Source organism: Mytilus californianus, unplaced genomic scaffold (assembly GCF_021869535.1).
Source record: "Mytilus californianus isolate M0D057914Y unplaced genomic scaffold, xbMytCali1.0.p SCAF_2, whole genome shotgun sequence".
Lineage (NCBI taxonomy): Eukaryota > Metazoa > Mollusca > Bivalvia > Mytilida > Mytilidae > Mytilus > Mytilus californianus.
In genome coordinates, this window is record NW_026262668.1 from 78,437,828 (window position 1) to 78,686,254 (window position 248,427).

Below are 248,427 nucleotides of genomic sequence, written 5' to 3' on the forward strand. Positions count from 1 at the left end.
GAACATGTATATATATAAAGAAGATACGATGGATAAGAGTTGGTTCGTTGAATAGATACCGGAGGGTGAATGTTGTTTTTTTTTTTCACAACCAAACGCTTATCCATTGTGTCTTTTATTTATAAACTGTTCTTGTTACGTCTTTTCAAAATCACAGCTCTTGCATTAATAAGAACCTTTATCAGTGAGTCCAAATAATCACACAATTTTTTTGAAAGATGCACAAGGCCGAACAAGCAGTATGCAACCATGAAAAATATTAAAACAAAATGGCAAGCACTTTCAGAATACAGTACTGAAATTTCCATTGAATGACAATGACAACTGAAATACGTGAGATAGCCAAAAATAAAAATACTAAACGTAAAAAACGAGACATAATTCGTTCTCATCACAAAATATTTAACAATCACACATATAAGAAAAACGGAACAAGGAAACGAAAAAGGACAAAAAGGGAAACAGGGAATCGCACTTAAAGCTATATATTTTTTTACACCCAACGTCAACTCTACAATTCACATTTACTCGAACAATAGAAGAAGATATGATAAGGCAACTTTTTTGGCCCCTTGAAATCAAAAATCAAAAATTATTATAAATCTACCAACATAACTTTCTTCGGATGTTCATTAGACATAAGTCTGACATATACGTATACATTATTGTTTAGGGGCCAGCTGAAGCCCGTCTCAGGGTGCGGAATTTTCTCGCTACGTTGAAGACCCATTGGTGGCCTTGTGCTGTTTTCTGCTCTTTGGTCGGGTTGTTGTCTATATTTGACACATTCGCCCTTTCAATTCTCAATTCTTGTCTTCATAATATTGAATTTTGTCATTCATATTTGCATTAAGGCTTCAAACTTCTTAACATTAGTGCAAAACTGCAAAGAACTGCCGAAATAGCCTTATTTTGAAATCATGTTATATTATTATTTAGATATTTAGATATGAGCAAAAGCGTATACTGGCAAAAAGACATTTTGCTACAAATTGTATTTTATATGCCTGTTTGTTTAAAGCTGTTGTTCGTATCTATTTTGTCTTCTCCTGGGCTCAAAATTACTATAACTCCTGGTCAAATAAATTCCATATCCCTGGTTTGTTAAATTTTATGAAGCTGCGAAGTTTTCCAGTTTGAGCATCTTGTCTTAACTATAGTTTCAGAAAGGCCTCCTTTATGGTATTTCTTATAGGATTTTAAAAATCTTTTTTTTCAAATTCAAATCGGGGACCCATACCAGGAAGATTTGTGATGATCATGTAAATATTTGTATGCATCTTGCTTCTCTTTTGCAGCAAGGGAAATGAGCCTAATTTTCTAGTCGGAGCCAATAAGTGATTATCGCCTTAACACCATTACAGTAAAGGGGAAACCGACCAAGTCCACATTAAGCAATCTTTTTTTTATGTACTGTGTTTTGAACACCTAAATGATGAATTTACAAATGTTATTATGCAACTTTTTGCTAATAGGGTGTAATTTTTTCTAATGTTAAAATTTCATCTCTGAATGTATCCCATGGTCCAGCTGTTTCGGGTGAGACAGGTCTTAAATAATTTGTGTGAACTTGCCAAAAAGGTATTTTATCAGCATATTATTGGATATTTTCTTGCAGTTGTCATTTATACTTTAAATACATTTTAATCTTTTTTGTAATTTTTAATTCATTTTTGAAAATGTTTAGATGCATTACGTAATTATTTGTTAAATTTATTTTGTTTATCAGTTTTTTTTTGTCACTATTTTTTTTAATTTTATGTTAAGAGTTGTTACAATAAATAATAAAAATGGTTAATGTGACATTTAATTAAAGTTGTTGTCAACAAATAATTAAACTTTATTAAAGTGATTAAAGGAGTTTGTTAATCTGATATATCTAGAGTTGTTTCAAAAAATTATTTAAACTTGTCTAATGTTTGTACATCAAAGTTGTTGTAGGACAGTTATATTTGAGTTGACTAATAACATATTATAAGTGTGTAGATATAAGAAGATGTGGTATGAGTGCCAATGAGACAACTCTCCATCCAAGTCAAAATTTATAAAAGTAAACCATTATAGGTCAAAGTACGGTCTTCAACACGGAGCCTTGGCTCACACCGAACAGTAAGCTATAAAGTGCCCCAAAAATTACTAGTGTAAAACCATTCAAACGGGAAAACCAACGGCCTAATCTATATAAAAAACGAGAAACGAGAAACACTTATGAACCACATCAACAAACGAAAACTACTGAACATCAGATTTCTGACTTAGGACAGGTGCAAACAAATGCAGCGGGTTTAAACGTTTTAATGGTACCAAACCTTCACCCTTTTTCTGAAACAATAGTGTAACTTCACAACATAGAAAGACACACTATAAAATATCTTTTTAATTATAAAAAAGTTCAAGTTCGATAACTGTTTTTGGATTCTTATGTTGTGTGTGTGTCTTCTCCAATCATTTGACAATATTTCGGATTTTTACCAAATTTTGTATGCATTTAGAAATCGTTGAACTGAAACTTTATATCGAAAAAACTGGTATATGCAGTATTTACATTTAGCTTCTATATTTTTGAGTCCAAAATTAATGCGGCGCGGGACGTTTGCGCTTTTTCATAGGACATTTGCACTTTTTTTAATGGACATTTGCGCTTCAATTCATAGGACATTTGCGCTTTTTAAAAAAGGACATTTGCGCTTTTTACATAGGAAATTTGCGCTTTTACAATGTTTGATTCTTATGACTACCCTTCTATTGTATCCGGGCTTAGGACCGGTAGGTTTAATTTGGCAGAGTTTAAGACTGTCAATGTGAACTAACTAACCACAAATACAAGTTGAATTTACGTTATGATTACAACTCATAGAAATCACAGATAGACGACTATAGGTAAAAAGCGCAAATGTCCAGTCAATTTTAATACAGGTGTATCAAAATTTAAAGCGCAAATGTCCATAGTGTTTGGAGCGCAAAAGTCCTTTCGTGTTACAGGTAAAAAAGCGCAAACGTCCTGTGCCCAATTAATGTTGAACTTAGCAAATTCACCGACACAATTAAAGTACCAAAATTTAATTAGATTAACCAATTTTGACACTTGTTGTAATCACCAATCAAGCCAATTAACATGTCATTTAAGTTTTCACATCTGAGACATCAAATACATTTAATTGAATTACCTTATTTAGCACATACTTACAACTTCTCGTCCAATCAAATTGCTTATATTTGCCTTCTAATTTTCATAGTACATACTTTTCCCGTGTACTAAGTAAACACACGAATGACCACAAGGGTAAGATTTCATTGTATCATAATGAAGATATTTAAATCAAAAATTGCCGCTGGCTGTTTTGAAATAAAATGCTGTGTTCCAAATTAAATTAAATAGTTTGTAATTAGTTTTCACGTTATTTTTAAATATCCTGCTATTAAAATCTTTGGATCTAAAAAATGTTTTTGATAATTGCTATTTCTTTCATTTAAATAAAGGGTAATACATATGGTTCTTTATACCTTGATTAGAGTACAACGATATCTTAAAATTATGATAATGTAATAATGTATCATCCATGCAATTACTTTGTACACAAAAAAGTGTGTACTATGAAACCTTCTGAAGGGAAATTAAAGCAACTTGGTGATATTTTTTTAAACTTTCTTAAGGAAGGTGATCTATTTCGTCATGAATTGATTGATTTATTGATTATCGGTTGCTTAATTTCCAGTGGCAAATATTTCATGCATGTTCAGGACGATGTCATGAATTGAAAAATTGTGATTATGTCTGAAGATAATGTGCCAATAATATATATAAACATATTCTGATAAATTTTTTTTGTTTTTACTTTGAAATAATAAAAAAAAAAAAAAAAAAACACACACAAAACCTATAATCTCTGATCTATTGATAGTTGCTTTTTAATGCCTATCTGCTAGACTATATCTATGGGGACAAACTATCTATATGTTTCAAATTTATTATAGCTTTAGTTTTTAGTGAAATTAAAAAATGTTTTCAAAACATGTAAAGCTTCCACTGCAATTTAATTATTGCCTGCTTTTGGTCAATTTATTTGGTCATCTTACCATGTAAGAAGAACATGTATAGTGAAACACCACTTTATATCAATATACATACTTACACCAGCAGCTACCATCTTTTCATTCTGGAGTCAAGGGCCTTTTGAAATCACATATTTTACAATGATACTAGTGAGTAGATTTACAAAACTTCGTTAATGAGCTCCGTTTTACAAACACCTGTGATACAAGTAGTCAGCCAAAATAAACTATCAATAGACCAATTAAAAGATTACTCGAGTTGTAAATATGTGCTAAATTGGATAGTCTATGAAAAGGTATATACTATGAAATTAAGAGCTCGGGGCAAGCCCCTCGCTCTAAATTTCATAGTATATACCTTTTTATAGACTAACCTAGACATAATCAGGTGGCAACTAGAATCCAAACAATGAAGAATATTGTAAATATTCCATTATTAATGATATATATATTATATTAAATAGAATGTTGATAGCAGTCTTCCTGTTCTAATTATTGTCAAGTCATTTCAAGAATACAATTTTTATAATAATAAAAATTCAAGATTAAAATGTGAGCCGATGTTCACCATCATTTTAGTTGAAAAATTATATTTATTGTCTTATAGGTTTATTAATTTCACAGAAAAAATAGTTACATATGAGAAATATTAACTCTTTCTGCCAATCAAGCCAAAATTATTCATAGCGTGATTCGCGCCGGTAAAATCCGTCAGGTCAACTTTTTTTGTAGAAAAACATTTTTTTTACTATAAAGGTTATATTTTTATATAAAATATTCATTAATCTCGCAGATTTCTTAATTTAATGAAAAAATGTTTAAAAAGAAAAAGCGATATTAGCACTTTCTGTCGATCAGATCAATATTATTCGTAGCGTAATATTCGCTGGTGAAATCCGTCAGATCAACCTTTTTTGTAGAAATACATTTTATTTATATAAAGTTTTTATTGGTAAACAACATATTTAATAAACTCGCAGATTTCTTAATTTCATGAAAAAATATTGTAAAACAAAAGAGATATCAACACTTTTTATCGATCAGTTCAATATATTCAAAGCAAATATTGATCAGCGACTGTGAAAACCGTGCGGTAAATGTTTTTTGCTCAAAAATTTTTTTTAAATGTTTATTTTAGATTTTCATTATTACAATGCATTAGTTTAGTGTCTCAAAGGTCTCCAAATGTAAAAAAATATGCCAAATAACAAAAACGTTATGATCATTTATATCTCATCCAGTCAATCGTCATGTCATTGGTGTAACCCGAATTAAAGAAATAATGTAATTTTGAATTATTAGATTTGCATTTTATAAAGTATTAATTTTAATGTTCTGTGGTATATTTCAGTAGTTTTATTGTAATTTGTGTAGTTCTGTGGTATATTTTGAGTATTCTGTGGTGTTCTGTGGTATTCTGTGGTGTTCTGTGGTAAAAAGACGCTCCGTGGTTTCATTTGGATTTTTTAAATGAGAATCCCAAGACAGAGATCGACCGCAAAACTCTTTTGGTCTTTGTAATTCTGTTATTCCCCGTACAATTTATCCGCTTTATTTACATGGATTTCTATGAAAACAATAGTTTATTTCGAAATACAGTGTTGTTCAAGCTTAAATATGATATAACTTTGTTCTACGAAATTGTCAAATGAATAGTTGAAGGATTAATGTGTTTTGACTTGTCCCATGCTTCTTTTAACAGGTACCATTCGGTCCGATTTTGACGATTTGAAGAGAGAGGAAGCCAGTTAGGGATCATTATCAGCCCTAAATTGTAGCTACATTATTTGGAATCAGTATCACAAAACTTTACTTGTCACTAAAACGTCACTGAGAATATAATGAAAATAACTTTGACCATACCTGACTTCACATTTAATTTTTTCTCTCCACCGACACAAACACGTGCTCCATTTGGAATATACAAGGTATTTTCTGAACTTTGGTGGATAGTTGTCTCACTGGCAATCATTGAAACAGTAAAACAGATACTCCAAGAAGTCACAAAACACTAACGATGAAGGAAAACTCTGAGGATTTCTTTACAAATGTTTTATTTGAAGCAGCAGTTGATGGAATACTTATTTTCTAGTACTGAAAGGAATATACAAAATGTACATGGAAATGGGACTTGGTAAAAATGTCTGACTTTTACAGATCTTATTTTACCAGATTTGCGTTATTCATAAAGGCATAATTAACAGTTAAGTAAACTTTTGTAGATAGTTGTTTCATTTTATAATCATATCACACTTTTTTTTTAAATTTAAAAATGTCAACTGCTTTGCCTTTTCAATAACTGAGATAGAATATGACAGACATTTTTTTCTGATCTCATAATAAAAATATTTTTTTCTCAATTATCCAAACTCCTGTAAACATTTCAAGACAGCCATCAAAACACTAGATGAGGGATTTTGGCCCTAAATATTTTGTGTTCCAACACGATTTCTATTGAAAAAAGTACAGAGCTGGCACTGCCAACTGATACTCGCTGAAATGCACACATGTTGAGAGAAAACATTTATTATCCATTGGTTCAATGTACTAATATGCTTGGAGGAAAAAACATACATGTACTATTATTGCTTATTTTTCACCTGTAAAAATGGTTCAATGCAGTGGGATACATCCCGAAACCAACCATAAAAAATATTCTATCTTTAGAAACAGTGACATTTACCCTGTTGGCCCCAAAATAAAAAAAAAAAAACACATTCCCAACACTTCAATCTGTACAATTTTCATTCCAATCAAGCAAGACAAATTTTAGCTACTAGTACCATACAGTCTGAGAAACCAATTTTCCAAAAAACAAGAATATGTCCATAGTACACGGATGCCCCACTCGCACTATCATTTTATATGTTCAGTCGACCGTGAAATTGGAGGTCAAAACTCTAATTTGGCATAAAAATTAGAAAGATCATATCATAGGGAATATGTGTACTAAGTTTCAAGTTGATTGGACTTCAACTTCATCAAAAACTACCTTGACCAACAACTTTAACCTGAAGCTGGACAGACTGACGGACGAACGGACGGACGAACAGACCGAAAAACATAATGCCTCAAGGTGGGGCATAAAAATCTTTTTCTAGTAACATTAACTTTGATCTTAAACCACTGACCCCAAAATCTATTGGTTTCTTTCCCTTCTCTTTAACCTTTATTCCAATCAAGCAAGGAAAACATTTTTTTCTATATTTAGTAACAGAGACCTTGACATTTGACCAAAGATTGATATGATTCATCTTCTCCTTCCCTATATATTTCATCTGTATAATTTGTAATTCAACCAATCAAGGGATACTCAAGTTATCATCCGGAATCCATTTGTTTCGGACAAAAGGACAGACTAACAAATGGACAAAGAAGTTAATATATTCTCCAGAATTTTTTTTCAGGAGCATAAATGAGAGAAAGAAGATACAAAGAGGGCTGTTTAAAATCATAAGTCCAATAAAAAATAGACAACACAAGGATTGAAATGTAGAAATTGGAGTCATTTTCATTATTATTTCACTAAAAAAGAGGCAAACCTGTGCTTGTATTGCTCATCTGGTGAAAAATTGCCAGTATTCTAATACACACTTTTATATGGATATACTTTAGTTATTTTTCGTGTTGAGGATAACTTTTGCAATGAATATGTTTAGTCTAGCTCCTATAGTTGTTTAGACAACAGCAAAAACTGCATAAACAGTAAACATCAACATTTCAAAAGCAAGAACTCCAAAACAGGTTGTACAATTTTAAAAGTAGATAGATCTTGTCATGCTGATCATTTTTGCAGTTAAGGTAGCTGGGGTGTCTAAATCTTCGATGATAGATTTTTCTTAAACTTCTGTAAAAGATTTTCTCGGTCAATATACTTTCAAATTTTAATATAATATTGGGGGTTTACCGACCTTGGTTTTTCTTTAAAATACATTCAAATCAATAAAATCAGTTATATCAAAGAGGAAACTTAAGTTTTCCTCACGGAGAAAACATTTAACGATAGAATTGGTTAAAATTCAACGATAGAATTGCTTTTCATAAATACTTCTGTAAAATCAAATAACAAAAACACAGTCAGATTTAATATAATTATCTGCCCTTGGTTTAATAAGGATTTTTTTCTGATAATTTTAAATACACTTGATTATTTAATACATTGTGTAGTTTAAAGTTTTAGATGTTTCTGTTGTATATTGAATGATACTTGGTAAATATATTTAAACCAAAAAAATATTTTTGCAACATGCCCAGAAGACACCCAATCTACCTTTTAACCTAGCTCCTATAGTTTACATAACAGCAATCAACTGAATGGGAAAATTGAAATAAAAATTATAATTCAGAGGCAATAACTTAAAAACAGGTTGACAGATTTTTCTTAAATTTTTAGGGTTAATAGATCTTTTAGTGCTGATCCTTTTTGCATTCACACCTTCTAAAGCCAAAAACTACAAAATATGGATGTTATTGGGAAAATTACTCCAAAAAAGGTGCACAGATTTTGCTCCTATTAACAGGTATTAAGATACATCTTGTCTTGCTAATTCATTTTTGCAATTTACACTTTTAACCTAACTACTTAAGTTTTCATGATAACAACCAAGAACTGCTAAAAATTGGGAAAAATGGATACTTCAGGAACCAGAACTCTTAAACGAGTAGTAAGATTTCTCTATAATTTTCAGGATGAAAACATTTTGGGATGCTGATCATTTTTGAAATTTACACTTTTAACCTAACTCTTATAGTTTTTGAAACAATGGCAAGGAAATGCTAAACAAAAATCAAAATTTTAGGGGCAACAACTCAAAAACAGGAGGACAGATTCCAAAATTTGCAGGGTTGATATAATTTGTTATGCTGACAGTTTCTTATGGGTCAGTTATTTTCTCTAATTGCTATAGTTTTAGAGATATTAGCCAAAACTGTAATTGACCCCTATGTTCTATTTTGAGATGGCAGCCTTATTGGTTGATTTATCGAAATACTAAACATAACTTTCAACAAGAGGAGCAGGATAATTTAACTAAACTGTATCAAAGTCACAACACTCGGGACTTTTGGAAATATATTGGTATTGCGATTGAACGTCGCATTCCATTCAAAGTAAAAACAAATGACGGCTTTAGTAGTGATGTTGATGGTGTCCTTGACAAATGGAAAACAGATTATGAAAAACTACTTAATTCTTGTGATAATGGTAACTTTGATAACAATCATTTAGACTGAGTAAAGGGAAACAATCATGTTTTCCAGACTAGGAACTGTGACACTTTGAACTGCCCTGTTACAAGACAAGATGTCACTGACACTGTAAATAGGTTTTTACCGTATTTCTGCGGAAAGTTTACGCAATAGCATATGTATAGGCTTGTTACTTAATGAAATTGAGAATGGAAATGGGGAATATGTCAAAGAGACAACAACCCGATCAAAGAGCAGACAACAGCCGAAGGCCACCAATGGGTCTTCAACGCAGCGAGAAAATCCCGCACCCGGAGGTGGTCCTCAGCTGGCCCCTAAATAAAATTGTGTACTAGTTCAGTGAAAATGGACGTCACACTAAACTCCAAAACATATAAATGAACTAAAATTAAAAAAACATACAAGACTAACAAAGGCCAGAGGCTCCTGACTTGGGACAGGCGTAAAAATGCGGCGGGGTTAATAGATATAAGAAGATGTGGTATGAGTGCCAATGAGACAACTCTCCATCCAAACATGTTTTGCGAGATCTAAACCCTCCCCATATACCTCTAGCCAATGTAGAATAAAGAAACACATAGCAATACGCACAGTAAAACTCAGTTTAAAAGAAGTCCGAGTCCGATGTCAGAACAGGTAACAAAAGAAACTAAGCAAAATGACAATGATACATAAATGAACAAAAGACTACTAGCAGTTACTGACATGCCAGCTCCAGACCTCAATTAAACTGGTTGAAAGATTATGTCTTCATCATATGAAAATCAAGTACAATCCCTCCCGTTAGGGGTTTAGTATCATACCATCATAAAATATTTGAGAAGAACATAACCTGTATCATGCCAACAACTGGTTTTAGAATAAATGTGTTTATTTCCGATGCAAAGACCCTATGAGTGAATCAATATTAATACCAAAATATGCAATCCTTAATGACTTGACAACAGTATCGTAACTATATCCTTTCCGAATAAGTCTGTTTAAAGGTTTGGTTAGCTTTTGAGGTGAATGCTAACATTTTTTGTGCTTTGTAAAGAATATTACCATAAAATATTGGATGTGAAATACCTGAACGTATAAGATGTCTGCATGTTGATTTATATTTACGAATGATGTCCTTCAATTTTTCAGTAATACAAAGATTTCTTTCGTTGAAATCAAATACGTTGTTACATACACAGGCGAATCGAACAAGTTGAGACATACTAGATATCATTGAGATGGGAGCCATCTCTGTGGGCCCCGCTGTGAATAATGTGTGGTAAAAAATTTGTATCTTTATCATTGGACATTGGTCAAATGAAACCAGTTTTTGACCTTGACCTTTGACCTAGGAAGTTGTATTTTAATTATGACACACCTTCTGGTGTTGCTTTATATACATATCAAGTAGAAACTTTGAAATCATAACAGTTCTCAAGATATAGAGCGGACACGATCTTTACCATAGGACATGAGGTTGTCAACTAAAACCAAAGTTTTTGACCTTGACCTTTGACCTAGGAAGTTGTACATACATTATGACACACCCTCTGGTGTTGGTTAATATACAAGTCAAGTATAAACTTTGAAATCATAACGGTTCTCTAGATATAGAGCGGACACATGTGTTACGGACGGACAGACGGACGGACGGACGGATGGACGGAAGGACGGACGGACGGACGGACGGACGGACAGACGGACGGACAGACTGATCACTATAGGGCGTCTGCCATTCGGCGGGGCCCTAATAAACACCATAAGATGGCGACAAGGGAACGTCACCATCTAAAAATGGATAATTAACAATAGGAAATGAAAAATCATCTCTTATCATAAATTATGGTATTAAGCTTCCTGTAAAAGATAAAGATATCAAGATCCAGGAAAGGGCAGTGTTCATTGTTAGTATTAGCTTAAACCTTTATTTAAAGTCAGTTCAGCAGGATAAATCTCTTTAGTGTACATACTGAAGTCGTCATTATTGAGAGCCAATATATCATCTAAATATCTAAAAGTGTTATTAAAGTTTTGAATCAGATGTTGTTTCTATGGATCTTTGCTGATTTTAGTCATAAATTGTAACTCATAACAATACAGAAACAAGTCCTCAATAAGTGGTGCACAGTTAGTCCCCATGGGAATTCCGATAACCTGACGATATACGGAATCTCCATAAGGAACAAAAATGTTATCTAGTAAAAATTCAAGGGCAGTTATAGTATTAAACTTATTTCATTCTGTTTTCAAAATGGTAAAGTGCCTGACTTACGGTTAAATGGAATTATAAATCATATTCCAAAAAATGAGTATGGTTGTAAATTCGATCCTATGTCATATAGAGGTATAACTATTTTATCTATCCCATGTAAAATTTTTGTTGACATTTTAAATAAGCGGTTAAATTAATGGCTTAATGAAAATAAAATTTTATGTGATGAACAGAACGGTTTTCGAAACACTAGAAACTGTACAGATCATATTTATGTACTATATAAAAATAATAATGTCAAAAGCAGAAAAATTGCCAAAAAGGATACATTTGTTTTTTTTTTTGTTGATGCAAAGAAAAGATTTGTTACTGTTAATAAAGACTGTCTACCATTAAAGTTGAGAAATATTGGTATAAGCGGTAATTTTTTAAATTGTATTTCTTCTTTATACAATAATGTCAATTGTACAGTCAGAGTAAATAACTTTATGACATCCTTTTTCCTGTTGCTCTTGGTGTAAAACAAGGCTGTGTTTTATCGCCGACTTTATTTTCTATCTATGTAAATGATTTAGTCTCAGATATTAAAGAAGGTAATTGTAGTATTCAAATAGATGACATAATGGTTTCAATGTTATTTTACACTGTTGACATTGTACTGATAGTACCTGATGCAGAGAAACTGCATAAACAGTTGGACATTTTAAACAAGTGGTGTGAAAATTGGAGATTCGATTTTAAATAATAAAGAGCTGTGCCATGAGCTCATGATACGCCTGTCGCTTTTTCAAAGAATAAAGTTCCAAAACTCCTCAATGTCATATCAGAAATTTATAAAAAACTAAAGGGAGGTTATTTTAATAGGTATAAAACAGTCACCAAAGTTTCATGAAACTACTCAAAGCACTTTTGAGTTATTGTCGTAAACTGGAAAATCCTCCCTTTTGAGCTTTTCTCATCACTTGGCGTCCGTCGTCCGTCGTCCTGCGTCCGTCAACTTTTACAAAAATCTTCTCCTCTGAAACTACTAAGACAAATTTAACCAAACTTGTCCACAATCATCATTGGGGTATCTAGTTTAAAAAATGTGCCCGGTGACCCGGCCAACCAACCAAGATGGCCGCCATGGCTAAAAATAGAAAATAGGGGTTAAATGTAGATTTTGGCTTATATCTCTGAAACCAAAGCATTTAGAGCAAATCTGACAGGGGTAAAATTGTTTATCAGGTCAAGATCTATCTGCCCTCAAATTTTCAGATGAATCTGACAACCCGTTGTTAGGTTGCTGCCCCTGAATTGGTAATTTTAAGGAAATTTTGCCGTTTTTGGTTATTATCTTGAATATTATTATAGATAGAGATAAACTGTAAACAGCAATAATGTTCAGCAAAGTAAGATCTACAAATAAGTCAATATGACCAAAATTGTCAGTTGACCCCTTAAGGAGTTATTGCCCTGTATAGTCAATTTTTAACCGTTTTTCGTAAATTTTTGTAATCTTTAACAAAAATCTTCTCCTCTGAAACTACTAAGACAAATTTACCAAACTTGTCCACAATCATCATTAGGGTATCTAGTTTAAAAAAATGTGTCCGATGACCCCGCCCGCGAACCAAGATGGCCAACATGGCTAAAAAATAGTTCATAGGGTAAAATGCATTTTTTGCTCATATCTCTGAAACCAAAGCATTTAGAGCAAATCTGACAGGATAAAATTGTTCATTAGGTCAAGATCTATCTGCCCTGAAATTTTCAGACCAATCAGGCAACACGTTGTTGGGTTGCTGCCCCTGAATTGGTAATTTTAAGAAAGTTTTGCAACTTTTGGTTATTATCTTGAATATTATTATAGATAGAGATAAACTGTAAACAGCAATAATGTACCGCAAAGTAAGATCTACAAATAAGTCAGCATGACCAAAATTTTCAATCGACCCCTTAAGGAGTTATTGTCCTTTATAGTAATTTTTTTACAATTTTCATAAATTTTGTAAATTTTTGTAAATTTTTGCAAAATATTTTCCACTGTAACTACTTGGCCAAGTTCATTATAGATAGAGATAATTGTAAGCAGCAAGAATGTTCAGTAAAGTAAGATCTACAAACACATCACTATCACCAAAACACAATTTTGTCATGAATCCATCTGTGTCCTTTGTTTAATATGCACATAGACCAAGGTGAGCGACACAGGCTCTTTAGAGCCTCTAGTTTATGAATAAAACCCTAACTCGGAAATGTAAAATCTAAAATTAATAAAAATCAAAAAGGGAGCTTACGTCAATAGATATAAACAATTCACCAAAGTTTTCACGAAAACTGCTCAAAGCATTTTTGAGTTATTGTCCGAAAACTGGAAAATCCCCCTTTTTTAATGAATAAAACCCCATAACTCTGAAACGTAAAATCTAAAATTTATAAAAATCGAAAGGGAGTTCACGTCAATAGATATAAACAATTCACGGAAGTTTCATGCAAATTGGTTAAAGTTTTTTTGAGTTATTGTCAGACATGTTGATGATAGACGGACAACGGTATACCAGAAAACGTCCTGTAAACGGGCGTATAAATACAAAACCACAATTGTTCATGCAAATTGGTTAAAGTGTTTTTGAGGTATTGTCCGACATGTTGACGACGGACGTACAACGGTATACCATAATCTGTCCCGTAAACAGTTGTAGAAAAACAAAACCAAAATTGTTCACTTTAGAAATAAATCTATGCAAAGAAGTAATTTTCAGTTTGAATGTGGTGAATTATGTGTTGATTTTGTATCTTGTTATAGATATCTTGGTGTATTTTTGAATGAATATTCAGATTATTCAATAACTGCCAAAGAATTGTATAAATCAGGTAATAGAGCTCTTGGTGTTATCAAAGCAAAATTTTGTAAAACTGGTGGTATGAATTTTGATGTATTTACAAAACTATACGACTCTTTAGTAAAACCCATTTTTACTTATGCTTCTGGTGTATGGGGAATTAATATACACAATTGTTTAAATAGTTTGCAAAGCACTGCTTTTAAATTTTTGCTCCGGCTTGAGCAAGAGAAGCAGCAATTTATCTGCCAGAGGTGATATGGTTTTTTTTTATCAGGTGACATTCTATTAAAAGTTGAAGTATTCAAATTATGGAATCGTCTTAAATATGACAATACTAGTATAACATGTAAAAAAGTTCATACCTGGGATTAGAAGAAAATCATCATGGGATTATAGAGTGTTACAGTTAGCTCGTAAATAAAAGTTGATCGAAAATGTAGAAGATGATATAAATTTGAGTAATTTATGGGATTCTATACAAACTTTTGAAAAAAGAATCTTGGTATCAGGAGATATGGAATGATAACAATAATGTCAATGGTAATAAATTAAGATTTCATAGATTGTTTAAAACTTGTATTGGTACGGAGCCTTATGTACAGTTTGTTTATAATAGATGCCAACGACATATTTTGTCACTATTCAGAGCTGGTTTGTTACAACTTAAAGTTAAAACAGGTCAATATGCTAGACCACAAGAACCTCTACAAGATCGTTTGTGTATTTTTTGTGATAGTGGCCAAATTGAAGATAAGAAGCACTTTCTTTTTAATTATTGTTTTTACACTGACATCAGACATGAATTATATGCCAAAGCCTGTCTTTCTAATGTTGATTTTGATTATTTATGCGATATTGAAAAACTCTGTTATCAGATAATCTTATGTGTAATGAGAATATGGTTCCTCTTTTAGCTAGTTCCCTTTATTCTATGTTTTACAGAAGAAAACATGTTGTAATCTAGAAATCATATAAGCATTTTATTGTTTATTTACAAAATACTTTTTACATTTATAAGTTGTCTTTTTATGTATGTATTAGATAGATATAGGAAGATGTGGTATGAGTGCCTACGAGTCAACTCTCCACCCAAGTCACAAGTTGTAAAAGTAAACCATTATATAGATATAAGATGTGGTATGAGTGCCAATGAGACAACTCTCCATCTAAGTAAAAATTTATAAAAGCAAACCATTATAGGTCAAAGTACGCTCTTCAACACGGAGCCTTGGCTCACACCAAACAGCAAGCTATAAAGCCAGGCCCCAAAAATTGCTAGCGTAAAACCATTCAAACGGGAAAACCAACGGTCTAATCTATATAAAAAAAACGAGAAATGAGAAACACTTATGAACCACATCAACAAACGACAACTACTGAACATCAGATTCCTGACTTAGAACAGGTGCAAACAATTGCAGCGGGTTTAAACGTTTTAATGGTACCAAACCTTCACCCTTATCTGAAACAATATTGTAACATCACAACATAGAAAGACACACTATAAAATATCAATTGAAATGGCTTAACTTAATCAAAAGACATATTAACACCAGTGAACATACACTGAACAAATAAATATGTCTGTTTTAATGATGGTGTCTCATAAGTCGTTTTCGGCTGGCATCCTTTTGCTAAATGTTAGGTTCTTATGACTTTGTGCATAAATATAGATATTGTAATGGATGGTTGACACTTTAATAAAATAAATTATCGAGAACTACCTAGAATTAACCTGGACGAAAATCACAAACTTAATAGTTGTCATCCTACAGATGTAGCAGACAATTTTGATTTGTATAAAATTTGTTGCTTTAAATGACAATTTTGGACAGTTGAGAATGCTTGCGTTCCATCTTGAAAGTTATATTAACTACCTCATTTAAGGGCAATAAATCCTATAAAGAGTGACAATTTGGCCATCTTGACTTACTTGTAGATCTTATTTTGCTAAACATTTTTGTTTCATTTTGTTGCTCTCTCTATTTTTCATTGTTTTTGCAAAAAAATCATAAAATTGGCAAAAATGCTATGGTTTATGCAAATAAAAGAAGAATGTGTATGAGAGACACTAATGCTCAAGCTTGCTAATGATACATGTAAATATTTTTAGAGAGCAATTGATATAACTGCTAGTGTTGAAACTAAAAAAAAATGCAATTTTCCAAGTGATAAAGGAGCATAAATATAATTGATCGTCACTGATTTTCGAACCTGTCCAAGTTATTTGGTAAAACGTCAGATTTTTTTTGTTTGCTAAAATGTCCTCCACTGCACTCAGGTAAAGAATGATAATCCGGAGAGCCCTCCTAATTACCCTATTAATGCCTCCAGGAGATATTGGCTAATGATAGCTAATCACCTTTTACCTCTGTTCTCATATGTACCTGATAATATTATAAAGAAACTTCATTACCTAATAACTTTTCAGCAAAGACAATTGCCAATTTTAAAATTAAAACTTTAATCAAATTATGTAGAAAAAGACATATTCAGGAGTCAGACATGTGACTGTGGTAGGGGCCGTCTTAAACTTGCAGTGAGGCAAGTTTTTTCTTTTTTTGTTTGTTGCGTGTTTAATGCCTCACCGTGACTTTGAGATGAAGAACAGCATTAAAAGCCCTGTTCCTTTGCTTTTTGTGTGTTTTTTGTTGTGCATGTACTGATTTTGGATCATGGATGGATACCCCATATCCTTTGTTTTTCTATTATGTGCTTTATTTACTTACATAATATGCATGCGTGGAAGTGTCTTCACATGATCAGACACTTAATTGTAAGATGCAAAATGATTTCATGCCGACTAACACGAGTGAAGCTATTATCAGTTAAATTAAAATATTTTTACAGGTAATAATTTTAAAAAATATGATGATTTCCTGCCATTTGATAAAATAACAAACTATTTAGATGAATTTGGAATCAGCAGTAATCTATGATTATCTTGAAACTTCCTGTTTCTATTTCTAAAAGGGAAAGTAGGGGGGTTGATTCCCAAGAAATTTACAAAATCATTTTAATTTTAAACTGTTGCATTCCATAAATCCTCAGACTAAATCTTAAATGTTTTTTGAAAAACAGAAGGAAATTTCATGAAGTAAAATGTGGTGAATATAATTTTGTTGATGCCATGAACCAAGTATGAATTAGACAGTTTGAAAAAAGGACCCTAACTTTCAAGTCATCTCAAACTGACTGAAATTGTATGAAATTGGATCCTTGATAGAGGGGCATTATAAATAAACTACTGTTACCATTATATTGTATCAATAAGACCAAGAACACATTAAATAATTTGAAATACTAATGATTATTTACTAAATATATTAAAACACAAAAATAAAAATATACAGTGTATATAGAAAAAGGGGGGTCAATCCAACGAAGTGCCAGTGACAAAAACATGAACTAGAGGCTCTGAAGAGCCTGTGTCGCTCACCTTGGTCTATGTGCATATTCAACAAAGGACACTCTCCAACATTGAAGACAAGAATAGAATTCATAAGAAAAATCTGTTTTGTTGATCTTGTATTGATGATCATTTAGTCTGTTTAGTTTCTCTCTATCTTCTTTAGTTTTTGCTCAAAACACAAAAGAGGGTAAAAAAAACCTTATTTAAGGATCTGGGCAGTCACTCCTATAAAGAGTGACAGCCTTCTACCTTTATCAGCAAAATGTGACTTGTTAGTAGATCAGACGATTTCCTCTACATTGTCTTAATTGTAGATCTTGTCTTGCTGATCATTTTTGCCTATTTAAGTTTCTATCTATCTATTATAATTTTTAAGAAATAAGGCAAAAACGCAAAACATTGTAAAAATCATCATTAAAGGGCAATAACTCTCATAAGGAGTAGGCTGACGATTTCGACAATGCAAAACTTATTTGTAGAACTTGTCTTGCTGATCATTTTTGCACTTTAATGTTTCTCTGTATCTATTATAGTTTTCAAGATAATAGGCAAAAATGAAAAAAAAAGGTAAAAATTTGTCATTTAAGGGCAATAACTCCTATAAGAAGTTGTCTGACAATTTTGACGTAAATAGACAGTTGGTAGAGCTCAACATTCTGAACATTTTTGCCTTGCCAGATTTTCTCTATTCATAACGGTTTTCAAAATGATAGACAAAACTTGCATTTTACCTCTGTTCTATTTTTAGCCATGTCCGCCATGTTGGTTAACAGGCGGGGTCATCGGACACATTTTTTAAACTAGATACCCTAAGGATGATTGTGGCCAAGTTTGGTTAAATTTGTCTCAGTAGTTTCAGAGGAGAAGATTTTTGTAAAAGATTACAAAAATTTACAAAAATTTACGAAAAATTGTGAAAAATTGATTTATAGGGCAATAACTCTTTATGGGGTGAATTGACAATTTTGGTCACATTTGACTTATTTGTAGATCTTACTTTGCTGAACAACTTTGCTGTTTACAGCTTATCTCTATCTATTATATTATTCAAGATAATAACCAAAAACTGCAAAATTTCCTTAAAATTACCAATTTAGGGGCAGCAACCCAAAAACGGGTTGTCTGATGCGTCTAAAAATTTCAGGGCAGATAGATCTTGACATGATGAACATTTTTAACCCTGTCAGATTTGCTCTAAATGCTTTAGTTTCAGAGATAGAAGCCAAAAACTGATTTTTACCCCCATGTTCTATTATTAGCCATGGTGGCCATCTTGGTTCACGGGCAGGTCTTTGGATACATTTTTTAACTATATATCCTAAGGATGATTTAGGCCAAGTTTGGCCAGTAGTTTCAGAGGAGAAGATTTTTTTAAAAGTTAACGAAGACGACGGACGCCAAGTGATGAGAAAAGCTCACTTGGCCCTTTTGGGCAAGGTGAGCTAAAAAGGCACTATTATATGATTCATAGAGAGAGAACAAAATGATGAAATTTTAGCAGAAAGTCCTTTTAATAATTTTTTTAGAAAGTAAAAAGAGGTCACCAAACTTATGGTTTATGCTACATGACAAAATAGTAATATTTATTGATCATCTTTTATAAAACTAAATTATCTGGTTTATTTCCCCTTTTGAGTTATTTTTTTTAATCAATCAAAAATATTTCTGCATTTCAGTAAAAATCTTGATAAATCTTGATCAATCTTTTCAATCCAAGATACTTCCTTATCACCATAAGATATAAAATTATGCTTGAACAGACATTTGATTTTATTTGCACATAATGATTGACAGTTGACAGGAATGACATAATCACAAAACTATTCTTGTCTTTTTTCTGTTGTACAATTTGTTGAAGCAAGAAGCTTTATTTACTAAAAAAATTTGTAAGGGTTCCACGGAACCCAGTATCTCGCCTATTTTGCTGTTAGTGGCAGGCTCAACAACAATGGGGAAACAATTATTAAACATTTTTCCTCTAGATACTATCTTTTGATTGTAAGAAGTTCTGTTCAAGTTTGGTAAAAATCCAAGAAGGTTTATGAATCTAATAAATGTTTTAAAAACTTTAACTGTACATAATGTTCACTGGAATAAAACTAAGTCCATGTATAAGTAATATACGGAAAAACAGGAAATAAATTTTTACAAAATTTCCTTCTAGATACTTGCTTTTGGTCATAAAGAAGCTTCTGTCCAAGTGTGGTACAAATCCAGGATAGTTTAAGAAAGTTATTAAAATTTTGAAAGCTTTAACCACAGAGTGAATGTAATGTTAACTGGCAGAAAAACTAAGTCAATTTATAAGTGAAATACGGATAAACAGGATTTTTTTTTAACAAAATTTACTTTTGAATACTATCTTATGATCACAAACAAGCTTCTGTCCAAGTGTGGTACAAATCCAGGATAGTTTAAGAAAAGTATTAAAATTTGAAAAACTTTAACCACAGAGTAAATGTTATGTTAACTGGCAGAAAAACTAAGTCCATATATGAGTAAAATACGGATAAACAGGATTTTTTTTTACAAAATTTTCTTCTTGATACTATCTTATGATTATAAACAATCTTCTGTCCAAGTTTGGTACAAATCTAGGATAGTTTAAGAAAGTTATTAAAATTTCAAAAACTTTAACCACAGAGTGAATGTAATGTTAACTGGCAGAAAGACTAAGTCCATTTATGAGTAAAATACAGAAAACACGATTTTTTTTTTAACAAAATTTACTTCTGCATACTATCTTATGATCATAAACAAGCTTCTGTCCAAGTGTGGTACAAATCCAGGATAGTTTAAGAAAGATATTAAAATTTGAAAAACTTTAACCACAGGGTGAATATTTGTGGACGCAGACGACGACGCTGCTGACGGAATGTAGGATCGCTATGTCTCGCTTTTGCGACAAAAGTCGCAGGCTCGACAAAAAGTTACTACTTTGATCTTGCTGCCAGTATCAGATAATGCAGTGAATTTCAGGATGCGATTAACATTTTTGAGCTACTCCCTTTTATTCTTTTTTTCGTTTGATGCTGTGTTACAGACCAAATGTCCAATACATTTTGAATTGACCTTTAGAAACATTGCTCCAGTTAAAAAAGAAAAACAATACTGTATTTGTTTCCATATTTATTGCAGGAGAAAAAATACAAGTCCAACTACAATTGCTAAAATAGGAAGAAGAACAAATCCATATACAGTTACAGAACATAGCCAATACAATAACCAGGCTTTTACCTGACTCAGTGACAGCTGCCCTCCAACAAATGTTACATACATCAAATTTATGAAAATTCCAGTAAACAAAATAACAACTAACCATGATCTAATAAAGTGTGGCAAACATTTCTTGTTTTCATTCATTACATCCCATTCAAGTTCATACAAAATTTTCGGTGTAATGCTCCTGTCCAAAGCTGCATCATCTCGAATTAAACCAGCCTCATAAACATTTTGTAAATTAACAGCAACAAAATCTGTGTGTTTAGTTTCCATCTTGGCTACAAAGTCCTTTGGTCTGATTGTATTCCTTGCTTTAACATGTTTTAGAAAAAGAACCATTGGTCCTAATGCTGAAATTGAAAAATAAAATACTTGTTAAATTTACGAAATGTCGGGAAATCAACTTTAATTTCTAAAGTCTACAATATCAGCTCAAAGTTTTAGCCTAGGATCTGATGTCCGATTGAGTGTTGATGCAAGGACTGAAATGCAAAATAATGTGTCATGATCTCTTTATATACTGTGGATTCATTTATTTTCGTGGGTACCAATTTTCGTGGATTGAGGAAAACTTGCATTTTCGTGGATATTTGATTTCGTGGTTTTCCAAAATTCTCCATTTAATCATACAGCAAATTTGCAATTCGTTGAACATTTAAATTCGTGGTTTCCATGTACCCACGAATTCCACGAAAATTGGTATCCAACGAAAAATAATGAATCCACAGTACCCTTCCTTTCAAATGGGTCAATATTCTTAATGGGCCTAAAAGTAAGGAGACCCAATTATGATTTTCACTCTGAGATGCCATATCACAAAGGTTTCTTCAGGGTTTGCTAAATTGTGGAAAATTAATACTCTAAAACCACATATATGTGAAAATGTCTCATCTTTAAAATGTCTGCATACAACCTTATAGAAAATGTGTCATTCAATGAACATTTACATTCATGGTCCATCTGTACCCACGAAATTCACAAAAATTGGTATTCAACAAATAATATTGAATCCACAATAGCTGAAAACAATTGTGTGATAAAAAAATTATGATTATTAAGCAGTCTCTGAACCATAAAAATGAAGTCAAGGAAAATAGGCATATCTAAAAAAAAAATAAGAAGATGTGGTATGATTGCCAATGAGACAACCCCCCACCAGAGACCAAACGGCATAGAAGTTAACAACTATGTGTCACCATATGGACTTCAACAATCAGCAAAACCCCATACCCCATAGTCAGCTATAAAAGGCCCCAAAATGACAAATGTAAAACAATTTAAAAGATAAAACTAACGGCCTGATTTATGTACAAAACAATGAACTAAAAAACAGTTATCTATACAGCAACAAATGACAACCACTGAATTACAGGCTCCTGTCTTGGGACAGGCACATAAAGAATGTGGTGGGGTTAAACATGTTTGTGGGTGCCAAACCCTACCCAGGACAGTGGCATAAGAGCACAACATATGACATGGCAGAGTATTTATACATCCCCACAACAAAATAGACACCTAAGTAGAGATCTAAAAGTACTCACAGTTACTGACAGCTAGTTCAAAACCAATAACAACTAATAAAATAAATGGGGAATGTGTCCATGGGACACAGATGATGCCCCCGCTTGTCTATCATATAAAGTTATAAAGGGACATTACTGAAAAACGGTAATAGTGACGCTACCCAAATTTGTACTTGATCTGAGTTTTTATGGTAATAACAATTGTGTATAAGTTTCATAACATTTGGTTGAGACAAACTTAAGTTAGAGAACGGAAACGAAAAATTCAGCAATTTTTCCATTTGTAAAGGGCATAACTCTAGAACAATAAAAGTGACACCCCCAAAATTCAAACTTGATCTGTATTTTGTGGTAATAAGCATTGTGTATAAGTTTCATAACATTTGGTTGAGGCTAACTTAAGTGAGAGAATGGAAACAAAAAATTCAGCAATTTTTCCATTTTTAAAGAGGGATAACTCTAGAACGGTTGAAATGACGCAACCAAAATTCAAACTTGATCTGTATTTTGTGGTAATAAGCATTGTGTATAAGTTTCATAACATTTGGTTGAGGCAATCTAAAGTTTGAAAACGGAAACCAACTTTGGGACGTACTGACCCACGTACGCAAGGACGTACAGACGGACAAGGGTAAAACTAAATGCCCCCTCCGCTATGGCAGGGGCATAAAAATCATGTATCTAAGACTAAGATATGCCCAACAGAAGCTTCAGAACATGTAGGAGAGACAAAACCACATAAAAAATAATAGCAACCTGCCCAAATTCGACAGAACTGAGAACACATAATACACAAAATTGATTGGTTGATTAATAGAGTAGCTATACAAATACCACATCACATCATTATACTTTAAAAATCAAACTGAAAGAAATATTGTAATACATTGTATTCACAGATTAAAGTTTTATATCAATGTATTCACAGATTAAAGTTTTTTATATCAATGTATTCACAGATTAAAGTTTTATATAATTTTTTTATTACTTGAAGCCTTTATTTCATACATTTTAATGTCTGCATAACCCTGGTGCATTTCCACTGATAATGGGAATAAACTAGAGGCTCTAAAGAGCCTGTGTCGCTCACCAAGGTCTATGTGCATATTAAACAAAGGACACAGATGGATTCATGAAAAAATTGTGTTTTGGTGATGGTGATGTGTTTGTAGATCTTACTTTACTGAATATTCTTGATGCTTACAATTATCTCTATCTATAATGAACTTGGCCCAGTAGTTTCAGTGGAAATTATTTTGTAAAAATTTACAAAATTTATGAAAATTGTTAAAAATTGATTATAAAGGGCAATAACTCCTTAAGGGGTCAATTGACCATTTTGGTCATGTTGACTTATTTGTAGGTCTTACTTTGCTGTACATTATTACTGTTTATAGTTTATCTCTATCTATAATAATATTCAAGATAATAACCAAAAGCTGAAAAAATTTCTAAAAATTACCAATTCAGGGGCAGCAACCCAACAACGGGTTGCCTGAATGGTCTGAAAATTTAAGGGCAGATAGATCTTGACCTAATGAACAATTTTGTTTTTGAAAGATTTGCTCAAAATGCTTTGGGTTTAGATATATGAGCCAAAAACTGCATTTTACCCTATGTACTATTATTTGCCATGTCGGCCATCTTGGTTTGTGGGCGGGGTCATCAGACTCATTTTTTAAACTATATACGCTAATGATGATTGTTTACAACTTTGGTTAAATTCATCTTAGTAGTTTCAGAGGAGATGATTTTTGTAAAAGATAACAAAAATTTACGAAAAATTGTTAAAAATTTACTATAAAAGGGCAATAACTCCTTAAGGGGTCAACTGACAATTTTGGTCATTTGACTTATTTGTAGAACTTACTTTGCTGAACATTATTGCTGTTTACAGTTTATCTCTATCTATAATAATATTCAAGATAATAACCAAATACGGCAAAATTTCCATAAAATTACTAATTCAGGGGCAGCAACCTAACAACGGGTTGTCCGATTCATCTGAAAATTTTTAGATAGATAACCTGATAAACATTTTTACCCCATGTCAGATTTGCTCTCAATGCTTTGGTTTCAGAGATATAAGCCAAAATCTACATTTTACCCCTATGTTCTATTTTTAGCCATGGCGGCCATCTTGATAGGTTTGCTGGGTCACCGGACTCATTTTTTAAACTAGATACCCTAATGATGACTGTGGCCAAGTTTGGTTAAATTTGGCCCAGTAGTTTCAGAGAAGATTTTTGTAAAAGTTTAGGGACGACGGACGCCAAGTGATGAGAAAAACTCACTTGGCCCTTTGGACCAGGTGAGCTAAAAACGAAGAAAGTAACCGCAGTTTAGCATCACCACCGGATATAGGTACCCCCGAAGCGGTGGAAAAAACAAATGTGAAGTCAGGTAAGGTCAAATTCATCTTATTTTGATTATATTCTACGTTTTGCTAAGTTTTCTTATTCCTGATTTTCCTGATTCCTAATACAGGTAATGTAACTACTATTTAGAGCTAACCATGATCTTTAATTGGCTTTGTCATTCTTCAAATTGTCAGAATCAGACCAGTAGGTACCTGTTCAAAGAAGCATGTGACAAGTTCAAATTTGTTAAAAACACATTTATCCTTCAACTATTCATTTGACGTTTTTTAGATCAAAGTTACATCATATCTAAGGTTAAAAAACACTATTTCGAAATAAACTTTTGTTTTCACAAAGAAATTCATGTAAATAAGGCGGATAAATTGTTTGGGAATGGTTTTTACTGTACAGGGAATAGAATAGATACTTTTTGCTATCTTTGTTTCTTTGCCTCATGGGTACCTATGTGGGGTGGTGTTGCTACACAGTGGTACTGTATGGTTTATACATTGTTATTTCATAAACTGGCATTGATATGGGTATGTCCTGATCATGCACATATAGTGACGTCAATAAGGTCATGATGTTATTATAATTCCAGATTTTGAATCCAGTGAACTTGACTTAGCTATAACAGTGAACTAGAACAATTTGGTATGTCTAATTCCAGTCATTTAGGCAAATAGGCATTTCAACGCTGAATGTATGATAAAATACAATACTGTATACAAATATCACAACAGATATTCTAATAAGACTTTAATACAAATAAAAGTCTTCAATATATAAGCACATTTACTATGCAACATAGTGTGCTTTTCATGTATGCATCACGACTGAAGAGTGAAACACTTTTCACTGGCAATATTTCTATGATAATTATCTCCCTTAGATAAAAATCATATAGATCTACTTTTATGTTAAAAGTTCAAGATATCAAATTTATTTTTATTATTTAGAGTTCTGTGTATTTTTTTAAGAATAAGTAGTTAGAATTCTTTGTGACAGTTTTTACTCTTTTTGCAAATATGTCCAGATTAGATTTTGTTTAATATCTGAGATGAAGGATTAAAGGGAAACTCCGCCAAAAAATGAAAAATTGATATTTTGTTCTTTAAGCATAAAAAACCACTTGTTCATAAATAAAAAACTTTTATTCTCTATGTAAAGAGATCAAAATCCATTTTTGAAATTCACTATCAGTTCTCGACATATCGCCATCTTGTCGGCATGTTCGATCTAAAAAGTCACGTGATATCTATAAACCACAAAGAACAAAAAGAATCGGGGATTTACCGACCGTGCGTTAAAAACTCCCATCATCAATTGGGAATTACCGTAGACGGTTATTCAGTGTCAAAATGTCTTGTCAAGCGTACGGTTGTTCTGCCAGGCAAGGTTATGACAAAAGTCTACATAGTTTTCCCAATCCCACAAAAAAAGAAAGAATTGTATCAGACATGGTTGTACAACCTTAAACTAACAGCAAATAGTTGCATCTATAGCAAGCACAAGTTGGTGTGTGAAGACCATTTTGAACAATATTGTTTCGAGGGAGATTCGATGGTAATTATCCTTTTTTAATAACAAAATAACCTAGCAGTTCTGATAGCTATAGTTATCAAATCCTTATATGATAAGATCTTGTTGAATAAAAAAAATATAGATTTGATGAGGAAGAACAGTTTCAATTATAAGAAAGACAAATGCAGTGTTCTTGTAACAATCACTGATTTACAGAAGATTCATTAGTATGCCTCTTTTATATAAAGTGCATTGATTTGTATAAAGAATAGTTCCGTATTTAGACAAGATAATTTTTCAATTAATAAAGTTATACGATATAAAATAACATTTTTTTAATTATGATATTTAACGGCTATTGACAAGGAGCAATGTTAGGAAGAGGTTTTAGCTGGGACATAATATGTTGATATAGTATAATATTCCCAGGTTATAGATATGTAAATATCGGACATCTCGATTTTTTTTATTAAAAGTGTTTTTTTTTTTTAACTAATCTTTAAATTATATCAAATTGATACGGGATCAATTCGGAACAGTCACTTATAAAGACACTAAGCTTTACAGTTAAATGTGTGACTCTTTCTGGTATGTTCGGTGAAAAATTTATAGGTTTTTTTTCTTTTTAAATTTTACAAATGGAAGTTTTTAACGACCTTGACTGGCTATACAGCCCTTGCACGGTCGGAAATTTAAATTTTATTTACGTTATCTTATTATATATATATTTTGGCTTCCTCCCGAATTGATAATAGGTATGTCAGAATTATTGATAGATGTCGTGTCAGAGCGACACATTCAGTTAGGTATTCCAAGGACGTATATTAGATACACGTTCCTGGGTATTCCAGTGACATCCTGTCAACTAAAAATTCGTATTACACAATTATGTAATACAGGTTCATGCATGGCCTCTTTATTGAGGTACCCGGTGTGCACAGGTAACATTTATTGAACCATATATTTGTGTCTAACGTTGTTTATCGTGTGTGTGTTTGAAATTATAATTCCACCTTTTAATGAATGATGTTATTATAATAATATTATCCACTATTTTTGCTGATAATAAGTTTAAAAAAATTATAAACATGACCTTTGAACATTTTGGTAAAATGAATATTGTTTTGTCATGATTCTGGACCATATTTTTGAGAAAAAAAAATTCTTCACGCAAATACAAGCTTTTGTCGATTGGCAAACATGCAGATATATAAAGTAATGCAGCACTTATAGTCACTATCCATATTAATTCATTGAAGATAAGAGAGCCCCTTCTATATATGTCTAATGTCCCTATCTTTATAAGGATTAGGACGACAGGGGAAAAAGGAGCGGAGATAGAGTGGCATAGTGAAAAAAAAATAACCGAATAGAGAACAATATAGAGAATGATCGACGAAAAGCGAAATAGTTATTGTAAAGGAGCGGAGATAAAGAGAGGTATAGTGAAAAGAAATGTTTGCTTGACAAAGTTATTGCTCACTTTGATATTTTTAGTTATACAAATTCACACATCATGTTCCTTATTGGTATTCACGTGCACTAACTTGATGCTGGGAACAGTATATAAATATATATGTTCCTGCTTGATGTGTTAAGTTTCTGCATAGCATGGTTAAAAATAATTAGTATCCCATTTGTTATATCGTAGTGTCACGGTGTTACTTTGTTAAATTTATTTAGTTTGTTAATGATTGTGTAAATAAGAATAAATCTGTATAAAAACTTCATACCATTTTAGTGATTGCCTATATGCGTTTGATTATTGTTACATTTAAGATACATATATACATTTAGAACCTTTCATACATCTTAAAGTAAAAGATGTGTGTCTGAGTTAAACGACACAAGTACCCTGTAATACTAGTACGAGAGTATAGCATGTAAAAATTCCTACTCAGTATGGTTGTATTGGAAATCTTTTCATACAGATTGACAACTCATGGTCCGACATGCATGTAATATTTTCCACATGACGCTCATAGTTCTTTCTACCATCATCATCTTATTCATTAAATATTGCTGTAAACATCGATGGTTCACACCCAAACAAATTGGGAGTAATATACCTTCAGATCTTCTCCGTGGTATACACTTGTGAAATATATAGACGAAATTCTGTATTGCAGTGAATCTACATCTCACAAACACAATTTTTGAATTACGATTCTGAGTGAACACCCACTAAACCAATACAAACGTATGGCAAGATATAACCATGCAGGCATTTAGTTTTCGTCAGACACAAGATAAATAATCACTCTCATAAACGTATATATGCATGCAGTTTCAAATATCAAGAACAAGCGGTCGATGCCTATAGATCATTGTTAAGTCCGTTTACTAACTGTTCAGAGTCAGACATGTCAATAGTTCATTCTTGGAACCTTCATATATCCCATCTGATGATGGGAACTCTTTCTGATAGTGTTGACGACATAAGCATGTTTATCTGTACAAGTGGTTGCATGGCCTCTCCTGCCCCAATTTACAAACAAATACGCTACTAGTCTGCTATCTCTGGAGCTCATCCTCAATGGCACTTATGCGTCAGGAAACTTACAAGTATACTAGTAAAGATTGTTTCAAGAACAACGAGGTTTGGTGAACTGTTCTAAAATCATCAATATCAGTAATACATTACTAAGATATGCCTTTAATTACAACAACTGTATTACTAATTTGAATTAATGACGGCTATCCTAAAAAAAATCCTCAAATAAATTAATGTATTAGCTTAGATTTATAATGTATGTATATTCATTAATGAAATAAACGATAATTGGTATTCTTTTCACAAATAATTTGTCTAAGTGATTTTCAAATGAATTAAATTATGTAAGAATGAAATGTTAATAAGAAAATTTAAAAAAATCATACATGTTGTACTGTTGTACTTTTTCAATTAAAAACTTTAAGATTGCGATAGTTTTACGATTGTTAGCATTTAAACATCGCCAGATTTAAATACAAGTTAAAGAATTCCGGTAAAGTAAATTAAACAGATGTGCAATGATTATTAATTGGGAAATGTAACATTTAATTTTTAAGATTAAAAGTACTATTCTTTTAACTTCATATCTTAACTTTATGCTAATTGCATAGAACGTAACCGAAAATTGTTCTATTTTAATATTGTAACACTTCCGGAATTAAAAAGTTGAATGTTATTAATTTTCAATTAATTTATACAATTTAATTATTGTTTCTCTATTGTCATCGGGTATTTCATCTGGGTATATTAAACACGCTATACTCTTTCTGTTAATCCATTCAAAATGACAATATTCACACCTGTGTACGCTTGAATTCACACCTGTGTACGCCTGAGGCTAAATTGCTGAAAGGTAAAGTTCAAACGATTCTCCTCAAATCGAGAAATAAACAATGACTTTACAAAATAATATACACACTCTGTTCACAAACATTTTGCATTGAAATGGTTATCAAAGTTATAACGGTAAATAAAACTTAAAATATTTTCAGTTCAATATCAGTAAAAATGTTCTATAGATATTTTATGAAAAAATCTCAATAATTTATGAAATTAATTCGAAAATATTTATATTTAGATAACTTCAAATAGGAAGTTTTATTCAATCAATACAAAACGGTACACACATATTCATTTTCTTTCATTCTTATATTGTGGTTATTAACTACGACCAACGGTCATCTGTGCGCTTTTAATTACGTAAAATTCTGATAAGCAATTAAGACTTTAACAGATTTTATTTTTTCCCATGATTCAACAAATCGGGTTAAAACGTCACAACTCAGTGACGTAGGTCAACCAAAAAAGTTACAAATACTTGATTTTCTCCGTTATTAGAAAGAATATAAATTTAAAACTTTGTGAATGTGTTTTTTATGTTAAGATGAACATATTTAGATGATAAGTAAAAAATCGCGGACTTTCCCTTTAAGATATCTTTCTGTAATTGTAATCATCCAAGTTCTGGTCTTAAATGATAAGTTTGAAATTAATTGATAATTAAACTGAATTAAGCACCTTTTGGTTAAAGCTGTCATTTCCTTTGTTAATTAAGTAAAAATGTATTTATTATGTAATGTTGTGTTTGAAATTTAAGTTTGGTTACGCAAGAGATTTTATGTTTTTAATAGTGGGATTTAAAGAGATAGTTCAACCTTTTTTAAAGAAGGACTAACTCTGATTTGGCAGTCATTTATTTCATGACTGTGTACAATCCTTTTCACAGTTCTTGACAATGTGTCCATTATGTTGAAGTTCATCAATTCAATAATACCTTTGCTTCAATTCTCTTCTACTTTTATAATTGTTTTACCCGACAGTCATGAAATAAATGACTGCCCAATCAGAGTTAGTCCTTCTTTAATATCTGAGATGAAGGATTAAGATATCTTTCTGTAATTGTTATCATCCAAGTTTTGGTCTTAAACGAGAAGTTTAATATATATATATATATTTGAATGTGGAAATAATTAACATTTACAATGGACAATGTGTCTGTTGTAATATATACTTCATGACAACCACAGTCAGGCCCAATCTTGACCATCAACCCAGCCATCTACTCTACCATGTGTCAGCTATTCAACCCTCATAGTAAACCCATGAAGAGAGTCGAGGATCATACATAGGTGCACCTCACCCTTGTGAAAGATGTAGTGAAATGTGTATTACACATTACTTATACTTTACTAAACCTTTTCATGTGAAAACATGTACTTTAAATTGCCTGGTCATCTAAAGATAATCATTATTAATCAAGTTGCTCTGTTTTTGGTTTTTGACTGAATTGTTAATGTTAAAAACAAGAAAGTAATTGAATCCTTTTTAAAGATGCTCTGCCCCTGTTGCTAAAAGATAATTATCCTTAGATTAATCTCTGTTGTATGAACTGGCAATATGCATGTCTTGGATTAATGAACAGGTTCATAATTCATAAAGTAAAATCAGATAGACAAAACATTCCAAATAGTATGTCTTATTCATAACAACTTCTTACTTTTTGCAACTGATGCAAATTCTTCAATATTGATCTTTAGTTGTTCATGTTTCTGCTTCTCAATCTGGAATGAAAAATTATATTTCTACACCTTGTTAATAAGTACATGTATCTTAAAAGGCTTACGCTTGTTCTCTGTGTTACTAATAAAACTAGAGAATCCAAGAATACTTTGCCACTCACTTTGGTTATTTTTTTACTAATGTGTATCAGAACACAATTTGGTTGAATTTCTGTCAAATTATATCAAAGTTTCAGGTTAAAAAACAGTTGGGGTTCATCAGTAATAATACTAAATTTATAAACGAAGTATTTCTCAAAATTTAAAGTGTAAATGGCAGCACAGACTGACAGAAATCTTTTCCAGTAGTTTGATTTTACAGATAGACACGGTGGCATCATATTTGATGACAGTTGTGCTCAATGTCAATAATTCTTGAAGGAGAAATCACACGTTTCATTTCCAACAAATTGGGTAGCAATTACATATTACATGCTTTTTTTGAAAAATTTTTGGAAGTTTTTCTATTTTCAATAACACTGTTTGAGGAAGGTTTTGGGGAAATCACTATATTTCTTAAAGGGCAGAACAAATGTAAAATGATCATTTACAAAAAATATAATGATAAATGCAATTAGTCATTTAAAAGATTTTCCTTAACTGTCATTAATGACATTTTATTTTTTAAAAAATTTATTCAAAATTGGCCGTCATGTTTATAGTTAGATTGTTGTTAGAGTTAATGACCATAAAAGATAGAAAACATAATCAATATAAGCTAATGTAATAAATTCCACTAAAAAAATTGAAGATATTTCTATGTAATAAATAATCCAATTTAATACAATTATATTAATAATTTTTATTTCATCATATTATATCTGGGAACAGTATATCTATATATATATATATGTTCCTGATTATATATACATGTATACATTTAATGCCATACAATATTTTTTAAGGTTTTAGCTACCTCTATGGGATACAGTATTTTCTAAGGTTTTAGCTATAGCACCATACAAATTTTAAATGATCAAAGCAAAGATAGAGAATGAAATTACAATTGTTACTTCTACAAGGAAAGGAATACCTACTGTGAAGTCATTTATTTTTGTGGATATCAATTTTCATCGATTGAGAAAAAAATGTATTTTCGTGGAAATTTGATTTCGTGGTTTTGCCAGTCTACATACATTCTATAGAAAATGTGTTCTTCGTTGAACATTTAAATTTGTAGTTCACCTTTACTCAGGAAATACACAAAATCAGTCTCCAAGGAATAATAATGTTCCACAGTATGTTACATTTCACTTGACAAGATAAGATCTGAGTCCTAACAAATACATTTGCAATCAGTGTTTTTTTGTATATCAGTACCTAAATTTTGAGCCTGATTTACCTGTTTCTCTAACATCACCACATGTCTTGCTGAATCAACTGCTTTACTAACAAGCTGTGAACTCACGAACTCCTGTATTTCACATGTTAGCAAAGAATTTGTTACATCTGGTAAAATCTTAAATATTTCTTCAACTGCTAAATCCACCTGAAGACAAAAAAAAATATCAAATACAGGTCAACATTACTTTACTCATAACAATAGCTTCTTCAATCCTTACCCGATTTTAACTTTTCCAGACACGTTGATTATTTTTTTATAATTAACGTGTGGTCTTTTGATCTCAGCTCGTCATTGGTCATGACTCAAAATTCCATTATGACGTCAAATGTTCTTGCTCTCCTCTGAAAATTCTATTGTGACACTATGAAAAAAGGCTACCATGCCTGATGATGTCACAGATCTTTTTGCAGATCAGTGAAAAAAGCTTGCTTATATATCACTTAAAAATCATGAGATAAACAGATTCCACCACAGAATCTTGTGCAATACAGTATTTCTCCAATCTTGATAGGTAAATTTTCAATATTCAAAAAGATAAGCAAGCCTTACGTCTTAAATTTGAAAATTTAACTGTTTCCAGTGGATATCAAACTTGATGCGGTGGTAGAATCTATAGATAAATAATCTTTTTGAAGCATCTACTGAGGTTGTATGTCTGGTATGCAAATATGTAACACATTAACTAAATTTGAGTAAAAACTTTGACTTGAACTTATCCATTTATATCAATAAACAGCTGCGCCATGAGCGCATGATACGCCCGTCGTCTTGTGTGTGAATTTTTATGCAATAAGCATAAATAGTTTCTGACATACGGCGTGACATGCGAAAACCCCCTTTTTTTTTTACAAAAAACTCAATATCTCTAAAATAAAATTTTGAATCATAACTAAAAAGTATACAGATCTTTAGATTAATATAACTAGAAGTGTGTAAAATTTTAAGCAATAATCATAAATCGTTTTTGAGATACGGCGCGACATGTGAAAACCCCCCTTTAAAAAAAAAAAAATCAATATCTCAAAAATAAATTTTGAATCAAAACTAAAAAGTATACAGATCTTTAGATTAATATAACTAAGAAGTGTGTAAAATTTTAAGCAATAATCATAAATCGTTTTTGAGATACGGCGCGACATGTGAAAAACCCCTCCCCCTTTTTTTACAAAATACTCAATAACTCAAAAATAAAATTTTGAATCATCACCAAAAAGTATACAGATCTTAAGGTTAATATAACTAAGAAGTGTGAAAAGTTTTAAGCAATAATCATAAACTGTTTTTGAGATACGGCGCGACATGTGAAAAACCCCTCCCCCTTTTTTAACAAAATACTCAATATCTCTAAAATAAAATTTTGAATCATCACCAAAAAGTATACAGATCTTAAGATTAATATTACTAAGAAGTGTGTAAAGTTTTAAGCAATAATCATAAATTGTTTTTGAGATACGGCGCGACATGTGAAAAAAAACACACACCTGTTTTAGTTACTAAGTCCTGTAACTCAAAATGTTTTAATCTTATTTTCACCAAAAAGTATACAGATCGTTTGACCATCATAAGAAACAACTATGTTAAGTTTCATGAAATTTGGATAAGTCATTCTCAAGTTACGGTGCGACATGTTTACGCCGGACAGACAGACGGACAGACAGACGCTGGACATTTGTATACCATAATACGTCCCGTCAAAAATTTGACGGGCGTATAAAAAATTAAAGGTGAAGTAATACTTTAAAACTAAAACTATTTTTAGATAGTCAGGTGGCTTTATTGGTTGTTTGGCACAGATGTTTTGTGCAAATAAGAATGTGGATCATTTTTAAATTATCACTACCCAAGCAATTTAAAAGTGGTTAAATCAATTTTTTAAAATGGTTTTTAAAATGCACACTACTTTCACAATAATTTTATTTAAATGTCCCCCGAAGCAGGACATATTATTAGTTACACAGTGTGCTAGTGACCCCATATAATATATCGTATTAGGTCACTAGCAATTTACTGACCCCATATAATATATCGTATTAGGTCACTAGCACACTGTGTAACAAATTTATCTTACCAATTATCTTAACATGTGGCATTTAGACTAGTGGCCTATCAAAGTGATCAAGTCTTCAATATTAAGAACTTACCTTCTATACAAAACAAATGCCAACAATAACAAGTTGTTAGCTTTAATGTGTTTTCTGCATTTATTTTCAGTCATTTTTCATCAATTTCTTCATCTGTTGTTTGGGCGAAATGTTTCAGATTATTCTTCAAAGTCATGTTGTTTTTATAAAGGGACGTAACACAGCTACTTACTGTATATTAAAATAAAAAACACCCACTAACCCCATATTAAATATCCAAGGTCTCCACATGTTCACTTTTAACCAATGATATTCCTAGAAATGTATAGGAGGTAAGATAATTACCTTTACCTGTTATAATCCAATAATTTTCCATTTCAAGTGCATAGATCATTCAGGTTTCCAAAATTGTTCATATTGACCTTTGATAAAAGTTTTTAAAAAATCCTACAAGAAATGTTGGCTGAGAGTGCATAACTCCCATATAATTAGTTGATCACAGCTGATAATAACCGTTAAGTATAGATTTCATAAGATTCCAACAAGAAATTTAGCATAATTTCATATACTATAAATTCAGAAATTTTTGTGACCATTTATTATTGTGATTGTTGAACAATTGACAAACATAGGAGGCTAATTATTGTGATTTCAGTAAATGCTGCAAGCAATTAATGCTTTCAATTTACGAAACTCATCCCGTTGCAATTTTCACAAAAATAATAAAATGCTCCGCTGGTTGCAGCTTGATAAGACCTCAGAGGTCGAACCCTGAACAGTTGGGGCAAGTACGGACACTACATTCAAGCTTGATACAGCTCTGGATTTGGAATGTGATTAAATATTTGACATAGCATAGGTTTCTGACACAGAATGAATGTGGTCGAAAAACTGAAAAATTTGAAATTGGACTTTTACCTATCATGGCCCAATTTCCAAAATCTAAATACACGGTTAGATTCAGCATATCAAAGAATCCCATTAATTCATTTTTATTTAATTCAAACAAAGTTTAATTTTGGACCCTTTGGACATCAATGTGGACCAATTAGATAAAGGGGCCCAAAATTCAAAATCTTAATACATTGTTAAATTCAGAATATCAAAGAACCACATACATTTAATTTTTGTTGAAATCAAACAAAGTTTAATTTTTTATCACGGTTTAGACCAACTGAAAACTTTGCCTGAAATCAAAAATCTAAATACATGCTTAGATACAGTTTAGCAAAGAACCCCTTGCATTCATTTCATAAAATCAAAATAAGTTGAATTTTGGACTATGTGGACCAATTTGAAAACCGGTCCCAAAATCAAAAATTTAAAATACACAGTTAGATTCAGCATGTCAAAGAACCCAAAGAATTAAAATTTTATAATTTTGGACCCTTTGGGCCTTAATGTGGACCTATTTGAAAGAAGGCCCCAAAATTAAAATCTAAATACCGGTACATGCTTAGATTCGGCATATCAAAGAACACCAATAATTCAATATTTGATGAAATCAAACAAAGTTTAATTTTGAACCCTTGTACCAATTCAAATACAGAGCCCAAAATCTTAAATCTAAATACACGGTTAGATACAGCATATCAAAGAACCACATGAATTCAAGACTTTGAATTAAACCACATTGAAGTTGGTCAAGAAATAAGCAATTTATACAAATAAATTAGAAAAGTGTTGTAAAAAAAATGAAGAAAAAAATAATTTCAAAATATTATTCCTCTGACATTACAATAATACAAAGTCTTTAAAAAATCTATAAAACTTACCTTACGGAAAAAAAGGGGTGAAAATTTAATTGGTTTACTTCCAGTGATGGTTATTATCTTTTATGCAATGAAATGTAATGTGAAATTTTCACTGTAGTACTGGACAGGATTAAAATTTACTCACGCCAAGTATTTTTTTATTTGAAACAAAGATAAATTCTGCACAATTTTTTGAAAAATGCCAATTTAACAAAGACTAATAGGGGAAAAACTATGGTGGTATTACCCCTGTACAGCATTGATTCTCACAGCTTCAAATGGTTGAAAATTAATGTATTTTTAAATTCTTACTTGTCAAAAGTATTCTCATATGGCTGATAATCATTTTACTCACATAATTTATCATGAAAGTATTGCATATTTTATGATTTATGACAATTCCGAAACCTTAATTAAAAATATTCTAATTTTAGTAACAGGTGTCACGGAATAGAAGTTCCTTCATAATATAAGTTCAAAATGGAAACAATATTCTGGAATATTATTTCCACTGGAATAAATATTACAGTAAATGTTCCTAACGGAACAAATGGTATAGAATATTTGTTCCAACAGGAACAAATATTATGACATTGTTTATAACAAAGTTTCCAGTGGAACTTCTGTTAGGCGGAACAAATATACATTGACAACAGTGACCTTGACCTTCAACCTGTTCATCCAAAAATCAATGTACTCCTATTCAAAAGTATCTTGAAAGAGGGCTCAATTCATTACCATACAATACTTAGTGGTATTTATATTACAGGGAATTAATTGAAAAATGCCATTTTGACAAAAAAAATGTTGCATCTGTAATTTTTTACCCTTCAGTTGACAGATCACCAATTCCAAACCTCTATATAATCAACCATATATTTCTATTTTCACAGCTTTCTAAATATTTTACCGTAAGTTTAACTTCATAGAAACCAGCTATATCCTGAATTGTACATGTATCACCTTTCTATATGCCAATTTTCAACCATTGTTTATGTCTTGTAGTGAAACACAACCATTCAGAAGTCAACTACAGTTAACTCTCGTTGTCTCGAAATTTAGGATGAGTCGAAGTTTTCACGTGGTCCCGAACTTTGTTCCATATAAATGTATGTATTTCGACTCCTGATGAGTCGAAATTGGATGAGTCGAAATTTTGGTTGAGTCGAACTAAATTTACGGTCCCAAGGTTCACAAAAGCATTTTTTTTCAAAATTCATTATTTATCTCGAACTAATACACATATGTCAAAACATGACCTCCGGGATTTAAATGGATTAAAGAGTTAATCTGACAATACACGTGTAATTAAATTTCTGGTCACTGACTGTATTGATTTATGACATGCTATTTCCATGAGTGTTTACCTAAGATTATCTTTTATAAAAATTTTATAAATAATTAGTGATACATTGTTAATGTTCATGAAAAGGTATTTAAAATCTTTACAAAAACAATTAATCGTGATTAACACTGATGCGCTTGGATGTGTATAAAGTGGGGATTACGACTTCCATTGGTGATCACTTAAAAATTACTCAATCGGCGTCTTTAATCTTGTATTTTCTGTTGAAAAGAAAGAGTGAGATGAAAGAAAATGAAGAAAAATCAAAATTTTCGAAAATATCTTGTTTCCGAGAATAAACAATTTTGTCAACTTTAAATGGCCTAAATAACGCTAAGATCGATTGGAAAATTACTCTCTCGGATAAGAGCCATAGAAAAAAATTGTAACTGAAACAATTGAATAAGTAAAAATAATGTTATTATAATAATAATAATGAAAGACCATGACATACAAATACATCGATCTGATACCAGAATATCGATCCCCTTTCCATATTCATCCGGATTTATTTTAGCTTTACCAAGCTAAGCAAGAGTTGTGTCCCTTGGTCTGTCAAACTTCCGGTTTTCGTTTGAGTCGAACTACGTGTATCTCGAAATATTTCTCTGGTCAGGCTGACTTCGAGATAACGAGAGTCGATTGTACTACTAAAAATAACCTCTGGTTTTCAGGAATTCATAAATAAGTATACTACAGAGCACATTAATCCTAAATGTTTAATGCAAAATTATGGACAAGTAAATTCTAGCTCAAAATAGTCTCTCACCAACAGTTTTATTTCTGCAAATTTGTTTGTTAGTTTAAGTAAACAATGACATCAAAAGCACTGCTTTTTGTCAGAGTAGGGCTACTTTAACATATGTTCTTAATTTGTGTGAGTGAATTGGTTGTCTGACATCTTCAATTAGAGTGCTTGCAAGACTGGACTGGTGTACAGATGGAAGCCAGGTATGTCTATGTCACCCGCAAAATGTATTTAAAGGAACAACTAATTTTTCATGGCAGTTGGGACATATTGGGTGATGAATCTTTACTACCTGTGATATTGAAAGATAAACAACTTCATTTCAGCAAAATTTAGGTGCATTTATGGGGTGAATTCAATTATTTGATTAGAAATTTGTTTTATATTTCCCAATAGTGAAAATGTCAGTAACCTTGGTTATTGGGGAAGCTTTAACCAACCCTCAGAGTAAATTTATATTGCATAGTTAATTTCTTTGATAGTTATTTACGTACCATGATGAAAGTATGTTCAGCAATATGAAAATCTCCTCTATCCATCAATGATACAAGTTCATCTTCCTCAGTTAAAAAGTATAGATGTCCACTGTAACCAAATAGGTTTTTCTTTACAGTTGTCATAATAGTATGTCCAAGTTCTGTTTTGATCCTGTCTAATGAATGACTTTGACTGAGGATGAAGTAAGGTGAACTTTCGTCTGTGACATGGTCCTGGTCTTTAATTTTGGATATAAAATTACTCAGTAATACCTCTGTTAGGTAATTCATTGTGTTAAGTGTCTGATGGAAACCCTATAACAAAAAATCAGCAGTTTTAAAATAATATAAGTTTGATAAAAAATAGCGAAATATATCCTCTTGTTTATAATACATTGTAATAGTCTACGTTGATGGCAGATCTTTGATTGTTTCTGTTTATTTTATTCACATCTTTAATAGACTTGTAACAATTACCACTAAGAGCTAGCTGTATTGTTTCAACACCTGCTCATCTGCCCTTTAGATTTATTTTGGTTATTTTTGTCATTTGGACATATACCCCACATCTCCTTTTATTCAAATTAAGAGTAGAGTGCAGAAAAACGGCTACACTCATTACTTCAGAGTTTTTGTAGTTATCCTACTGAATGTTACCATTTCAATGGAAATGTGGTAGTTTTAAAAATTTTGGGGACAACAATAAAAATTTTGGCATTGTACTAAAATTTGATTTTAAGTTTCATGAAGTGTTAACCAAATTGTTTCAGAATGTCATTATGCTACAGTAAGCACACATTTTGGTTTATTTACCTTTGACATGGTGACTTTGAAATCAATAGAGAGCTTCCTCTTACTATATGATACCATATATCCAAATAAGGTTGCAATCTATATATATAACATCCAAAAACAAAACTGACTGACTGATGGATGGGGTCCAAACTATATACCCACTGCTACCTCATAGCATGGGTTATCAAAATTCACCATTCACAGAACTGGGTTAGTTAATATAATATGGTACCATGTGCTTATAGTTCCTGAAAGCATGCTCAAAGTTTTCAAAGGAAATGTCATCAAATATGTTTATTTATATATATGCAGCAAAATTAAGTTTAATAACAATTTGTTGAGGCAAACTAAAGTTTGAGAACGGAAACGAAAAATTCAGCAATTTTTCCATTTATAAAGGGCATAACTCTAGAACAGTAAAAGTAACGCCACCCAAATTCCAACTTGATCTATGTTTTGTGGTAATAAGCATTGTGTAATAGTTTAATCACATTGGTCGGACGTACAGATGGACAAGGGTAACACTCAATGCCCCCTCCGCTGCAGAAAAAAACCACAGTAAAATACAACATACTAATGTGGCTCATATGAAAAAAAATTATTCAGATACCTGTTTATTCCATTGTTTGTACAACTTGGACCTTAATTCTTTGTATCTTTCACAGAATTTCTCATTCTCATCTTTTATAATATCTTCCAAAATTGACAACGTTAGCTGACGGACCAAAAACTGAGTATAAACAAAACTTGCATCTTCATAATCTTTATTTAATTCTTCTTGGGCTTCATAAACAACATTGGAACATAATTTCCACACTGTTAACAGTTCTAACTGTTGTTGCCTAAAGAACTCATCTAAATATCTTGGTGTTGACCCTTGTGATATTTTGTCCCAGTCTTCTCTGAGAATCCAGTCTTGGTTCTGAAAGGCCAATCTGACTACACATGAGGCTAGGGTATAAAGGATCAGATATTCTGAAGAATTCAATGTGCTCATTGATGCTTGACTTGTCAAAGATTCAATAATTCCTCCATTATTATTTCTATCTAACTGTGTCTGAATATGAATCACTGCAAGTTTTAATAAACAATTCAAATTTCCTGTAGTTACAGAAATCAAATACAAAATAGAAATGTCATGGGGTAGTTTCTGTATGGTTAAAAAGTACTATTTTCTAGAACATAATCCTTTTACTTTAATCAATAATGCACATAAAGAAAATTTTGTAACATGTTCATGTTTTAAATGAAATCCATATATATATATATACAAATTATTCCTAAATGAAAATGTCACACACACAAACCTTTTTAACCAAAATTTATATCACCATTTTTAAAATGCTTCTTAACGTTTCTGCTGTCAAAAGTAACATCTTTAATAAACAGGAATAAACATGTGGTGCAACAGATACCCCCATTGGTAATTCAAAGAATGGGAAAACAGTAAATAGGTGTCCACATTACAACTCATCACTGTCAAGCTGCTGATCAAATATGCTGTCATTATGTTTTCATGTACCTGAGAACAGTGTTACAGAAACATTTGATGGACAAACAAACAGACAGACAGGGTGAATGCAATATAGCCTCCATTCCCAGAATCGGGGTATAATATTGTTACGGGACGGGTGGGTGTGTCCCATAAGTAAAAGTATTTATGCAGGTTAACACAATGATGACTACCGGTATGTCATTGGTTAAATCATAATATCTATCAAACCTGGTATTAGGTTACAAACTTATTTATTAATGGTAGCGTAGCTTGCAAAATGATGAAGGCAATAGTAGTGTAGCAGACAAACAGCTACTTAAGGCACTGGTTTTAATGTGGTAGCTCAGAAACTCATTAACATTGACTTATTCTGTACTTGTACAACAGATAACAAGATTAATTAAGCTTTATAATTTATTATATACAAAACATTTAATATCCTACAAAGTGTAAATCACATAAAACCCACCAGAGCACTTCAGTTATATTATTAAAATATACAGGGACCCCCCTTTTTGGTACAATAGTCGTTAGTCAACATCTTAGTAAAGGCCGTACCTTGACCTATAATGGTTTACTTTTATAAATTGTAACTTGAATGGAGAGTTGTCTCATTGGCACTCATACCACATCTTCCTATATCTATCTAGGTCAATCATGATTTGGTCCATTTAAACAATGGGGATGCAAATAATATCAAAGGTACGTGTATTTTACGGGTTGCATCCACTGGGGCGTATTTGGTTTGCTCTGGTAATTTCCTTGGTATTAGGAGTGAACGCCCTTGTAGCGGGCCACAGTCTCCTTGAAGACTGATGTGCACGGACTGCACTCACTTTTATACATCTGTCACACCAAAGTCTTTTGCCACTATGGTGAATGTGGGCTAATTACGTAAAGCTGATTGGATGCTGATCTCAGGTCATGAGTCACTGACATCAATATAGTTGCTGATGCAAATGGCGGAGAGTGCGAATGTTGACATTCTGTCAAGTCGGAAAATGGACAAAGGGGACTTAACTAAGCTTACTCTTAGCATGTAAGGGCCCCGGTTACAATATTCAGGCCTTACACAAATAAAATAGAAAGGTAAATAAAGTAGGAACGTGTGAAATAAGGGTCAACAGAAGTTGATTTACAGTAAACAACGAACGTGAAAGCAGAAGTGAGTGTTTACTGAGTAGCCTGAAAAAGTTGTAGTCCAAACCTAAAGCCTATCCCCTTACCGTAACAATATTAACGGCAATCAATTTAGCAGTGGAAACTTCAGGGCTAGTGATACTGTAAATTCAGAAATTATTGCAATTAATGCGAATAATGCGACTGGGTGAGTATTGCAATAATAACAACTCGCATTGTGATATTTATATCTGTATACAAATTTTCCTGAAATCGCAATAATTAATCTTGCATTTTTGCCCATTCTTCAAAAATAGCAATAATAAGTGCACACAATAATATCTGAATTGTTGTACTGATTTTTTTTGATAATTCCTGTTATCCTTTTCATGTATTAATGTGGATTCATTATAATTCGTAGGGTACCAATTTGTGTACATTTAGTGGGTATAGGTTAATCATGAATTTAAGTGTTTAAGGAAGCACAAATCCTAGATATGTTTGAATGCACTTTGACAAAACCATGAAATCAAGTTTCCACAATATACAATCTTTCAAACCACAAAATTGGAACCCATGAAAATAAATGAATTCACAGTGCAAATTATGATATTCACTCTGATGATACCATACTTACTGGAAGTTGATATTGATTCCTGAAATTGATATAGGCTACCTTTAGAAGATACAACTGCTTCTAGTCCAGTTTTGAATCCTATTTCTTCTGCAAGGTGTCTTCCATCTACAACAGAAAACATTGTATATAGCATAACATTTTTCATGTACATAAAAAAAGTCAATTAGTAATTTTCATATTGTTTCCTTTTCACATTAGCTCAATGGTCTGATTGGTCTTGATGTGGTAAGAAAACACAACATGTTCATAAGACATTTCGTGTGAAACTGACATTTTCAAATGATTTAAGGTCAAATATGTAATTTTCAACAAGATAATGATGTCATTGTGAAATCACAAGTGACCTTTCTGCACTCAAATTTCCAGATTAAGGATAATGTACCCTTTTATTGCTTCAATACTAAATTATGGAAATTTTATAAAAAATCTGCAGCATTTCCCCATGTACTCCTATATTTGACAATTCCATGCTTGAAAGATAGAGGATTATTGCATGCAGTGCTAGCAATGATTTCCATAAAACAACTATATAAATAAAGAAATTGGTTAAAACTAGTATAAAATTCACAAGGGGTTCCATGAAACTCTGTGTCTCCCCTGCAATTGCTGCTATCTGTGTAAAAGTGTAATGTTGACTTAAAAAGTGAGTCCATTTATCAGTAAAATACAGAATTTAATAAAAAATTCAATATTTTTCTTTAGATGCTATTTCATGGTCTTGAAGGTTAGCTTCTGTCAAAGTTTCATAACAATCCATGAAGGTTTACAAATTTGTCATGTCAAAAAAGTTTAATCCCAGACTGTCTGTAAATGTTTACTGTAAAAAACAAAGTCCATCTATCATAAAAAAATTAAAAAAAATATATTTTTAAAAGTTAGCTTCAGACATTATCTCTTAATCATAAAAAAAGCTTATGCCAAAGTTCATAAAATTCTATGAAGGTTTGATAAAGTAATTGATGTGTAACAAACTTTAACCCCAGACTGTATCTATTTGTTAAAGGGATAGTAGCTACGATTTTGACAAAATTATGACCAAGTTTTAAAGCTACTAAAATCAAAGATATGAACTAAAAATTAACAATAAGATCGCTGTATATAAACAGCAGAAGTGTTAATAATTGATAATTAATATCGTGTTGCGTGCCTATTCATCTCATTAATTATGCATCGGGTTTACTTCCCGAACTTCGCCGACACAGCGAGTGAAATGACCCAGATATAAATAGATATGAACATGTGCTTTTTGTTTTCTTACGTATTTGAAAATTTATTTAAATTAAACGTACATATTTGACACCATTTATCAAATTATGTAAACAACAAAATATAACAAAAGGCTGCATATTATTAGAACCCAAGGTTCTCAAACAATGGGGATATTATACACTTGTTTTTACATTTGTATGACAAAACAAGGCCAATAATGTATACACGTGTTTGTGAATTGAATTGAGGCCATGATGAAGGATACACCGGTAGAATAGTATTTTTAAAATTGTAAGAAGTTAATTTTTAAAATTCTGCGAAGTTGGGAGATTACTGCCCGTAAATATATGTAGGACTCAAATCTATGGTGGGTTCCAGATCTATGGCAGATTCCTAATCTGTGGTAAATATGACGTCATGCCATCCCAAATCTATGGCAGATTGTTTTGAATCCTTATCTATGGCAAATTTTTAGTTTCCTAATCTATGGCAAATTTCTAGTTTTCAAATCTATGGCAGATTTTCTGCAAATGGAGGACCAGTCAGTACATATCCGACCAATGATTTGAAGGTTGACTTTAACAAGTAGAAATGTCTAAAGGTAGCGAAAAATCTGCTTTTAAGTAAAAGTCAGTACAAGAATAACGGATTAGGAGTACAACTAGGAAGCATATCAACAACCATTTGTGAAATGAGCACAGACTTTAGGAGTGAAATGATGTGCCCCGAAGAATAAGCATTTCCTACTCTGTGCATGGTACCTGTTTGATCCTTCATTTAACCAAGTCCATTAACAACCCAAAAAGTTAAGAATCTTAAGGAATCTTTTTTAACTGATGACGATTTTAGTCAAACTTCTGTAATGAACAAACACTTGCCTCAAAAACGTTGCTTTCTTAAAAAATCCTTATTTCTCTAACAGTACAGTTATTCGACATAGATATAGCGGAAAATAATGTAAACATTTTTTAGAAATCTATGACAGATTTGTTTTTTTCCAAATCTCAAGAAATATTATTTGCTACAATAGTACAGGTAGTCACTTTTATATAGCTGACAAAATAGCTGACAAAATGCTATTGGTTATGTTACATGTAAAAGAAAATTAAAGAAACCATAGGGATAAAAAAATAAAAATAAAAAAACAGCAAATCACAACGAAAAATTATGAAAATAAAGCAAAAAGCAAACCAAAATGCACAAGAAAAACTCGTACAACTAAGGGAGAGGGCAACAAAAGGAACACAAGAACAAGAAAACAAGGAGCGGAAACAAACATGAAACATAAACATCGTAAACACCTAAAACATATTTATTTGTGTGAAATTGCCTGCACCAGCAATTTTGATGCTACGAATGACTATAGGTTTGTTCGCTTGTATTCTTATTTCATCCAAATCAGACTCATTTGCAGGGATTTCCGTTCACGTAAACTTTAGTTCTGAAATATAATTTAATTTATATAAATGAATTAGGGTAATTGAAAACTTGCTTTTTCTTTTCCTTCTTTATAACAAAACCGCCATCGTTAGCGGCGGCTTGGAAGTTACATGACGTTATGTAATTGTAGCGGAAAATTACGTTATATCAAAATCTGCCATAGATTTGGAGAAAACAAAAAACTGCCATAGATTTGTGATTTGTTTGGCGTCTGTGACGTCATATTTACCATAGATTAGGAATTTGCCATAGATCAGGAACCCACCATAGATTTGAGTCCCACATATATAAACATATTTTGGACAATAATGATTTGATTACGTTGCGATTTGTTTTCATGTGATCTGGAATAGTTTAGAAATGTAAACATTTCGCAAACTGTCGTATTGTCGGGCGGCTACTTCTTTGTAACTTTGCCTGTGTGAAAGGTCTTTTAAGTGATTCTAATGACCAATCTCATCACTTTTATTTATTTTCAATTTACAATAACTTGTCTGCACCTCTTTTCTGTTCCCTTTTCTCGCAGAAACTGTAAATACACATTTCATTCCCGTGTTTACATTCCTTGGTTTGACATTTTCCCTTCGAGGAACAACATGCGATTGCGCATTGAGGAATGCCGAGTTAAGGTCAACATAGGTCATATGAATAAGGGTTGGCTTAACATCGAAATTTTTGTCTGGTAGACAATAATTAAATTCAGGTGTAAAACGTTAAAAAGCTTCTAAATGCTAAATGGAAAGTAAACAGTGATGGTTTTATTTATACTTAATTAACTTTTTGTACAAAATCCGGCATATAGATTAAAAAAATAATTTTAATGAAAATCGTAGCTACAATCGTTTAAGTGTAAAAAAAAAAACTAAGTCCATTTATCAGTTAAATACGTAAATATGAAAACTAATATTTTCAAAATTTTGCCCTGGATACTGTATTTTGTTCATAACTAAATTTCCTAAAATTCCACGAAGGATTGACAAAGTTATTGATGACTAAAAAACTTTAAAATCAGACTGTATCTACTTATTAACTTTAAAATAAAAACAAAGTCCATTTATCAGTAAAACACGGAAAACTGAAATAAATATTTTCAAAAGTTTTCTTGGGATACTGTATTTTGGTCATAAACAAGATTCTGTCCAAATGTCCTAAAATTCCATGAAGTTTTGACAAAGTTATTGATGTCTAAAAAAAACTTTAACCACAGACTGAACCTAAATGTTGAAGCCGCTGACAATGGAATCTAGGATCGCTATGTCTCGCTTTCGCAACATAAATGTTGCAGGCTCAACAAAAATGGACTTATTCAAGTACACCTTCTAGGGTGTGTCGACTTAAGTGACTCAGCACAATGTGTTTTGGATTGTAAAGGTTGTTTAGGACTTTTTGTAAACAATAAACGCTAGGATTGTAAAGGTTGTTTAGGACTTTTTGTAAACAATAAACGCCAGGATTGTAAAGGTTGTTTAGGAATTTTTGTAAACAATAAACGCTAGGATTGTAAAGGTTGTTTAGGACTTTTTGTAAACAATAAACGCCAGGATTGTAAAGGTTGTTTAGGACTTTTTGTAAACAATAAACGCCAGGATTGTAAAGGTTGTTTAGGACTTTTTGTAAACAATAAACGCCAGGATTGTAAAGGTTGTTTAGGACTTTTTGTAAACAATAAACGCCAGGATTGTAAAGGTTGTTTAGGACTTTTTGTAAACAATAAACGCCAGGATTGTAAAGGTTGTTTAGGACTTTTTGTAAACAATAAACGCCAGGATTGTAAAGGTTGTTTAGGACTTTTTGTAAACAATAAACGCCAGGATTGTAAAGGTTGTTTAGGACTTTTTGTAAACAATAAACGCCAGGATTGTAAAGGTTGTTTAGGACTTTTTGTAAACAATAAACGCCAGGATTGTAAAGGTTGTTTAGGACTTTTTGTAAACAATAAACGCTAGGATTGTAAAGGTTGTTTAGGACTTTTTGTAAACAATAAACGCTAGGATTGTAAAGGTTGTTTAGGACTTTTTGTAGACAATAAACGCCAGGATTGTAAAGGTTGTTTAGGACTTTTTGTAGACAATAAACGCTAGCACATCATGAACAAACAAGTAATTTATGTTTACAATTTCAAAACGAAAATCTCTGTAATAAAGTCTATGGGTTTCTTTTCAAAAATCTTGGTTTTATTTGCCACCAAATCCCCATTTACTATTAAATGCATTGAAATATTTAACAGTATTGCTTTGAACATTTCCCTTTGGTATATGTAGAAAATGGCAAATCACTTTTATTTTGTATTTTTACTGTTTTGATATTGTAGCACTTTGAAAATTTCGTAACACAGAGGCCTACATCAACCTTAAACAGAACTGGTTCATTTATCAATAAAACTAACATAATGTTGAAAGTCTTGAATCTATTTACTATATTTGAAATTTCAGGGGTGAAATAATGGCTTTTATCGGTGTTCCCACTGTCTATACCATTCTGCTAAGTTCTTCATTATATTGCATATCTCGGCTTTTTGACGTTAAATATGTTGACCTGGCCTAAATAACTTTGAACCTGACATATCACCAACGTCATAATGAATGAACTGACGTTTATAAGTTTTACCAAAACTTATCACATCATCTTCCAGTTTGCAGGTGAAACAAAGAAAAACTCTTGTTTCTATCATGCAAATACACAAATACAATCTGATAAATCAATTATCAATTTGTCTACATATTGATATTCAGCTGATCGACACAATATGAAGCCCTTTGAACTCGTTCCCTGCGCTCATGCAACAAAATAATTCATATTGTGACTCGCAGCTGATATCTTACAATATCAATATGCAGACAACCTGATAATCGGTACTTATCATTCCTCCTCCTTTTCATATTTTTGATGAGACACTAGGCTCAGAGAAAGGTTATTCTAAAGACTATTTTAATAATAAATCCAGTCAGATATTGGAAGCAAGAAGGTGAAGAAGCTAATATTTGATTGCCTAAAAGATTGTTGGTGTTTAATGCCATTTTCAACACTCTTGGTTATATCATGGCAGCCAGTTTTTATTGTTGGAGGAAGCCAGAGTGCCCCTAGAGAATTATTGACCTTCCACAAGAAAACTGGCATTTCTAGTCCATTAAGATCGGTTTCAGTGCACTTGCCATGTGCCAGGTTCACACTCAGAACCTCACTTTAGACTACTCAGCCACAGAGTCTGTATTTGAGGTTTTGTAATTTACCGGTATATAAAATTTTTCCTGTAGAAAGAACTTGCCACTATGATCATGTTTGCAATTTCCAAGCTCCCATAGTTTTTGATACAATAGCAAAGAAATGCCCAAAAAAGTTAAAAAATCTACTTTTAACAGACAATAACTTCAAAACGTGTGGACACATTTAAAAAAAAATTTTATGGTAAAAATGTTTGTTTCTGCTGACCATTTTTAACCTTAGTACAATTTTCTCTTAGTATTGCTCACCATTTTTATATATGAGCCAATACTGTAGTTTGACCTTATGTTTTATTTTTAGCTATGGTGACCATTTTGGTTGATCTTCCAGGACCATAGTAGACATCATATAGATGTAGCAAACAATCTTTGTTTTCAATTCAATGTACAGTTTAAGAGAAAAATTTTAAAGAAAATTTTATGGACAACAGATGAAAATTGAGCTAGGTGAGCTAAAAATAGCTTGAAGAAATGATGGTCTTTCTTGCTGTTGTTCCTGTGTATTTCTTGTCACTATTACATGTTTATATCCTTTTTTGGTGTATGTTTATCATATGTTTCAAAAGTTTTTAATCTAATAGGTTTTTTTTTATGTCTCTTTTTATTGTATTTCATATAAATTCTAAGTGATTTTTTACAAGGCTTAATTAGAATAAGTGTCAATGAACTATTATAATGTTAAAAAACTTTTACAAATATATTTTAACTCACTCCTGTTTAATTCATTCATTAATTGAATATACACAATCAAGTATTTAGGTTATTTTGCTATGAATTAAAATCAAATTTAGAAAGAATTTTCATGTTTGTTGGTGCCTGAACTGGTTTTATAAGAAGAATGAGGTTGTGCAGAAAAACTCATCATAGATACCAGGATTAAAATTTTGTACATCAGACATGTGTTTCGTCTACAAAAGACTCATCAGTAATGCTAGTTTCAAAAAAGTTTAAAAGGTGCAGGTATGAATGCAGTAACATTACCTGGATAGAGAATTCTTGGACACCATCGATCAGCCAAATTGAAGATCCTCACCATTATTTTGTATGATATTTCCTCAATGTCAGGTTTTGAAAGACTATTCTGGATATTCAACTTTTCAGAACATTGTTCTATAATAGTGGACACATTCTGTGTTGTCCAGGAAGCAATTTTACCGTCTATCTCTGGCATGGTTTCTAAATTATGTTGAAGTACTGCTTTTGTCACACCTAATGATAAAACATTATGTTTGCATTTGAAAACTGACATGTTTAGACTAACAGCTTTTTCCAGGCCATGCATAAAACACATAAATATGAAACATGTGCATGCAGGGAATTCTGTATAAAGGAGAAGGTCCAGTAAAGACTAATTTTGGCCTAAAATTTGAAGTTCATCTGATCAAAAATTTTTGACATTTTTTAAACACTTAAGTGTCTACTTCAATCGATTCAATTAGTCTTTTGTAAAAGATTTGCACTGAATTGGTCATTAAGGACGCTCAAATTCAAGTTTAAATATGGAAAATCTATCAAATCTGACATAAAACGTCGCTTTTCAGATGGTTTTTGTCTAAAATGAAAGTGGCCGCATTCGTGTTCAGTCTCAACCTTTATATGTTTTGTAATATCATTAAGTACAACATATATTTGAATATTAAGACTGAACACAAGTGCGGTCACTTCCATTTAAGACAACAAGAGTGCACACGCTGAAATGTCTCGCCTTCTTTACTAACCATTGATTTTATGTTGATAGTCCTAAATATAAAGCTTTACTACAGGTAACACATAAACTTAACATGATCCAAGAAAATGAGGTCAAGGTCAGTTAAACCAAACGAGAAATACATGTACACCTTACAATCATTCAATAAAACAAACATAGTTAACCTATTGCTTATAGTTTCTAAGAAACAGTCTTAACCAAGAAAACTTAACATTGACCAATGAACCATGAAAATGAGGTCAAGGTCAGATGAACCATGCCAGACAGACATGTACACCTTACAATCAATTTATGCATTAAATATAGTTGACCTATTGCTTATAGTATCTAAGAAACAAACTCAACCATGAAAACTTAACATTGACCAATGAACCATGAAAATGAGGTCAAGGTCAGATGATACCTGCCAGACAGACATATACACCTTACAATTCTTCCATACAACAAATATAGTTGATCTATTGCTTATAGTTGAAGAAAAACAGACCAAAACACAAAAACTTAACACTGAGAAATGAACCGTGAAAATGAGGTCAAGGTCAAATAAAACCTGCGAGACTGACATGTACATCATAAAATATTTTCATACACCAAATATAGTTGTCCTATTGCATATCGTATTAGAAAAAAAGACCAAAACTCAAGAACTTAACTTTGACCACTGAACCATGAAAATGAGGTCAAGGTCAGATGACACCTACCAGTTGGACATGTACACCTTACAATCATTCCATATACCAAATAAAGTAGACCTACTGCTTATAGTATCTGATATATGGACTTGACCACGAAAACTTAACCTTGTTCACTGATCCATGAAATGAGGTGGAGGTCAAATGAAAATTGTCTGACGGGCATGAGGACCTTGCAAGGTACGCACATACTAAATATAGTTATCCTATTACTCATAATAAGAAAGAATTTAACATTACAAAAAATGTTGACTTTTTTTTCAAGTAGTCACTGAACCATGAAAATGAGGTCGAGGACAATGACATAAGACAGACGGAAATTTTGTAACATAAGGCATATATATACAAAGTATGAAGCATCCAGGTCTTCTAGCTTCTAAAATATAAAGCTTTTAAGAAGTTAGCTAACGCCACCGCCAACGGATCACTATCCCTATGTCGAGCTTTCTACGACAAAAGTCGCAGGCTCAACAAAAACCGTCTTAAAATACCACAAATGTTAAAATTGTGAAGATTTCAGTAATTTTGCATGAATTAATGATGCTAGTACCTGATGCTTGTGCATTGTATTATCAAAAACAGCCAATATTTATGTAGCAAGAGTATTCTACTTAAATTCCAATAAATAGCTAAAAGTTTACATTTTAATAAATTAGTAAAAATGCTTTATTTTGGGGCCAAAAGGGGGTCTTACCAGGGCTACTCCTTTATAATATTAGAAACTTAACAAGAATATTAAAACTAAAAGTTTACCTCAATTAACTTTTAGTAATTTTTACTAATATGATAAATATTACAAGAGTGCACACACTGAAATGTCTCGCCTGCTTTACTAACCACTATTGATAGTCTTTAAAAAGATCACATACACCAAATATAATTGATCTCCTGCTTATAGAAAAACAGACCATAACACAAAAACTTAGCTTTGACCAATAAACCATGAAAATGAGGTCAAGGTAGATGAAACCTGCCAGACTGACATGTGAACCTTACGATCATTTAATACACTACATATAGTTGACCTACTGCTTATAGTATCTAAGAAATGGACATAATCAAACCTTGATAACTGATGTATGTAATGAGGTCAATGTCTGACGGAATGTAGACCTTGCAAAGAAACCCATATACCAAAAATAGTTTTCTTATTACTCATAATTATTAAGTGAGAATTTCACATGACAAAAAAAACTAAACATTTTTTCAAGAAGTTACTGAACCATGACAATAAGGTCAAGGACAATGGAAATAAGACAAATGGAAACTTGGTAACATAAGGCATCTGTAAACAAGGTATGAAGCATAAAGATCTTCTACCCTCTAAAATATAAAGCCTTATTCAAATAGTTTATGCAACTGCTGCTGTATTGTTCTCTCTATCCCTATGTCTTGCATTCTGCCAATTTTGTTGCAAGAATAACAAAGTTATTCTGAAATTCATGACCTGCATTTTCAGTTTCAGAGGTTGACAGGTATGAGATATACCCGGTACTCAAATTGTGCCTACATGAGTCAGGTGATTTTACTTCAGATTTACCAAAATTATCCCTGCTTGAGTCAGGTGATTTTACTTCAGATTTACCAAAATTATCCCTGCTTGAGTCAGGTGATTTTACATCAGATTTACCCAAGTTATGTCTGGTTGGGTAAGGTGAATTTACTTCAGATTTACCCAAGTTATGCCTGCTTGAGTCAGGTGATTTTATTTCAGATTTACCAAAATTATCCCTGCTTGAGTTAGGTACTTTTACTTCCGATTTACCCAAGTTATACGAAAATAAGGAATAAGTTGAGCAAGTTTTTGTTGTAATATTACCTTTCTGAAAAGCCTTACAAATGACAAGTTGGAAACTCTCTTTTCTCAATGCCTGAAACCATCTATCTGTAATGACTTCTAATCCTGTAAAACATCTTGTATCACCATGTCTAATTTTTATTTTTAAATACTTTTCTTGCTTTCCTATATGGCTAACTAGCTGTTTCAAAAACATACTACATTCATCTCTTAGATCATCATTTGACATTATTTCTGTTTCATCCCAATCCTCAACAAATTGTTGAAAACAGGTAATCCCACTGTCAGAAGCTGAAAAATAAAAGGAATCTGTTTTTTTAAGTAGTCTCCATTTATTGCAACGAGATCTAAAATTAAGTAATTCTTAAGAAAAAACATAATATATTTTCAAACAGTTTTCTATTGAATATCTAATCTATTTTCAAAATTCTTTTCAGTTTTATAGTTTTTTTTACATATTTAACTGGAATGCAAAAATGAAATAAATCTGTTTTGAATGAGTCCCTCAAGACAGTTTATACTTGGGATCCAATTTGAAATGGCATAAGAAAATCAGTAATCATTCACAAGAATTTTTTGTACAATGATGCAATATGAAAGTAGTAACAAAACTGAGAATGACAAAATGGCAAATTTTACAATTTTTTTTGTCAGAACAAAATCAGTTAATATGGTCAATGTGACAAGTATTGGGATTAAGCAGCAGTCACTGAGAAATTAAAAGTGTAATATTTTGGTTATACCAATCTAAATTTCTCCAATTGAGGAAATTATTGAAAAATTTCTATAAATAAATTGAGCAAAATCTCTCAGATATTAAACTAGAGGCTCTCAAGAGCCTGTGTCGCTCACCTGATTCTACTTTGGTTTTGGAAATCATGTAAAAATAGATTAAAATCATAACAGATACCCTAATATTAAGTGAGGCCAAATTTGGTTTAATATTGGTCCTGTAATTTAATAAAAAATCCTGGTGGCCATCTTGAACAGTAAATCGACAACAAAGTAGCAACACTTAATCAGCACCTCATAAGAAACATTTATGCCATGTTTTGGTTTCATTCCATTCAGTGCACCTCTAGAAGAAGCATTTGTATGTATTTCCCATAGGTTCTTATGTTAAAGGAAGTCCCCCCATTGGCGGCCATCATGGATGAAGGATCAGCTTCAAAGTAACAAAACTTAGTCAGCACCTCATAAGGAACATTCATGCCATGTTTGGTTTCAATCCATTCAGTATGTGGTTCTCTAAAAGAAGACATTTGTATGTATTGTCCATAGGGTCCTTTGTTAAACATTGTCCCCATCTGGCAGCCATCATGGATGAAGGATCAGCTTCAAAGTAACAACACTCGGTCAGCACCTCAAAAGAAACATGCATGCCATGTTTGGTTTCATTCCATTCAATGGTTCTCTAAAAGAAAACATTTGTACGTATTTCTCATAGGGTCCTATGTTAAACTAAGTCCTCCGCTGGCGGCCATCTTAGATTATGGATCGGCTTCATAGTAACAACACTTGGTCAGCACCTCATAAGGAACATTCATGTCATGTTTGGTTTCATTGCATTCAGTGGTTCTCTAAAAGAAGACATTTGTATGTATTTCCCATAGGGTCCTATGTTAAACTAAGTCCCCCGCTGGCTGCCATCTTGGATGATGGATCAGCTTCAAAGTAACAACATTTGGTCAGCAACTCATAAGGAACATTATGCCATGTTTGGTTTCTTTCCATTCAGTGGTTCTCTAAAAGAAGACGTTTGTATGTATTTCCCGTAGGGTCCCATGTTAAACAAAGTCCCCCGCTGGCGGCCATCTTGGATTATGGATCGGCTTCAAAGTAACAACACTCGGTCAGCACCTCATAAGGAACATTCATGCCATGTTTGGTTTCATTCCATTTAGTGGTACTCTAAAAGAAGACATTTGTATGTATTTCTCATAGGGTCCCATGTTAAAATAAGTCCCCCGCTGGCAGCCATCTTGGATTATGGATCGGCTTCAAAGTAACAACACTTGGTCAGCACCTCATAAGAAACATTCATGCCATGTTTGGTTTCATTCCAATCAGTGGTTCTCTAAAAGAAGACATTTGTATGTATTTCCCATAGGGTCCAATGTTAAACTAAGTCCCCGCTGGCGGCCATCTTGGATTATGGATCGGCTTCAAAGTAACAACACTCGGTCAGCACCTCATAAGGAACATTCATACCATGTTTGGTTTTATTCCATTCAGTGGATCTCTTAAAGAAGACATTTGTATGTATTTCCATAGGGTCCCATGTGAAACTAAGTCCCCTGCTGGCGGCCATCTTGGATCATGGATCGGCTTCAAAGTAACAACACTCGGTCAGCACCTGATAAGGAACATTCATACCATGTTTGGTTTCATTCCATTCAGTGGTTCTCTAAAAGAAAACATTTGTATGTATTTCCCATAGGGTCCTATGTTAAACTAAGTCCCCCGCTGGCGGCCATCTTGGATTATGGATCGGCTTCAAAGTAACAACACTCAGTCAGCATCTCATAAGAAACATTCATGCCATGTTTGGTTTCATTCAATTCAGTGGTTCTCTAAAAGAAGACATTTGTATGTATTTCCCGTAGGGTCCTATGTTTAACTAAGTCCCCCGCTGGCGGCCATCTTGGATTATGGATCGGCTTCAAAGTAACAACACTCTGTCAGCACCTCAAAAGAAACATGCATGCCATGTTTGGTTTCATTCCATTCAGTGGTTCTCTAAAAGAAAACATTTGTATGTATTTCCCATAGGGTCCTATGTTAAACTAAGTCCCCCGCTGGCGGCCATCTTGGATTATGGATCGGCTTCAAAGTAACAACACTTGGTCAGCACCTCATAAGAAACATTCATGCCATGTTTGGTTTCATTCCATTTAGTGGTTCTCTAAAAGAAGACATTTGTATGTATTTCCCATAGGGTCCTATGTTAAACTAAGTCCCCCGCTGGCGGCCATCTTGGATTATGGATCGGCTTCAAAGTAACAACACTCAGTCAGCATCTCATAAGAAACATTTATGCCATGTTTGGTTTCATTCAATTCAGTGGTTCTCTAAAAGAAGACATTTGTATGTATTTCCCGTAGGGTCCTATGTTAAACTAAGTCCCCCGCTGGCGGCCATCTTGGATTATGGATCGGCTTCAAAGTAACAACACTCTGTCAGCACCTCATAAGGAACATTCATACTATGTTTGGTTTCATTCCATTCAGTGGTTCTCTAAAAGAAAACATTTGTATGTATTTCCCGTAGGGTCCTATGTTAAACTAAGTCCCCCGCTGGCGGCCATCTTGGATTATGGATCGGCTTCAAAGTAACAACACTCGGTCAGCACCTCATAAGAAACATTCATGCCATGTTTGGTTTCATTCCATTTAGTGGTTCTCTAAAAGAAGACATTTGTATGTATTTTCCATAGGGTCCTATGTTAAATTAAGTCCCCTGCTGGCGGCCATCTTGGATGATGGATCCGATACAAAGTAACAACACTTGGTCAGCACCTCATAAGGAACATTCATGCCATGTTTGGTTTCATTCCATTCAGTGGTTCTCTAGAAGAAGTTCAAAATGTAAAAAGTTTACGTCGACGCCGGACGACAGACGCCAAGTGATGAGAAAAGCTCACTTGGCCCTTCGGGCCAGGTGAGCTAAAAATCTACTAGTCCAAACACTGTCATAGATTGTGGACAAGAAACAAGTGCATACAAAGACACAAGAGGGGTTCATTAATGCCCTCCCCTGTGCAACTAATCACACCACTCTACTTCCAGTGCAAAGATAACTGTGAACAGTTGCTGCGCTGTAATTATCCACATCCAGATGTAAAATAACCACAATGATATATAATATATAGTTCATCTTACATTTCAATTGGTCAAAGATTTAAATGTCTTATTTTTTCTCCACAGTTTCCTCAAAAGGAAAACAAATTGTAAAATCTGCATGTACGTAAGCTGTCTTTTTCTAAAACTTTCTAAAAGGAAAAAATGGTTAAATTTTCCATATTTGAATAAAAACTTGCACTCAAAAGTAGAAAGAAAACAAGATCCTTTCTAACCACTTTATATTAGTGTGTTTTTTTTTTAACATTGCATCTGAATATTTACCATTTGTAATCTCATTCATTTCATCTTGTGATGCTGACATTAAAATTCTATTTCCTCTATCATCTATTTTTAACACTCCAATATCACCCCAAGTTGTTTGTGGTCTCTCACTGTGTTGCACCTTAGTCTCAGGCTGAAGCATGCTTTTTTCCTCAGTTTTACTTTCATCACTTTTCTTCAAATTAGTAGTTAGTAAATTATCTCCTATTGTTAAGCCTGTGTCAGTGTGAGTAAAGTTTGGTGTATCCGTATTACTAGTAATTACTTCAGATCTTGTAATGAAAACTTGTCTTATCTGAACAGCTTCATCTGACTGTGACATCCAGTTGCTTCTGCTACTGCTATACATTTGAATTTCTTGAGCATTTTGATGTTTATTAACTAAGATACCTTGATGTGATGTTCCTTTGTGAGTTTTATGCCTTCTTGTCAACATAGTTTGTGTACCTCTATTTTGAACAGAATTAGGACTCACATTTGCATTTTGACTCCTATTATGATAAGCCAATAATTCATTCTTAGAACTTGACTCACTATTAGACATATTGGACTTTTTATAATTACTATCTTTAAATTCTGGATTACATGATTTATTTCCAGATTCTGAATCTTTGTTTTCATGATTAATATTTATTTCACTCTGAAAGGAATTATTATCCAATTTTTTTAACTTTTCCTGCACTGGAAGGTCAATAGCACTTTTGATGGGTTCATCATTTTCAATCTCAGAAGAAAGATTCTCTTCCGAGTTAATTTCTGTTTTTGAGGCAAAATTGTATTTTTTCTCTTCTAAATAATTATGCAGGGGATTAACTTTTGTAGGCTTTTCCTCATTTTCATTCATCTGATTTTTAAATTTGACAATATCAGGCAAATATCCAGACCTAATATTACGAAACATGACCTCAAATATTGCTGCTAATACAAAAGTCATGGCAGTAACAAAGCCACTCCATACAAATGTGTTCATATCAATGTAGACACTGTCTCTAGTTTCAGGGTTAATTAGGATGTAAACAATCAATGTACTCATAAGAAGTGATGAAATACCAAAAAATATCAACAGTATATTCATGGTACCAGTATAGGCCCCAAACTTGACAGGGCCTAAAGCCATGGATAACCAGTGGTGATACTGCAACACTGAGAGGAATACAACACTACATATACTGTAATAGAATAAGAAAACTGACTAGTATAAAAGCAATAAAGTTCTAATGGACATATTTTATCTATCCAAGGGTATTAAATAAAAAAAAACAAGGTTTTTTTTTGTTCTTTAAAACTTTTTACAAATATCTTAAGAGAAATGAAGGCTTGAGAGCAAATACAATGCAATTTCCAACATAATTATTATTTCCAAGGGGCATAACCCTTTTATAAATATTTGATTGGCACTGATTTTTGAAATTGTACGAGACATTGCTGATATAAACCTTTGATATCAATTTGTTGAAAATCTGGCAAAAATTGAACACATGAGAGCACTTACAATGCAATTTTCAATCAAAGAATAGAGTTCCAATGTCCCCCGCGTTGCACATATTTTATATTTCCAAGGGCATAACTCTTTTAAAAAAAGTCGATCGTTCACCATTATAGAACTTGTCCGAGATATTGCTGATATTAACCTATAGTATAAGTTTTATAAAAATCTGGCAAGAATTGTACCGGTGAGAGCGCTAACAAGGCCATTTTCCATAAATCTAATATTTCCAAGGGTACAACTCTTTTTTTAAAAAGTTGATCGTCCACCAATATAGAACTTCAGAGATATTGCTGATATTAACCTATAGTATAAGTTTTATAAAAATCTGGCAAGAATTGTACCCGTAAGAGTGCTAACGAGGCCATTTTCCATAAATTTAATATTTCCAAGGGGCATAACTCTTTAAAAAAAAAGTCGATCAGCCACCATTATGGAACTTGTCTGAGATATCGCTGATATTAACCTATAGTATAAGTTTTATAAAAATTTGGCAAGAATTGTACCCGTGAGAGCGCTAACCAGGCCATTTTCCATAAATTTGATATTTCCAAGGGGCATAACTCTTTTAAAAGAAGTCGATCAGCCATCCATTATAAAACTTGTCCGAGATATTGCTGATATTAACCTATAGTATAAGTTTTATAAAAATCTGGCAAGAATTGTACCAGTGAGAGCGCTAACAAGACTGGACGGACGGACGCCCGGTATTTCTATGTCCTCTGCAACGCGTTACGCGGGGGACAATAAAATTAATATTTCTAAGGGGCATTCTTCAATCAAAGTGTTGGATAGCACCTGTGGAAAGTTTGCAACGGTAGATGTGTAATATTTCAAAAAGGTTGTAAATGTGTAGATTGGGTGTTTAACTTTTTTTCCGACTTTAAAAAAAAATTACTTAATACAAGATATAATTGTAACATGATGCTGTTACGAAGTCTCCCAAACAAAGCTCCCATAATTAGTCATTCCCAGGAAGGGGGTGGGAGTGACCCCAGGGGGATTTGCCTTTTATTTCATTTGATTTGTTTTATTGTCCCATAAAAGAATATATATGGTTTTGGGGTGGGGATCTTGACCGTTTACAAGTTCCCAAAACATGATGGGGTGCGGGTGACACCCAGGGACTTCCTCTATATTTCATTTGATTTGTTTTATTGTCCCATACAAGAATATATATGGTTTATGGGTGAGGATCTTGATCGTTTACAAGTTCTTAAACAGGAAGGGGGAAGGGGATGGTCCCGGGGACTCCCCTAATATTTCAGTTTGATTTGTTTTATTGTCCCTTACAAGAATATATATAGTTTCTGGGTGGGGATCTTGACCGTTTACAAGTTCTCAAAACAGGATCGGGTGGGGTGACACCCAGGGACTCCCCCTATATTTCATTTGACTTGTTTTATTGTCCAATACAAGAATATATATGGTTTAGGGGTGGGGATCTCGACCGTTTACAAGTTTTCAAAAAGAAGGGGTTGGGGTGACCCCTGTGGACTTCCTCTATATTTCATTTGATTTGTTTTATTGTCCCATACAAGAATATATATGGTTTAGGGGTGGGGATCTCAACCGTTTACAAGTTCTCAAACAGGAGGGAGTGGGGCTGTTTCAGAGGGACTCCCGCTATATTTCATTTCATTTGATTTGTTTTATGATCCTGTGATCATTAATGAAAACCGTGTGTGTCTATCACTTACTGTTTTTAAGTTATAGTCATTTGAAAATTTAAAAAAAATAAATCCCATAGGGTTCTATAGTAAATCTGTTGGCCCCCCAAAATACCCCTAAATAGACCTCAAGAAGAATAATAATAACTGAGCAAAACAATAAGTCTCCAAACTTTGTTTGGGAGACTTCATAGCAAGTAGTATAATTATGAATTTTTTTATAGTCCGATTTTCTGATGCCGATTATGTAATAGGCCGAGTTTATTATAGTCTGAATTTGTTGTGGGCCGAGATGAGATACCCCCATTACTTTCGATACGGTCGGGCTTTTACGTCTTTAATAAACATGGTAAAATTGTAGTAAGCTTCGAAAAATGTTCATTCATGAAATATTTTAAACACGGTATTTATTTTCTCTTCAACCGGAGGACGGGAGGAAACCCCTGAAACCGGGATTATAGTACTCCTGTTGATATGGATCTCACGCATGTCTGGGGAATACCGATGAAAGCATAACGTAGAAACTGCTGTCTCGTGTAGATGTGTATTGATTTTGCTTTCCGCGCAGCGCAGATCCGCGAAGTAGTGTTTGTGATAGCCATTTTCAAAATGAAGTTGAATTATTTGAATTATCAATGAACATTCAGTACATTTTAATTCAAACTGTAAGGTAATCAAAATAGAAGTAACTCAAAATTTCAAAAGCATCTTCTTAGAATTAGTTGTCAAACACCAGTACTACATTATATAGGAGTAGAACACACATCCTAAAGTAAGATAGTCTGTCACTTCCGGTTTGAGGCCGATGCCTTAGGAAAGTTTTTGCTTTAGCAAACTTTCCAAAAAATATTTGGGTGGCACTGATTTTCTAACTTGTCCGAGACATTGCTGATATAAACCTTTGATATCAATTTGTTAATCTGGCAAGAATTGTACACATGAGAGCACTAACAATGCAATTTTCCATATAATTAATATTTCCAAGGGGCATAGCTCTTTTAAAACAAATTGATCTGCACTAATTTTTGAACTTGTCCGAGGCATTGCTAGTATAAACCAATGATATAAGTTTCATAAAAATCTGGCAAGAATTGTACGCACGAGAGTGCTAACAATGAAGTTTTCCATATAATTAATATTTGCAAGGGCATAACTCTTTTAAAAATAATTGATCGGAACTGATTTTTGAACATGTCCGAGCACTGCTGATATAAACCTTTAATATAAGTTTTATAAAAGTCTGGCAAGAATTGCACACATGAGAGCACTAACAAGACTGGACATAAGGACAGACAGAAGGACGGCCCTTTATTTCTATGTCCCTTGCAATGCATCACACGGGGACAAAAAAGCTGTACATTGCTTCAATGCTAATATATTGCCATATCATAATGTTTACTGTGTTGGTATGAACTGTTTTTGGACTGTAATGTTCCTTTGACCCCTTCTTACAGATTGCTATGCCTGGGTCTGTAGTGATGTTTTAGATTTTAATGAATTTAATCTATGTATACCTGGTAAATTATTAAATCAGGGACTTTGTTACAAAAATTAATAGTTAAAACTTTTACTAAATTCTTTCATAGATACAAAGATTTGGTTTGGAGGTTTGGCTGTACCTGTAGCATTCTTATTAAAACAGGATATCGCATCTTAATTTGTACAATGTTGTTGTTTATAGCTAGAGCCTGTAAATGGGCATCAAAGTTTAGAGAGCGGAAACGATTTGTGTCCGAAAAGCTTATTACTGTAGGCCTTTTATACTGTGTTTCTGAATTTAGTAACATTTCATAATACGTCATCTTGTGACGTCATTCATGCTTTGTTAACCAGGATTAATCTGTGTGGCACTAATAAATATATCATTTATGATGAACATGAAACAATTTACAACATTTAAAGACTGTACATATCTTGAATTCAAATATTTACTTTCTTTTTGATACAGGATAAAGAGTACCACTCTCTGATGATGATGTACTATCAGGGTAGACAACTCTCACAGGTACAACAAACCTCTCTCCAGTCGATGTTTTGACAACTTCAACTTTTTCAGGTTTCCTGAAATGAAACTACAGATTACCACATTTATCTAAATTTTGGTTAAAGACAATCTAAAAAAGTCAGTTGTAAACATATATTTGTTTTGCCTAACAAAAGTTCCCCTGAAAACTTTGTCATAAACAATGCCATAATATCTGTTCCTGTTGGAACAAACATTCTATAATCTTTATTCTGTTAGGAACAATTACTGTAAATTTTGCCCAAGGCACCAAGTGTAAATTTTCATGTCAGTATTTAACTAATGCGAATCAGGAACTTATGTACCCATAAAACTGAGGCCAAGATATCAAGGTAATTTTGTTTTATAAGCAATTTAGTTAGGTTTTTCATATGAGAATAAACTGGTATAATAAAAGTAGAACCCTGTTTTTTTCCGGAATCAATCCTAATTGTTTCCGAATTAAATCACATTTCATAATACGTCATTTCGTGACGTCATTCATGCGTTGTTAACCAAGTGCAAAAGCTGCCATCATAGTTAGCTAAAATAGGAAAATCGTTGAAGCAGTTAAAGATTTGAAGCAGGAACAACATGAAACCACCAAAGAGAGACAGGAAACGACAGGAAAATCCAAATCACTAGCTAAGAAGAAGAAATCACAAACAAAAGACGACATAAGACCAAACTAGGAGAGACGATTTGTTGACAGACCATGCAGAAACAGAACCGCATAGAATGACTTTTCCATTCCAGAGAAGTGAAGAAGCTAGAAAAAGTACCCCACCAGAAGAATCGGTAAGTAAAGATCAAGAACCGTTGCCATTCTGTCAGCAGTCAGCTCTAGGCAGTATTTCTTTGGCCAGTGACCAACCTGAGATGGCTGGAATTGACCCAAATCCTGTTCCAAGACAACATACCCCCACTACGGGTATGTTTAACAATACAACAGGTTTAGGTTATAGTGACAAGGGTTATTCACAGGACCTTAATTTATAATTTGTACACAAATGTTTAACAATACAACAGGTTTAAGTTATAGTGACATGGGTTATTCACAGGGCCTTAATTTATAATTTGTACACAAATGTTTATCAATGCAACAGGTTTAAGTTATAGTGACACGGGTTATTCACAGGGCCTTAATTTATAAATTGTACATGAAAGTGTAATGCCTGTGTACACATCAAATGTTTTTGACCCTGTTGGTGCCCATATACTGGTTAAAATTAAAAAGAAAATTTGGCCAGAGGTATATCTTAATTTAAATGTCTTACTTAAATCTGCATAAGACTTTTATTTAAATGGCAATCTTTCAGCAAAAGAGGGGCTATTAACTATAAAACTCCACAAAAACAGAGTACCATAACAAGTTTGCACGTATGGACATCTGCTTTCATCATCTTTATGGATATAATGCTAGAAAATGCCTAATAATGGACAAGAGTTTGTGAAATACATGCATAACATTCAACTAGCTTCATCTAGAGAGTATGGCTCAGGTTGGGCCGTATATGATGAACAATACCGCCTTTGTAAGGCTAGATGTCCACAATCATCTTTGGCAGAGCTTGACATCAAGCTGTGGGTACTGTACAATTCTATCCTCAGAGATCTGTTCATTCAGATACTAATCATTCTTTTGGCGTCAAAAGGGATCACAGCATGTCCACAATACTAAATTTGAACAGAAGAAAAGCACATCACAGGATACGGGTATCATGCAACATGTGTGAAGACATTAAAATATGGGCCTCTTTTTTAGACCAATTTAACGGAATCACTGTCATGATTGATAGTTTATGGACTTCAAACGATACACTTGAACTGTTAACAGACAGTGCTTGGGTTCAAAACAGAGGTTTTGGCATTTACTTTTAGTGGAAATGGGCACAAAACTGTTGGCCAAAAGAATGGGTAGAAAATGTTTTCTTGAAGGATATTACGTACTTGGAACTTTTCCCAGTCAAATAGAGTTATGTCCCTTATCAGAAATCTAGTTTTTTCCACATTGAAATATAATATCGTATTAAAAAGCGGAACACATTCCTGGTAAAATAAATATCATAGTAGATTCTTTATCCTGTTGTGATTTTCAGCGGTTCAGAAACCTTTGCCCAGAAGCAGATCAGTACAGAACAGCAATTCCAGACCACCTTGGAACGCTTTAGAAATTGAATGAAAGAACCTTAGTGAGCGCGCTCACATACCCCACTTCCCCACATTGTCATTGGAGAAATAAAATAAGTGTAAGATAAAAAAATTGTATCAGAAAAAAAAATTGAATCATAATTTCCTGTCAATATGCACATCTACATAGTATGTCCTTATTATCTACACAGTTTCATGAAATTCTGTTGTGTGGTTTGAGAGGAGTTGCGATGACAAAAGGTTGCAGTAGAATATTCGGCAAATAAGTTCAAAGGGGCGTAACTCCTGGAAAAAAATTGAATCGTAATTTCCTGTCGATATGCACATCTACGTAGTATGTCCTTATTATCTGAAAAGGTTTCATGAAATTCTGTTGTGTGGTTTGAGAGGAGATGCGATGACAAAAGGTTGCAGTAGTATATTGGGCAAATAAGTTCAAAGGGGCGAAACTCCTGGAAAAAAAATTGAATCGTAATTTCCTGTCAATATGCACATCTACGTAGTATGTCCTTATTATCTGAAAAGGTTTCATGAAATTCTGTTGCGTGGTTTGAAAGGAGTTGCGATGACAAACTGTTGCAGTAGTACATTAAAGTAAATAAGTTCAAAGGGGCGCAACTCCTAGAAAAAGAATTGAATTGTAATTTCCTGTCGATATGTACAACTACATAGTATGTCCTTATTATCTAAAAAGGTTTCGTGAAATTCTGTTGTGTGGTTTGAGAGGAGTTGCAATGACAAGAAACAGGACTGACGGACTGACGGACTGACAGACGGACGGACTGACGGACTGACGGACAGACGGACAGACGGGTCAAAAACATTATACCCTCCGCAACTCGTTGCGTGGGGTATAATTAAGTCATCTCCTTCTACAGTAGTCCAATCCCTTAAAACTTTTCAATCAGCATACAACCTACATGATATTTGGCAGGCCCCACTTAGCGATTTAATATTTCACATCGCCTTCCTTTCTTTCAGCGGTATTACAGCCTCTACTGTCTTAACATATATGTCAGGAATTAGTCATCAACATAAGATTCAAGATTTAACAGATAGTACACAATCCTTTTTAGTAGAAAAAACTTTAGAAGGTTTAAAAAGGTCAAATCCTAAAAATCCTGATTTGCGGGTACTAATTTCAATTGATTTATTAAGAAAATCAATTAGGTTGTTCAACATGTTTGCTTTTCGTCGTACGAATCAGCTCTGTTTACTTTGATTAGCTTTATGTCTAAGCTTTTTCGCTTTACATCGTGTGGGTGAAATAGCTGCGGAAAATAAGACTGATTTAGGGTCACATGTTATACACATATCTGATGTTTCAATTACCAAATCTGACCACAATGAAGAGCTTCACCTTTGTATACGAAGTTCCAAAACAGATCAACTATACTCTTCTATAACTTTGATTTTTAGTGAGCAAATCGACAAATCTGTGTGTCCCATTCACTTACTAAGGAAATTTTTGCAAATTCGATATCCTTCGCCCAGTAGTAATTTATAAATACATTGTGAGGGGTCAAGTCTTACTCGTTATCAATTTTTGTCTATTTTACAGGAGAGTTTGTTATTTTACAAAGTCAATGGACATTTCAGAGCTCATTCTTTCAGAATTGGGAGAGCAAAAGATGCTTACACAAAATACATCCGTTTAAACATTAAAGCCTATACATTTTAAACCACAATAGCTCATTGAAGTAATACAAATATCAATTGTAGGTGCCAAAACAATTTGGTTAATAGGATCATCCATAGTATATTGGGCCAATACGGAAGCTTCGTCTATACCTGGGGGACTTCACTTTCGCCTGCAGAATGCAGGTGCCTATATGGTAAAGGGGTATGAGGTGGGTTAATTTAAATAGAGTCTTTCAACAAAGGTTACGATGCTTAACTGCCCCCTTTGAGTTTCCATGCTATTCAGCTTGGGTCTAATGATTTGGGTATATTGACTTCAGAGAAATTATTCAGTGAAATATGATGTGACCTGCTTCGGTTACATGAATTATATCCAGCTTTAAAAATAATATGTTCTGACATATTAACGAGACAATACTGGCACAATGCCAATTGTGGTAAAGCTGTTGAAAGTGCTCGGGTCAAAAATTTGGTTCTGAGCATCGGTGTATGTGCAGTTAGGCAAAGTAACATATGTGCTAAAGGAAGTAATTCATTTAGATATGACCGAACACATTTATCAAAGCTTGGTTATGATATATATCTGAATAATTTACAAGGAGCACTTGAAAAGTTCATGACACCCAGAGGAACAGTTATTTTTCTCAGTAAACTTATAAGAAGCTGTTACAAATTAGAATTTTTTAAAGGGAAACTCCGCAAAAAAATGAAAAATTGATATTTTGTTCTTTAAGTATAAAAAATCACATGTTCATAAATAAAAAAGTTTTATTCTCTATGTAAAGAGATCAAAATCGATTTTTGAAATTAACTATCAGTTCTCGACATATCGCCATCTTGTCGGCATTCCCGATCTAAAAAGTCACGTGATATCTATAAACCACAAAGAACCAAAAGAATCGATGATTTACCGACCGTGCGTTAAAAACACCCATCATCAATTGGGATTACCGTAGATGTAATTCATTGTCAAAAGTCTTGTCAAGCGTACGGTTATTCTGTCCGACAAGATTATGACAAAAGTCTACATAGTTTTCCTGATCCCACAAAAAAGAAAGAATGGATCAGACATGGTTGTGCAACCTTAAACTAACAGTAAATAGTTTCATCTATAACAAGCACAAGTTGGTGTGTGAAGACCATTTTGAAAAATCTTGTTTCGATGGAAATTTTATGGTAATTATACTTTTTTTAACAAGAGGCTCTCAAGAGCCTGAATCGCTCACCTGTATTTCAGAGGAGAAGATTTTTAAATGTTAGCAAACTTGATGAACAAATTGTGTAAAATTGTCTTTAAAGGGCAATAACTGCTTAAGGGGTCAATTGACAATTTTGGTCAGATTAACTTTTTTGTAGATCTTACTTTGCTGAACATTATTGCAGCTTACAGTTTATATCTATCTATAATAATATTCAAGATAATAACAAACTAGAGGCTCTCAAAAGCCTGTGTCGCTCACCTGTATTTACTGATGCTTTGGAAATCATGTAAAATAAGGTTAAAATCATAATTAATAGTATTAGATATTAGATATTATAATGATATCTAGGTTAAAATCATAATTAATAGTATTAGATATTAGATATTATAATGATATCTAACATAATAACAAAAAACTGAAAAATTTCTGTAAAATTACTAACTCAGGGGCAGCAACCCAACAACGGGTTGTTGGATTCGTCTGAAAATTTCAGGGCAGATAAATCTAAATCTGATGAACATTTTTGCCACCTGTCAGATTTGCTCTAAATGCTTTAGTTTCAGAGATATAAACCAAAAACTGCATTTTACCCCTATGTTCTATTTTTAACCAAGTCGGCCATGATGGTTGGAAGGCGGGGTCATCGAACAAATTTTTTAAACTAGATACCCTAATAATGATTATGGCCAAGTATGGTTAAATTTGTCTCAGTAGTTTCAGAGAAGAAGATTTTTGTAAAAGATTACAAAAATTTACAAAAAATTGTTAAAAATTGACTATTAAGGGCAATAACTCTTAAAGGGGTCAACTGACAATTTTGGTCATGACAACTTATTTGTAGATCTTACTTTGCTGAACATTATTGCTGTTTACAGTTTATCTCTATCTATAATAATATTCAAGATAATAACCAAAAACTGCAAAATTTCTTTAAATTTACCAATTCAGGGGCAGCAACCCAACAGCAGGTTGTCAGATTTGTCTGAAAATTTCAGGGCAGATAGATCTTGACCTGATAATCAGTTTTACCCTCTGTCAGATTTACTCTAAATGCTTTGGTTTCAGAGATATAAGCCAAAATCTACATTTTACCCCTATGTTCTATTTTTAGCCATGGTGGCCATCTTGGTTGGTTGGCGGGGTCATCGGACATATTTTTTAAACTAGATACCCTAATGATGATTGTGGCCAAGTTCGGTTAAATTTGGCCTAGTGGTTTCAGAGGAGAAGATTTTTGTAAAAAGCTAACGACGACAGACGCCAAGTGATTAGAAAAGCTCACTTGGCCCTTTGGGCCAGGTGAGTTAAAAACTGCAAAATTTTGTTAAAACTACCAATTTGGTGGCAGAAACCCAACAATGGGATGTTCGATTCTTCTGATAATTTCAGGGCCGATAGATGTTGACCAATTGAACAATTTTACCCCATGTCAGATTTGCTCTAAAAGCTTTAGTTTTTGAGATATAAGCCAAAAACTGCTTTTGACCCTTATGTTCTATTTTTAGCCATGGCGGCCATGTTTGTCAATGGATCAAAACTTCGGATACACATTATAAACTACATACCCTAAGGAACATTTAGTTAAAGTTTGAAGGTAATTGGCCCAGTAGTTTCAGAGGAGAAGATTTTTTAATGTTAGCAAACTTGATGAACAAATTGTGTAAAATTGTCTTTAAAGGGCAATAACTCCTTAAGGGGTCAATTGACAATTATGGTCTTATTAACTTTTTTGTAGATCTTACTTTGCTGAACATTATTGCTGTTTACAGTTTATATCTATCTATAATAATATTCATGATAACAAAAAACTGCAAAATTTCCTTAAAACTACCAATTTAGTGGCAGCAACCCAACAATGGGTTGTTTGATTCGTCCAAAAATTTCAGGGCTGATAGATCTTGACCAATTGAACAATTTTACCCAAGTCAGATTTGCTCTAAAAGCTTTAGTTTTTATGATATAAGCCAAAAACTGCATTTGACCCCTATGTTCTATTTTTAGCCATGGCGGCCATATTTGTCAATGGATCAAAACTTCAGATACAATTTATTAACTAGATACCCTAAGGAACATTTAGTTAAAGTTTGAAGGTATTTGGCCTAGTAGTTTCAGAGGAGAAGATTTTTGAAATAGTTTACGACGACAGACGATGGACGCCTAGTAATGGCATTAGCTTACATGGGGCCCTTCGGGCCCTGGTAAGCTAATAACAAAATAACCTAGCAGTTCTGATAGCTATAGTTATTAAATCCTTATATGATAAGATCTCGTTGATCAAAAAAAATATAAAATTTGATGAGGAAGAAAAGTATCAATTATAAGAAAGGCAAATGCAGTGTTCTTGTATCAGTCACTGATTTACAAAAGATTCATTAGTATGCCTCTTTTATATAAAGTGCATTGGTTTATATAATGAATAGTTCCGTGTTTAAACAAGATAATTTTTTAAATTAATAAAGTTATACAATAAATAACATTTTTTTATTATGACAATTAGCAGCTATTCACATTTCAATAATACAAAAAGCAAATTCAGTGTTCTTGTAACAGTCACTGATTTACGAAAGATTTACTAGTATGTCTCTTTTATATACAGTGCATTGGTATATATAAAGAATAGTTCCGTATTAAGACAAGATAATTTTTTAAATTAATAAAGTTATACGATGAAAAACTTTTTTTTTTATTATGATGTTTAACAGCTATTGACAAAGAGCAATGATAGGAAGAGGTTTTAGCTGGGACATAATATGTTGATATAGTATAATATTCCCAGGTTATAGATACGTAAATGTCGAAATATCGGACATCTCAAATTTTTTTTCATATAAGGTGTGTTTTATCAAAAGTATTTTTTTAAACTAAGCTTTAAATGATATCAAATTGATACGGGATCAATTCAGAACAGTCACTTATAAAGATACTTTACAGTTTAACGAGTGATCCTATCTGGTATTTTCAGTGAAAAATTTATAATTTTTTTTCTTTTAAAATTTTATTTACATTATCTTTTTATAAATGTTTCCGCTTCCTCCCGAATTGATAATAGGCATGTCAGACTAGATGAATTATTGATAGAGGTCGTATCAGAGCGATACATTCAGTTAGGTAGTCCAAGGACGTATATTAGATATAAGTCCTTGGGTATTCAAGTGACATCCTGTCGACTAAAAATTCGTATTACACAATTATATAATACAGGTCCATGCATGGCCTCTTTATTGAGGTACCTGGTGTGCACAGGTAACATTTATTGAACCATAAAACTATCAGCTGTAATATTAAACTGGACCCCTGTTGTGTTCACTTAACGCTACACTAGATGGAATGGCGGACCAGTTTACTGTAATATACATCCTCTGTACAATTTATTTTTGTGTCTGAAAAGACATAACGAATGTTGTTTATCTTGTGCGTGTTTGAAATTATAATTCCACCTGTTAATGAATGATATTCTGATAATTATTATCCACTATTTTTGCTGATAATAAGTTAAACAAGTAAAAATGTGAGCTACTGCTCACTGATGATACCCCCGCTGAAATATTTCAGTAAATAGGGAATTGTTGAGTGATGAATCTGAAAACGCATCACACAGTTTAGCTGACTTATATAAATCCTGAAACCAAATTTCAGAAATCCTTGTCAAGTAGTTCCTGAGAAAAATGTGATGAATATTTTCAACTTGGCTATCATGTGTAAAATAATACAAGTGTTCAGTAAACAGGAAGTTGTTGAGTGATGAATCTGAAAACGCATCCCACGGTGTAACATACTTATATAAACCCTAAAACCAAATTTCAGAAATCCTTGTTAAGTAGTTCTTGAGAAAAATGTGACAAAAAATTTCAACTTGGCTATCATGTGTAAAATAATACAAGTGTTCGGTAAACAGGAAGTTGTTGAGTGATGAATCTGAAAATGCATCACACGGTGTAACTTACTTATACAAACCCTGAAACCAAATTTCAGAAATCCTTGTCCAGTAGTTCCTGAGAAAAATGTGACGAAAATTTTCAACTTGGCTATCATGTGTAAAATAATACAAGTGTTTGGTAAACAGGAAGTTGTTGAGTGATGAATCTGAAAATGCATCACACGGTGTAACTTACTTATACAAACCCTGAAACCAAATTTCAGAAATCCTTGTCAAGTAGTTCTTGAGAAAAATGTGACAAAAAATTTCAACTTGGCTATCATGTGTAAAATAATACAAGTGTTCGGTAAACAGGAAGTTGTTGAGTGATGAATCTGAAAACGCATCACACAGTGTAACTTACTTATATAAACCCTGAAACCAAATTTCAGAAATCCTTGTCAAGTAGTTCCTGAGAAAAATGCGACGAAAATATTCATGGGACGAACGGATGGACTGATGGAAGGACAGACAGAGGTAAAACAGTATATCCCCTTTTTTAAAGCGGGAATATAAAAAGAAATTTATAAACATGACCTTTGGAAATTTTTGTGAAAGAAATACTGTTTTGGCATGATTCTGGACCTTTTTTTGAAAAATATAAGCTTTTGTCGATTGGCAAACATGCAGATATAAAGTAATGCAGCACTTATCGTCACTATCAATGTTAATTTATTGAAGATTAGAGAGCTCCTTCTACAACTAATGTCCCTATCTTTAGAAGGATTAGGACGACAGGGGAAATAGTCATTGTAAAGGAGCGGAGATAAAGAGTGGCATAGTGAAAAAAATTATATAACCGAATAGAGAACAATATAGAGAATGAGCGACGAAAGGGGAAATAGTTATTGTAAAGGAGCGGAGATAAAGAGAGGCATAGTGAAAAAAATTGTTTGCTTGACAAAGTTATATTGCTTGCTTTGATATTTTTAGCTATACAAAATCACGCATCGTATACCTAATTGGTATTCACGTGCACTACACTTGATGTGTTAAGTTTCTGCATAGCATGGTTAAAAATAATTATGTATCTCATTCGTTATATCATAGTGTCACTGTGTTTCTTTGTTAAATTTATTTAGTTTGTTAATGATTGTGTAAATAAGAATAAATCTGTATGAAAACTTCATACCCGTTTAGTTATTGCCTAGGCGTTTGATTATTGTTACATTATAAAGATATATATATATTTATAGAACCTTTCATACATCTTAAAGTAAAAGATGTGTGTCTGAGTCAAACGACACGAGAACCCTGTAATACTAGTACGAGTATAGCATGTAAAAATTCCTACTCAATATGGTTGTTTTGGAAAAAAAATCTGTTCATACAGATTGACAACTCATGGTCCGACATTCATGTAATATTTGCGAAATGACCCTCATATTTCTTTCTACCATCATCATCTGATTCATCTGCCCTAACATACAAACAAACGATACGCTATTAGTAGATGCTTTGTCTGTTAGAAAGAACCTCTGGAGCTCATCCTCAATGGCGCTTATACATCAGGAAACTTATACTAGTAAAGCTTTTTTCAAGAACAACGAGGTAGAGACAGACTGTTCTAAAATTGTCAATATCAGTAATACATTACTTAGCTATGCCTGTAATTACTACTACTGTATTACTAATTTGGATTAATGATGGCTACCCTGTTGAGCATTGCACAAAATTATCATAGAATATAAAAATGGTTATATTTAATTTTTATGTTTTCAAACTTAAAGACAATTATAACACCTCATATAAAAAAAAATTATAAGAAAACAAATAAGTGAGTAAAAGTTCATTTGTTGGGAAATTAGTCTCCTTTGATCTCGAACTAACTTGTTAAAAAAATCCTCAAACAAAATAGATGATTAATTTATTAGCTTAGATTTATAATGAATGTGTATCCATTAATGAAATAAATGATAATTGGCATTCTTTTCACAAATAATTTGTCTAAGTGATTGTCAGATGAATTTAATTATGTAAGAATGAAATGTTAAAAAGAAGATTAAAAAATCTTGCATGTTGTACTGTTGTATTTTTTCAATTAAAAACTTTTAAATTGCGATAGTTTTACGATTGTTTGCACTTGTTAGAATTTATACATCGCCGGATTCATAAATACAAGTTAAAGAATTCCAGTAAAGAAAATTACACAGATGTGCAATTATTATTAATTGGGAAAATATAACATTTATTTTTTAAGATTAAAAGTACTATTCTTAAAACTTCATATTTGAATCTTTATGCTAATTGCATAGAATGTTATCGAAAATTGTTCCATTTTAATATTGTATACACTTCCGGAATTAAAAAATTGAATGTTATTTTCAATTAACTTATACAATTTAATTACTGTATCTCTATTGTCATCGGGTATTTAATCTTGGTGTATTAAACACGCCATACTCTTTCTGTTAATCCATACAAAATGACAACATTCACACCTGTGTACGCGTGAATTCACACCTGTGTACGCTTGAGGTTAAATTGCTACAAGGTAAAGTTCAAACGAATTGTTTTTAAATTGAGAAATAAACAACGACTTTACAAAATAATATACACTCTCTATTCACACAGATTTTGCGTTGAAATGGTAGCCGAAATTATTAAGGAAAATAAAAGCGGAAAATATTTTCAGTTCAATATCAGAAAAAATTTTCAATAGTTATTTTATAAAAAAATCTCAACAATAATTTATGAAATTAATTCGGAAATATTTATATATTTCATATAGGAAGTTTTATTAAATCAATGCAAAACGGTACACGTGTGTTCATTTTCTTTCCTTCTTATATTGTGGTTATTAGCTACGAGAAAAGGTCATCTATGTGCTTTTAATTACGTCAAATTTCGATAAGCAATTAAGACTTTAACAGATTTTAGTTTTTCCCAGCATTCAACAAATTGGGTTAAAACGTCACAACCCACTAACAGATGTCAACCAAAAAAGTTACAAATACTTGATTTTCTCCGTTATTAGAAGGAATATAAATTTAAAACTTTGTGAATGTGTTTTTTATGTTAAGATGAACATATTTAGATGATAAGTAAAAAATCGCGGATTTTCCCTTTAATAACAAGTGAAACTCGGTTGGGACTTACAGGTGGCCCCAACAGTTTAAAATGGGTCTCAAGGGTTAATTCTTTGGCAGTGAGTGAGTATGCCCCATTCCTTTGGCGTGATATGGCAGGATGAAAATGGAACATGTCCCAACATTGTACGCTAGCTTATTTTTGGGGTTATCTTCTTCTGTGCTCCCACAGAGAAAAGATTGGGTCTTCTTTGAATGTACCAAAGAGACCGGTTCCTGAATTGGTCCCAGTTCTGAACTAAGGGTGTCTCTTTGAATTTTATAATTAATAAGCTGCAATGGAAACCAAAGAGTCCATGGGGGGGAATATTTGCTACATATCGGGGCTCATTTTTCACACAATCTCTTTATTTAGCAATGAACATATAGGATTGTAGCTTTTATTGCCTACCAGTGAAGCACAGGCTTGCCAAAAATACTGGTTTGGCAGTTTGTACAGTCATCTTGCCTTATCTCGTCTGCGCAAAACAATTCATATAGCCACGAAATCATTCAAAATTCTTTGTTTATTATATTTATCTTTGAAAAAACAATTGGAGCTCAATTAATACATTTTACACAAACTCTTATTGTCCGAGAAAGGGGTTGATCGCACATGAGACATATATTAAACCAAAGCAAGAAATTGTTTGATCCCACATGAGACATATATTAAAGGAAAGCAAGAAATTGGTTGATTACACATGAGAAATATATATATAAATGAAAGCAGTTTTGTATCTTTGATTAATTAAGTTAATCATATTAGAATAAACTGCTTTATTAAAGTAGAGTTCCGTTTTTTCCGGAATCAATCCTAACTGTTTCTGAATTTAGTCACATTTCATAATACATCATTTGGTGACATCATTCATGAGTTGTTAACTAAGTTCAAAGGCTGCCAGCATAGTTAGCTAAAATCCTACCTCCCCATTCACCCCCAAAAATAAAGATAAGAAAAATTCTGCTGCTGTGTTGTTCAAATTTTTCAGGTTTTGAAGTGAATGAATGTAGTAATCATACAGAGATGTGATATATGTGTGATATAGATGTACTGCCAATGGAACTAACAATTCAGAATGAAAAGAACGTGCCATATTGCCAGTGAATGATCGCTTACTCCATAGATGCTAGAACTGAGAAGCCAAAAAGAAAACACTTCCATCTAACTTTTAGACGCCAGTTAATCGAATACATGTTTAATTAATATATTTTCAAGATTATTGACAGTTCATATTTTGTTATATCTATATGACTTTTAATTCAGTATTATTATCATTTCAAATTTGTTGTAAATTCAAAATAAATATAAGTCGTTACAGTATAGCAAGTGGGATATGGCAAGATGAAAATGGAACATGTCCCAACATTGTACGCTAGCTTATTTTTAGGGTTATCTTCTTCTGTGTTCCCACAGAGATAAGATTGGGTCTTCTTTGAATGTACCAAAGAAACAGGTTCCTGAATTGGTCCCAGTTCAGAATGTAGGGTGATCTCTTTGAATTTTATAATAAATAAGCTGCAATGGAAACCAAAGAGTTCATGGGGGGAATATTTGCTACATATTGGGGCTCATTTTTCACACAATCTCTTTATTTAGCAATGAACATAGAGGATTGTAGCTTTTATTGCCTACCAGTGAAGCACAGGCTTGCCAAAAATAATGGTTCAGCAGTTTGTATGGTCATCTTGCCTTATCTTGTCTGTGCAAAAAAAATCATACTGTGGCCATATCATTCCAAATTCTTTGTTTATCATACTTATCTTTAAAAAAAATGGAGCTGAATTAATACATTTTACACAAACTTTTATTGTCCGAGAAAAGTTTGATTGCACATGAGACATATATCAAACAAAAGCAAGAAATTGGTTGATCCCACATGAGACACTTATTAAACGAAAGCAAGAAATTGGTTGATCACACATGAGACATAGATATAAATGAAAGCAGTTTTGTATCCTTGATTGAATGTAGTATATTTCATATGTCCACTAAATCTAATTGAGAATCAAAATTAAATAAATTATAAATAGATTCATTCATTTATGTATCACCCACAGCATTAACATAAAACCACAATTTGCTGTGAGAATGTTTAATAGATTATTTTCAAGATATAATTTTATCATATGACATGAAGAAATATGTTTAACTATATCAAGTATGTACAGGATATTAAATTATCTGTAACTAAAAAATAATACGTTGATATCTTTGAAATTCACAATACGATTTGTCAGAAATTTTGATAAATTGTATTTGACAATAAAGACCATGTTTTATTTATCCCATTATGAAAATGTCTTAAAATTCATATCAGGGCTTTTCCAGAATTTATTGCATTGGGGGGAGGGGGAGGCTTGGGAAGGCGGAAAAGGGTGTCGGAAGGCAATTTTATCAAAATTTGATGGGTGATGGTTATCTTAGACAGAGAGTCTTAACAATTATATGAGATAATCAATTAAAATTTTATGCATGGCTTGGTTAAATAAAATCAATTCATATTTTGTTTAGATTTTTTTTAAACTTGTATTTAATGGAAATAAATCAAAAGCTGTTAGAGAACGCTTCGAAAAGTGAAAATAAAAAAATCACAGAAAGAGTTTTCTTCATAAAATCTGTTGGGTCACCAAATCTAACTTAAATACATGAATTGAGCAATTAATTGAAATCTTCTGGAAATCAAATTTCATATTATATAATTCCAAAGAAGAGTTAAACCTTTTAAATGTAAGTTATATTTGTATTTTTTAATCGGTTTTCCAGAATAACCAAAGGAAGTGTCAGAGTCATAACTGTTATTTGTTGTAATAATGAATTAAACCTACTAACTAAAAAAGCCTTTAATTCTAATATTTTCTATTTATTTTGTAAACCACTAATTCAAAACAATAATTTATAGTTGTTAAAACAACAACACAATTATTATTTAATTAATCATTTTAGATATATTTCCATTTTGCCTTAGTACAATTCCCATATTGTCTTAGTACAATTCACATTTTGCCTTAGTACAATTCCTATCTAGCATTAGTACATTTCACATTTTGCCTTAGTACAATCCATATTTTGCCATACAATGTAGTACAATTCCCATCTAGCCTTAGTTCAATTATCATCTTGCCTTAACCCTTTCGCCGACGAATCCCGGTTTATTGGGATTCACGCTTCAGACAGCTGACGATGAGTCCCGGTTTACCGGGATCAGAATACCTGTTTTACATTTCCCGCTAAAAAAATTGAAAACACAAATTGTCTTTCTTTGTTGAATACCCGGATGAAATTGTAAACATGGCGCTTCCGTTTGTTGAAAACCGTGTCAAAATCAGATGAAATTTACGGATTTTACTAGAATTTGAAATAAGGAAACATTTTTTTTGAAAGAATATGGAAGAATTGAAGCCAGACTAGTATACTTTTTTGACATAAAATGCCGTTTCATGTACAAAAACACTTGGAATGGACATTGTTCAGTGTAAGGAATTTGTACAACCTTATTGAATTTTTCAAACTTTTGCCGTTTTCGGTTAAAAAATTACGATTTTAGGTCAAAAGTTGAATTTCGAGAATTTCATCTCTCTAAAGCCGAAAATTTGCAAATTTTGATTTTTTATGTAGAAAAAATGATCAAAACATAAACAAAACTGTGTCCATGGTGTAAGTGAATAATATAAAGACATAAATAACTACAGACAAGTTTTTATTGATATTTAATATGAAGATCTCCCACTTGTGTCATAATAACCAGGGAAGCCATCGTCTCAGAGTAGCTTCTGTCAGGCCGGCTATTGGTGAAAGGGTTAAAACAATTCCCATTTTGTCTTTGTACTTTTTTAACTTTTTAACCTGAAATATGCAGTTAATGCAGTATGGGAACAAACTGTTTTTATTATGGAATTTAATAGAAACAAATGAAACATCTGAGTTGATGTCTATTTTTCATTCTCATATATTAATAATTATGCCTGACCTGTGACTTACAACCAAGTCTTACCTGTACAGCATTAATATTTTAACATAATTTTCTTATCTTATCATTGTGATTTACCATTTTGAATGAGTGACCAGCATCTTCACTTCACATACTTCTCCAAGATATTCTGCAAAAAATTGGTTAAATTGTTAAAACATAAATATTTCTGAATAAATGAACATAAATCTCTGTTAGGCTTGTGAAATTCCCATACAAGATTTCATAAAAATGCATTGTATCATCAAATGTTATACTTGTTAATGTTTCATTGATCAAACCAGAATTCTTTCCATATAAATATATATAGTAAACATTTGTAAACAAGATTTGACAAATACAGACAACTCTCGTTATCTCGAAGTCAGTCAGTCGGACCAGAGAAATATTTCAAGATACCCTTATTTCGACTCAAACCAATACCAGAAGTTTGACAGAATATGGGACACAACTCTTGCCTAGCTTGTTAAGGCTAAAATAAATCCATATATATGGGTCGGGATCAATATTCTGGTCTGAGATTGATGTATCTGTATGTTATTGTCTTTATAATTTCCTTACAATGCAAGGTGACAGTCACTACAAACCAGTAAAAGTCTGAAATGGCCTATATCTGTACTCGACTGTACTGATTTTTACTCGACCAGTCTGAATTGGTCTGAAATTTACTTGATAATACTCGACTGTAGTCTGAACCATACTGAACAGTCTGAACTTGTACTCAACCCTTACTCGACCAGTACTTAACCATTTTATACGTGTCTGAACCATGCTCGACCTAGTCTGAACCATACTCGACCTAGTCTGAACCATACTCGACCTAGTCTGAACCATACTCGACCAAGTCTTTACCAACCTAGACCTATTTTTTGTATCTATCTATTGTATTTCACCAATTTAGGAACTGTTTTTCCCCTGGCTAGAAATTTGAACAACAATTTGAAATTAAAAATGTATTCAATATAGCATTGAAACCAAAATTTCACAATTAACATAATATAACTTCATCACCATATTCATCAACACTTATATACATACATATATATACCACCTTTAAAATAAAACAAGCTGATCAAATAATCTCAAAACTGAATTGTGACTAATATTTTCAATGTTATTCAAAATTTTTTGAATGTTTCAGATATATTTATGGTTACTGGACAATTTTCACCATTAACTTAAGCCTCGTATAGATTTATGATGTCAGTTGAGTTTAGTTAATAATGCAGTGAACATTTTTTTATTAAAATATATATAAAATAGCATATAAAAAAAAAATGACACCTTTGTTTTGTTAAACCAAGAATTTAATATAATCATGATAATAGAACTTCCATAGTAATCCTGTGAAAAAATTTTAAAAAAGGAAATGTGTTCCAAAGTTACAGTGAAAATTTATTTCAATTAAATTTAAATATTTTTTTTCAAAATTACAGACATGGCATACAAGAAGCACTTTAATAAGGTTTAATTACCACAGTACATGTGTGTTTTACAGGTAAAAAGAAAGCCCTATTTTTCTTAAACTCGTGTATTACTTATCTAGTGAATTCAAAAGGCCTTGTGATTTAAGTTTCACAGGATGTTGCAATTTTGAATGAATGTTATTTAGAATTTAATACTCTCTGACCAGGTGTGATCTTTTTCATGAGTTTTCCTCGAGCAGGAGGTATTACTTTATACTTCACCACTAATCAGAAGAACAATTTTATTAATTTCTTTAATTTTTATCCCTTTTTGATACATATTGTATATAATATATCCCAAATTATAATAATAGATATATTTCTAAAATAAGGTTAAACAATTTCAGTGATTTTGTTGGCTGATGTTACCTCATTAAAAAGATAATTATATAACTATTGTACATTTTTTGTATGTAACCATGAAACCTATGTAGTTTTATTTAGGAATTTAGGAAAATTAATTAAAAAAAAACACATGCCAAAAAAGAAGCACCTTAATAAGGTTTAATTACCCTCAGTATAGGTGTGGTTTTTTAGGTAAAAGAAAAACTTTTTTTAACAAAACTCTAAAACTTTAAAATTAATATAATTAAATTATTATATAAGATAATTTGATTTAACTATCTCTATTCGATAAATCTGAGAATCATGTAAGAATGTAAAAATCTGTTTTTATAATATATCTTTATTTTATTGTGGCTGTTGTCATGTCAGTTAAAAAGAAATTTATTTTAACAGTTAAAATTTAGAAAAAGTAGAAGTTATTTGGTCAAGTATGGTTCAGACTGGTCGAGTATTGTTCAGACCTTTGGTCGAGTATGGTTTAGACTGAAAAAAATAGGTCGAGTACAGGTCGAGATTGGGTTAAGACTGTTTCAGACTGGTCGAGTAATAGTTCAGACTATTTTCAATGGCAAAGATAAGGGTCAAGTACAAATCAGTACAGTCGAGTATGGTAAAGACTGGGGTCGAGTAATGTCAAGTAAAATTCAGACCAATTCAGACTGGTCGAGTAAAAATCAGTACAGTCGAGTACAGATATAGGCCATTTCAGACTTTTATTGGTTTGTAGTGAGTGGGACCACGTGAGATTATAACCAATCCCCTGAAATCATCAGTATGACCTTTGATCCTGAATTTCTTCAGCAACAAAATATTTAGTCTTAGTTTAAATCCTTTTTTATCTGGAATATATATATTCATCTTACGTTATTTTTGGATTATTTCAATTACTGTCTGTTGTGGAATACTTTATTAGTTTTTATATTACCGTTTTTTTTACTTCGTTTTTGTGTTATTACGTTTTTTGTGATGGCGTCTAGATCAGGAGACGCGGACAATGCGGCCATGTTTGTGGGCTACTTTGATGTTGAAGACAGTAACAATGTTAATTCCTGTCAGCAGGAAATTGTTACTTTAGAACCATTGGCATCAACTTCTCGTCAGCGAGAAGATGCTTTTCAGTGCGTTAACATTCGCATCCACGACCACGATTCAGATCGTGTGGATGATAGCCAAGAAGGGTTAGGTCAAAAACCTATCAGTAGTATTGACAAAACGCTTGATAAACGAACGGAATATGTATCAGCAGATAAATTTGATGCTTTCATGGAAAGACATGACAATCAGTTGAGTTTAATAACTGCTAGTCTGCAAAGTTTGAGCGAAGGTTTCAGTTATTACAAGGAGGAGTGCGATTATGAAGAAGATTTGGAGTCTAACGTTACATCAGTGGATGCACTTAAATGACACACAGATAGACAGGTTAGTCCGGTTTTAGCTTTTAAGACACCGCGTATTGATCAGATTGAATCATCTATTCCTCGATCCGAGGCTGCACGTGGTAGTTCAGTTGAGGCATCACGTGGGTCTGACAGTAACAGTTGAGCGATCCAACAATGCACTGCTAATGATGTACCGAATGTAAAAAAAGATGGCAGCGCCCAGCAAACTACTGTAGTTGTTGACGACGGCAATAGTTTTGATGCCTCTCAACTGTTAAATGAGAAGTTATCGGAATTTAGTACCGAAGAAAAAGTTGGGCCTAATGTTTCTGATAACCTTGGTATGTTTGTTAACTCGTTACTTACTACTCAAATGACTCTTACTAAAAGAAATGACCTTTTCGACAAGTACTTGAGACCAGGGAACTGTCAGTTGAATTTCCCTACAGTAAACAATGTTATTTATGAACAGTGTATTGGTAGTTTTGGACGTTCTAATGACGTGAAACTACATACAATTCAACGAGTATTATTGAAGGTCTTAACACCTTTGGTGATTTTAGTTAACAAACTAGTAAGTGGTACAGAGGTACCAGACAAGAAAGAACTATCACAAACCATGTTAGACTCGATAGCTTTGCTAGCCACTAGCAGTTACAGTCTCTCTCAGTATCGGCGAACAAACCTTAAACAGTACTTAAAAGATGATTATCAGTCACTTTTGTACACCAAAAACTAAACTAACTGACCAGTTGTTTGGTGATGATGTAGTCAACAAAATTAAAAGCCTTACAGAAGGAAAGAAGATGGCTGTTATGGTAGCTCAAAAACCACAAATTTCTAACCCCTCTTCCACTAGAGGTTTTGGTGGTTTTGGAGGATTTAGAGGTTTTAGCCGTGGTCGTGGAGGCACTTCCAGGAGAGGAGGCAGACGTTTTTTAGGAAGAGGCCTTCGGGGCTTTGCCAGGTCAAACAGTCCCAGGGGGAAAAAGTAGTTCAGGTTAGTGATAGAACTAATAAGCCTATTGCTGGGAGAATAAAACATTATCTTAAAAATTGGGAACTTCTGACTCGTGATAATTTTGTGCTTAATACTGTTAAAAATTATAATTTAGAATTCACAATGCTACCTTTGCAACAAAGTTATAAGCAGACTAGACTTAACATTAGTGATTCTGCTGCCTTAGACATCGAAATTTCAAAGCTTTTAGAAAAAGCAGTTGTGGAAAAAACCTATCACTCTTATGGAGAATTTATTTCAACTGTGTTTTAACGTCCGAAAAAGATGGTGGTAAACGAATGATTTTAAATTTAAGTAATTTAAATGAATATATTGAATATAACCATTTTAAAATGGAAAGATTAGAATCCGCCATGAGACTCATGACTCATAATTGTTTTATGGGGTCTATTGACCTCCGCGATGCTTATTACTCTGTTAGTGTAGCTCCCGAATCAAGAAAATTTTTACGTTCTATCTGGAGAGATACCTTATATCAGTTTACTGCTTTACCAAATGGATATGCAGCTGCTCCAAGAGTATTTACAAAGTTACTTAGACCTATTTATGCTAAGCTCCGAGCTGAAGGTTTTATTTCAGTTGCTTATATTGATGATTCTTACTTGCAAGGCTCTCCTTTTGAGGAGTGTCTGGATAATATTAATAGTACAAAAAATTTATTTTCTGACTTAGGATTTATTGTACATCCTGATAAATCTGTTTTTATTCCTAAACAACAAATAGTGTTTCTAGGATTTTTATTAAACTCTGTAGATATGACAATATCTTTAACGGAAGATAAAATAGCAAAATTTTATAATTCTGTGAAAAAGTTTAAATCAAGACATAAGTATACTATCAGAAATGTAGCAGAATTGGTTGGGTTTTTAAATTCTGTTTGTGTTGCAGTCCCACTAGGGAGGTTATTCACTAAAGTTATTGAGATAAATAAGGCTTCCGCTTTAAATTTAAATAAAGGTGATTTTAATGCAGTTATGCATTTAAATTTATCATCTGCAGCTTTAGAGGACATTGATTGGTGGTGTGTAAACATATAAGTAATAGTTTTGCACCTGTACAAAGAGGATCTCCTTCTATTACTTTAACGACAGATGCTTCTTTAGTTGGATGGGGGGCAGAATGCCTAGGTTTATCTACCGGTGGACAATGGTCAGAAGAGGAGTTAAATTTTAGTAACAATATTAACTATTTGGAATTACAAGCTGTATTTTTGGAAATGAAAAGTTTTTTGAATAACTTGGCCAGACATTATGTGAAAATTTTATCAGACAATTCTACAACTGTAGCTTACATAAATAATATGGGTGGAACTAAATCAGAAATTTGTAATTTTAAAGGAAGAGAAATTTGGTTATTAGCAGATAAGAACAACATCTGGCTATTAGCAGTTCATATTCCTGGTGTTGACAATATTATTGCAGACAAAGAAAGTAGGCTGAAAAGAGATGAAACTGAATGGATGCTTAATAGAAATGCATTTCATAAAATTTTACAACTAGGATATACTATTGATATAGACCTATTTGCATCTAGACTTAAGCATCAGGTTGATATTTTTGTCAGTTGGAAAGCTGACCCTTAAGCTACTCATATAGATGCTTTTTCTTTATCTTGGGCCAAGTTTCATTTTTATGCTTTTCCACCTTTCAGTATATTAGACAAAGTGTGTCAGAAGGTGTTAGCGGACAAAGCAGAGGGAGTAGTTATAGCGCCTCACTGGACCTCATCAGAGTTGGTTTCCACAGCTCATGAGACTGTGTGTAGTTCCACCGTTATTGATAAAACCTGCAAAAACTCTATTACAATTACCTCACAACCTTCAATTGCATCATCCATTACAACGATGGTATGCAGGGTATCCGGAAAGGTTTTGAGGACCAAGGGCTTTCCGAAAGTGCCATTTCAATTATTATGAACTCCTGGCGAGATTCTACAGCTAAGCAATATACACCACATATCGTGCGTTGGTTTAATTTTGCAAAAGATAAGGATATTGATCCCTTTCAACCTACCATTTCTTATGTTTTTGATTTTTTGGCAGTATATTTTCAAAATGCAGGATATAGTGCTCTTAATACCGCTCGTTCTGCTTTGTCAAGTTTTATATCTGTAAATAATGTTCCTGTAGGAAAACATGCTTTAGTTATTCGTTTTATGAAAGGAGCTTTCAATATGAAGCCTTGTTTACCACGTTATATTATAACTTGGGATGTTAATATTGTGCTAAAATTTTTGAAAGAGTAGACTAACCTAGTTTAGATACTATTAGTTTAAAGTTTTTGACTTATAAGCTGGTTATGTTAACTGCTTTAATGACTGGGCAATGCTGCCAAACTCTTAAATTTTTAGATTTGAATTACTATGATGTGGTTGGTGATAATGTTTGTTTTCGAATAATGAATTTATTGAAACAATCTAGGCCTGGAGTACATCTTAATGCTGTAGATCCAAAGAAATACAGAGATTCAGATTTATGTGTTGTTAGAACTCTTGAAGTCTACATTCACAGAACTGCTAATTTAAGGGGTGATCATACCCAATTATTTATAACTCTTTCTAAACCATTCAAACCAGTAACTTGTGCAACCATTGCAAGATGGATTAAAACAGTTCTTAAGTTAGCTGGTATAGATACAGACATGTTTAAAGCGCACAGTACAAGGGCAGCTTCAACTAGTGCAGCTTTCTCGGGTGGTATGCCTATTAATGATATTCTTAAAGCAGCAGGCTGGAGTAATGAAAGTGTGTTTGGGAGATTTTACCAGAAAAAGATAGCACCTTCCACTTATTTGGGAGATACTATACTACAGTAGATTGAGGTAAACTATGCAATTTTTGTTAATTCTATTTAGTTGCTGAGTTAAGTTAAGTGCTCTGGATTTTACTTCCAACACCTCATGTGGTCCCACTGTCACCTTGCATTGTAAGGAAATTGTTAGTTAACCGATACTTACCTGTAAGTTGAAGGTTGACTTAGATTTCCTGAAATGCAAGGTGACATTAAGTGGGACCAAGTGCCCTCCCTACCCTATCCCTTTGGTTTTTAAAATCCTTTGCACTCTTTAAAGGCTGATGATTTCAGGGGACTGGTTATAATCTCACTTGGTCCCACTTAATGTCACCTTGCATTTCAGGAAATCTAAGTCAACCTTCAACTTACAGGTAAGTATCGGTTAACTAACAATTATAATTAGATCTGTAGGAGAGACATGAATGGCCTCGCCGGGAAAAAAAGCTTGAAGCCAATTTTAGGATTGGAAATTTGAGAATGAAAGTCTATATAACTGTTATTTTCACAAAATTTTCAAAGTCAAAAACCTGTAATTTTGGTACAAATCAGTGGAGCAGAACCAAACGTAAACTGAATTTGTAAATCATCATAAAAATCAGCAGAGCAGAACCAAACCTAAACTCAATCTGTAACTCATCAAAGTAGTTCACATACTTAAAATCAGCTCAATATGTGAAGGCTTTTTGAAAAAAAGTCTGTACAACTGTTCATTGTGGAATGACGGAATGACGGATAAGGGTAACAATATATGGCCCAGACCACTTTATAGCAGGGCCATAATAAAATTATGTTGTTTTATTTTGTCCGTTTGTTATTTTGTTATGTAAAAAATGTTCCTGTAGTTTTCGGCCAAGAGAATAATTTTTGACATTGGTTCAAAGACATGTTGAAAGAAAACAACACAAATCTTATACAGTAAAACCTGTATAAACCGGCCGGCTACAGGACTATTAAAAAGGGCCGGTTTGGACAGTGGGCCGGTTTATTCAGGTTTCCGTTTTAACCGGAAGTTAATGACTTGTGACGTCCGATATATTGCATGTAAAAGTTATGTCTGATAAATGCAAAACGTAATAACGTAATAACTCTTTATGCACGATCGTTGTTTTGAACCTTCTTATTCATTGGCTATAGAAATTAAAGAAACTGGTTGTTCCTCGAATTCAAAAAAATAATATTTTCACCTTTTTTTACATATCTACGTATGTCAAATAGACCTCGGTAGCATCGGTCTCCGACTTGTCAGTTTCACTTTCACTTTGAGTTAATTGTTTTCATTTGCATCTGAATCCTCGCGTAGTTTGAATTGTGACACGAGAGTTTCGTTTTACTTCCATCATTCATTTCTGACGTTGGTATAGCTGATTAAAAAGCCAGAATTTTATCAAACAAAATTTCATCACGATCGAAACATTGTCGTACAATAGATATAATAGCAGGCTATTATATCTATGGTCGTACAGTGTACGATACCCATGGATTGTCGTCATCCGGGTGTTCTCCATTATCAGGGTCATTGGTTAAGGGGTTCACAACAGGGAACACAGGATTTCGAAAACATTATGTAAATTTCTTACTCCGCGATTTGAAAAAAAATATCCAAGTTACAACGTAAGTTCTATCCGAGATATATTCGAAGTGTCTTTTAGTTTACCACTTCTATAGTGTTTCAATAATACAGCTCACTACTGTACCATGTGTAAGTTCACGGTTTAACACCTGACTAATTGATTATCCTGAAAAACCATCTTGTATAAACAAATATGTTTTGATTGCATATCGATCAATACTGTTATCGTTTTTAATTAATTAGACAGACTGGTTTTGACAGGTAATTATTGATGTAATTATGAGTATTGGGACTGCATCATTCGACCAGAATTCGGAATACACAGTGTCCGGTTTTCAAAGGGTATTGTAACAAAGACTTTGAAGGGGAAAAAATGGGACTTTAATTTTCGGCCGGAATAGACAGGAAACCGGTTTATTCAGGGTCCGGTTTACTCAGGTTTGATTGTATAACACAAGCAAATAATTTCAGATTTTAGAAAATTTAGATTTCTTTTTGTTTTCTTTTATTTTGATCTTTTCCCACATGAGAGTACAAAAGATTAGAGACACAGATTGAGTAGTTTTGAGATGCTCACTTAATCATCACTTTATGCACAACCAAACTTATTAATGTTTGATTAAGGTTAATTGATCATAAAACTTTTAAAAAAAATTTCATAAGCTAATTATTTATTATGGTGATCAAAGAAAATCTTAAGTAAACACTCTCAGGAATAGAATTTTATAAATCAAAACAGTTGTCAATGTTCTGATATTTCATTAATGGTGTCTTGTCATATAAACTGGTCAATCCATTTAAATCACATAGGTCATGTTTAGACATGTGTATTACTTTGACACAATGAATGCAATTTATTTGCTTTTGTTAACCTTAGGACTGTAATTGTGGTTTAGACACAACCAAAATTTTGACTCATCAGGAGTCCAAAATACATATATTTGTATGGAACAAAGTTCAGGACCACGGGAAAATTTGGACTCATCAGAAATTTCTTGTCAACCGAGTTCGAGACAACGAGAGTTAACTGTATATGAATTGTTTCTGAAATGACATATATGCAACAAAAATGTTATCAATATGCAGGAGTTGACTTATGAAAAAAAAAAAACTGGCCAGTAGGTCCAGATTTTTTTTTGATAAACTGATTCTGAAGGGGGTTGGAGGGGGGGAGTTTGCCCCCCCCCCCCCCCCCCCCCCAAGATTTTTTTTTGATTTTCAGATGCAAAATCCTGCAATCTGAGAGTCTCTGATGTGAAAATCCATGTAGATAACAGTCAATCTTTTAGCATTATATTTAAGTTATCAAATATTTTTCAGAGTTCAAATTGTGTCACAGAGAGTTTATATTTGAAGTGTAATGTTAATATAAAAATAAGAAGATGTGGTATGATTGCTAATAAGACAACTCTCCACCAAAGACCAAATGACATAGAAGTTAACAACTATACATGCTATAGGTCACCGTAGAGCCTTCAACAATGAGCAAGAAAACTAACGACCTTATTTATGTACAAAGCAATAAACATAAAAAAGCATGATATACAGCAACAAAAGACAACCACTGAATTACAGTCTCCTGACTAGGGACAGGCACATACAGAATGTGGCGTGAAAACCCTCCCCCTGGCATGTTAGTCTGCCATGTCTGGACTTGACATAGTGTTTTGTTCATATTTCCAGTTTCCCATTGGATCATTTGCCAGTTTTGTGGATATTTCTTCTTTTACAGCTCCTTTGGTATTATGCTGTTAAATTAAAACAAATTATAAGTATCCTGGGAAATCACTCTGGTAATGATCCAACCTTCCATTCAAACAATTTAAAACATGAAATGAATTTAAAATGCAGGTAGAAGAAATGACATAGTGATTTAACAGTGCCTTCCCAGGTACCTCATTTGTTATAATTGAACAGCCTTACAGTAATTTTGTTAATAAACTTCATTTTTTACCAAAATCTTATAAATTTAAATTAAAATTAGATAGATCTATCAAACTTAGTACAGATTTTACAAATCATCCCATGATCCGTATTCTCCATCCATCTGAAAAAAGCTTTCCATGACGGAATGAATTCTCTCTTCCGTTTTTCTGTTTAATACTTTTTTTTTGTTTTTTCTTTTAATCTTCACAATTAGCTGCAGCGGTACGTTTCTGTGGGTTAAAATTTGGCAGGAAACACTCCATCTCGGTTTTGTTTTTAAGAGTAAATGGGGGCTGCCATTTTGATAACTGAAATCTCGCGATATCGCCAGCTTCAGATAATGAGAAATTTGATTGGTCATTATTTTTATTCAGTGTTTCGTTTCTGCATATTATTGTTAAAGTAAAAAGAAAGTACAATTACTGGGCAGACGTAAACCCTTGGGTCGTTTTGACCTGAAAACATTTTCTTACTGGTCCAATTGGCCCTAAAACATTCTCTGGCCCGATGGGCCGCTATACTTTCAAAACAATCGACCTGAGCTTCATTAAACTGGCCACTGGCTGGCGGGCCAGCTGTTACATCGACCCGGGCTGGCGGGCCAGCTGTTACATCGACCCCTGATATGTTTAATGCCTCGCCATTATATCAAATAAGCTTAGCCACATTAAAACCAAGTAATATTTGATTTGCTTAAAACTATGGAAATCAGAATTTTTTTGTCTACAAGATATTTAACGGTAAAGTTAGATAACTCTTTTTATAAGGTTTTCTAAGATTGCGTGGATATAAGAACCATGTCTTGCATCAACATTCCTGTCAACTTTTGAAAATCTCCATGCAGGTTACTGTTCTGTTGTATTCTACTGTAATATCTATAATTATTAGTATCATACCTTTAATTCTAAACAGTATTAAGTCTTTACAACCTCTCTGGAAGATAAACTTTCCTTCATCAAATACAGCAACTTTAAAGTAACTTGAAATAGCCATTTGACCAGTCAGCTGAATGAAAACATTCGTTTCTCTGGTACAACTCACACCTGAAAAATGAATGTAACAAGAATGAAACACACAAAGAAATCCCTGATTAAATAGTCAATATATTCAAAAGCCATCTGGATAATAACTAACTATCAAATAAGTACTTTAAAACTAGTCAAAGATAATGTAAATATATATATTAATGCTTGAAACAAGACAAATACAGGGTCTAGACCTGCGTCTTCGCTGCATGCAATTAATTGAGGTAACATTTGTACTGAAGCATAACTGATGATAATTTGTTTCCACAGAAGCCAAGAAAAGATTAATGAAAAAATTTCCATGTACAATGAGTATTGTAAAAAAAACAATCATCAAACAAGAACTTTTGAAGAAGTGGGTGAACTGCAGATGCAAAAATTGCTTACACACTAGTGATGCTACAAGTCATCATTATCAAGCTCCAGACTAAATATAAAATTAACTGCTTCCATTATAAATAAGGAGGCAAGAAAATTTTGATGAAATTTTCCATGGAAAATGAGTGTTGTAAAATTTCGAACCATTGGCAAACTGGAAGGAGCTGCACCACAGATCTAAAAATTACTTTCACACTACAACTCAACATCATCAAGCTGCAGAACAAATATAAAATCATTCCCTTCATAGAAGTCAAGAAAACTTTTATGAATGTGTTCTACCAAAAGTCTAAAAGCGAACCAGGTCATGTGTTTCTCAGACTGTTTATGATGTCTTTATACTAAATCTGTTGGATGTGTACTGATTCATACTTTAGTCTAGGGGAACATGATTTAGTTATAAGGTTTAATTGGCTTTGAACTAGCTTTCAGAAACTGTGACTACTCTTATATTGGTGATTTGGAAAATTAAGTACTCACAAACATGTTTAACCCTCCCACATTCTTTATGTGCCTGTCCAAAATCAGGATCCTGTAATTCAGTAGTTGTCGTTGGTTCATATTTGTTTTTCCTAAATTATATTGTTATAAATAAGGCCGTTGAATTTTTCGTTTGAACTGTTTCATATTTTTCATGTTGTGGTTTTTATAGCCGACTATCTGGTATGGATTTTCTTCATTGTTGAAGGCTGTATCATAACCTATAATTGTTTATATCCACATCATTTGAACTCTGGTGGATAGTTGTCTCATTGGCAATGATACCACATCTCCTTATTTTTGAATAAGTAATTCTTATTATCAAATAAAATTACACAAAACTAGACAAAGTGATGCCCCGCACTCCACTCTGAAGTAACTGTATTATAACAAAGTCAATGTAGGACTTTCTTTGAGATATTATTGTGTCTGGGAGACACAAATGATGCCCCCACAGATGCAATGTGCTATTTTAAAATACACAAAGTTGAGCATGGGAGCACATAGGTCTATGATTCACTGTAGTAGGAGTTATCCGGAAACGCTATGCACCACTTATGCAAGTATATACTCCAAAAATGACAAAGTTCAACTATATCCCAAAAGAGCAAATATCAATAAAAATCAAAACCCTGACCATATGCACACCTTCAATATATGTACAAACAGCCAGCAAAGTGAAAACTTCCTAGCATTCAAACTGTAGGAGGAGTTATCAGGAACTGCTATGCACCTCTCATGCAAGTATAAACTCCAAAAATGACAAAGTTCAACTATCTACCAAAAGAGCAAATATCAATAAAAATCAAAACCCTGACCACATGCACACCTTCAATATATGTACAAACAGCCAGCAAAGTGAAAACTTCCTAGCATTCAAACTGTAGGAGGACTTATCCCGAAACGCTATACACCACTTATGCAAGTATAAAACTCCAAAAATGACAATGTTCAACTATCTCCCAAAAAAGCAAATATCAATAAAAATCAAAACCCTGACACATGCACACCTTCAATATATGTACAAACAGCTAGCAAAGTGAAAACTTCCTAGCATTCAAACTGTAGGAGGAGTTATCTGGAATAGCTATATACCCATAATGGGACAGACGGAAGGACAGAAAGACAGACAGGGTTAAAACAATATCCCCCCCCCCCCAACTTTAAGTTGCGGGGGGCTTAAAAAACATAGAACTTTTCACCAAATATAAAAATAAACCATAAAAAAGTCCATCCATTTTTATTATAGGAATAACTCCCAGCTTTTTACTTACAACTAGGAGTTATTGACTATTTCAAGCCAGACAACATAAATAGTTATTTTGTGTGGAATAGGCTGTTTGAAACAATTGTGTTCCTCTCAAGCTATTTAGTATAAAATTCATAATACACTAGATGCTTTATAATGTATTAGAATTTCTCATATGAATTACGAATTCATGCATCATGACATTTGATATCTTCAGTTTTGTATTTTAAATCTTGATTTTTGCAATTAACCTTGAGTCTGATAAAGTTCTTACCAATTTTGATAAAACAAGCATTCCGAGAGTATTGCATGGCAATACATAGTCCCCTACCGGTTAAAAATTAATTGTACTGGAACAAAATGCTAACATGATCTATAACTTGTCATGGTGTAAACTATATAACAAATATTAAGTCAATATCTTCAAGCATGACGAAAAAAAAGTGTGGATAACTGATTATTAAAGTAAATTTTCTAAGTCCAAGGACCATAACTCTGCACAAAATCAACAGACAGAAACAAAATTTGAACTTGGTCTGTAACTTGTCATGATAAAACTGTATACCAATTATCAAATCAATATCTTCAAGCATGACGAAAAAAAGTGTGGAAAACTGATTATTTGAGTGAATTTTCTTAGTCCAAGGACCATAACTCTGCACAAAATCATTAGATCAGAAAAAAATTTGAACTTGATCTGTAACTTGTCATGATAAAACAATGTATCAATTATTAAATAAATATCTTCAAGCATGACGATAAAAATGCAGAAAACTGAATATTTGAGTGAATTTTCTAGGTCCAAGGACCATGACACTGCACAAAATCATCAGACTGGAACAAAATTCGAACTTGATCTGTAACTTGTCATGATAAATCAAAATACTAAATATCAAATCAATATCTTCAAGCACAAAGAAAAAAAGTGTGGAAAACTGATTTGCCGGACTGACGGATGGACAGACAGATGGAGTGCAAACCTAAAGTCCCCTTTGACTTCGTCGGTAGGGGACTAATAAAGACTTTAGTTTATTGTTCAAAATCCTGGTCAGGAATATTTCCTTTTTACTTCATAACTCTTTGAAACAAAGCAAATACATTTTTTAATCATATATCATAAATAGCTTCACATATTTCCCCCCAATGAAGTACAAAGTTATAACTGATGTTCTCAATATACAGAAAGGCAAATATATAGTTTACAGCAAGCTCAGAGGCAAACTTGGCCTACAGGAAGTAATGGCTAGTCAGTGTTACAGAATCTGAAGACAAGTTATCATACACAAAATTGAATGGTACTAGAATAATATAATTTTAAAATATCAGCCAAAAAACTGTATTTCATTTCATGACAACAATTTGTGCACAAAAACCTTTTTATTTTTTTGTTGTTAGAACCAAATTGTCCTTAGACAAAAGAAAACATCACAGAATCTTGGTTTTATGACTTAAATTTCATGAAAATATAAGACATTTGATTAAAATCCTATTTATCTCTTATTTAAAATACCTAACCTGGTTTTTGTGATGTATCCACTATCAGTAAATATTTATAAAGTTTCTTTTCTTGTGTCATATCCTCCAAAGGACGAACATCAACTACTCTTGGCTGAAAATACATAAAAAAATAATCATCACCAATTACTGATTTGGAACAGACACATAAACCATTCAACCTACATTATGGGGTCTTCTTTAAAGGTTATAAACTAAGGAACACTTTGCAAAAAAAAAGGTGAAAATATCTCTTTCTATTTAAAAGTTGTGTTATGAATAGGGTTTAGTGTAGTCACTGCTCTAGGTTTAATATAGTTTTTCATTGTATATGATATAATATAGTCAGTGTTTAAGGATTTATACTATAGTTTGTCACTGAATATGGTTTAGTGTACTAACTGCTATAGGATTATAAGAGTTTCTCACTGAATAGGGTTTAGTGTACTCACTGCTATAGGATTTCTATAGTTTGTCACTAACTATGATATAGTGAACCCACTGCTATATGATTACTATAGTTTGTCACTGAATATGGTTTAGTGTACTCACTGCTATAGGATTATTATAGTTTCTCACTGCTATAGGATTACTATAGTTTATCTCTGAATCAAAGTGTACTCACTGCTATAGGATTACTATAGTGTGTCACTGAATAGGGCTAAGTGTACCCACTGCTATAGGATTACTATAGTTTTCACTGATTAGAGTTTAGTGAACTCACTGCTATAGGATTACTATAGTTTGTCACTGAATAGGGTTTAGTGAACTTACTGCTATACAATAACTATAGTTTGTCACTGAATATGACTAAATGTACTCACTGCTTAAAGATTACTATAGTTTGTCAGTGAATAGGGTTTAGTGTAATCACTGCTATAGGATTACTATAGTTTGTTACTGAATAGGGTTAAGTGTACTCACTGCCAAAGGATTACTATAGTTTATCACTATATATGGTTTAGTGTACTCAATGCTTTAGGATTACTATAGTCTGTCACTGAATAGGGTTTAGTGTACTCATGTCTTTAGGATTGCTATAGTTTGTCACTGAATAGGGTTAAGTGTACTCACTGCTCTAGGATTGCTATAGTTTGTCACTGAATAGGGTTAAGTGTACTCACTTCTCAAGGATTACTATAGTTTGTCACTGAATAGGTTTAAGTGTACTTACTGCTCTAGGATTACTATAGTTTGTTACTGAATAGGGTTAAGTGTACTCACTGCTATTGGATTACTATCGTTTGTCACTGAATAGGGTTAAGTGTACTCACTGCTATATGATTGCTATAGTTTTTCAATGAATACTAAGGGCTAAGTGTACTCACTACTATAAGATAACTATAGTTTGTCACGGAATAGGGTAAGAGTACTCACTGCTCTAAGATTACTACAGTTTGTCACTTAATATGGTATATTAAATTACGTAGAAAAAAGTAATTTTTCATAGGTCAAATATGTGCTATATTTACTGTATAATACACATGCGTGCAAGTATCTTCACAAGATTCGTTGCTTAAGATTCAAAATGATTTCATGTCAAGCTGTTATCAGTTATATTATAAAACTTTTACAGGTAATAAATTAAAAACTACAATGATTTCCTGCAATTTGATAAACAGAAAGAACTCTGTAGATGAATACGAAATCACTCATGATTTATGATCAACTTAAAACTTCCGGTTTTCATTTTGTTTCTAAAAATTGAAAGATGGGTAGTGGATTGCTGAGTATTTTACAGTTTTAAGGCATTTAAATCATATCTATTTTAATAAACCATTGCATTCCATAAATTGTTCTCAAATGTTTATAGAAAAACAGTAAGAAATTTCATGAAGTAAATGCTGTGAAACCATCAATAAAACTTCCTGGATACTGTGAATCTAATATGATTTGGACAGTTTAAAAAAAGGACCCTAACTTTCAAATCATCTCAAAATGACCGAAATTGTGTGAAAAAATTTACGGATCCTTGCTCATTGCTTTAGGATTACTATATCCTGTCATTTAATATAGGGTAAAGTGTACTCACTGTTCTGGGATTACCATAGTATGTCATAAACAGTGTCACTACATACATTAGACTAATGCCTCCAGTTAGGTAATACACAAATCTATTATCAAAGTCATGCCTCCATGACCAAAGGGAAAGGTCAGCCATTGTCAATCTGAAAAAAAAATGTAATTAAATGATAAAATCTTTTCAAATATGAATACAAGAGGCTCTCTAGAGCCTAAATCCCTCACCCCTGGTAAAAAATAAGCCATATTGATATTTATATTTTTTTCCTTTAAATTTTCAATCAGTTATGTTTCCTTATTTATAGATCTTATTCAGTGGCATTTTTTTAAGTCTTGTATTGATGATAATTTTTCTGTTTACAGTTTATGATCTTTTAACCTATTAAGAAAATTTTTGGATAAAAAAAGTTATTTTAAGGCAATAAATCTTATAACTAGTGTGACAATTTGGCCAAGTTGACTTACTTACATATCTTATTTTGCTGATCATTTTTGCTTTTCAAAGTTTCGCCCTTATTCCTATAGTTTTTGACAAAAATAAGATAAAAATCATCATTCAGGGGAAATAAATTGCATAAGGAGTTATTTGACAATTTCCACCATAATAATTGATTCTGGATCTTATTACACTGAACATTTTTCTTTTTGACTGTTTCTCGCCATCTATTATAGTTTGTGCAAAAACTGCAAAAATGAAATACAAAAGGCTGTCAGATTGACAGCAAACTGGATTTTCCTGCATGAAAATGATATTTGCAAATCTGGACCCCCAACCAGGATCAAGTAAAAAAAATAAATGAATTTTTGTAGTGTTCAGAAATGGAAAGACCAAAATCAATCTTGACCTCCTATTTATCATAAGTGACATAATATTGGGATTTAATAAGAGTATATAAGTACACACACATTTGTTCAGCAGGGGTGAGTAGGCAGAAATCATGAAGTCAATAATGAATGAAATATGTTTATGAAACTATAACCTTATTTAATATGAAACCATAGAATCTTGTGATGACTCCAATAACTTTCCAAATACCCACTTTAAAATGGTTGATGTCTTGTTTCTTCAAAGTATCACAAGATTTTCATCGAAGCATTTTCAAGTTATCGCATGGAAAACGCGCTACTTAAGCTAAAATCATGAAATTTGAACTTGACCTTCTCTCAGCCACAGGAAACAACGTATCTAAATTTTAAAAGATTTCATAAAACTAAAAAGCGTTTTCAAGTTGCATGTATTGCACGGACAACGCTCTAAGTATCACTTTTAGCTGCTTTAAGGTCTACAACTCAACAATGATAAAAGCTAACATTGTGAAAATCAAACTTGACTTTCATTTAGTCACAGGAAACAACATCTAAATTTTAAAAGATTTTGTTTTCAAGTTATTGCACGGACAATGCTGTAAGTATCTCTTTTTGCTGGTGCTACTTAAATATCTAAAACTCAACAAAGATAATAGCTGAAATCGTGAAAATCAAACTTGACCTTCATTTAGTCACAGGAAACAATATATCTAAATTTGAAAAGATTTCATCAAAGCGTTTTCAAGTTATTCCACGGACATTGTTTGGCAGCCACTCGCGCGCTGTACATCACCAAGTCAATAACCAATATTTTATTTTGGAAATTCAGTTAACAATCATCTTTCAAGGGCAATAACTCCTCTCAGGGGTGAATTGACTATTTCAACCATGTTGACTTATTTGTAGATATTATTTTGTTGAACATTTTTGGTATACATTGTTGCTCTCTATCTTTGTTTTTACAAAATATTCAATTTAGTCCTGCCAACTCACCCCACTAAGGCACTTATAAACTAGAGGCTCTCAAGAGCCTGTGTCGCTCACCTGTATTTACTGATGCTTTGGAAATCATGTAAAATAAGGTTAAAATCATAATTAATAGTATTAGATATTAGATATTATAATGATATCTAAGATAATAACAAAAAACTACAAAATTTTTGTAAAATTACTAACTCAGGGGCAGCAACCCAACAACAGGTTGTCGGATTCGTCTGAAAATTTCAGGGCAGATAAATCTAAATCTGATGAACATTTTTGCCTCCTGTCAGATTTGCTCTAAATGCTTTAGTTTCAGAGATATAAACCAAAAACTGCATTTTACCCCTATGTTCTATTTTTAACCAAGTCGGCCATGATGGTTGGAAGGCAGGGTCATCTGACAAATTTTCTAAACTAGATACCCTAATAATGATTATGGCCAAGTATGGTTAAATTTGTCTCAGTAGTTTCAGAGAAGAAGATTTTTGTAAAAGATCACAAAAATTTACGAAAATTGTTAAAAATTGACTATTAAGGGCAATAACTCCTAAAGGGGTCAACTGACAATTTTGGTCATGACAACTTATTTGTAGATCTTACTTTGCTGAACATAATGGCTGTTTACAGTTTATCTCTATCTATAATAATATTCAAGATAATAACCAAAAACTGCAAAATTTCCTTAAAATTACCAATTCAGGGGCAGCAACCCAACAACAGGTTGACAGATTTGTCTGAAAATTTCAGTGCAGATAGATCTTGACCTGATAATCAGTTTTATCCTGTTAGATTTACTCTAAATACTTTGGTTTCAGAGATATAAGCCGAAATCTACATTTTACCCCTATGTTCTATTTTTAGCCATGGCGGCCATCTTGGTTGGTTGGCGGGGTCATCGGACACATTTTTTAAACTAGATACCCTAATGATGATTGTGGCCAAGTTTGGTTAAATTTGGCCCAGTGGTTTCAGAGGAGAAGATTTTTGTAAAAAGCTAACGACGACAGACAACGACGGACGACGGACGCCAAGTGATGAGAAAAGCTCACTTGACCCTTTGGGCCAGGTGAGCTAAAAAGAGTAAAATCCCAATGAATAAAGGTCTGCCAACTCGCCCCACTTATGAAAATTTGTAAAATCCCGATATATTTTTTTCTGCCAACACGCCCCACTGAAAAAGAGTATTATCTCAATGAATAAAGGTCATAAACAGATACAATGGTCAATAACATTGTACATCACATAAATGCTGATACTTACTTCTTTCTGCTTTCTTTCAACCAAAAGAAAAGAAGTAAAAAAAAACCAAGATGCATTTCTAAGGTTTTCATCAGTATTCATTTTTTATTTAATTCTTAATTCAGTATGGTTTAATTCTTTTTTTCATTAGTAGGGCGAGTTTTTACAACTTTTCATAATTACGTGGGGTGACTTGGCAGACCTTTATTCATCAGGATATTTTTTTTTTAATTTATCATATTTTATTGAAATCTGTACATTTGTTAGTTGGAAAACATCAAGTACCGGTACCTCATCCCGGCCTTGTTAACATTAGTAAATAACATATTTATACAGCTGTTAGTATTTGTTAGTAATATAATACAATTTTCCATACTTAAAAAAATATATACCATGTCAGTAATATCAAATAAGAAGCTTACCATTAAGATTATCAAACATATAATTATCTAATATAACAAATGCACAGGTTATGAAAAATATATAGTTTGTGTTGTTTTAGTAGACTAAGTAGTAAAATATAAAGATATATGTTTTAAGTATGTATGCAGATTTTTTAGTAATCAAATGATGAAAAAAAAAAAAAGAAACAAGAAACAAGAACAACTAGAGGCTCTAAAGAGCCTGTGTCGCTCACCTTGGTCTATGTGCATCTTAAACAATGGACACAGATGGATTCATGACAAAATTGTGTTTTGGTGATGGTGATGTGTTTGTAGATCTTACTTTACTGAACATTCTTGCTCCTTACTATTATCTCTATCTATAATGAACTTGGCCCAGTAGTTACAGTGGAAAATATTTTGTAAAAATTTACAAAAATTTACAAAATTATGAAAATTGTAAAAAATTGACTATAAAGGGCAATAACTCCTTAAGGGGTCAATTGACAATTTTGGTCATGTTGACTTATTTGTAGATCTAACTTTGCTGTACATTATTGCTGTTTACAGTTTATCTCTATCTATAATAATATTCAAGATAATAACCAAAAGCTGCAAAATTTTCTTAAAATTACCAATTCAGGGGCAGCAACCCAACAACGTGTTGCCTGATTGGTCTGAAAATTTCAGGGCAGATAGATCATGACCTAATGAACAATTTTATACCATCAGATTTGCTCTAAATGCTTTGGTTTCAGAGATATGAGCCAAAAACTGCATTTTACCCTATGTATTATTTTTTTGCCATGTCGGCCATCTTGGTTTGCGGGCAGGGTCATCGGACACATTTTTTAAACTAGATACCCTAATGATGATTGTGGACAATTTTGGTTAAATTTGTCTTAGTAGTTTCAGAGGAGAAGATTTTTGTAAAAGATTACAAAAATTTACGAAAAATGGTTAAAAATTGACTATAAAGGGCAATAACTCCTTAAGAGGTCAACTGACCATTTTGATCAAGTTGACTTATTTGTAGATCATACTTTGCTGAACATTATTGCTGTTTACAGTTTATCTCTATCTATAATAATATTCAAGATAATAACCAAAAACGGCAAAATTTCCTTAAAATTACCAATTCAGGGGCAGCAACCCAACAACGGGTTGTCCGATTCATCTGAAAATTTCAGGGCAGATAGATCTTGACCTGATAAACAATTTTACCCCATGTCAGATTTGCTCTAAATGCTTTGGTTTCAGAGATATAAGCCAAAATCTACATTTTACCCCTATGTTCTATTTTTAGCCATGGCGGCCATCTTGGTTGGTTGGCGGGGTCATCGGACAAAAAGAAAAATAATTGAAAGATAAATAATCAGATGAATTTCAAAAAAATTAAAAGTTGTTTTGTTTGTTTTGGTTATTTATTTGCACAGATGAATTATGTAGTATTCTCTCATATAAGAGACAATATATCATATGACAATTCTATTTCTACTAATTTATGTACACATATACATTGTACATTGTAAAAAATAACTGATTATTCATCAGGATTTTACTCTTTTTCATAAGTGGGGCGAGTTAGCAGACCTTTATTCATCAGGATTACACTCTTTTCAAGTCAGGAATATGAAGGTTGTTTTCCATTCGTTTGATGTGTTTGAGCTTTTGATTTTGCCATTTTATAAGGAACTTTCTGATTTGAATTTTCCTTGGATTTCGGTATTTTTGTCATTTTACTTTTTTCCATAAGTGGGGTGAGTTGGCTAGACTAGATTCATCGGGATTTACTATTTAAATAAGTGGCTGTGGGGCGAGTTGGCAGACCTTTATACACCTTATCGCTATTCCCGGCTGACCCGAGAATCTGTCCCGCTTGAACTATTGACACATACAACAATCACTTTTCCATTGTGGTGTCAGATATTTTGTATTATGACGTCAAAATTTTACGGGAACCTGTGTGATGTCCAGTAATGGCGGACAAATAGCGATAAGGTGTATTCATCAGGATTTTGCCCTTTTTCATAAGTGGGGCGAGTTGGTACTAGTTAGGACTATATTCAACAGGAGTGGGGCGAGTTGGTGGAAAAGCGGGGCGATTTTGCAGTTGAGCGAGTTGTCTTTCTTCCTGTGTAAAATCCAACAATGCCTTCAAAATATATTTTTGAAAAAATGTGTTTTTATATAAGTTTTTATTTTAAAAATATAATAAATATATTATTAATTATGCGTTGATAAATTTCATTAGGACATTCCAAGATGAGGGGTCAGTAGAAGCCATGGCTTATTTTAAAGGTATAAAGGTATTGAAATATATCGCAAAAAAAAAAAAGAAAGGTGACGAATACTTTTGGCTATGCACTGTAGCTTATAGTGATTTATGAATAAAACGGGGGGTGAAGAAATTAACGTGTTCTTTAAAAATTTAATGTTATCATCCCAAGATATGTGATTTCTGTCTCATGGCCTATTAAGCTTGCTGTTATATGCAGGACCATCATTTACCAAGGATGCCAACTTTAAAATGACGGCATTACTAACTTCGCGCGTCTGCTTTTTCTTTCGGAATCCCTCCAAATTTATTTTTTATCTGTCACGATTTAGCTTATCACCACCTCTCATCCTCCAAGAAAAATTACAACGGACCAAATTTTTCACAGGTTCTTGGACCACCTTTTTACTCAATTTTTTTTATACAAATTTTGATTAGTAAATATATTCTTTGTTAGCTTGTTAGTCTTGTGTGTGTTTTTTTTTTTTAATTTTGGTTCATTTGTATTAACAACGTAAACGGTACCAGTTTATGCTGCACCAGACGCGCATTTCGACAATCAATGTCTCTTCAGTGATGGCTCGGCCTAAGTAACTATTTGAATATCCAAAGCTTATTAAAAAAGATGGAGAGCTATAAACCAAAAAAGACAAAAAAATATATCAATATTTCATTTGTATCAGAGACGTATAGGTCATTTTCAAAAAATGTCGAATTTTGAAATTGCAAAATTGATTTAAAGTTACTTATTCAAACAACCCTCGTCATTAGCAAATCAAAACAAACAGTACTTATAGAACAACATATATTGATAATGTCATACAAGAATATATTGAAATATTTTTTGATAGGTGGTGCAATATTTTGTCTCTCCTGTTACCATGTTCAAAAGAAATTTCGGGTTATTTACAAAAGGTTTCGATAAAATTTTAAGCTTGTTTTTATCGTAGCCAATGAGATGGTTTTCAAGAGTAAAAACTTCTAAATATATTCATTCTGTGAAATAATAGATTATTTGCCAATTTTCCATGTGGTACTGAAATATGCCTCTAAAAATTGGTTTTCAAAGGTTATAAAAATAACCACCAGTAATGCAAGTCTAAGATAGCAATTCATAATGTTCAGCATTTGTTCTCTCTTTCAAATAAACCCAACATCAAGTAAATCTCTCGCACCTTGGTTTACTTTTGTCTTTATTTTATTGGTAACAGGAACGTACGTTAATGATATATCTCTATATTAAGTTCTATCCTGTTACCTTTTTGTCTATCCTGTTACCGATAGCAGTTTTGCACCTGCAAATGCTAAATTGCGAAGAGTTATAACCTTTACTTTCATATGTTGGCGTAATGTATTTTTTGTATTGAATTTCATTTCACATGCAATTTTCCAGAAAAGGTCATTCAGAAAATATTTTTGAATACTGTTTTAAGGAACGCATTAGAGGCATCATACAAATAAGACGGGTTTTCAAAGTCAAAATTTCGAGATTTAAGAATTCAAAATGTTGAGTTTGAACAATATAGTCCATATTCCAAGATCTATAGAAAAATTGATTCATAATTCTTCGGATTCGATCGTTCCAAAATTATGGAAACCTAAAAGTTTTTTTATTGTCATTCCCTGAAGACTTTCTGAATTATCATTATTGGAATGAAATAAACAATTTATTTTTTTCATTTTTTAAATCAGTCTCATTGCTCGCCCACAATTCTGAGAAAATAACAATTATTTTGATGTTAAAAATATTATCTCTCTATCATGACAAAATAATTGTAGAATAAAATTTAAAATATGCTTTCCTCTCAAGAAATTTAAGGTATCGCTTGCTAAATGTTCATTTCAGAAAAAAATATAAAAATAAAATTTCGCTCGCTCGCTCCAATATTTGTTCATAAAAGTTGAAGAAAAAGTATTCAAATTTGGTCAAAAATTTTATTTATAATAAGTCGAATTTAGATTATTTGAATGTCGAAATTTCTAGCATAAAGCCAAAATTCAATATTTCACGATAAGATTTTAAATGTAAAAATGTTCAACTTGACTTAACCGGCAGAGAAAATTAAGGACAATTTTATTTTTTCTATGTCCGTACTACGCTTCCCACCAGTTTTGTATGGCAATTCGTTCTTGTCGAAACTATGTTAGGGGACAACCATTTGAATTTCTTGGGGTGGCGGTTGGGGGAGGTAGGAGACATAATGTTCATTTTCCAGATCGTCTATTCAGTTACGTCTGTTGCTACGCATGCATATTTATCATCAGCGAAAATTTATTTACACTTTTGTTCATAATTGATTCCGACATTTTGTGTTGCAAATTATTCATTTTCATCCTGTCTTGGACAAAATCATTTATTTTCAGCTTTTACCAGGCCATTATATTCATTTTCAAAATCCCCCTGCACCCTAAATGGTCGTCCCCTTAGTTCCATATTTCGAAAAAAAATCACAATGAGATTTAAAAGAACACACTAAGTTTAAAAAAAACCCTCCAGAATCAAAGTTATTTCACACACAGAACAAAAAAGGTAAGCCTCCCAATACAGTATGACTCTTTCATAATACACATGTGTACTTTGAGGTTCAAACAGAATTATGTCTTACTTCAAATCGGGTGACCAAATAAAATGTACCAGAACATTGCTCAAAACGGCAATTTTGACAAAGTTTTTCAAATTCGAAGCATTATCCTAAAAATCTACCAGAAGGACATTCTAAACTGCATGTTTGAAGGAAAACTACATATTATTTTTTTGATACAATTATATTGAGTTCAGCATGTTTAGTAAGAGACGTCCTTCTGTATTCAACAAATACAGCAACACTAACAGTAGTTAGCGTTGTCAGGATAAAATTTGGATTTTATAAATAAAGCATGTATGAAACAATCTAATATTTTCTGGCCTAGCTCTTCGAGCCGATGAGCATTGTGGAGAGAAGATACAAAACTTTGTCCAAACAGAATTAGACATAAACTATAAAGTTTCGTTTGGTTATGTCCACCGCTTCGGACACAGAAACTGCTCCAAGAGTTTTACGAGGAATAAAACTACTTAAGTCATCACGAATTGGTTAACCGATATGATATATCGGTGTATCATATCGGTCAACCAGCTCACTAGTGACGTATTTTCGCGGTCTTAAATCTTTAGATACCAGTAGAGTCGTCTGATCTGTAATTTTACCAACTTTGTCCTATTCACGATTGCCATTTTGACGGAGTATGAATTCGCATGGCGGGTGATGCTTGCATAGCAGAAGACGCGTAAACCCTATCGACGCACCTGATTTCGTTTCTTTCGGAGTTCATACGTTTCCCTTAGTTTTGGTTTGTTACCTTGATTTGTCTGTTCTTAATCGACTTACGAGATTTGAACATCGGTAAATTACTGTTTAGCTTTAATTTAGTCATTGTTTCATCATTAACCCATTTCTCTGACGTCAGTCTATTTTACTAACTGTACCACTGACACTGACCACTTTGTTAACTTAAGATAACTTATAATATAACTTTAAATGTTTAACTTACGATCTTTTATGCTCTCAAAAACGAGTTTCATATGAAGGGTTCGAATTGGCGCGTATTTTCATCGCAAATCATTACAATCTTCAGTTTATGCATGATACCACTAGACCACGAGTTCTGACAAGTCAGTATTTAAACTGATTATACTCATGCAGTCTTGAAGCGCTTAATACATGCTGGATTTCTGTCTCATTGATAAATAGCTTCTGTATTTTATGAAATATATATTATTTCTTGGTTTGTTCATTATCTTTTCAAATCTTAGTTGATTTGTTTTATGTTGGGTGTTATTTGTTTTTACTTATAAAGTAACCCGAATAATTCAGTCCCTCCCCGTGATCGACTCTCCCACTCGCGAGCAGTGGAATATAACCGACTGAATTATTCGGGTTACTTATAAAGAAGATTAACGTTCTCGAGTATAATCAAGGATTTGTATAGTGAGACTCACAAAACAAATCCTTAGTATAATCTGGGACTATTATACTAACAGTATTTATTTATTTATATTTATTACGGATGTCTGACATTGGTCGATTTTCAACATCGTTGTACTATTACACAATATTTGTAGCCACTGATTGGTTAATTACCCGGGTGTAAATAACACCCCACCCTTGTTCATCCGGGGATAAATAAAATGTTGCCAAAAATTCCAAAAAATAAAATTTTTGCTAAAATTAAGTAAAAATGCAAAAAAAATAAAAAATAAAAAAAAAATAATTCGGGGGCAAAAAATAAAAATTAAAAAATTAAAAAAATAAAAAAATATTTTTTTCGGGTTACACTAAAGACCTAAGACTAAGTGGACCTGAAAAGACCTGAATAGACCTGAAGATATACGACTCAAATTATTCAAATTGCAATAACTTTTTTATTATTCTATGGAATTTCCTCAAGTTAGAATTTTATTAAATGTTAATATCCATATTTCATTAAAAATTTAATTTTTTAAATAAAAAACAATTTTTTTATGCCAAAAGTTGGACCTGAACGGGGAAATGAAAAGACCTGAATGGACCTGAAAATCTATGGTAACTCATTTAATTATAGAAACTCTTTGTTTTGAACTGTAAATAGACCCAAATAATAGGATAATCCCTTACTAAGAACATGATTTACATTCATTCTTCACAATTAAGAGGCATCCAATCCTACAATTTCATTGGTCGAGAGTACTTTGCTATATTCTAACACATACTAGGTGATAAATGGATCATTAGTCTAAATAAACATTTCATTTTAATCTTTTAATTGGATTATCACTATATCTTGTTACACGTAAAGGTTAGACAATACTTGGTCATGTTTTATGAAGATTTAAAGCCCAAGGCGTAGCCGAGGGTTTTAAATCTTCATAAAACATGACCAAGTATTGTCTGACCAATTTAGAACATATTCACACCTTCGAGTGACATAACAAAATTAGCCTCTCATTGTAATAATAAAATTTTGATATAAGCTCACTTTAAATATTGCCTTGGTTAGTAAAAGGGATGTAAATCATTTAAATGGTCATTTCAATTAATGGAATGAAAGAGCAATGAGATAGTTTTGTGATAACAAAAAAGGATAAATTATTCAAAAATGGAGACGTCTTCTGCTTCAGGTACAATTTAATCTGATATATTTAGAATTCCTTCATTTTAAAAAGAACACAATGTTATATAAATATTCTTTTCTTAAATTGTATATTTTTTGATAATGAAAAAACTTCATCAATCAATTTTGATTTACAATCGTTTCAACATCAGATGCTTATTTTTTATTGATGAATATATTGAGTTTTTTTTTCAATAAACTTTCTTTTTTATCAACAGCCACTGATTCTTAAACATTGGTTTTCAGGTCTTGTTTAAAAATTAGATTAAATACTAAATATATTTTACCCAAACCTTTGCCCCCTTTTCATTTCTTTCTTTTTTTTGGGGGGGGGGGGGTGTCTATATATTCATCATTAAATAAACTTTACAATGTTCTCCTGATTTCATTTATAATAATTAGGCAAATAACAGTACTCATGATTTTTTTGCTCTTTTCCTTTGGAAATTGCCTTGGGGGATTGTACACCTCATTAGAGCAGTTTTTAAGAGTTCACTTTCATAATTATCTACAATCAAAAGTCATTCATGTATAGCATTTTATAGTGCATGGAAAGCCATGTACTATGAAAATTAGAAGGAAAAAAACTGACTTTTCATTGGACGAGAAGGGGTGAGTATGTTCTAAGAACTAAATATTGCTCGGACACCAATTTAACTATAAACTTTACAAATAAAATATATAAGCATATATCAAATAATCAGTGAATTCAGATCAACGCTCTAACTTTTTATAAATAGTCAATTTTGAATCGTTTTTAGTCAGAATAAAAATATTCAACAAATTGCTTACAAGTATAGTTTCCAACGTTATTATATCAGAATGTCTCTTGGATTGCCATTACCTTTACTAGCTGAACACACCAGACTAACACCATACCGAGACGCTTTGCAGACACAAGACCGAGACGCTTTTCAGACACAAGTCCGAATCGCTTTGCAGGTAATATTTTAAAGTCATACATATATATTGTTTTTTAAACAGCACTCATTTCAGATTTTATTTTTTATTTTGCTCAAAATATATATGTTTTAAAATTAATAAACTTATTTAAACTTTTTTGATGATAATTTGATGTATTTTCTTCATGTGAAACTATGTTGATATGTACATAGCATGTGGTAAGTGTCTCATAAGTCAAATTTATGATTGGTTAATGATTGTTTTCTTCAATACTGTGAAATGTTAATATTTCGTCAATCAATATGTGACACAATAAACTAATTTTTTTTATTATCATTTGCAGAAACAAGTTACAGTGTCAGCAGCAAAGTTACATGTTTCCAACTATGATGCTGTCTTTCCAGTACTACCAACACCAAAACCAACACTTCAGGCTTTACTACGATCAGTGACAACACTTAGACGAAACACTCAACAAGTTAAAGGTGGGGGAGTTGTGCTTTACCAAACAACCAACACCCTTAACTAGAGTGACATTTTGAACATTCTATGTGACCAAGATGAATCTCGTATTTCGGACATCCCACCGATGAAACCCTGTGCAAATGATCTTTATCTAATTAAAAGTGAGCATGAAGACGATTGGAAATGTGACCAATATCAGTGGATAAATTACGGCAATAATTCAGTGATAATCGGGGACAAAATTTTGGAAAAAAAGTTTTATAAGATAAAACTACCCGGAATGAGGACTAACAACGCCAAAAAGAAAAAAAGACCAGTCGGATCTTTAGATTTCAAGCGAACTGCTTATTACTTTAGAGACAATAAGAAACTTGTTTTGGTGTATTATGAAGGTGATGCAACCGTTTATGTTCTGACCCATCACGGTAACAGCAAGAAAACTGACTCAGAGTTTGCTAGGACAGCTCCATCTGTACTTAGGAGGATGGAGAACGCATTACAATCAGGTGACAAGACGGCCATGGCTATATATAGAGAGAGTGTTTGTGATCATGCAGTACCTGGAACCCATCAAGGCATTTTGAATGCAAGAAATGTAAAGCAAGTGGAAAATATCGTGAGAAAAGTTAATGAAGACAAGCGAATCAGCAAAGATGACATTTATAATTTGGTTTTATTGGCTTATCATTTGGAAGGATTTATCCATGAAGTTACTGTTTTTCCAGACTTAACATCCATTATTACCAGATATGATTTCGATAGTGAATCAGTTGCTTGATGTGAATACTACTGATGATATTCCATTTGTGTTCTTTTACGATACAACTTTCAAGCTTGGTGACTTTTATGTGTCACCGCTAGTGTTTCGAAACATAATCTTTGAAGATGAACCAATCATGCCAGTTGCGTTTTTGATTCATGGGAGAAAGAAGGAAAAAGTACATTCTAAGTTTTTCGATTTTGTAGCATCGTTATTTCCGAAATTGAACAAGAAAGCTATACCATTTGTAACTGACAGAGAGCCAGGACTGGTTAATGCTATAATGAAGAACTTTTCAAATTGTGACGTGGTAATGTGCTGGAATCATGTAATAAACGACTTCAAGTTCAATTTACAGAAAATGGGAGCTGCTTCTGACAATATTGCAGTGTAAGTTTCTAACGTAAGGGAACTATTAAGATCCTCCAGTGAACAAGGCTATGAAGAAAGAAAAAAGTTATTAGTGAGCAAGTGGTCACAAGGTGTATACTCGTACTTCATGAAAGTTGAAAAAGACATATTAAAACATTGTGGCAAGTGGATTATTGAGAAATATCCAAATTTGTATGATTCTTTTTCAGGATTAACTAACAATTCCTGTGAAAGCATGAACGCTGTGATCAAACGATTGAATAAATTTAAAGAGTTACCAGTAGATTGTTTTGTTTTGAGTATGTTCTACTTACAGATCTATTATACAACAGAAATTCAGCGTGGATTAGTTGGGATCGGAAACTATTCACTTCGGGTACAGTATTCACACGCTCAAATTCCAAAAGATGAGATATCAATCCCCAAACATTTGATAAAACCAGACGATATTGTGCAACATGTTATGGCAGAGATTGACACAATTAGAGAAGATGGCACTACAGAGCAAAACTCGAATGCTGACACAGAAAAACAATCTGATTCCGTAGAGAATGAACCGGTTGACACCGAAATGGTAACGAATACAGATACCATATTACAAAGTGAAGAAGGTATAATTGTTTCAAATGAGAAAACTCTGCAGAATAAAGATCTAACACAGAAATCTCTAGCCAGATTGGCAGTGGAAAGCGGACACGTTACTTTTGTTCAACAGCAGCGAGCCTTCATGGTGAAAGGAACACAGGGAACAAACTACGCCGTAACACTTTTACCGAAGGAAACATGCCAGTGTCCGTCAACCACACATTGCTATCACATTATTGCAGCAAAGTTATTTAGGAGATGAAATTGACAGCAAACCAAAAATTATCAACCTACGAATGTTATCAAGGAAAAATTTAAAAAGGAACGATAAAAAGTCAGGAAGGAAGAAGCCTAGAGCAAATGACTATGACATTGATGTGGTACCTGCTCCAAATTCTGAGGCAGTCGCGACAGAAATGTCATCTCCTCCTTGCAGCCCGATTAGTTTGTCACCAAGGACACCTAAACAGCTTAAAACACCTACGGTAAAAACTCCATGTACAGGAAAGCGACTACGTTTTGCAGACAAACAAGCAGACATACACACCATTTCACCTCGAAGTACATGCCCACTACCAGTAAAAAAGAGAAAACTGTCGATGCAAACATTTTCAGATAAAACACCATGGGTAAGTGGTCTTACGCTCGAGCACAAAAAAAAAGATACTTACTAATATACTAATACTTGGCTTTGCTCAGACATCATTAACACTTGTACCGATATTGTACAAACACAGTTTCCAGGAATTTCTTATTTTCAGGCAACTACATTGGCACCGAGGTTCAATGAAAATACAAAGAGTTGGACTCACGAATTTGGAACATTTCAGGCAAAAAAAAGCTCCGTGTGTGCAGATCACACTGGGTTACGTCACTTCAGCAAACAAGAGACACCACAGTACACGTTCTAGACAGTCTAAACTCTTTACACACTATAACAGCGAGTCTAGAGATACAGTTGGCTGCAATATATGGAGATAAGAAGAAAAGCTTCAACGTGAAAATACCAGAAGTGCAACAACAACCTAATGGAAATGACTGTGGATTATATGCTCTGGCTAACTTAATGGAATTTTGTGTGAATCAAAATTTTAACCCTCGTTTAAAGATAGATTACGACGAACAATCAATGAGAACTCATCTTGTAAGTTGTTTGGAACAAGGATATCTTATTGAATTTCCTAAGATGTTAGACGTTTCTTCTGACATTCATGTGAAAGTAGACCAGAGAAAGATTGAATGTATCTGCGTATGTGGGAAGCCCGATCGATACGAAAATATGATAGGATGCGAAGGTAGAAGAGGAAGAGTTAAGTGTAGCAAATGGACCCATCAAACTTGTGCAGGAGTTAGTAGTGATTGGTTTTGTGATGAACATAGACAGTGTATTTAACTACATGTATATACATATTTTTAAATTAGAGCAAGAGTACATATATATGTGATTAACGTAGACTGTGAATAATATCGCATTTTAATGTTTTATAGTATTGTGTACTGTATATAATTATATATATATTTTTACAGTATTTTGTTATGTAAATATATGTTCTTAATTATATATATATTATATATTAAGATATTGAAAATTTTACAGTATGTAAACACATTTTTCTAACCCCAGATATTTTTTTATTCAATATTAACACTTTTACAGTGTGTTGACTCACTAAGTTTTTTTTATGAACAAAAGTCTTTTTTTAAAGTATTTTTACGAGGAATTTTGATGAAATTAAAGGATTAAACTTTTTAGATTTGTATTATCATTTGTTTCAATTAGTGTTTTCATTGTTATGTATAATGTGTTTTAATTGTGTATAATTATGTAATAATGTGTAACTGATAACAACGATTATGCAAGCTCATTTTATGCATATTAAAATTAAATATTTTTATCACATGTTACTTTTGACTCTTCTTGAATGAAAATGCAAATGTTTTATAAGCTATGTTGAATTAACTATATATATCCAGGTTCATTCAGGACTTTTCATTTTTCATTCAGCACGTCCGAGTTTTGTCGCAAACATACAATATGAATATAAAATATGTGGTATGATTGCCAATGAGACTACTCTCACAAGCAACCAAATGACATAGAAGTTAACAACTATAGGTCACCATAAGACCTTCAACAATGAGCTACATAGTACAACCACTGAAGTACTATGTAATATTAGCGGAATTTTAGGCTCATTCAGATTTTTTATTCTCCGTTCAGGTCCGAGTTTTGACACCCCAACGATATTTTTCGTATATTTTTTTTTTAATATTATCATTATATTGAACTTTTAGTTTCACAAAATCTAAAGTTGAACGATATCCATCGAATATTAAAAACGTTATTGAAGTTAGAATAAGTCCGACCATAGATTTTCAGGTCCGTTCAGGTCTTTTTATTTCCCCGTTCAGGTCCAACTTTTGGCATCAAAAAATTGTTTCTTATTTAAAAATTTTTAATGAAATATGGATATTAACATTTAATAAAATTCTAACTTGAGGAAATTCCATTGAATAATAAAAAAGTTATTGCAATTTGAATAATTTGAGTCGTATATCTTCAGGTCTATTCAGGTCTATTCAGGTCTTTTCAGGTTCACTTTCAGGTCTTTAGTGTAACCCATTTTTTTCCCCAAAATTAGAAAAACACAAAACAATTTCCAAATTTCCTGAAAATAAAGAAAAAAAGAAAAAAATATTGGACAATGCGCAGCAATATCGGTGTTGAAAAATTGTTGCACTGGGAATTCTTCATTAGAATTTTTCAATTTTACATCCCGGTTTAAAAATGAGTAAAGGAACGATTCATAAGAAATAAATTCGTTATCTCGGTGTAACATGTCAGGGGTGTGGAAAATTCCGTACACCCCTGATTACACCAAGATAACTAATAGTATGCCCATTACATCTGTCAATTTTAACGTACAAGGATTTTCAATTTTCGTTTTCATCATAGCAAATGCTCACTTATGGTTTTAGTTTTATAGTACTACTGAGTATTATGCTACCAATCAAGTTTCGTTTTTTTTTAATTATAAATGGTCCAAATAAACATCACGTCAACATTGAACGAATTTAAATAAAGTGTTATATAAAAGCCACGACCGTAAAAGTAGTTCTTTGACAGTAAAAAAAAAATATCACCATTATATGCAATTGAAATATATAATTCCTTTGAGATGAAAACAATATTTTGCTCAAGAAAAAATTACGATAAAAAAATCTCATTCCTGGTACGAACTTCATACGGTTGATGTCAATCATAACGACTTGCGTTACCAACGACCAACTAAACGTTCACGGCTATATGAACAACTTGATTACACCTTCTAAAATTACAGTGGCGAATTTACCGGGGGGCACAGGGGGCACGTGCCCCCCAGTCGGGGTCACCAAAACATTTTCTAGCATAGTTTTATTGCTACTGTATCTGCTTATCTAGATATCTAGATCGAAAATCAAGACACAGCTTGATTTTACTTCCTCGATCAACTGGTCGTTAATTAACCCAATCTTTAACATGTGTGATTTATGACAACTTATCGATGGGTGTGTAAATATTGACACCTTTGTGTAATGTCTATATCCAAATCATTTATGTAAACTACATGTACATGTACATGCTGATTTGAATTAATACGAATATATTTATTGGTTTCTAATACAATACTACAGGATCAAGATCGATTAACAAGTGAAATCTTCTGATCAGGAAAGAAATTACCAACTAAAATCGGTCTTAAAAGAATATGTAAAAATAGATGCTTAGTGTCAAGAATGTAAGTATCGATATGAGATACGTCTTTATTACTAAACACTAACATTGTATACGGTTTCTGGGGAATGCGTCTTTCTCAGACTGTGACAGTCTTTTTCGGACTTTATTTAACAACAGGCGATTTTCTTCAATGCATACAGCATTTTTTTTAAACTGAATGTCGTGTTTTTTCCCCGGCCATTATTTTTTTATGGAAACAAAACCTCCCCCCTCCACAATACATGAATGGTCTGTGCCTTACTAGTATATATAATTATTAATAAAATGATATTTTATCTTAGAAAACCTACTTATATTTGAGATGAAGAACAGCAATAAAAGTTTATTGTGTTTTTTTTTTTGCTGTGCATGTACTGATTTTGTGTCATGGATGGATACCCATACCCTCTGTTTTTCTATTACAGTACAGTAATATGTGTATATTTTTTCTTGTTTTAATCACCATGCCTAAATATAGACGTGAACCGTGTGGATATAATCATTTCTTTAAAAGAATAAAAAAGACAAAATATGAAATTATCTTTCAGGCTGAAAAAAATACTCTCTAAGTCTTGTGTGAGGTACAACCAGTACCAGTTCCTGACATTGAAACGTCAGATACCAACAACCATGATATACTGTATGATGTTAGTCTACCAAAAAACCTACCAAACAATGAGCAGTTACAACAGGGAAAGCAACGTCTTTGTCAATTTAGAGATGTCTTTAGTACTCCAGTATGATCGACATTGGTCACGCTGATAAGAGTTCACCACCGAATAGACTCGAAGGACAAAAGGTCATTTAAGCAGTGAAATCGATGCAAACCACCTGAAATGTTTGAAGAAGTTTGCAAACACCTTCAACAATTTCTGGCAGCTGGTATCATCCGTCATTTACATTCTCCGCGGTCATTTAACGTTGTCCTTTGTAGGAAAAAGAAGGGAAGCCCATAAAGTGCATTGACTATAGACAACTAAACAACCAGACCTTACGTGATTCAGTCTTATGCGTTTCCACGGGGCGAAGAGATCTTAGGCGCTCTTTGCGGTAACAGCTGTTATTACGTACTTAATCTGCAGTATGGATATCAGCAAGCAAAGCATGATGAATCACATAAACAGAGAACAGCCTTTACAGTAGGACCTCCAAGATTTTTATGAGTTCAATCTCCCTTTTTTGGACCTATCAACAGACCAGCAACATATCAGAGGATAAAAGAAGAGTTCATAGGCGACCTTCATCTCAACATCTGATTCATATTCATAGACGACCTATCATATTTTCTGACAGCTATGAGGAACACATTGATCGTCTTGAGAAAGTCTTACAGAGATAACAAGAAAGTGGACTGAAGTTGTCACCCATGAAATGCACCTTCTTTCAAGATTGAGTAAAATACATAGGCCACATAGTCTCCAAGAATAGAAATGAGCCTGGTCCAGCCAAGTTAGAGAAAGTTTATAATTGGCCAAAAGCAACGTCACAAGAAAGAGTTTTATTCGGATTTGTTAGTTATCATAAAAAAGTTATTATTGAAAGACTTGTAATTTAACAAAATCGTCATGACTATACCAGATCTAATGCCAGCGCAATTCAAGTCTAAGACCAACTCGAAACAACCATCGAACTGGATTTGGGGTGAACAACAAGAAAGAGCATTCAACCACTTGAAGTCTCAACTACAGAAGCCGCCAGTGTTTGGATTTCAACGTTATAACAAACCTTTTGAGCTGCATTCTGGCGCCTCTATGCTAGAACTTGGTGCTGTACTCTATTAAGAATAAGAAACCAAGTAAAGAACTGTAGCGTATGTCTGTCATATTCCTTACTTGGTACAGGGATTTTCCGAGAAAAAAATGATGGGTTAAACCTAGTATTATAGCTAGCTAAACCTCCCACTTGTATGACACTTTTTTATAGTTCCAAGCTTGACTTCCTCGCTTTGAAATGGGCTCTCACTGAGAAGTTCAAAGATCATCTTTACAGAAAGCACAGTAATGAAAAAATGATTGTACTGGGTCCAAGAACATAGAAAGCCAACAAAACACCATCAAAATATATAGCCATGCAACATCTGGTTCATCTACAACTTTGACAAGCAAATTCTTGAAGAAGGCATACTATTCAGAGTGACCAACATAGACCAAGAGCATGTGAATCAACTAGTTTTACCAGAATCCTGTATTACAACAGTCCTAACAGCACTACACGATGACATGGGACATCAGGTCCATGACAAGACACTTTCAATAGTCAAGAGATCGATTTGTATGGTATGGCATGACCAGAGATATTGAAAACTGGATAAGCCATTGTAGCAGATAATACGAAGTAAGACACCTGTAACTGTCCAGACAACGAGAAAGTACCACTAATCAACATCGTGTACTCTCAACTGTTGAAACATAAATGCACAGACTACCTGTCATTTGCGAAATCCCAAAATCGTCATTTAATGGCAATACCTCCTATAATGAATCATCAGACTGTCTTTGTTAAAAGGAACAGTAGGTACCGTACAGGTAAATCTTGACATTCTGAACACTTCTAATATCGACATTTTAACCCAATATATAATGGTTTACAAGATAATAGACAACTCTTGTATTTCACCCCTATGTCCTATTTAAGTTTGTTTGGCAGGCAGAATCATTAGACAACTTTTTTTAAAATAGATACCCCAAGCTTGATTGAGGTCAAGTTCCAATTGGTCCAGTTGTTTCAGAGGAGAAGTCACCTTTAGACCAGGTGAGCTTATAAAATTTGGCTTTTTTCAAATTGATATATAATTGTGCCTCCTTATGCTGAATACTGCCTTTGAAATTCACATTCGGAAGTTGATTATATTATATTCAATTTTGATCACAATTGTGTTTTTAAAAATGTATACACAATTTTTGTTTTATTTTGATTATGAATATGTGAACAGAGATGACATTAGGAAAGCAATAGAATAAAAAAGAATATAATCACTTATCATCACCCAAAATGATGTTGTCAAATTTCTTCAAACGATACAAAAAAAAGTCTGATAAGCTAACAGTCATGTTAAAATTGTTTTCTAATATGACATAAGGCAATCTCAAATCTGCATTGTTTATTTAAATAGAAATATGAAACTATTCACAACTTATGATACATATATATATATATAAGAACTTTTTTTTTCAAGAGTTTTAATACATCTAGCAAGCTGTTGTGATAATTCATATAAAAAATTGAATAAAACAGAATATTCATTTTGAAATATTTTTGAATATCTTCATGTGTCAAAAAAGTAAGCAGAAAAATTAGCAAATATTGTTTCAATCACACTTTTAGTTCTAATGATAATTTTATATGAAAGCAAAAATCCATTACTTAAAACTTCTGATGAAACAGAATACTATTTACAACATAAATGTAATAGTCTTGGTTGGCTGAGATGAATCAATTATAACTGCTGGAGTATAACTGACAAATTCTTTATCTTTCATAACTGGCTGTTTAATAAATGACTAGAAGTTCTCTTTGTAGAATTGTTTATAAGTGTTTTGTATTGTTTATAGTGTTGTAAGTAATCTTATCTGAAGCAAAGTGTAAGGCTGAATAATATACCACCTTTACATTAAATAATTCAAAATACCTTTGAAATAGATGTTTCCTGATATTCATGTTGTTGGTCTGGGTATGATTCTGATTTTTAAGAGTAGTACATGTGTTGTGTATTGTGTGAGTATTTAAATCTTTTCATGGGATACACTAAATGATGACCAAAGACTTTTAGATAACAGTACAGTAAATCTTATAAATTAAAAAATAATATACACAATAATAAAAAATAACTAAAATCATAAATAAATTGTTCTTATATACATAATTGTTCAATATCAATGACAAATCACATCTATAATCTGGTCCAAGACAAACTTACAAAATTAGAAGAAAAAAACTCATATGGTTGAAATCACCTTTGATAGGGCAAGACTTTCATTTGAACCACTCTTACCTGTGTATTTTGCTTATTTCTGTCAACCAGGGCGGTTCAAATGAAAGTCTATCCATTTATAGATCACAACACTGTCAGAAACACCAATTTACATTTATTCTTAAATCTACCATTCTACTCATATCAACAATCCTACTGATATTGTTGAGTTGATTGATTGATTGTTGGTGTTTAACATCACTTTCAGCACTATTGGCTAGGTATAGTTCCTAAATATTGAAGATGATAAAAGAAATGTGGTAAGATGTGGTAATGAGAATCACATGATCAATGATTGTTAATGTTACCCGTCATTTGACTGCAAATCTGTCTGCATTGCTTCCTTTCTTTTAAAAGAGTTTAATGAATTCTTACTCGATACAAATTTATCTTGTTTTGAGATCTGTAAAGAACTAACATCAAACACTTTGTTATTAACTGTCAAAAAATCTAAACTTAGTTGTGATGACACTGATCCACATTTCCTTTTTCCATTATTAAGTTGTTAACTGACTTTTCATTGGAAGAGAAGGGGTGAGTATGTTCTAAGAACTAAATATTGCTCGGACACAAATTTAACTATAAACTTTACAAATAAAATATATAAGCATATATCAAATAATCAGTGAATTCAGATCAACGCTCTAACTTTTTATAAATAGTCAATTTTGAATCGTTTTTAGTCAGAATAAAAATATTCAACAAATTGCTTACAAGTATAGTTTCCAACGTTATTATATCAGAATGTCTCTTGCATTGCCATTAGCTTTACTAGCTGAACACACCAGACTAACACCATACCGAGACGCTTTGCAGACACAAGACCGAGACGCTTTTCAGACACAAGTCCGAATCGCTTTGCAGGTAATATTTTAAAGTCATACATATATATTGTTTTTTAAACAGCACTCATTTCAGATTTTTTTTCATTTTGCTCAAAATATATATGTTTTAAAATTAATAAACTTATTTAAACTTTTTTGATGATAATTTGATGTATTTTCTTCATGTGAAACTATGTTGATATGTACATAGCATGTGGTAAGTGTCTCATAAGTCAAATTTATGATTGGTTAATGATTGTTTTCTTCAATACTGTGAAATGTTAATATTTCGTCAATCAATATGTGACACAATAAAATATTTTTTTTTATTATTATTAGCAGAAACAAGTTACAGTGTCAGCAGCACAGTTACATGTTTCCAACTATGATGCTGTCTTTCCAGTACTACCAACACCAAAACCAACACTTCAGGCTTTACTACGACCGGTGACAACACTTAGACGAAACACTCAACAAGTTAAAGGTGGGGGAGTTGTGCTTTACCAAACAACCAACACCCTTAACTAGAGTGATATTTTGAACATTCTATGTGACCAAGATGAATCTCGTATTTCGGACATCCCGCCGATGAAACCCTGTGCAAATGATCTTTATCTAATTAAAAGTGAGCATGAAGACGATTGGAAATGTGACCAATATCAGTGGATAAATTACGGCAATAATTCAGTGATAATCGGGGACAAAATTTTGGAAAAAAAGTTTTATAAGATAAAACTACCCGGAATGAGGACTAACAACGCCAAAAAGAAAAAAAGACCAGTCGGATCTTTAGATTTCAAGCGAACTGCTTATTACTTTAGAGACAATAAGAAACTTGTTTTGGTGTATTATGAAGGTGATGCAACCGTTTATGTTCTGACCCATCACGGTAACAGCAAGAAAACTGACTCAGAGTTTGCTAGGACAGCTCCATCTGTACTTAGGAGGATGGAGAACGCATTACAACCTCGTGACAAGACGGCCATGGCTATATATAGAGAAAGTGTTTGTGATCATGCAGTACCTGGAACTAATCAAGGCATTTTGAATGCAAGAAATGTAAAGCAAGTGGAAAATATCGTGAGAAAAGTTAATGAAGACAAGCGAATCAGCAAAGATGACATTTATAATTTGGTTTTATTGGCTTATCATTTGGAAGGATTTATCCATGAAGTTACTGTTTTTCCAGACTTAACATCCATTATTACCAGATATGATTTCGATAGTGAATCAGTTGCTTGATGTGAATACTACTGATGATATTCCATTTGTGTTCTTTTACGATACAACTTTCAAGCTTGGTGACTTTTATGTGTCACCGCTAGTGTTTCGAAACATAATCTTTGAAGATGAACCAATCATGCCAGTTGCGTTTTTGATTCATGGGAGAAAGAAGGAAAAAGTACATTCTAAGTTTTTCGATTTTGTAGCATCGTTATTTCCGAAATTGAACAAGAAAGCTATACCATTTGTAACTGACAGAGAGCCAGGACTGGTTAATGCTATAATGAAGAACTTTTCAAATTGTGACGTGGTAATGTGCTGGAATCATGTAATAAACGACTTCAAGTTCAATTTACAGAAAATGGGAGCTGCTTCTGACAATATTGCAGTGTACGTTTCTAACGTAAGGGAACTATTAAGATCCTCCAGTGAACAAGGCTATGAAGAAAGAAAAAAGTTATTAGTGAGCAAGTGGTCACAAGGTGTAAACTCGTACTTCATGAAAGTTGAAAAAGACATATTAAAACATTGTGGCAAGTGGATTATTGAGAAATATCCAAATTTGTATGATTCTTTTTCAGGATTAACTAACAATTCCTGTGAGACCATGAACGCTGTGATCAAACGATTGAATAAATTTAAAGAGTTACCAGTAGATTGTTTTGTTTTGAGTATGTTCTACTTACAGATCTATTATACAACAGAAATTCAGCGTGGATTAGTTGGGATCGGAAACTATTCACTTCGGGTACAGTATTCACACGCTCAAATTCCAAAAGATGAGATATCAATCCCCAAACATTTGATAAAACCAGACGATATTGTGCAACATGTTATGGCAGAGATTGACACAATTAGAGAAGATGGCACTACAGAGCAAAACTCGAATGCTGACACAGAAAAACAATCTGATTCCGTAGAGAATGAACCGGTTGACACCGAAATGGTAACGAATACAGATACCATATTACAAAGTGAAGCAGGTATAATTGTTTCAAATGAGAAAACTCTGCAGAATAAAGATCTAACACAGAAATCTCTAGCCAGATTGGCAGTGGAAAGCGGACACGTTACTTTTGTTCAACAGCAGCGAGCCTTCATGGTGAAAGGAACACAGGGAACAAACTACGCCGTAACACTTTTACCGAAGGAAACATGCCAGTGTCCGTCAACCACACATTGCTATCACATTATTGCAGCAAAGTTGTTTAGGAGATGAAATTGACAGCAAACCAAAAATTATCAACCTACGAATGTTATCAAGGAAAAATTTAAAAAGGAACGATAAAAAGTCAGGAAGGAAGAAGCCTAGAGCAAATGACTATGACATTGATGTGGTACCTGCTCCAGATTCTGAGGCAGTCGCGACAGAAATTTCATCTCCTCCTTGCAGCCCGATTAGTTTGTCACCAAGGACACCTAAACAGCTTAAAACACCTACGGTAAAAACTCCATGTACAGGAAAGCGACTACGTTTTGCAGACAAACAAGCAGACATACACACCATTTCACCTCGAAGTACATGCCCACTACCAGTAAAAAAGAGAAAACTGTCGATGCAAACATTTTCAGATAAAACACCATGGGTAAGTGGTCTTACGCTCGAGCACAAAAAGAAAGATACTTACTAATATACTAATACTTGGCTTTGCTCAGACATCATTAACACTTGTACCGATATTGTACAAACACAATTTCCAGGAATTTCTTATTTTCAGGCAACTACATTGGCACCGAGGTTCAATGAAAAATACAAAGAGTTGGACTCACGAATTTGGAACATTTCAGGCAAAAAAAAGCTCCGTGTGTGCAGATCACACTGGGTTACGTCACTTCAGCAAACAAGAGACACCACAGTACACGTTCTAGACAGTCTAAACTCTTTACACACTATAACAGCGAGTCTAGAAATACAGTTGGCTGCAATATATGGAGATAAGAAGAAAAGCTTCAACGTGAAAATACCAGAAGTGCAACAACAACCTAATGGAAATGACTGTGGATTATATGCTCTGGCTAACTTAATGGAATTTTGTGTGAATCAAAATTTTAACCCTCGTTTAAAGATAGATTACGACGAACAATCAATGAGAACTCATCTTGTAAGTTGTTTGGAACAAGGATATCTTATTGAATTTCCTAAGATGTTAGACGTTTCTTCTGACATTCATGTGAAAGTAGACCAGAGAAAGATTGAATGTATCTGCGTATGTGGGAAGCCCGATCGATACGAAAATATGATAGGATGCGAAGGTAGAAGAGGAAGAGTTAAGTGTAGCAAATGGACCCATCAAACTTGTGCAGGAGTTAGTAGTGATTGGTTTTGTGATGAACATAGACAGTGTATTTAACTACATGTATATACATATTTTTAAATTAGAGCAAGAGTACATATATATGTGATTAACGTAGACTGTGAATAATATCGCATTTTAATGTTTTATAGTATTGTGTACTGTATATAATTATATATATATTTTTACAGTATTTTGTTATGTAAATATATGTTCTTAATTATATATATATTATATATTAAGATATTGAAAATTTTACAGTATGTAAACACATTTTTCTAACCCCAGATATTTTTTTATTCAATATTAACACTTTTACAGTGTGTTGACTCACTAAGTTTTTTTTATGAACAAAAGTCTTTTTTTTAAGTATTTTTACGAGGAATTTTGATGAAATTAAAGGATTAAACTTTTTAGATTTGTATTATCATTTGTTTCAATTAGTGTTTTCATTGTTATGTATAATGTGTTTTAATTGTGTATAATTATGTAATAATGTGTAACTGATAACAACGATAATGCAAGCTCATTTTATGCATATTAAAATTAAATATTTTTATCACATGTTACTTTTGACTCTTCTTGAATGAAAATGCAAATGTTTTATAAGCTATGTTGAATTAACTATATATATCCAGGTTCATTCAGGACTTTTCATTTTTCATTCAGCACGTCCGAGTTTTGTCGCAAACATAAAATATGAATATAAAATATGTGGTATGATTGCCAATGAGACTACTCTCACAAGCAACCAAATGACATAGAAGTTAACAACTATAGGTCACCATAAGACCTTCAACAATGAGTTACATAGTACAACCACTGAAGTACTATGTAATATTAGCGGAATTTTAGGCTCATTCAGATTTTTTATTCTCCGTTCAGGTCCGAGTTTTGACACCCCAACGATATTTTTCGTATATTTTTTTTTTAATATTATCATTATATTGAACTTTTAGTTTCACAAAATCTAAAGTTGAACAATATCCATCGAATATTAAAAACGTTATTGAAGTTAGAATAAGTCCGACCATAGATTTTCAGGTCCGTTCAGGTCTTTTTTTTCCCCCGTTCAGGTCCAACTTTTGGCATAAAAAAATTGTTTCTTATTTAAAAAATTTTAATGAAATATGGATATTAACATTTAATAAAATTCTAACTTGAGGAAATTCCATTGAATAATAAAAAAGTTATTGCAATTTGAATAATTTGAGTCGTATATCTTCAGGTCTATTCAGGTCTATTCAGGTCTTTTCAGGTTCACTTTCAGGTCTTTAGTGTAACCCATTTTTTTCCCCAAAATTAGAAAAACACAAAACAATTTCCAAATTTCCTGAAAATAAAGAAAAAAAAAAAAAAAATATTTGACAATGCGCAGCAATATCGGTGTTGAAAAATTGTTGCACTGGGAATTCTTCATTAGCATTTTTCAATTGTACATCCCGGTTTAAAAATGAGTAAAGGAACGATTCATAAGAAATAAATTCGTTATCTCGGTGTAACATGTCAGGGGTGTGGAAAATTCCGTACACCCCTGATTACACCAAGATAACTAATAGTATGCCCATTACATCTGTCAATTTTAACGTACAAGGATTTTCAATTTTCGTTTTCATCATAGCAAATGCTCACTTATGGTTTTAGTTTTATAGTACTACTGAGTATTATGCTACCAATCAAGTTTCGTTTTTTTTTAATTATAAATGGTCCAAATAAACATCACGTCAACATTGAACGAATTTAAATAAAGTGTTATATAAAAGCCACGACCGTAAAAGTAGTTCTTTGACAGTAAAAAAAAAATATCACCATTATATGCAATTGAAATATGTAATTCCTTTGAGATGAAAACAATATTTTGCTCAAGAAAAAATTACGATAAAAAAATCTCATTCCTGGTACGAACTTCATACTGTTGATGTCAATCATAACGACTTGCGTTACCAACGACCAACTAAACGTTCACGGCTATATGAACAACTTGATTACACCTTCTAAAATTACAGTGGCGGATTTACCGGGGGGCACAGGGGACACGTGCCCCCCCAGTCGGGGTCACCAAAACATTTTCTAGCATAGTTTTATTGCTACTGTATCTGCTTATCTAGATATCTAGATCGAAAATCAAGACACAGCTTGATTTTACTTCCTCGATCAACTGGTCGTTAATTAACCCAAACTTTAACATGTGTAATTTATGACAACTTATCGATGGGTGTGTAAATATTGACACCTTTGTGTAATGTCTATATCCAAATCATTTATGTAAACTACATGTACATGTACATGCTGATTGGAATTAATACGAATATATTTATTGGTTTCTAATGCAATACTACAGGATCAAGATCGATTAACAAGTGAAATCTTCTGATCAGGAAAGAAATTACCAACTAAAATCGGTCTTAAAAGAATATGTAAAAATAGATGCTTAGTGTCAAGAATGTAAGTATCGATATGAGATACGTCTTTATTACTAAACACTAACATTGTATACGGTTTCTGGGGAATGCGTCTTTCTCAGACTGTGACAGTCTTTTTCGGACTTTATTTAACAACAGGCGATTTTCTTCAATGCATACAGCATTTTTTTTAAACTGAATGTCGTGTTTTTTCCCCGGCCATTATTTTTTTATGGAAACAAAACCTCCCCCCTCCACAATACATGAATGGTCTGTGCCTTATATATAATTATTAATAAAATGATATTTTATCTTAGAAAACCTACTTATATTTGAGATGAAGAACAGCAATAAAAGTTTGTTGTGTTTTTTTTTGCTGTGCATGTACTGATTTTGTGTCATGGATGGATACCCATACCCTCTGTTTTTCTATTATAGTACAGTAATATGTGTATATTTTTTCTTGTTTTAATCACCATGCCTAAATATAGACGTGAACCGTGTGGATATAATCATTTCTTTAAAAGAATAAAAAAGACAAAATATGAAATTATCTTTCAGGCTGAAAAAAATACTCTCTAAGTCTTGTGTGAGGTACAACCAGTACCAGTTCCTGACATTGAAACGTCAGATACCAACAACCATGATATACTGTATGATGTTAGTCTACCAAAAAAACCTACCAAACAATGAGCAGTTACAACAGGGAAAGCAACGTCTTCGTCAATTTAGAGATGTCTTTAGTACTCCAGTATGATCGACATTGGTCACGCTGATAAGAGTTCACCACCGAATAGACTCGAAGGACAAAAGGTCATTTAAGCAGCGAAATCGATGCAAACCACCTGAAATGTTTGAAGAAGTTTGCAAACATCTTCAACAATTTCTGGCAGCTGGTATCATCCGTCATTTACATTCTCCGCGGTCATTTAACGTTGTCCTTTGTAGGAAAAAGAAGGGAAGCCCATAAAGTGCATTGACTATAGACAACTAAACAACCAGACCTTACGTGATTCAGTCTTATGCGTTTCCACGGGGCGAAGAGATCTTAGGCGCTCTTTGCGGTAACAGCTGTTATTACGTACTTAATCTGCAGTATGGATATCAGCAAGCAAAGCATGATGAATCACCTAAACAGAGGACAGCCTTTACAGTAGGACCTCCAAGATTTTTATGAGTTCAATCTCCCTTTTTTGGACCTATCAACAGACCAGCAACATATCAGAGGATAATAGAAGAGTTCAAAGGCGACCTTCATCTCAACATCTGATTCATATTCATAGACGACCTATCATATTTTCTGACAGCTATGAGGAACACATTGATCGTCTTGAGAAAGTCTTACAGAGATAACAAGAAAGTGGACTGAAGTTGTCACCCATGAAATGCACCTTCTTTCAAGATTGAGTAAAATACATAGGCCACATAGTCTCTAAGAATAGAAATGAGCCTGGTCCAGCCAAGTTAGAGAAAGTTTATAATTGGCCAAAAGCAACGTCACAAGAAAGAGTTTTATTCGGATTTGTTAGTTATCATAAAAAAGTTATTATTGAAAGACTTGTAATTTAACAAAATCTTCATGCCTATACCAGATCTAATGCCAGCGCAATTCAAGTCTAAGACCAACTCGAAACAACCATCGAACTGGATTTGGGGTGAACAACAAGAAAGAGCATTCAACCACTTGAAGTCTCAACTACAGAAGCCGCCAGTGTTTGGATTTCAACGTTATAACAAACCTTTTGAGCTGCATTCTGGCGCCTCTATGCTAGAACTTGGTGCTGTACTCTATTAAAAATAAGAAACCAAGTAAAGAACTGTAGCGTATGTCTGTCATATTCCTTACTTGGTACAGGGATTTTCCGAGAAAAAAATGATGGGTTAAACCTAGTATTATAGCTAGCTAAACCTCCCACTTGTATGACACTTTTTTATAGTTCCAAGCTTAACTTCCTCGCTTTGAAATGGGCTCTCACTGAGAAGTTCAAAGATCATCTTTACAGAAAGCACAGTAATGAAAAAATGATTGTACTGGGTCCAAGAACATAGAAAGCCATCAAAACACCATCAAAATATATAGCCATGCAACATCTGGTTCATCTACAACTTTGACAAGCAAATTCTTGAAGAAGGCATACTATTCAGAGTGACCAACATAGACCAAGAGCATGTGAATCAACTAGTTTTACCAGAATCCTGTATTACAACAGTCCTAACAGCACTACACGATGACATGGGACATCAGGTCCATGACAAGACACTTTCAATAGTTAAGAGATCGATTTGTATGGTATGGCATGACCAGAGATATTGAAAACTGGATAAGCCATTGTAGCAGATAATACGAAGTAAGACACCTGTAACTGTCCAGACAACGAGAAAGTACCACTAATCAACATCGTGTACTCTCAACTGTTGAAACATAAATGCACAGACTACCTGTCCTTTGCGAAATCCCAAAATCGTCATTTAATGGCAATACCTCCTATAATGAATCATCAGACTGTCTTTGTTAAAAGGAACAGTAGGTACCGTACAGGTAAATCTTGACATTCTGAACACTTCTAATATCGACATTTTAACCCAATATATAATGGTTTACAAGATAATAGACAACTCTTGTATTTCACCCCTATGTCCTATTTAAGTTTGTTTGGCAGGCAGAATCATTAGACAACTTTTTTTAAAATAGATACCCCAAGCTTGATTGAGGTCAAGTTCCAATTGGTCCAGTTGTTTCAGAGGAGAAGTCACCTTTAGACCAGGTGAGCTTATAAAATTTGGCTTTTTTCAAATTGATATATAATTGTGCCTCCTTATGCTGAATACTGCCTTTGAAATTCACATTCGGAAGTTGATTATATTATATTCAATTTTGATCACAATTGTGTTTTTAAAAATGTATACACAATTTTTGTTTTATTTTGATTATGAATATGTGAACAGAGATGACATTAGGAAAGCAATAGAATAAAAAAGAATATAATCACTTATCATCACCCAAAATGATGTTGTCAAATTTCATCAAACGATACAAAAAAAAGTCTGATAAGCTAACAGTCATGTTAAAATTGTTTTCTAATATGACATAAGGCAATCTCAAATCTGCATTGTTTATTTAAATAGAAATATGAAACTATTCACAACTTATGATACATATATATATATAAGAGCTTTTTTTTCAAGAGTTTTAATACATCTAGCAAGCTGTTGTGATAATTCATATAAAAAATTGAATAAAACAGAATATTCATTTTGAAATATTTTTGAATATCTTCATGTGTCAAAAAAGTAAGCAGGAAAATTAGCAAATATTGTTTCAATCACACTTTTAGTTCTAATGATAATTTTATATGAAAGCAAAAATCCATTACTTAAAACTTCTGATGAAACAGAATACTATTTACAACATAAATGTAATAGTCTTGGTTGGCTGAGATGAATCAATTATAACTGCTGGAGTATAACTGACAAATTCTTTATCTTTCATAACTGGCTGTTTAATAAATGACTAGAGGTTCTCTTTGTAGAATTGTTTATAAGTGTTTTGTATTGTTTATAGTGTTGTAAGTAATCTTATCTGAAGCAAAGTGTAAGGCTGAATAATATACCACCTTTACATTAAATAATTCAAAATACCTTTGAAATAGATGTTTCCTGATATTCATGTTGTTGGTCTGGGTATGATTCTGATTTTTAAGAGTGGTACATGTGTTGTGTATTGTGTGAGTATTTAAATCTTTTCATGGGATACACTAAATGATGACCAAAGACTTTTAGATAATAGTACAGTAAATCTTATAAATTAAAAAATAATATACACAATAATAAATAAAATGCTCCGCAGGGCGCAGCTTGATACGACCGCAGAGGTCGAACCCTGAACAGTTGGGGCAAGTATGGACACAACATTCAAGCTTGATACAGCTCTGAATTTGGATTGTGATTAAATATTTGACACAGCATAGGTTTCTGAGACAGAATGAATGTGGTCTAAGAACTTACAAATTTTAAATTTGACATTCACCTATTATGGTCCAATATCCAAAATCTAAATACATGGTTAGATTCAGCATATCAAAGAACCCCAAGAATTCAATTTTTGATGAAATCAAACAAAGTTTAATTTTGGACCCTTTTGACCTCAATGTGGACAAAGTTGATAACGGGGCCCAAAAATCAAAAATCTAAATACATGGTTAGATTCAGCATATCAAAGAACCCCATATATTCAATTTTTGTTGAAATCAAACAAAGTTTAATTTTGGACCCCGATTTGGACCAACTTGAAAACTGGGCCCATAATCAAAAATCTAAATACATGTTTAGATTCAGCATATCAAAGAACCCTAAAAATTCAATTTTTGTTAAAATCAAACTAAGTTTAATTTTGGACCCTTTGGACCTTAATGTAGACCAATTTGAAAACGGAACCAAAAATTAAGAATCTAAATACACGGTTAGATTCGGCATATCAAAGAACCCCAATAATTCAATTTTTGATGAAATCAAACAAAGTTAAATTTTGGACCCTTTGGACCTCAATGTGGACCAATTTAAAAATGGGGCCCAAAATCCAAAAACTTAATACACGGTTAGATTCAGCATATTAAAGAACCCCAAGAATTCAAGAATAAAACCCCATTGAAATTGATCAAGAAATAAGCAATTTATACGAAGTATCTTCTTTTGCACAATACTGTGCAATTGAATATTTCTTGCTATTGCGCAATACTGTACAATTGACAATTTCTTGCTATTGCGCAATATTGTGCTATTGGATATTTCTTGCTATTGCGCAATACTGTGCAATTGAAGATTTCTTGCTATTGCGCAATACTGTGCAATTGAAGATTTCTTGCTATTGTGCAATACTGTGCAATTGAAAATTTCTTGCTATTGCACAATATTTATTATATAATAATTACACATCCTGTTTGGTGTGTATCTCCTACCATATCATTATTATTTGCTTTTAAATATTAATCAGAAATAACCAACTTAAAATGGAAAATTTTAAAAGAAAAAAAAAAGGAAAAAAAAAAAAAAAAAGAAAAACAAACAATCCCCCCTCCCAAATTTTTTGAACCCCCTTATGATTCATCACCCCCAAACTCAATACCAGCCTTCCCTTTGTGGTATGGTACCTTGCAGTACAATTTCAGAGAGATCCATACACTTGAACACAAGTTATTGTCTGGAAACTAGAAAAATGCTTATTTTTGGCCCCTTTTTGGCCCCCAATTCCTAAACGTTTCGGGCAATTACCCCCAAACTCAAATCCAGCTTTCCCTTTGTGATATGGAACCTTGTAGTACAATTTCAGAAATATCCAAACACTTACACACAAGTTATTGTCATGAAACTAGAAAAATGCTTGTTTTTTGCCCCTTTTTCGGCCCCTAATTCCTAAAATTTTGAGGCAATTACCCCCAAAATCAATTACAGCCTTCCCTTTGTGATATGAAACCTTGTGGTACAATGTCAGAGAGATCCATACACTTACACACAAGTTATTGTCTGGAAGTTACAAAAATGCTTATTTTTGGCCCCTTTTTGGCCCCTAATTCCTTAACTGTTGGTACCATAACCCCAAAAATCAATCCCAACCTTCCTTTCGTGGTATTGAACCTTATGGTAAAATTTCATGGAGATCCATTCACTTAAACTAAAGTTAGAGTGCGAAAACCAATGTGTCTTCGGACGACGACGACGACGACGACGACGCCAACGTCATACCAATATACGACCAAAAAATTTTTAATTTTTGCGGTCGTATAAAAATAACTAAAATCATAAATAAATTGTTCTTATATACATAATTGTTCAATATCAATGACAAATCACATCTATAATCTGGTCCAAGACAAACTTACAAATTAGAAGAAAAAAACTCATATGGTTGAAATCACCTTTGATAGGGCAAGACTTTCATTTGAACCACTCTTACCTGTGTATTTTGCTTATTTCTGTCAACCAGGGCGGTTCAAATGAAAGTCTTTCCATTTATAGATCACAACACTGTCAGAAACACCAATTTACATTTATTCTTAAATCTACCATTCTACTCATATCAACAATCCTACTGATATTGTTGAGTTGATTGATTGATTGTTGGTGTTTAACATCACTTTCAGTACTATTGGCTAGGTATAGTTCCTAAATATTGAAGATGATAAAAGAAATGTGGTAAGATGTGGTAATGAGAATCACATGATCAATGATTGTTAATGTTACCCGTCATTTGACTGCAAATCTGTCTGCATTGCTTCCTTTCTTTTTAAAGAGTTTAATGAATTCTTACTCGATACAAATTTATCTTGTTTTGAGATCTGTAAAGAACTAACATGAAACACTTTGTTATTAACTGTCAAAAAATCTAAACTTAGTTGTGATGACACTGATCCACATTTCCTTTTTCCATTATTAAGTTGTTCATTTTTCTTTCGTTCTTTTTCTAAATCAAATTTTCTGAAGCTGCGACAACTTTTAACACATAAATACAACCCAATAGTCAACATTATGCCAAAAATAAAAGACCCTGATGCAACAACAATCAGGTTTAACAAAGAGTAAGTTTTCTCTGTCTCTTCTCGTTCTTTAATAGGTGCTACACCAATTCCTGAAATATAGACAAATGTTTTGTAGGCAAGAATTAATTACACATTTTCTACAAAAACCAGTACTCCTATGGGAAGATTATTATCAAATTATGATTGAAGACTAAAAGGGATACTTACTATCTGTTTACCAAAGCTACCATTTTATGCTTTCTTTCATAATGATTTACCATAGAGTAAACATAAGGAGATGTGGAATGATTAACAATGAGACAAAAGAACAAAGAGTTAAACAAGTTTAGGATAGTTATGCAGTAATTGTTTTGTCAAAATATATTTGTTTTTGTTATGCAAATGTTTTCCTATAAACCCAATTTTTGCCATATACATTTATTAGGAAACCAATCATTATCATTATTTATTGCCAGTAACTGTTAAGTGTCCAAAAACCCAACAGGACTTGTTAGTTTTATTGAAAGATACTGGTAAAGTGGAAAAACAATGAATCTTATGTAAAATAAATTATATTTTTCAGTGTGAGATACTTTCTGAACTAAAATAAAGATTGAAATTAAGTGTTTTTATTTCTTTAAAATTATCTGAACTTCATACTCCAAGCTTTAAATACAAGGGGATATCAGTTTATTTGGTAATATTGGTAATATTACACACAAAAATAGTTTTAATCATTGCAATGTGTATCCTGCTGTATTTTTTCCCATTAAAAAGATTGTTAGTTTTAGAAATTGACAGTATCTACAATAGCTCAGATTTTCTGTTTTTTTTTCTCTCACTATCTAAAGATTACTACAAATTTTAAAGATCAGAAATTGATCATTAATATGGTAATGTATTCTAAAGAATTGTTATGATAGAACCCATGCCCTTGTACATTTCTCACTGTATCCAAAAGTACTAACTGAATGGTATATATTCGCATCCTCTATTCTCTATTCTATGACCTTGACATTCCTCATCTGATGGATGCTCAAGTTGACACTGTCTGTGTCGATACTGTAAATCTTCTACTCCACACACAGTCCAATCAGACCAGTGATTCCAACCAGCTGATGCTATAAGAAGAACATTGTATCATCCCTATCAAGCTACCAAATACATATATGATATCCTTTTACATTTCAAATGATTATCAATAAAACTGTACTGGTAACATAAACTCTAGGGGCAACCTTAACCTTGCTGTAGTTTTGATTTCTCCAACCAATTGATAGAGGCTTTCCAGTGATGATCAAAATATAGAACTGAGACTGAACAACAAATAAAGGTATTTGATTTATTGATATTTCTGTGTATACCATGTGTATATCTTATCAAGTATCATTTGTCCTGTTTCAAAAACGCCTCTTAGTGTGAAATATTTGTGTATTCTGTTTGTCATAGACTCATTTGGCTAATCTTTTACAATCTTATTTCATTCAGGTACGTAGTGGTGCATTTTTGTTTGGAATTTTTTATGTTTTTTGGGGCTTTCATAGGAAACTGGAGACATCAAATCCAATCTGTTAATCATCAGGGAAGGACATTTGGAAATCATTTTAATTACAAACTGTTCTTAAATATCACAAACTAAATAATGAAAAGTGACGGTAACAAATTACCTATATGCTGTGCATGCAGCTAAACTACTTGTAATTTTCTTTCTATTTGAATATACTGTAATTGCATAGATTTGTAGCATCAACTCAAAATAATTATTCTCCATTTTATCAATATATCTAACTGAATGTGCCTACTTATTACAAGGGAATAATAAAAAACAAATGAACAAATTAATTCTGTATCTGTATAACTATATTATATTGTCTGTTCTTACCATTACATAGGGGAGTTGTGCATGGTTTGTAATCAGTGTCATGTCCTTTGCAAGGAAAAAGAAATTTAGTTCCTTGAACAGAACTGTCACATCGTCTCACTCTGACATGACTTCCATGTCCACATGTAGCTGAACATACGGAATATTCTGACCAACATCCCCATAAACCTTGAAAATTTCAATACTTTGTATAGATATAGATAAAAAGCAATCAATTATCAGTATGTAAAATATATAAAAAAATAGCTACAAATTTTTTTTGGAAAATAGCTATATACATTCAAGGACATTGATGTTTTCTACATTTTAGGATGGCAACTAGGTAGAAACGGTAAATTAGTAAAACTGGGGTATCTTGAACTTTTCACTGGTACTAGGAATTTTATTCATGGATGGGTTAATTTGCCTGTTGGTATTTGTAATACAAGGTTGAAATCTAAAGGATTACCTTGGCAAGAATGTATGTTACACTGCCTAGCTTCTATGTAATGACCTGAACAGTCTTTTCCTAAACCCATTGGCTGTGGATTATCACATGATCTCTTCCTATGTTGAGTTCCTCCTCCACAATCTTTAGAACAGTCAGACCATGGTTGCCAAGACGACCATCCACCATCCTTTGTTATGTTCCTTGCTATTTCTGACGGGACAAGAATGCGTTATAGACAAAATACAATATTTCAAGAAAATTCCATAGAGCATTCCTAGTGACATTAAAAACAAATTAGATCACAAATCAGTTTGTTTACAGTACCTTTTAAAACACTTTGATAAAATATCTTAATTAGCTGTCAGGAGTAAAGTTAATACCAAATATTAATATCAAAGCAATAACTAAAGTACCTTATACTTAGAATTAAGACACCTTTAAGGTCTGTCATACAGGAACTACAGAAAGATATAATCCTATTTACTCACTATATATGCTGATTCTGCAGTGACATTTCAGATTTCAATAATTATAATATATTTATTACCAAAAAACTTTTAAAACAGGGAAACGGATATCATACATCGTTTTTGTTAGATTTCATGACAAATATCAGGACTTATTGTGGAAGTATGATTACACTTGCAGGAATTCTATAAAAAATGGTATTCAAATCAAGCTTTTAAGGGAAATATTATTTTCAAAGCAAATATGTTTAAGAATTTATATCGAAACCTTTTTATTTAGAATCAAGACTTATTTATAAAATTTATAGTTATACAGTTATACTGTTGTAAATTAATTCTGCCTGATACTTTTAGTGATAAATATTAAATTTGCTTGCTTGTAATTTGAAACAACACCTAAAATGTTTTTTGTTTTTTTTTCTGTAGTGTAATTATGTAGATTTTACTTTAGAACATTGCCCATAATAATTTCTGACTGCACTGCTGTATAAAATCTACTTGATTAAAACATAACTAAATTGCTATATATGTACAGTTATGAGAACTCATGATCGTACATCCTTTGGATACTGTTTACTTATATTTTGGCATTGCACAGATCATGTGTTTCTCAGACTGTTCATGACGTCTTTACAATAAATTCATTGGATGTGTACTGATTGATACTTTAGTCTGTGTGCACATGATTTATTCATCAGTTGTAATTGGCTTTGAACTAGCTTTCAGTAACTGTAAGTACTCTTTTATCAGTGCTTTGTGTCTTGACTTTATGTTAGTTATTTTTTGTGCTTCATACAGATCTATTATGTTTAGCCAATTGCAACTAAATTTTACAGTGTGTTCTTTTGTTGTGCTGTTACAACACTGTCCCAGGTTAGGGGGAGGGTTGAGCACTCACAAACATGTTTAATCCCACCAAATTCTATATGTGCTTGTCCCAAAGTCAGGGGCCTGTAGTTCAGTGGTTGTCGTTGGTTCATGTCTATCATGCTTGTATTTGTTTTTTGTATTTTGTATTGTTATAAATTAGGCCGTTAGTTTTCTAGTTTGAATTGTTTCACATTTTTCATGTCAAAGCCTTTTTTAGCCAACTTAAGGTGAGGGTTTTTTAATTGTTGAAAGCCATATAGGGACATAATTGCTAATGATTCCACTTCATTTGAGCTCTGGTGAATAGTTGTCTCATTGACAATCATACCACAACTCCTTTTCTTATATTACCTGGTCAACTTCTTTAAATGACAATATACATAATAGGAAAAAACTAATATGACATTTTCTGTTTTTACCTTTTTCAATAAAAGTGTATTATTTTCATGAACCTATTCAAGATTTTTCTGAGCAGTTCCACCTTTATATTCAGTTGATAAATTTATTTGTAATAATTCTGGCAGTAAGGCATATATTAAATCATGAGGGTTGATAAGTCACATTTTTTTATTATTTTGGTTTGCATTAATATCATAAGACAAGGCTGTCACTTATAGTCTCTACAAAAATCATCAAATATATGCAAATAAATATTACTAAATATACATACATGTCATACAATCATTACCAACTTTGTCTGAAATGAACTGTTACGGTGATTTGATTCTTAGAAAGGCTTTATTTACAACATAGATCATTAGCTATACAACACACAATTTGTACAAAGTCTTTTCGAAAGTACATTTATTTACATAAACCTTTTATAACTTCTACATTAACATCATCAGCTAAGCATTCATTTCATTTTATGATTTTTCTTCCTTGCATATAAATTCTTGTTAATTTTTTGGGGCTACTTCCCCTTTTTGTTCCCTTGCTTAACTTAGGCATGTATAACAATCCTATCATCATTATATACAAATATAGTTCCCCCCATTCCTTAATGTGGGACCATGCATACATTCACTTACAAAATGGCTCTATCTTAAATGACTTATGATATAACCTTAGTTTTGTTTTTGAACTATTTATTCCCTGGAACTAGGTCTAGTAACCTTACAATAGAGGTTTAACAGAGATTTTATCCCTGATTAGTTTTGACACTATGCCTCTTATGCTTGCTTTTACAACCATTTCAAATATTTTATTTGACTAAATGAATGCTAGAAAATTCAAGTGAGAGAGAGCTTATTAAAACTCTAGGTAATTGGAATTGTTTTTTGGTTAAGGTTTTACAGCACTTGAATAGTCTTGATGGACCGGACATCTGGATTATATGACAGTTTTAACATATGAAATGGTTATTAACTGGTAATGTGAATTATTGAAGGAATGACCTGTATATTTTTGGACTGAAAAATCGCAAAGTGGTCCTCATTTAGTCAAATGGGTATTGTGGTTACCTTATAAAATCATGTTACAAATATTCTTTCCAGAACACTGATTTTGTCACCTTTATCTGCCAACAATTAGTAACCTTTAAATCTATAACAATTAATACGGGAGATTAAAAATTGGGAAATCTTCAGATAAAATGATAATCATTACACTTTGAACCTTTGATTCTTTGAGTATAAGTAGAATAAGATTCTTTTCTGCATTCCTTGAATTTCTTATAGAAAATTTAAACACTACAAATGTACAAGGCACTATATATATTCTATATATATATAAATGTAAAAAAAAAACAAATGCAAAAATATAAATAAATCTTATATTTACATCTGTACAATATTAGCACTGATTAAAATATTTGTAGAATATAAAAAATGCCATTTTCAACATTGCTTAAATCTATTAACTGTATGAATAATTAAATTTACTGTTAATATGTCTATGATGATTAAACATCCCTTTGATTTCATCAATGAGATAAATAAACATAATAACAGAGACATGTCTTGCCTGCTTTGTAATTTGTAGCAAGATAAAAAAAAATAAAAGAGTGTCTATTTTATTCTAAAACTGGCTTAACAATTAATTAAATTCAAGGACCAGCGGCTCTTTTCACAAAAAATCTTAAGAGTAAAATTACTCGTAAGTCATACACATTTCAGTATAACTTACGATAAGTTTTAATCGTAAGATTTTTTGTGAAAAGAGTCGCAGGACTTAGGATTCCAGCCTCAAAAGCTTCCTCTAAAAACAAGACAGAAATTGAATATTGGAAATCTGAAATGTTTGATCCAGCAAAAATGTTATCAGAAAGGATGATAATTCCAGGTGAGGAACACCTGTGCATTAGGAAAGTAACTACAGATCTAAAAAAAATGTTTTTTTGTCAACTAAAAATTTGTAAAGTATCCATAAGAAAGTAAAATCATGCCAGTATAAAATCACTGGGTGCAAAGCTAGGGTACCAGCTACTGGACAACTGCACTTTGGGAGGATAATCTTCAAATACATGGATGTTAATGCAATAGTAAAACAAGTATAAATGGTCTCTTATTGTGAAATGAATCTACCAGTAATTACATTATAGAAAACTTATTATCAAGTTGATAACACTATTAATGCAACTGCCTTCATAACTGAGAGTAACAACTACATGTCGTCTATTGTGGAATTCAATCAGGTCAGGCAACAAACTATAATCTCGTACTAGTATATCAAAATCACATTAGCTTTTATTTACATATTCAGTGCATGTATTTTGAATTTAATTTTTAAAACTATTTTGGTTTACTGAATTCAAGAAACATTTGGGATATCAATTTCTTCTTTTATCTAATCATTTGACCAACTAAAGTTTTGCCACCTAAATTTATTGATCTCTTGCACCTTACTTGCAAATCCGAAACAAGTTTTTTAAATTAATATTAAATTCTAAATATTAAATTTTGATAGTTAATATTTCAACCAGCATTTCAACATATAAGTGTGAATAATTTACATATTATTATTAAAAAAATTTGAAGAAACCTCCCCACTTCAGATTTACAAATAGGCTCAGCATAGGTTTTATAGAGGTTTAAACAATATCAAGTTTATGCAAATCTATTTAATTTGTTTCAGTCTTTTGGCTATGGGTTATAAGAGAGTCTTAAAGAAAGTCAACCGGGATCTTTTATTTTGATTAATATAATATGCAAGAAATGTTTTAGGGTAAAATATATATATGATTACATGTACTACATAAAGAAGAAATTACAAGAGAATGGCATGACAACATAACAATATTTGGATTTGGATTCATGCTCAGTTCTGGAAGATTTGATAAAGCAGACGTTACATAGAATATCTTTAATAATGAAAATTTTCAGTGAATACACAGTCCCTTGATGCCTAATTTCTGTGATTTAAGTGGAAGCAAATAACATTCAAAATTTAAGTAATTGATTCACTTCAATTCATTTAAACTGTGAAGATCTGTACAATACTAAAAAACGATTCATAAAAATAAGAAACAAAATTATAAAGTTCACATCAAATAATCAGCACATAAATCCAGATATCTTGTACTTAATAAAACGTCTTCAAAGGTACATAGCATTCATGTGAAAATATACTGGCTTTATAAAATATCAGGGACCAGCCCTTATAACTACTTAAAGTATAGTACAAAATAAACAAAATAAAAAGTAATACAGAAGTGGTGTTAATATACATCATGCTGTTGCTAAGGAAATGTTGCTATGGTAACAAGAATGAACCCGCATTCTGTGAGTCTATATTCTAAAGGTGGAAGAACAAGAATCCACATTTCACATGTGCTGTTATATATTTTAGTATTCCACACATCCATGTTGACGGAGTCACATACTACTTGCTATGGTTATGATGACGGAATCACACGATGCAAATTTTCTGTATACAAAATGGTTGAACCATACAATGCTGCTTGCTATTATTATGATGAATACTCTTTGGCAGTGATTGTATTAGATGTTAAACTGGGACTATCTATGACGACACTTGGAACAAACTAAAAATATCCCTAACGTTCGACACTTGCAATAATCTCGGAAATATTGTCTCCTGTATTTGCACATACTTCTAACTGCTCGACTAAGTGGAGCATAAAATGGGTCTATAGTATTTCTAAGCTCACCTGCTTTATGACACGTCCCATCATTTTTAAAACAAAACCTTGTATGTGTTTTCACATAGCTTGTTTTTATCATACTGACATCAGGAACATTTGCTTTGCACATATAACGGAATCTCTGTTCAAAATGTCCACTGGAAGTTGAATTTGTTTTGATCCATTTGGTCCATGGTGCATATTTTTCTAATTCTGAAAAGTACATTGAAAGCTAGTGTCATGCAGTGACTACAAACGTGTATTCTGTCATGAAATCATCATGCTCAGTGTCTCAACTGTGTTTGACTAATTACTTCAATAACTCAATAAAAAATATTCTTATGTTATCACTAGTAGAGTGGACTAGTAACTTTCTGGACTAGTAACTTTCTTACCACTTTATATGACAAACTGATCTAGTAAACTCACTGTGAGGCCAAGAAAAAAAATAATAGAAGATTCTATTCTCATTCAAAGTAAACAAACTGCAGCAGGCAGGTTTATTTTTTTGCTTTTATAAGCGGTTGATTGTAGTCCTGAAATATAATTGATACACTACCAAATGTTCTAGAATATGGACCTCAATGTTAAAATTAACTAATAAAATGCTCCGCAGGGCGCAGCTTGATACGACCGCAGAGGTCGAACCCTGAACAGTTGGGGCAAGTATGGACACAACATTCAAGCTTGATACAGCTTTGCATTTGGATTGTGATTAAATATTTGACACAGCATAGGTTTCTAACACAGAATGAATGTGGTCTAAGAACTTAAAAATTTTAAATTGGACATTCACCTATTATGGTCCAATATCCAAAATCTAAATACATGGTTAGATTCAGCATATCAAAGAACCCCAAGAATTCAATTTTTGATGAAATCAAACAAAGTTTAATTTTGGACCCTTTTGACCTCAATGTGGACAAAGTTGATAATGGGGCCCAAAAATCAAAAATCTAAATACATGGTTAGATTCAGCATATCAAAGAACTAAGAATCATTATTATTTGCTTTTAAATATAAATCAGAAATAACCAACTTAAAATGGAAAATTTTAAAAGAAAAAAAAAGGAAAAAAAGAAAAAAAAGGAAAACCCCCCCCCCCCCCCAAATTTTTTGAACCCCCTTATGATTAATCACCCCCAAACTCAATCCCAGCCTTCCCTTTGTGGTATGGTACCTTGCAGTACAATTTCAAAGAGATCCATACACTTGAACTGGAAACTAGAAAAATGTGTTTTTTGGCCCCTTTTTGGCCCCAAATTCCTAAACGTTTAGGGCAATTACCCCCAAACTCAAACCCAGCTTTCCCTTTGTGATATGGAACCTTGTAGTACAATTTCAGAAAGATCCATACACTTACACACAAGTTATTGTCCTGAAACTAGAAAAATGCTTGTTTTTTGCCCCTTTTTGGCCCCTAATTCCTAAAATATGGAGGCAATTACCCCCATCATCAATCCCAGCCTTCCCTTTGTGGTATGGTACCTTGCAGTACAATTTCAGAGAGATCCATACATTTGAACACAAGTTATTGTCTGGAAACTAGAAAAATGCTTATTTTTGGCCCCTTTTTGGCCCCCAATTCCTAAACGTTTCGGCAATTACCCCCAAACTCAATTCCAGCTTTCCCTTTGTGATATGGAACCTTGAAGTACAATTTCAGAAAGATCCATACACTTACACACAAGTTATTGTCATGAAACTAGAAAAATGCTTGTTTTTTGCCCCTTTTTTGGCCCCTAATTCCTAAAATTTTGAGGCAATTACCCCCAAAATCAATCCCAGCATTCCTTTTGTGATATGGATCCTTGTGGTACAATGTCAGAGAGATCCATACACTAACACACAAGTTATGTCTGGAAGTTACAAAAATGCTTATTTTTGGCCCCTTTTTGGCCCCTTATTCCTTTACTGTTGGTACCATAACCCCCAAAATCAATCCCAACCTTTCTTTTGTGGTATTGAACCTTGTGGTAAAATTTCATAGAGATCCAGTCACTTAAACTAAAGTTAGAGTGCGAAAACCAATGTGTCTTCGGACGATGCCGACAACGACGACGACGACGACGCCAACGTCATACCAATATACGACCACAAAAATTTTTTTGCGGTCGTATAAAAACGTCACTCAAGGATGAACTGAAAGTCATTGTGACTAATGTGATAGACTGTGTAAGATGATTGTGAATTCTATCTTTCTTTTTCTTTTTCCTTACAATAACATTAGTTTATACCTGCTGCCCCTCTATCCTCATTTTCCACTAACCTGGTAAATCAATTTTGAGGTGTGGAAATAATCAAAAAATCATGCTTATATAAATATAAGTGTGATAAAATTGTGATAATTGATATTCAACAAAAATTATTTGTTAGAATACTTGTGGCCATGATTAGTTGCTTTAAAGATAATGGTAGGGATTTTTAATCATCTTAATCTTATTAGTCATTAATGAAATGTAATAGTTTTTGGCTAAAATAGCAAAGAGGGAGAGGGAGGAGATTAATACTTTATCCCTAATCAAAACGATAGATTCCTAAAAATTCCGAAAACATGACAGTGAGAGAAAGTTATTGAAATACTTTCCAACTTATCACTGAAATCAAAGGTATTCTAAGATTACTAAAATTTGTGTGTTCCATGCATTCTAGGAATATTTTCATGTGGATAACTATAAACATACTTGTTCATCATAATCATTTTTCGTGAACTTTGTGAATGCATGCATTATTTAAACATGTCAGAAAACCATCAAACTGTGATAAGTATTAAATCTATATATTTTATATCATAACTGTCAATCTATCTTATATATAAAACATACATTGAAAATGAAGGTCGATAAATGATTTTTATCTGCAATTTGTACATTTTCCTTTTGATCTTACTGCCTTATATTTTTAAGATCATGAACAGGACTTGATACTCGAAAATATTAGGCAGTGATGTCATGTATTAGTGCAGCAATGTCACATGCTCAAGTCCATCCGCATCAATTTATTAATGAAATGCACGAAATTTCATTCATACAACCGAACAACTATCCGAACGTTTTATAAGCGTAAAAGTAGTTTTACTAACTATTTCACTTTACATTAATATATTCTTAACAAAAAAAACCTACAATTAAAACAAATTGCAGATAAAAAGAAAAATGGCATTTCATTTTTTGATACTGACTTCATTAGCTCAAATATCAGCTCGCCCTAGCAGGCACGCTTGATATTCTTGCTGATAAAGTTTGTATTAAAAACAAAAATGTGATTATTCTATATATAATTTTCAAAATGAAATAATTTGAAATTTACATTTTCAAGAAAATTGACCAATATACAGATTGAAATGTTGAAACATATATGATGAAAATATACCTTGACAATGAAGAGTATTGCACATCCTCCATTCTTGAGTATTTCCCTCACATGGTCTTCCCTTTGGGGATGGCGGTGGTTGACTACACCGACGTATCCGTGTTTGTATTCCACCATTACAATCAGCGGTACAGTCACCCCATGGTGACCAAACTGTCCATTTACCATCGACAGGTGGTTCTAAAAAAACAACACTGGACAGTGAATTTTTTATGAATATCATAGGGTTATTGCATACATATTGTAGAATATTGTCCAGAGTAGATTTTTATATTGCAAGAGCTTGCAAGTGCAATATATATTCTAAGAGTCATAATATTCACCAATATGCATGCAATGACCTTTTTATTGTATAGTAAAGCTTGAATAAAAGAAGAATGTGCCTGAGGACAGGAATGCCCACTCTCAAGCTTCAAACAAACCAAAATGGGACGGACAGTGGTGGCGGCCGGGGCTTAAAAAAATGTTTTAGACATATTTTTTTTCATTGATGATGTTGATAACTTGAAACTTTATTTGCACTAGTGGAATATGATATAATAATGTAGTATGATTTTTTATTACATTCTGTGGGAATCATATCCTGCTATACAATAGGCTATGATATTAAACTCAATGCCAAGTTTTTCAACAGCCAACCCAGTTAATATTTTCTTTTTTTTTTACCAAAATAGCCCAAGAAGAAGCATATTCAATCTACAACTTAACTTGTTGATGTATACTTTAATGCACTATGAGAAAATTCAAAAGTGAAATATATCATAACTGTAGATACTCACAGTACACTTTCCTCACACTTGTCTTTAAAAACAATGTTTCATAGCATTAACAAGGGGGTGAAAAACTAAAGTTCCTTTAGATTTGCCTTATACAAACAGCTGACAGTGACCTATAGTTGTTGGCTTCTGCATCATTTGGTCTCTAGTGGAGAGTTGTCTTATTGGCAATCATACCACATCTTTTTATTTTCATAAGATACTCTTACCTGAATATGAAGGGTTACTAGGACAACAACTGTAATAACTTACACAATATCTGCCCTATTTCAATACAACAGAGGATCTTACCTGGACAGCTAGGGTTACCTGGACAATAACCCTCATCTCTGTCAGACCCTATACAATCTCTGCCCATATATCTTGGTGGAGGATTACTACAGTAACGGTTTCGAGATCTTGTTCCATTGTGCCCACAGGTTATAGAACACTTAGACCAAGCAGTCCAAGCTGTCCACTGGCCATGTGCTATAAAGGAGAGGATAAAACATAAGAAAACTGGTTTATCAGTGCTGTCACTAACCTTTAAAGGATGATATTACCCCCCATTCTCACAAAATATATTGACTGAAAGTTTGTATGTAATCTTTTCAAATTTAAATATCCTGTGTTTTAACTATTAAGTCAAGTATAATGTGGTCTTGGAGAAGTATAATTATTTAGCTTAATTTGTTTCTTTTCTATTTTTCTATTGAAATTTTTAAACTACAAAGTCTCTTCAGATTTCCCAGGAATGATGACTGTTGATAACATTTTTCATCTTTTTATTTTTTTGTGTGAAAGTATATTGTTTTAAGATGGATGTCTGTCCAATTTTGTACACTCTTATAAACATATAATCTTAAGCTTGCTTTGTGAAACTTCATTGTAGGGAATTTTTAGTAAACTTAAATCATCTACTGCTTGTTTGTTCTTTGAAGCAAGTAGAATTATTTTAATATAGATAACAATTCAAAGAATATTATCTATTTATCCATTTTGTACTTTAAATCTTCAAATGAATTATTATTTCTCAGAAATATTCATGTAAATTTACAGCAATGCTCATCTATATTACCAAATTATATTTATAAATATATCAAGATGTTACATTGTAAACTGCTTTACAGCATATTCTTCAAACTGGTCAAAACCTAATAGTTTCTTTCTCATATTCATAAATCACAGTGTTTTCTCATGTGATGTTTACCTGTACAATTGGTGACCTCAACAACTGATCCTGCACAGGACTTTCCACCAAAAGCAGGTTTAGGATTGTCACATGATCTTGTTCTACAAAGGCAATCCCCTGCTGAAGGATCTGGAACTGTCTGCTGGCAGGTTTCCCATTCTGACCATTCTGACCACATCCCATCAATAGGATGTTCCACTATTGGACAGGATATGATGTCTTGCATCCAGTAGTGTATGGAGGGATCATTATCTGGAGCAGTTGTACATTTACTGGAAGCCTTGTTCCAACCACAGTATGGATCCATGGAATTTTTACACAGACTGGAATGCATAGAAATTTTATTATAAAGATGCTTGCTAACATTTTTATTCTGTAGCTTAAGACTTTTCATTTTATGTTACTTATATGAAGAATATTAACATTATGTAGAATGACTTAAGACACTTATGCCGTGAATACATATATTCCAAACATTATTGACCAAAATAAATGATGTGAGGTATATGTCAGCATGACAGCAACCTAAATACAAAAATAATACAACAGAAAAGACATCTAGAAGTCAACATTTTGTTAAGAGGCAATTGTTAAGCTATAAATATTCCCAAGTCTTGTTGTAAATAAAATAAACAGAGACTATTAAAGATATGCACGCAACACCATTTCATAGTAATGACAAATCTTTGCTTCTCACATCAAAGTAAGCTTATTCTAAGATATGAAAGTGCAGTTAAAATTATCCTAAATAATAATTTAACTTTCATTTCTACTAGACACAATATTTACTGTTGATTCAGACAGTAGGTTAATTTCTAACAAATAATGACTATAGCTTAACTACTTAATGAATAAGTCAAACATATTTCATAGTAAAAATTTTCTTGACTATTATTAAAAGCAAGGAAAAACCATGAACATTGCAATACCATCCCCTAAAAAAAGACAAAAAGTAGGTGCACAAAATCAAAAATATTTCAAAGTTTAAGAACTTACTCTTGATCAGTAAATCTGTCACACCTTTGTACTGGTATCTTTATGATTTTCCCTGTCACTGTTACATACACTGCACCCTGTATAATAATAAAAAGAAATCAATTGTTAATTCCAACTATCAATACATTTGGATATAATCCCTATTCCAATCAGACCTGGGGTAATTAAAACTGTAATCGTAATTGCATGTAATTAACAAATTTGAAAGGAATTTGTAATTGAGCATATTTTCAACTACATGTAATTGAAAGTAATGAATTACATTGCCTTTTTGCAATGTAATCATGACCTACTTTTCAATTACATTGGAGTATTTGCTTGGATGTTAAAACATTTCTTGCTTCTCTAATGGACTCAAACTTGTGACCTTTATTTTCAAAAAATCCAATTAAAAGTGCCCATCTACATCAAGTTATGAATATTCTGCCAATTAACTGAAATCAATGCACTGGTACTGGAGGTGTTGCTAATGGGTGGTGCTAATTGTTCAACAAAGGAACAACATAAAACTGGTGCTTTAGTATTGTGCCCTACCTTATCTTCTGATATCCTCAGATTTTTGACAGGTTTATAATCTCCATTCGGTACAATCTTATGTTCTTCTATGAGACAGGATGAGTTAAGCTGAGGTAAGTATGCCATTTTCCTTATATAACCATCAACAGTAGCCAAGAAGATCACATGATATTGTTGACCCTTGCCCTTTACACTGTCAACCACTATATGTGTCCACCTACAAGATATAACAAGGTCTTGTTGATAAATAAATTGGAATTTTCTGATTTCAAATTAAGAAAGAATTAACATATAATATAGTTTATGAAAGCAATAGACATTCATCAGACTCAAGACTTTTTTAAACTGAGTTTTACTGTGCATATTGCTGTGTGTTTGTTTTTTCTTCATTGGCTAGAGGTATAGGGGGATGGTTGAGATCTCACAAAACGTGTTTAACGTGCCACATTTTTGCGCCTGTCCTATGGCAGGAACCTCTAGCCTTTGTTAGTCTTGTATGTTTTTTTAATTTTGGTTCATTTATATATTTTGGAGTTTATTATGACGTCTATTTTCCCTCAACTAGTAAACATTTTTGTTCAGGGGTCAGCTGAAGCTGGCCTCCGGGTGCTTGATTTTTTCGCTGTGTTGAAGACCCATTGTTGGCCTTGGGTTGTTTTCTGACCTTTGGTCGGGTTGTTGCCATTCTCAGTTTCATTCACAAAATATTTATAAAAAAATGTTATTTACCTGTGTAAGTATAACCTTAAATAAGCAATTTGTACATTTTCTTTTGTTTTCTTAGTCAATATAGCACAGCACTTAAGTAAAATATTATCTGCTGTTAGAATCTCATAGCTGTAAGTGTAAGACTGTCCCCTATTATTTGACTCTGATGAATGGAGACATCAAGCAAATATATATTTCAATCAATCTTTTACTGTAAATTCAGAAATTCTTGAGTGCATTTATCATTGCGATTGTTTAAAAATGGACAAAGATGCGAAATAAATACTTGCGAATTAAGAAAAGGCTCCATACACATATAACACTGTCAAAATTTAAAATGAGAATTTTTATTTTTGCGAAACATATCCTTTCACATTTTTCACAATCATAAAAACAATTAAAAGTATCAGTGACACAACTGCAATCAGCAGACACAAAAAAACAATTGGGTTCCGTTTTTGTATTCAATCAATGCAATCGGCAGACACACAAAAAAAATTGTGTTCCTTTTTCATAATTCAATTAATGGAATGATGTGTTTTACAGAACTAGGTTCCTAATCATTCATTTAGAATTCTCCCTTATGTTAGTAATTTTACCTATAATATGGACTCCTGTTAAAAATGTAAATCTTACCTTTCATTTTGACCATATACAAGTGGATCCAGTGTGTGAGGTTGTATTGCATCATCCATCAATTGGTATTTCTGTGCTTGCATTATCTGCAGTGAAGACTTCCGTAAAACACCATCATCAGATGATCTTTTATCAGTTCCACTATCATCTGGACACTACAATTCACAAATATATCCTCATTATTTATGTCATGTTTCGGCTCAAGCAGAAAAAAAAACATTGCTCTTATGATTCTTCTATTTTATATTATGTTCACAATGATTATTTCGGTTTCGCATGGCAAAACAATTTTGACTTTACCAATACCATCTATCTGTTCATACTATGAAGTATTTCAATGCTTACTCAGTGGGAAATCTAGTGAACGAAAACAAAAGAAAATTGACTCTTCTTATGATAGAGTCGAGAAAGTCAATAATAAAACAATGGCAGTGACGATATTGATCAAAAGTTATTTCTAAATAATAATTGTAAATTTAAAAAAAATTATTTGTTAAACTGTGTTATTAGAAATATACATGCAAATACACGATGTTTTATGTTAAGTATTTATCAAGATAATTGCATTAGAAGCTTGTGAACCTGAAATTTAAAAAATGCCAATCTTTGCTGCATATTGATAAAAAAAATTGGAAAAAATCATGTACATATGAAATCTAAAGATCTTTCGGGTCACTAATTTTCAGAATGTTCCACAAAGTCCTTAGCATGTTACAATTTCCCAAAGTATACTTATTTTTTCACACCTAAGTTATCGACCACACCGGTCTGCTATTTTCACATGTACATTCAATAGAGAACTATTGTCTTTTCGTGAATATAAAAATTTAAAAGTCTGTCTGTGCATGTTAAGAAATTAAAGATAACTATTCTTATAAAGTAGGTATCTTTCTACTATTTTTTATACAATTTTAAGAAAAGGTCGTCTAGATTTTTGTACATGTATTTGCAGTCTTCTAGATCTATTCATATTCAAAATGTTTACATTGAGATAAGGTCCATTTGAATTTGCTTAGTAATTTAATTTCAAAAGTACCAATCTTTGCTGCATATTAAGGCGAAGTGTACGTAATTAACTACTCCACAGAATTTTTTAAAATTTTACATGTGGATTCTGCTTGTAAAAATACACCAGACAATAAAATAAAAAAAAGGGGTAACCGTTTTCGTTTTTCAAATACAAGCTGTTGAAATTAACAGCATGATACGCCAAAAATACAAAGGATATATAGGGAAAATCATAAAAATCGGCAGATATTTTTACTTTATTAAGATTTTCTAATTCGTTGGTCCACAGAATTTTTTTAAAAATCGATATGCGATTCAAAGATGAACGACGAACCCATTGGTGCAAAGAAAGTCCTTAGCAACCGTGCTAGTTTTCAAGCTATATCCTGTTAAAGTTTGATTTTTAGCGGAAAGAATAAAAACATTCGGCGACGTTATTGATGTCTACTGTAACGTCATCACAATTTCTACTCTATAACGCTATTATACCGTACAGTGTTGTAACAAAATCGTGAGTGTGTATAACCCATTTTCCTAATTATTGCAAATGCTCAAGCGTAATCAATTGATAAGGAAATAAACTAACTGTTTTTAAGGATAATTCTGCTGCCAAAAAAAAAAAACAAATTGGCAAATAAATATACTGCAAGTGAAAGAAAGTTACTGTATAGACTTTAACTCCATCTTTTTTTAATTAGACAGGGTTCCACATCTTTTTTGAAATGCATGTATTTATAGCTGACTATGGGCGTTGATCATTGTTGAAGGCCGTACGGTTACCTATAGTTGTTAATTTCTGTGTCATTTGGACTCTTGTGGAGAGTTGTCTCATTAGCAATCATACCACATCTTCTTTTTTTTTATAGTGTATTGTTTTAATAATTATGAATCAAATATCAAGTTTGAAATTGTCCCAGTTAACACAGCGTTGACAGAATGATTCTATACGTATTTAAATAATCGGTTATAATATTGGGATCGCGTATACACGTCTTTTTTTAAATCTTATTTCTGCATGTTTGTATTTTTAAAAAGTGAATATAATTTGCTGCATCTTTTCATCCTCACCATTTCCGGCGCTATTCGAGGTATTGCGCACAAAGCCCATTTTATTTGTCAGGTTCACACGCGTGCACGTGACACAACTCTGCAATTTTATTTAAAAAATTTCCTGTCTCGATCGCTTTCCCTTTTCTTTAACTACACGACAAAGCATGATATAATGTTTGCTGGAGATTTTAAGTAAAAAAAGGAAATAATTTTTTGTACCATTATTTGTTAAATATCCACATGCAAGACTCCAAAAAATAAGAAAACTGCATCTGCATATTATCTTGAGAATTTTTATGGCTGTAATAAGGTCAAAAGAAGAACCCGCATATGAATTTTAGCAAGGTAAAACAGATTGGAGTTTTAACTTCACGTAGCACAGATCATTCCCAGTGTTAGCCTTAGCATTGTGTATATCGTGTTTAATGCTATAGCATTGTGTATAGTGTAATGCTAAAGCTTTGTGCATAGTGATATGCTATAAATGTACTGGTGTAATGCTATAAGAATGTACCAAGAGCGATGCTATACGAGTTTACCTAGTATAGTGCCATACAAATTGTTCCTGTATATAGTGCAAATTTGAATTGCAGTTTTGTTAATATAATATGAACATAAGGAGATGTGGTATGATTGCAAATGAGACAACTATCTGCCACGTTTAAGGTAGATCGGGTTCCTTTTTCTGAGCGTCCGTTCTGATCATGTTGCAAAAACTTTTTTGTTTTAAAAATATTTTACCAAGTATCATTCAATATACAACAAAATACCTAAAACTTGAAATTTAAAGATTGAACTATCAAGAAATTAAGTGTCGTAAAGTATATTTAAAATATTTGGGGATTTTTTTCAAGAAAATAAGGCATGTGACACCCTATTTTTATTTGATATTTCGGAGTTATTAATGAAAAGCAATTCTCTCATCGACTTTTAGCCAATTCCATCGTTTAATGTTTCTGCAATAAGGAAAACTTAAGTTTCCCCTATATTAACAATATAAAATAACCCAAATTTCGTTAATTTCAATGTGTTATTACGAAAAAACAAGGTCCGTGATCCCCAGTTTTTATATTGAAATTTATATAACATTGACACAGAAGTCTTACAGAAGTTTAAGAAAAATCTATCGTCCAACATTTAGACACCCCAGCTACCTTAAAGGATGTGGATGTAAGCAATTGTTAAAGGCAATCATATATACGGCCTTCAACAATGAGAAAATCCATACCGTATAGTCGGTTATAAAAAGCCCCGACATTGTAGAACTAATTTTCTTCACCCCCTCCCCATTCTTCCCCTACCTCATACTACTGCTGAATGATACACAAAAGCACAACAAAAAAGAAAACAAGTTTCGCTATCCCTTTGAAATCTGAATTTGATAAAGAAAAAAATAACACGTTCTATTTTTATCATACATGTGTAGTTTCAGTTTCAACCATGGTTCTAAATTTAGATTTTACTTTCCCCAAAAATTGCGGACGGAAGAGAAGACACCTGTTTATTTTTTGCACCTTGAAAACTGAGATTTGGATGACATAGATTTTACTTATTCTGAGATAAATGTAATAGTGCTCAATTCTTAGTTTCTGAGAGTGTAATGTTTTGTGGACGGAATCTGATGGGTTTTTTTTTTTGCTGTTGGCTTTTTCTTCGGCTTATAAATGTTGTACTAGTGGTCGATTACCCCCGTATCTTTTATACTTTTACCTAAATAATAAAATATAAAACATCATAAAAATTTTCAATTGCATAAAAACGGACATGCCAACGTCTTTCTTGTTCAAAACACAAATTCACATGCAATATAATTATTTGTTACCTACAATTTTACGCTACAGTACACTGTGAAATTCAATAAAAACTATGGTTTTTCAAAAAAATATTGTGGGGGTCAATTCAGGTTTGATTTTAATGAATTTGAAACGAATAGAAGCAGAATTGTCACTGGTTTATTTTTTATTTGGTTATAATTTTGTTGTTTAGGCGTTTTTACCTTCTGTTGAAATAAACACGAGTCGTTTTGTGTACCTGCTCCTGCGTGTTTAACTAAAACAAAAACAGTGGTAATATAGTCATACTAACTCACAATAAGATACTCAGATTTCTGATTAGAGTCATTCTAATAATTTCTTTGAAATTTTGAGATAGCACATGAATACTTGTTTGAATTCATGATAGACCGCACCAAGTTATTTCTCTTTCATGTGCCCATTTTTCCTTTCTTGGAGTAGGGGAGATAACCCGCGTAACTAACGACGCACGTTTTTTATCCTAAATTCCGCTAGAGGCGTGCAATTACGTACACTTCGCCTTAATCGATTCCTTTGGAATTTTTTCGCTGACTTTCTCTGATCTAGATGTTTATATATATGGATAATAAGCATGTTCCAGAGAGTTAAAAAGCCAGTAGAAAAAATAAATTGAAGTTGGTACTCCAGGAATTTATTCGCATAGCAACATTCTAAACCAATTTTACATCAAACTTCTATAGCCTGCTGTACTCGTCATTTGCTACTTAAGAAGGGAAATGATAACATTAAAGGGAAGTTGTGTTTTTTATTTCAACTTATTTCTATTTTTACTATTTACTCGAACGTTTTCCCGTGAATCCATAATTGATAGCATCCTTGCTAAAATGGGACAAACATTGAGAAGATATAGTTTTCTGTGTTAAAAGGGGAGGTTATATTTTGTCACTAGATTTCCCACTGAACTCTAAATGAAGTGGAACAAAGCTTGACAGAAATACTTTATTTCACGTTTAGTTGCAATTTTTTATTATCAGAATGATGTTTAGGAGTTCCCATTGCAAAACATAGACTTAAATTTGCCTTTCTACATATGGGGAGCTAGCAGTAAGAAAATCTTTCAAACTTTTGATTTATTATTGATTGTAACTCAACAAAACTGATTCATAATATATAATATATGCAGTTGCATTTCTGTTTAAGTTCTGCATGTAAGAAAAAGTTTGAATTAGTTTGTAGGGGGGCCTTGTTCTTTCTCTCCTGTTACCCACCTGTAAAGGTTTTTCACTAGTGTCTCTCATCCAGGCAGATCTAACATTCTCCTGGTATTTGTAAGCTCCATTAAATACAGATGAGAATGCTGTCATGTTGTAAATACACACTGCTGATCCTGATATACTGTTTCTGGAAAAAATATATCAATGTTCTTATTATAACTGTGTGTGCATTTACAAAGCTAACAAGTTTAGGAATTATTCTTCAATTTTTTTATTTTTCTCTTTATAGAACTATTGATGAAAGTTAGAATTATACTGTTGTTGTCCCATCATTGAGTCTTGTATTTTTGGGATTGAAGTCTTATAGTTTGAAACATGACTAAAATATTTCTGTTATTTTTCTGCATTGAAATTCTGTACTGTTTACACAAAATTGTATCTTCCTGAACTGCTTATGACATTGCTGTCTGAAATCTTATATGAATGGAATGAACTCATGTCAGCAGGTTATTTTGACCTTCAGCTTTCATCAAGAGTAAGAATTCTTAAAATATTGTCTATTTTTTAGTTTGTATTGGATATTTCATCTTTAATACCTTTATTTTTAGAGTTGAGAGCTTTTCCTGTAATAGATTAAAAGGGGGAGGGTTGAGATCTTAAACTAGACAAAGTGATGCCCCTCACACTCCACTCTGAATTATCTGTATTATAACAAAGTCAATGTAGGACTTTCTTTGAGGTGTAATACCACCAAATCATAGTACGTCACATCAGGTTGCATACGAAAATAGGTTGAAAAAAAATATTCCCATGAATTTGACAGTTGTAGGTAATTGATCCTACATTTCATTGCAGTAAAACATTTCTGGGTCATAAACATATATCTTGGGTATTTCAAAGCACCATTATTTTTTTATTTGGGGTTTCTATAGAATATTTTGGAAACTTGAGGTTACATGGTTACTAAAGCTTGTACACAGGTTAAAAAAGGGGGAAAATTTGATTGGTTAACTTCCAGTGATGGTTATTTTCTTATATGCAATGAAATGTTATGTGAAATTTTTTTCTATAGTACTGGACAGGATAAAACTTTACTCATGCCAAGTATTTCTTTATTTAAAACAAAGATAAATTCTGCAAAATTTTTTGAAAAGTGCAAATTTAACAAAGACAAATAGGGGAAAATCAATGGTGGTATTACACCTTGAGATATTATTGTGTCTGGGAGACACAAATGATGCCCCTGCAGATGCAAAGTGTTATTTTGACATACACAAATTTGAGCATGGGAGCACATAGGTCTATGGTTCACTATAGGAGGAGTTATCCGGAAACTCTATGCACCTCTTATGCAAGTATATACTCCAAAATGACAAAGTTCAACTATCTCCCAAAAGAGCAAATATTAACAAGAGTGCACATGCTGAAATGTCTCGCCTACTATACTGACCATTGATTTTATGTTGATAGTCCTGCATATAAAGTTTTACTACAAGTATCACATTAACATTTATGATCCAAGAAAATGAGGTCAAGGTCAGATAAACCAAGCCGGAAATACATGTACACCTTTAATACAATCATTCCATACACAGAATATAGATGACCTATTGCTAATAGTATAAAAGAAACAGACCAAACCATGGAAATTCTACATTAACCAATGAACCATGAAAATAAAGTCAAGGTCAGTTCAACCCTGCCAGACAGACATGAACACCTTAAAATCATTCCATGCATCAAATATAGTTGACCTATTGCTTAAAGTATCTAAGAAACAAAGTTAACCAGGGAAACTGAACATTGACCAATCAACCATGAAAATGAGGTGAAGGTCAGATGATACCTGCCAGACAGACATATACACCTTACAATCATTCCATACACCAAATATAATTGAAATATTGCTTAAAGTTTAAGAAAAACAGACCAAAACACAAAAACTTAACATAAACAATGAACCATGAAAATGAGGTCAAGGTCAAATAAAACCTGACAGACTGACATGTACATAGTAAAATATTTCCATACACCAAATGTAGTTGACCTTTTGCATACAGTATCAAGAAAACAGACCAAAACACAAAAACTCAACATTGAGCAATGAACCGTGAAATTGGGATCAAGTTCAAATAAAACCTGCCAGACTGACATGTACATCGTAAAATATTTCCATACACCAAATATAGTTGACCTATTGCATACAGTATTAGAAAAACAGACCAAAACACAAAAACTAAACTATGACCACTGAACCATGAAAATGAAAATGAGGTCAAGGTCAAATAAAACCTGCCAGACTGACATGTACATCGTAAAATATTTCCATACACCAAATATAGTTGACCTATGGCATACAGTATTATAAAAACTGACCTAAACACAAAAAATAAACTATGACCACTGAACCATGAAAATGAGGTCAAGGTCAGATGACACTTGCCAGTTGGACATGTACACCTTACTATCATTACATACAACAAATATAGTAGACCTATTGCTTATAGTATCTGAGATATGGACTTGACCACGAAAACTTAACCTTGTTCACTGATCCATGAAATGAGGTTGAGGTCAAGTGAAAACTGTCTGACAGGTATGAGGACCTTGCAAGGTACGCACATACCAAATATAGTTATCCTATTACTCATACTAAGAGAGAAATTAACATTACAAAAAATCTTATCTTTTTTTCAAGTAGTCACTGAACCATGAAAATGAGGTCAAGGACAACGGATATATGACAGATGGAAATTTCATATCATAAGGCATCTATATACAAAGTATGAAGCATCCAGGTCTTCTTCCTTCTGAAATATCAAGCTTTTAAAAAAGTAAGTTAACGCCGCCGTCGCCGGATCACTATCCCTATGTCGAACTTTCTGGACAATAAAAATCAAAACCCTGACCACATGCACACCTTCAATATATGTACAAACAGCCAGCAAAGTGAAAACTTCCTAGCATTCAAATTGTAGGAGGGGTTATGTGGAATAACTATATACCCATAATGGGACAGACGGACGGACGGACAGGGGTAAAACAATATGCCTCCCATCTTTTAGTTGCGGGGGCATACAAACTAGTTTGATCCTACCACGTGTCTATGTACCTGTTCCAAGTCAATACTATGTTTTCCCAGGGAAGACACATTTGTTTTAAAACAGACCGACCATAGAAATTTATTATGCCTGAAAGGGAGTATAAATGGTAGACGAGTTGATTTTGGTCTATAAACTATGGCCCTGAAAAACCTTCAACAAAATAAAGGCAAACAGCTTTTTCAGGTTTTTATTCTTTTCAGGATTTTTCTTTAAACATGACAGTGATCATAAAGGAGCATATGATATCCTTCACATTTGTATGTGAGAAACCTATTACGTCTCACAATTTGTATATTTGATAACTGAGAGTATGATGATAAATAAAACAAACATGAAAACTTACTCTGATGTAGTGAAAATTGCAAAGAAAAATTTTTCAGTTCCTGAGTCTAGAAAATATGTACTCTGTATTTGGTCAAAATAAAATGGATATTTTCCTGGTATCGAGCAATTCATCCTGGCCTTAACAAATGTGGTCCAATTATCTTCAAATAATAAATCTCCTCCTGCATCACTCTGAAAAATTATTTTTGAGATGTTCGGTAAAAATACAAGAGTGAATTATCTATTATACAAATATCTCTTCAACATGTAAAAATGGATGTAACTCAATAATAATAATTAGCCTATGATGTCAAGGTTAAACTGACAAATTGTCCTTGCAATTATGTAACAAGCTAACAATTATAGGCTTTAAGATAAAAACAGTTAGAATATAAAGAACTGATCTAACCACCGAAGTTATTGAAGCAGGAAAAATCATATCAAGGTCCGATGAACAAGAACGCCTCACAATTATTCTAAAGACGTGTATGACTGAGATTAACGTCCATTTCTCCTAAATCCCTGTGCCTCAAATATAGCACAGGGATTTAGGAGAAATGCATGTTAATCTCAGTCATGCATATCCAAATAAAATGCTTCGCTGGGCGCAGCTTGATACGACCGCAGAGGTCGAACCCTGAACAGTTGGGGCAAGTATGGACACAACATTTAAGCTTGATACAGCTCTGAATTTGGATTGTGATTAAATATTTGACACAGCATAGGTTTCTGACACAGAAAGAATGTGGTCTAAGAACTTCAATTTTTTTAATTTACCTATTATGGTCCAATGTCCAAAATCAAAATACATGGCTAGATTCAGCATATCAAAGAACCCCATATATTCAATTTTTGTTGAAATCAAACAAAGTTTAATTTTGGACCCCAACTTGGACAAACTTGAAAACTGGTCCCATAATCAAAAATCTAAACACATGTTTAGATTCAGCATATCAAAGTACCCCCTTTTGACCTCAATATGAACCAATTTGATAGCGGGCCCACAAAATAAAAAATCTAAATACATGGTAAGATTCAGCATATCAAAGAACCCCATATATTCAATTTTTGTTGAAATCAAACAAAGTTTAATTTTGGACCCCAATTTGGACCAACTTGAAAACTGGGCCAAAAATCTAAAATCTAAAAACATGTTTAGATTCAGCATATCAAAGAACCCCAAAAATTCAATTTTTGTTAAAATCAAACTAAGTTTAATTTTGGACCCTTTGGACCTTAATGTAGACCAATTTAAAAAACGGGACCCAAAATTAAAAATCTAAATACACGGTTAGATTTGGCATATCAAAGAACCCCAATAATTCAATTTTTGATGAAATCAAACAAAGTTTAATTTTGGACCCTTTTGACCTCAATATGAACCAATTTGATAGCGGGCCCACAAATAAAAAATCTAAATACATGGTAAGATTCAGCATATCAAAGAACCCCATATATTCAATTTTTGTTGAAATCAAACAAAGTTTAATTTTGGACCCCAATTTGGACCAACTTGAAAACTGGGCCAAAAATCTAAAATCTAAATACATGTTTAGATTCAGCATATCAAAGAACCCCATATATTCAATTTTTGTTGAAATCAAACAAAGTTTAATTTTGGACCCCAACTTGGACCAACTTGAAAACTGGGCCCATAATCAAAAATCTAAACACATGTTTAGATTCAGCATATCAAAGAACCCCAAGAATTCAATTTTTGATGAAATCAAACTAAGTTTAATTTTGGACCCTTTGGACCTTAATGAGACCAATTTAAAAATGGGGCCCAAAATCCAAAATCTAATTACACGGTTAGATTTGGCATATCAAAGAACCCCAATAATTCAATTTTTGATGAAATCAAACAAAGTTTAATTTTGGACCCTTTTGACCTCAATATGAACCAATTTGATAGCGGGTCCACAAATAAAAAATCTAAATACATGGTTAGAATCAGCATATCAAAGAACCCCAAGAATTCAATTTTTGATGAAATCAAACAAAGTTTAATTTTGGACCCTTTTGACCTCAATGTGGACAAAGTTGATAACGGGGCCCAAAAATCAAAAATCTAAATACATGGTTAGATTCAGCATATCAAAGAACCCCATATATTCAATTTTTGTTGAAATCAAACAAAGTTTAATTTTGGACCCTGATTTGGACCAACTTGAAAACTGGGCCCATAATCAAAAATCTAAATACATGTTTAGATTCAGCATATCAAAGAACCCTAAAAATTCAATTTTTGTTAAGATCAAACTAAGTTTAATTTTGGACCCTTTGGACCTTAATGTAGACCAATTTGAAAACGGAACCAAAAATTAAGAATCTAAATACACGGTTAGATTCGGTATATCAAAGAACCCCAATAATTCAATTTTTGATGAAATCAAACAAAGTTAAATTTTGGACCCTTTGGACCTCAATGGGGACCAATTTAAAAACGGGGCCCAAAATCCAAAAACTTAATACACGGTTAGATTCAGCATATTAAAGAACCCCAAGAATTCAAGAATAAAACCCCATTGAAATTGATCAAGAAATAAGCAATTTATACGAAGTATCTTCTTTTGCACAATACTGTGCAATTGAATATTTCTTGCTATTGTGCAATACTGTAAAATTGACAATTTCTTGCTATTGCGCAATATTGTGCTATTGGATATTTCTTGCTATTGCGCAATACTGTGCAATTGAAGATTTCTTGCTATTGCGCAATACTGTGCAATTGAAGATTTCTTGCAATTGTGCAATACTGTGCAATTGAAAATTTCTTGCTATTGCACAATACTTATTATATAATAATTTACACATCCTGTTTGGTGTTTATCTCCTACCATATCATTATTATTTGCTTTTAAATATTAATCAGAAATAACCAACTTAAAATGGAAAATTTTAAAAGAAAAAAAAAAGGGAAAAAAAGAAAAAAAAAGAAAAAAAAAAATCCCCCCCCCCCAAATTTTTTGAACCCCCTTATGATTCATCACCCCCAAACTCAATCCCAGCCTTCCCTTTGTGGTATGGTACCTTGCAGTACAATTTCAGAGAGATCCATACACTTGAACACAAGTTATTGTCTGGAAACTAGAAAAATGCTGATTTTTGGCCCCTTTTTGGCCCCCAATTCCTAAACGTTTTGGGCAATTACCCCCAAACTCAATTCCAGCTTTCCCTTTGTGATATGGAACCTTGTAGTACAATTTCAGAAACATCCAAACACTTACACACAAGTTATTGTCATGAAACTAGAAAAATGCTTGTTTTTTGCCCCTTTTTTGGCCCCTAATTCCTAAAATTTTGAGGCAATTACCCCCAAAATCAATTACAGCCTTCCCTTTGTGATATGGAACCTTGTGGTACAATGTCAGAGAGATCCATACACTTACACACAAGTTATTGTCTGGAAGTTACAAAAATGCTTATTTTTGGCCCCTAATTCCTTAACTGTTGGTACCATAACCCCCAAAATCAATCCCAACCTTCCTTTCGTGGTATTGAACCTTATGGTAAAATTTCATGGAGATCCATTCACTTAAACTAAAGTTAGAGTGCGAAAACCAATGTGTCTTCGGACGACGCCGGACGACGCCAGACGACGACGACGACAACGACGACGACAACGCCAACGTCATACCAATATACGACCAAAAAATTTTCAATTTTTGCGGTCGTATAAAAATGACTAGAAAAGTTGACCATTTCCAGACCCTATTAATTATAGTTACTGAGAAACTAAACTGATAGCAAAAACTTAACATTGACGTAAGTAAGTCACTGAAGCACGAAAACGAGGTCAAGGACAGTTGACATATGCTAGATAAACAGAGACTTTGAGACCAAAAGCCATCTACATACCAATTATGATTTGTCTTGCTCTTCAAATTTCTAAAGCATTGAGCTTTATATCATTAGTTAAACACTGTCGTTGTTGCTGTGACTGGATAAGCATACCTTTGAAACATTTATAGCAGATCAAATGAATACTAATGTTCATGAAATGATTAAGTTTTTGCATTTGAGATATGCTATAGATTAATCATTATATCATGATATGGTGAAGTAAAGTTTTTGGCAACTTTTTGCTATCATAAATCTACAATATTATAAAACTGATATACCACAGCATAATACCATTTGGTGCGGTAAAACTCTCAAATTTCTGTTAAAACTTATTATATCATTTACCTGGTAACCTTGGATTTGTATCAAAAAGATTCTGTTAAAATTGAAATTGGATTAATTGTTCAACAAAAGGATAAAGATAACAGTGACAAAAAAAGTTCATACCTTACAAACTCTTGCCACACGTGAATAGATTCTCTGAAATAGAAAAACTAAATTGACATTTATGATCATTGTAAACAGCTAAATTTCCCTTGTTAAATCACATACAGCACAGCTTAATTTTTTTTTTTAAAATAAGGATGTTGAAGCAAGGGATCTCCTTCTTGTACAGTGATTTTTTTTACACCTTTCTTCTTGAATTCCTTTCAACAAATATATAGATCAAGAACAGCATGTATATACATCTTTGTCTTTTGGTTATTTGTGTGTTGGGTTGTGGTCACATTGACATTTTCCTCAACTCTTTTCATTCAAATTTATAAAAAAAAAAAAGTCAAATTACAAAGGATTTTGGTTAAAATCATTTTCTTCCTATAGTCAGCAGAATTTTAAAAGGAAGCAACAAAAGTACATTGATTTAGTTCATGAAATCACACTTAAGTACAAAACTAAATATGTGCCCTTCCTGCAAGTCTGACTATTTTTTGTAGATCATTTTGGAAGGAAATTTTACAAATGAAACTAAACAAGACAACCAATATACGTTCCATTTTTGTTTGCTATTTTCTTTTCTTAACCAAAATATTACAAGTTCCACAAAATTATTGAAAATTCCCTTAAAAAGACAAATATAAAACTTGTGATGCATCTGGAGCTAAAGTTATACTTTTCACGGTGCAACCTTTAATCTTAAACAAATGTGTATTCCAATATATACCTTTCCACAATTGATATATTCAACAGCAACTTCCCTGTAGAAAAAGTAGATGTGATCATCTACCTCATAAGCTGAGACAAAATCTGGATCTGTGGAACAAAAAAACAAGAAACAATTAACATATTACAATATTTTGCCTGCAGCAATATTCAAATACCAATAAAATATTTATTTAAATATCAATAAAGAGCTGCACCATGAGCACATGATACACCTGTTGATATTTCAACGAATAAAGTACCACAGACGGACAACAGTTTACCACAATACATCCCGTAAATGGGTGTATAAAAACTACAAATTAAGTTAAACTTAATATTTTAGGCATCAAAGATGGAGTCAAGTCAAGAGACATATATAAGACAAGGTTATTGACTGTAATGTTATTTATATAAATTTCATAATCATTTTAACAAAATAAAACAAATATAAATCATCAACAAATTCATCTTTTACAAGTGTTCTTACTGACTTAGTTTCCTTCATTTCCTTAAATATGTTTACTTAAAGAAAGAGAGGTTAACTTCTTACCATTTAACCATTTAGAGTTATATTGCTTGGTCCTTAAAGGTCTGCTACCCATTGGTCTATAAATAGCTTTATCTCTGCCTTGTATATCTAACACTGTGCCACTATAGTACATTTTATCCTTTGTCAAGACTGCTGTTGAATTGTGGTCTGGTGTAAATGGACAATATCCAACTGCATGGAATTCATCTTGCTCTATCACAGTCAAATTTTCTGCCTGATCACAAATAGAGAATTGTTGCTTTAGAAAATTTTTCAGCAAAATAAATCCTCTTTAATGTGTTTGTACTTGTACTACATATTAGAAATCTAACATCAGCAAGCAGGAAAGACATCCAGGATCAGTCAAGACAAATGGAAAGCGTATCTAAGGGTGGTTTAGATATCTAAGTCTTGCACTCTTGTGAGTGTTTGATTTCTTTAACTTGCCTGTTAAATGTTCTATATTCATAAAAAAAAAACATTAAAAAATCACTAAGAAGACTAAGCCTAAAGTGATTTTTCTGGTTTCTCTCAGGTTTTACAAAAAACTTGATTCAAAGAAGTTACAGACTAATAACTGAATAAACTCAAATTTGGAGATTTAGTAATTTCTTTTAGGAGAATGGACCGAATATAAAAAGATTTTTATTGTTTGGTACTTTTTCTATCATGAAAGGATATTATTTCAGATGTTATCAGGAGCTGAAATGTCAAGAGATTTGTATCTCAACATAAAACCAGAGTTATTTCCCTTCCACTACAAGACCCTAACTATTTTGTCTATTTGAAATTTTGAGTAGCATAGGAATCCTAATCTAATAAGTTTGGGGGGAGTCTTAAAATTCATTTATATATATATAATTTTTAAAATTAATTTAAATTGGTATTCTAAATGATATGAGAACAGTCAACAATCCCATATAGAAGGACTAACAAAAACATGACCAAAATAAAAAAAAAAAGACAAACAAGTTAACAAAAAAATTAAATAGAAAACAAGATTGAGCAAAACCAAACTCGCCAAAAACAAAGCTAAACTTAAGTGCTATTGAAGAGTCACAGTTCCTGCTCCATTAGTGACACCCGTCCTGTTTCTGTTATTAAAATCTATTAATCACACACAAATGGCATATACAAAGGCCATAGCGTAATGCAGGTAAATGAGGCAAATACCTCACTTTTGAATGACGATCGGATTTGAGAAACATCTTTTTTTATGAAAAATTTGGCATCTGAAATTATTAATATGAGAGGTCAAGCACAACATTATTTAATGTTTACACAGCATACACAAATTTTCCATTCAGTAGAAACGACAGCTTTACATTATATCTTATAGTAAAGGTGACATGGACTTGCATACAAATTGTGTCTGCAATGAGGACAAGTCATACTTACACTTCTCCAGATACATTTTGGTTTAAATGCATATGTTCCACATGTAAACAACGAGTCTCCATGAACAAAAACAACTCTTATAAAGTTGTGGCAAGTTTCCTGTAACAGAAACAACATTGTAAACACTACAGTAAAATTCAGTGACACAGAGTTCAGGTTTCAGCTATAAGTTTTTATTTGAAATTCTTTGATAACTGATACAACCCTCATTATGGATCAATAGAGGTAGTAATTATAAGATCTACAACAGTTATCTCAAAAACTTCTACATATAAAAAACCATGTACTTAAACATGTTGATCAAACCATATAGCGTAAGATGTTATCAATTTAAAAATTGTAGCCCTGTGTCTTGTGATCTGTAGAATTAGTAATGATATAAGTCAAGTATTCTGTACTTCTAATACTAAAGGATATCTTAGTGCGACTACTTTGATACAGATTTGATCCTTTTTATTTGCAGGGCAGATCTATTGTTTTGTGAATTTGATAGAAAAAAGCTGGAAATATTGATCACATTTTGTCAGTATTAGTTTGTACTGTCTTTGGTACAGATTTTTACAGTAATATGGAAACAAATTTAGTTAGATTAAAAAATCAAGACAGATAAACAATAAGACACATTGATTTTTGGTGTTGGTAAGTCAATGATGTATACCACACATCTAATTTTATTTCTACTTTTCAGAAGTGCATTAGTAAAACAGAAAAGATAATTTGGGAGAGGAAGTTGTTGGTTTCAAAAAAATAAATACTATCAACATTTGAACATTAGGCTATGAATAAAATCTATTTTGTAAAAGTATAGCTTGGTATTATACTTGAAAAAAAATGACAGTTTTTAATACAAAGATTTATAACAATCTGTTCTATCTATGATCTGTATCATGATGATAAACAACCTCTGGTTTGTACTGTCTTGTAAACATTTGAAAATGATTAAATCAAAATTCTTGCAATAGAAAGGTTACTGGACAAACTTGTGGAGATACCATACAGATATCTCTTTACACAGTATGAAAAACCATAACTTATCCCATAACACAACTTATGGATTATAATGATCGCAAAACTATCATGTGCTTGCCAAAGGTTTAAAAATTTATCACTGTTCTGACAAACTCAAAATAAACTTTTCACCTTTCAATACCAGTTAAACAAGGGCCATGGCTAAAACTGATTAGCAAAGAAAATATTTTAAGAAAAAAAGATTTGTTCACAACTATTAAAACTGCCATAATGATGTAGTCCTGGGATGTTGCTGTGGCAATATTATTACAAATGTCAATGTGAACAGTATATGAAAGGATTATAAGATACCATTATCTTATGAAGATAAATATACTTCCCAACTTCAAAGCTCAGCATAAAGGCAACCAAAACCTCAACTGAGAATGTCCTTCAAAACAACTTCCTGAAACTTTTTGACCTTGAAATCTACAGGTAATTGTTAAACATATATATCAATACATAAATATCTATTAAATTTCCAAATGCCTAAGTCACAATGTTAGGCTCTCTATGATTATTAGTATTAGTAGGAAATATTTGAATCTCTACAACTAAGTCCTTTTTTTATTCAATTATACTGGGTCAACAGTTTTGATTTTGCAGTCAATATTCAGAGTGTGGTATGAAACTGTATTTGAATTGCATCTCATCACTATACTTTAATGAACTAAAATGTAGTTATAAGTCTACAGGCAAAATAAATTTAGCCGAGAAAAGTACAATTTTTATGAAGTCCAAGGGCCCTAATTTTGTGAAAAGTATGTCATCAGACCCAAAAACCCTGAATTGATCTAAAACATACCATTAAATAATTTTAAACCAAAATCAGTTCAATATATACAGGCCTAATGAAAATAGTTTGGACAAAAGTCAAATTTCAGAATGACAGAAAGAAGGAAGGACTGATATTGGTAACAATATATGCTGTGGCCACTAAGTTGATGGGTGATAAATACAATTGTTCCAAATTTAAACAGTAGGTTAAGGACTGTTGATGAAATCTGCTTGTATTCCTGACCAAGTTCTGACAGGATCTGTCCTACAACAAGATCAATTTCTAGCATCTAAAGAACCTAGTATATTTTTGTGATACTATCTGAAGCAGAATCAAAAGAAACCACACTGCTTGTGAACTTTTTATCAATTACCCTCTTTCTAGAACATATGGGTTAATTGAGTTTTGAGAAATGTTTTTAAATGTCTTGTGGTTTGAATTAATTACTGATTTTAACATTTAGATCATACAAAATTAATGCCTATGTTAGTATCGTAAGTAATATAATGTTCTAAAAAGTTCCCAGACAAACCACAACATAGCAGTTTTGTGACATGTCTCATAGAATGCCATTCACTTCAATGTACTCAAATATTTGAAATTGTTAACTTTCATCCAGATACATTAATCTTGACAATACTTGACACTAACTGTAGGAACCATTATGTGTTGCCTTCAAAAGCATGGCTGCTACGTCACTATATAAATTCATAACCTGCTTTTAGGCAAAACAAGAGTCCACACGCCTCAAATGTCTCATATGCTTTGCTGATCATAATTGAATTTATATTGAAAGTCTATAAAAACCCTGCCAGACCCACATGTACACCAACTCGCTATTGTTCCATACCTCAAATGAAGCTGACCTATTGCTTAAAGTATCTGAGAAACTGAGTTAACAGTAAAAATTAACATAGACCAATGAACCATAAAAATGAAGTCACGGTATGATGAAGCCTGTCAGAAGGACATGTACACTTTACAATCATTTCATACACCAAATTAAGTTGACTTATTGCTTATTATATCTGAGAAACAGACCATTGGATCCACAAAATACTACCATGAAAACATGTCAAGATGAAATGAAACCTGCCGACAGATATATAAAATACTACCATGAAAACATGTCAAAATGAAATGAAACCTGCCGACAGACATATAAAATACTACCATGAAAACATGTCAAGATGAAATGAAACCTGCTGACAGACATATAAAATACTACCATGAAAACATGTCAAGATGAAATGAAACCTGCCGACAGGCATATAAAATACTACCATGAAAACATGTCAAGATGAAATGAAACCTGCCGACAGACATATAAAATACTACCATGAAAACATGTCAAGATGAAATGAAACATGCTGACAGACATATAAAATACTACCATGAAAACATGTCAAGATCAAATGAAACCTGCCGACAGACATATAAAATACTACTGTGAAAACATGTCAAGATGAAATGAGACCTGCTGACAGACATATAAAATTAAGTTTTCCTTATTTGGTTCTGTTTTTCAGGACTATAAGCATTAGATCAACAATATTTTGCACATTATTCAATCAAGGTGATGGGTACTATTGGACAATATACATGAATGCACAAAATAAAAAATCCATTTCACAACTTTTTTGATAGGGTATAATAAATCAAGGGACATAACTGGTAAATATGGATGTAAATCTGATCTAATTCAGGAATATGCATGATCAGGGTACAGGTGTGATCATACAGGTATGATCAATTTTAGTTATTCCATACCTCTGTCTGTCCTTTAAACAAACACAGTTGTTTATTGTCTTCATTTGACTTCCATTCTGCTTTCTCCAAGGTCTCAAGGTCATCTAGGTCAAGTCGTAACAAGATATCTCTGAAATGAAATATCCTTGAGTAAAAGTTAAAGTACCGTGTTTTTCTATTTTTGTGGATTTTTATTATGACAGGCCATTATTCAATGAATTTTGGGCAAATTAATGGGTAAGGCAAGGTATCTTCTAAAAGAAGTTAACTCTTGTTAATTCTCCGAGAACTGCATTATTGTACAAAAGTCATAACTGGAAGTTGACATTTGCCTGTGCTATTGATTGGAATTAAATTTCTTTTCAGATATGTATTCATAACTTTCAAAGTGAAATGCAAAGACCCTTCTGCATTATTGTACAAAAGTCATAACTGGAAGTTGACATTTGCCTGTGCTATTGATTGGAATTAAATTTCTTTTCAGATATGTATTCATAACTTTCAAAGTGAAATGCAAAGACCCTTATCTAAAGAAGATTGTATCCATTGTGGAAGAACAAATTTTACCTTGATCCAACAATGAGCTGGTTTCTGGGTAGATCTACTGTCAGCTGTACAAATCCTGCAAGATCTGCATGTTGGAATGTCTTAAATGTATCATTATCTTTAAGTAAATCTGAAATAAAGACAAGATTATGAGTGTTCCTGGTGAGGGTAAATCTAGAGAAGCACTTCAGACACCCAAAATTTATAAAGTGTTTTAACATACAAACAAAATATGCATTTTGTTGACCGAAAATGCAATGAAATCAAAGCATTATAACCTCAGTAAAAAGGACTTTTCCCATGAATGAGATAGACAAATTGTGATAATACACCACAACCATGTAAAAAAATATACACCACAACCATGTAATAAAATATACAGAGTGCAACAAATATAAAAATGTTTGTCTTTAATTTAGACCTTGCAAAAAATTGGAATATGTGGAATTTCCATTAATTTTCACAGTAAATGTGCTCTTAGAGAAGCTGGTAAAGCTATTAGTTCCCTGTGTTGTGTTATACTACGTAATTAAGTCTATGCAGTCTGCTGAGCCTTCTAATTTAACTCTTAAGATATTGTATAATACCTTACATTATAACAGAAGTGTAGATACAAAGTAGGTCTTAAATGAAGGAATTTAATTATATAAATATCTCTCTGAGAATCCAACTGACATCAGATACTAACCAAGATGTGATCAAGATATTACAGAAAATGCATTAGTCAACAGTCAATTAAAGTTTGTTTTCAACACCTTTCCTCCTTTTTTTCATTTAGAGGACAAATATTTAATCTACATTAAGCTTAAATTGCTAAAATGCAAACACCTAAAGCACAAAAAGACTTCAATTACTGTCCATTTCAAACCAAATAACTGATGAACATTCAAATAGTGCTTGCATACTAGATAAATATGAGACAGACGTTCTAGTTCAGTACATAAAATACAATTCTTAAGGGAAAAAAATCCAAAAATGTCTTGTAGATCTGTTAAACATAACTGTTTGATATACTTTACATGACAAAATCCCTATCATACAGATTTATTTGAACAAAAACAAAATCATTAGTTATAACTTAAAAATAACCATACCACAAGACAACATATTTCTCAGATATATATCAGCATTCAGATACAATAGCTATATATATATATGCCCATATTTAATCAAACTTGCAGTTTTTGACACATAAGAAAATTTAGAGTAAATTTGATATGACAGCCATTTAAACTGGGAAATGGAACTCAAGAAGGGTGAGCAGTTCCTGCTCCACTTAGGACACTAGTCATGTTGATCACATAAGGTGATGTTATAAAGGATGACTTGATTGTGTCTACAACAAAGGAATCACATATATATAGGTGGTCATTAATGATCACAATATTCAGAGATGACTTCAATTTTACCATTTTCTTTTAAACAACCCTCTATCAAATCTTAATGAAAATGCAAGCACTAGAATACTACATCAGCCACAATATAGAATGTGCTGCTGGAATGTTGTTACATAAAGAGGGAAAGTTTACAGTGGGAAAAGTCATTCCTTTTGTCATCAAGTTAAGATCTCAACAGACATGTTCTTCAACAGGATAAAGCAGACATTAAAACCATTTTTTACCACCATATTGTATTTAATGAAAATAAAGATTCTGATCATTTATGTTATTCTTATTTCATATTCTTATAATAATCTCTAGGTTCTGATTATTTCAACATAACTTTGAATTTGATAAACGTAAATGTTTTCAAGGAAGTATTAAAATCAGCTGGATCTGGATAATTGTTTTGCTGACAATGTTTTATTTCTTTGGCATTGCTTTAAACATAACATTGTAATCAAGAGTTATAAAAATCAACATAGGTAACCATCCCACCTCACACCTGTTGACAGAACAGGAAATGACATCATCACAGGTGCTTAAACAGCAAAACATATACTGCCAACTCAATCTGATACATGTAGCACGATCAGATTTATACAAAAAAGATTAACCAACAAGTACTGACTGTATAATTGTTGATATAATTGTCAAGTGCTGTTTTTTTGCTGCATAAGTGAATGTATAAATTTTCCACTTACTTCTAACATGGAATAAAAAAGAGATTCATTAATTTAATTCAATCATCATGATACAATATTCTACTGAATATGTTTTTTGTAAGGTGAAATTGAGTTATAGGCATTTTTACCTTCCTTACTCTTGAGAGGGACCCTTGTTTATATTGGATACCTAAACTTCGGTACATTGCAGGCTCATCTGCATGGTCTACAAACTTTCAAGGAATTGTCCATTAGATTAACAAAAACTCTGTCCGCAGTGAAAGAGGGTCTTCAGAAATATTGTGAAATTGTTTACTCATGTTGTGGTATTAACCTTATGAGGATTCTAAAAAACTCTAAAGAACTTCTGAATAATTTTAGACATCGATCTTTCTTTGATATTAAAAATCAAAACAATTGCTACATTCTGTAGTATTTTTTCCATACTATGTTTGCAGTTTGCTAATGCAGATCTAAATTAATGTACCTAAATATCAATTTTGGTTTTGTTTTGTGTCTTTTCATCTTTCCAAAGGCTTTTTACTAAATTTGTATTTAAATAGGTTTGCTCCACCCAAGATATGAAAAACATTAAAATTTCTACACCTGAACAGAATGTCAAGATCACCTCATTAGATATCCCAATTATCTCCAGTAAATTATATGTCATTTACAACTTTATTGCTGTCTATGTCAGTCAGACTTTTCAATTAACAAACAAAATTTCCTTTGAATTGTATACAACATGTTGGACATGCTTATTTGCATTTGTGAACATTAAGTAATAGTTAGTATATAAAGCAGATGGTAAATCTATTTATATGTAAATCATTCCTGCTATGGGTCGAAGTTTTCCTCATAAAATACATATTAAAGATACTATTTTGTAACATGGTACATGCACTTATTTTTTCTTCAATCATCTTGTGGTTATGATATTACTGCAACACTGGCAAATTTTCAAAAATATTATGCAAAATCATTTTTTCATTTATTGCTCTCCTAGCTGCAGATCAATCTTTTTTCCAAATGCAGAAAAATAAGTTAAGCATCATCTTATCTGCCTAAAAGTAGCAAGTGCTTCAAGGGGCATAATTTCAAATTCAAATATTTTATTGGATAAAGCACATATGACAAATATGACATTGCGTAATCCAAGTGTGCAACTTACATGACATATATACAACATGACAAATATAAATGTAAATAAAACATAATGCATAATAATTTCATTTCATTATTAAAAGTAAGTCAGCAAAAGAAACTTCAAGTATCCTATGAACAGCATAGCAGACATCGGTTCAGTAATTTTTAGGTGAACATTCTATTTTCAAATTATAAGGGCTCAAATCTGGTTTTGCAAGGCATTTGGTATCTGAAAAATGAACTTCAGACATTAAAAAAAGCAACAATAGATCACAGTACCATTATCAACAATGAGCAAAACCCATACCATACAGTTTAAGCTATAAAAGGCACCTATATGACAAAATGTGAAACAAGTCAAAAGATAAAACCATCAACCTAAACAATTAACAAAATTCAAATATGGGAGACAGCAACTAATGAAAACCACTGAATTACAGGATCCTGACTTGGGACATGCACATAAAGAATGATGCAGGATTAAACATCGTAACTCAATACAAATAAAAAATATTTTAAAGCAGTTGGTACCCTTGAAACACAGAGGACACCCAGAAACTAGAACCTTGCTTGTAGAACAAGATGTTTTCAGTCTTTGAACCACTCCTCAGCACATTTTGTATACATATCTTCTTGCAGCTTGCACATTTTACCCAAGTCATTAATTTTACTAACCTTTCAAAGAAACAGAAAATTGTTTGATGTGTATAATTCAAAAAGCTCAATTTGTTTAAAACATGCTTATGTATTTTTCCTATCATCTTTATGTATTCTTGTATTAAGATAAATCTATTTCAAATGCAATGAATTTTTAAATCCATTTAAATTTAACTACAAAAATATGTCAATTCAACTAGATAAACTATTCATGTGCATCATAACCTTTCACCAAATATGTAAAATTGGCAAGATTTAGTCTTTTTAGCTCATCAATTTAAACTACTGTATATGTTCAACTAGATTTTAAATAAACAGCAGGAAACATCTGTTTCACTGCCAAATTTGTAACTGCCAACTTTTTCTTCTTTTTTAAATCTGAGAATGAATTGGCATAATGTGGACAGTATACTGACAGTTTGGTAATACCATGGAACATTGGGTATATCTCATTTAAGATAAACGACGAGTGACTCATTCATATAAAACATGTAAATTTAATTCATTAATAAAATCTATCCAATGAATTCATTTCATAGTCCAATTTGTTGACCAACTTTTAAAGCAGTACAAGACCATTATATAACAAGAAGGTGATGAGTTACGTACATCTATACTTTTTAAATAGATAATCTTCCCCACTTATGTACTTTTGTTGTATTTCTAATAAGAGATGTTTGATATAATGAGATAATGATTATGAAAATAGATATAAAATATTTGAATAATTTTATATATAAATGAATGTTCTTTTTGGTAAACTTTGTTGGAAGTTGTAGATCAAAACCGGGATATTATCTGTCAATATATTCCAAGTATCCACACAGTTAAGAGTACTACAAATAGACAAAAACATGGGTAATTCTCACTTTTTGCAATATACTTATTACTTTCAAATAAGTTTTTATTCAAAAAGAGGATGAATACTTGATTAGGCAGTGACACAATCTCTCAATTGGACACCTGTCACCACAAATTACCAACATTATGCTTGAACATTAAAATCTTAAGTGTTCTCATTCTTATTGAAAGACACAAAGGAGTTGGTTCACTAACTCATAATTTTTGCTGTAAAATCTGAAAATTTTTATCTTCGATAATGTTGTGAAAATTTGATCAAAACATATGGTAAAATGTCTCATTCAGTTTCAGTGAAAAAGGATTTTCACCAATTGTGTCATTAGTGATGTATGTATTATGTCATAAATGCATGTGAATTTCGTTAAAACCTGATTTTTTGCATAATTCAGCATAATTTATAACAGTTTTCTAAAAAATTAACACTGGAGCCACCTCTCGCCCACAATTATTTTGTTAAAATGTTCTTTATATACCATATCCTTTCATTTTCAACCAAAATTTCACTGGGAGAGGGGTGGTACCATATGTCATTTAGCGATACATACTCATTAGATTTTCTCAAATAATTGAAGTTTAAAAAATACACCTTTATAGGGCCATTTATTGGGGTTACTCAGGATCTACTACTTTAGACTCCTCATAATAGTTGAAAGTCAACAAGGTTTCATCCACCTCATGAGTGAAACAAATATAGCACAAATTGGCCATACCCAACATTGGTTGCAACATCATTCTGCAGATTTAAATGAAATATTTGCCGCAGGACTTTAAGCAAACAACCAATTAATCAATCTTTTGAGTTTTCACAGTACTTAACAACAGGTTGTAATGGTCATTTAGAGTTTTTTTGCACCGTGTTGAAGGCCTAACTGTGACTTTGAGATGAAGAACAGCAATAACAGCACTGTTCCTTTCCTTTTTTTTGTGTTTTTTTTCTGTGCATGTACTGATTTTGTGTCATGGATGGATACTCCATATGGATACCCCATATCCTTTGTCTTTCTTTTATATTTCAATATCTGTAGAGAAACATTATAAGGTAATAGAAGAGTTAAAAGATGTTTTCCATTGAGTCTATATTTCAAAAGGCCATAACTCCCAATCATTTATCAGCATTCATTTCTAACACTTAACCATGATGTTGCCAGTAAAACTTTCATAATAATTTTTATATAAATGTAGATTACAAGACCTTTTTTATGTCCCTTGCTTATTTGCACCAAGGAACAATAAAAACAAATACTATTTTGTCATCCAATTATATAAGAAGACTTAAAACAAATAATTTGATTTTTATCTGTCATGTTTTTACCACTAAATATATCTATCTGCCTGATTCTCCAGAAAACTACTGACAATAAAACCTTAAATCCTAAACTAACACCTGTGCAATTAAAAAGATTTAGAATGAAACATAAGATAACTGTTGCACTTTAATTTATGGATGGGAATAATTTTGATCTGTATAAATTACCTACACACCCTACAAAAACGATTTCTACTATGATAACAAAAAAGGAAATCATCCCCCGAGACCAATTACTTGTATATTTTGTTGTAAGTTGGCCTCCTTAAAGAATCTATTAGTAAATTTCACTTTAACTTTATATAATATATATGAATTACTTCACATCTTCAAATGAAAACTTCTCAAATTTTTTTACACATCATAAATTTGACATTATGTCCATCCTTTTATGTAACTAACAAAAAGCATTTGATAAATTAAAAGACAACTTTTCTCAAGTGGAAAAAGGGAGGATTTTGTAAACTATCAAATTTGAACATAATAGCTATTCTGAATCAAAGCAGAACCTTTCTGACCTTTCATTTGGATAACGTATGTAAATTTGTCCTTAAATATCTGTCAGCTTTTAATTTTCAAGTGTCCCATAAGAATTATTCAAATATTTATGAAAATTATACTGGTGCAGAGCCATTTGTTTGGCCATGCACTTGAGATGTTAAATGTTTGGTGAATACAGAGCTGCAGTGCACCACTTATTTAGATTCAGCTAAATTACATATATAAACAATTTAATGTAACAAAAGAGTTTTTAAACTTCAAACAGATGTTTATATGTAAATGAAGAAAACTGTACATTTTCACCGAAAAACACAATTATATTAATGAATTTATTTTGTGATGATATAAATTGAAAATGTTGCACAATTTGATATCAATCTTATAAAATAATAAAAAAAAGTACATGTGTTTGAAGTCTATTGTAGCAAGTAAGATGTGAATATTCGGGCCTGAACAATTACAGGTCACATTACTTTCTTTAACAATTATCCAAGGAACCAGGATAACATAATGTGAAACTATTCAAAAGGCCTGATTCATGGATTTATAAAAAAAAAACTAATTTTCATGATATGTGTCAAAGTTCTTCCCTTAAATATTCCCACAGAAATTTCATCTATTGTAAAACAATAGTATACCTAAGTAAGTACACCAAATATAAGACATGTGCAGTACATCTGCAGCAATTTCTGAGATGTTACATTTGGCGTCAATTTAATTTTTTAGTCTACAAAAACGATTATCAGATATGCAAGATGGCACAGATCAGATTATCTTAACTCCCAAGGTGACTTTCAACAGATTAACCAGAATCTCAGGCTGTTCAACTTATTTAGAAATGTTACAGATTGGCATCAAAATAAAACTTTATTGACAACTACTTCAAATAATAACTTTTAGTGCAATGTTTCTCAAAAACCTGCTGGGATATAATAAAGATATTTCAAAAAAATTACAGAATTCTCAAGAGAACAACTTGTTAATGTTACATTTTATTAGAACAAAAAATGAAGTCTGGTGTTGTTAGTGATTTATTTCTATGCCACCCTTACAGGAAAGAAACCTATAAAACCTTTTACTACTAAAAGTAATTTATTTCCTCTTCTGGAAATAAAATATCCTAGGGCAATTTCTAATAATTTAATTGACATATCAAATTTAATTTCCCTTTTTTCAATCATATGAGTAGATATGCACCTGCATCAATTCACGCTATTCATGTTAATGTATTGTAATGTTCACTTAGCTACATAAAGTTTTAATATCCTTTTCTTCAGAAAACCTTCTTTATATACTGATGTTAACTTTGAATATAATTTGTTGATAATGAATTACCATGATAGCAACTAAGTCCGGTGATTAATGCATGTACACACATATTGATATTTGTACTGACTTTTATTGCTAATATCGTAACACACTTGATGCAGTGGTGGAATCTTTATGTAATTCTTTCTGTTTTTTTTTTAGATTTAGTTTTATTTTAGAGTATTTGAGACATTTCCTAAAGGACCAGAAGATGATGAGGGTGATGGATGACTATTTAAGTGGAAAGTTATATGCTTACTCTGGATGAGAACATGTTGATGTGAAATGAACAAACCCTGCTTTGTACTAGACTGACATGCAAAGATGTATTTCTAATGTGCTAGTTCACAAGATTACAGTCTGCAGGAGTCCATGTCACCTTACACAGACACATTATTCTGTCCCTAGGCTGACATTTAGTCTTTACTCAAATCCTAAATGCTGCATACTAAGTGGAGAAGCAGCAAATACCATTTTTTCCAAGTCCTTGGTTTGACCTGGTTCAGTGGATAAAACCAACAACCACCTTGCACTAGAGGCAAGCGGCAACGCTTCCATAAGACCACGGAGGCCATTGGGACCAGGAGACTAGTGGCATTAAAAAAAAAACAGCAAAGCACAGATCTAACAAATACATAATCCACCAAAAAAATTATTCTTTCAAAAAATTTTAGTTGCCATTATCAAGAAGATTGGTGCCACTATTTAAGAAGGAACTACTATCCTTCTGGAGCACCTGAGTTCTTCCCAGGGTTTTGGTAGGGTTCCTATTATAATATGGCTAAATCTTTAGTATTCAGAGGTAGTGGTTTTTCACAGTTTTCATCTATTTTGGACATAGTGTTGTTTAACTTTTGATGACCATCTTATAAAAATAAGAAGTAGATCTTCTTCCCTATCTTTTACTCAATGGGTGGACAGCTTACTGATTTGTTTGAATCCCATTCTGTGAAGTTAGTGCACAAGTGAATATCTAAGGTTCAAATAAACCATGTGACTTATGCTATATGAATAAGGTTTGTACAAGAGTCTCTATTTACCTTTCTTCTAAAACCTTAAGGTTTTTTTTAGCTAAAACTTGTTTGAAGAATTCATTAATCTAAGCAGTCATAAGCATGAATCTTTTAGTTAACAGATAAGTGTTCAATTTATCAAAATATAAAAATTTGCACCCTAACATTTTTTTGCTGCTTCCCTATACAGAAACATAATTATGTGTTCTTGTAACCTTGTAAACACATTTTGTTTTAAAGCAATCGAAAGTTTTTCTTGATACAGAGAACAATTATCTAAAATGTACCTGATTTATCAGTGATCTTTAATTGAAGAAATAGATGAAAGTGTGATTGATATTCCAGCTATAGTACTGATGAAAATCTTTAACTTGACAAATGATGATATATTATTGAAATCATACAAACCAAAAAAAGATAAAGGGGATTTTATACATGTTCTTATATTTGCCAACCTTTCATAAAATAATTCCTGAAGATATAACATTCTCAACAGACCTTAAATAAACAACATCCTTTTCAGCTGGGGATTAGCCTTCTCAGTATATGTTGGTCACTGACTTTTTAAATTTTTACAATATTAACTTTCTGTGTCAGACATTGTTGCTCTTCACTGTTGCTTCTAATGATCTTTTTTTTTTTTGCATACTCATAAACAAAGGAAAAAATTTCAGAGATATTCTATGAAATATCTTAAGGAATTTTTTATTGTTGTTCTTCATCTGGATAACTGATAAGCACAACAAGAGGAAGACAATTTAGAATTCTTAACTATTCATGGATAACCAGTATGTAGGATTGATCAATAACTCATTTGTATTTCTTAATTTGGTTTCTATTTTTTCATCTCTTCTACTCTTTTCCTGGACTATATTTGATGTAAATAGGAAATATTGCTGAATTTATTGTCAGTATAAATCATTGTAGATAAAAGAAAAGTACTAAAAACATACCCAGTAATGAAAATAGTCAGACAACATATTTACAGATAAGTATGTACAAAACTGTTTTTGGTTTTATCTAGATCATAAATGTATAGACACTAGCAAATAGTGAGATCATCTTAAAAGAGATAAAAATCTTCAAAATACCATTTTCTGTCCCTATTTAAAACATTATTACAGTTAATAACCTCTCTAGAGTAATCTGACTTTTATTTGACACAAAGTGAATAAATATTGTATAAATATGAGGAAAAATTTACTGATATATGGCTTAGATTTTTGTCTGCTTTAAATGGTCATTATAATTTGTATAGGGACAAAAAACCTAGAACAGGTCAAAAACCTCATGACCAGCATTATATTTCATATCTATTTCATTAGCATATCACCATAAAAAACCTATGTAGCATCTTTACTATACAGTTGGGGTAAATATGATTTTATCTTATGGCAGCTTCCAGTACTTTTATATAAAAACTGATTTGTGCAAGTCTATATGGATTGATATGATTTGAGGAATTATCTTATGATTCAAGAAATGAATTATAGGTTATATTCTGTATTAGTAAAAAGCAACCGCTGGCTATAAATATACCTAATAATTAAATTTCAAACTACTTGTCACAACTATTTCATACTGGTGAACAGAACAATGTTACTAAAGTAGATTATTTCTTAAAATGGTTAACCTGTAATTAAATTCTAGCTTTGCTGTGAACTTATCACTTTAGATACCTCTGCAAAAACAGAAATAAACCCTGAAGCTATAAAATATATAGTATATATAAGGAAAACTAAGGTACAGATAATACATTTATCTAAATATTTAAATTTATTACCTGACAGTGTTATATTTCATACGTTTTTAATGGTTTATTTTATAACAGTGATTAATGTCATAAAATATACTGAAGTGAACATTAGAACTATGAACTTTGAAGGTGTCCATGCTTTTGGTACACTAAAGAAAAACTTTATAATCCATGGCTATTTGTACAAAAGAAAGAACAAATCAAATACTTAAAAGACAGATCTTGTATTCGTTGATAGGAAATAGTTGCTCTGTCAGTATATTGATGGTAAATGTCAGTAAATGATATGATAGAAATTGTTTGTAAATGCAACATTAATAAAAGTTGTCTCCTATCCTCTTCATCCCAGTCGGCATTTAGGACCCAGAAAATTGCTAGGTTAGTAACAGTTAATAAACTGATGGTTCATATGTCTGTCAATGCTATGCCAGTAAGTGTCAACAAGCAAGTGGCATATGTGTCGGCCAATGCTATGTCAGTAACTGTCAGTCAATGTACTGTTAGACATTGTCAGTAACTGATTGTAATTCTGTTAATGTTATGTCAGTATCTTCCTGTCAATAAACTGATTGTATTGTAAGTAAATTTCACAATCTGTGTCAATGCAATGTGAGCAATTGTTAAAAAACTGATGGTAATTGTCTGCAAATGTATTGTTAGCCAATGTCAGTAATTGGTGGTAAATCTCTGTAAGTAACTGTCAATAAACTGATTGCATCTCACTGAGTAAATATCAGGAACTTTGTCAATGATATGATTATCAGTGTTGGTCAATATATCATTATTAAAAGTAAATGCATTGCTGGAAAATGTCTGTCAATACATTTATGATAACTGTCTGTAAATACTATGTAAGTAAATGTCTGTCAATACACTAATTGTAACTGTCTGTTAATACTTTGTCAGTAAATGTCTGTCAATAAAGTAAGGGTTACTGTCTGTAAATGCTATGTAAGTGAATGTCTGCCAATACACAAATGGTAACTGTCCGTAAATGCTACGTAAGTAAATGTCTGGCAATATACTAATGGTAATTAAACTGTCTGTAAATGCTTTGTAAGTAAATGTCTGTCAATACACTATTGGTAACTGTCTGTAAATGCTATGTAAATAAATGTCTGTCAATACACTAATGGTAATTAATCTGTCTGTAAATGCTATACAAGTAAATGCTATGTAAGTAAATGTCTGTCAATACACTAATGGTAACTGTCTTAAATGACTGGCAATAAACTAAGGACAACTGTCTGTAAATGCTATGTAAGTAAATGTCTGTCAATACACTAATGGTAACTGTCTGTAAATGCTATACAAGTAAATGTCTGTCAATACACTTATGGTAATTAAACTGTCTGTAAATGCTATACAAGTAAATGTTATGTAAGTAAATGTCTGTCAATACACTAAAAGTACTTGTCTGTAAATAACATGTAAGTAAATGTCTGTCAATACACTAATGGTAACTGTCTGTAAATACTTTGTCAGTAAATGTCTGTTAATAAACTAAGGGTAACTGTCTGTAAATAAACTAAGGGTAACTGTCTGTAAATTCTATGTAAGTAAATGTCTGTCAGTACACTAATGGTAACTGTCTGTAAATGCTATACAAGTAAATGTCTCTCAATACACTTATGGTAATTAAACTGTCTGTAAATGCTATACAAGTAAATGTCTGTCTATACACTAATGGTAACTGCCTGTAAATGCTATGTAAGTAAATGTCTGTCAATACACTAATGGTAACTGTCTGTAAATGCTATGTATATATATATATTTGTATTGTATTGTTTATATATGCCTTCAACCCCTAAGGGTATAAATGTGCATTTCATTAATAAATATGTAAGAAAATGTCTGTCAATACACTAAAAGTAACTGTCTGTTAATGCTATGTAAGTAAATGTCTGTCAATACCTTAATGGTAACTGTCTGTAAATGATATGCCAGTAATTGTCTGTCAATACCTTAATGATAACTGTCTGTAAATGATATGCAAGTAATTGCTAGTTGATTCATGGATGTCAACTTTCTATCAATGTTCTGAAATAAAATTGTCAGTCACAACACTCAAAGAAACTGCTTTCATGCCATGTTAGTAACTGTTTGCCAATACTATGAGAGTAGCTGTCTGTCAAAATATTGATGGTAACTTTCCAACAATATGCTGAGGGTATAGCTTTCTCTTAATGAATTGTTAGTAAAATGCCAACTCCTTCACACAAAGTACCTGTCTGACAATGCTATGATAGTACAATGTATCAGTCTTTCAATAAATATTTATATATTTTATAGTATCTGTTGTCTAAGTTTTACTATTAAATAACATACAATGTTCAGGAAATTAAACATGGAAATTTCTAATTAACAGATAAACTGTCAGCTGACAAATTATCCACTTAAATGATTAGTTCTTAAGAAATAAAAGCATTAGCTGACATGTCTGACAAGCCAATATATACATCTGGGTGTGTAACAAAAACTGTTTATAACTACCCACTTACAACTGTCAGGATAATATTGACTTTCTATAGACTTCATCAAAAACATGTCAAAGGGAAAGCCATAAATTGTCCACATACTTTATAAAACTATCTGGTACTCAAAGGTCCATCCATTACTTTAAGTAATGAACTTTTGTTATAATACAACCTCTTTTTATCCCCCTATTGAAGAAGACATTTGTAAATTGTCTAACATATGATGTAGTCAATGACCAAAGACAAAACATTATCATTTCAAACTTTGTTTTGAAAAGGTGCTGAGTAGCTGCTACTTAAACAGGAAAAACATTATAAATGAGGACAATGAACAGAAAAGGCATACATGTTTATTGAAAATGCTCTATATTAAACAGCTTTCACATTCTAACTGTATTTTGAGGCATCATCATTTTAAAACAAAGAAAAAATCTAGAAGCCAGCTGAAATTCTTATAGATTTTATATCAAAAGGATGATGTTGTTCTTTAGGTTCATGTTTGTTAAATATAAATTTTTAGAAAACTTTAATTAAAACTGACAGTCTCACTCCTGAGTGCCTTGTCTGATTTATGTTTATACCTTGAATACCTGAACTGTGTGCACATCCATTGTTTAAAAGTAAATTTGAATTTGTTAACATGTACTTAAGTAAAAACTTTAAATATGACATAGGTTTGTTTATCTTAGTGCCCCACATGAATAACAATTAATCTTTAGTTTTATTCATGTCCAGAGACCTATATTAATATATCACTGACTTTTGATCTGGATAAAGTTATTTATTTTGGCAAATTACTTCTTATTAAAGGAGACAACTTCTTTATCAAGTCTATTAAGCTTGGCCTTCTCTATCAGGAGAAATGAAATTATACAGATCTTCAAAGGATCTACCAAATTCTGTATGTTTTATCAAAATTATCTTTAAATTAATTTTCATAATACTTCATAAAATATCTTAACCACTGACAGTTTAAAAAACCTATTCATGTTGTATCATAAGAATACTGTTTAGATATCCTTACTGTCAATAACACAATGGTACCAATGTTTCTAGTCTGAAAGGTGACTATTTCAAAGACAAAGAATCAAGAAGTGCCTGGTAGAAGCAATACAACATTTCAAAAGACAGAAATAAATCAACCATTATGATTTCATTAAAACCAACATTTGTCAAGCTAATGTATTACAGGGACCTACTCTTCTGTATTATAAGGCTCTCTAATTACTTGCTAATTTAATTTAATGCCTAATTTGTTGTTTACATAAAGGGCAGATTCCTATCTGATAACAGCACAGTAACTTTAGATTTAAATCTGTCAATTAATTCTTTGTCATAGCTAAAAATTATAGAATTTGATCCAAAATGTGTATAATTTTGTCAAAAATTATTGTCATTAATCAAACTATTAGATAATGTTGTTAAAATAGTGGCTACCCATGAACAGTATAAAGTCATCCATATCTTATGTTATTTTGCCATCTGTTCTGGTTTGAAATAACAAGCATACTAAGATTCCTTTCTTAAAACAAGATAATTAAAGAAATAAGGACTACATGCATTATATCCAGTGAATTTTAAAATTGGTATACTGTAAATTCAGAAATTATTGTGTGCATTTATTATTGCGATTTTTGAAGAACAGACAAAAATGTGAAATTGATTATATGTCAGGAAAATCTGCATACAGATATTTGTATAAGTTATTAGAGTGCAAGTCCTTATTATTGTGATACTCATCTAGTCAAATTATTCGCATTAATAAAAACATCGCAATTAAATTTCTTAATTTACAGTATTTAGATGAAATTTCAATATACATTCAGGGAAAGGGAATGCAATATCATGCAGACTCAAAATTACAACCCAACCATCCATACTGTACCCATATTATACTATCACAAGGCACATTCCCTTAAGTTTTATATATCAAAGATAGCATAAAACATAATGCAAACAAATGCATCTATCAAGATTTGTCTATAGTTTATATCATCAACAGAAACTGCTGACATCATTCTTTTGTAATTTTAGATATTCTCTATGAAGCTGGGAGGGCATTGGTGTCAACTAGCTAACAATCAATTCCATTGACATTTAATGCCTCAATACACCATCTTAATTGACAATTTTCCCTACTTTTACTTAAAAATCATAAGAGGAAAAATGTGTCAAATCTTGGTCTGTTGGTGGTATTGTATTTCTATTACCAGATTTTATGACAACCTACATGTTTGTGGTATCATTTTTTCTAAGCCTCCTACTACTTTTACATTTTCAAACTTAAATTGTAAACAATTAATTGTACTTTATTTCTCAAATATTTCAAAACCTAACTTTCACTGGATTAACTTTCAGATAATATTAATAACTGTGAAAGATGATGTCTTGATTACTTATCATATAAATAAGATAATTGTAGGACACTGCAGCTGATGTTTGGGTGTGTAATGTTATAGCGTAACCAGACTCAACAACACAACTAGAGGCTCCAAGGATTCTGTATCACTCACCTGACACTGGTGTACCATCTGTTAATATAGTGGTAGGGTAATTACTTGTAATCAGTATCATGAATGCATAATTTAGCATTTTTCTGTAAAGTTGCCCAAAAAGTGGTAAGACCCAAAACCTTGCCAGTTGTTCTCAATGCTATGTCAGTGTCTGATATCTATGCATATGTACAGTAGTTGTTGTCTGTTTATGTAGTTCATACGTGTTTCTCGTTTCTTGTTTTTATATAGATTAGACCGTTGGTTTTCCCGTTTGAATGGTTTTACACTAGTAATTTTTGGGGTCCTTTATAGCTTGCTGTTGGGTGTGAGCCAATGCTCCGTGTTGAAGGCCTTACCTTGACCTATAATGGTTTAATTTTATAAATTGTTACTTGGATGGAGAGTTGTCTCATCGGCACTCATACCACATCTTCCTATATCTATATAAGACTAAATGTTCCTGTATTTTATGAAATTTTACAAACCAAATGTCCACAGACCCAAAGGTAAAGGATGTTTGTGATCAAGTTTGATTTCAATTCACCCAGTTGTTTAAGAGGAAACTATTTTTGAAAAATTTGTTATCAACAACAGGAGACAGACAACAGGTATCTCAGATGACAAATGACTAGAAATGGCAATAAATCAGACTCAGGCTCATTGGCCAGGTGAGCTAAAAAAATTCTAACTAATATTTATGATCATCTATAATTGAATGCTCTCTTACAAAAAAAAAAATCTTTGACAACTTTTTATGCTAGTTTGCCTAGTGAATAAATCTATTATCAATAACCAAATCTCAAATCTGTTGAAAGTGAAAAGTAAAGGGAATTAAAGTCGAAACAGCTCTATAAACTAATCAAGAAAAATAACAACTCTGTCTGGACTTATCTGTCTTCATGTCAACATAAATATAAAGTAATAATCAATAAATATCTACCAGATAAAACTAAGAATAAAACTGTCATCTACAATGAAGGGGGAAATAACTCAATCAAAATGTCTTTTGAATATAAAAACAGCATAAACCAATTAATATTGGATAACATATCTAAAGGTAAATATACAGGAAAGAATATAGTTTTATAGCACTTAAATGCTTGGTAATTTAAAAAATTAAAAAGTCCAATTTACTGTGTAAATACTACACTACTATTGATGTGTTTTGTGGTGATATAGTGTCAAGAGAAAGTTTGTAATCTACCTAATTAATAATGATAGTGCATGACTAGAGCTTGTACTCTAAGGTTTTTAGAAGTATTTTAAAGATCAGTCAACATAACAATTTTCTGTGTATGATCAATGATGCTATCCACAGGATTTATTGGGAGGTCTTAAAGTACACATGATACAAATGTTGCCATAATCAGAAAATTTAATTACCCACATGCTGAAATGGCTGGCTGTTTATACTCTGAATGGTTCATTTAAAAACAAATTACAAACATCTCAAAACACCACTGCTCCAATTAAAACAAAACTTTTGGCAAGGAAATCTTAATTTGTCCACTTAGTTATAAATCACCTTGGCTGACCCCTGACCAAATGCTGACCTTAGCTGGCCTCTCATTAAGTGCTTTATTATGAGAGTCTGGACAGTGTTTATGTACATGATAATGTAAGCATGATTTACCAATAATTAATAGTACTCTGATGTAACTGCTGACCTAAGATGACCACAAACTGACCACTAACATGCTACCAGGTGAAACATATATGTGAAACATGTTTAAAAAGTATAAGGATACACTGAAAATGTGAAAATAGGTTTGTAATCAAGCACAAGTTTCCATCTTTATTTTTTGCCTATCTAGTTTTATTGTTTTATTAATTGATTATTGATTTATTACTGAGTATTTATGCTGCTTATAAACAAGAATATTAGGATTTATTGACAGGGTTCTTACAACAGCAAAAGATATCAACCCAATGGGCCATCCTTCTTTAAACATACATGGTTCTGATGTACCTGGTAATTTGGATATGAACCTGGCTTTGAACTAGACCAACAGGCTACATTTTGGATTTTTTTTAATCACATTGCCTCACAGCCAATAGAAAGACGTTCATCACAAGTCCTTGTCTTTTCCATCCTGAATGGTTCATATTTCATTACAGCAACTGTCGCCTTTGGTATTTTCAATCTTTTTTTTCTCTCACGTCACCCTACCTGGGATTTCTCACCTCACCCCACCTCGGATTAAGCCCATTGAGGAAAGCAACAATAATCTTAAATTTTTATGGACTTACCATACCTAGATCAATTGTTACACAAATCAATATAAGATAAAAAAAATATAATCTCTAAGGGAACCACCATTTAACTTCAAGGGGGATTATGGTTTTTTCCTCAAAAATATTCTGATCCCAAATTGAAAAAAAAAATATTGTGGTCAAGCAGATGACAAAAAAAGTATTCTGAATTCAGATTTTCCCCATACCTTATAGTGTTAAATTTTGAAAAAAATAATTTTATTGATAGCGTCGAAAAACTAAAAAAAATGTTTGCGCTTTGTGGGGAAAAACATTTTCTGACTCAGACAAAAAACCATAACCCCCCCTTTGAAGTTAAATGGTTGCTCCCTAACAAATTAAAACAGCAGTTGTACTATTATGCTATTAGAAAGTACCCAGTAGCATGTGGTGCCACAACTTAACTGTAGCAATTCAGACACTACTCATCAGATAAAACATTACCTTTGACATTATTAGATCGACCCTGTTTGACCTAGGATAGGTTACATCAGCTTCTGCAACATGTGGTTTATTTACTTGAATGAAAGGGTGCATTAAAGATGCTAATACATGATAAACACTGACAGAACATTTTGATGTAATAAATAATAAACAAATGTGGTTAGTTTCTGTACAGTAACACACAGTACACCAGAAACTTAGAGATCATATTTCAAAGAGATATGAAAATCAAAAGAAGTTAAAAACCAAAAATCAAACCAAAGTAAGCTTTAATGTTAAAAAACAGAGACCATTTTGGACCTAAAAAAAGTATAGTACAGTCAGTGGAACATATTTTTTTGTGTATCATTCATAAGCACTGAATAAAACAGAATGTTTCTATTGTTTTGATTGGCACATGATAACTACACCAATGAGCTTTCTAATTCTAAAACAACAAACAAAATCACTGTATGATCAATACTCATATATATGTTTTAGTACTATCAGAGAATACCACACAAGACCACTGAGGTATAAAGGAACTAGAGCCTTCTTGTATCACTCACCTGAGTTACACAGTAACAAGTGCTACTGACATCAAACCTCTCAGTGTTCTGCATTTTGCAAAACTCTGCTATGATACATATGAGGCATATAAACCAAATGGTCCGATTGGAATCTAGTCAGATTAAAAATTTCCCCCTTCCATACATTTATTCCATCAAAGTTTATAGTTCAGATTTGTCATGTTGTTCTAGAGTAGAATATGAAATGTCATTTTCATTGAGTTCAACGGGAAAATATGTGGCACCACTGATACCTTGTAGGCCTACAGAATAAAGTGAAAAACCTGTGGAATCTTTAAAGAATGTCTCCAGGATTTTTGAAAGACTGGACTTTGTAATTTCACAAGAAGATGGAAATGATTATTTTTTTCTTCTTTTGTTAATTAATTGTTACTGCCAAATTTGCTTAAATTGATCAAATTGTTTCCAAAAAAAGGTGGAAATTTTAGTACTTAATAGAGGACAAATACTAAACAATATTCTAAAATTATGTTCTTCTTTAGTTTTGGAAACAGAGCCATGTTCTAATTTGAATAGAACATGGGCTGCACGTGATTGAAATTGCTGTGTAAGTTGTATTTTAAACAAAGCCGGAGATTAAAATGGACATTTGTGTTGGTGTTGCTCGTTAGGAAATTAAATAAAATCATTCAAAAAGTAAGTTTACATGTATCTGTTCATTTTTTATCTTGAAACAGTGGATTTGGCTCATTTTGGCTTCATCAAATCAAAATGGCTGCCTTTTCGAACATATCTTATAGGTACAAAGTACAAAAGTTCTTAATTTTCATATTAGAATTAAAATTATTCTATTATTCCAATTGCTCTATGCTCATTTTAACACGCAGAGGCATTATATTTGTCAACATTTTAAACCTCGCTAACACTTGGTATAAAGACACTTTACTGGCTTACATGTAATCACTCCTCAGTTTCAAACATACATTTTTTAAACACTTTTGTTATACATTCACTTAACTAAAGACTCAGAAAAACAACTAAACAATGTAACAAATGTACTAGAAAAATTTGTAAATTAAAATTTCAGATACAACAAAAAACAAGTAATTGTCACTTGAGAGAAAATAAGAATAGATTATGTGTCATTCACGTCACTGTTTGATGTAGTTCCAACAAGATTTTTAGATCTGTAATCTTTGTTCCATCACATTTAAAAACTAACAAAACATGAATCATTGTTGTCTAGAACAAAATATTACAAAAATTCAGACTTGCCAATCGCTGAGATCAAAACAACATAACAAAAACCTTGATAAATAGCTTGTCACTTGGTTGTTATGTAATACACTAAATTCCACCAAAGATGTGTGAGAATGAGAGACAAAGAAATCAGTGCATTTCCAGACATATGAATTCATTCCAAAGAAGATTTTTACCAAGTTTAATAAGTTCAATACACATGTATTTAATCTTATAATTGTTGAAATTTAATTTCAGGTCTAACAGTGTTTTTGGCAAAATCTGTTGGTATCTGTGCACTTTAGCTGAAAACTGTACAATGGCAGTCATTGACAAAAATGCTTTAACATATCAATATCATAGAGTAAATTTCATAGGGAGCAGTCTGCATAGTAAGCCCCCACCCCTAATATGCTTTTTTGCTGTGAAATTCAGTATTAAGACAATGACATTTTGAGATTTTTGGCTTTCAGCATAAGGGTCAAGGATCAAGGTCAGAGAGTCTGCATTTTGGTATTTGACACATCCCAATCCTATGATGCTTCTGCAAACAAAGTTAGTCAATCTAGCTGCTAAGGTACAAAAGTGAAGCACCAAACACAAATCAGACAATTTTTTACTATCATAGGGGTCAAGTCAAGGTCAGAGTGAGCTATGACACACCCACATCCCATGATGCATTAGGTTTGTTCTACCCAAGTTCTCAGGTACAAAAGTTATGCACAGGACACAAATCAGACAAGGTTCTACTATCACAGGGGTCAAGGTCATAGTAACCTAACTTGACATATGACACACCCCCTATCACATGATGGAACTGCATACCATGTTTGGTTTACATAAGTTTTACAGTACACAAGTTATGCGCCCATCACGAATTAGACAAGGATTTACTTAAATAGGGGTCATATGTCAAAGTCAAGGTCAATGTGACCTGACTTTGGTATAAGACACATCCCCAGCCCATGATGCATCTGCATACCAAGTCTGATCTACTCAACTTCAATGGTATAAAAGTTATGTGCCAGACACGAATGGGACAGACAGACAAAGTGATTACTATATAACCCCCAAAAACTTTGTTTGTGGGGGTATAATAATGTCTTGCTGTCAAGTTGTAATCACTGGACCATGAAATCAAGGTCAAATCTTCTTTTTGGGGATATCATGTCAATATCTCTTCAGAGTTCACTGTGGAATTGAGTGTGCTTGAATATCCTGATAACCTGTCTATTTCACTAAATAACTCAGGAGATTAAGAACAAATTAAAATATGATTGTGCCATAAAACAATTCCTCTTCAGTAAGGCTATCTCAAACTTTTATAAGCTATTCTAATCTATTGTTTTTATATAATATACATGACATGGTGCATGTTATTTTGCAATTAGTCCATTTCCATGTATCTAGATTAAAATCTGTTTATGCAGTTATTTTTTGCAATAAATGTGTCATAATGTAATTATTCTAGAGGAAAATATATGTATACTTTGCACACTTACATAAAATTACTCATGACACCAGTTTACATTACTTTTTAAGCACTTAATCAGCATTTAATAATCACTAAAGATGTCAAATTTCTACAAAATTTCCTGATGTCCCACATCATCAGGGAAAATTAATGAAAGGTCTTCAAGTCTAACAAAAGTTTTAGGTCAAATGCAATATCTTGGTCATTCTTTACAACAAATTCCATGTATTTTATAGCACAAGTACTTTTTTTAATTACTAACCTTAATTTATCAGCAGAAAAACATGCTTATCTATTTTGAATCTTGTTTTTTGTTTGACAAGCAACCAAAAGTTACTGCTATTGGGTGCGGGTTTTGCTGACTATGACGAATCAGGATGAAAAAGCAATAAACGCACTTTTTGTCTGTCTCTTATAAAAATAAAAAGATGTGGTATGATTGCCAATGAGACAACTCTCTACCAGAGACCAAATGACGTAGAAGTAAGAAAGTATAAGTCACTCTACGGCTTTCAACAATCAGCCCAATACCGCAAAGCAAGCTATAAAAGGTCCAAAATCTAAGTATTGCATTTGATGTTGAATCCCTTAATTCTACCATCACTTACTGTATACTTCATACATGTATTTTGAAACTTTTATGTTTTAATCTTTTTTTCTTCAGGCACTTAAAAGCCCTGTTTTTTTTGCTTTCAGAACTGTGCAGGCATCTGCCATTTAAACAATTAAGATGGAAGTCAAAGTAGTTCTAGTGCAACTATAGTTAAGAGGGTTATACAATGCACCAAAAATCTGTTATATAATGTAATACCTGAGGAATAAAAACTATTCTGAGAAGTTTATGAATGGCATTTATATTGCCGTAAACAAGATGTTTGTGATCACACTGTTGTCACATATGTAAGCCATATTCCAAAGTCATTTAATTTGGTCAATGATTACCATCAACTTATACTTCTTAGCAAGGTTCATTACATATGTCATCTGAACAGTGTATAGTAGCTGAAAGGCCTTTGTACAAGGTCTATATTGCTGCACTTCCATCATAGCACTTGAACTGTGTAATTATGTAACAGAGACCTCTATATTTTATTTGTTGGAAACCAGTGAAATTTTTCTTTGAAAATAACATTTACTGACATAAAATTGCACATCTAAGAAAGTGGTGCTAAATACACCTTTGAACTAAGCTCTTGTCAGATGTAGATTTTAATTCAGGGGAGAAAGAACCACATACCAATCCCAAGTGAAACCAGGCATAATATTTTTGGCATAATTTGGGATCTTTTCAATGAACTAATTTTAAGGTGCTCTCATCTGCTCTTACTCCATCCATTTTTGGCATTATTTGTCAAATATCAAAAGAAAATATTAGTTTTTTTTATTGCAAATGAGACAATTTTCCATGTGAGACCAAATGAAGTAGTAGTTAGCAAACAGCCTTCAACAATGAGCAAAGCCCATACCCTATTCCAAGCTATAAGAGCCCTGATGTAACAAATGTAAAACAATTCAAAGGAGAAAACTAATTTCCTGATTTATGTAAAAAACAATAAACAAATAAATGGGGAATGTGTCCATGGGACATAGATGATGCCCCCGCTTGCATATCATATAAAGTTGTAAAGGGACAAAACTGGAGAACATTAAAAGTGACACTACCCAAATTTGTACTTGATCTGAGTTTTGTGGTAATAAGTATTGTGTATAAGTTTCATAACATTTGGTTGAGGCAAACTTAAGTTAGAGAACAGAAACAAAAAATTCAGCAATTTTTCCATTTGTAAAGGGGCATAACTCTAGAACAGAATAAGTGATACCACCAAAATTCCATTTTGATCTGTGATTTGTGGTAATAAGCATTGTGTAGAAGTTTCATAACATTTGGTTGAGGCAAACTAAAGTTAGAGAACAGAAACGAAAAATTCAGCAATTTTTCCATTTGTAAAGGGGCATAACTTTAGAACAGTTAAAGTGACACAACCAAAATTCAAACTCGATCTGTGTTTTGTGGTAATAAGCATTATGTATAAGTTTCATAAAATTTGGTTGAGACAAACTAAAGTTATAGAACGGAAACAAAAAATTCAGCAATTTTTCCATTTGTAAAGGGGCATAACTCTAGAACAGTTAAAGTGACGCCACCAAATTCAAACTTGATATGTGTTTTGTGGTAATAAGCATAACTCTAGAACAGTTAAAGTGACACAACCAAAATTCAAACTTGGTCTGTGTTTTGTGGTAGTAAGCAATGTGTATAAGTTTCATAACATTTGGTTGAGGCAAACTAAAGTTAGAGAACGGAAACAAAAAATTCAGCAATTTTTCCATTTGTAAAGGGCATAACTCTAGAACAGTTAAAGTGACGCCACCAAAATTCAAACTAAATCTGTGTTTTGTGGTAATAAGCATTTTGTATAAGTTTCATCACATTTGGTTGAAGCAAACTAAAGTTAGAGAAAGGAAACAAACTTTGGGAAATTGAGACGTACGGAGGGACAGACGTACGTACAGACGGACAAGGGTAAAACTTAATGCCCCCTCTGCTACGGCGGGGGCATAAAAACAAACATGATATTTAGCAACAAACAAAAACCACTGGATTACAGTCTCCTGACTTGGGACATGCACATACAGATTGTGGGTACCAAACACTCCCCCTAATCTTGGACAGTGGTGTAACAACAGAACATTAATCTGTTGAAAAGGGCTTCAGACTCCTTAGATGGATACAATGCCCAAAAAACAACAACAACAAAAAAGACTAAAAGACACAAAATACCGTTCTGAGACTACTAGTTCTCTTTTTTGTTAAAATAAGGGTTCTCTCCCTTCTCTTATGCCTGCTTATGGTTGGTTAAATTTTTGGTAGACTGTCTCCACACATAAATAAACCGCAATAACAAAGTTACAGTTGCACAGCAAATCAAGCTAATTTTACTCTTGTCTAATACTGAAATTGATGTATTTTTACATAGAGATAATATCAGTTAGATTATAGGAGCATGCACTGTTGATATAATCCTTATCTCATCTCTGATAAACTTCAATAGTCAACAGCAACTGTTACAGGAGGTATATGGATACTAAACTTGAATCAACCACATCATCTGACTTTGAACAAAATAATCAATCCTATAAAATAAAAACTTTTGTGAAGTACTGGACACTTGTGTCAAATGTTTTTGCATTTCATCAAACCAAACAACCTAAACAAATATAAATGAACAGTTGTAACTGAACTTTTAACATAAATTTCCTTTCATATGCTGTGCCTCTATAATGATTTACCTGTAAAGCATGATCGAAGGTTGAATGAAAAATACAATATATTTCATTATCTTTATATATTCCTATTTCATAAAATAGTAAAAAAAAATTCCAAAAATGGTGAAAACTTTGTGTATTGTTTTATCTTCTGGATCCCTTTCCCTTATGTAAAATGAGTTTTCACTTATTTCTTTTCTTAAAGTGCTAGAAAAACAATCCACAAAGAAACTTAAATTCCAATGTAAACCTGTTGTCTTGATTGAGTGATAAAACTGAAATAAAAGAGGGTGGAAGGAATATAATTGTGCATGTTTTGCAGTATAACAAACAAATCCCTAGCTATAACACCTGGTATGTGTAGATAAGTTTCCTATCAGAAGTGGGTTTTTTTGTGGATTATTGGCTGATTATGTCTATAGTTAATTTCTGAATCCTCATGACATGATAAAATCTTTTAGTAGTGTTTACATTATATGTAATAATAGTTTACACTATATACAAGTTCCTTGACACTTTTAAAGTTTAGCTGTCCTCTATTAGTTCTTGCCAAACAGCAATTCTCACCATCAGACTTTTGGTATACCTGAATAGTTTTATTCATATATTATATTTAGGTGTATACAATTTGTTTTTCAGCAACTCCTATGACAACATCAATATGTTTGATGGTTTGAAAGGTATAGTAGTCATTTCCATAACTGAATGAAATCGCAGACAACATATTGTAATTACAGAATCTAAGGTCACTGAAGAGTTAATAATAACAAAAACTTAAATTACTTCACATCTTTTAATTAGGTAGAAATATGGCTGTTTATTTAGTAAACAGTTAAGTTTAAATTAATGAGCGTGCCATCCTGAGTGATGAAACCATATGTAGTTCACTAAGTGCAGCTGCATGTGTGATGAAAACTGAAAGTTTGTGTGAAGAAGATTCCATAACCTAAAGCGCTCATCCTGGAAGATTTTATCATGATCAAAATACAAGTTATTCAAGGGCAGTAAGTCAAACTTCAGTTATATGGTGCACAACTTGTTTGCTTTAAATGTTTGCCTGAATCAATTTTACCAATCAATGGATTAATATGGGTCCTTGAAATAAACATGAAACTTTACAGAACAAGAATGTGTTCATAGTACACGGATGCCCTACTCGCACTATCATTTTCTATGTTCAGTGGACCGTGAAATTGGAGTCGAAACTCTAATTTGGCCTTAAAATTAGAAAGATCATATCACAGCGAACATGTGTACTAAGATTGGACTTCAACTTCATCAAAAACTACCTTGACCAAAAACTTTAACCTGAAAACTTTAACCTGAAGCGGGACAGACGGACGGACTGATGGACGAATGAACAGACGAACGGACACACAGACCAAAAAACATAATGCCCATAAATGGGGCATAAAAAGAAATCATTGGAATTCACAGAAAAAGGCCTTGATTGTTACATAACACTCATTAAACAGTTGTGTTTAAGCCAAGTAAGATTTTGGTAATATAACCCCCTTGTTGGTTACAAATCACTGATCAAAATTTATCTCCAATGTAAAGGCATCAATGTTTTAATTGTCAATGGAGAACCTGGGGTTTTATGTTTTGTGATAAAAGAACCAAGAGAAAAATTCATTTATTTCCTATAAACAAGCAATCAATTAATAGATATTTTCTACCTTGAGCAGAACATAAAGCTTTTCAAATCAAAGCTGGAACCTTAATATTTTTCCAGAACCCCCTCAAACACAATAATGAAAGGATTAATGCCTAAGTATGACTGTGTCTCCTAACATATTACTAAACAAATCCTAAAATTCAGCTAGATTTTTTCTTATTATATATTTTACATCCCTTTTTTATCACCTGCCTGCCAGAGTAAATCATCTTTATAACATGCCACTACACAGTGGAGAACCTAATTACTAGTAATGAAGAGAAACAGACCATTTAATTTGTTTTGGCCAAATGGTAATTACTGAAATAAAACTGTAAACAACATGTCACTGTTAAACAAACAATAAACTGCCCATGTTATTATTGTACTCATAAACTTGACTATATCTGTCTCATAAAAACCTTCACTTACAGTCTTTATACATGTATAATTGGCCTAAAGTATCAAAAACTTTGAAATTTTATATCTTTTAAGAGTCTGTAATATTACTCGAACTTACTTTCTCTAATTCTTTTTGCATTCAAAGGTTGTTTGTATTTTATGATAAAACACATGCTTATTAAATTGTCCCATATCCCAAATCTATTAGCAATATCATATCGTGAGATTTTTCATTTTAACTATTAGAAATTCATTTGCCATCTTTAAGCAACAAAATGGCAACTCATCCAACTTGAAGCCAAATCAGACTTCAAATAATCATGTTTTTTTTCAGAGAAGACACATCAATTCTGTTAATGAATAAAAAGGAGTTGTGGGTTATTCGTCAATAGGAACCATCTTGTGGAGAAAGACTTTAAAGGCTGTGTCTTGTTTAATCCTTTTTATATTCTAATGAATAAAATATGTTTAAAATTAAAAAGCAACCCAAATCAATGGACTGATATCTCAAATTTAACATGCAATCTTCAACAACACACAAGTGTCATCTCTAAAATATCCCAGTCTTGAAAAGTTGTTTATCATTCAGATTCTTTCTTTGAAAACTGACTAATGTTACATTGTGACTGCCATCTAAAATTTTGAATCAGCACCAAAATTCCTAATATTGATATAGCTTTAACCAATATATAACACCAAAATGAATCAGTTCAATGCATTTCAAGATGAAGTTATAGGTAAATGCATGCATGTACTATTCTATTTTTTTAAAGTCATAGATATCTTTCTGTCCTAAAGATATAAACTTAGTTTAGGTACTTTTTAGCATCATAAGACATATTATAGGTCAGAAGTTTTAATAAAGTTCCTTAATAAAATATGAATTTTTCATCCCTTGATTATTTTATTTTGACAAATTACAGAATGCACCAGTGTCACTGATAACACAATGGAGGTGTCACAAAACCTGAGTTAGAAAAGAAGATAAAGTAATAATATCAATTTGATTGAAGAGGCTGTAGTGGTCACAGTTTTCAATGTCCAGCATTTGTCTGTTTAACTTCTCAATCCATCTGTTATTAAAACTTGTTATTGTAATCTTGACATTGGACAGATGACTTCTTAAGTCATCCATGATGACCTTACAAATATCCCCTTAGAAGAGGAGTAGTCCTGAGAAAAGCAATTTTTTTTCAACAACAAAACTTATACTTTAATGTTGTCAAATACAAAACTCCATAACTGTAAAATGTCTTCAATCAAAAATAGAATACATTAAGACTTGAGTGAACATTGTTAAAATGTTTTATCACTTAATTTTTCCATATCCAATACTGTCATTTTCAATTTTTCAAGAACAACAACTGTGTTTCATGCAAGTGATTATATCAGTATGGCTATTTTAATATATTTACAATAGCTTAAAGTATTGTCCTATATGAAGTAGCACTCACTTACTGTGCATGCTAGTATCATTTGACATATGAACAGTGATGCCTCAAGGCATTGTTATAGTGGAAAGGACTCTACCCAGACATTATTGCAAGGAGAGATAGCATTGCAATGTCATACAAAGGATACCAAACTTATCTGGTAATTTAAAAACTAAGACAAGAGGATGGATTAGTGCAGCAAATATCGAACAAATCATTGCTACAATATTATGAGTTTACTACTACATGTATATTGACTGTATTTAAATCACACTGTACTGCATTACATAACCTTCACTTGTGGGATATATACTTGCCAAAATGAAATTATATATCTAAGTAGAAAATGATTAATATTTCATATTTTCCCAAATGACTTCATAAAACATCCTGCCAAAAAATGGAATCATAGAAATTATATAATTTGACATTAACAACTATGTTTAAAATCTGATGGAGAGAACAACGACCAACTGTAACCATTTGACTGCACAACACCTCGTCACTAAACTCTCTAGATGTTCATTAAGGTCTGGAGGGGTTCCAAATGTATAAAAAGAAAACAAGTAGTATGTAATTTGTAGGATAAATGAAGTTAGTTTATATATAATGATGGGTTTAGAGCTATAGTTTTATTACAAGACTAGTTAGTAATGACAAAACCATCTGTTTTCATCCACTAAATTTTACACAATTCAGTTCTAAAGAATTTCACAATGGTGCCAAAAATGCAGCAATTTTTGCACAATTAAAATAATATGACGTAAACAATATAGCTGAAACAATGCAGATTTTCGATTTAAAATATTTGTTCTAAAAAAAATCAAATTATATCCACCAAAAGTCATGTCAGGAATATGTAACAGCTAATGAAATGTATCTAAACTTCTTTGTAATGATCTTCATCTATCTTATAGATAACTTATCCCTTTCACAATCAGTACGATTTCAGTCTCCATTCAGTTATTTGGTCTGTACCTTAGTATTCAACAAACTTTATTACCTCCAACAATAAAGTTGACTGGGAAGAAATTATATGAACAAATAGATGTCTTTTCAAGTTCTATAATGTTGTTGGGTTGTTGTATCATAATATTTATTCATAATAAAGTTGATGTTTGTGACACACAACCCACATATCCTTTTCTTAATATAGAATGTTAAACATTAATAAACTTTTCAGAGTTATTTTCTGTTTTAATGTTAAATATTTATTCTTTTGTTTACTGCTTTGAAATTCAAAATCAGTGAATATCTTTTTTGGGGGATTGGATTTAGGATTTTTCAAGGAGTCCAACTATCTGTATTTTCCAAGGCTTGTACATCGCTGGGGGAAACTTTGTATTGAAAAGAATAGTGTCAATCATTAAGGGTGTCTGTTTACCTCAACAGGCTTAAATTTGCCCATGTATTATTTTTGTAAATTGATGATTTTCTTTGACAGAAGTGTTTTGCTTGATAACAATGGTATTTTGGGGAAATTCATGTATAACAAATTGGTACTTCAACTAAATCTTTACATTTCAAAACAAAAATCATTCTATCCACCTTTCAAAATTTACAAGGAGGTCATGCTAAGATTACAAAATAATGGACATGACTAAAATTATAAATGGTACTTCTTGTCTCATCGAGTGCATAATTGGGGCACTACAACCCGGTAGAATGTCCAATACTTGTGTTTAAATAGCTCAATACAAAGTATTGTTGTTGATTACTAAGTGTTCACAATCTGTCATTTATCTTTTCACCAGGTGGGCCAAGTGTGATAAATTGTGAATTCAAATGTCCCAGATCACATGCATTCCACTGAAATATCATGTTCTTACCAATTTTAAATAATTCAAACATACTCTAATTTTAAATTTACAAGATTCTTGTCTGAATTTACCTTACATTTCAAAAGATTTACAATTCACTAGCTTAACTAAAATCTCCAGATTTTACCAGTGACAAATATGACAGTGGGGTGTCTAAATATCTGCATACTTTTAAAAGAAATGTTCTGTATATATAGTGGATATAGAGGATAGTTATAATTTGATTAAAATTTCTCTTGGACAATATTTAATTACTGGTACTTGAACTTAAATTTCAAACAAAATTTAATATGGCCTTATCTGTATCAATGTAGACAGCTATCTCACATAAAATTACCTCCACATAAAGTGAGGGGGGGGGGGGGGGGTTAACAGTGACCACTGGCATAGTTTTTCTGTTTACTTTTAGGTGATTTTTTTTTGTAATGATCCAGAGAGTAATATTATCATACTAAAAGTTATTCCCAATTGTAATCTGTAAAAAAGGTATATCTATTTAGGGATCTCCCCCTCCTGAATACTGGTCTCTCATTTCGGATTTTTGTTATTATTGAACACATCTGAGGTTGTGATTAGTGGAAACATTCATCAAAATTTTAAAAGAATGGTACAAGTAATGCTACCCAAATTTATACTTGATCTGAGTTTTGTGGTAATAAGCATTGTGTATAAGTTTCATAACATTTGGTTGAGGCAAACTAAAATTAGAGAACGGAAACCAATTTTGGGATGTACGGACATATGAATGGACGGACAGACAAGGGTATAAATTATGCCCCCTCCGCTACGGGGCATAAAAATGAAGGTGGTATCCTGACTGTCTTGAAGTTGAAATAGAATTGCCCACTTGCCAATCGAAGTTTTAAAAAAACACATGTATGGTTTATGCTATAACAGCTGACAAATTACAACCTGCATATAATAAAATAAATTTGTAAAATAAAGTCTTTTAGACATGACTCATTTTAATATGAAAATTCAATAGCCAGAATTAAGTCAATCGTCACAAAGAGCTCCACAAAGACAAAGTTGCTTTATCATTTTGATTTGAAGAGATCACACATGAACAAAATCACTCCAATATAAAGGACATGTTTTGTCAATGATTGATAACCTATAACAAAATTATCATTACATAACACGTTGTGGTAACCAAATACTATTTTGTCATTCAAGTTTACTTTGCGGGTGTTAGAAAGATGGATATTATCCACATCGATTTGTCAAAAATTATGTCTTAATCAATAATGTAAAACATAGATTAATCAGCCAGACAAATGTTTATTTAACTTGTTATAATCTTATACAAACTGTTATGTGTCATAGTCCTTCAGATAAAAAATAAAGCTAAAATGTCAAGAAAGCCAAGTAATTTGGTGCAGATACTTGTCAACTAGTACCATTTCATTTCAGCACCCAGTGTTCATAAGTATATAAAACAAATAAGTTTCGTGCATGAGGCATATAAGCAGATAAATGCATTTTACCCCCTTACAATACAATCACAGCTTTAAGGGCATCTATAACTTTTTTAATGTCTTGGGTATATATGTTTCTACAAATTTTTGCACCTCATGTTTGCAGTATACCATCTTTTCCGCAAGTTTATTGTTTTCTGTTTGGTATTAAATTTATTTAAGATCCATTTTGTTACATCTGGTGATCCATTCATTTGGCAATCACCATGGCAGTCAACAAGGTTTAAGAACATCCGTTGTTCGACCTGCTAGTCAAATGCATTTTGTTAAAATATACTTTTTCACTTTTTTGGTCTTTTGGAAAATGTTGTTTGTGCTGTATTTAGACCCTTCTACCAAGAAATTTGTTTTGCATGCACACGTATTAAAATTACGGTTTTTATCCAACGCAATCATAGGTTTGAATGTTGTTTTCAATTTAGACTTGTTTATGTTTCTGTCCTGGATACATATATATATAACACTATCCCAAAGTATTAAAAAACTTACCTTCATAACTGGTAAAGCGGAAATCAAACTCTTTTGGGAATGATGGGTTAACTTCTGTTGTAGTGGCATACACCGTTGTCATAACAACAAATTGGATTATGGTCCTCCAAAATGTCATTCTTGATGTCTATTTCTTGTCCACATTTCCATTTCACTGCATGGACCTCAAGATTTCTGAAAAAAATAATGAAATTCACTGATAAATATTTTGTAGAATTAAGAAAAAAAATAACATGCTATAAATTTTCAATTTACAAGATAAATTACCTTTTAACTTTGTTAAACGTGACTTCTCTATTAGAAAACTGAAAATTTGTTTACTAATTTTTGTGACTATTATGTAAGAGGGTACTTAGAAATAATAATAGTTGATGTTTTAATATAATTCAATTTATAAAGTTGACTTGCATGGAAGTGCTTCTTAGATCAATAATAAGAATTATGGTAACTGCTTCAATGGGCTTTATCTATCATAATTATACTTAACAGTAGTTCATATATAGTAATAAGTGATAAAAAGTAAATACACAATGTATATTATAGAGTTCAAAGAAGACTGCAGACTTTTTAATGCTCTATCAATTTGTCTGTCTGTGGATCTGATTAACTTTTCATTTAACGCAATAATCTGTCTTAAATCATATTTTACAACTAAAACCATGTAAAAAACTCCTAGGCAAATTCAAAAAGGGGAAGTCCATAAAAACTGAAAAATCAATCAACGGAACAAGTGAAAAAAAATTGCCATATTCCTGACTTGGTACAGGCATTTTCTGAAGAAAATGGTGGTTTAAAACTTGGGTGTAACAGTGATTCAAAAAAATTACTAATTATCATTTATTTCTTGAGAAAAAATACAAAATTACAAGAAACAAATATTACTTAAATGCCTCATTTGAATTTATTAATATTCAGAAAAGCCTGAAGCCAAATATTGAAAATTAAATAGTAAATCATTACAAAGCAATATGTAACATCCCTCCTCCTCCTGACAGAAAAAAAACCCCAGCTTACTAAGATATAATTGTACATCAGGATGTGATACCTAAGATAACAAGCATTCTGTAAGTATTGCATGGCAATACATAGTCCCTATCACTTAAAAATTCATTGCATTGGAACAAAATTCTAACTTGATCTATTACTTGTCATGGTGTAAACTATATAACAAATATCAAGTCAATATCTTCAAGCATGACGAAAAAAAGTGTTGAAAACTGATTATTTAAGTGAATTTTTTAAGCCCAAGGACCATAACTCTGCACAAAATCATCAGACCTGAACAAAATTCGAACTTGATCTGTAACTTGTCATGATAAAACTATATATCAATTTCTTCAAGCATGAAGAAAAAAAGTGCGGAAAACTTATTATTGAGTGATTTTTCTAAGTCCAAGGACCATAACTCTGCACAAAATCATCAGACCACAACAAAATTCAAACTTGATCTGTACCTTGTCATGATAAAACTATATTTCAATTTTCAAATCAATACCTTCAAGCATGACGAAAAAAAGTGCAGAAAACTTATAATTTGAGTGAATTTTCTAAGTCCAAGGACCATAACTCTGCACAAAATCATCAGACCACAACAAAATTCAAACTTGATCTGTACCTTGTCATGATAAAACTATATTTCAATTTTCAAATCAATATCTTCAAGCATGGCGAAAAAAAGTGCAGAAAACTTATAATTTGAGTGAATTTTCTAAGTCCAAGGACCATAACTCTGCACAAAATCATCAGACCGGAGCAAAATTCGAACATGATCAGTAACTTGTCATGATAAAACAATACCCCAAATATCAAATCAATATCTTCAAGCAAGAAGAAAAAAAGTGTAGAAAACTGATTTGCCGGACTGACAGACAGACAGACAGACGGAGTGCAAACCTAAAGTCCCCTTGACTTTGTCGGTAGGGGACTAATAAACAAATTTAACATCATTTTATCAATAAAATAGAATACATCAAGCAACAGCATCAAATATAAATATCTTGCTTGCCTACTAAGCTAGAGATTGCAGTCCAGTTAAATAAGGACTGGCATCCACCAAGTGGCAGTATGTATTATATAATGAATAACTACTTTGATGTACTCAAAGTTTGTACTTATATCATCATCTCCTATAAGACAGAGACATTATACTCATATGTACAGGTCTTATTACAGAAAGCTTTATATTTAAGTCTGCCTACCTGAATTATTAATGAAGACAAAATGAAGAACATTAATTAAATTGCTGATCTATAGTTTTATAATTTTAATGTTTCTAATGTTTTAACGTGCTTTCTTATTTTCATTTAAATGAAAGTACAGAAGGAATGTATAACTAACAGCAGGCTGGTTGTAGTGAACCTAATCCCCTACATGACACCTTTTTACAACTCATTATCCTGTACAGGTGGTTTGTATTTTCTGTCTATAAAGAGCATAATTAATACGTCCTTATATGGTTTCATATTTACCTGTCGACCTTACAAACGAGATGTATCAAATACGATAAAAAATATCATAAACAATACAATTTGTCGCCAAAGGGTATTTCCCACAGCTGATAAATATTCATTCATTTAAATTTCTTTTTGCTCAATGAATTTTACAGATTAGTTGTCTGGAACATCAAAATAAGGAGAAAATTTGATCGAAGGGTGGACCTGAAATGCCTGATACCATCCACACTTTATATAACAATTCATCACTTAACAATGCCACATGCTCATTCACATCTAATATTACACAATTTCTTAAATCAAAACCTGCCAAAAAAAACTATAATAGGGTATGTAATTAACCTTCTTTTTATCTTATTTTACTGACAAACTATTTCTAACTATAGACCCTAGCAACCAAATTATAAACCCTTAAAACTTATAAGAGCAGGGGTGTGATGGTTGTTTTTTTATTTTTATTTTTTTGCTAGTCTATGCATTCTATACAGTGTAGAAGAGAGGTGAAAGATACCAAAGGGATATTCAAACTCACAAGTCTAAAATAAACTGACAATGCCATGGCAAAATATGAAAACTGACAAAGAGACAAACAACAGTTCACAAAACACAACACAGAAAACTAAAGACTTGAGCAACACTAACCCCATCATAAAATGGGGGTGATCTCAGGTGCTCAGGTTAGAAAGATAATTGATTATATAAACTAAATATGAATACAAAGAGGGTATAATAAAGCCACATGAACATGACAAAGTAAAACTTTTAGTGCACATTAGTTTATAATAAATATTAAGTAAATGGAGTAAATCCAATGGACTATGTAGAACTGAACCTAATCCCCTACATGACACCTTTATACAACTCATAATGCTATACAGTCTAATACAGGTATACACTTTCTGTCTATAAAGAGCAATAATTAATACATACTTTAATGGTTTCATATTTACCTGTCAACCTTACATACCCTATTTATCATATACCACAGAAATACTACAGGGATTTTATCATTGTAGGCGTCCAGTAAAAATAAAGCCGACTCATTGAGGGATTTCAAAATGTAAGTGCTTCCATAAATTATTCCTTTATTTTTCAAACAACAGCATAAAAAACTTCAAATCTAATTAATAGAATAGAGAATGACAACAGGGAATGTGTCAAACAGACAATAACCCAACCAAAGAGCAGAAAACAGCACAAGGCCACCAATGGGTCTTCAATGCAGCGAGAAAATCCCGCATCTGGAGAAAAAGTACTTATCTTCATCATCTGTGTACATCCAAATAATGCACATCTTTTACTTTCAAAACCATAATGCAACTCACTTCCTATATAGTTTAATTTTAGTCTAGAAACCAATATTTAAAACTGCCTCCCTGTAGCATGCTTGATTTAACAACAGGAGGTCGTGGGTTCAATCTTTAACTGAGTCAAACCAGAGATTCTCTACAATTGATTTTGCTACTTTTTCCACAAGGGCTGATTTTATATGTAAAAGTCTAAGAGCAAGGAATGTTCAGCAAAGATCCAGATTAAAATGGCCAGACAAGGAGATGCTACTTTATGAACAATAACATTCAAAATCCCACTCAGTGTGTCAATCAAGTACAAAACAGGGTTCATACTCATAACACATTATTTATTAACATGTTCTCCTCCTAAAAATGCATGTCATATTAACATCTGGTCATTACATATCCATCCATCCATACTTAGGATTTTGCAATAGCTCAAGTTATGATAAAGTGTTGATTAGTTTTTGTAGATCTTGCTTAGTATGGCATACAGGAAATTTACAGGTCATAAAAAGAAACCACAATACAATTTTAAATAAACTGCAGATAAACCTCTCAATTTTGTAAATGTGCAAATTCCCCATCCTTAACTGATTATCTAACCTCCTTTTTAATCATTCTTCCATCTATAATCTTCTCACAAATTATGTAATGAACATTCCAAAAACTACACAACCAGTTTATACATTTTGTTCTAATATAAACACATTCTTTGCACCATTATTTTCAAAATCATGTAAATTAATATATTGGCTCATCTCCTACTCGTACTGTTAACATTTTACTTGGCTCATCATTTTGCTGTGTTTTTATTGTATAAATATCAAAACTTGGCTCTATTCCTACTTGCACTGCTGTTATTTAAACTACTGTATTGCTAGAACTGATCTTAATAGAACGTTTTCGTGATTTATTGCGAAATTATATCATTCAAATTAGTGCAAATTATTAATCATAATCAAAATTAACTATTACACCTACATTTCTGAGATAAAGTATAAAAGCCTTTTCAAAAACATGTCTGTAATGCATGTTTTCATTTACATTTAATATAAATCAGAACTTTGCATGTTGAATGCTATTTTCTTTTTTAATTAGGTCTTTATTCTGGAATGATAGTGTTTCCATTTACAAAGACACGTCCTTTCAGAAATAATAAAAGTCTGTTAGCATTTCAAAAAGACCCTACTGTAATGGCAGTATACAATATATGTAGATTATATTTTTATTTTTCAAATGGATCTGCAATTGTATTTTTTACACTGGCACAAATGCTAATCTTGAAAAACAATGTGCAAAAGAATTATCATCCTGGATTTCTGAAATTATGACTTAAGCACATTTATCACTGTCAAAGTTTTCCATAAAAAACATGGGCAAAGAAAAGGCAAGGGTTCTATGTTTACAAAACGATAATTGGTTCCAATAAACTTCTCACAGAATGACTGCATTGCATTTTCACTGTGTATTCTGTGTGAGGAAAATCAGAACAAGAAATTGTTTGCTTTAAGAAGACGACAGAGAAGTACCTTCAAGAACTTCAAAGTGAGGACCCGGTCAAATTCCTAAATTGTTTCAGAATGAAAAAGGAGACATTCAATTTGCTTTTTGGTAAAGTTGAACCACTGATCAACATAAATCTAATAAATTCATCTTTGCATTTCATTTCTCCACAGCAATTTTCTTTTACTATTATTTGAACTCATCCTGCTTTTTACTCCAATTTTTTCATATACTTTTGTTTAGCCTCATTTCTAAACTACATTATGATGGGCTCATCCCCCTCAAGGTCCATCCAAGATTGGAAGAATATAGGATAGAAGTACAACTTCATCAAAAAGTTACTGAACAGTATTGTGTTGTACCATATAAGTTTTAAAATCTATATATGCATTGCCACTAGTTTTGAGGAAAGAACTTCACCAAAATAATCAAAGTCGGAAAAGCAGTTCAAGGTAATAGGTTTTGTTTAATAAGACTATTGTTGACATGAGTTAATAAAAGATAAACCTAACCTTAATGCAAAAGTTCTAAATAGCATAAAGTTTGGATATATAGATGGACATGGAGGCACTGCATCTTCCATATTATACTTCAATGATGTAATTCTATTGCAAAGAAAACAATGTTTATAGATGGCTTAATGTCTACTGAAGAATTCAGTTCATCAAGAATTTAGCTGGCTAACTTCCCATTACTATTTATTGTAACATCTTTGGTTTATTACAATCATAATAAACATGCTTTATTTCCTACACATTGGCAAGTTCTTTATCATTATTTGTATGTTCACACAGTCATTACAAAACATAAGTATCTAATATCTTTCTTACTCTGGTTTCAACTGCATGTACCATTGATTGGTCCATATTTTTTTTTCATTTATTGCTTCATAATGCTGAGTAATTTAATTTTAATGACTATCCAAAATGCATTTGTCAATAATCTTACCTAGACATCTTGAACAAAGACTATAAAATAATTTGAATACATTTACCTGAATGTAACACATTCATTTATACTTTTTGAACAATTGCTTTCTTCAAATTCATCTAGTATTTTAGCCATACTTTTATTTATAAATGAATATCATTATTTGATAAATATGATACAAATACATTACCAGGATTAGCTGACCATACATTGGAAGAAAAGTGATATTTTATTAAGTTAATGAACAATTAACTCTACCTGGAGTGTAAATTTTATGGACTAAAAGCCACTTCCATCAAAAATTAAACATTAAAAAAGAATTAATTCACACTGTCCAGATTTTTAATATCCATAAACTGCCTAAAACTTTTCACACCACAACTGTGAAAACTGTAATTTATCCATAAAAATAATAGTCCCCCAAAGGTATAAATTGGATCTGGCTAATGTACATTACAACACCTGATACAAGGGCAGATAATTTATGTCTAGATTTAGGACATTAATCTGCTTGACCAGTGGTCAGTTCTTGTTAGGCAGTGATTTATGTAGAACAGATTGTTCTGACATGAACATCAAATAACAATTAGTCACATTTTATTAGTTGTCGAGGTAAGTAAACATATGTCTGCTAAAACCATTTCAATTTTCTTACTTCCCAACCTTTGTAATTTTCTGTACGATATTTTACCAGTGTGACATCTTAAAAATATGTCCTACATATAGTTTTTTTCTTGATTTCAACATCTTATAAGTTTCTTATTAATCTTCAAGAAATTTAAACAAAATACGACTGATATACAAGGAGTGAATCTTTTTTCCTTCCATTACAGTCAGAGTGCGTGCAATATCCACCCCAAATAAAGCAATACATAAAGGAGCTTAAAAGCAAACAAAATTGTAAAGGGTTAAGGGAACCCTGAGTCTTGCCTGCAACTGCTGTTGTCAGTGTAAAAACCTTTAACAGCCAAAAACTAAGTCCATTTATCAGCAAAATACAGTTTGTTTTTTTTAATTCAAATTTGTTTCTATAAATGCTATTTCTTGATCCAAGAAATTTCTGTCAAAGTTTCATAACATTTCTTTTCAAAAAGATATTCTTGTCCAACTTTTGTAAAATTCCATAATGACAGTTTGACAAAATTTTTGATGTCTAAAATAATATAACTTTAATCAAAGACTGAACCTAAACATTTCTGCTGCTAGTGTTAATGTGTGAATATATGATTCCTATGTCTTGCCCTCACAACATATTTAGCAAGCTTGACAAACTCTGAGAAGAATGCTGATTCTGACACCTTCTTCTTTCTTTCTTTCCTTTCTATCCAATGCTTTATTACATTAAAATTCAGTGTTCTCACTACAAAGGACATTAAGATCAGATTTTTTGCCTTGAAATTTGAATATCACTACATTTGATCTGTTTTTTAAAAGACAGAAAATAAATCATTTTAGCATATAAATGTAATAATGATTTTACAAGCTGCATGATTATGTCATAAAAGATAAAGGACTAAAGGATTTTTGCAGATTTTCAAAATGGTTCTGCTTTCAGAAAACAATCCAATGTAACTGGGAATCAAGAAAATATTTAAGAAGGGATCACATTTACAAAATGGAATACAACTAAATAAAGTATGGAGGTTATGCATTTTCTGCAGTATCAAGTAATTGATATACCCCCTGAGGGTGTTAGCCTGATACAGTATATCTGTTTTACACTATGATATTACAGTGAATGCAAAATGATAGCTTTCAATAATTAATAAGGGGTGGTTTTTCAGGAAAGTGACCTTATTTTAGAATAAAGCAAGATAAATGCTGGATATCCAATTAATGCATGTAATGATATCATGGTGTAATTAAACCTACACTGAGGTAATATTGTACACACAAAATATGAATAAGAAAAACGTTTGTACATTAATTAAAAATCTAAAAAGACTTACTAGGCTATATTTAAACTTAATGATAAAAAAAATGTTGCTTCATTTATAGATAATGAACTTTGAACCAATATGTTATCTGTTTTTTTACAGAGTTTGATGATTGTGTTATTAAGATATTTCCTGTATATCTTATCTAGAACATCAGGAAGTTATCCCATCTTGAAAACAGGTAGTTTTTATGAACAGGCTTCATTGGAAATAAACTAATATCTGACATCTTCATTTATTATTGATCTGATCAGGTAATAGATGGGTATTCTGAGGATAAGATATAGTCAAATGAGCCGGCCCATATCACCATTATAAAGGTGATATTGATCACATATATTATTATTGGTGGTCATTGTCTGAGTTACTATATTCTTCATTGGCAAAAGCTAGAATTTTTCAATATAATATTTAGAAACAAAAGAATCCAATGTTTATAATTTAGAGCTGTGTTCAGCTAACTCTTTATTTTCTGTTTGCTTTTTAACAAATCAGCAAAACCTTCATGACTCAGTTCTTTGGAGTGGCAAAATTTCAAATTTACATAATGAGAGAATCTTCAGAACTGACCTCTTGTCCAACAGCTTACATAGTCTTCCAATACTTTCTGTACTGTTAGAATTATTGCTTTTCTATCAAATTTAGCAGATCTTGTCAAATAAAATGTTTGTAAATAAAATTTAATTCACAATCATAATGAAAATAAAAACGTTGCAGCAGCATGTAAATATTGACGACAAGACTTTAACACTACCAAGACAGTTTCAGCCTCCAGGATGCAACTTAATGATGTAATTATTAGGATCATGACCTTCTATTTATTATTCAAGAACAGGTAGTTACAGCTAATTAATGTCATATGTAATTAACAGCAGGTAAAAACATTCTGCAGCTAAATCAGCTGATCTTATACATACAGAGGGTAATGACTGCACATGAAGGGCAAGATGATCTAAAACTTAAGATATGCTGGTACAATATAAATGTCCCTGTCTGCATGCTAGTTGTGAAATGTTGTTTACAATTGAAACAAAATGCAAATCCGATCTATAAGTCTTTATTAAACACTAATGTACTAAAAAGCAGCTCCATATTTTCTGGCTTAACAAAAAAAGCATGGAAAACTACAAACTTTCCTGAAATTTTCTGTGCTAGCGCTGCAATTTTTTAAAAAGTAGATCAACAGGAACAAAGCACAACCTCAATCTGCAAGTCATCATCATACACTATGTACCAAAAATAGGATCAATTTTCCGCAGGTATATACATGGAAAAAGTTTAATCTGGACTACATTAAGATTTCAGAAGAACAGACATGCAAAAGGCATATAAAATACAACTAAAAAACAAACAGCTAATTTCTTGTTAATCAAGGTTAAACAATTATGTACATGTGATGACAAATAGAGCCGTTGTTCAATATGTTATGGGATTGCTTTAATTTTACATTTTGGGATTTTTCTATCTAGGAATGTAAAGATTTATATGCGAGATCTTTTGGTGTGCCTGAAATAATTTCCTTGTAACAACTTTTCTTTCAAAGTCTAAATAATATAAAATAGCTTTTTTGGATGGTTCTTGCTTGATACAGCTTTTTAATGGTTCTAGCTAGATACAGTTAAGATTCAAAATATTTATTTAAACTGATGCACTAAAACTGTTTTGAATTATTTAACAACAAAAGATATTAGACAGAATATAATAATATGATTTAAAAATGTTTAAAAAGTTAATAATAAACTGAATATAAGCTGATTAAAATACATATCTCTATTAGGTCAAAATACTTGATCTCTTGTCAAATACACAGATCTGGGTAAACAATTTTTAATCAGCTTAGGGTCAACCTATATATATATATATATATACATTTAAAAGTAAAAATGAAGATTTAACTAGCTCAAGGGTTTATTGCTATAGGATAGGCCAAGTGACCAGACGATAAACTAGTTCAATGATTTGGCTTAGAGAAAATACAAAACCTTAGGGGGTCTCCAAAGGCCATGAAGAACTGTCAAATTCTAAACTTTTCATTTTACAAAATCTTACATTTATATAAGTGTGAATAATTAACAGCTTCTTAAAAGATAAGTTTATTAGATTTTCCTCTTGATAATCTAAACTGACAATCAATTATAATCCAAATAGGGTACTTATCACAAATTTCACTTTTTATTATGTGTTAATAAGCCCTTTTAAAAATATACCATAAATTAAAGTGTCCCTTAACGTTACTGAAGTGGTAATTTTGACCCTCCTAAATTTGTTCACAGCTTCAAAATTGTGAATGACACCTATCTACTTAATGTATAGAAGCTGTTCCAAAATGTTCTTTTCTTACATATATTATGAAAGATTCATTCAGCCAAAAATTAAATGAACCGATTTTGTCATCAAAATATTTACAGAGGAAGGCTTTCAAGAGGACAATTACACGGGATTATTAACAGACCTTTACAAAAGCCAAGTCGAAAAATCTCTCACATTCTTGTTTAAATAATTCAATAATCCTGGCAATACATTCACTGACCACACTCAAAGTTTTTATTTGTAAATATGGCCTATTGATAGAAGTTTAAAATATTTGAAGTTTATATTGGTATTTAAGTTTTATTGTGATGGTTATGTAACTGTAATACTATAGATAGTTATGGGATCATGTACAACTTTTAAGGCTTACTTTAACGTATGATAAAATGACAGAGGATAAACTGATATCAATGTCCAATAAGTACAAAATATGTATCTTATTATCACAAAGGTCTGATGAATGGAAAATAAAATGACATACCCTATGTAAGACTTTTTTTGGTGTTTTAGCATGTTTTAATTGTCTTAAACATGAAGACTGTAATTTAACTAGTTCTTCAAATAAATTTGAGACAATTTAAAGAATAATAATAAAAATGAATAGAAAATGAGTAATCTTCCTTCACCAATATCCACAAATTCTTAGAAATAGGCAGTCTAACTGGGTGAACAATAAAATTTAAACATCTATGTACCTCAATTAAACAAACGGTGCTGTTACTTTCTTAGTTTGTAATTACTTTCTTCAATTTTTAAAAAAAGTTTTTCTTCTTTTGAATAAATATGTAAATTAAACTTTACAAAATGCCCTATCTTTTTGATAAGTTAGCTGATTCAAATTTTACTACGGCTTCTAGGAACTGGTCTATGCACCAAGTCTGCTAACTCGAAATAATTCTGTGCCCTCTAGCCATCAGAGCAAATCAGAGATCAGTCTGAGATTGTCGGATGTTATGACTGAGATTAATTGGGTTACAAGTCTGCATGAAAATAGGCAAAATGAAATAAAAAAAACAAAACAAACAATGTTCATTTTCTATATCAAGTGATAATTATACTATCATAAAGTTTTGAACTGTGTAAACCATACTTTGAACAAGAAATAAGCAGTTAAAAGAAAAGCTGCTGTTCAATTGTTCATAAACAGTGTTATTTGCTGGAAGATCTTTGGGTTCTTACCGTAAGTCATTATAAACTTTAAATGAATTCACTTGCCTATAACAATGTCAATAAGATAACTCCAATTTCATCTGACCCCCTCTTTGGTCTCGAAGTAGACTGCTTGCTTCAAGTGGAGGTGGTCATTGCTTGGAACCTTCAATGGCATTGGCCATACTAAAGACCTCAAAATTGGTGTTTACTGCTTCTCTGTTAAATAAGGTGCATTAGAAGAGCAAAGATTGTTTGGCTTGGATTAAAATAATGTGCCTGCTTGTAATGACGTGTCTTCTAGTGAATTGTTTTCTAGAGGTTACATGTTTTGAATTTGTCTCAGTGTGTCTGTCTAGTATAAAGCAGATCATTCATATTAACATATTTGTCCAGAATATGTATGTAATATTTGCGGCTGGGGTTTAAAAATCCATATATTTCAAAGTTATGTGAAGAGAGAAAGGAGGAGCATACCATATCAAATGTAAAATTTGTAACTGCATTGACGGTGACTGACCATTTAAACATATGTGACCGTATAAAGCCTTGTGTGTGACTTTCACAATAAAATAATCTTTGGAATTCTATTTAGGAAATAACAATATTTAACCATTTAGTTATGCCTGATGAAGAAGAGAATTAAGTTGCATGCATTGTCTTCCCAGTGGTAAATGATCAAATGGCAAGCCAACCTTCCCTGTAATCTTCTTCTTACATATATGTGAAAATATTCAAATATGCATTCATTATCACTGAACTAGTATATATATTTGTTTAGGGGCCAGCTGAAGGACGCCTCCGGGTGCGGGAATTTCTCGCTGCATTGAAGACCTGTTGGTGACCTTCTGCTGTTGTCTGTTCTATGGTTGGGTTGTTGTCTCTTTGACACATTCCCCATTTCCATTCTCAATTTTATTGTACTTAAATTTATCTTTGCCCAAAGATTAAAGCAAAAATCCTAAGACAAACTGCTTTTGTAAGTACAAATTAGAAGTACTAAGCCAATCTTATTGGTAAAACTTCACAATATTTTAACACTTAAAACATAAATAAAATGCTCCGCAGGGCGCAGCTTGATACGACCGCAGAGGTCGAACCCTGAACAGTTAGGGCAAGTATGGACACAACATTTAAGCTTGATACAGCTTTGCATTTGGATTGTGATTAAATATTTGACACAGCATTGGTTTCTGACACAGAATGAATGTGGTCTAAGAACATAAAAATTTTAAATTGGACATTCACCTATTATGGTCCAATATCCAAAATCTAAATACATGGTTAGATTCAGCATATCAAAGAACCCCAAGAATTCAATTTTTGATGAAATCAAACAAAGTTTAATTTTGGACCCTTTTGACCTCAATGTGGACAAAGTTGATAACGGGGCCCAAAAATCAAAAATCTAAATACATGGTTAGATTCAGCATATCAAAGAACCCCATATATTCAATTTTTGTTGAAATCAAACAAAGTTTAATTTTGGACCCCGATTTGGACCAACTTGAAAACTGGGCCCATAATCAAAAATCTAAATACATGTTTAGATTCAGCATATCAAAGAACCCTAAGAATTCAATTTTTGTTAAAATCAAACTAAGTTTAATTTTGGACCCATTGGACCTTAATGTAGACCAATTTGAAAACGGAACCAAAAATTAAGAATCTAAATACACAGTTAGATTCGGCATATCAAAGAACCCCAATAATTCAATTTTTGATGAAATCAAACAAAGTTTAATTTTGGACCCTTTGGACCTCAATGTGGACCAATTTAAAAAACGGGGCCCAAAATCCAAAACCTAAATACACGGTTAGATTCAGCATATTAAAGAACCCCAAGAATTCAAGAATAAAACCCCATTGAAATTGGTCAAGAAATAAGCAATTTATACGAAGTATCTTCTTTTGCACAATACTGTGCAATTAAATATTTCTTGCTATTGCGCAATACTGTACAATTGACAATTTCTTGCTATTGCGCAATATTGTGCTATTGGATATTTCTTGCTATTGCGCAATACTGTGCAATTGAAGATTTCTTGCTATTGCGCAATACTGTGCAATTGAAGATTTCTTGCTATTGTGCAATACTGTGCAATTGAAAATTTCTTGCTATTGCACAATACTTATTTTATAATAATTTACACATCCTGTTTGGTGTGTATCTCCTACCATATCATTATTATTTGCTTTTAAATATAAATCAGAAATAACCAACTTAAAATGGAAAATTTTAAAAGAAAAAAAAAAAGGAAAAAAAGAAAAAAAAGGAATAAAAAAAAAATCCCCCCCCCCCAAATTTTTTGAACCCCCTTATGATTCATCACCCCCAAACTCAATCCCAGCCTTCCCTTTGTGGTATGGTACCTTGCAGTACAATTTCAGAGAGATCCATACACTTGAACACAAGTTATTGTCTGGAAACTAGAAAAATGTGTTTTTTGGCCCCTTTTTGGCCCCAAATTCCTAAACGTTTAGGGAAATTACCCCCAAACTCAAACCCAGCTTTCCCTTTGTGATATGGAACCTTGTAGTACAATTTCAGAAAGATCCATACACTTACACACAAGTTATGTTCCTGAAACTAGAAAAATGCTTGTTTTTTGCCCCTTTTTTGCCCCTAATTCCTAAAATATTGAGGCAATTACCCCCATCATCAATCCCAGCCTTCCTTTGTGGTATGGTACCTTGCAGTACAATTTCAGAGAGATCCATACACTTGAACACAAGTTATTGTCTGGAAACTAGAAAAATGCTTATTTTTGGCCCCTTTTTGGCCCCCAATTCCTAAACGTTTCGGCAATTACCCCCAAACTCAATTCCAGCTTTCCCTTTGTGATATGGAACCTTGAAGTACAATTTCAGAAAGATCCATACACTTACACACAAGTTATTGTCATGAAACTAGAAAAATGCTTGTTTTTTGCCCCTTTTTTGGCCCCTAATTCCTAAAATTTTGAGGCAATTACCCCCAAAATCAATCCCAGCATTCCTTTTGTGATATGGAACCTTGTGGTACAATGTCAGAGAGATCCATACGACGACGACAACGACAACGACGACGACGCCAACGCCAACGTCATACCAATATACGACCACAAAATTTTTTTTGCGGTCGTATAAAAATGACCAATTGGACAAAACAAGGCATTAGTTCAGAGTAAACACTGTTTAACATCAAAAATACTTCCACCTATACTATCACTTTGTTTTACACATGTTATCGTATGGCTCACGAAAACAACTAAGTTAACAGGTTTAAATGTTTACATTTTTAATTAACTGTAATGTTTATCTTATTTTGTCTGAAAATGCTCAGATTTATTGGATATAATCTTTGCAATGTCTCAAGTATCTACGAAGATGTACTAGAAAACCATAATCACTATGTACATGTATTATATACAGTGTCTTATATTTGATATGATCAGTATGTTTTTCCTAAATGAGTAGTTTGGTCAAATCCATACAGACTAGTCAGATACAAGGCAGATTCTTTAATAAAAGTAATGACAAAACTGGACTTGACTCGTACAACATTAGGCTATTTATTTAATATCTTGAGAAAAATGTTAAATATTCCATATCATGTCCTCTGTCACAGAAAACCTACACCAGATTCACAACACTACAATACTGGTATTTCAATATTTGAATTCACAGAAAAACAACATTTATATGGCCATCATGTACCAGCAAGGTAGTAACCCCCTCCTATTCATGTGTGTATGCTTATTCTTTCAACAGAATTTTTTCTTTACAACAGCTACAAAATTCTTATTTCATGATGTCACTATAAAAGTATATTAATATAGTTTATGTTTGGATATACATGTAGTAACATAGTTCAAACTCTTTTATCATATTAATTTATTCGTAGATGTCCTCATTAAAATTCATCAAAACTCTTTTTATATATCTATATTTGTATATGTCTGTTAACATAAGTGTAAAGATTTTTGAAATACCAACTAAAATCTTATTACATGTATGACACAAAATAAGAATGTTGTACATGCAGTTTTAAGACCCAATTTACATATTTTCTACCAGATATTTTAGAATGTTGTATGTCTAATTATAGACAAAAGACCAATGTACATTTATGAACAGATCAATCCAATCAAAAACTTTATATGACTTGAGTAATTTCAATGAGACCACAAGTTCTTCATCTTTTTTTTGTTAAAAATTTCTATTTGGCTGATCAAAATGTCTCAGTGATATCCCAGCTATGTCAAAATCAAATACTCTGAAGCCCCTCTTGAAAAGTAAGATTTAAAACTGACTTCATCCTTTTGTATATGACCAGCAAAATACCATTAATTATATTTACTGCTGTTTTATCTGTATTATCAATAACAAATAAACAATTAAGTGATTAAATCTATCAGAAATATTTTAATTGACAGTAGAGATGTGATAAGAAGCACAGGCCACCAAGTGACTGGACAAACTAATTGCAATTAACTTCATTTTACCAAGGTACACATTAAGTATCATTGTGTACTTTGTGATAACTTTAAGAGACCTGAGTATCATGTTTTTCTTTTACAACATTTCAATTTAATAACCTGTTGCTTCAGTGACCAACTTACCAAGCAAATGACAAAGCTGATATACCCTAGCTTACAAATTTTGATCCCAAATCCCAAACTTAAGTCAATTTACTGGTAAAAGAAACCATAGAAATTGTAGACTGAAGTATTTTGCTGCACACCACTTGGAGTAAGGTGGTGGACGAGTAAACAGTGATGCATTACTTGCTGTGTTGCTAGAAATAATATGATGCCTTAAGACTTTACCTTATTCATTAATTGGTATTTGTAACTTTGCATTTCTATCGCATCTATGTCTCATAGCAATGTCTTAAACTGCATATAGTATGCATTACATAAGTATATACTAAATATAATATCAAGTAATTCTATGTAAAATTTCATTGTGATAAAAACTAAATCCAGAGGATATGCACAGTATGGGTTTTGCTCATTGTTGACGGCAGAACAGTGACCTACAGTTGTTAACTTCTATGTCATTTGGTCTCTTGCCGAGAGTTGTCTCATTGGCAATCATACCACATCTTCTTATTTTATACATTCTTGTTTTTTATACAATTATTTTTAACAAAATAAAAAAAGTCTATTGATGGACAATCAATATATGTATCCCACTGCCCTCTCATCAACACTGTGTTGGCTGGCTTTTCTTCCCTCAATTTATATATATATGGGTAACATTCAAGTCTGAGAAAAAGACTTGATAAGGAGTACAAGAATAGAAACAGGCAAAACATTCACTACTGCCGTGAGAATGCAAAAGCACCTTTTTCCACTTCAATAATTTTGATTGAAACAGTCAAGGTTGACATTTTGTGTTTATTTTGTCTCACTGGTCATCCATATTTTAATGACAAGACATTTAATTAGCATTTTTCTCTCCCATACATTTCAATCATGATGTTAGAATTTTTATCTCGTTTTGCACTCTGCAAAGCAAATACTGGAGACATATTATTTGTTTAATTTAGTATAGTTATCTGATTTAATTTTTCTTCCATTGAAGGTGTTCTACAAGTTAAACTCAAATTCTGATAATATCTTGAGGATTTATTCATTCAATATAAAATCTTAAGCCACATTAATACTTACTTAAAGAAAATAAAATGTACATAAATGAAACTTTACATCAGATTTTCTAGTGATACAAATAGAATTTTATTTTGCTTAGTTTTGAGGAAAAGAATTCTTAATATGACATAACTGAAACATTTATTCACAAAAAATAAGTCATTCTGCATAAACTTTGAATAATGTTCTCCCTTTTTTTTTTTTATACTTTTCAGCATACGAAATTAAAGTTCATAAAAAATGATTTTTATCTTAATATTTGTAAATTTATGTACATGTTTTCAACCATTCGTTTCAATAGAAAATATGTGGGACTTTATTGTATGATTTCATAATCTTTTAAATAGATTCACAAGAAACAAGTTCATCTAGGTTTAGACATATAGATTATTTTTATTTTGACCCATAAGATTTATTCAACCAAGTCCCCTTATACATCACTTTCCATCCTAATAATGTGTATTTTTTTTTATAAATCTCATTTACATAATATTACATAGACCATATGGTCAGTCAGAAATGTCAAAAGTTGATGGCCAACATACTTTTTGGTCATAAAAATATTACTACATTCACTTTGAAGTGACTTATTACATTTGTTGTAATAAGATGTAGACATAGTTTCTTTGGTTAAACTGACCAATTAAAATAATTAAATTTCTTTGAATTGTAGGTGTTGTGACCTGGGACAAAATATACCTTATACCACTATAAGCTGTGATTACATGTAAATGTTAGGTGTAAATCTTTAACAGATCTATTTTAGCATCATGGATAAAATATACCAGTCTATCTGTCCAGTTTGATAAATAGTTAAATAAGCATATTGGAAAAAATTAAAAGAACAAGGGACATTAAAGACATGTTTTTGTTTATCTATTTTGTCATGATAAGATTTCAGAACAGTGAAACAAGAATGTAAGACAGTTGTTTCCATACCACTGAAAAACAAAGATATTTTCTCTCCTCAACCTATCAGGACAATAAAGGACCATGGATTTTTTTTTTGGCAGGGAGAGGGGATAAGTATACTGTGTAATGGTAATGTTTCTGTTTCTGTTTATTTTCAAACCTATTTTGTATTATTAAAGGCACTGAAGTATATGAAAGACAACTTTGTGTGTGTCCCATGATAGCCTGGTGTCCTGGCCCAATCTCAGCTTTGCTTATACTAACAATTTGAGCCAGGAACTTATGCCGGTCCCATGATCCCTGAATAGTTACTTTTATAAACATTTCTGTAAAGTAAAAATTTGTACTGTACCTTTAACCAAGTTGTATATATTCCATAGAAAGGAAGAAAAAAAATATCTCTATCAATGTCTAAACACAATTTTTTTGTCCTCATCAAGTGAATTTTGTTGTTTTAATGGTATCAAACAATGCAAGCCAAAAGATTACGTCACCACACATAAGAAAGTTAAAGATTTGTATTTTCCATGCCTTTCTTTAAAGTTTAAATACAATTTCTAAATTAATTTGAAGTCCCATACAAAATGTTTAATTTCCGTCAAATCAACACAGCAGAGAAATATGTAAGGTTATGTGATAAAGTGGTATTCACCTGATCCAAAAATATTCTGTTTACTAATGGTTATACATATTTCAATCCAAAATAGAAAAAAATTACCAGAAAAAAGTAAAAATTTGGCAGTTTCAGTTATTTTATGATAAGTAACTTTAATGCAATTGCATCTGCTATACTATCTTTTAAATGTACAAAACTATGATGTCCTTAAATCCATTGTTAGTACACTTACTGCCAAAGACTACACAAAAGGAGGTCATAGTGTTATAAGGTGTCAATCCAAGGTCAGAAGCAATAATTCCATGCTTGTGTCAGACTAAAATACTTTTGGCAAACTTCAACAAGCTTTTCCCAATTTTACAGCCTTGTGATAAGTAACCATAAAACCATTTCATGTGATGTAACTGGCTTTATATCAAATAAATAAGGAGCTCTAAAATCAAACAAATCATTATCACTCATTTATTATTGCTTCATTCACACCTTGGCAACAGGTGCCCTTGATCTAATTAATAAGTAAAGAGTTTACCTATCAACAATTGTCTACCTGTAATTAAGAAAAGTTTTTGAAGTTTCAGTAGATGAGGTAAGGTATTCTTGTGTATTGTTTGGCCCAGCTGGACTGATATTTGTATTAGGTAACCAGACCAGGTTTAAACCCAATATTAAATTTTACCAAGTAGCAGTTTTACTGTGTGATTGATGGATTCATAACTTCTTAAATAAACACCAGTTTTCAACACCAGCGTGTGAGTCCAGAACTGACAAATATTTTATACAAAACTGCATTTGATAATTGTGTTTAAAAGAGTTGTGAACAAATAATAACCTCTAATCGTATATATTATCAATGAATTTGCAATTTCTTTTTAATGCAAACTGCAAGGTAATGTTTGAATAGATCAATCTTTTATAAACTGCAAGTTAAACAATAATATATGGTTACAATTTTCTACTCGATACTTGAGTCTATCTCACTATTAAGACTCATCCAGCAAGAACAGTCATTATCATTTATATGAGGTAGTACAAATACTCAAAGCTTAAGATAATCACTTGAAAATAAGCCATATTTACTTATATCAATTGTTTAAATAGTAAAATTTTCTTATTAGAATTCATGGAATTTTAGTTGCGTGCCCCCCCCCCCCCCCCCCCCCCCCCCCCTTTTCACCTTTTGAGTGTTTGTGTGTGTTTTGATTTTTTAACATGTTTTCTTTCATATTTCATTTTATTTAATGTTCTTGCTCTTATCAATAGCTGTGGTTTATACATGATGCCTTACTAAGAGTATAAACAACAGATATTGTAAGATTGCATGGATAAGAGAAAAAAAAAACCACATAGTTCGAAGGAAGCATAAGTTGCATATTAAAGACAATTACAATTTAATCAAAAATCCTAAAGTACAAAGTAACAAAGAAGAAAGGGGGTGATGGTGTTATCGTCTGGTGCCTTTTCAACTGTTGTATCAATTTGTCTGTCAGTAATTCCAAATTACAGCTGACTAAATTTGTCTATCGGTTGCTGATCCTCACCCAAGAACCTGGGATTTAATTTGTCTAATTAGTTATCTTTCCTTCCCAAAAACAACTGATTTAATTTGTCTGTAAGTTATCAATCCTCCGACAACAACTGCTTTAATTCTTTCTAATCATTAGTTTATCCTTCACCAACAATCCCCCTTAACAACTTCTGATCTAATTTGTCAATCCCCCCTAAACAACATTTGATCTTATTTGTCAATCCCCCCTAAACAACATTTGATCTTATTTGTCAATCCCCCCTAAACAACATTTGATCTTATTTGTCAATCCCCCCTAAACAACATTTGATCTAATTTGTCAATCCCCCCTAAACAATATCTGATCTAATTTGTCAATCCTCCCTAAACAATATCCGATCTAATTTGTCAATCCCCCGTAAAATTTACCAATTATTTTTTTTCTAACCAGTAGTCTATCCTCCCCCAACAACCACTGATTTAATTGATGTTTCTTAATATACTCAAAACAGAAGTATCTACTTAAAATAAACCTTTTTAACTCGAGTACATCCTTCCGAAAATCTTTAAGGGAAGCGGAAACTCCTATTCATAAACTTTATTTTTGAAACTAGAACAATCCTATAGTTTTCATTCAGCTTCAAAAGGTGAATTGTACAAAAAATTAAGACAAAGGGATTATTAGATCACAAAGTCTAATACCTAAATTTATACTTCAAACAACTGACTATTAAACCTGAAGATCACATTACTATGTGTAGCCACTTTCAGTCAATGAATTTGCAGACATACTGAATGAAAGAGGAACAAAGAGTGAATTAAAGTACATGTATATAAATAAAGAACATTTGACACAGTCACATCATTTTGTCATTTCAAGATATCAACCTATAGCAGCAGCTAAATGTTTCTGCCTAACCAGCTCAACTGTTTAAATCTATGGTTGGAACAGAACATTCTTAAAAAGATTATCACTCCGTTGAACTTGTTTTGGCCTTTTTACTGGTCAAAGGAATAAATGTTATAATGCCATAAAAGAGGACACAAAATTTTATGATCTACATGTGGTCATATTCAAGTCCTTAATTAAATTTCCAGGACCCAATTTCCTTTTTATGTCAACTGTGAAAAATGATTTACAGATTTAATTAATTTTTTATGCAAATGAGCAGGTAAATATTTACAAGACATGTATGTTATTTACCAATAAACTATTCCCAGGATATTTTCGGTCACCTATATCTCCATTCATAGACCCAAAAGTTTTATTATCACACTAAAGAATACGGAACATCAGATTACTTCCATCAATACTAAAGAAAATCTTAAATGTCATTATTAAATTCTATTCTATTTTTCTATGATTAATTTAATTTTCAGAGGTGATATTTTATTTGTATTCTCACTCATCAAAATCTGCAAATTAAATCTAGTGGATCAAACCAAATATAATTACTTTTCTGTGGTATCTAATAGTTGAATGAAAGGCTGGGGTTTTCTTGGGTTTTCTGTTTTTCCTAAGCCACCCCTGTCTCTTCAAACTCTTGAAGTGCTGGGAACAGTATATCTAACATATATTTGTTCCTGTTGAAGTGTAAGATCCACTAAAATTAACACCTCAATTAAAACTTTATCCAAGGGAGTCTACAACATTGTTATATATACCAACATCTAAGTTTCGGAGATATTAAAATTCATCTTTCTATGTATATAATTTACAAAACATTTATATCCCTGATTAATATGCAGAATATATACCAAACAAATAATAACTATCAAAAGATTTTTATGTGAATTTTTCGGTCTACTGTTTTCAAAAGAGAAGATAAAAGTTGAACAATTTGAATGAAAATATTTGGCTCTGATGCACACATTTGGTTTATAATGTTTGTTTTGAATAGCTTATTGCATAAAAACTTGTGCATGTATTTGATTACCAAGGAAAGGATCAACCCTCTTGGCATGTTTTTCATATTTCACAGCTTCTTTTCATTTACACATTTTTGCACCTATCTTAAAATCATAAAGAACAAAAATGAAAGTATTTTACAATAACAGTTCCACCCAAAATTTTTAATATCAGCAACAATAAAAAAAAGAAGTTTTCTATCAAAATTTTCTGAAAAGTTATGCTATTACTTGATATATTTTTCTGCATAATAATATGTTTGAAAGCCATGAAACAAATGCAATTTGTCAAATACACAGTGGGTGAGTGAAAGAGATGTGGTGAAAGGGTGTGGGTATAGCAAAAAAGATATTTTTTACTTGTTAATTTGAACAACTATTGTGTTGTCTTTAACGTTTAAATAAAACATACTTTTATATGTTAACTGTACCTTCAAATATTGTGTTATGTAAACGAATGAAATTATTAAAATCTATTTTTTAACATTCCTCTACATTAAACCCTTTATGCTAATGTAATTTTTAAATGATAAAGTAAGCCGAACCATTACATGCTTTCTACTTTATTTGTTTCAACATACTTATATATTTATGAAAGTAAACAACCTACTGAATCTATTTATCATATCCAATAAATTTCATATTAATATAATCTAAACTTACCTTTAATTAAGATTGAAAAGTTGAAATTAATCCCAATCCACTTTTGGAAACGTCATTCTTATATTTCACATTGTGATGCAAAATTTAAAAAATATTCCCACAGAAAAAATTCTAGACGATTCAAATTGTAGTTTAATTGTAAAATTAATTCTCCAATTTATGAACGGAAAAATAAATAACTCCTCCACAAATCATCTGTATATAAAGTTGGCTAATTAGGATCAAAACCTTTTTTACTTCATTTAAAATGATTATTAGAGTCTGTTAAACACATCCTGAGTAAATATCTTTGATCAAGATTACAACGTTTTGTGTTTAAATTTATCTTACATCCATAAATCAGTCACAGATATAAAAAAAACAACACTTCTTAAAAAACACCTTTTTGAACTAGAAAAAAAAAATGCTCAAATTGAAAACACGACTATTGCACTGGTGCACATATAACATCCATTTATTCTGTCAACATAACATACTGTTTAGAAAAAATCATCTGCTTACGACTTATGTCTTTTGGTAAAGTGAACAGTGTATTATAAAAACAGGTCACGGTTCACTGCTATTCTCCTATGATAGTACTACCACCCCTTTAATAGTGTAATACAATTTTCAGTAAATGGTATTCTGTCTGGAGGGAAAGGACAACCTTATTATGTGGTTATGTTAATAATAACTTTGTCTATAGTTATATAATCTATTGAGATATATGACTATAATATATAATATTAAAATGTATATTAGAGGTTTAACTGAATATGTTGAAATATAAACTTTAATAAATCAATTTGAAAATAACCTGATTATATCAGTATCAAAAACATAAACAAGAAATTGTGTACTGTGGATTCATGACTATTTGTGGGGTACTAATGGTTGTGGATATTGTTGGTATACAGGTAAACCACAAATTAAAATGTTCAACAATGTACAAATTTTCTAAAGGCTTGTATGAAGACTTTTGCCAAACCATGAAATCAAATATCTACCGAATACAATTTTTCCTCAAGCCACAAAAATAAATGAATCTACAGTGATTAAGTACTGTATCTGATATGATACACTTGATACAAAAATGTCAGTCAATCAGAAATATTCCTGTCCTAATGTCATTTCAAAGCTAATATCAACATTTTCCTAAATTTGCACCCCCTTTCTTCATCCAACAAAATCTTCAAAAAGTTTGATAAGTCATGTGATGAGTCCAAGCAAACCATTGTCATAATATGTATCCCGACCATATTGCAAATTCTGTTCCCAATCTGTTCAATATAGTTCTCATTGCAGTAAGGGCTGGGAACAGGATTTAAGAAAGGATCAGGACTTATAAGCAGCAAATCTGGCAGCTGGAATACCATATATCATCCTAAGTGAACATTTAAAAACTGGTGCTTAGTGAAAATTCATATGTCCAGTTCAATAAGAGCAGTATAGAAAAGAACAAGAGAAAAAATTCATTTATCTTTAGTAATATTTATATATATGCACATGTATAAAAATTGTGGTTTTTATCCAACGCAATCATAGGTTTGAACGTTGTTTTCAATTTAGACTTGTTTATATTTTTTCGTTTGGGCTTGTATTATATTTGCCTTCCGGGTTTATATGATCCGTTCATCCTATTTCGACTCTTCAAAATTCAAGAGTCTATCCTAAATTGAGGTAAATTATATGGCCTTCCAAATACCGTTTCGATTCCTAACATCACTGAAGAGACAATAATTGTCGAAATCTGGGTATGGTGTACTAATTTTTGCACCTTTTGTTTGCTGTATACCATCTTTTCCACAAGTTTATTGTATTCTGTTTGGTATTAAATTAATAGTTCAGATCCATTTTGTTACATCTGGTGATCATTTTTTTTGGCAATCGCCAATGGCAATCAGCAGGGTTTAAAAACATCCGTTGTTCGACCTGCTAGTCAAATGCGTTTTGTTAAAATATACTTTTTCACTTTTTTGGTCTTTTGGAAAATGTTGTTTGTGCTGTATTTAGACCCTTCTACCAAGAAATTTGTATTGCATGCACACGTATAAAAATTGCGGTTTTTATCCAACGCAACCATAGGTTTGAACGTTGTTTTCAATTTAGACTTGTATATATATATATATATATATATACATTTTCCAAAAGTCTAAGTGTCAACTGTATACCACACTTACAGCAACATGGCTTCAGTGAAAGACCAAAAAAGTAAAAAACTCCAATAAGAACCATTTTTTATCTAATTGCTCCCAGGGTCCATCACTTGAAGGAATACCGGTACTTATTTGCAGTTAGTACTTTGGTCAATGCCTCATGATAAAACCTCCTAACTATATACATGTAAAATGATTCATAAATGAATTAAAGTCTGAAATGGTCATTTTGATCTTATCATCATCTGATAAGTCTGAAGTTCCGAACAACAAATTTTTCAGTCATGTTCAGTCTTTCAATTAATTTTCCGACTTATCCACTGCAGTAAACTCAGTACTGTCCATACAATTTGCTTGCAGTCAATTCAGTACTGTTCAGTAGATTTTCAGACAATTCAGTATGATGTTGATATATACAGGTAAATAACAACTACTGAACAATCTGAACATAGACTGAACAGATCTTAATTGACTACAAGCCAATTGTCTGAACAGTACTGAATTTACTGCAGTGGATAAATTTGAAAATTGACTGAAATACTGAAAATGACTTAATAATTTGTTGTTCAGTCTTTTAAAAGCTGTTCAGATCAAAATGACTGTGTCAGATTATAATTGGTTTACTAGTTACTGATTCACACCTCCAAGAAAGACATGTATCATCTGCCATCCTTAGATGATACTAAAGGAAATAGTTAAATACATTTTAGGATACCAGAAACCTAAGAAATCAAGAAGGACTCAACTAGGGATGGCAAATGTTGTAGAATCAATACTAGAGTACTCAGTTCAAATACTAGTGAGTACTCAAGTACTTTGATAATATCAAGTTTTAAGAGTAAATTTTTTTGTTGTTGTGATCACTCTCTTAATACCCTCAAATCATCTAATTAATGAACCATGAGCAATACAAAAGACAATTTGATACACAAAAAATCAAACGTATTTCAAAGATTAACTACTGGTGAACTGTCAATTGCTGTATAAACATCGTCAGAGTATGACAAAATGTCTAATAATATTAGCCCATGCAGGCCTTCACAAAGGGATTTAATTCTATTCTTATTCAAGAAGTAAATTTTGTATACTACATCAGATGAGAGTCAATTAAAATACATTATAAGTTTGAAATTTGTGATAGATTACTGTTTTGCATGTGATTTAGACAGGCACTAACAGGATGTTTCACTTTTACATGGTTATGGATGTTTAAAGTGCCACCACAAATATTAATTAAGCAACATACTGGGGACAATTACAGTACAACCATTTGACAATTTTCTGAAATAAGTCCAGACAGCCTATTTTGGTGGCGGATTTCTACTGAAGTTTTAATGAGCCTATTGACATCAACGAGAATACTTTTCTTGTAACAATAAAGGGGACATTTCAAATAACTCAGAGGAACACATAAATTTTTTTTTTTCTTAACATTGGAGTATGAAATTTGCACTCCAGTACTCAATCTTCCTTGCAAGTGCCGGAGTACTTGTTGTCATCCCTAGTTTTATCATTTAATATGCACCTCATGCAAGTTTAGATGACCTTTTCTTATAGAGCCACATAAATAAAGATATCAGCATGAACCAAAGCACCTACTTTTCTACGAATGTTTACCTACTTCTGAAGAGAACATGTATGTAGGTTTATATCATCTTGCATCTTTTGTATACAAGATACGATTTCTGGCAAAAACAAAATAGAAACTAAAGCCAGTTGAGCATATATTAAAGATCAACATGACCTGACGATGGATATGTTCCACTTAACAGAACCATTATCTCATTCCCGTTGCTCATTTATGGTAAGAATTCACTTATCATCAGAATTGTATTTTCTATGAGCAACAGGACAGGTGACATGAGTGGAGAAGAAACTGCCTACCCTTCTAGAGCACTTGAATTCTATTCCAGTGCATAAACCACTAGTGAAATAAGCCATAAAGTATCTCATTTTTAAATGAAAAATATGATGCTATATACATATCAAATTTTTATATACCATAACTCTTTATCAGGAAATTCAAATTTTACAAAAAATTAGAAACATTCTGCTTCTTCATGATTTCAAATCAAAATATGGCTGTTCTTTATTGACCATTACATATAATGTATGTAAAGCACAAGTCCTGAGTCCTGTTTAGACCATTTTCAAGCAGCCAAGCATTTAAATGGCACAAAAAAGAAACCCAACTAAAAGTTATAAAGAGCCATTGTCGCTAACCTAGGTATTTGTGCAATGGACACCTTCAAACATTGTAGCCTACAATATAATTCATGACTAAAATCTCTTTTTTGTTGATCTTTTATTGCTGATCATTTCTCTGTTTACAGTTTCTCTCTATCCTTTATAGTTTTAAGCCCAAAACACGAAAGAAGTCTTAAATTTGTCATTTAAGGGCAATAACTCCAAGAAGGAATAGACTAAAAATTTCAGCAGTGTTTGACTTATTAGTATTTCCTTTCTTGCTGATCTTTTTTGCTTTTCAAAGTTTTCATTTATCTATTATACTTTTCAAGATAAAAGCAAAAACATAAAAAAGGGTAAAAATTGTCATTTAAGGGCACAAACTTCTTTAAAATGATGACCAAAGATGTCAGCGATATCTACATATTTTCAGATCTTGCCTTGTGGAACGTTTTTTCTATCTTAAGTTTCTAACTATCTTTAATAGTTTTCCAGTTAACAGGAAAATGCAACAAGAGTACACACGCTGAAATGTCTCGCCTTCTTTACTAATCATTGATATTATGTTGATAGTTCTAAATATAAAGCTTTACTACAACTATCACATACACTTGACATGATCCAAGAAAATGAGGTCAAGGTCATATAAACCAAACAAGAAATACATGTACACCTTACAATCATTCAATACACTGAATATTGTTGACCTATTGTTTATAGTTTCTAAGATACAGACTTAACCAAGAAAACTAAACATTGACCAATGAACCATGAAAATGAGGTCAAGGTCAGATGAACCATGCCAGGCAGACATGTACAGCTTGCAATCCTTCCATACAACAAATATAGTTGACCTATTGCTTATAGTATTAGAAAAACAGACCAAAACACAAAAACTTAATACTGAGCAAAGAACCGTGAAAATGAGGTCAAGGTCAAATAAAACCTGCAAGACTGACATGTACATTATAAAATATTTCCATACACCAAATATAGATGACCTATTGCATATAGTATTAGAAAAAAAGACCAAAACTCAAAAACTTAACTTTGACCACTGAAACATGAAAATGAGGTCAAGGTCAGAAGACACATGCCAGCTAGACATGTACACCTTACAATCATTCCATACACCAAATATAGTAGACCTATTGCATACAGTATAAGAAAAATAGACCAAAACACAAAAACTTAACTTTAACCACTGAACCATGAAAATGAGGTCAAGGTCAGATGACACCTGCCAGTTGGACATGTACACCTTACAGTCCTTCCATACACCGAATATGCTAGACCTATTGCTTCTAGTATCTGAGATATGGACTTGACCACCAAAACTTAACCTTGTTCACTGATCCATGAAACGAGGTCGAGGTCAAGTGAAAACTGTCTGACGGGCATGAGGACCTTGCAAGGTACGCACAAACCAAATATAGTTATCCTATTACTCATAATAAGAGAGAAATTAACATTAAATAAAAATCTTAACTTTTTTTTCAAGTAGTCACTGAACCATGAAAATGAGGTCAAGGACAATGGACATGTGACAGATGGAAACTTCGTAACATAAGGCATCTATATACAAAGTATGAAGCATCCAGGTATTCCACCTTCTAAAATATAAAGCTTTTAAGAAGTTAGCTAATGCTGCCACCGCCCCCGCAGCCGGATCACTATCCCTATGTCAAGCTTTCTGCGACAAAAGTCGCAGGTTCGACAAAAAATTGTCATTAAAGGGCAATAACTCCAATGAGGAGTCAAATAACAATTTCAGTCATGTTGCCTTAAATGTAGATCTTGTCTTGCTGATCATATTTGCTAGATGAAGTTTCTATTTATCTATTATTGTTTTCAAAATAATAGGCAAACACAGCAAATTGGTAAATACTGTTAGTAAAGGGCAATTTATATAATACTTCAATAGGTCCGAGGACACAGTTATCGTCCTTCGATTTTCATTGTCTACAAATATAGTCGCTAGTGTGGACAGTGTATAACTTGAAAATTTTTTTCATACACTTTCCAAATTTATTTCTTTATATTTAATGCACGAAATATTAAGCAAGGGGATGAAATTACATGTTTAAAAAATTTGGATGCTGAATCTTTATGTTAAGTAGTGATTTGGTCCAGTTAAAAAAGGTCAAAATCTAGTATGTCTGAAGCTGTCAAACTGAATTTTAGACCCCCTTAACATAGAATTGTCAATATTTTGAGCTAGAGCTGGTAGACTTTTCTATAATTTTGAAATTATTTGTCCCAATAGTAGTACACTACACTGTAAAAATCTTTTTGAGATAGAGCAGGTGTGATTTTTTAAATTTGACTTTATTGTCTAAAAGAAATGCACTACGAAATAACTGTGTTCTCGGGCCAATAAGGACTTGACCAACATTTTCTGCAATAGGACTTATTTGTAGAACTTGCCTTGTGGATCATTTTCACTTTTTAAAGTATCTATCTATCTTTTAAAGTTTCAAGTAAATAAGCAAAGACGCAAAAAAATAATAAAATCATCCTTAAAGGGCAATAACTCCATTAAGGAGTCAATTGATGATTTTGTCAGTTTGAATTTTTTGTAGATCTTGTCATGCTGATCCTTTTGTCCCCATAGTTTCAAAGGAGAAGATTTTTGTAAATTCTTACAGACAATAGACAAAGACAGACGGCGGTCACCAAGTGATAACAAAAGCTCACAACGAGTCTTTGGGCAAGGCGAGCTAAAAAGCTGTTGATTCTGAAATTTCTGACAAAAAAATGTTCAATGAGTGAAAACAGATAATTAGAACTGTTAATTATGGATTATATAATTGATAAATGTTTGACAAGCTGCTTTACTTTATAATTCAAAACTTACATTTGTCCACATCTTCAGAGTAAATTTGAAAGTTATCAATCCTTCAGCAGCATAATATTTATTTTTTTTGCATTTGTAAAAATATGATAAAAATGGATTTCAATGTAGATAAGATAGTTTGATTTTATTAGAATCAGAAAGATGACTACTTTCACAATGACAAGTCAGATATCAGAAAGATTACTGCTTCCACAATGACAAGTAATCTGAATATGGACAAAATCAAAAAGCCTTAAGAATACAATTTAACAACTATTCCTCCCACTAATTGTAATTTATACACAAAATAACAATGTAGGACTATGGAAATACCAATTAATAGTAGTTTTGCCAAAGGCATATATGCACCTACAACAGGGACCTTCTAACTAAAACATCTGTCCTTTTTTGCCATTTTTCTTGCACTTTCTGCAAAATGATATAACAGAAGGCTGACCTTACCTGTTGGTAGTCATTATCCATCCTTGTGCTTTATCCATAGACCTGGAACTTTTCTGTTAAGAAACAAATGTAAAAATTATTCATAATGAAAGAACAATAACCTGGAAAATGTTTCTAAAAATCTATACACACATGAAGCAGGAAGAAAAATTATAACATAAAATAATATTTATAATATATTTCTTTTTAGTGTAGAAAAGGGATATTCAGACATTTTGCCTCTGAAAAAAATGTTTTTATAGTATTTTAAACAAGTGACTCCCCAGAGCCTGAATTTCTCACCTGATAAACGAAGGCCATTTTGATATTTATTTTTCTTTTATTGCAATCAGTTGTGTTTAAATTTTGATAAGTGACATTTTTGTAGATCATTTTTACTGTTTACAGTTTATACCTATCTGTTAAAAGTTCTAAATAATTGGCAAAATTATATAAAAAAAATAGTCATTTAAAGGGCAATAAATCCTATAAGGAGTCTACAATTTGGCCATGTTGACCTACTTGTAGATCTTTTTTGCTTTAAGTTTCCCTCTTTGATATCCACTATAGTTTTTGATGGGTAAAGATTCGCTAAGGAACATTCAGGTAAAGTTTATTAACATTTGACACAGTTGACACAGTTGTTTCAGAGTAGAAGACTTATTTTAAAGTTTACAATGACAGACAGAAAGAAGTGATGGCAAAAGCTCACATTGCCTTTTTGGCCTGGTAAGCTATAAAATTTTTTAGTTTTTAGTAAATACTCAATCTTCCAATATTGATTTCTAGTGAATACAAAGATGGTGAAACCTTACTTTCTTTGTGCTTCAAGCAACACAATAGTTTCAATGAACAAAGTGCATATATTTTCCATAAATAAAACATCGAACCTTAAAATGTGCATTTCTGTATGATAGTTTGATATATCTCTTTTTAAGTCACTTGAGATGCATCTTACAAAATTATCAGTGAATATTTGCCACAAAATATGTTATGCAAAGGCTAATGCTTATGTTTGAGTCCTTACATTTTTTCTATGTGCATGTTTGTATGTGTGTTGGCATGTGTGTGCAGTCTTTTTCATCACTTTTGATTTACATGCTTGGTTATGACATTATGAATTTCTTAAAAGCTAACAATGTTTAAAAATTATACTAAACTTGGTATTGATTTTCTTATTTTATGTCAATGATCTGCATTACCTTGATACATACACATACAAAAATATTTTCCTGGACAAATACATACTCACAAAAATTACAAACCAAATGAGCCAGAAACATTTTTGAATATCCCTGATATTGATTCAAAATTTAACCACTATTAATCAGCATAACTGGAACATGAAAAGTCATTTTGATTGCAGTGAATGAAGTCTTCCCATCTTTTTCTGTTCAATTACCTGAAATTGTAAAAGAAATTATATGACCAAATTGGGTCAAAATTGCAACTGAAATAAAATAGATATCACCCTATGGCAAGCCGTTTTACTATTTATTCTAACTTCAAGATATCTCATATAATATATACATGTTAGATATCTCATATAATATATAAGATATCTTATATAATCTAGTTGATATAAGATATCTTATAAACTTTATAATATATCTCAATATAAACTTTATATCTTATATACTTTATAAGATAAAATATATGAGATATCTTATAAACTATATAAGATATCTTATAAACTAAATAAGATATCTTATTAACTAAATAAGATATCTTTTAAACTATATGAGGTATCTTATTAAGTTAAAATAAATTGCAAAACGGCTTTCCATATCACCCAGTTCTCTTTTTCTAAAATATTTGACATCTTCAACTGTAGCTGCTTTTATATCTAGCTGTCACCAGCTATTTCTTTGCAACTTTTCAAAGCTTTAAGTAATGGTCTTTTTGAAAAGTTTGGCTAAAGTTATTATGTTATTTTCATTCTGTGAAGTAAAAACAAGAGAAAGAATTGAATTAAGTTCCTGACATCAAACCTATACATATTTGAACCCATGTATTTTCAGTAGAGTTTACCAATTATCATTATACAATGTTTTTTTAATAGATATTTAAACAACATGCATCATTTGGAAATCATGTGCTTTTATATACAGAACAGTACCACATTCTAGGGACGAAACATATATAGTACAGGATCAAATACCAATTCCACTTTAAAAGAAACACTGTCATGTTAACACATTTTGAGTTCTAGCTGGCAGATGGGAAAAAGAAAATAATCATACTGAAAATGGCATAATTTTATCAATTACCAAACAGATGGTACATTATAATTAAGACAAGTGAGCTAGGTGGGTATCCCAAATTACAGAAACAAATAATTGAAACTTGCAAAATTATTTGAAAGGAAAGAAATAAATGGTGGAAACAAATGCTTCAAAGCGCTCTATCAAAACTGTGCATTAAAATGCATTTAAGGTGAATTTTTCAGAATATTTTTGCTGGTGTTCACTAGAAACTAGTAGCTTTATATCAAAACAAAAATAAAAAGATGTGGTATGATTGCCAATGAGACCAAATGACATAGAATGTAGCAACTATGAGTCACTGTATGGCCTTCAACAATTAGCATAGAAAGCAATAAAAGGCCTGTACATGACAAATGTAAAACAATTCAAATGAGAAAACTAAGAGCTTGATTTATGTACAAAAAAATAAATGAAAAACAAATATGATACACAGCTACAAATTAAACCACTCAATTACAGGCTCCTGACTATAAAAGCATGGACTTTCACTTTAATTCAAACTTCGACTGGTACAGTTTATTTCTTAAGCTTATTACATCTTTTTAGAAACCGACATTGCATGAAATAAGTCTATTACTCTATAAATCTAATAATTAACAAGGTAAAAAGTCCCACAGAGGTTAACCAGTGCAGAAAAAAATCATTCCATTCTTCAATGAATATAAACATATAATTATATTTATTAGAATAAATATACATGTACAATCAGATTTAATCAAAATCTATACCCTGGACTAAATGTGTAAAAAAAAAAGTAAATTAAAATAATTATAATGGTAGTATAAATGCATATTTGTTTTATTACTCCAAAATTATATTTTTCTATCTCTACAATTATTTAATTTGTATTAATGAAAGCTTTCTGACAGGTCCTTTTTTTGTTAAAAGTCAACAAGTTCATCAGTTTTTAAGACATCTTTTCATTTGTAGGTTCTTATGATATTTCAAACTTTAAATAATGAATAAATAGAAATAGATATATGTTAAGCACTTGTCATAATAATTATAATAATAATAATAATAAGTGTAATTTTGCTTTGCAATCTGGCAATCTAAAGGAACTACAAAATAATGTTGATTATTATTAATTAATGAAGCAACTAAGACCATATTTTCATATTCATATTTCTGTGATTTCCTCTACTTAATGAATATTTCATATTTTTAACATAACAATATACATAATATTAGTACTTTATTCTATAAAAGAAGAAAATCTTTCAGCAAAGGGTAGGAAAAATATACTGCTTACAATAGACTTCTCATATATTCTCAAGTAAATGTATGTTCAACAAAGCTATACAACATAATTACAAATACTGACCACAGACTACTGGACAATATTATAGGCCTATATTCATCATTGGTATCCATGGTGGACTGAGATCAAAACACAAATCACCAATGATGTAGGTCATCTGATCATTCCAATACTGACCACAGACTACTGGACAATATTATAGGCCTATATTCATCATTGGTATCCATGGTGGACTGAGATCAAAACACAAATCACCAATGATGTAGGTCCATCATCTGATCATTCCAACACTGACCACAGACTACTGGACAATATTATAGGCCTAAATTCATCATTGGTATCCATGGTGGAGATCAAAACACAAATCACCAATGATGTAGGTCCATCATCTGATCATTCCAACACTGACCACAGACTACTGGACAATATTATAGGCCTATATTCATCATTAGTATCCATGGTGGAGATCAAAACACAAATCACCAATGATGTAGGTCCATCATTTGATCATTCCAACACTGACCACAGACTACTGGACAATATTATAGGCCTATATTCATCATTGGTATCCATGGTGGACTGAGATCAAAACACAAATCACCGATGATGTAGGTCCATCATCTGATCATTCCAACACTGACCACAGACTACTGGACAATATTATAGGCCTATATTCATCATTGGTATCCATGGCGGATTGAGATCAAAACACAAATCACCGATGATGTAGGTCCATCATCTGATCATTCCAACACTGACCACAGACTACTGGACAATATTATAGGCCTAAATTCATCATTGGTATCCATGGTGGAGATCAAAACACAAATCACCAATGATGTAGGTCCATCATCTGATCATTCCAACACTGACCACAGACTACTGGACAATATTATAGGCCTATATTCATCATTGGTATCCATGGTGGACTGAGATCATAACCAAAGTCACCAATGATGTAGGTCCATAATCTGATCAGTCCAACACTGACCACACACTACTGGACAATATTATAGTCCTATATTCATCATTGGTATTCATGGTGGACTGAGATCAAAACACAAATCACCAATGATGTAGGTCATCTGATCATTCCAATACTGACCACAGACTACTGGACAATATTATAGGCCTATATTCATCATTGGTATCCATGGTGGACTGAGATCAAAACACAAATCACCAATGATGTAGGTCCATCATCTGATCATTCCAACACTGACCACAGACTACTGGACAATATTATAGGCCTAAATTCATCATTGGTATCCATGGTGGAGATCAAAACACAAATCACCAATGATGTAGGTCCATCATTTGATCATTCCAACACTGACCACAGACTACTGGACAATATTATAGGCCTATATTCATCATTAGTATCCATGGTGGAGATCAAAACACAAATCACCAATGATGTAGGTCCATCATTTGATCATTCCAACACTGACCACAGACTACTGGACAATATTATAGGCCTATATTCATTATTGGTATCCATGGTGGACTGAGATCAAAACACAAATCACCGATGATGTAGGTCCATCATCTGATCATTCCAACACTGACCACAGACTACTGGACAATATTATAGGCCTATATTCATCATTGGTATCCATGGCGGATTGAGATCAAAACACAAATCACCGATGATGTAGGTCCATCATCTGATCATTCCAACACTGACCACAGACTACTGGACAATATTATAGGCCTAAATTCATCATTGGTATCCATGGTGGAGATCAAAACACAAATCACCAATGATGTAGGTCCATCATCTGATCATTCCAACACTGACCACACACTACTGGACAATATTATAGGCCTAAAATCATCATTGGTATCCATGGCAGACTGAGATCATAACCAAAGTCACCAATGATGTAGGTCCATCATCTGATCATTCCAACATTGACCACAGACTACTGGACAATATTATAGGCCTATATTCATCATTGGTATCCATGGCGGACTGAGATCAAAACACAAATCACCAATGATGTAGGTCCATCATCTGATCATTCCAACACTGACCACAGACTACTGGACAATATTATAGGCCTAAATTCATCATTGGTATCCATGGTGTACTGAGATCAAAAACAAAGTCACCAATGATGTAGGTCCATCATGTATCATTCCAACACTGACCACAGACTACTGGACAATATTATAGGCCTAAAATCATCATTGGTATCCATGGTGGAGATCAAAACACAAATCACCAATGATGTAGGTCCATCATCTATCATTCAAACACTGACCACAGACTACTGGACAATATTATAGGCCTAAAATCATCATTGGTATCCATGGTGGACTGAGATCAAAACACAAATCACCAATGATGTAGGTCCATCATCTATCATTCCAACACCGACCACAGACTACTGGACAATATTATAGACCTATAATCATCATTGGTATCCATGGTGGACTGAGATCAAAAACAAAGTCACATATGATGAAGGTCAATCATCTATCATACCAACACTGACCACAGACTACTGGACAATAGTATAGGCCTCTATTCATCATTGGTATCTATGGTGGACTGAGATCAAAACACAAATCACCAATGATGTAGGTCCATCATCTATCATTCCAACACCGACCACAGACTACTGGACAATATTATAGGCCTATATTCATCATTTGTATCCATGGTGGACTGAGATCAAAAACAAAGTCACATATGATGTAGGTCAATCATCTATCATACCAACACTGACCACAGACTACTGGACAATAGTATAGGCCTCTATTCATCATTGGTATCTATGGTGGACTGAGATCAAAACACAAATCACCAATGATGTAGGTCCATCATCTATCATTCCAACACCAACCACAGACTACTGGACATTATTATAGGCCTATATTCATCATTTGTATCCATGGTGGACTGAGATCAAAAACAAAGTCACATATGATGTAGGTCAATCATCTATCATACCAACACTGACCACAGACTACTGGACAATATTATAGGCTTAAAATCATCATTGGTATCCATAGTGGACTGAGATCAAAACACAAATCACCAATGATGTAGGTCCATCATCTATCATTCCAACAACGACCACAGACTAAATAATGTTGATTATTATTAATTAATGAAGCAACTAAGACCATATTTTCATATTCATATTTCTGTGATTTCCTCTACTTAATGAATATTTCATATTTTTAACATAACAATATACATAATATTAGTACTTTATTCTATAAAAGAAGAAAATCTTTCAGCAAAGGGTAGGAAAAATATACTGCTTACAATAGACTTCTCATATATTCTCAAGTAAATGTATGTTCAACAAAGCTATACAACATAATTACAAATACTGACCACAGACTACTGGACAATATTATAGGCCTATATTCATCATTGGTATCCATGGTGGACTGAGATCAAAACACAAATCACCAATGATGTAGGTCATCTGATCATTCCAATACTGACCACAGACTACTGGACAATATTATAGGCCTATATTCATCATTGGTATCCATGGTGGACTGAGATCAAAACACAAATCACCAATGATGTAGGTCCATCATCTGATCATTCCAACACTGACCACAGACTACTGGACAATATTATAGGCCTAAATTCATCATTGGTATCCATGGTGGAGATCAAAACACAAATCACCAATGATGTAGGTCCATCATCTGATCATTCCAACACTGACCACAGACTACTGGACAATATTATAGGCCTATATTCATCATTAGTATCCATGGTGGAGATCAAAACACAAATCACCAATGATGTAGGTCCATCATTTGATCATTCCAACACTGACCACAGACTACTGGACAATATTATAGGCCTAAATTCATCATTGGTATCCATGGTGGAGATCAAAACACAAATCACCAATGATGTAGGTCCATCATCTGATCATTCCAACACTGACCACAGACTACTGGACAATATAATAGGCCTATATTCATCATTAGTATCCATGGTGGAGATCAAAACACAAATCACCGATGATGTAGGTCCATCATCTGATCATTCCAACACTGACCACAGACTACTGGACAATATTATAGGCCTATATTCATCATTGGTATCCATGGCGGATTGAGATCAAAACACAAATCACCGATGATGTAGGTCCATCATCTGATCATTCCAACACTGACCAGACTACTGGACAATATTATAGGCCTAAATTCATCATTGGTATCCATGGTGGAGATCAAAACACAAATCACCAATGATGTAGGTCCATCATCTGATCATTCCAACACTGACCACAGACTACTGGACAATATTATAGGCCTATATTCATCATTGGTATCCATGGTGGACTGAGATCATAACCAAAGTCACCAATGATGTAGGTCCATAATCTGATCAGTCCAACACTGACCACACACTACTGGACAATATTATAGGCCTATATTCATCATTGGTATCCATGGTGGACTGAGATCAAAACACAAATCACCAATGATGTAGGTCATCTGATCATTCCAATACTGACCACAGACTACTGGACAATATTATAGGCCTATATTCATCATTGGTATCCATGGTGGACTGAGATCAAAACACAAATCACCAATGATGTAGGTCCATCATCTGATCATTCCAACACTGACCACAGACTACTGGACAATATTATAGGCCTAAATTCATCATTGGTATCCATGGTGGAGATCAAAACACAAATCACCAATGATGTAGGTCCATCATTTGATCATTCCAACACTGACCACAGACTACTAGACAATATTATAGGCCTATATTCATCATTAGTATCCATGGTGGAGATCAAAACACAAATCACCAATGATGTAGGTCCATCATTTGATCATTCCAACACTGACCACAGACTACTGGACAATATTATAGGCCTATATTCATTATTGGTATCCATGGTGGACTGAGATCAAAACACAAATCACCGATGATGTAGGTCCATCATCTGATCATTCCAACACTGACCACAGACTACTGGACAATATTATAGGCCTATATTCATCATTGGTATCCATGGCGGATTGAGATCAAAACACAAATTACCGATGATGTAGGTCCATCATCTGATCATTCCAACACTGACCACAGACTACTGGACAATATTATAGGCCTAAATTCATCATTGGTATCCATGGTGGAGATCAAAACACAAATCACTAATGATGTAGGTCCATCATCTGATCATTCCAACACTGACCACAGACTACTGGACAATATTATAGGCCTATATTCATCATTGGTATCCATGGTGGACTGAGATCATAACCAAAGTCACCAATGATGTAGGTCCATAATCTGATCAGTCCAACACTGACCACACACTACTGGACAATATTATAGGCCTAAAATCATCATTGGTATCCATGGCGGACTGAGATCATAACCAAAGTCACCAATGATGTAGGTCCATCATCTGATCATTCCAACATTGACCACAGACTACTGGACAATATTATAGGCCTATATTCATCATTGGTATCCATGGCGGACTGAGATCAAAACACAAATCACCAATGATGTAGGTCCATCATCTGATCATTCCAACACTGACCACAGACTACTGGACAATATTATAGGCCTAAATTCATCATTGGTATCCATGGTGTACTGAGATCAAAAACAAAGTCACCAATGATGTAGGTCCATCATGTATCATTCCAACACTGACCACAGACTACTGGACAATATTATAGGCCTAAAATCATCATTGGTATCCATGGTGGAGATCAAAACACAAATCACCAATGATGTAGGTCCATCATCTATCATTCAAACACTGACCAGACTACTGGACAATATTATAGGCCTAAAATCATCATTGGTATCCATGGTGGACTGAGATCAAAACACAAATCACCAATGATGTAGGTCCATCATCTATCATTCCAACACCGACCACAGACTACTGGACAATATTATAGACCTATATTCATCATTGGTATCCATGGTGGACTGAGATCAAAAACAAAGTCACATATGATGAAGGTCAATCATCTATCATACCAACACTGACCACAGACTACTGGACAATACTATAGGCCTCTATTCATCATTGGTATCTATGGTGGACTGAGATCAAAACACAAATCACCAATGATGTAGGTCCATCATCTATCATTCCAACACCGACCACAGACTACTGGACAATATTATAGGCCTATATTCATCATTTGTATCCATGGTGGACTGAGATCAAAAACAAAGTCACATATGATGTAGGTCAATCATCTATCATACCAACACTGACCACAGACTACTGGACAATAGTATAGGCCTCTATTCATCATTGGTATCTATGGTGGACTGAGATCAAAACACAAATCACCAATGATGTAGGTCCATCATCTATCATTCCAACACCGACCACAGACTACTGGACAATATTATAGGCCTATATTCATCATTTGTATCCATGGTGGACTGAGATCAAAAACAAAGTCACATATGATGTAGGTCAATCATCTATCATACCAACACTGACCACAGACTACTGGACAATATTATAGGCCTAAAATCATCATTGGTATCCATAGTGGACTGAGATCAAAACACAAATCACCAATGATGTAGGTCCATCATCTTTCATTCCAACACCGACCACAGACTAAATAATGTTGATTATTATTAATTAATGAAGCAACTAAGACCATATTTTCATATTCATATTTCTGTGATTTCCTCTACTTAATGAATATTTCATATTTTTAACATAACAATATACATAATATTAGTACTTTATTCTATAAAAGAAGAAAATCTTTCAGCAAAGGGTAGGAAAAATATACTGCTTACAATAGACTTCTCATATATTCTCAAGTAAATGTATGTTCAACAAAGCTATACAACATAATTACAAATACTGACCACAGACTACTGGACAATATTATAGGCCTATATTCATCATTGGTATCCATGGTGGACTGAGATCAAAACACAAATCACCAATGATGTAAGTCATCTGATCATTCCAACACTGACCACAGACTACTGGACAATATTATAGGCCTAAATTCATCATTGGTATCCATGGTGGAGATCAAAACACAAATCACCAATGATGTAGGTCCATCATCTGATCATTCCAACACTGACCACAGACTACTGGACAATATTATAGGCCTATATTCATCATTAGTATCCATGGTGGAGATCAAAACACAAATCACCAATGATGTAGGTCCATCATTTGATCATTCCAACACTGACCACGGACTACTGGACAATATTATAGGCCTATATTCATCATTGGTATCCATGGTGGACTGAGATCAAAACACAAATCACCGATGATGTAGGTCCATCATCTGATCATTCCAACACTGACCACAGACTACTGGACAATATTATAGGCCTATAATCATCATTGGTATCCATGGCGGATTGAGATCAAAACACAAATCACCGATGATGTAGGTCCATCATCTGATCATTCCAACACTGACCACAGACTACTGGACAATATTATAGGCCTAAATTCATCATTGGTATCCATGGTGGAGATCAAAACACAAATCACCAATGATGTAGGTCCATCATCTGATCATTCCAACACTGACCACAGACTACTGGACAATATTATAGGCCTATATTCATCATTGGTATCCATGGTGGACTGAGATCATAACCAAAGTCACCAATGATGTAGGTCCATAATATGATCAGTCCAACACTGACCACAGACTACTGGACAATATTATAGGCCTATATTCATCATTGGTATCCATGGTGGACTGAGATCAAAACACAAATCACCAATGATGTAGGTCCATCATCTGATCATTCCAACACTGACCACAGACAACTGGACAATATTATAGGCCTAAAATCATCATTGGTATCCATGGTGGACTGAGATCATAACACAAATCACCAATGATGTTAAGGTCCATCATCTGATCATTCCAACACTGACCACAGACTACTGGACAATATTATAGGCCTCTATTCATCATTGGTATCCATGGTGGATTGAGATCAAAACACAAATCACCAATGATGTAGGTCCATCATCTGATCATTCCAACACTGACCACAGACTACTGGACAATATTATAGGCCTAAATTCATCAATGGTGTCCATGGTGGACTGAGATCAAAACACAAATCACCAATGATGTAGGTCCATCATCTATCATTCCAACACCGACCACAGACTACTGGACAATATTATAGGCCTATATTCATCATTGGTATCCATGGTGGACTGAGATCAAAAACAAAGTCACATATGATGTAGGTCAATCATCTATCATACCAACACTGACCACAGACTACTGGACAATAGTATAGGCCTCTATTCATCATTGGTATCTATGGTGGACTGAGATCAAAACACAAATCACCAATGATGTAGGTCCATCATCTATCATTCCAACACTGACCACAGACTACTGGACAATATTATAGGCCTAAAATCATCATTGGTATCCATGGTGGACTGAGATGAAAACACAAATCACCAATGATGTAGGTCCATCATCTGATCATTCCAACACAGACCACAGACTACTGGACAATATTATAGGCCTATATTCATCATTGGTATCCATGGTGTACTGAGATCAAAAACAAAGTCACCAATGATGTAGGTCCATCATCTGATCATTCCAACACTGACCACAGACTACTGGACAATATTATAGGCCTATATTCATCATTGGTATCCATGGTGGATTGAGATCAAAACACAAATCACCAATGATGTAGGTCCATCATCTGATCATTCCAACACTGACCACAGACTTCTGGACAATATTATAGGCCTAAATTTATCAATGGTATCCATGGTGGACTGAGATCAAAACACAAATCACCAATGATGTAGGTCCATCATCTATCATTCCAACACCGACCACAGACTACTGGACAATATTATAGGCCTATATTCATCATTGGTATCCATGGTGGACTGAGATCAAAAACAAAGTCACATATGATGTAGGTCAATCATCTATCATACCAACACTGACCACAGACTACTGGACAATAGTATAGGCCTCTATTCATCATTGGTATCTATGGTGGACTGAGATCAAAACACAAATCACCAATGATGTAGGTCCATCATCTATCATTCCAACACTGACCACAGAGTACTGGACAATATTATAGGCCTAAAATCATCATTGGTATCCATGGTGGACTGAGATCAAAACACAAATCACCAATGATGTAGGTCCATCATCTGATCATTCCAACACCGACCACAGACTACTGGACAATATTATAGGTCTATATTCATCATTGGTATCCATGGTGTACTGAGATCAAAAACAAAGTCACCAATGATGTAGGTCCATCATCTGATCATTCCAACACTGACCACAGACTACTGGACACTATTATAGGCCTCTATTCATCATTGGTATCCATGATGGATTGAGATCAAAACACAAATCACCAATGATGTAGGTCCATCATCTGATCATTCCAACACTGACCACAGACTTCTGGACAATATTATAGGCCTAAATTCATCAATAGTATCCATGGTGGACTGAGATCAAAACACAAATCACCAATGATGTAGGTCCATCATCTATCATTCCAACACCGACCACAGACTACTGGACAATAATATAGGCCTATATTCATCATTGGTATCCATGGTGGACTGAGATCAAAAACAAAGTCACATATGATGTAGGTCAATCATCTATCATACCAACACTGACCACAGACTACTGGACAATAGTATAGGCCTCTATTCATCATTGGTATCTATGGTGGACTGAGATCAAAACACAAATCACCAATGATGTAGGTCCATCATCTATCATTCCAACACCGACCACAGACTACTGGACAATATTATAGGCCTATATTCATCATTTGTATCCATGGTGGACTGAGATCAAAAACAAAGTCACATATGATGTAGGTCAATCATCTATCATACCAACACTGACCACAGACTACTGGACAATAGTATAGGCCTCTATTCATCATTGGTATCTATGGTGGGCTGAGATCAAAACACAAATCACCAATGATGTAGGTCATTTGATCATTCCAATACTGACCACAGACTACTGGACAATATTATAGGCCTAAAATCATCATTGGTATCCATAGTGGACTGAGATCAAAACACAAATCACCAATGATGTAGGTCCATCATCTATCATTCCAACACCGACCACAGACTACTGGACAATATTATAGGCCTATATTCATCATTGGTATCCATGGTGGACTGAGATCAAAAACAAAGTCACATATGATGTAGGTCAATCATCTATCATACCAACACTGACCACAGACTACTGGACAATAGTATAGGCCTCTATTCATCATTGGTATCTATGGTGGACTGAGATCAAAACACAAATCACCAATGATGTAGGTCCATCATCTATCATTCCAACTCTGACCACAGACTACTGGACAATATTATAGGCCTAAAATCATCATTAGTATCCATGGTGGACTGAGATCAAAACACAAATCACCAATGATGTAGGTCCATCATCTATCATTCCAACACCCACCACAGACTACTGGACAATATTATAGGCCTATATTCATCATTGGCATCCATGGTGTACTGAGATCAAAAACAAAGTCACCAATGATGTAGGTCCATCATCTATCATTCCAACACTGACCACAGACTACTGGACAATATTATAGGCCTAAAATCATCATTGGTATCCATGGTGGAGATCAAAACACAAATCACCAATGATGTAGGTCCATCATCTATCATTCAAACACTGACCACAGACTACTGGACAATATTATAGGCCTAAAATCATCATTGGTATCCATGGTGGACTGAGATCAAAACACAAATAACCAATGATGTAGGTCCATCATCTATCATTCCAACACCGACCACAGACTACTGGACAATATTATAGGCCTATATTAATCATTGGTATCCATGGTGGACTGAGATCAAAAACAAAGTCACATATGATGTAGGTCAATCATCTATCATACCAACACTGACCACAGACTACTGGACAATAGTATAGGCCTCTATTCATCATTGGTATCTATGGTGGACTGAGATCAAAACACAAATCACCAATGATGTAGGTCCATCATCTATCATTCCAACACCGACCACAGACTACTGGACAATATTATAGGCCTATATTCATCATTGGTATCCATGGTGGACTGAGATCAAAAACAAAGTCACATATGATGTAGGTCAATCATCTATCATACCAACACTGACCACAGACTACTGGACAATAGTATAGGCCTCTATTCATCATTGGTATCTATGGTGGACTGAGATCAAAACACAAATCACCAATGATGTAGGTCCATCATCTATCATTCAAACACTGACCACAGACTACTGGACAATATTATAGGCCTAAAATCATCATTGGTATCCATGGTGGACTGAGATCAAAACACAAATCACCAATGATGTAGGTCCATCATCTATCATTCCAACACCGACCACAGACTACTGGACAATATTATAGGCCTATATTCATCATTGGTATCCATGGTGGACTGAGATCAAAAACAAAGTCACATATGATGTAGGTCAATCATCTATCATACCAACACTGACCACAGACTACTGGACAATAGTATAGGTCTCTATTCATCATTGGTATCTATGGTGGACTGAGATCAAAACACAAATCACCAATGATGTAGGTCCATCATCTATCATTCCAACACTGACCACAGACTACTGGACAATATTATAGGCCTAAAATCATCATTGGTATCCATGGTGGACTGAGATCAAAACACAAATCACCAATGATGTAGGTCCATCATCTATCATTCCAACACCGACCACAGACTACTGGACAATATTATAGGCCTATATTTATCATTGGTATCCATGGTGGACTGAGATCAAAAACAAAGTCACCAATGATGTAGATCCATCATCTATCATTCCAACACTGACCACAGACTACTGGACAATATTATAGGCCTAAAATCATCATTGGTATCCATGGTGGAGATCAAAACACAAATCACCAATGATGTAGGTCCATCATCTATCATTCCAACACTGACCACAGACTACTGGACAATATTATAGGCCTAAAATCATCATTGGTATCCATGGTGGAGATCAAAACACAAATCACCAATGATGTAGGTCCATCATCTATCATTCCAACACTGACCACAGACTACTGGACAATTTTATGGGCCTAAAATCATCATTGGTATCCATGGTGGAGATCAAAACACAAATCACCAATGATGTAGGTTCATCATTTCATCATTCCAGCATGACCACCTGGCACCGTTCAATCTAGTCCAAGATTGCTCTGACGTATTACAGCCTTTTTTGGAACTTGATTGGCCATGGTACAGAAAACAAAGGTGGACAACTGGATAAAACCACAAATTCTATCTAATGTACCAAACACAGCCACTTGATTACAGGCTTGTGAAAGCTAGCACAAAGTGCTTCAACTCATAAATTAAAGAGGTTTTCTGCAAATCAAAACAGTATCAATCAGTTCATCATCAAATTAAAGTATCTACATGATGCAGGGTGTTAATAACTAGATAGCAACATATGTTAAACTTTGGAATATAAAACCAATATTAGTACCACCAAGGATTTGTATAGTAAGATTGACTATTTGAGAGGCTGTTATGACAGAGAGCTGACACTACAATTTATAAGGTTGACCTATTAATTTATGCACAATTGTTTCAAGTTCTCTGACAAGAAGGAAAAATGTATCACTTAGTTTCCGAAGACCCCTTCTGTCCTGTTTGTTAAACCATTTCCCATTTGCATTTACATTTGTACAAATGTAATGTTATTAGTACAAATGTAATGTTATCAGAACAGTTCAAAAAAATTGCTTGCAGTGGATAATTTATAACACACTGAGTAACGTTTCTTCAATGCCTTTATAATGAAACCAGCTACATGTATATAATACACAATGCAGTAATTCTTCTTGAAATGTGTGGTCAGTTCTCAAACTATGTAATTGGCGAAATAGCAGCTCACAATCACTTGTGCCAGTTGTGGTAAGATTAGTTGAGCTTGCCACAAAAATGGTTTTGCACCCATTTCCCGAAATTGATAGTTTCGGAAGAAGCAAAGTTGCATATAGCAATAATGTCAACATTTACAATAATGAGATATTTTTTTCAATGTTTTGGCAATTGACTGAAATTAAAAATTTACAGAAGTTAACAAATAAACACATTGTTCATACACATTGAATTACGCTTTTTCATCAAAAGTAAACTCTTGAATTAATATTTGTCATCAAAAGTCACTTGAGTGGGAATCAATAATAATTACATTGAAGAAAGATAAAAGTCCCTTACCATCACAACAATGTCTATACACAACAAAAATAAGAAAATAACTCGATACATGTGTACAAAAAAATTACCAAATATCGTAAGTGACAAGTAGTAGTGGCGAGTAGCAAAGTCTCGCCGCGTAAGAGAAAACGATAAACCACGAGATTCCAATCCTTCTTACTATACAAATCCTTGGAACCACAAAAGCAAGGCAATTTTAAAATTCTTACTACAATGTTAAATGAAGCTTTTTCAAAATATTAATAATTTTAAATGGATCATATCTTAATTTACCAGCTCTATAATCTATAATCATGTGATGAAAAAATCTATGATTTTTTTTTAAGAATTCCTGAATCATGAAAACGAGGTCAAGGACATATCTTCAAACAGTGTGGCACCTGTATACGTAACAAAAAATTTGTTCTGGCGGGACATTTGTTTCGCCGGAACAAATTTCATAGGAAATATGTTCCACTGGAATTTATATCACAGAAAATATGTTCAAGCACTGTAAAATTTGTTCCGGAACTAATTTTTTGGCCAAATGTGAAATAAGTTCTGGAACAAAAATCATAGCTCCATGAATTTTTGTTTCAATTAATATTATAAAGTTTTAAATAAGTTCCTGTGACATTAGTTTTAAACGAACATGTAAATATTTCATAGAAACTAATGAATAAGTTCCGCTCAATCATTATTGCACACCGAAACATTTTCTTGTTAGACTTAAATTATAATGCAAGCTAAATGCTGTACTGAGTGTACTTGCATGGGATACATTTGCAATTGAAGGCATGACTGTAACTATAGGATGAAGATAAGAAATAAAAGCGAAGGTAATGTATCATAATTTGTATTTATGTTTTATGCAGTATTCCTCCTTGGTTCCTGTTAACTGTCATGGCCCCGTGTTCTAGTCAAAGATGTACTTAGGACATGGCACAGTTTCAAAAGAGTGTGTCTTTTTTTTCTACATGTCTTTTGATATTTATAAATGATCGCCACTTTGTCCTTTTCAAATTAGTACATATGTTCCTCTTAAACTATACTTTTTTTCTGAATGATTTTTCTTATTCTAATCTTTTCTGGTTCAAAAGTGTCATTTAGATATTTTTTACAGAGTATATAATTAAACATTTGCTATACTCCATAGGATCCAAACTAGATGATTTACACTTTTCATCTATTATATTATTAATATAATACTTATTTTTATAATGCACTTAAATGATAACTTTAAACTAACTGATGACAAATGCTCAGTATATAAGATATAGATATAATAAGATGTGGTATGAGTGCCAACGAGACAACTCTCCATCCAAGTCAAAATTTAAAAAAGTAAACATTATAGGATAACTTGTTTAACAAGTGGAACATATTTCACAGACAAGGAACTTATTTCACCAGGTGAGGAACAAATCTTACAAACTCAGAACTTATTTCACCAGGTAAGGAACAAATCTCATAAACCCAGAACTTATTTCACCAACCCGGCACTTATTTCACCAGGTAAAGTGTGGAACTTATTTTATAGAGATGGAACAAATTATATAGAAATTACCTGTGAAAAAAAGTTCTCCCAGAACATATGTCCTGTGATATATGTTCCACTGGAACTTTTTTCACAGGAACACATTTTGGCTCACATATACAAGATATAAAGTATCTTGATCTTTTAACTTTCCCATGTATATGAGGGGTGGGTTTATCTCAGATGCATGTAAAATTCAAGATCAATGATTTACATCTTTAATAGACCAATAGATAACTAATGTAGAATGGGTAAACTCACTGTATCAGTCCCAGATTACATAAATGATACAACTACAGATGCAGTAGTCCAAATAATTATGACATCTTGAAAGGCTATTATATTTTTTTTCTTTGACGCCTTACATCGACAGGAAGGCGTCAAGGCAAAAATTTAAAATAGTCTTCCAAGACGTCATAATTATTTGGACTACAGATGCAGGTACTAAAAGAACCAAGTGACGAAGTGTGCCGAAATGATCCGAAATAGCGTTAAACACTAACAATCAATAAATCGATCATATCACACCTCGAACAGAACCAGTGCATTCTTCACAGACAGCATCATTATGTTCCCCTGAATCAGTGTAGCACTGAAAAGAAGATATGTGGGCGTTCAAAGCAGAAAACAGTCCCGGCTTTTGAATGAATGTGTTTGGCTACAACCGGGAGAGGGGAAAGAAACATTATTTATATTTTTAAAAGTAGCCCCCTCTTCTTTGTTCTTTATATTTTTGCCTATTTTTTCTCTAATCTTTATTTGTTGGGTTTATTGTTCTGTAGTATTGGCCCATTATTCTCTATTCTGTAAACCCCATCCAGACCCTTCATCATCCCAAGGATTTCAACCCTTGGCTAGCGAAGATCTGTGGGGCTGAAGATAGTGTATGCCATATAATTGTAGTGTCTAGATGGTCTGTATAATGGAATCAGGTAGGTTTCTATTAGAATTGCTACGAGTCCATTAACAATTTTGTAGAATAAGCATAATCTGATGTTAACTCTTCGTTGGTATAGATGTATCCAGTTAAGCCTGCTTATCATGCTAGTGATACTTGATTCGTTACTGTAATCGTTTAAATTGTAGCGAGCTGCTCTTCTCTGTACCCGCTCTATTTTATCTATATTTTCCTGCATATAGGGATCCCATATGACTGCGCTATATTCCACTCTTGGTCTTACTAGTGCGTTAACATAATTAATTTTTGTTTGCTGTGGACTCGGCTTTCTTGATGTTTCTGCTGAGCATCCCTTGTGCTTGGTTTGCACTGGCTACAATGTTGTTAATGTGTAGGTTCCAGCTTAGGTCATATTTGATGGTAATTCCTAAGTATTTTGTGTCCGTGACTACTTCTAGTTGTTTATGCATGCATGTAACAGGGTTCTGTTATCGTGTTAGGTGCATCACGTTACATTTGCTGACATTAAATTCCATTTTCCATTTCTGTTCCCCTTTTGTTGGTGTTGTCAGACCTTTTTGCAGGATGTCTTGATCGTGTTTGGTTCCAATAGGTCGGTTAATGATGCAATCATCAGCAAACAGGCGGATTGTTGAGTGGATGTTATCAGTGATGTCATTGATGAAGATTAGGAAAAGGACAGGGCCAAGTACACTACCTTGAGGTACTCCTGATGCAACACCAATTTTATCCGAATATTTATTTTCCAACACAACTGCCTGAGTTCTGTTGTCTAAAAAGGCTGTGATCCATATGTGATTTTTCCCTCTTATCCCATAGTGTCTTAGTTTATGTAGCAGACGTGGATGGCTAATTTTATCAAGTGTTT

General features: G+C 32.4%; 2 protein-coding genes across 5 annotated transcripts; both read right to left on the reverse strand.

The window, feature by feature from the left end:
- Positions 1-20,811: 20,811 nt before the first annotated feature.
- On the reverse strand, positions 20,812-58,526 carry LOC127728232 (uncharacterized). Its single transcript, XM_052235478.1, has 9 exons — positions 57,364-58,526; positions 53,261-53,530; positions 50,023-50,250; positions 43,172-43,276; positions 40,531-40,991; positions 39,144-39,440; positions 32,719-32,865; positions 31,316-31,379; positions 20,812-21,267 (listed from the first exon to the last, which is right to left on the reverse strand). Exons 1-9 carry the CDS (start codon positions 58,478-58,480, stop codon positions 20,825-20,827), a joined length of 3,132 nt encoding a protein of 1,043 aa, XP_052091438.1. The 5' UTR covers positions 58,481-58,526; the 3' UTR covers positions 20,812-20,824.
- A 57,835-nt stretch (positions 58,527-116,361) lies between these two features.
- LOC127728230 (semaphorin-5A-like) lies at positions 116,362-221,252 on the reverse strand. Of its 4 annotated transcripts, none has more exons than XR_007994054.1 (22): positions 220,707-221,251; positions 197,891-198,064; positions 165,883-165,991; positions 165,337-165,445; positions 161,781-161,879; positions 160,404-160,617; positions 159,873-159,961; positions 159,158-159,190; positions 154,884-155,056; positions 151,491-151,623; positions 146,411-146,565; positions 145,085-145,283; positions 144,551-144,627; positions 143,573-143,877; positions 142,675-142,851; positions 141,608-141,787; positions 138,263-138,448; positions 132,833-133,024; positions 132,385-132,552; positions 131,471-131,623; positions 129,941-130,612; positions 116,362-117,267 (listed from the first exon to the last, which is right to left on the reverse strand). XR_007994054.1 is itself a non-coding variant. In XM_052235475.1 (21 exons), exons 2-21 carry the CDS (start codon positions 198,006-198,008, stop codon positions 130,224-130,226), a joined length of 3,258 nt encoding a protein of 1,085 aa, XP_052091435.1. In that variant the 5' UTR covers positions 198,009-198,064; positions 220,707-221,251; the 3' UTR covers positions 129,784-130,223. The 4 variants fall into 4 exon arrangements, 2 of the variants coding, with proteins under 2 accessions (XP_052091435.1, XP_052091436.1); XR_007994053.1 differs by having other exon boundaries at positions 116,362-117,229; positions 129,903-130,612; XM_052235475.1 differs by lacking the exon at positions 116,362-117,267 and having other exon boundaries at positions 129,784-130,612.
- Positions 221,253-248,427: the final 27,175 nt, after the last annotated feature.

Bases quoted from the DNA above. Each gene is read 5' to 3' on its own strand.
- LOC127728230 (XM_052235475.1), bottom strand. From the start codon at position 198,008: ATGACATTTTGGAGGACCATAATCCAATTTGTTGTTATGACAACGGTG. The intron at 161,880-165,336 runs GTATGGAATAAC...TTTCTGTTACAG, and splicing joins TGTTTAAAGGACAGACAGAG to GAAACTTGCCACAACTTTAT. The intron at 143,878-144,550 runs GTAAGTTCTTAA...TATGCATTCCAG, and splicing joins GACAGATTTACTGATCAAGA to TCTGTGTAAAAATTCCATGG.
- LOC127728232 (XM_052235478.1), bottom strand. From the start codon at position 58,480: ATGGCTTTAGGCCCTGTCAAGTTTGGGGCCTATACTGGTACCATGAAT. The intron at 40,992-43,171 runs GTAAGTATGGTA...TAAAACTTGCAG, and splicing joins GGAATCAATATCAACTTCCA to TGATTCATATTCAGACACAG. The intron at 31,380-32,718 runs GTAAATCAGGCT...TTTTCATTCCAG, and splicing joins TGGTGATGTTAGAGAAACAG to ATTGAGAAGCAGAAACATGA.